We start from the raw sequence: 288,358 nt of genomic DNA on the forward strand, positions 1-288,358 counted from the left end.
AACTGGAGAGGGTCCAGAGGAGAGCAACGAGAATGATCAAAAATCTAGAGAACGTGACCTCTGAAGAAAGGCTGAAAGAATTGGGCTTGTTTAGTTTGGAAAAGAGAAGACTGATAGCAGTTTTCAGATACCTAAAAGGGTGTCATAAGGCAGAGGGAGGGAACTTCTTCTTCCTTGCCTCTGAGGATAGAACAAGAGGCAATGGACTTAAATTGCAGCAGGGGAGGTTCAGGTTGGACATTAGGAAAAAGTTTCTAACTGTCAGGGTGATCAAACACTGGAACAAATCGCCAAGGGAGGTGATAGAAGCTCCATCACTGGAGATATTTAAGAATAAGTTAGATAGATGGCTTTCAAGGATGGTCTAGAAAGTGCTTGGTCCTGCCGTGAAGGCAGGGGGCTGGACTCGATGGCCTCTCGAGGTCCCTTCCAGTCCTACGCTTCTATGATTCTATGTGCTGCTACTCCGAGAATTTTTACACTTTCCCCCTACTTTTACATTTTTCCACTAATTATTTTCTGTCCTACAAAAGTGTGTTTTGTACTATCTAGCTTGACGAACATACTGAAACTGTCACCTGTGCAGAGAACCCATTGTTGTATATGTCTAAGTTGAACACTATCTAAATTTCATAATTCTTATCACTGACAACCATAAAGGGTTGGGAGCTTCATGGTGCACTAGGAAAGAGATAGCATATTAACGTGAAGATATTCATCAGCAACTGACAAGAAATGTTCTATGGTTATTAAATCCTGAGCACAGACAACCAAATAATTCAAGTTTCACCTCCAGGTCCAAGTTCTTTTCCATGCCCCTACAGAACATTAAAAAAAAACATTACATTTACAATGTCCGCATTTACTAACATATCACCTTACATTATAGCTAGAATGTCAGTTGGAAGAACATCTTAAATTATATACCTCCAGGTATTTATTAACTTTAAAGTTCCTTACTCATTTAAATTTTGTGAAGAACCTGAGATACATACTTATATCAACTTAAGAAAAAACTGGAATTCCCAGGATAGCATAACAAATCCTTGCTATCATCAGCCGCCACCACTTCATACTAAACTGCACAATGAAGATATTGAAAAAGATCATCCAACCTTTCAAAACAAATGGCAAGCTAAATGCTTGCTAGGAAAAGGTCAACACCAACATTTAACAGCTGTTGGAAGCCATATTGCCTTTACCTTTTGTAATCGTTTACTTAAATGCTTAAAAAGCTATCTGTGCTTGATCATGGTGGTCTATGGCAAATACAAAAGCCAAGAATAGAAATGGGCACAGGATGACAAAAAGGGACACGTCAGAAGTTAGCTCAATATAACAATTTCAAATCTTTTAGGCTGTGTCTTCACTAGAGAGTTTTGTTGACAGAAGGGGCATTCTGTCGACAACTCGGAGCATCCACATGCTTAAAGCATTCTGTCGACAGATTCTTGACAAAACTCTGCATTCGCCTCAACAGTAGTATCCCTCAAAAATTTGAGGCAAAACAAAGGCTATGTCTACACTGGACGTATCTGTCGACAGAATTAACTGTTGACAGGGAAATCATGACAGAACCTCTGTTAACAGATTGCATCTACACACAACTTGTTTTGTCAACAGAGAACTGCCAGACTGCACTGTTCTCTGGTGCCAGAAAGCAGAATGGCCCAGCAACCGGAAGCCCTCTCTGTTGACAGAGAACAACAAGAAGTCCTGTGGCACCTTATAGACTAACAGATATTTTGAAGCATAAGCTTTTCTGGGCAAAGACCTGCTTCATCAGTGTCTACACTGCCCCTTCTGTCGACAAAGCTCTCTAGTGTAGACCCAGCCAAGCTGTCTACAGAGCACTGTCGACAGAAATGCAGCGTGGACACTTCTGTTGACAGAGAGGGCTTCTGATTGCTGGGCAGCCCTCTTTGCAGAGCTGCCATTCTGGCACCAGAGGGCAGTGCAGTCTGCCAGTTCTCTGTTGACAAAACAAGTGTGTAGATGCAATCTGTTGACAGAGGTTCTGTCATGATTTCCCTGTGGACAGTTAATTCTGTCGACAGATTCTTCTAGTGTAAACATAGCCATAGAGGAATGCTTTTTTCCTACAGCCTTGGATTTTTATGGACCAAAATGAACAAGTAGGTATGCACTGGCTCCCAGACAACAGATATGAGTTGCACATGATGCCAGAAAAGATTTTTGAAAACTGTAGAACTAAAATAAATGAGAACTCATTCTTCATATTAACCAAATGTTCTTTTATCAAAAAGAATTCTGCATGGAACTCTTACTTACAGTTTTCATGTATTCATAGTAAATTTTAATGTCTTAAAAATTAAGCCTATGATAATACTTAAATATATTACATTCTGGACTTCATCAAGAAAAAATAATCTCATCTAATAACTCCCTGAAATTCAAAATAAAACCTACATAGAGTTCAACTTCCAAATGTGAAATGTAAAAAGATTGGTAAAAATAGGTTAAGATTGCAAAGTAATATTAATCATCAGTAGACAGAGTCCCTTAACAGAGATTTCATTTAATAGTAATGCTAATGCCAAGAAAATCCACATGGTTAGATCAGCTAGACAGTTCACAAGTTGCCTTAATTTACAGTTCTTCACATTTTGGCTTCAATCCTGCAAATCAATGCACACATTTAATTTTGAGCACATGAGTAGTTCTGTGAGTCTACTTGTGCTTAACTTTAAGCAATTGCAAAATTGCGAGTTTAGGCCAAAGACATTTGCAAAGACAGATAAGATACAATGTAAAACTTTTTTTTTTTGAAAGAGCATGCAGTTTACTTGCCTTCACATATTCTAGATGTTTCTTCTCTTCAAGAGTTTATTTTACACATTAATGTATTGCTACTAATACTCTAATTAGGAGGTATAATAAAATACCGAAGCAACTTCAGTCTTGATAACTCCCCCCCACCCCCTTTGATTTTTAATTAAGCAATAATGATTGCAGGACAGGGCATTTCCAGCACATTTACAACTGTCTGGAAATAGTTTTTGCATCACTTGACATAAACACACACAGAGCCACTTAACTTCCCAAGAAATGCCCTGTGCTGAGGTAGCTACTGCTATTATAAACTACTTAAAAATAGAACTTAAAATACTTTGAGGTGCTTTTCAGAATTTGTACACACAACATCTTTAATACACACAAGTCACATCATGTGCTTTGACATTTTGGATGTAACTATAGAATTATAGCTGGTAAGATTTCTCCAATCCATTTTCAAGCTTCCATTTCACTTACAAAATGTTCTGTATATGCTGTCTATGCATCTATTGACTTAGCACACCTGGCAGTGTTTTTCATTTTTACTTTTAGCATAGGTTAAAATTTTAACATAAAAGCTTTTATAAATAAAATACTATTCTAATTATATACTAGAGCAAACAAAACTAGAACTGTCACCTTTATTGACTATCACATATGTGAAGCTACAGGCAATACAATCTTCAGGGGACACAACAGTCCCGTTAAGTCAAGCCTCTGATAACCATAAGAAAAGTGTAACAATTCCTTTATTCTTAGTAGGCCTCTCATTTTGCTGAAGAAAAAATGTAATTAATATTCTATTAATGGGTTATTTTCGGCAAATCAGAATTATTTCTCCAACAGAACAACTTTTTTTTTTGATGTTGCCACATTACTGTTAATGTTATGATATAGTGTTCACATGAGTTCCTGGAATATACAAATTGTCTACTTCTAAATAGGTTTTGTATGCTGCAGACTAATTTTCTTAATTTACAAATACTTATTTTTTGTTTCCAGTTTTCAGTGATAAAAATAATGACTTTACAATGTAAATGGGAGGTAAAAGTATTTTAAAAAACAATAAAAAGCTGTATGTTAAAAACCAGGTCACAGACTAATAAATACATACATCAAATACATGAAATGTTCAGCAGCTGGTTTTCAAAGATCAGGAAGAATGGAAAAGTTAGCTGTCCAAAATCCATTCTGGTTTTGTCCCCCATAGGCCCTGCAATTAAACCGCTGCAATTTTAAAAACAAAAACTAAAAGGCAGGCTAATGAGTACAGAAATTAACGTTGTAGCTTTTAAAGAAAATTAAGCTACAGACTTAAAAATGCAGTGTAAAACCTAATGCAGTATACATGTTTTCATGCACTCGTTTACATTGCATTAAAAAAAAGTTATTTTTAAGCCAGAAAAATATGAATAATATGGTATTGTTAAATGCAGATTTACTGATTTTTTTTCCTACAGTAAAAGTATTTTCTAGAGAAGTAAACCAAAATTATTTTTATAACAAAATATAGAATTATCGTTGCAACCTATCACGGACTTTCAACATTTGAGCCAAACATAAAGTCAATTTGCTAGTTAATTTCAAAGTGTTAAAAAGATGCTTTGACAGCTGATGCCAGAAAATGATGCAGGAAGCCAGGATTTCCAGAACGATCCCGTTTCAAAGTGATGTGCTGGCCATCAATTAGACAGTGAGAGAAAACTGATCCTGCTCTATTGGTTTTTCCACCCAGGCTCCAAGCCCTGCCTTCAGGAATGCTTTAAACAAACACTCTTTGGCAGTTTGATACTTAGTGGCCACTTGCTTAGTGTCATGGTACAGGTTTGGTTTGAGGATCTTTGAGCGCAGGCTGGAGGAAAGCTGCACACATAAAAAGAGAAAGAAAAACTGTTATACACAGCAATTCCAGGTAACAGAATCAAGAAAAATGAGAGCATGAGTGCAGCAATTGGAAAGAATGACAAACACTGTATTCTACCCTTTCCAAACAGAATATTATCAGTCAGTTTATATCCAACCACACATCACTTCACAGCTCACAGCAGAACTACTGGTCCAATAGCTACTCTGAGGATCTACTCATTTCCACAAGCACCTTGAATTTCAAATTGATATTATCCTGGGCTTTTTTTCTGCTAGAAGGCCATGAAAGAGTGTTCTGGCACCTTTTTTCCTAGTGTCACCATCTAGAAGGTGGCTGGGTGGCTCTGAGCCACATATGGTGGCTGCATTGTCAAATATACCTCCAGATTGTCACAGGTGAATGGGGTACTGAGTTGTGGCCAATGTGGTTCACACACATGGGGTGCCCCTCTTACCTTTATACACACATGCCCCACCACATGCTGGGACAAGCATGGTGGCAGCGGAAGACATGGTCCCTGTCCCCATTTCCCCAAGGGGGTTTCTGCAGCTAGCTGGAAGCCACATTATTTCTTCAGCCCCAGCACAGCTCTTGAGGCTCTAGCTGGGAGCCACACAATTCCTGTTGTCCAACATTGCCCCGGCTGCTGTGGCCCAAGGTGACACATGCTGCCTCAGCGCCTGTGGCCAGTCGCAGCCTCGGAGCCCAGCATGACACCAGCAGCTCAGCTCAGCTCAGCTCAGCCCAGCCCAGCCCAGGAGGCCTGGCGCAGCCCTGGAAGCCTTCATCCCTGGCTCCATCAGTAACTCCAGTGAGTTGGGCTGAACTGAGGGGGTGGGCTGGGATTGCCTAGTTCTGAGGGAGGACACTGATTTAGAGCAGGGGAGGGCTGGGGGTGCCTGGTTCTGAGGGTTCCTGGTTCTGGGCGTGCCTGGCCCTGGGGGAGCCGGGAGGGCATTCATTTACAGTGGAAGGAGGGTGCTGGGGGTTCAAGTTTGGGGCTGCAAGGGGGGCTAAGCCTGAGGGCGGGGGATGTTTTGGAGCTGGAGGGGATTTAAGACGGGGGTGGTTGGGACTGCAGGGAATAGGTTAACCTTGGGGGCAGGGGTTGGAGGGCAGACTTTTTGGGGCTTGAGTCCTAGCAGCAATTTTTCTAGAAAAAAAGCACTGCCATTATCATATTGTATGATAGAAACTGGCTAGAATTCCCATGGAGACCCACCCTTTCTACTTTTCGTGAGACAGTTTTCACCCACCTTTGTGGTTGCAAAGGCACCCCAGACAGCAGGGCTGGAGGAGGGAAGCAGTATTCCAGACCTTAAGCAGGAGGTACATATGCCCTGTGCAGTATGAATGGGAACCTGACATGTAACATCCTGTCGTCCTCCCTGCCCCCTGAAAGGGGGATGCATTACAGCAGTACTGACTGAAGCAGCTTTCAGTTTTCTAGGATAGATTAATAGGTGAAATATTATGCAGAAGTTCCCCAAAGCTGGCAGTTCTGCTCCTGTAGAATGTAGCAACTCTGCAGAGCTGGAACGTCGAATAGCGTCATCTCAGGAAATTTCACCAGTATTTGATGAACCTGAATTATTCATCAACCGTTCTAAGAAAAATCAAGGCTATAATAATCTCAGAGAGCTTTATGTCAGAAGGGACCATGAGTTCATCTTTATTTGTAGAGTCTATCTGAAACCTCTGCCAATGGCCCTTTTATACTGATGCATCTCTGCAGCTCTTTAATGTATAAAATACATGCTGGCCTTTGACAAAGGCACTCCCTGAGCTCAGTTCAAGCTTTAATCTAAGTGGATACAATGCAGCCTTCCTGAGAATCCTCTCTTGAGGATGCTGGGGCACCAATCCGCCTCCTTCAAACAGCTAGCTCTAAAGCTGATGTTGGTTACATGAGATTTTTCCTTTACATGCCCCTCTACAGGACTGTTCATTACTACTTCTTTCTCAAAGAGGTATCAATATTGCTTTGAAAACTCATGCATCAGATATTGTGGATGACTGGACCTGAGACAGTCATCGTTTTATTTTTCTTGTGCAAGACTAAGGGAACTCTTTTCTGTGCTACAGGATGATATCTTCAGCAATTTGGACAAGGTGCTCTGCATTGTCCCTAGATGTAGATTTAATGCCATTTCTCATGTTCAGCCAACTAATCCATCTTTCATGAATGTCAGGGTAATTATTTTTGTTTTCTTTTTTTCTTGTGTTCCTTCACTTGCATCATATAGCAGTAGATCCATGAGAATTTATATTTATCTGAAAGAGAACACTGACAGTACAGAACTATAGAATCGTAGGACTAGAATGGACCTTGAGAGATCATCTAGCCAAGTCCACTGCACTTCTAGAAAGGGTAAGTATTATCTGGCTCATTCCTGACAGGCATTCATCTAACTGGCTCTTAAAAATCTCTAGTGATGGAGATTCTACAACCTCCCTAGGCAATTTATTCCAGTTCTTATCCACCCTGACAGTTAGGAATTTTGTACTGAAGTCCAACCTAAATCTCCCTTGCTGCAATTGAAGACCATTGCTTCTTGTTTTATTCTTACAGGTTAAGAAGAACAATTCTTTTCCCTCCTCCTTGTAGAAACTTTTCCAAGGCATCCTTCAGTCTGTGTAGACTATGGATCATGCCCTTCGTAACTCCATTTAAGATCATCAGTTGCAGCATTGACTGTGACTGTGGAGGCCCACACGAGTGACAGTCCTTGCTACACCTGCTGCATATGTACTGGGTGTCTGGCAGGTCCTTGCTGTCCTTTCTACGGGCTCGCTTCTCCTCTGCCAGCTGTCTGATCTTCATCTCGCCCTTCTGAAGGCCCTTGTGTAGTTCCTGCTTCCAGCTGCTGCGGTCGTCTGCCAGCTCTTCCCAACTATCTGGGTCTATGCCTACCTCCTTGAGGTCCCTCTTACAGACGTCTTTGTAGCGCAATTGTGGGCGTCCGGGAGGTCTTTTGCCAGAGGCTAGCTCGCCATACAGGGTGCCTTTTGGGATCCTTCCAACATGCATCCCATGGACGTGGCCAAGCCAGCGGAGCCGCCACTGCCTGAGGAGGGCATGCATGGTTGGAATTCCAGCTTGCTCGAGGACAGCGTTATTGGGCACTCTGTCCTTCCATGAGACCCCAAGAATGCACCTGAGGCAGCGCAACTGGAAGACATTCAGTCTCTTTTCCTGGTGGGTGTACAAGGTCCAAGACTCACTGCCGTAGAGGAGGATGCTGAGGATGCAGGCTCTGTTGACTTGCATTTTGGTGTGAGTGTACAGCTTGTTGTTGTTCTACACTCTCTTGATAAGTCTGAACAGAGTTGTGGCTGCTTTTCCAATCCTCCTGTTTAGCTCAGACTCCAGCGTCAGGGTGTTGGTGATGGTGGGCCCGAGGTAAGTAAACTCGTGGATGACCTCTAGTGTGTAATTGTCAATGCTGATTGATGGCGGTTCAGCAACGTCCTGACCAAGTACGTTTGTCTTCTCTAGGCTGATGGTAAGCTCGAAGTCCTTGCATGCTTTGGAGAACTGATCCAGCAGTTTTTGAAGCTGGCCTTCTGTGTGTGTCACTACAGCAGTGTCATCTGCGAACAGCATGTCTCTAATGAGCACTTCCCACACCTTAGACTCAGCCTTCAGCCGTGCAATATTAAACAGCTTCCCATCAGATCTTGTGGGCAAAAAGATGCCCTCTGTTGAGGATCCAAAGGCATGCTTCAGGAGGAGTGCGAAGAAGATCCCGAACAACGTCGGAGCAAGGACACATCCTTGTTTGATGCCACTCCTGATGCTGAAGGCATCCGATGATTTGCCATTATATTGGGTGGTTCCTCTCGTGTCTTCGTGGAAAGACTGGATCATCTTGAGTAGCCGTGGTGGACAGCCTACCGTGTGGAGCAACTTAAACAGTCCACCCTACTGACCAAGTCGAAAGCCTTGGTCAGGTCGATGAAAGTGACAGAGTGGCTTCCTCTGCTCCCTGCATTTCTCCTGCAGCTGCCTCAGGGAGAAGATTGTGTCAATGGTAGATCTCTCGGCGTGGAATCCGCACTGTGATTCAGGATACACCCTCTCAGCGAGCTTCTGGAGTCTGCCGAGGATGACATGAGCCAACAATTTACCAGTGATACTTAGGAGGGAGATTCCACAGTAATTGTTGCAGTCACTTCTGTCTCCTTTGTTCTTATACAAGGTTACAATGTTGGCATCCTGCATATTCTGTGGAACCTCACCCGCCCTCTAGCACAGGCACAGCAGCTCATGTAGGGGTTCTAGGAGTGTGTCCAAGGCACACCTGATTACCTCTGGTGGTATACCATCCTGGCCTGGGGCTTTTCGTAATGCAGTGCTGTCAATAGCCTTCTTCAGTTCATCCACAGTTGGTTCCTGGTCCAGCTCGTCCATGACTGACAGGAGCTCAACAGCACTGAGGGCTGTATCAACCACAGTGTTCTCACATGAGTACAGGTCAGAGTAGCGCTCGACCCATCGCTCCATCTGTTTGGCTTTGTCAGTGATGACTTCACCAGATTTGGATTTCAGAGGTGCCATCTGGTTCTGGAGGGGTTCCATTGCCTTCTTGATGCCCTCATACATTCCCCTGAGATTACCAGAGTCAGCACAGGTCTGGATACTGCTGCATAGCTTAAGCCAGTAGTTACTGGCACAGTGCCTGGCTGTCTGCTGTACTATTTTTCTGGCTACTCTGAGTGCTTGCTGGGTACTCTGACTGGGTGAGCATTTATACTCCAGGAGTTCGGCGCGCTCCTTTTCGATGACTGAAATCATCTCATCGGAGTTAGCTTTGAACCAGTCATTTGTGTTTCCAGCTCTTCTTCCAAACACTGACAAGGCCGTATTGTAGATTGTGTCCCTCAGATGCTGCCATCTGGATGTTGCATCAGCACCCCCAGGACTGCTGCGCAGATTCTCCTCAAGGGTCTCTCTCTGAACATTTCATCTTTTTCTGAGTTTGCCATCTTTCTGGCATCAATGTGGGGCCTTCCAGGTAGTTTAGAATGGTGCAGCTTCTTGGGTCTCAGCTTGAGCTTGGAGCAGACTAGCGAATGATCTGTATCGCAGTCAGCACTATGGTAGCTGCGTGTCAGGAGGACTTTTCTGACGTTGTAGCATCTGGTGATGACCAAGTCTAATTGGTGCCAGTGTTTCGAGCGTCAGTGTCTCCATGACACTGTGCTGTGGCTTGGTTCGGAAAAATGTGTTTGTGATGCACAGATTGTGGTACGTGCAAAGTTTGAGGAGGCACTCTCCGTTGTCATTCATTTTTCCAACACCAAAGTGACCTAGGCAAGAGGGCCATGAGTCACAATCGGCTCCAACTCTTACATTGAAGTCACCCAAAAGGTACAATTGGTCACGAGCAGATATTTGCACTATGGCAGCACTGAGCTCGTCATAGAACTTGTCCTTTGCTTCTGGTGTGGCATTCAGGATTGGAGCGTAAGCGCTGATCAGGTGGACAGGACCGGCGCAGGTTTGAAGTTTGACCTGAAGGAGTCTTTCTGATCTGCCCGTGACTAGTTCCACCATTTGCAGAAGGGTGTTTCTGATGGCAAAGCCAACACCATGCTCCCTGGGTTCCTCTTGGGCTTTGCCCTGCCAGAAAAAGGTGTAGTCCTTTTCCTTTAGGGATCCCAAAGCTGCAAGTCACGTCTCTGCAAAGTGGCGATGTCAACTTGGAGCCTCTTCAGTTCCTCGTTGATGACAGCGGTCTTTTGGGTGTTGCTGATGTCCTGAAGATCTTCAGTCAAACCGGTCAACATGGTCCATACATTCCAACAAGCAAGCTTGAAACTTTGATGATTTCCTTTTCTTAATAATTTTCTTGTTGGTTTGTCTGGTGCTCATTTCAGTCACTTGCCAGGCTTGGGAACCTTAAGCTTCATGCACCCAGTGAGGAAAGTGAACTGTGGCGAGACAGTACCCTACTGGCTGGGGGCTGTCCAGCTTAAGGCGGGCGGTGACTGTCCAATGAGATGCGATGATCTCTCCCACCATCGGAAGCAACCCCTGGCGCTCATTCTCTATGCCAATCGAGCAAGAGCTTGTAACCGGTATCTGTTGCTTCTTGTGTTGGTTCAATGCTGTTAAGCGATGCTGGAGTACCTCTCCAGGCGTGAGCCTGGGCAATTTTTATGGAGACCCTGGGCTGCCCAGACACCAGGCCCCCCCTCTCGGCTTGACTGATATATGGGTGGATATGGGGTGTCTGGGGTAGAGGTAGTACCTTTGACTCTCCGGCAGCTGCGCCTTTTCAGGCGGATGGAAGCACTGGTCCTCACCCACCACTCAACTCTCACTGTTGGCTGCTAGCAGCTGTTGTGCATTACAGCAACGCCATCCCCCGGGCAACTGCATCAGCTCGCAGGCGAAACACAGTGAGGGGGTGTAGGAGTCCTGGGACGCCCAGCCCTTGGCCCAGGGCGGGGCAGCAACCAAAAAGGGGTTATAACACCGGCCCAGCCCCCAGTTCGGGGCGGGGCGGCAGTTCACAGTTAGAGTACAGGCCCAGCCCTCAGTTCAGGGCGGGGCAGCAGTTCACAGTTGTAACACAATCCCAGCCCAGCCCTCAGTCCAGGGCAGGGCAGCAGTTCACAGTTGTAACACAATCCCAGCCCAGCCCTCAGTCCAGGGCAGGGCAGCAGTTCACAGTTTGTAAGGCAAGCCCAGCCCAGCCCTTAGTTTGGGGTGGGGCAGCAGCACAAGGGTTTGAGCACAGGCCCAGCCCTCAGTTTGGGGTGAGGCAGCAGCACAAGGGGTTGGAGCCCAAGCCCAGCACGGGCTTGCCCCGTCAAGGAGGGGGTAGGGGGTTGTGGGCCCTCCCACTCCACTGCGACCCAGCCCGGGACCCTGGGTGTCGCTCACACATGACCACGGCGGTGGGGATCCAGGCCGCAACACACTGCCATGGGTTTGGAAGCATCGTTCCCCAGGCCACTGCCTACCTCTACCGGGGGAAGGTCCCAGTCCATCTGGTCAGGGGGTCATGCGGGGTCAGCCTCCTCCAGATCATCCACGTTTGGGGGCTCCAGCCAGTCGGTCATGTTCACGTCACCGGGGTAGTCTGGCGGCAGTAGCACAGTGGGCCCAGGGCAATCCTGGGCCTGAGGGCTGCAGGGGTCCGCCAGAGCTCCGGGGCAAGCCACTCCTGGGGCCTCGTGGTCTCTCACCCTCGCCGGTCTGGCAGGGTCCAGGGTTTCCTCCAAGGCAGGGGGTCTCCACCGGCGTGAGGGTCCTGGCAGGTCTGGGAAGTCCAGGTAGGTCCCTTGGGGCATCTGGATCTGTGGCTGGCCTGGCAGGTCGAGGACGCTGGGGGATTGCTTCTCTGGACTGGCCGGCCGGTAGCGGGCTCCCTGCCCCTGGCGCCGGGGAGCTCGCGGAGGCCCTTCCACCCTGCCTGGAGGCCCAGGCTTTAATGGGTCCCGAGGCCTGCCCTTGGCCCTTCTAGCCCTAGGCCACGCCCTCTGAGGGGCAGGCCACTGGTGTTCTGGCTCTGGGCCCGCCCACCAGGGCCTCTGCGCAGCCTCCTCTGCCTCTGAGTCAGCAGGATGCCATACCGGCTCACTACAGGGGGGTCTGGTCTGTCTCACATACCGACCTTATGAAGGGACTTGTTCCTTCTCCCTTCTAATGCACAGTCTCAACGGCGGACCGGGGGTGTGGTGCTGCAAATCGACAACTCCTGTGAAGGCGGAGGAAGACGCCACACTGCCTTGTGGGTTATCCTGGGAAGGAGTAAGGCTAAGGGAGTAAACCCTGACAGAAGATCTGGAGGGAAGTCCTAAGGTGGTTCTGTGTCAACTTCTGACACTGTCCCAGCAACTCCTGCCACTGAGCTGGTACCAAACGTAGAGGTTATCCTTTCCTCTGGACTATATCAGAAACTTTTATGTGCTTGAAAACTTATGTCTTCTCTTTTCCAAAATTAAAAATAGAAATTAATCTTCCCTCATAGGTCATGTTTTCTGGACCTTTAATCATTTTTTTTTGCTGTTCTTTAGATTTTTTTTTTCTAATTTGCCCACACCTTTCTTGAAAGATGGCACCCACGAGCGGACACAATACTTCAGCCGAGGCCTAATCAGTGCAGGGTAGAGTGGCAGAATTATTTCTCCTCTCTTGCTTACAATATTCCTGCTAATACATCCCAGAATGATGCTCATTTTTTTTTAAATGGTTTTACAATATTGACTCATACTAAGATTGTGGCCCACGATGACCACCAGAACCCTTTCTGCGATACAAGTTGACCCTCTCTAGTCTGGCTCCTTTGGGAGCTGACCAGTTCCACACCAGAGGACTTGGCAAACCACAGTAAGTCAATATTGTCTAGCAGCATTACCAATATTTCCACTTGCTCCAATAACAAGCCACCAGGCAATGTTCTACATGAAACGAGCTGGAGCATGTGAAGGCCAACTGTCCTAAGAGCACCTGCTGTTCATTGCACTGGAGTCACGTCAAGATTCCTCTGGTCCAGATGTCTCTCAGATCCCCACCGAGTGAAGGGAGACCATACGTATGGATTGAAGGAAGGTTATTGCATGGATAGCCACTGTAGCACAAGTGTAAGCTATCTGTCAGTCCCTAGTGGACTCTGAACTCATCAACCCAGAGGCCCAAGTAACATTTCAACCCTTCAAGGCAGACTCTTTTGACCTGCCTACAGCCAAGTTGCCCACTAAGTGCAAAGGCTGGCCAGGGATTTGGACTGATAAAGTCTATGATGATTATCCCGCTCCCATGCTGGAGAGATAGGACTTAGCCAACCACGAGGCAAGCCAGGAAGGTTGGGGTAGTCACCCGCAGCCAGGCTAAGCTGGCCTCCACATCTAACCCCATTACTGAGCTTTCTGTGAGGATCCAGGCTGTGTCCCCAGAGACCCAGAGAGAGGTGGCAGAACCAGATTCCAGATCAGCATCCATGATAATAGCAGTAGCTCCAGTCCCTAGAATCCACACAGTAACGGCCCAAGAATTTAAACTGGCAGAGCAACCAATGCCAGGATTAGAGCCTACACCTGCAGTAGTAGATGAACCTGTTCAAGAGGCTCAGAGCCAGCAGTGGAACTAAATGCACAAGCTCAGAGACGTTTACAGATAGCAGACACACCCAGTACCCTATCTTGATGATGTGGCCCTATATAGCTGGAGCACGTATGTGCTATTTTCCATTGTATAAGGGAGGCAGGGTTAACAGTTAAGGGTAAAAAGTGTCAACTAGGCCTAACCAGAATGATTTGGGAACTATCACCTCTCTCCCCTCACAACAGGCTAAAATACAGACTCTCCAGAACCGGTCTATCCCTAAGTTAAAAAAAAATTGTTCCTAGGCTTGGTAGGCTATTACAAGCAATTTGTACTGCATTACAGTCAGAGCGCCGCTCCACTGACAAGGAAGAAGCAGCTAAATGCAGTAGACTGGGGAGTGTCAAGAAGTCTTTAAGCAGCTTAATGCTGCTCTTATGTCTGATCCTGTACTAAGTACCCCAGAGTTTTACAAACCTTTCTTTGTCACCACAGACGTGTGTCAAGAGTATGGTGAGGGAGCAGCTTTGCTGCACAGAGGGCCATATCCACAATTTAATCTGTTGTTTATCTTAGTTAGCAAGAAACTCTCTCACAGGGAAAGCCACTGATATGTCTCACAGAAGATATGTTACACCACTGTATATGCTCTGGAGTAGTTTCCTGCTGTGATGAAATGGCATCACACAGCGAAAGAGACTCACAGGAAGCTTTGGTGGAGTTAGGTCTCCAAGATTTAAATTTTGAAATATAACACTAACAAAGTGGCTGATACACTCTTCCACCCGAGAGTTTCCCAGATTCAGCCTGTTAAAACCATCCCTGTAATCTGAGTTACTGTATTCCATGAATATGGAAGATATTGTTTAGATCTTCATATAACCACTAGTAAATTCAGTATGTCCATGTATCTTATTAACTTTGTTTTCTCCTAGACCTCCAGGAAGAAACCACAGCCAGTCTGGAGCCACCCTACGGCAGGCTGCCCAGCAGTGTCTGTGATTTGAGGGACATGTGATGAATGGAGCAGGGGAATAACCTTTTACGGACTTACTTTCCAGTCATTTAGTTAACTAAAGTATTTTCTGAGTAGTTAACTCTTGATATCCAAATCCTAATTGTTTTGCCTGCACGGGTTGAAACCATAGACAGAGATTCCTAGAGAGTTCCCAGGAATGTTAGGGAAGCAGAAAGGGAATTGGCAGGAGGCCAGGAGAGCCGATGAAAACAGAATGTGGACTTCTGGAAGGACATTAAATAAGCCAGGTATGGAGAATCCAGTGGTATTCATGCCTAAGGAAGGACTAAGTCTTATCATAGAATTGGAACTGGAAACTGCAGACATGTGAGTAGAAGAGGGAATGTTTAGTCAGACACTATCAGTTTATTTTCAGGTTTGTTAGACTTCTCTATGTTGAACAGATGTAACTATCTCATTACGCTGTAACTTTCCAAATTGAATCCCAGGGAAACAATTCTCTGTGGCTTTAATCCCTTTTTAAGGTGTTCTGTAACATCTAGAGAGGAGGGATAGCTCAGTGGTTTGAGCATTAGCCTACTAAACTCAGGGTCATGAGCTCAATCTGTGAGGGACCATTTAGAGATGTTGGGCATATCTGAGGTTTTTTTTTGTTTGTTTGTTTAATATTAAAAAAAGGGATGGTGATTGGACCTGCCAAGAAAGCAGGGGAGTGGACTCAATAACCTCCTGAGGTACCTTTCAGATCTATGAGATGTGTAGGCAACTAAGTAACATTTCACTGCATTCTCTTTTTTTTTTTTTTTAATAAAAATCACCTGTTTAAGACCATGATCTGATTCCTGTATCCCAGAAAGTGGGAGGTTCTGCGTGCATGTGCTTAAGATTGCACAGCTGAGTGACTAAAGTTTTCAAGCTCCCTCCAAAGGGAAGGCTAAAAGTGAAGCCAGCTCCCCTCTCTAAAAGGCTTACAGTGATTGACACTAGCTGAGTATCTTAAATCTGCTATAAAGATTGGAAAATACATATAAATTATCAGTGAGAATATGTTCAGATGGGGATGACAGAATCAAATTTCGTATGTGCAATATCAATAAACTCGTCAATGTTTTGCTCTTCCATTTCAACATAGTTGCCTTCAGTGGCACACTTAAAGAATCCAGAGAAAATCATTTTTTGCATTCTCTGAGATAAGCACGAATCCTTTCTGCTTTGGTATTTTATACATTTGGAAATGTTTACCTTTTACTTTAGAATTATCTGTTCTGATTGTTTTAGTTTATTCAATTGCTTGTTTCCTACCACCTCTGTTAGCATCAGCCAATTAAATTAATGTACTAAGGTCTGCTGACTTCTGAAGACTAATCAAACCTTTGCAGTACTGATATTTAGAACTTTCACATTTAATACAGTAAGATAGAGAACTAGTTAATTACTGACTTCAGCACTCAGAAGACTGAAAACTAAGATGAGCAGTCACAATGCATGTTATTAGGGACGCTGCCTACCTTTTAGAAACTTCTAGATTCTAGTGAACTAATTACCTCATAATGTTTCAAAACTCCCCCTAATCTCTCACCAGCACCAAAACATTGTGGATTCCACCCAGCAAAGCAGCATACCTTTTGCCATGTCATCAGCAACCCCACTATTATAAAGTACAACAATTCTTTTATTGCTTCTTAATAGGTTAAAAAAAAAACAACCATGTACTTGTGTCCCCTTGCACATGACTCAGTAACACACCAATTACTAAATCTGAAAAAACATTTTACAGAAGATTTTTGTATCCACTTGGAACAGCTACACCACATGAAGCCAACACAGCTTTTTGTAGAAAGCTGGTCATAAGATTGAGCAAAGTAGAAACTCAGCACTAAAAAAAAAAAAAACAAACCTACACAAACTGAACAACTCCTCCTGTACTTGCACACATACCTTTGCATGAATACGCATCCAGCGACTGTATAAAGCGTGCTTACAAAGGCGAGATGCACGACCCATCTCATCCTTGCCAGTTGTGGCATTAATAACTTCAAGAGCAGTGTCTCCTACTGTCCAGTTCACACTGAAATTAGGTGCTTTTCCTGGTTGGCGGGCTTCCGCATTGCTAATACCTGAAAGGGAAGAGGTACAAAATAATGAAAATGTGAACATTTCAACTTTGTTTATAGATGAAGAAATGTCTGGATAGTACTATACATGTGATATTGTTAGCTATTCTTATAGCTGTGGTTCTAAAATACCTTCATGATTTTTCAACAGCTACTTGAGGCTTTAAACTGAGTTCTTTGAGACTACAAGAAGTTTGTCACCTTGTGCAGTAACTGCAGTAACTGAAGTTATGCTATCTGTTTCAAATCTCTCCCCCCATCTACTCCTTGATCATGAAACTATTTAGGGACCCATCTCATGACTAATTAATTGTGCAAGAGATTGTTTCTCTTCTATATTTAGGTGCAATAAAACCTTTTTCTGTACAGCACAGGGGTTAGGGAATCTATTCAAAGTACTTCCAGATCCACAAAAAGAATGGAGAGTAGAGACCTTCTTAGACTGTAGGTATCTAAACAGACCAATTAAACAGCAAAAGTTCAGGATGTTAACCATTTTACCAATAATTCCCTCACTACAATGAGAACAGTAGTTCATGACTCATGCATATTTTCATGTCACTATTTGCCCTTCATATGAGTATTCTCTAAATTCAGGCAATAATTGTCACTGACCTATGTCATTTGGGCATTAACTGCTTTCTGATATCTGTATAAGGCAGTTCTAACATGTTCTCTTGTTTCTACCGTGTCTAGATTTCATGAGAACTTCCCTGGATATATTGATAGGCAGAGCATACCTGCCTTCCAGAAAATTTCTTGCACCTATGAGTCTCATCTCAAGGATTCAGGGCAGTTCTAAAGTACCAGTATTATATCACTTTCAACTCCTGCAACATGCCAGCTTACATTTTCATAGGGCAACATGTTGGCTAACATCTTGGAGTCGTACAAGGATGAATTTGCATAGTTTACAAACTGAGAAAGCACAGCTTAGGCACATAGCTTTTTTGTTCCACATTGCATTCTGCAGTCACTCAACCAAAATGTGTGCAGGTAGTCTGATCTTCCAGAATTCTCTACAATCCCCACCAGCCACTTAACTTTAGATTTGAAGGAGCACATCTCAGACCTCAGAAAGTTCAGGGCGAATGGACACTATAGGCACAGCCTTTTCATATCAAGCTTTTGAAATTGAGAGCAGTCAAAAATGCTTGCCTATGCTTTCTACCTCTAAGCAGACCCAAATCAATAAAGATAAGGACAGAATGTGGCATTCACATATTATGTGAACCATAAGATACCAAAATAGATCCTCAACTTAAATGTATAGCCCAATTTAGGAAATGTAGTAAGAGAACCAAAAAAGTACCACCATGTTTAAACAATAAAGAGGCAGTGAGAGACAAAAAGGCATTCTTTAAACACTGAAAGTTAAATCCTAGTGAGGAAAATAGAAAGAAACAAACTCTGCCAAGTGAAGTGTAAAAATATAATTAGGAAGGCCAAAAAAGAATTTGAAGAACAGCTAGCCAAAGAGTCAAAAAGTAATAGCAAAAAAATTTTTAAGTACATCAGAAGCAGGAAGCCTGCTAAACAAACAGGAGGGCCACTGGATGATCAAGATGCTAAAGGAGCACTCAAGGATGATAAGGATATTGCAGAGAAACTAAATGATTTCTTTGTATCAGTCTTCACAGCTGAGGATGTGAGGGACATTCCCAAACCTGAGCAATTCTTATCATGTAACAAATCTGATGGAACTGTCTCAAATAGAGGTGTCATTAAAAGAGGTTTTGGAACAAATTGATACACTAAACAGTAATAAGTCACCAGGACCAGACAGTATTCACCCAAGAGTGCTGAAGGAACTCAAAAGTGAAATTGCAGAACTACTAACTGTAGTTTATAACCTGTCATTTAAATCAGCTTCTGTTCCAGATCACTGGAGGATAGCTAATGTGACACCAATCTTTAAAAGGGGCTCCAGAGGTGATCCTGGCAACTACAGGCCAGTCCATCTGACTTCAGTACCAGGCAAACTGGTTGCAACTCTAGTAAAGAACAGAATTGTCAGGTACGTTGATGAACATAATTTGTTAGGGAAGAGTCAACATGGCTTTTGTAAAGGGAAGTCATGCCTCACCAATCTATTACAACTTTTTGAAAGGGTTAACAAGCATGTAGAAATGGGGTATCCTGTGGGTATAGCGTGCTTAGATTTTCAGAAAGCCTTTGATAAGGTCCCTCACCAAAGGCTCTTAAGCAAAGTTAACTGTCATGGGATGAGAGGGAAGGCTCTCTCTTGGATTGGTAGCTGGTTAAAAGATCGGAAACAAATGGTAGGCACAAACTGTCAGTTTTCAGAATGGAGAAAGGTAAATAGTGGTATCTCCCAGGGTTCTGCACTGGGACAGTCCTATTCAACATATTTATAAATGATCTTGAAAAAGGGATAAACAGTAAGGTGGCAAAAAGTTAAGCCCCAAGCAGACTGTGAAGAGCTACAAAAAGATCTTAATAAATTGGGCTATTGGCAACAAAATGGCAGATGAAATTCAATGTTGATAAATGCAAAGTAATGCACGTGGGAAAATATAATCCCAACTATACTTATAAAATGATAGGGTCTGACTTAGCTGTTACCACTCAAGAAAAATATCTTGGCGTCACTGTGGATAGTTCTCTGAAAACATCCACTCAACGTGCAGCAGCAGTCAAAAAAGCTACAAAAGGTTCGGACTCATTAAGAAAGGATTAGATAATGAGACAGAAAATATCACATAACCTTTATATAAATCCATGGTACATCCATATCTGGAATACTGTGTACAGATGTGGTTGCCCCATCTCAAAAAAGATATATTGGAATTGGAAAAGGTTCAGAAAAGGGCAACACAAATGATAAAGGGTATGGAATGTCTGCCACAAGAGGAGAGAAGACTGGGCCTTTTTAGCTTGGGAAAAAGACGATTAAGGCGGGATATGATAGAGGTATATAAAATCATGACTGTGGTGCAGAAAATAAATAAGGAATTGTTATTTACTCCTTCTCACAACACAAGAACTAGGGGTCACCAAATGAAATTAACAGGCAGTTTAAAACAAACAAAAGGAAATATTTTTTCACACAACGCACAGTTAACCTGTGGAACTCCTTACTGGAGAATGTTGTGAAGACCAAGACTATAGTATAGTTTAAAAAAGAACTAGATAAATTCATGAGGGATGAGTCCATCAATGGCTATGAGCTAGGATGGGCATGGACGGTGTCCCTAGCCTCTATTTGCAAGAGGCTGGAAATGGGTGACAGGGAATTGATCACTTGATGACTAAGTGGTCTGTTCATTCCCTCCGGGGCACTGGCCACAGTTGGAAGACAGGATTACTGGGCTTGATGGACTATGGTCTGACCCAGCATGGCTGTTCTTATGTTCTTAAGAATGGAGCACATTCCCCATATCTCTGAGCCAAAGTGATAAAACTCCTAGAATTGATGCATATCCAATCAGATGGTCATCTCAGTCTCCTACCTCCCAGGATTCAGCACATCATAGCAGACAAACTCAACAAGGATTTCTTTCTAAATCATAAATGGGAAACTGAACTCCAGAGTTCTCCACAAGATAGGCTTAGCTTGGAAGTTCCAAGAGGTTGATCTTTTTGCCACAGCAACCAACACAGAATGCATCAGATATTATTTCAGAAGGAACTCCAGTCCTAGGAGACAGTTTCATCATCTCCTGTATAACTAGGTTTCTTTATGCATATCCACTGATACCACTACTACAAATTCCTAATAAAATCAGGCTAAAGTCATACTGATTGCACCAATGTGACCATGAAAAGTTTTCTCTCACTGTTTAATCAGCCTCATCTCTCATCCTCCATGGCAACTACTTTTCAATCCCAGCCTACTGCCAATGAAATTCTTCACTCCCATCTTAACATAAGAAAGGCCATACAGGGTCAGATCAAAGGTCCATCTAACCCAGTATCTTGTCTTCCAACAATGACCAATGCCAGGTACCCCAGAAGGAATGAACAGAGCAAGCAATCACCAAGGATGTGTCTACACTACCAGATAAAATCAAATTTCAAGGAGTTTACTCGATATTAAAACATCACTGTCTTCACAGTTAATACTATTATCTCAATTTATTGAGCCATAATACTGATTACAAAATATTGATATTACAGGAAAGGTATAGCATCAATTTCAAATTTAAAATCTTGAATCAGCGCTAGTGTGGAAGTGCCACGTCCTTAATTCAAATTTATTAGCCTCAAGAAGTGTCCTGTATGTATCCCACAAAGTTATGCGGTGACCCTGCATGTATGGCCACTTCGTTGTATGCTGCTCTCCATCCAGGTGCACAGGAAGAAGGTCACAGTAAGTTTGCAAAGTTTTGATTGAATCTGAATTTGAATTGGAATTCAGCAGTGCCCAGCCCTACAAATGGATGCCCATTATGAAAAAATTCCTTTGCCCATTGCAGCGCACCACATTGGTAGCAATTGCATCGTTAGTCATCTACTGCAATCATGAGCACTCACGGTAGTGATCTCCCTAGTACTTCTCAGGGTCGCCAGAAAGACCCTGCATGGACACACCAGGAGGTTCTGGATCTTGTCATGATTTGGGGAGACCAATCGGTGGTGAAGAGACTTCAGGTGGTCAAGAGAAATGTGGCAATATATGATCAGATGTTGCGTGAGATGACTGCCCGAGGTTACTCCTGGGTTTCAATGCAATGCTAGGTGAAGGTGAAATAACTCTGGCAGGCCTATCAAAAAGTCTGGGAAGCCAACAAGCGATCAGGGCCAGCTTCACATATGTGCTGCTATTATGAGCAACTTACATGCTTATGGGGATCAACCCCACCATGGAGCCCTGTCTGAATTACAACACTTCTGGAGGTCCTGGTATGGAGTTTGGGGTGAGTCTGGAGGAGCTGAGTGGCCTGCCGGAAGACAGCAACAGACAGGAGGAAGGGGACAACTAGCATGGTGCCCAAGGAAGTTGCTCCCAACATCCCAGAACTCTTCACCATAGACCTGGAACCGTTCATCTTCACGGCTGGCCCCTCCATGGTGGGGCCCTCCATGCCAGTCCCCAAGCCCCCTGGACCAAGCTGTTCAGGTTAGTACATATTCTGCATGCTAAATGCGGGTTGGAGGTGGGTATAGCTATAGGGTTGTGTATGGGTACAGGTTTGCTAGCTATGGTTCTGTGCCCCTCAGAACAGCATATTAAAGTTTCTTGGGATGGAGCGCTTCTCCTTAGAGATCTCCTCGAAAGCTTCATCCAGGCACTCTTGTATTTTTTTCCATGAGGTTCTTGGCCAGGCCTGACTTGTGCAGCTTCCACGGCAGCACACCTTGCCATGCCAAGCAACCAGATAGTGATCTGGTGTCATGGCACCACACAGCATTTTAGCAAAATTTCCAGGCTTTTGGTCACACAACACGAGTAGGTATTTTTTCTCCGTATTTGTTACGGTGGGTGGTGGCTGATGTCTTCTTTGGCAACCTGCTGAAGCATAGAAATTTGCATTTTTTTTTTAAAATATGCTTCCTGCCCCCTTATGTTTGCCTGCAGCAGCAGGCAGGCACTCTTTTCTCCACTCCGCTCAGCCCCCCAAACACAGTCTGCAGTCTCAGCAGGGCTTCTCGCTGCACCCCCATGCCCTTTCCAACCAGCATTTCTTTTGATTTTTCAGGAATCCAGCATGCCTTGTGGCTGCTGGGCTCTGCTGGGCGTTTCCCCTCCTATGTCCCTTTCCCCCAGCATTTCTTCTGATTTTTCAGGACTCCACGGGGCACCATATGGCTGCCGTTCCCTGCTGGGCATTTCTCCTCCCATGTTCCCTTCCACCAGCATATCTTTTGATTTTTCTGGACTCCCGGCACCATGTGGCTGCCATGCTCTCCTGGGCATCTCCCTGCCCTTGTCCCTTTACATCCAGCCTCTCTATGGATTTTTCAGGACTCCCCAGCACCATACAGCTGCCATGCACAGCTGGGCATCTCCCCTCTCATGTCCCTTTATATCCAGCCTCTCTTTGGATTATTTATTTTATTTTTCTTTACATTACTTTTATTGTACATCAAACCCTTCCCCCCAGCCTTCCATGTGGAGGTAACTGAACCCTTCCTCACCATCCCCTCCACACGACTTAATCACTGGGGAGGACTGCTCTAGGAACAGCTGAAAAAGAATTTTTCTTGTGCCAGGATACCCTGGCCAGGACACCTGGTGGCTACTCCTGCTTTGCAGCCCCCTCTTCCCCCCAAAAAGTGGACAATTGCTTATAGCTTACCATATCCACAAAGAAATGTACTGGATAAGTGATGGCAACTGATGTATTGTAAAATGTATGCTTACTATCACACCCTTAATAAGCTTTCAGTGTTCTTCCCTGATAATAGACACAAAGACCCATTCATTCCACTTCAAAGCACTTTATGTGAATTGTATCTTAATTTTGACCTTCATTTTCCAGAGTCAATGCATAGCATAGCAGAGAGGAACAAAAGAAAAAAGAAGCGCAAACAGGATATTGTCCTGCAATACTTGGAAAATACTGAGGCAGAGCACATCAAGCTGACAAAGGACACTGCTCAGTGGAGTCATAGTACAGCTCAGTGGTGCACTTCTAGCAGCAGCAAGCAGCAAAGCTGAGTGAGGCTGCAGCAAAGCTTGTAACAGCAGTTACGGAGTAAAGAGAGGTTCTGCACTCACTGCTGCAGCTGCAGAGGGACTCCCAACACAGTACTGAAGGAGCCAGTACCCGCTGGCTGGAGTCCCCTGATGAGAGGTCACCCACCCACCCCTGTCTTCGAGGTCCCCAAATGCAGGGAGGGAGGGCAAGGAAAGCCTGCTGCTCCAGCCGCAAGGGCCACTGCAAAAGGCTATTCAAGCACCCTTGAGAAGACTTCTTTTCCCTGCCACTTAAACCTCTACTCCCCACAAAATACAATCATTCCTTTCAGCTCGGTGTGATTTCATGTCATGCAGGAGTGTGGGGGAAACACAAATCAAACTGGGTGGTTTGGGGGGGGGTGCTGAAGACACAGCTGCCCACTGATACTCCCAGGTCTGCAGCAGACGCGTGGCTGAGGGAACTGGGTGGCTGGGGGAAGGGCTGGAGGCACAGCTGCCCACTGATACTCCCTGGTCTGCAGTGGACATGCAGCTGAGGGAACTGTGTGAGCTGGGGGAGGGCTTAAGGCACAGCTGCCCACCACAAGCATTCTACTTACTGCAATTTAACCCCTTCCACTAAGTAAAAGCATTCATTCATCAAGACAGGGTATGATTTATTGGCATTATGTCAGAGAAATACATGGGTAGCAAGTGCATTACAGATCATTCATGAAGCTACTTTTTAAAGCATCCCTTATTGCTGCTGCCTCAGTGTGGCTACTGATAAATGGTCGTGCAGGCGGCTGCGAGTAAGCCCGGCCTATGCCCTCAGCTTCGGAATTCCAGATGGACGGAAAACTCTGCCACTTGTCTTCACATATGTTGTGCAAAATAGCGCATGCTGTAATGACGGTGGGGACATTAGTTAAACGTCAATAAGCATCTGAACCTTGCTTTTAAATGGCCAAAGGTGCATTCCGCCACCATTGTGCACCTGCTGAGTCTGTGATTGAAGTTTTCCTTGCTGGGGACCAGGGCTCCTGTGTAGGGCTTCATAAGGCAAGTGAGCAGACGGTAAGCAGGGTCACCCAATATAACAATGGGTATCTCTGCATTGCCAATCATGATTTTTTGATTGGGGGGCAAGTCCCATCCAGGAACTTTCTGTACAGTCCAGAATTTTGGAAGAGGTGCATGTTATGAACCCTCCTTGACCAGCCAACGTCAATGTCAGTGAAACGACCTTTGTGATCTACCAACCCTTGCAACAGCATGTTTATATATACACCTTTCTGTTTACATATTCAGAGGCCAGGTGGTCCACGACCATAATGGTCGCGTGTGTGCCATCTATTGCCCCACCGCAGTTAGGAAACCCCTGGGCAGCAAAGCCATCCACTACAGCCTGTACATCTCTCAGGGCCACAGTCTTCCTATGGAGAGGCCAACAGATTGCATGGGCCATCTCTATCACCTCAGACCCAGCTGCAAATCTGCTCACCCCGAACTGATTTGCCACTGACTGGTAACTGTCAGGTGTTGCAAACTTCAACAGTGCAGTTGCCACTCGCTTCTGAACCGTTAAAGCCGGCCTCATTCATGTGTTGCTGCACTTCAGGGCAAGGACCAGCATATCACAAACTTCCACAAAAGTGGAATTGTGCATGTGAAAGTTCTGCACCCACTGCTGGTTGTCCCAAGACTTCAAAATGATGTGGTCCCACCAGTGTGTACTGGTCTCACAAGTACAGAACTGCTGCTCCACTGTCATCAATGCATCCAGGGCAGCCGGCAGCTCTGAGTTCTTGGACCGCAGTTGAGAGATTTGCTCTTCCAAACCATTGTTGTTATCATCATTATCAGCACCATTATGATACTGAACTGTCACTGAGCTTTACAACTGAAGAAAAAAAATTATGCAACAGCCATTGTGATTGCTGAAACAATCTGGTGCTATGAGTTGGAGCATTTGGGGATCCATGTTTGCGCTGGAATGCTGCAGCAGGAAGTGGCGCAATCTTCAATTCCATTTTTGCGCTGTTACTGGTGCTCTGAATTCTGGGACAGTGCTTGGAATTCTGGGATTCAAACATGAAACACTCACAAGCAACCAAGGCTAAGGCACTGTGGGATTGGTACCCACAATGCACTGCTCATGCTGTTGAACTTGCACAGGGCAATGGGGACATGGAGACTTGACATGGGAAAAAAGATGGGTTGAATTTCAAGAAGCTTTGTAGACACAATTCTAATTCATAATATCAAGGTTAAATAATCTAATTTATTAAAAATCAAATTTACCTCGTAGTGTAGACACAGCCCAAGTGATCTAGCCAGTGTCACCCACTCCCAGCTTCTGACAAACAGGCGAGAGACACTATCCCTTCCCATCCTTTCAATATCCTGTTATAGTTTTTGCTTCACAATATCCTCAGTCAGATAGTTTCACATGGCAATTGTACATCCTATTCATCAGCTGTACAACACAGTTTATTAACTCACAGAAAAGTCTCTACAAGGAATATTTACATTCTAAAATTGAAATAATGTGTCTTTGCTGTAACAGTCATCAGATTTCACCTACCTGCTCTCCTCTTTCCAGCATACTCTTTTGAGCATGATTGTACACTCAATAGAAGTACTTTCTACATCTGTATGTGACTTAAGTATTTACCAGTTGTGGACCCCTATAGATTGACAACTTGGTCCTTTCTTCATACTTTTTCTAGCTGTTAAGCTTTGGTGCTTGCTGGCAGATATGACATGGCTTAGGCAATGCAATTCTCTCCTCTGTATTGGATTCTGACTAGAACCACCTGCCTCTTTTGCTGGGTACTACTTAGGAGTAACCAGAAGCACAGCACCCACAGGAACACTGTTCAGAGAAAGAGGACAGGATACTCACCTCAGGCATTAGCTGTTTTCAAGATGTTTACACCTGTGAGTGATCTGCTACCCAGCCTCTTCCTCTGCTTCAGTCTCTCTCTTGTGGGACTTTACAGTGGAGAAGTAACTGAGTGTGGTTCACCCCACAACTATAGGCTCAGTATAGTCACAGGGATGTATAGGATGCATCAGGCATTAGTAAGATTAAAGGTGAAGGCACAGTTGAAATGGAGCACCCACAGGGTAACACCTCAAATAATTAGACGTTATGACATCTAAAACCCATTGTTATACTACTTCATGAAGCTTGAAAATGAGAGGTGACTTTGATGAGATCAGAACCGGGCTTAGCAACCTCTATTCAGGTTACAAATTTGACTATAGCTTACTTCCTAGTGTATCAATTATCTGCTATCTTACAATGGATATAAATTTATGGATTCTTTTTAAAAATATTTAAAATTGGATTTTTACATAATATTTTTGTTTACAGTAAAATGCTATTTTAAAGAAATTTAACCCATTTAAAATTAAATGTGAAATTACAAACATCTACAATGAAGTCTAAAATTATTATAAAATCATTGATGAAATAAAATAATATTTAAGCCATGCATGTTTTCTGCCAAAGTTTTAAAGAAAGTAAAACCACTGAATTGGTTGAAATCTTTAGGTAAGCATTTGAAACTAGAGTTTAAGTGCTAAACCAGCTATTCACAGTATTAACCTCTTCTTCAGGTACACACTGAACCTCTCGTGCGACCTGACTGGTACTGGATGAGAGAATTTGACAGACCCCAGGAGCTCAATACTGTTTAGCACACTGCCAGCACTTCCACTGCTTACTGGGCCCGTAGAAGACATTTGGGGTAAATTACAGCTAAACAACAGCACAGAACACCGAGCTGGTGGCTTTAAACACACTTTACGAGACCATGAGAAACTTGGCCATAACCATGATAAGTGGTCATCCAGCTAACTAAAATCATGATGGCCAGATTACAGACGCTGCCAGGTGAGAGAGTTCCAGAATAGGGAGGTTCAACATGTATTCAACTCTTTCAGTTAGTAATTAATTCAAAGTTGAAAAAAAAATTGCAGGTTGAGAACATACAAAATTTTATTTTCCTCTTCCAAGCTATGAACAAATATGAAGTGTGCAGGGATTAGATGGACTGGTTCTAAGATCTTGAAGGTCAATCAATGCAATTCACTAATAAGAGATCCTTCTCCTTATGTTTAATAAATCAGTTTTAAATATGAAACACGTTTAATAAAAAAAAAGTAGGTACGCAGCACATGTGAGTTGTATTATTTAATTGTCACATTAAAATGATAATCTGGGACATTTTAAGCCAAACAGGCTGAATTTCTCATCAGGGACTTGGCACCTCCTTGTCAGTGATTTTCAGTAGGGCTCGAATGGATGAAAGTGGATACCAAATATCTTTTCAGGCTCCAGTAGACCTTTGTTAATGGGAATAGCAGGTCTCCCTAGTGTAGATCACCCACATGTTCGTATTCCTTCTCTTGGACTGCTTCCAGAGGTATTTCCATGGTCTCTGCCATGCACTTCATCATATCCTGGATTATTCTGAATTCCGATATTGAATCAGGCATGAGAGGATTTTCTTCAGGCTATTAAGAGAAAGGATGAACACCTGAGGCCAGCCAGTAAGGTCACATATGGGAGTAATGCGATGGAAGGTACATCGGGGTAGGGATACAAGGAAGATGAACTGGTCCATACTATCCCCATCTGACTCCCAGTGACCTACCCAATGTGGGCAACAGAGACAGGTAGATGAGTTTTGCCCAGCGGAAGAGGAGGAAAATGAATGTGCTTCCTCTGCAGAAAGGGACAATTTTGCCTTATCTTAGCAAAGGAGGGGTCAGTGCCAGGTATACACCTCTTTAACTTGGCGTGCCTGTGACACCCAAGCTAGTGGTTTAGATATCATCATTCTCCTTCTCTCAAGGAGAGTTAACTCTAGCATAAGGCCAACCGACAGTCACTCAGCAACACTTACAAGCTCAGGATGGAAATATCTGGTGTCAAGGTAATGGGTAACATTGGAACAATTTGTACCAAGGTAGAACAAGTGAGGGCTACTATCACTAAAGCTCTCACTCTTGGGCTTTTAGGTAAGAAGATAATTGGTGCTGGAGTTGGTGCAGATGGGTCAGTACTAGGAATAGTGCTGTAAAGAAATTTGCACAGTACTGCATGTGCAGACTTGGAAATTGCACTAGGGCACAAGAAGGGCCTTTTCAGGCTTTAGGAACTTGTCATGTATCTGATGACACTTTCGTCTCAGTTTTTCAGATGCCTGAGATAGCTCATCTTTGGAGCAGTGCTTACGTCTGTCCCTGGAAGATGCTGATGCAGTGGCATACGAATGGGGCTTCTAAGATGTGTCCTGGAAGCACACAATGAAATCACAGCTCCTCAGACAGAGACTAAATTGGTGGCTGAGGCCTGGTTGAAGCCTCTCAGATTCTGACTTCTTGTATAACACAACCTCGGGACTTTCTGGAATTGTTGCTGTTTGAACTAGAGCAGATCTGTTAGAAAAATATCCAATACTGATTTTACAATTACCAGGAATAGAGAATCCTTCACAACTCTCAGTAATTTGTTCCAATGGTAAATTACCTTCATTGCTACAAAATGAGCACAACTTAATTTGTTTAGACTCAACTTCTGGCCATTGTATCTTTTATACCATTGTCTGCTGAACAGCCCAATATCAATTTTTTGTTTCCAATACAAACTCTTATTGTCATCATCATCATCATCATCATCATCAACAACCATGGGCTCAGCGCTCACTGGTGTCTGATTCCTCCCACGCTATTTTCTTCCATCTTTCCCTGTCCAGTGGGGAGTGGTTTAGATTCTGTAGAATAGTTCCTCGACAATCTTCTATATAATTTACCCATTCTCTGTGGGGTCTGCCTCTCCTATTCAAACTGTCCTTTATGCCAAATACCGGGGTCTTGATTTTTCATTCATAGTTCATTCTGCAGATATGCTCAAATAGCTGTAATTTCCATTGAATAACCTTCTGCTGTAGGTTCGCTTTTGGCTGTATCTTCCTATATAATTCCCCACCTTCTGCATCCATCCTATTCTCAGGATCTTTCTATAACAAATCCTCTTGAATGCCAATATCCTTCTCTTTGAATCTTTTGTGATCACCCATGTCTCACATCCATACAACATGTTGATAAATACACATTTTCAAGATGCTCACCTTCATTTCTAAACTAATTGCTTCGCTCTTCCAGATCTTATCCATTGCCTTCAAACTCGCTCTTGCTTTCACTATTCTAGTCTCTATTTCCTTCTTACAATCTAGATCATACATTATGCTGTGAATTTCTGTGCACTCTCTAGTTCGATCCCATCTACACTAATCTTCCTAACTATTTTCTTATCTCCTAATACCATTGCTTTTGTTTTATCAATGTTCCTAATCAGTCTGTACTGCTTTCTTTCCTCTTTGAGCACTTGCACCATTCCTGCTAGCTTCTCTTCATCTTCTTCAATGATAACTATATCATCCATGAACCTCAAGTTGTTGATTCTCATCTCATTCACAGATATCCTTTCTACCTCTTCCTTGATCTTGTCCATTGCTCTCTCTAGGTGTGATGAAGATACTCAGCAATATTGGGTCTCGTCTTATACTTCTACTCATTTTAAACCTACTTTCCAACTATCCACACATTCTCATCGCTGCCTCCGTATTGTTGTTGCTATCCTTCAACAATCATATCAGTCTGCCATCCACTCTTTATGACTCCAATACCGCCCAAGCCACTTTCTGATCTATACTATCAAATGTCTTCTGAAAAATCGATTAAGCAACTGTAGATGTTCTTGGTCTTTCATTGAGCTTTCTCCACTATCAATCTTCGTGCCAATATCTGCTGTGTGGTACTTCTATCTTTCCTAAATCCCACTTGCTTGTGTGCTATATGTTGTTCTATCTGCGATCTCAGTCTCTCCGTCAGTATCATCATCAGCACCTTGCCTAGGTGACCTGTTAGGGCAATCATTTGGTAATCCTTGTGCTCCAGTGCACTTTGTTTCTTGTGTATTGTCACTAGCATCAACCCTGTCCATCCCTTAGGTGCCTTCCCTTCTTTCCAGCTATATTACATAGTGTATTTTGGTAATGCAGTGGCACTCACTTCTCATGAGTATCCTCCTGCCTGAGTGCATGTGCCTGCACTCTCACTCTAAGGACAATACATCTCCAGTGATTCAGCCTTCTGGTGACTTAGCTGTGCTTCTTCCCTGGAGACTCTTGGTTCTCTGGGCTTTTGTGGCCAGCTCTCCAGTTGGGCCACTAAACCTTTCAGTTCCCCTTTCAGGGCTGTATGACAGTTTCCATAGGCCACTTCCCCATAATCCCTTTCTGTTCTCCATGTTTACCTTAGGACTTACAACTGCCAAGTCCCAGTGGCCCACAAGGAATGCCTCCTTTGCTCCCCCAGTCCCTATAGGCAACGGCTCTGACTGCAGTCCTGTAGCTCCTTCAGACCACCAGCAACACCATCCATGCTTCTCTGGCTCCAGGCAGCTGCCCTTAGTTCTGCACTGCAACTCCTCTGATATGAGCTTGCTGGGCCCTGAATGGTTGCTTTTCCCACAGCCACTCTAGGCAGCCTCTACAGTTCCCTTCTGGGACATGGTGTAGTAGGACCAAGAGGCCTTCAGCACATTGCCTCAGAGCCTGGAACAGCCCATCCCAGCTTCTGCTTGGTAAAATCAACAGATGGAGCTCCTTGACTATACAATTATAAAGCATGTTTACTTAACCTCTGTATTCCAAGTGGAGCATAGGTCATCTACAAGTCTTCTCCACTTCACTATCTCGGAACAACATTTCTAGATGACTCCAAAAGTACCCCAATTTTTGTCCTTCAGTCTCAGTAGATCTCCACATTGTCTGAGGTCTTCTTCTTTTGTGTTTTCCTTGCGGGTTCCACGTGAGTGCTTGACGGACTTAGGTTTGCACAGTCTTATGTAGTTTCATCTGCACACCCAAAAAGGGATTAGGAGAGGTTTGGATTGGCCAGTGGATCTCTGACTGAAGAGGTACACCATATGAATCTACGTATGATGGGCTCTGAACAGGACTACCTTGCCAAACAAAAGAAAACCCAATTTTCTTTAATCCAAAAATCTGCTTAATACAATTAATTTTCTTCTTATAGTTTCATGTCCAGTCTGAAAGGTATTTTAAAATGCTGTTCAAATAGTCTGAAAGATTTCAGAGTTCCATCTCAGAATAATAATGATAAAGTTTTGATACAGTCATAAAAGAGATACAACTATTTTATGTCAGATGTACAGTTGCCCTTAAAATCCTACCACTGGAATATATAGAACTGAAAATGCACTAAACATTCCACAGAGACTATAACAAGCATTGCATTCTCAATGAATTTACAATATAAATATGGAATCAGAAAAACAATTATGAAACCAGGCAGCAACTACAATTTTTAAAATATTTGTAAATCAGTTATGGTCAAAACAACAGACTGTTGGATTTTGTGTGCTGTAACTACTAGTTATTATTACTAATACTAATGGTTTTTGGCAAATAAACCATTTGACATTCTATTGTATCATAAGCTTGTGACCTTTATAAATAAACTTTCATTGTAGCTAAATGGATAGTGGTTAATTTGATGTACTTGTTCTCATTCCCTCTGCCAGCAGCAAAATAAAAAAAAAAACATGTTGCAAACCAAATGCTGTAAAACAATGCAGTGTGACCAGTACTGGGGAAACACCCATACTGTGAGGGAAACATTTAACTTTTAAACTTGCCATGGCATTATTGTAAGTAATAGAGAATTTAATTTTTAAAAGGATTTTAAAAACTACCTTAACTGTGTCCTTTAAATAGAGATGAATGTAGAAGTCAGGTCTTGCCTTCCTGCTTACTCCTACTCAACAAAATTCTAAAAAAAACAACATTCCAGGATTCAACCAATATCTGGAAAAAACAACTGCAACATTAGCTAATTATGGTAGCTGGAGATAATGAAAGATATCTGATTAACAGAAATATGACAGTCTATTTAAAGGTAATCCTAAGGGATGTGCTGTTGGGCTCCAAATGCAGTACCTGTGCACCAACCTGTTAGATCCGAATGTTGTTATTATGGTAGCCAGGCCATGAAGGCAAGTGGAGCACCATGATAGCTAAAACTTATGCTGCATCTAGCAAAGCTTAAGGATGGGAAGAAAATGCAATCAATGTCAGCAGAGAAGTTTTCTCTGTTCATTTTGAGTTGATTACTGATCTAAGAATTGAGAAAAAAATGTGTATCTTAGCACACTACTACATAATGAAGATGGCTCAAAAAATAACTAATGGCAAGAATAGCAACACTAAAACCTCACGCTATTCTGTAGTTGGGAAAGAAAGACTTCACCAAACCCAGGGTCTCATCTTTTCCAATGTATTGCTAAGGTACGTGGAATTCTCAAAATAGCAGATAAACAGAGCCACATGAAATGGCTCACATAGAAGATTTTTACAAAAACTCCTGCCAGAATCTTGTAAGGGAGCCCTTACAAAAACTCCTGCTAGAATCTTGTAAGGGAGCAATGCTAGTTTAATTTTAGGTTTGGGTCATGTCTTTCTTGCTGTAGTCACAAAGCAACTTGTTCACAGTACATAATTTGCAAAGATTTGAGAACTGCAAAATTATGTTACTGTTGGAACAGATTCAGTTACCATACAGCCTTCTCCATTAGATACTTGCCACTAAGTAAAGGTCTGTTGAGCGCATACAAAGGAGGTAGATCTTCTATCTCTGCTATCCGCTGGTATACTGCTCTGGATAGATGGTCCCCATGATACAAACTCCCCAAGATGATGCTAGAGAAGTAAACTGGCTCCACAAAGAGGCTAAGTAAGGATCCTTGAATACCCAATACGTTCCACCTAAGGGGAAGGAAAAAAAAAACACTTTCTTTTTAATAGAACAAGTAATCCCTACTAGAAACATCAAGTCAACCTCAACGGACTAGACTTTCAAACTTTCCTCCTGCCCAGTGCCTGACCTTGTTGTAGCTGTCTACCCAGCCTGAGTTCCACAGCCTAGCTTTTCACCATGCCTGTGGAGCATATACCAGAATCCTAACTTCAGCAGGTGCTGCAATAATGTGATATGGCAGCCAAGTCTCAATTTCAGAGGCAGAGTCCATGACTCTGGTTTCCCACTGCCACAGCTGGTGAGACCTCTCCAAACATCTTAGTGTAGCAAGAGGGATAAGATCTATCCAGCTGAGTGAATGTAAGCCACATAGTACAGGATGAGACTTATTTAACCTGAAGTAGACACTGATGACTTCAAAATACATCCATCACTAGTAAAGTCCCCTCTCTCCCTGTGTCAGAATGCAGGAGAGACTGGATATTTCCCAAAGATTCTCCTCCTCCCCAAAGATAATTCTGTCCCCTTCACCACAAGTCACACTTTTTCTATTGCTGCTTAGAATGGATAACTCCAACTCTCTAAGTGCTGAGGTATTTGGGGACTCTGCACAGGTCTACATTGAGAGACTCCAGTTTAGGAGGTCATATGCGCACATTCTTTACCCCTTTTATCAGCTTCATGGATACCGACTATGGAAATCATGACCATCCTCAGCATAGGTAAGATTGGTATGGAACCAATATGTGCAGAAGTAAAATACTAACAAGTTCAAAAGCATTAAGATTTAGATGACTGCCACATGTCTAAAAAGCTTTTGAAATTTCAGTCACCATGCTGGGGCGTAAGCCCGTCTGTCTCTGTCTTGCACTGTACTTGCAGAATACTTCTGCAGAATTAGTGCAACAAATTTAATCATAATGGTCTGCAAGTGAATGAAGAAGCAAAGGAGGCATACTTAGGTTTCCTCTGGTGCCTTTGCATAGGCACTAGCTATAATTGTGGTTCTGGTGCTCATCTGAATATGGGGCCTGTGGTGTTAGCCACTTTTAGTAGGGAGCCTGGAACAACTGGGGCAGCAAAGGGAAGCATACACTTGAGGCACAGCACTCCTTTGAGCTGCTGGATAGCACAGCCCCACCACACTCTCAGCACAGGCCAGAGGTTATAAGGTACAACTGAATGTGTTGCTAAAATACGCAAAATAAATAATAAGCTTATAAGACTGCCTTATAAAATTATTTAAATTATTTAAAGCACAAGGCAACAATCTTTTCTCTTACCCTTACTATACTGAAGATGAAAAGGAAAATACCATACACCAGCATGGTTAATTTGTTCTGCTTCTGAGATCCCACAATGCCTTCTGCAAATCAATTGCATATTCAGGGTACAAAAGAGTGCTGGCTGCCCAACTTATTTCTTTTGAAAAAACCCTCCTATGTGACAGTTATTTTTTCAGCCCATAGGACAACAGTTTTTCTTTCAGTTAATATATAATTAAACTCTCACCCAGCTGATTCTTGCAGTCAATGGTAGCTGTTTCAAGGATTTTATTGGACATCCAGTTGAAACGTACAAATACATACAATGATGTTACAAATTTAAAAAAAAATCTAATATTTATGCAGTTTGAAGGATTTTCTCTTTACAGTGCATTAGGTGAACTTTGCAGAATTACCATATTATATATCTCTTTTCCCTTTATACAGTATGCACTTTTTATCTCTGCTACTAACATTGCCCCAGTGTTACACGTAACATTTTTTTTCTACTTCTTGCTTTTAACTATTTTCATTCTTTTCACATTTAACACAAGAGAAGGGAAACCACAGGTTCACATCAGAATCTTGCAAATAAGGAAAATCTTGGTTTCCTTGCTATGCTGTCAAAGTGCTGCCTCAAACTAACATATGCCAATTTTATTTTTGAATGAGGAAGATAAATATGTCTACTGCTACACCAATACACTAGCACAGACTATGCCAGCATACTTCTTGCTGTAATAAGAGGATGGCAATTCATGCTGCAAATTTTAAAATAATTGATTGACTAGAACAGGAGATTTCAAACTTCAATGTACTGTGACTTTCTTTCGGACAATAAAAATTACTGCATGACCCCAAGACAGAGCAGAAGCCTGAGCCTGCCCACCCACGCCTTGTGAAGGGAGGGAAGGACTTCAACCCCAGGCATGGAGACTATAACCTGAGTCCTAACATGCTGGGCTGGTGAGGCTGGTGCTGCCAGCAAGCCGAAGCCAACCCTGGCAATAACATTAAAATTAGGTCAACTTTGGGGTTTTGAGCCACAGTTTGAGCACTGCTGGTATGAAAAACTATTTATTTATGCTATTCTGGAGTAACAATAGGAATGAGGACGTGTAAATGTAGCAGCAAGTGACAGCATAATGTTCATGACTCCCTTCCTAACATCCTGTTACTTTTACAGTAATAGAGGTAGGTACACAGGGAATTGCTTTACGCAATTAGCATTCAAATCATTTATAGTATGCAGTATCAGTTTATTTTGGGCATTCTTTGTTTATGAGGTCTCAGTTTACCGCCAAAACAGCACTGATTAAACAATGAAATTATATTTACCATAAAATGCAAAACTTGCCAAAAAGTGGTGTCAATAAGTGTGTTAAGGAAAAGAGCATACAATTATTTACTAGTAATTCTGTTTGTGATAGACTCTGTTATTTATTATCCAATGGAAGTGGGTTAAGGGCTAGAAAGCCTTATGGTGCCACCATCTGGGAAGCAAGGAGGTAAAGAGTTGTGAGTCCCCACTCCTGATTATACAAGCCTCAGCAGGTCCCCATCACTCATGTGAGAAAGACCAGCAGAATAAGAACAATATGCAAGGTAGTGAGAGAAATAAAATGCAAAGTAGTAATGGAACCAAACTCCCACCGGGTCAGAGGGTGGGATGCACAATGGGAGAAAAGGAAGTAATATCCCCTAGCCATATATATCTATTTTCTTCTATCCCATGGCAGTAGGTTAGAGCCCAGACCACAGGCAACGGAATCAGTAGCTTTAAAAGGCAGGCATTCCTTACTGAGAGATGACAAGATCCTGGGGCTGCTTGAGATCATGAAAGCAGAGAGAATATGCAGAAACATTCTTGACTCAGGAGAAAAGACAACATTGGTAAGAGGATTTTCTGGTGAAGCTAAGTTATCCGGGACAGAGATGCATAACTCTTTGCTTTACAGCAGTGGGCATTATCATGTTGTTTGTCCCTTAATCTACTGATGTGGAGTGACAGAGGATTGATATAGAATGATATGATCTTGCAAGTAGAAATCAAATATAAAAGAGTCTTTGGATGATTCAGTTCTCCTTAGGAAGATATGCCTATGGAGCAAAGAGTTACTGAGTTTAGGAATGGAATATCTGCACCTTGAGAGAGTTAGGTAGACATAGGTGAGATGAACCAACTTGGATGTATATGATGGCCCTATAAGCTCATAGATCAATGGCCAGAGTCTAGCTACATACCTCACATAATTTATTCTAGTCTTTGGCTCTGATGGCCACAAATTCTAAATCTCCAGGATCTAACATGTAGCCTGCAAAAAACAAGGTCTGTCTCTAACAAGACATGGTCAGCCTCACAGAGAAAGACCATACATTGCCACATACTTATTGGTTACTAGTAGCAGGATAAGTGGCAGGCCTGCCTCCCCACCATCATGAAAGAGGATCAGTAGCCTGAACTGAGTTTACAGCACTGACCACTCCAGACCTCTTCACTGTGAAGACTAGAAAGAAGACAAGAATTGAGCAATAAAAACATGAATGGCTAGAGACCACTTGCTAGAGGTCTGCAGCATTCTTAAGAGGGGTCATAGCCGAGCTAGCACAGTATTAAGCTGCTACTGAAGGACCACAGGCAGCAGACTGGAGCTGTGACATTGTGGCTTAGCTTAGACTATAGAGAAGATGATGTTCAGGAGCCAGAAAGTTTAGTCAGTGAGTTGCCTGTATGACCTTTAATGGGCACAGTTAACTCAATAGTTTTGCCCGATCAGAGGATTTATCATATATGTATCATGGAACTAGAAGGGTGGGGAGGGATAGCTCAATCGTTTGTGCATTGGCCTGCTAAACTCATGGCTGTGAGTTCAATCTTTGAGGTGGCCATTTAGGGGTCTGAGGCAAATAAATTAAAAAAAAAAATCTGTTAGGGATGGTGCTTGGCCCTGCCAAGGGCAGGGGACTGGACTCAATGACCTCCTAAGGTCCCTTCCAGCTCCATGATGTGTGTGTGACCTTAGGAGGTCATTGAGTCCAGTCCCCTGCATTCACAGCAGGACCAAGAACCACCTCCCAAATAACTGAACTCACAATCCTGTGTGTGCACAAAGCCAATGCTCTAGTTACTAGCTAAATAGCCTTTATCATTACAAAAATACTTTGTTTGAACATAATGTTACCTTTGTATGGCACCAAATACCGGAAACTGCATAGTAATAAACTCATTCAAGTGAAATTGGCGGAACATGGCTATAAATGTAAACACTGAGGCTATGTCTAGATTACATTCTTATTTTGAAAGAGGAATGCAAATGAGGAAATAAAAATGCAAATGAAGCACTGATTTTCAAATCTCACACTTCATTTGCATAATCTAATCCAATTGCTTTTCAGAAGAGATTTTTTTTTTTAAAAAGCTGTGTAGACAAAGTTCTTTCGGGGGAAAAAACCTTTTTCAAAAGAACACTTATTCATCAAAAAATGAGGTTTACAGGGGTCTTTCAAAAGAGGATTTTGTTTTTTCTTCAGAAAAAAACCCATCTACACTGTTTTTTTAAAAATCTCCTCTAAAAAAGCCATTTGTAAATCAGCACTTCATCTGCATTTTCGATGTCCATCATTTGCATTCCTCTTTTGAAAGAGGAATGTAGTCTAGACATAGCCTGAGTCTCCTTACTCCTTATATAGCATCCCTTCTGTGCGTCTCAGGGTCACATCTGGGTTCTTTAGTGACACACATACATTTCCACTCTGCCTTAATATGAGTACCTATGAGAGAGCAGCATGAGTTCTGTTGTGTGTCTCAAAGGATCAACAACATAGTCAAATTAATTTTGGCAGGATAATCTCTGTGTTTTTTTTTTAAAGCTGGTGATGAATACAAACATAATGTTCATGTCTCGGATGGATTTAAAGAGTTGGCAGTTCCACGTGTTCCCTTGAATTGTAAGTCAGAAAACTGCTTGGCCAGTAAAGAATAAACAAGGGAACGCATGTTATTCTCATGGACTCAGTTTTCAGTGTTTTTCTTTTTATGTGCCAGTATATTTATACATTCCTCAGTAATTTCCATTACATGCACCTGATGAAATGGGTCTTTGCCCACAAAAGCTTATGCTCCGATATATCTGTTAGTCTATAAGGTGCCACAGGACTTCTCATCATTTTTGCAGAGACAGACTAACACAGCTACCCCGATACTTGTCACCATTTCTTTTGTGTGATTTGTGGTACCCTATGCGGTACTGTGGATATCTAGAGCTGGTTTGAAAAGCCAGTGTGGCGTTTTCCTGAAATTTCCCTGAGGTTGCTACACTTTTCAGAGGATAGAAGCTGTTTAACTGTGGGGGCAAGAGACCGGCTGAGCCTATTATTTGAAAGTTTTAACAAAAGATTTAACTAATGAAAGAGCACCATAACTAAAGAGAATAAATAAACCAGTGTCACATTTTCATAAATGAAAATGCTACATTTATTAAAAGGTGTTCCAGTCATTTTTTTTTAAAAGGTCATGTTCAACTATAGCAACCAGGTAACAGGTTTTTAACTGAGGATGTTTTCAATGGGAGTAGAACCAGAGCATTTAATCATGAGGAAAGAAAGGGGGTCCTAGGCAAAGCTTGACTGATATCTTCTACGTTCACCTTAGGAATCCATTAATGAGAGATGCAGAGAAAATGCTGTCAATACAATATCTGAAAACAATTTAGAATATCCGTCCATCCAGATGTTCAAGACATACAGAAAGCAGATACATGGAAACCCCGGTTATCCGACCCCCGGTTATCCAACACTCCATTTTATCTGACACCGCCTGCAACAGCGTGGGATGCAACAGAATATTGGATAGCTGGGGTGGGGGAGGGTTGGATAATCTCCCCCAGCAGGCAGGCAGAAGCCCCACCAGGGCCTGCAGCAGCTGCCCACCCAGGCCAGCTGGGGCTTCATGCCCTGGGCTGGTGGGGATGGCTACCCACCTGGGGTGACAAAGGCTGCCTGCCCAGGGAGCTAGGCTGGGGATATGGCGCCAGGGCAGCCAGCAACCCACCCAACTTGCCAGGGCTCCGTACCTCAGTGCTGGCAGCGCCTCCATGCCCCAACCGCTCAGTGAGCTTGCTCCAGAGAGTCAGCTCTGGGCAGCCAGCCTGGAGCAGCCAGCAGACCGCCCCTGGCCAGGAAGGGTTCCCTCCCCGGTGCTGCAGCGGCTCCACACCCCGGGGAGTGGCAGTAGCTACCTGCCCAGGGAGCTGGCTCCAGGGAGTCGACTATGGAAAGCCTGCCTGGGGCAGCCAGCAGCCCATGCCTGGCCAGCTGGGGCTCTGCAAGTTGAGGGGGCGGCAGCTCCACGCCCCAGCTGCCAGGGCTCCACGCTGCGGGGATGGCAGCAGCTCCACAACCCAGCCACCAGGGCTCTGTGCCCCAGGGCTGGCAGGCTCTCTACACCAGGAGTGGAAGCAGTTCCAGACCCTGGAAGCTAGGTCCAGAGAGACAGCCTCAGGCAGCCAGCAGCCCGCCCCAGCTGCTGGAGCTCTGCGCCCCAAGGGCAGTGGCTGTGCACCCCTGGAGTACCTGAGACTCTGTGCCCTGGGCTGGCAGTGGATGCCCACCCAGGAACCTGGCTCCAGGGATCTGACCTGGGGCAGCCAGCAATCTGCCACTTGCAAGCTGGATGTCCCTGCCTGGGACCAGCCAGGACACTGCACCCCGGGGCTAGTGGCAGCTCCACGCCCCAGCCACCAGGACTCTATGTCCCAGGCCAGCAGTGGCAGCCCACCCAGGGACCCACTCTGCAGCAGCTGGCGTCCCACAGCCCACTGAGGGAGCTGGCTGCCTGCACTTCAAAAAGGGCCCACACAGTCCCCACTCCAACCTCCCACACCATGACCCCCCACCCCACTCCCATTATCCAACATTGTCTGGTATCCAAACATAGGTGGGTCCCATTTATGTCAGATAACCAGGGTTTTACTACGTTAAGTTTAAAAAAGAAGAAGAAGAAAAAATGAAAAGCTTACATGAAGTGGAAAGTTGGACAGATGACTAGGGAAGAGTATAAATATAGTGCTTGGACATTCAGAAGTGCTAACAGGAAGGCCAAAGTCCAACTGGACTTGCAGCTAGCAAGGGATGTGAAAGGTAACAAGAAAGGTTTCTACAGGCTTGTTAGCAAGAAGGTGGTGGGTCACGAAATGCAGGAGGCCATTACTAAATGGGGAAGGTGACCTAGTGACAGATGATGTGGAAAAAAGCAAAATATTCATGTTTGGGTTTTTTTGTCTGTCTTCTCAGACAATGTTAGCTCCCAGACTGCTGCACTGGGCAGCACAGCATGTGGAGGAGGTGGGCAGTCCTCAGTAAGGAAAGAACAGCTTAAGAAGAGAAGAGAAGAAGAGAGAAGAGAGAGGCCCAACTTAAATGTATACCCCAAATTTACAAACATATTAAGAGACAGAGAAAAGAGCCACCATGGGTGAACACCCATGTAAAACAAGCAGTGAGGGATAAAAAGGCACCTTTCAAAGGTGGAAGGCAAATTCTAGTGAGGTAAATAGAAAGGAACATAAACACTACCAAATTAAGTGTAAAACTGTAATAAGGAAAGCCAAAAAAGACTTTGAGGAACAGCTAGCCAGAAGCTCACAAAGTAATAACAAAATGTTTTTTAAATATATCAGAAGCAGGAAGCCTGCTAAAAAACCATGGGTCCCCTAGACAATACAAATACAAAAGGAGCAATCAAGGACAATAAAGCCATTGCGGAGAGACTAAATGATTTCTATGCGTCAGTCTTCACAGCTGAGGATGTCGGGGAGATTCCCAAAGCTGCACTGTTTTTTGTGGGAAATGAAACTGAGGAACTCTCCTGGATTGAAGCGTCATTAGAGGACGTTTTGGAACAAATCGATAAACTTAATGTTAACAAATCACTGGGACTGGATAGCATTCATCCAAGGGTTATGGAAGAACTCAAATGCGAAATTGCAGAACTATTTAACACTAGTTTGTAACCTGTCCTTTGGATCAGCTTCCATACCTAATGACTGGAAGATAGCTAATGCAACACCAATATATTTAAAAGGGGCTCTAGAGGTGACCGTGGCAATTACAGACTGGTAAGTTTAACGTCAGTTCCAGGCAAATTAGTTGAAACAATAGCAAGGAACAAAATTGTCAGGCACGTAGAAGAACATAATTTGATGGGTAAAAATCAACATGGTTTCTGCAGATGGAAATCATGTCTTACTAATCTGTTAGAGTTCTTTGAAGGGGTTTAACAAACATGCAGACAGGGAAGATCCAGTGGATATAGTATACTTAGATTTCCAGAAAGCCTTTGACAAGGTACCTCAAAGGCTCTTATGTAAACTAAGTTGTCATGGGATAAGAGGGAAGGTCCTTTCATGGACTGAGAACTGGTTAAAAAACAGGAAACAGAGTGTAGGCATAAATGGTAAATTTTCCAAATGGAGAGGGTAACTAGTGGTGTCCCCCAAGGGTCAGTCCTAAGACCAATCCTGTTCAATATATTCATAAATGATCTGGCGAAGGGGGTGAACAGTGAGGTGGCAAAGTTTGCGGATGACACTAAACCGTTCAAGATAGTCAAGACAAAGGCAGACTGTGAAGAACTTCAAAAAGATCTCATCAAACTGAGTGATTGGGCAACAAAATGGCAAATGAAATTTAATGTGGATAAGTGTAAGGTAATGCACATTGGAAAAAATAACCCCAACTATACTTACAATATGATCGGGGCTTATATAGCTATAACTAATCAGGAAAGAGATCTTGGCGTTATCGTGGATAGTTCCTTGAAAACATCCACGCAGTGTGCAGAGGCAGTCAAAAAAGAAAATAGGATGTTAGGTGTTATTAAAGAAGGGATAGAAAATAATCCAAGGAGTATCTTACTGCCCCTATATAAATCTATGGTATGCCCACATCTTGAATACTGCATACAGATGTGGTGTCCTCCCCTAAAAAAAGATATCCTGGCACTAGAAAAGGTTCAGAAAAGGGCAACTAAAATGATTACAGACTTGGAACAGGTCCCGAATGAAGAGACGCTAAAAAGATGGGGACTTTTCAGGTTAGAAAAGAGGAGACTGAGGGGGCACATGATAGAGGTATATAAAATTATGACAGGTGTGGAGAGGATGAATAAAGAGAAGTTATTTACTTGTGCCCATAATACAAGAACTAGAGGACACCAAATGAAATTAATGGGTAGCAGGTTTAAAACTAATAAAAGAAAGTTGTTCTTCACTCAGCGCATAGTTAATCTGTGGAACTCCTTGCCAGAGGATACTGTGAAGGCTAGGACTATAACAGAATTTAAGAAAGGGCTAGATAAATTCATGGAGGTTAGGTCCAGAAAAGGCTGCTAGCCAAGGGTAGGAATGGTGTCCCTGGCCTCTGATTGTCAGAGGCTGGAGATGGATGGCAGGAGACAAAGCGCTTGATCACTGTCTTTGGTCCGCCCCCTCTACGGCACCTGGCACTGGCCACTGTCAGCAGACAGGCTACTGGGCTGGATGGACCTTTGGTCTGACCCGGTATGGCCATTCTTATGTTCTTAGAGACATACACAAATCCACAGGGCCAGATCTAATGCAACCAAAGGTACAAAGGGAGCTGGTTGGGGTGACTGCAGAGCCATTGGCCATTATCTTTGAAAATTCCTGGCAAGCAGGGGAGGTCCCAGATTATTGGAAAAAATGCAAATACAATGCCCAACTTTTAAAAAGAGAAGAAGGAGAATCCAGCGAACTATAGACTGGTCAGCCTCACCACACTCCCTGGAAAAATCATGGAAGAGATCTTCAAGGAGTCCATTTTGAAGTACTTGGAAGTCAGGAAAGTGATCAGGAATAGTCAGTTATGCCCAACCAACCTGACTGCCTTCTGTACAGAAGTAGCTTGCTCTGTAGATATGGAGAAGGTGGCGGATGTGATACATCTGGACTTTGGCAAAGCTTTTGATTTGGTCTCTCACAGTATACTTGCCAGCAAGTTAAAGTAGTATGGATTGAATAAATGGAATGCAAGGTAGATAGAAAGCTGGTTAGATTGTCACACTCAACAGGTTGTGATCAATGGCTTGATGTCTGGTTAGCAAACGGTATCAACTGGAGTCCCCCAAGGGTCAGTCCTAGGGCCAGTTTTGTTTAATATCTTCATTAATGACCTGGACAAGAGGATGGACTGCATCCTCAGTAAGTCTGCAGATAACACTAAGCTACAGAGAGAGGTAGAGACACTGGAGGGTAAGAAAATGGTCCAGAGTGATCTAGGCAAGTTGGAAGACTGGGTCAAAATAGATCTGATGAGGTTTAACAGGGACAAAGAGAAGTTACTCACCATAGTAACGGTGGTTCTTCGAGATGTGTCCCCGTGGGTGCTCCACAATAGGTGTCGGGCTCGCCCAGCGCCGCAGATTGGAAATCTTCCAGCAGTTTCTCCTGGATCGCGTATGCACCGGCGTGTGCCGGCCCCCTGCGCACCCCTGGCCGCATGCGCGATCCGGTCCCCGCCAGTTCCTTGACCAACCGCCTTGGATGCTCCTGAAAAACACTAGACAGAGATCCGAAGCGGGGAGGATGGGTGGGTGGTGGAGCACCCACAGGGACACATCTCGAAGAACCACAGTTACTACCGTGAGTAACTTCTCTTTCTTCTTCGAGTGTCCCCGTGGGTGCTCCACAATAGGTGACTACCCAGCAGTAACCCAAGTAAGGAGGTGGGTAATCGGTTTATGTGCAGCTTGCTCCCGAGAGGACTGCTGTCGACAGACGGGTATCTTCTTCGAATACCCGAGGCAGGGCATAATGCTCGGCAAAGGTGTCGTAAGATGACCAGGTCGCCGCTCTACAGCTGTCTTTTAACGCGATGCCCTTGAAGAAGGCTGTTGACGCTGCCACCGCCCTGGTGGAGTGAGCCCTGGGCGGGGCCAGCAAAGGAGCATTTTGAAGCTCGTAACACATTTTTATACAGGACACAATGTGCTTAGAGATTCTCTGTGAAGAGAGACCTTCTCCTTTTGACCTGGGAGAGAGAGAGAGACTAGGAGCCTGTCCGTTTTCTGGAAGGACTTAGTTCTGTCTATGTAGAAGGCCAACGCCCTCCTCACATTTAGGAGATGCAGGCGTGCCTCCTTGCCGGAGCTGTGAGGCTTCAGGTAAAACGAGGGTAAAACTATTGGCTCGTTAAGATTGGACTCCGAAGAGACTTTTTGGAACAAAGGCTGGGTGCAGCCTTAAGGTTACCGCCTCCTTTGAGAATACTGTGCAGTGCGGCGTTGCCATCACTGCTGCGAGCTCACTCACCATACGGGCTGACGTAGTTGCAAGGAGGAAGGTTTTGTTTTTGTTTTTTTATCGTAAGGAGACGTATGGGAACTGTGGCTAATGGTTCAAAGGTGGACCCGATAGCATGCTCAGCACCAATTCCATGATGGTGGAAGCGGTTTCCGAGGGGGGTACAGGTTTACCAGCCCCTTCAAGAACCTGGTAACAATAGGATGGGCGAATACCGTGGGCCCTTCCTCTGTATGCCGAAAGGCTGATATAGTGGCGAGGTGGACCTTTAGCGAGGATAGAGAAAGCCTGCCTCTCTTGAGGTCCAATAAGTATTCTAGTACTACAGGTATAGGAACGTCAAGTGGAGCTAACTGCTTGGTGGAACAACAGGCTGTGAATCAAGTCCATTTCTGCTTGTAAGTCCTCCTGGTGGAGGTCCTTCGGCTACATTCCAGGACTTGTTGTACTCCCTCCGTACACGTGCTCTTTAAAGAGCTGAGCCATGGATTAGCCATGCTTGTAGGTGCAGACCCTGAGAGTGCGGGTGCACTAAGGACCCCTGAGCCTGCGTGAGTAAGTCCGGCAACACCGGTAGAGGGAGCAGTGGGCGGTCCGACATGCGCAAAAGCAAGGGAAGCCATTGCTGCTGATCCCAAGCGGGGCTATGAGTATCATGTGAGCTCTCTCCCTTCTGGCTTTGTGCAAGACCTTGTGGCAAACAGATCGATCTGGGGAAACCCCCATGTACGAAAAATGCGCCGTAGCAGATCGCAGCGGATCTGCCATTCGTGCGTGATTGCGAAGCGCTTGCTCAGCTGATCTGCTTTCACGTTGTGAGCACCCAGCAAGTACGAGACTTTCAACGTTATGTTGTTGGCGATGCACCAATTCTGCAATTGGACTGCTTCCGCACATAGGGCACGGGATCGTGCTCCTCCTTGTCGACTGATGTAAAACATAGTGGAGGTATTGTCGGTATTGAATCCCGACTACTTTGCCATGTAGGTAATCTCAAAAATGTTTGCAGGCGTTGAACACTGCTCTGAGCTCCAGCATGGTTATGTGCAGTGTCTGTTCCGCAGGGGACCATAGCCCTTGCGTTACCTTGTCGCCGATGTGCGCTCCCCATCCTATGTGGGAGGCGTCGGTAGTAAGAAAAAATAGAAATTTGTGGTTGGTGAAAAAGGCACCCCCACTAGCAGATTCTCGGGGTTTTCCCACCACACCAGGGATCTGCGCACCTCTGTTGTGGGCGACACTACCCTGTGGACAGTGTGGGATGCCGGTTTGTAAACGCTCGCCAGCCAATGCTGCAGACTTCACATGTGCAACCTGGCATTCTGTACCACAAACGTCGCTGCCGCCATGTGGCCCAGCAGCTGTAAGCACGTTAAGACCGGCACCGTGGGGCTGTACGTGATGACTTGCACCAGCGAACTGATGGCGCGGAAGCAGGCATCGGGTAGGTACACCCTTGCTGTGATAGATTTTATGCGTGCCCCTATGAACTCTATATGTTGTGTGGGTTCGGACTTTGACTTTGCGAGGTTCATGACTAGGCCCAGTGAAGAAAAACGTGACCATTGTGACGCATATCATGCGTGAGACCTCTGCCTTCGAGGCCCCTTTTAGCAGGCAGTCGCCCAGATATGGGAAAAATAAACACCCTCTGTCTGTGCAGGTAGGCTGACACCACTGCCAGGGTTTTGGTAAAGACTCTGGGGGCTGAGGAGAGGCCGAACGGAAGAACCCTGTGCTGGAAGTGCTCCTGGCTGACCGTGAAGCGGAGGAAGCGCCTGTGTGCCGGGTGGATTGTTATATGAAAGTAAGCATCTTGTAAGTCACGTGCTGCAACCCAGTTTCCATCGTCCAGTACCGTGAGTATCAAGGCAACTGTGATCATCCGAAAATGTTGCTTGCGCAAGTAATGGTTGAGGCCCCAAAGATCTGAGATGGGCCTCCAGTCTCCTGTTTTCTTCTCTGGTAGGAAGTAGCGTGAATAAAAACATTCCCTTGGAATTATTCCGGCACTCTTTCCACCTCCCCTATGAACATAAGGTGATTCACCTTCGGCTTGAGCCTCGCCTTGTGGCAGCATCCCTGAGGTGAGGCCTGGTGGGAGGCTTTGTCGGTGGAAGCGACTGGAAGGGGATCGCGTAACCCGTGGCTATGATCTCCAGCACCCATTTGTCTGTGGTGATCTTTTGCCATTGGGAGTGGAACGGTCTGAGGTGATGATGGAACATGAGATGAGAGTGGTACTGAGCGAGGGTATTGATAGTGCAGCCCCCGACATACCCGTCAAACTTGCTGCCTTTGGGCCCGACCTGAGGGCATATGGCTTTGTTGAGAACGTCGCCTAGGAGTGCTGTACTGTTGCTGCTGTTGATAGCGCCCTTGGCCGTAGCCCCGTTGATATTGAGCATGCTGTGGTTGTAAGCGTAGCGTCTTTGCTGAGGATAAAATTTTTCCCTCCTGTATGGAGGAGTATAAATGCCCAAGGTTCGAAGTGTAGCACTCGAGTCCTTACTGGACTGAGGGACCGAGTCGGTTGAGTCTGCAAACAGCCTTTATTTATCAAAGGGAAGGTCCACGATCTTCGCCTGTAGGTCCCTCGGGATACCCGACGTCTGGGGCCAGGATTCTCTACGCATGACCACTGCTGTAGCCATTGAACGTGCCGCCGTGTCCGCCATGTTCAGGGCAATCTGGACTCCCGTCCGCGATGCTGCGTAGCTCTCTTGAATAATCACCTTTAACACTGGCTTTTTGTCTTCCGGAAGTGAATCCATGAGGGGAGTAAGCCTGGAGTAATTATCAAAATTATGGTCTGCTAGGTGTGCCCATAATTTGCCACTCTCAATAGCAGGGTAGAAGAGGAGTATACCTTCCTGCCAAACAGCTCTAGCTTCTTAGCATCTTTGTCCAATCCCCCCGACTTGTACTGAGAAGCCTTTGACCTCTGCTGGGACAACTCAACCACCAAAGAATATGGTTGTGGGTGACTGAAGAGGAACTCTATGCCCTTTGCCGGGACGAAGTACTTCTTATCCGCTCTCTTGTTTGTAGGCGGAACAGAGGCCGGAGTCTGCCATATAGTAATGGCTGACTCCAGAATGGCTTCGTCCAGCGGAATAGCAATTTTGGACGAAGCCGGGGGTCTCAAATTTTCCAGGAGTTTGTGATGTTTCTCCTGCACCTCTGCCGTTTGAATGTCTTGCGTGAAAGCCACCCTTTTAAACAGCTCCTGAAACTGTTTAAGGTCATCCGGGGGAGAGACATCCCCGGGGGCCATGGCCTCATCTGGGGAGGATGAGGAGGAACCACTAGGGTAAACCTCCCTCGAACCCTCGGGCTCCTGCAGTCGATGATACACTTGCTCGCTGGAGGATTGTAAAGGAAAGTCTCGGGGTTCCAAAATTAACTCCCCTTGAGACAACTGTGTTTCTGTCCCCGATCGGGAGTGCCCACAGGGGTATTGAGCGGCCGGGGGGGACCTGCCCCTGGGTGTAGGCCTGTGGTGTCTGTGTCCAGCATGATAAGGACGACCATGGCAGCATGGGCAAGGGTCCGGGGATGGAGACTTAGACCACTCACGGGGTGCGTACCCCCGATGTTTGGGAGAGCGAGACCTCCGCGACGACACAGATAGAGGTGAAACTGGCTTGCAATAGTACTCCAGGGGATCCAATCCCAGAAATGGTGAAGGTGGCCCAAGCCATGGTGACATTGGTTGGAGGAACGGAAAAGAAGGTTCCGGATGGGCCGGTGGAGACACAGGCCTTCAGTGCGGCATGTGTATCACAGGGGGAGGGCTTGGTGCTAGCAGCAGCGCAGCCCTGTCCGGAGATGGACTGCGGTGCCAGGCTTTTGATTTTTGCCTTGCCCCTCCCCTGCGGGGCCGGCATCACCCCCTTCCGTGCCGGGGATCTCGGCCCCGCTGTCAGCGCTGCGCTCGGCACCGTCAGCTGCGGTGCTGCGCAGGTATCCTCCTCCGGTGCCTGCAGGCTCCGTGCCTGGTGCCCCTGCACTGTTGGTGCCGCGGGGGCCGGTGCCGCCTGTGGCGGTGCTGCCGGGTCCATCGCTTGCCTCGCTGACGCTCTAGGAGCCGCGCGTGCCGGCTATTGTATAACCGGAGGCTCAGCCTCTGCCACGTGCGCTGCCGCTTGCCTGAGTATGCGCCTGGGGGCTGTGTGCTCCACTAGTCCTGCTCGCTGCAAACGCCGGCAAGGATCGAGCCAGGGAGAGTTTCCTCCATTTCTGCACCGAGGGGGTCAGAGAAAACTGCCCTCCTCTTATGCAACCCAGAGGGCCCTTCTGGGTGAGGCTTCTCCGGCAAGTCCGGCTGGAGAGCCTTATCAACAAGAGCATTTTACGCCTCATCGCTCTGTCCTTCCTGGCCCTGGCTGTGAGCTTAGCACAGTGAGAACACTTCTGGGTAGACTGTGATTCCCCCAGGCATCGGATGCATTCGCTATGTCCCACAGAGGCCGGCATAGCTTCACGGCATGACTCACGCTTTTTAAAACCTGAAGAGGCCATTGCGGTGAGTCCTTTACTGTTAATAGGGTACTTAGCACTTAATCCGTGCCTTTCCACCCCAAATAGTGATCACCGGCCTGCGGGGCAGCGGGCAGCCTAAATAGCCTTCACATCCGCTCTTCTCTTCTCCGCTCCTCTTTTTTTTTTTTTTGCTGATATTCTCTTTGTCTTTGCTTTCTCTCTCTCTTTTTTTTTTTTAATAACCAAAAACAACAAATGACACGTAGAAAAAACCACTATTTAATCTGACTTTGGCCTTAGCCTGAGTAGATTCCGTCTGCAGCCGATGGTGGTTGAGAAGGAACTGGCGGGGACCGGATCGCGCACGCGGCCAGGGGCGCACAGGGGGGAGGTGTGCGCTGGCACATACGCGATCCAGGAGAAACTGCTGGAAGATTTCCGATCTGCGGCGCCAGGCGAGCCCGACACCTATTGTGGAGCCCACACGGGGACACTCGAAGAAGTGCAGAGTTCTGAACATAGGACATAAGAATTCCAAACACAGCTACAGGTCTGCAGAAAAGGACCTGGACATTACAGTGGATGAGAAGCTGGACAGGAGTCAAAAATCTGACCCTTTAGCTAAGAAGGTTAATGGCATATTGGGCTGCATTAGTGGAAGCATTACCAACTGATTGAGAGAAGTGATTATTCTCTTTTATTCGACACCAGTGGGGCCACATCTGGAATATTGTGTCCAATTCTGAGCCACCCCACTACAAAAAGGATGTTGATGTATTGGAGGGAGTCCAGTGGAGGGCAACAAAACGGATTGGGGGTTGGAGTACATGACTTTTGAGGAGAGGTTGAAGGATTTAGGCTTAGTTAGCCTACAAAGGAGAAAAATGAGAGGGATTTGATAGCAGCCTTCAGCTTCCTGACGCGGGGTTGTAAAGAGAATGGAGAGAGGCTGTTCTCAGTAGAGACAGTTGGCAAAACAAGCAGCAACGGTCTCAAGTTACAGTGGGGCAGGTGTAGGCTGGATATTAGAAAAAAATATTTCACCAGGAGGGTAGTGAAGCACTGGAATGCGTTACCTAGAGAGGTAGTGGAATCTCCATCCCTGGAGGTTTTTAACCCTGGCTTGGATGATTTAGTTGGGATTGGTCTGGCTTCAAGCAGGGGGTTGGACTTGATGACCTCCTGAGGTCTCTTCCAACTCTATGATTCTAAGTACACCTTCCAGGAACCTACCTTTTAAGATGCAAGCTGTAGTAATTGGAGTTTCCATTTTCAGAATAAAACCAGAGTAGTAGAGAAGAGAAACGAAACATTTAGTAACTTACCTAGCTATCTTGTCACTGCAAGACATGGTAAGCAGTCTCTCTCCCTGTAATACTCCATCCCACGTCTGGATGGTAGTAGTAGATCGGACTGGAATTGTCCCTTCTCCAGATTCTATTTTTGTCCGTAGCTGCCCTCTTGCTTTACGATTTGGGTGTCTGTCTCCCTGATCTAAGTGACAAAATTGTTGTAAGTCAATTGAAAAATAACTGTACGGAAGAAGTTGGTTATGACATGAGAGAAGGCAATGTATTTTTAGTTGTAGCCATGTCTGTCCCAGGATATTAGAAAGACGAAGTGGATAAGGTATTTTCTATTATTGGACCAACACTCTCACCAACAGAGGTTGTTTAAATAAAATCCATTGCCTCACTCTGTCTCATTAACAAATAGAAAATTCAGAGAAGAGAAACAGAAAGTATTAAAAGACAGCAATAATGAGAAATCCCAATAAGTTCCATAAAGACACTTTAGCTGTGTCTACACATGCACGCTACTTCAAAGTAGCGGCACTAACTTCGAAATAGCGCCCGTCACGGCTACACGTGTTGGGCGCTATTTCGGTGTTAACATCGACGTTAGGCGGCAAGACGTCGAAGCCGCTAACCCCATGAGGGGATGGAAATAGCGCCCTACTTCGAAGTTGAACATCGAAGTAGGGCACGTGTAGCCGATCCGTGTCCCGCAACATCGAAATAGTGGGGTCCGCCATGGCGGCCATCAGCTGATGGGTTGAGAGACACTCTCTCTCCAGCCCCTGCGGGGCTCTATGGTCACCGTGTGCAGCAGCCCTTAGCCCAGGGCTTCTGGCTGCTGCTGCTGCTGCAGCTGGGGATCCATGCTGCATGCACAGGGTCTGCAACCAGTTGTCAGCTCTGTGGATCTTGTGTTGTTTAGTGCAACTGTGTCTGGGAGGGGCCCTTTAAGGGAGCGGCTTGCTGTTGAGTCCGCCCTGTGACCCTGTGTGCAGCTGTGCCTGGCACCCTTATTTCGATGTGTGCTACTTTGGCGTGTAGACGTTCCCTCGCAGCGCCTATTTCGATGTGGTGCTGCGCAACGTCGATGTTGAACGTCGACGTTGCCAGCCCTGGAAGACGTGTAGACGTTATTCATCGAAATAGCCTATTTCAATGTCGCTACATCGAAATAAGCTACTTCGATGTAGGCTTCACGTGTAGATGTAGCCTTTGTAAGTTACTGACTTATCCCTCACACAATCCAGGATACTTCTGGTTGTAGCCTCTAGACCAAATGGCCAGTCTGCCTGTTTATATTTAAAGTAAATGGTCCAGACTTTCAAGAAGATATCATTTTTTTAAAAACAAACACTGTACACAAAAGGCCGGAAATAAAATGTTTACGTCTAATGTTGCCACTGGTCTATAATTAAATATATTTAAGCAGTTCCTTTGTAGCTACAATCATACCCTCCTGTGCTGCTTCATGTGGTGAGAAAATCCTAGCATCTCCACATGGAGAGGTGCTGATATACAGATGAAATTGCACATTTTCTTTCAGTTTAAATCCACCTCGTTCAGACTTGACAAAGATGGATTTTTGTTGATCTTCTTTATTACTGGAACATAAACAAAGCAGAGATATGTAGTCATAACCTGAAGAGATACAAGTACAACTTGCTATATATTACAATAATTAAAGTATGGCATCAAATACAGCACCTAAAAGTTATTGCAAACCATGCTAAATAAAAAGAAATTAGAAACAAGAACTAAAGAGTATTTGATATTGACAAGTCAATGTATAAAGAACCAACAGTTAGCAAAACAAAACTGTACATTTGCTGTTTCACTTAATAGCATTGTAATTTTATTTCCACTAATGCAAAGAACAGCTGAATAACTAAAATGTGTTTACACTTTAAATAACTATATAGTCAGTTCACAATTCACTATTTATGAACTAAATAAAAATAAGAGTACATTACACTTATGGATGCCTCCTTTTTAATGAATATTTTTGGTTTATTAAACTCACACTTCATCACATGGGCCAGAATTTTCAATTTGAAGTTTCACCAACTTTTGCTATTCTACCCCGCCTCCACCCATGGGACTACTCAGCTTTCTATTACAATTCAAGTAATCAGGAGATAGCCACATATTATTCAAAACACAACGCTAGTGTCTTTAAACTTACCTTATGAACAACTCAAGTTGTGTGTAAAGAAATTTAAGCAGGCACCTACGAGATATAATTTCTGCATGGCAATCATTTAATGCAAGACCACGGTCACTCATGTATTCTCCATTTATGCATTTTGTTCCCGTGGAAACACTTATAACCTGGGCATCTTTCACATCTGTACCTGGGAAACAAATTTCAGAAAGAAAATGTAGATAAATGCCCCAAAATTTAATAACTGACTTCATTTTTTGGAATTCAAATACATTCTTACAAAAAAGAAATTATATAATTCTTAAAAAAAGAAATATTTTTCTTCAAACATTCTGGTGCCCAGATTTCTCCTGGCTTTTGCCCAATGGAGCAATGTGTTTGGGTGTGTGTGTTCCCCTGAACAGTCCTCTGTGCTGCATCGGGAGCTGAAAGTGAGAATGAGCAGCAAAGCCAGGTGCTCTGCCTCCAGCTCACTGTACCCACCTGGCCCGTGCAGCACCAGGAGTTGCCCTCTCCTTATGCAGCCTATGTTGGAAAAGGGATCTGGATGGAAGGAGCACTTAGTGTCACTGCTCACTCTGCCACTTGACAAACCCTAAGAGGATGTGGAAGAGCATTCAAGAGGTAGTAGACAGCAATGACAGGTGCTACTTTGTCCATGTCACTTCCCTATGCGGGTGCAGGAAGGATTCGGAGAGATGGGGTTATACATTATGGCTGGATATACATGAGCCCCTTCCTTTTGGGAGGGGCATGTTAATGAGCGGGTTTGAAAGATGCTAATGAGGCACTGCCATGAATATGCAGCCCCTCATTAGCAGTAATGGCGGCTGTGGTGATTTGAAAGTGCAGCTTTCGAATTGCACACTGCCCATGGAGACAAGGACCTTCCGAAAGGACCCCCCAGTTTTTGAAAGCTCCTTCTTCCTAACACCAGATAGGAAGAAGGTGTTTTCGAAAACTAGGGGGGTCCTTTTGGAAGGTCCCTGTCTCCACAGGCGGCGAGCAATTCGAAAGCCGCACTTTTGAATTGCCGGGGCCACCATTATGGTAATACGGCGCTGCATATTCATGGCAGCGCCGCATTAGCATCCCCCTTCCGAAAGGAAGGGGCTTGTATAGACACAGGGTATGACAGTTGTTACTCTGAATTTTACAATAGTTTCAGACTTACACTACAGATTACATGCCCGAAATTACAGTCATTTTATCAGTGACTACCACCACTCAGTTTCTCTGTAATAGCATGAGATGGATCAGAATTTCCAGATTTGAAATGGGTCTTTCCCACGAAAGCTCATCACCTAAAGAATTATTTCATTAGTCTTTAAAGAGCTACACAACTACTTTTTGGTTCAGCACAAGATGGGTTCACCTTCTTCCTCCGTATACCTAGATTCTCTCCTTCCCTTACTCTCTGCTTTTAATCATACAGAAACATGTCTGCAGGAGCCAAAGTTTTGGTCCTGAAACCTTTACACTCAGGCCTGCCAACAGGGGGAAGGCGGAAGGGCAGCTGCCCCTGAGCCCATCATTTCAGAAAGGCCTAGAGCTCTGGCTGCGGCTGGAACTCTGGCAATGATAGCAAGAGCTGGAACTCTTGGCCCCTTTGAATTGTTGCAACAGCACTGCACACAACTCTGAGGGAAGTGGGAGGGCCCAGCGCCGCTGAGAGCCAAATTTCCAAGGTCCTGCTACTTCCACCTTTGGCCCGGACCCTCTCTGACCTTGCCTCACGGCCTGTGGCAGCTATCGATGCCACTATTTGATCTGCAAGGAGTCCTTACTTCGACAGGATCCCAATGGACTCAAAGATTGCAGGATGTGTCCTGAGCTCTTGCTGCAGCTCAGCAGTTCAGAGTTCTGGAGTGGCACTGTATTTTCATTGATTTGTCTGCTAACATTTCAATGCTTTCCTGGTGTCATGAAAAATAAAAAACAACTCTATGCTATACAATATAGTCTGTGTACTCTGAAGTAAAATCATGTATTTCAGACTCCTGGCTATATACAGCATGTGTTGTGAAAGGTAAAGCATGTTTTCTTAACAATTCTGATACAGATATTGCACATGTGCAATGCTGTCAAAGCTAGAATGTAAGGGTTTGCATAGGAGGTACCCTACAAATTCCTAATAAAGACAATATCTTCAGAATAAGTACTGGAATCAACTTCAGTAATATGGATTAGCTTAATCAAATTATTTTATAAAGACTGTTCAGTAACAGACAATATGTTTAAGTCCAAAATTTAAACCAGTTATGCCAAGTTTATTGCACTTATTTGTAATTTTTTTATTATTGCTTAATGTTTGCTTTTTGTTTTTTAGTTAACACAGAAGTCACAAAGTGGTTGCTAAGTTATACAATTATAACAAAAAAGTCGGTGAAGCAAGTGCTGTATGTTCTATATTCTGTTTGACTGGGTACTATGAATATGTTTTTTTAAGCCTTAATCTCTTGGAACACCAATTCCACAACTACAGATACACTCATCCCTCATTTAGCAAGTCATTTATTAATGAGTACTCGCTAAAACAAGGAACATATACACTTACCTTATTCACTAGATGAGTGGACTTCCTCCGCCTATATGAGCAGGGTTCCTGGCTGGGGGCAGGGAGACCCGCAGGCCTGCGGCTAGAGCAGAGGCAGCCGTGGGGTCCTGGGAGACCCGCAGCCCTGTGACTGGCTCCGCTTCAGCAGTGGGTCCCTGGCTGGGGGTAGGGAGACCTGCAGCCCCACGACTGCAGAGTCCAAGGCAAGGTTGGGTAGACCCGCAGCTCTGCGGCTGGAGCCTTCTCCCTCCCTTCCCTCAGACATGCAGCTGTCTGACAGCCTTGCAGCTGGGGGAAGAAAGGGAGAAGGCTCTTAGCCTGGTTCCCTCCCCTGCACTGGTGGGAACATAAAACTGACCAGCCATGAGCTGATCAGTTTCCTGGCCCAGCAAGCAATGGGGAGACTGGAACCAGCCTGCCCCTGGTTTCCAGCTCCTGCCACTCTGGGAGCCAGGAAAGTGACCAGCCCCGGTGGTTCCTGGCTCCACTCCCCTTGCAGGGAAATTCACGTTATGTAAGGGTTGCAGGAACAACCCCTGGGTGACTTGAGGGTTTACTGTATTAGACGCCCCTTCTGCACACCCTGCAGACCTCACCCTCAGCCAGGTTTTAACTCCCCTCCCCCAACAGCCCCAAACTGCCCCCAGGCTTACACCCTGTAGCAGCCCCAAACTGCCCCCACTCTTAGACCCCCCCCCCCCAACATCCCTCAACAGCCCCAGCCTTAGACACTCCTCCTTCTCCTGCAGACTCTTCACTGGGGCTGCCAGGCTGGGTGGCTCCCCCAGCCCTCCTGCTCCCAGCACTTAACTCAAGTATAAAGGTTTCAGCACCTAGGCATAAGGTAATTGCTATCTCTTGTGATAGACATAGCTGCTGGAGATGGCAGCTATCTCTATTGATAGATACGTGCCCGAGGCAGCAGTGTTAAGAAACTGCAAATGGCTTCTTTAACAGACGCATGTAGCTGGGAACTGCCCAGCTGGCAACATTTAAAAATCTAATGGGACTCATGTTTGGGTCCTGACCCACAGGTTAGGAATCTCTGCTCTACATACATACACTACATCCTATTTCCGGTGCCAAACTATTCAAATACATCAGAAAAGTACCTAAACTCAACTGGTGTATGTCAAGTTACAAGCACTTGGAATGAATTGGAGACTTTTACATGTCTTTTAATGGGAATTTAGTGTTGCTCTTAGGAGTTTTCGCCTATGAGCAGAAATTTGGGAACCAATTGTGCTCATATAGTGAGGGATGAATGTAGTGGAAAATCCTGTAGTAGATGGAGTATCCATCCTATTTCGCAGGAATTTACGGAAAAATGCACTTCTGTTTCAGATTATTTACCTTCTACTTTTTTCTTTGTAATTACAAATGCAAATTTATCATGGTGTACCCAATAAAATCTGTTTCTTTTAAAATATTAACTTTGCCACTTCAGACCATCAAAATGGAATACCAATCTAAAAATGACCCTTTCTCATGCCATTGTATTAAACCAGTTGAATCCCCTACCCCAACCAAGTGATGTGACAGCGTGACAAATTTCTTATAACGTAGTTGGTTTTCCCTCCCCACCCTTTATATCTGGACAGCCAAAGAATGGCAGCTGCTGGTCAGGAACCCAACTATGAAGGTGGCACTGCTACCTTCAGCAACACATAACTAAGGAAGGCAATACACTATATACCACCCTTTGTTTTTAGAAGGTAAACCAGGAGTGGATCTGCCATTCATCACTTGAGGCATGCAGTTTGGGGGAAAAAAAGCTGGCAGGGATGTGGGTTTGTTGAAGCAGAAGCAGGAAAACAAATTTGGTAGAAATTAAGTATACAGTTGGATTGAGACCTTGTCCATATGGAATATAGTGAAAGGAGGGTTTTCTATCATAGCTCCCAGTTCACCACCTCTTCGTGCAGAGGTAATGGTGACCATAAAGGCTACTTTCATAAACTTAATGGTACAGCCACACATGATGACATCTGGAACCCATGTTTCTATTGTAATCATGCTCCATCCTGGCAAAAATTGTTTGATATGGTCCCTGAAAAGGACAGTTGGCCACAACATTGGTGGCTTGACAACTACAGCTACTTGAACCACTAGAGAATTGAGCAGAAGACTGGAGTACTGAACCTCAGAGCCCAGAGGTATACTACCTATTTTCTATTCCTTTCAGTATGCGGGTGCACCTGACAGAGGTATCCTGCACAGTGCATACCAGTTGAAAATTGTCATAGTTAATCAATAAGGTCACTCTGTTTGCCACCTTGTGTATAAAACACCCAGCAGGTGACGCTGCTTGTACCTCTTCTCTAATGGTACACAAAGTATGAACTATGCTTCACAACAGCTTTTAAAGCAAACAGTTGTCTTGGGAAAGTCCACAACACAGTCTTTTGTCAGGATAATGAGGGAAGTCCTTTCAGATTCAAAGTTATTGCCAGGGCCAGGCTGATCAGAGCATCGTCAAGACAGAGTTCTGAATGGCTATTCATAAAGGATGGATTTGAGACACAGAATGGTACTTGCATGCTGAACAGGACTGTTCCAAAGGTGAATATTAGGGTCATGAGCTTCAAAATTACCAACCTAGTTGATCCTGCTATTGCTGTGGTGGTGCCCGAGGGGCTGGGTATCAGTGACTCATGGGCTGAAGTTAGGAAGGGTACTGACACAGTGCTACCAGAACCCTTTGATAGTCACGCTTTCAGAAGAAGAGTGGAGGGCCACATGTGATGTGTGCATCCTCAGTGGCAGAACTAAAGTCTTTCCCACGGAGCAGGGTATGATATATCAATATGGACAAAAAGTAGCAGGTCTGATACAGGGGACATAGGTCTCTTAGTATGAGGAAGTATTGGGACACAAAGGCACCTCATCCTTTCCTGGGAGAACAATTCATGAGGCCCATGAGTGCCTCCCAGTCTCACATCAAATCTACAACAGAACCAGAGTTGGTAAGGGGACCTGTCTTGGGACTAGCAAATTACCAGAAAATGGTGAAGCTGATGCTAAGATGTACAAGTCCATAACCAAGACAAGCATTTTGGATGAACAATATGGCCATTTGTCATTTTTGTGGACCCTAGAGCATGGTGTACCCTCTTGGCCAGCAGTCATAGGTGGCATGCCATCTTTCTTAGACCTGGAGGGAAACTTAAAGACAGGCTCACGTGCATGCTTCTGTGATTCATGACTAGACCCTGTTGCAGCATCTTTAGCACTGGTACCAGCAGAGCTAGACTGTGGCTACATGGCAGAAGGTACCCTCTTAATATGCTCAGGCTGACATATAAAGGGGTTGGGGGAGGTGTTCCCTGGCCAGGGTTCAATTGTGGCCCTCTGACAACCTCCATAAGGTGTTTCTCAAGGCTGAGGAAGACATTAGATTTTTTTTTAAATGCAACTAGCAACCAAATGTTTTTGAACATTTTATTATTCTGAATAGCAAAATGGAGCAGCATAGAACATCCAAACACTGATTTCTCATAGAATAATTCTGAACAGTATAATTTAATATGCAAATTTAGCAAAATACCTTGTGTACTGACTGATAAGATACTTCCATTTCTCCTCCATGTAGGATATATGTCAGTAATGGGGAAAGGGAGTGGTTGAGCTCTGGCATTTCACAAGTGTATTGTTCCACATCCATAGCTAGTTTCTGAATGAGACTAGGGCTGCTCTGACTTGAAAATTCAGCCGCCATAACTGAAAAGTTGCTGTTTTTCTTTTTTTCTTTTTTTGTTTCAAATATATCTAGGTGCAGGAGAGAATCTGGGCCTACACAGTGACACAAACATTTAGGCTGGGTCTACACAAGCCCCTTCCTTTCGAAAAGGGCATGTTAATGAGCCAGCTCGAAAGATGCTAATGAGGCATCGCAATGAATATGCAGCGCCTCATTAGCATAATGGCGGCTGTGGCGATTCTAAAGTGCAGCTTTGCGAATCGCGCGCCGCCCGTAGAGACGAGACCTTCCAAAAGGATGCCCCCCTCCCCAGTTTTCAAAAGCCCTTCTTCCTATCTGGTGACAGGAAGAAAGGCTTTCGAAAAATGGGGGGGGGCATCCTTTTAGAAGGTCCTGTCTCCACGGGCGGTGCGCGATTCGAAAAGCCGCACTTTAGAATCACCACAGCCGCTATTATGCTAATGAGGTGCTCCATATTCATCGTGGCACCTCATTAGCATATTTCAAACCCGCTCATTAACATGTCCCTTTCGAAGGGAAGGGGCTCCTGTAGACACAGAGATATGGTCCTCTGAATGGTTAATTGCTCGAGAACATAATTACTACCTGATCAAATACTTCTAAGAAGCCCCTCATTGGATATGTTTTATGACATATTACAGTATGCACACTGAAATCTAGGACAGGTGGTTCCCCTATTGTTCATACATTCTGTTGGTCCCACTCCACTTAAATTTTGTATTTAAAAACAGTGCAAAATAAAATGTATGTGCGAAGGGAAACAAAAATTATCCAATCCAATCATATAAGTCATTACATCTATCAGTGCATAGCAGACACTTTGTTTTACCTGTTGTGTAATACTTTGACAAAATGGAACACTATATATTAAAACATATTTAGTTTTTCTTTTTATCAGGCTTGACTCATAAAAGTGGCAATAAAATTTATTTAATAAGTGATCAGGACTGCAAAGCTTCTCTTGTTCAAACTGTCTAGATCCTGAGACTGGTAAGATGTGCAGGAAATGAAAGCTCAGACTCTTATGGCACTTTGCATACTCGGTAAAACTAGCTGAATCAGGAGATTCAGTATTTGCTATTAAACTCTGTATAGCTGCACTTGCAAGTAAGTAATTTTACTGCAGTAATCTTGGTACTAAGTACAAGTATTCTTAAAAACGATGTATATCACAGTAACAATAATTAAACAAATTGCACAGTTGAAAAGATTTAAAAGACAAACAGAACATGACCTAGTTCTGGTATGAAATGTACTGTATCCTAATAATATATTTGAATTTACCACCCTGACATTTATCCACAGAATCTGATTTGTCTCAGTAGACACACTTACCATATCTAGATATGGTGACAACTCTGAACATGAGAGAGAGGTGTTTCCAGGAATAAGAAATTACCCACCTTGTACAGTAACAGGAATTCTTTAAGATGCGCTCCCCCCCGCCCCCGCCCTTCCAAGTTCTTCACTTCAGGTGTGCATGCACCTCCACTGGAGATTTTTGATATCAGTGCCAATTCAAGCCTGTGCACGTGCTCTACACACCCTCTTGCCCTGTACTGAAGATACAGAGAGCTGCATGGGCAAACTACCCTCAGTTTTTTCCTACTGCAAAATCCCGCAGGGGAAACTCTGAATTAAAGAAGTAGGGAAGCAGATGAGCATCTACAGGGACACGCACCTCAAAGAACTCAAGTTACTGTACGAGGCCAGTTTCCTCTTCTCCTTTGAATGTCCCTCTGGGTGTTCCCATTCAAGTGACTTTCAAACACTATCCCCATACAGAAGTGGGAGTAGCAGAGTGCATTGCTGAGGACACAACTGCATTGCTAGTTAACACATCTGATTTAGAAGAATAAACTACTGTATGGTACATGGAGACAACATGTATTGAAGCCCAGGTTGCAACTCTACAAATTTAGCAGCTAGAACATCTTCCAGTTATGCAAGAGAAGTAGATTGTGACCTAACATAATGGGCTTACGATTTAAGAGGCTGAATATTTGCAGGTTCATAAAGTGAGATAATACACCAAGAGAGCCAAATCATATCTTCGAGTGGATACTGTGAATCCTTTAGACCTGTCCTTGATTGAAACAAACAGTCTGAGAAACTTTCTGAATGGCTGGGTTCTATTCAGAAAGGAGTCAAATGCCCTTCTGACATCCTGATACTGCTTATGGGAATAAACAAACTATAAGTGGTGTGATTAATATGAAATTCAGAAGACACCTTAGGTAAAAATTTATGATGTGGTTGTAATGAGACTTCCTCCTTGTAAAATACTGCACAGTGATGGGGAGATCTGCAATTAAAGCTCCCCAGATCTCTGCCCTAAGGAGAAAGTTCAAGTCCCGTATCAGGGTAGCTCTGTAAGCTGTGAAAAAAGATTTGATCGGTCATGTTCATGAATCTTCATGATGTGGCATCAGCAAGCATTGTAAACCTTTCACAGAAGGATGCAAAGTTGTTTCACCTACCAAGAGAACCTTGATAGGCCTCACAGCTAGACCTGACCTTTTAAATTCAAACAAGTAGCCCAGGAATGTAGGAAGACAAAAGTGAACTGAGAAAATCATTGGTAGGTACACAGCAGGAAAATCTGTTCCTGTATATCATGCAGATGTTTTTCTACTGTCTAGAAATGTCTGTTGTATCTCTATTGAACAGGAAGTCTCTATTTTTAAGAGCCATCTAGCAACCATGCCTGCAACACAGAACCTCCAGTTTGGGGTAAAACATCTGGCCAGAATCCTGAGACAAAAGACATCAGCTGGTTAGAATTATCAGCAGCTGATGAGAAGTCAAATCTGGGTAAGGATATCACTCTTATCTTGGCCGAGTTGATGAATTTAAAGTATTAGCCTTGTCCTTCTTGATCTTGTTCAGTAGTTTCAAAATCAATCAGATGGGTAGATATGCATAATGGCAGCTGTTCATCCACGAAATAAGGAAGTAATTTCCTAGTGGCAGCTTTTATCATTGTAACCCAACACACTTGATTACAACTTCAGTGGTTTTAGGGATGTGTCAATAAAATCTCACTCTCAAGAAGAATTTTTTTGCACTGTGTTGATGGCTTTGGCAAAGTGGCCCACTTCTGGAAGCCACAAAACATCTTTACTTTTGTTGCCTCTGAGAGTAAAATCACAGACTCCAACATAAGACACCTTAACTATCATACTCCTTTAGTAAAGATGATCTGAAAGAAAGCTGAAGAAGGATCCTGTGGAGATTGACATAGTACCAAGACAGGCAATTGTCTAAAACGTATAGGTGCTGTGGGCACTAAATGCTTTCACTGAGTATGTTCAGACTCAGGCGGTACCACTAGAGCAGTCTGGGACAAAGTATAATTAACAAAGATATAGTAAAGGATGAACGTACAGATTTTTTGAAGTTGACTGTCTATTAGAATAGACATGAAAGCTCATCACCAAATAAATCATTTTGTTAGTCTTTAAAATACTACATTTCTGCTGGTTTTTTTGCTGGAGTACAGACTAACACGACTACCTCTCTGTTGATGTTGAACATCAATACCTAATCCAGTTTATTGGTGTATTGGCTCTTAGAGGAATTAGCAACTGGAATTCTCAACAGTCAGCTTCTGGAACCTGAGGCCTCTAGAACATTTTTTTTTTTAACTTGGTGGATGAAACTTCTTAGTAGGAGACTTAACAGTCCCGCTCCTCTTGTCAGAAAAGAGTCTTACTGTGTAAGGCTCCGTACCACAGATGCAGAAGCACATGTTGTATTCCTTAAGGGTCTCAGCGACCTCGATACAGAGTTAGAGAGACACTAAAAATGCTTGGAGATTCATGTACATGGGGATTCTTGGCACCTGGGTTAGTGGCCAATATTTGTCCTTCATTAACAATTTAAATTTTATTAATCTATTTTATGAGATCTGATTTAAGGAGAAGCACATCTTAATTTGGCTCATATATGGATGTTTTCCAAACAATGGAGGTGCCATGAGTGCCTGTCACTGCCTAGGATAGATTCACAGAAGGAAAGACAATGCTCAAGTCTGGGAATCTTGGAACACGCTGTATTACAGAATAACCTTTCAAGTGGGGAAAGCACAAAGGGGGGGAAAATGAACAACAGACTCCTTGAACTAAATTCTATGACTAAACTAAACTCAGAAACAGCAAATAACTATAATTAACTAAAAAAAAAAAAGAGAGAGAGAGAGAGAAGTCCTGTGGCACCTCATAGATCGACAGATGTATTGGAGCATATGCTTTTATGGGCAAAGACCCACTTTGTCAGATGCACTCGGTCCCATTGCAGAGGCATGGGACAAAGTGGGGCTTTGCCCATGAAAGCTTATACTCCTACAAATCTGTTAGTCAATAAGGTGCCACAGGACTCCTCATGCTGTGTTTGTGGATATAGATAACACAGCTACCCCATCTGATACTATGTTTACCTAGCTACATGTAAATGAAGCAGAGACGTTGGACACACCATCTCAGGCTGAAGGCAATAGGGAAGGTACTGAGGGCAGTGCTTGCCTGTGCAGCTCTATAGCCCATCAGTATAAAGAATGAGTATGTGCACAGAGTGTGCATGGGCAGAACAGGTAGTATTACTTAAAATCTCAGACAGGCACACGGTGGTGCATATGCACCAAGGTAGAGACCCTGCAGAATGCTACTTGAAGAACTTTGCTGCAGTGCCTACAATAAAGACCTTGCAAAGCCTTGTCTTTAATTATTCTGTTATTTACTCCATCATTACAATTATGCATTAAAAATGTCCAGGAGCTGTTTGAGGAAAGAAAAATGAAACGTAGAGATAAATGTTTTCTAACTATCACCATGGCATCTGAGCACTTAAAAGTAGTACTGATAAATATTTTACCTGTTGTCATGACAATTCCAGCCAGAACTTTTCTACGTGCATGGGGAGATGTGAAATTATCAGTCAGATCACTGAATTTATCAACAACCAAACGCGCAACAGCATCAGCTAAAACCTGCAGAATCACAGAAATATGTGTTACAGATACTCAAACAAGAAACAACTATGCCAGCACTTAATATGATGGATTAAAAAAAAAAAAAATCACACTTTTTTTTTTATCTTCCCTTGATCTTCTTTAGTGACAAGAGTTCCCAGTGTCCACTAACTTTATATATCCTACTTGTAATATCTATTATTTGATTTTTGAGGATGCACCTCCTAAAAACCTCAACTACAGTTTTGGTTCTTGGTCCTCAAACTGAAAACCTAAAAACTAAAGGACCTAAAATTAGTGACAATTTTGAAAAATTGGGCCTATGTAAACGAATGAATGACAGAAAGATTTCATGCTTTTATCTCAACATACAACATTTCAAAGTGCTATATATGACTCAATGCCTTTATCCTTGTATGTCAAAAATACTTCAACTACCTAAACACTGGGCCTGAAAATAAGACTAAAATGCAACAAAAATCAGTCCCCTTGACCAAAATAAAAAAACTTTTATCATTAGTAATAGTTATGTTTGTTTCACATTTATAAAAATGTGCTCTTCCCTCAGCTCGAGGTGACCTATACATTATTCTATTGTTTTATTACAAAAACATTCAGATTTTTACATGGATGATTTGTACACAGAATCCAATGACAATCAAATTAGCATTCTCTCTTTTAATCTTCAGGAAAGCCTAGAATAATACAGAAGGCTTTACAATTTGCCATAAGCATCAACAAACTTACAGTCTGTCAGACTGCAAGTGAAGATTAGTTACAGATTTAAGGAAAACTCCTTGAAAATGTCCTACCACAAGTTTGTTTAAATCTCAAGACTGTTAGGCTGTGGCCACGCTCGCCCCTCCAAGGGGCTATGGTAATAAGCCTTTTTGGCAGATGCTAATGAGGCACTGCCATGAGTTTGCAGCATCTCATTAGCATAACAGTGGCCCCATGCATTTTGAAAGTGCTAGTTTCGAAATGCACACCACCCGTGTAGTCGGGGGCCTTTTGAAACAACCCCCTGATTTCGAAAGCCCCTTCTTCCCAAAACCAAATGGGTCATGTGCATTTCAAAACTGACACTTTCAAAGCATGCATGACCACCATTATGTTAAATGAGGCACTGCATATTCATGGAGTGCCTCATTAGCAGCTCCCAAAGTGGCTTATTACCATTACCGAAAGGAGGGGCTAGCGTGGCCACAGCCTTAGTTCCAGCCCCAAATCTGAACTCAACATATCATCTGAGGACAAAAGCTATCTTTAAGATAGCCAGAAAACAAAGAATATATAGGCTTGCAGGGCGGGGGGGGAATGAATATCTTGAATTTCACCTGGGAACAAATTTGAAGGTGAAGCTGACTATTGAGCAAGAATGGTATTTGTGAAAAATATTACTAAATAAATAATATCAGGGAGATTCAAGTGTTCCCCTGGACATTCAACAATGGACTTAGATGTAGCCATACTTCTACAAAAGAATTTTTCTACAAGATTACAGATCGAGACGTCTCAGTGGGAATTCACATACAAATTTGACACCTTTAACCTTGGCCTGGATAGAGATCTTAACTACCTGATGCATTACAAGGACAATTTCCCCACCTTTGACAGTCACAGGAATGAGACACAGCCTGTTTAATTTGCTTCATTAGCTGGCCCTACAGGTAACCTTTTTTTCCTCCCTCCCCCACAACTCCTTGCTATATAAACACTGGCCTCTCTTTTTCCTCTCCATTTTCATCTTAAGAACTGGGTTTTCACAGAATCATAGAAACACAGAATTCTAGGGCTGGAAGGGACCTCAGGAGGTCATCTAGTCCAGCCCTCTGCCTAAAGCAGGATGAATTCCAAATAAATCATCCCAGCCATCACTATGTCAAGACGGGACTTAAAAACCTCTACGGATAGAGATTTCACACCTTTCTCAGTAACACATTCCAGTGCTTTACCACCCTCCCAGTGAAATATCAGAGGTGTAGCCGAGTCAGTCTGTATTTTCAAAAACAACAAGAAGTCCTGTGGCACCCTATAGATTAACATACTTTGGAGCATAAGCTTTTGTGGGCAAAGACCTGCTTTGTCAGATGAAAAGGTTTTTCCTAATATCCAACCTATACCTCTCCCTCTGTAATGTCACTGCTCCTTGTTCTGCTGTCACCACTGAGAACAGTCTCTCCCATCCTCTTTAGAGCCCCCTTTCAGTAAGTTGAAGGCTGCTATCAAATCACCCCTCCAGTCTTCTCTTCTGCGAACTAAATAAGCCCAAATATCTCAGCCTCTCCTCATAGGTCATGTGCTCCATCTTCCTTAATCATTTTCATTGCCATTTGCTGAACCCTCTCCAATGCATTCACATCCTTTCTACACTGGGAGTGGGCAGAACTGGACACAATACTCCAGATGTGGCCTCACCAGTGTCAAGTAGAGGGGAATAATACCTTCTCTAGATCTCTTGGAAATGTTTCTTCTAATGCACCCCACTATGCCGTTAGCCTTCTTGGTTACAATGGCACACTGTTGACTCATACCCAGCCTCTCATCCACTGTAATACTCAGGTCCTTTTCTGCTGCACTGCTGCTTAGCCAGTGGGTCCCCAGCCTGTAACAGTGCTTGGAATTCTTCTCTCCTAATTGCAGGACTCTTCATTTCTCCTTGTTGAACCTCATCAAATTTCTTTTGGCCCAATCCTCCAATTTATCTAGGTCACACTGGACCCTATTCCTACCCTCCAATGTATCTACCTGACCCCCTAGCTTAGTGTGATCAGCAAATTTGCTGAGGGTGCAATCCATCCCCTCATCCAGCTCATTAATAAAGATATTGAACAATACTGGCCCTAGAACTGATTCTTGGGGTACTCCACTTGAAACCAACTGCCAACCAGACATTGAGCCATTGACCACTACCTGTTGGGCCTGTCCATCTACAGTCTATGTATCCAATCCATGCTTCCTTAACTTATGGGCAAGAATCAAAGCTTTTGATACAGTCTCCCACAACATTCTTGCCTATAAGTTAAGGAAGTATAGATTGGATACACGGACTATAAGATGGATAGAAAGATGGCTTGACATCGGGCCCAACAGGTAGTGGTCAATGGCTCAATATCTGGATGGTGGTCGGTTTCAAGTGGCATACCAAAAGGCTCAGTTCTGGGGCTGGTGTTGTTCAATATCTTTATTAATGACCTGGATGAAGGACTGGATTGCACCCTCAGCAAGTTTGCAGATGACATCAAGCTAGCGGGAGAGGCAGATATGTTGGAGGGTAGAGACAGGATCCAGAGTGACTTGGATAAATTGGAGGATTGGGCCAAAAGAAATCTGTGGAGGTTCAACAAGAAGTGTAGAGCCCTGTACTTGGGACAGAAGAATCCCAAGCATTCGTATTGGCTGGGGAGTGACTGGCTAAGCAGCAGTACAGTGGAAAGGGACCTAGGTATTACAGTGGATAAAGGATAAGAGTAAACAGTGTGCCATTGTAGCCAAGAAGGCCAACAGCATACTGGGCTGCATTAGGAAGAGCATTTCAAGCAGATCTAGAGAAGTTGTTGTTCCCCTCTATTCGGCACTGGTGAGGCCACATCTGAGGTACTGCGTTCAGTTTCAGTTCCCCCAGTATAGAAAGGATGTGGATGTGCTGGAGCAGGTTCACGGAGAGCAATGAAAACAATTAAGGGGCTGGAGCACATGATGTATGAGGAGAGGCTGAGGGATCTGAACTTGCAGAAGAGAAGACTGAGGGCGATTTAATAGCAGTCTTCAACTTCCTGTAGGGGTGCTCTAAAGAGGATGGGGAGAAACTGTTCTCAGTGGTGACAGATGGCAGAACAAGGTGTAATGATCTGAAGTTACAGCAGGAGAGGAGTAGGCTGGATATTAAGAAAAACTACTTCACCAGGAGGGTACTGGAATGCATTGCCTAGGGAGCTGGTGGAATCTCCATCCCTCGAGGTTTTTAAGTCCTGGCTTGACATAGTCATGGCTCGGATGACTTAGTTGAGGTTGATCCTGCTTTAAGCAGGGAGCTGGATTCACTGACCTTTAGGAGGTCCTTTCCACCCCATGATTCTATGATTCCCCTGATAAAAATTAAGTTCTGGAAAGAAAAACTGGGAGATTAATAATCTGATTTTGATAGAGTATGGGTAACAATTTTGGTAAAGTTTTAGATTGAAGTTACAGGACAAGTTTGTTCCTGTACAGAATACTGAAGGCAGAATCAACTATGCAAACCGGCAACTAAGTCACTGATCTTGAAGCTATAGCTGGAATTAAAAATGCCATCAGTTGCAAAAAAGGAGCAAAGAATACTCTCCGATAGTCTGAAATGGTACAGCTATTAAACTTGTCAGCACTACATTGAGATCCACCATTAGGATAATTTACCTGACCAAATGTGATAGTAACCACCTGTTTTGGAGTATCTCATGTCTGTGACTATCCAGAGGGCTTAAAGCTGTCCATTTTTGCATTCGTTGCACATGGTGCACTTTTACCAATGGCAAGAAGAGGCTGTCAAAGTAAAATAAATACTCTAAAATAGACAATATGGTGATAAATGGCTCCTCACAGCCAATAGACAAAATCTTCTCCATTTGCCTGACCTATCAGGATAGCTCTGCTGAACGATATTCTGCTGTACTTGATGAATATTCTTTGTTCAGTGGACAGGTCTACTACAGTCAAGAGCTTTTATCAACTTTGATGTCTCCCACAAAAGAGTGCCTTTGGTGAGAATTATGTTAGATGAGTACAGGGATAACAAAAATAAAAATCTGTATCTGCAGAATTTGAAATGTCTGATGTTATTTGTTCAATTTTCTCCAAATCAAATTGGGACAAAAGACACTATTCTTCTTTAAATGAAGCACTAAAATAAAAGCGCTTTCTCAATACTCCTTTGGGACTTCTGTGGATTCCATCCTTACTCAAGAACCCATCTGTACTCTGAGTATACTTTCATGAAAAAGATACCTGAAAAAAGGATGAGGAAGAGGAGGAGCGGAGTAAAAACAACATGGAACTGGACTGTAGTATCTAAAGTTGTACTACCTCTAATATCTTGTGATCTCAGGATACTTCACTCCATTCTGTAAGGAAAGAGTCAAAATGGTCCACAAATGCAGGGTGAGGAGACAGGGGAGGATGTCTCAGAAATGAAGAAGGTCCTGTTTAACCAATCACATTTGATAATTATGTGGGTGCTAATCACAACGAGCAACAGAAGAACCTGACCTCTCCATAAAGCATCTCCCACTAGCATCCTCTTTTGCTACCAATGCAAAAGAGTTCTGGCAAGAGATGGGAGGAGTTATAGCCTCTGGAAGCAAAGAGACAATGAATCTAAACTGCCCTTCTGTTATTAAGGTGGAACACTTATTCTATCCTCTTCTTGAGAGTTCCACTGGCTTATGTGCTAAATCAGGGGTGTCCAATCTTTTTTAATTGGCGGCCAAATGGCAATTTTTTGTGTGTTCCGGGGTGGCCAAACACAAAATAGGCTAACCCCCTCCCCAGCTTAAATCACTCGCAGCGCCAAACTGACCCTGAGGCCTGCAGCACCCAGCCTTGAACCCCCTGCAGTCCCAAACCATTCCTACCCCCAGCCTTAAACCCCCACATTCTGACACCCATCCCCTGCCCATCCCCAGGCTTAACTGCCTTCACAGTCCCAAACCATTCTGCTGCCAGCCCCGCACCCAAGCTGGGTCTCTGCTCCCTGTGGCTGGTGGCAGCTTGATGCTCTGGCTGCTGGAGCTCTGCTGCCAACCCCATCCAGGGCTCTCCCTCAGAGGCCAGTGGTGGCTCCACGCACCAGCCACTGAGGCTCTGTGGCAACTGGCACTGCCATGGCAACCACCCCCGTGGGCCAGATAAAAAGGCTCGGTGGGCTGGATTCTGACCCATAGGCCACCTGTTGGACACCCCATGCTAAACAATCCCTCAATATCACAGCAGAGAGCTTGCTTTAAACCTTAAAAACAGAGCAGATGACTTAAGTAATGGTGCAGAATAATGCTAGATACAATTCTTCAGGGTGTATCTAATATAGCATATGAAGCAGAGGGAATGCTTAGATATTGTGTAACCTGAACTGCAATGTCCTTCACCTCCTTTCTATGCTTTTTAAGGAAATGACCAAGCAAAAGGAGCACTCTCTTTTGGAATTCAAATCAATATTGAACAATGGCCTGATAATTGCAACACATATTCTCCATGGAGCCAAAATAAACACTAAATTCAAAATCTCTGGATTGTCTGGCATTCTCTACTAGATCAGGATAACTTGCCAAACCAGGTATCTTTACACTACCTATTAGAGACCACCACAGACCAAGTGTTAAGTACTTGAAGAAATACTGAAACCTGTGTTCTGGAGCCTGATATAAGTGGTTTGCCTTCTTGGTGTAGCATACAGATATAATGTGAGATTTTGTTGAAAAATAGGAACCGAAGGAAGGTTTCTATGGCTGTAGCTAGATGCACAAAGAAGGAGCTCAGATAGCGTGGGACTGCACAATTTCTTAAAATCTCATTTACATATAAAATGTCATCAGGGAGTGCTCATGTGGACCCTGTATGCAGAAGTCACCTGCAAAAGCAAAAGGACTACCTTCTAAAGTTAAAAAGTAACATTAAAACAACAGGAAAATCTCTCATATACTGTAACGCTGTTAACTACTAGAAATCACTGTAACAAGGTATTCATTAAGCCAAATTATTAGCAAGATGGGACATTTATAAGAATTAGTGATACATTAGACTGCTTGAAATTCTTTAAGATATATGCATTCTTGTCTGGATGGACTGATCTAAACCACAGGGAGTTAAGTCACTGATTTTAATAATGACTTAAATCAGCAAGCAGGATATTGTGATTTAAAAGAATTTATTTTAATCATATTTCGCATTTGTACTTTTAAATTATTTTCCAAATAAAGTTGATTCTTAATGGTTGATAACATCTTTTACTGGATCAATTTCTTTTGGTGAGAGCAACAAGCTTTTGAACTTACACAGAGATCTTTGGGAAGAAGCTTGCCTCTCTCACTAACAGAAGTGATTCCAATAGAAGATATCACCCTCACCCATCTTGTTTCCTTAGTATTCTGGCACCAGCACTGCTTCAACAACATTGCACACGACAGATCATTCAAGCTTTTTCCTTATGCGGCAAGCACCACTAAAAAGAAAAGCTAAAGTGTGTTCATAAAACACACACTTTGGAGCTGTTATCTACTGTTTTACAGTTTTAAAAACTTAATATCATCTTGAAGGAACGTAGCTTATTTTCAAAATCTCAATATTGTTCAACGAATAAGAGGACTTATACTTACACAACTGTACATTTCCTTTTAGGTTTTCCACCAACAGCTCAATAAAATTACCTTTTTAGCTATCAAATTTTACTGGATTACTTTTGGTATGCTCAGTACTTAGGCTATCTGACTAGTTTAATGGTTAGAATATTTACTTTGCATATATTTTCTAAGGCTGTTGTAAACTTCATTATAACTACACTAGTAGATGACTGAACAATCCATTAATATCATAAATATTTACAGACTTATTTGTTTTTGTGTGTTGAAACTGTCTTTTTTATTTAAATAGTTAAAATAAGGGACTCCTGTCAATCTTATTTCCTTCATACTTCAGCCTCTGCTTGACAACTACTATTCAATATCTATCACTCTTGGAAATTGTTTACCAATAAACTGATTTTTTCTTTGTTAAAAATCGTTCTCATATAGACTTGTTCTCATATAGAATCTGAGCTATAAATTCTAACTTGAGCTCACAATCCAGACAGAGCAGAACATGAAACAAAATTATTGTTCCAACAGTCCCTTAGCATTAACTGTCACTACAGTGGAATTTGTATTGCATTACACAGCAATTAAGATTAACAAAACCAACAAAGTGGCATTTTTTTCCCAATCAAATAAAATTATTTCACACTGGTAGATCAATGGAGAAATGTCATGCCGAAACAAAGAGCGTTACAACTAGAAATATTCTCTGAAATGTTTAAAAAACGGGCAGCTGATATACTCCCAGAAACTGTTTAAATATATTACAGAAAAATGAAGAGATTTCTCACCTGTGGCAAATGTAATTGGAGACCTTCACTTGGAATGGGCTGGTGAGATGGTGTCTGATCCAGCTGCATGTTAAATAAGCATGCAAGAGCTGACTGAGCAGCACGAGCCTTTGCAAGTTTTTTGTTTCTTCCTGAGCCTTCAAAAGTTTGACCGTCTACTGCCACTGCCATCACAAAGTTCTTAGCATGGCTTTCTCCACTTTCTGAGAGAAATTCATACTTTAACCCTGGCCGCAACTCATTAAGAATCATCACAGGGTTCTTTCCACTGGTGGATGGATATGGTGATGGTGTAGGGAGAGGGGACTGGATCAGACTACCAGTCACTGAGGAGGACGACAGACTGTAGTCTATACTGGAACTATAGGATCCATCTCCATTGGATCCCAAATAAAAGGAATTATCTGTCTGAACTGGTGTTTCAAATCCATTGAAAAGCGTGTCTGGGAAGTCTGCTTGGTCAGATGTAAAGTCTGTGTTTACAGAGAGCGTTCTCCCCATTGCTAAATGTGCTTCAGATGCATTTGGAAACTGAACAAAAGATCTCAAAGCCTTCTCAGCAGCATGAAGCTTTGCCTTCTTTTTTGTAGGGCCAGATCCCTCAAACACCTGTCCATTAACTTCAACAGCCATCACAAAAATAGGGGCATGAACTGGTCCTGTTTGGGAGAGAAGCTTGTACTGTAAACCAGGCTTAATTTCATTCAGTTGCATCAGAGCATTCTTTGGCAAAACAGGACCTGGAGTTTTCTTCCTCTTCTTAGGGCGGAACTTGGAATGTCCATTGTTGCCCTCCTCCAATGGGCGTTTTCTGCTGCTGCCACCACCACCATTGGAGAGTTGAGACCCCTCCCCGGTACTTTGCACACTGCTATCCTTTGGTGGAACGGTGTCCATGTTGCGGTTCTCCTTAACATCAGTGCTGCTTGAACCTGTGATGCCCAGAAAGAGTAACTTACAACGCCTTCGTTGCAGGATCTTGTAAATGCAAAATTTATAGATTCCTTTATCTTTGTAACTGGAAGCGATGTGTGCTTACAGATTTACATATTTGCAGGACAAACAGAAAACTCTAGTTTTAACAACCCACAAAATATCAGATGCAGGTGTGAGTGACAAATTACGTATTTGACATTTTTATTAATAATAGGATTAAAAATCTGAACCATTTTAATTTTGCCCTCAAATTATTTTTGAGACAAAAAATCTATTTTAAAATTAATTTTGTTCTGAAATATGTTCCAAGCCAAGAAAGATTTATAATTTTAATCAACATTTTGATGCTTATATTTCAAAATCCTTCCATTAATAAACTAATTAATATTTAAGATGAGTACTAGTGAGATACAGATTTTCATATTAATTCAAACCACCTCACTTTTACTTAAGCTCATGTTGTGGTTCAAGTAAGGCATCTCACATCATTTTTATTTGTTTTTAAAAGATAAATTATATAAAATCTGAGTAATGTAATTAAAAATAACAAGATTCTTTTGTAGGTTCCCTGGTTTAAGAACGTATAAGCATTGTATATACTTGCTTTTTTTCAGCTGCTTGAAACAGCTCTACTTATACATCGCTTATATAGATATTCAACTGTGTCCATTTTCACAATATTCTTCATTTACATGACTAATGTCAGGTACTGGGTACTTATCTAGAATCATTTACATTTCATCCGAGAAGTCTCCAACAAGAAATTTTTCTCCTAACCATGCTAACTTGATAATAGTCTGAATCCGCTCCCACTGAAACTAGTCAAGACTCTCCTTCTATTGACGTCAAAGGCACTTAAATTAGATTAAAAACATGCACTGCAGAATGGAATGCACCACACTCAGTGCTCATATTTATTTTTTTTTAATCAACCCTCAAGACGTAGAAGTAAAGCCTGTAAGACATACTTCATCTCTCCTCACAATTCTGTTAAAATCGTGCTTAAATTATGTTGCTCCACAAGAATTATATAAAGTTTCTGTACCATTACCTAGCAAGAAATTTTCTATTTCTGATGATCATTTACACACTGTATAAGTCTTTGCAAAATAAAAGCAAGTGCTATTATTTTAGACAGACCCCCACTTCAAAAAATCCTACTTAAGACACAGCAATCCTTTATTAGACTAGTATTAGAAAGCAAGAAGATTTTTAATACCTATTCAGGTTAAACTTGACAAATTAATCATGTTGTATGCTTGTAATTATTAATAGAACTGATTTGTTTATATGAAGCAAATTAAATGTTAATCAAGTATGTTTGAAATTACGGTGATTATATTGTACTTTGAGTTAGTTATGAGAATTGTTCCTGCTCCAGCTTTTAAATCCCACTCTTTGTTATGTGAAGAAACTGCTGCAAATAGTCTCAATTTACACTAGTCTATGTAAATTAAAATGCAATTGTAATAGTTTATAAGTTTCCAACCTTTCAGTTTTAAAGATTTCAAATATCTAGCAATATAATGCACCTCCCATAAAAAAACGATTATACAAATTAATCCAGAATTTAAACAAAACAAAGTGGAAATTTTCTTGCACTTTGATGGATTTCAAACCTTTTCTTAATTTTCCCAGAGTATAACTGGTGCGCACACACCACTTCTCCCAGTTTACAAAGCTGATGGAATAGATACTAAATTTTCATTTATAACATCCTCCAGCAAAAGCTCGATAGGTTACTCCTTTCGGTGCTCAAAAAGAATAAAAGATCAAAAGAAAGAGCCAAAGTAGAAACATACATGTTGTTAACAAACAGGTACTGGACAATAAATATTGGTACAATACTGACAGACAAAAGTAAAATAACTATTGTCGGGGAACATTCATATTCCTAAATTTGATCATTAAAAATGTGCTTTGGCAGTTTATTTTATCAGAAAACGATTTCGAAAGTAGCACCTCAAATGGTATTTTATATAGTATACATAATTACTAGCTGAACCTCTCTCGTCCAGCACCCTTGGGACGTGACCAGTGCTAGATGAGAGAATTTGCCGGATGACTGTAAGTCATTGTTTTTTAGCACATTACCAATATTTCCACTGCTTACTGGGCCCTTAGAAGACATTTAGCGGTAAATTACAGCTAAATAACGGCACAGAACACTGAGAGCCAGGACTAGTGGCTGTAAACAAACTTTTTGGGACCACAGGAAACTTGGCCACACCCATGATATATGATCATCCAGCTAACTGAAATCAGGTCGGATTACAGAGTTTGCAGGATAAGAGTGTTCTGGAGTAGAAGAGGTTCAACCTGTAGTGAGTCATAATAATTAACACATTAATTCATGAAGTTTCATTTCTTTAATATAATACTGCATTGAGGGAGTTTAAACAAAAGACAGTTACCTGTTCCATAACTGGCGTTCTTTGACATGTGCTGCTCATGTCCATTCTACAATAGGTGTGCATGTTCACCATATGCACTGGTGCCGGAGGTTTTTCCCATAGCACTACTGAAGGAGAGTGTCTCCAATGCCACCCTCCCTCCACTGGGTGCCACTCTGGCATAGTGTAAGGGGTGCTGCACACCTCCCTACTCAGCTCCTTCTTGACAGAAAACTCTCACAATGGGGAAGAAGGGGTGTGGAATGGACATGTGCATTACATCTTGAAGAGTACCAGTCACAGAACAGGTAACTGTCTCTTCTTCTCTGAGTGCTCGCTCACGTCCATTCCATAATAGGTGACTAACAGCAGGATCACCTTGGAGGTAGGCAGGATTCAAGAACAAGAAGGCTGCAGTACTGCCCTGCCAAACCCTGCATCATCTCCAGTTTGGGAGGTCATGGCATTGAGAATGGTGAATGTGTGCATGGATAACCACGTAGCCACTTTACAGATTTTTTGTACTGGAATCTTGTATTGGGTTGGGAATGCCACTGACAATACCTGCACCCTCAAGTGAACCCTCATGAAAGGTGGCAGGGAAACCCCATCCAGGTCATAGCAAGCATGGATACAGGAAGTGATCCAGTTAGATATCCACTGTTGAGCCTGACTGGCCTTTCATACATTCAGGCATGCCAACAAACAGGTAGGAAGATTTCCATGGCACATCCAACAAATGAAGACTCCTCTCATCATTGGAGGAGTGGGGCTTGGAACAGAGAATCATTAACATAATGTCCTGGTTCAGATGGAAGCCTGTCACTACCTTTGGAAGGAAATCCAGAGTGGGACAGAGCTAGACCTTGTCCTTATGAAAGGCTGTATACAGTGACTCTGAGGTCATGCCTCTAAGATCTGAAACGCACCTAGCTGTCATTACTGCCAAAAGGAAGGCTACCTTCCAGGACTAGTAACATCAGGAGTACGTGGCCAACAGCTTGAATGGCAGGCCTGTGAACCTAGATAGGAATAGGTTCAGATCCCGAGGTGGAACCGGGGTTCTGACGTGGGGGAAAAAAGACATTCCAGCGCCTTAAGTAACTTAGTCATCATGCCATGGGAAAATATCGTGTGTCCCTGCACCAGGGGATGAAAACACAGAAGTGACCACCAGATGAACCTTGAGTGAAGAGCAAGCCAACCCAGACCTTAAGGTGAAGCAGGTAATCCAGAATCAACTGGATTGCCGCCTCCACTGGGGAGATGCTGCAGTCCATTGTCCACACAAATCTTGACCACTTAGCTACATAGCTTTGTCATGTCAAGTGTCTCCTACTCTCGAGGAGGACATGGTAGACACCCTCCAAGCAGGCCTGCTCCAGTGAGTTCAACCATGCAGCATTCATGCTGTGAAGTGTAGGGACACAAGGTGGGGATGAAGGAGATGGCTGCGGTCCTGCAACAGAAGGTCTGTATGGTACGGCAGCAGTCATGGAAGGAGCACTGCTAGACTGAACATCGTCCCAAACCAGTGCTGCTATGCTCATAGTGGAGCTATGACGACTCAGACCCTGTTACTCAATGTTTTGGGTGACCTTACTGATGAACAAGAATGGGAGGAATGCATAAAGCAGGCCTTCCATCTAAGACAGGAGAAAGGCATCTGACAGGGAGCATGCACCCAAGCCCCCACAAGGAGCAGAAGAGGGGGCAACAGCTGTTCTGCCTAGTGTCAAACAGGTCTGCCTAGGGAGCACCCCACTTCTGGAAGAATGGGTGGACCACTTCCATGTGCAACATCCACTCATGATGAGAAAAGAAGTCCCAGCTTAAGCAATTTGCCCAGAAGCTGGTCCCAATCGATGTCATGCATGACACAGAAGTCCCATTGTGCAAGGGCTTCCTGGAAAACAGCTGCAGAGTGGCCTTCACCTTGCCTGTTGATATAGACCATGGAGGCCACATTGCCCATGTGGACTCTAACCACTCTGCCTGTGAGACTGAGGCAGAATGCTTCAGAGGTGAAATGTACCACTCTGAGCACCCTGATGGTGATGTAAAGTCTCATCTCTTCTGGGGACCACATGCCTTGGGTCTTGGTAACCCCCAGCTGGGCCCCCCCCAGCCAAGGTCCATTGTGTCTGAAATAAGCTCAATCATGGGAAGGCAGCTCTGGAAAAAGATTCCAAGTAACACATTTTCTGGAACCATCCACCACAGGACGGAGGACAGGATCATGAGGCCTTTGTCCAAATGGGTCTTGGCTTGCAAGAAGACTGAAGCCAGACATATCTGCAATGGGTGCATGTAGAGTCTGGCATGTCAAACAACATAAGTACAAGCCACCATGTACTCCAAGAAGCATAGGCTCATTCTGGCTGTAGTTATTGGAAACCAAGAAACATTCATGATGAGAGCCCCTGGAGTCTGGAACCTGTTGCAGGGGAGGGAGGCTCTCTTGGTCTCGGCCTCCAGTACCACTCCTACGAACTTTGTTTTCTTAACTAGAATGAATGTAGACTTTTTCTCCTTCATTTAGACACCTATGCTAGGTAAAAGCATGACAGACAGTTGGAGAAGGGGACCAGGCCTGGATCTGGAGAACAGACTGGCAGGGCATCCCCATGCATCCCATCAAAATGAGCGCTTGCTAGCCTGTCTAGCCTTGGATGAACTCGGCTGGTGTGAAGATTGAAGCTACCAGGAGAACTGCTTCTTATATGGCTTAAACTGCCTTTGCAAAGACTCCTGGAGGGGTTGGCCCCCTTGGGTAGGAATCTACTGAGGCTTAAATTTGGTGTGGAAGGGAGTGGGACAAGTATTTTTAGCTTGGCCTAGGAGCCTTTTAGGCAATGGAGCTTAACAGGACCTTCCTATTGAAGAATAGATCTGGCACTGAGTTGTGTGCCTCCAAGGATAAGCCCAGTAAGAGAAGCCATGACACCATGGTTTGGGTAGCTGTGTCTGCTACACTGGAAGGTAGCTGAAGGGCCACCCTGGCTGCTTGCGTCTCCTACTCCAGAAGACCTTTAAAAGTTCTAACTTGGACATGTTTGCTACAAGTTAAAATTGTACGTCTCCAGGAGAGCCTGATGGTTCATGACACAGATGAAAACTAGAGGATGAATAAACTTTTCTTCTGAACAAGTCTAGTCTCCTAGAATATTTATTCTTGGGGGAAGAAGGAAATGGGTTACTGCAGCCTCTCCTGATTCTCATTGCTTACCTTATCAACGAGTTGAGGGCTGGACAGGAATTAAGGTATTTAGGGCTATGGCTACACTAACGAGTTTTGCTGACAAATCCCCAGTTTTGTCGTCAAAACTGGAACGTCCACATGCAAACTGTGTTTTGTTGACACTGTATTGACAAAAGTCAGCACTTTCACTGACAACCTTCTGCATCTCCCAGATGAGGAAGAGTGCATTTTGGCGACAGATGCTGTCGACAAAAACATTGCATGGATGCTTTGGGGGGAGGGGGTCTTCTCTTGACAGACAGGGCATCCAGAATAATGGACAGCTCTGTATGCTGTGCTTCCGGGTGCCTGTTTCATCGAGACAGCAGCTGGCAGTCCAGCCACTCTGTCAACAAAGTGGAGCGCTCGTCCGATTGGCTTTTGTGTGTGGCTGCATTCTATTGATAGACATTTTGTCAAGAAATCTCTTCCGACAGTGACTTCTGTTGATGGATAGCTATAGCGTAACCATAGCCCATGACCTTTAGATGATATAAAATATTTGTGCTCAGAGATAAGGCTTAGGGGGGACAAAGTTTGCCACAGAGCTTGAGATGTGGGCCACTCAATCTTCATGGGGCAGTGCCACTCTGTGGCCAAGACTATGTTAAACACGCTATCAGAGAGTCTTCTAGCTCCTCTGCCTTTAAATCCAAGTTGTGAGCCACCTTTTTTAGTGGACTGGGGGCTGCATGCCTGGCCAAGACTCTGGCAACCAACTGGCTCATTTAAGATGGGTGGGCAAGGCTCCAGGGAAGCCACTGATACCATGGGGCAAGTTGCCATGGCACTGGTTTAGTGCTGAGGAACCCACTGAAGGGGGACTGTTCCTGTGGAGTTCCTCAGTGAAGGACTAGCATCCTTACCTCCACTCAGAAATCATGAAACTGGGGATGTGCATCAAGAGCAGTGCCAATCCTGGGAACATGAGTTTGGGGTCAAGGACCTGGATTCCCCCCAAGTTTTCCTGCTCCCTGGATCTTCTTTGTGCAGTGCATCTGTGGCAGCCTGCTGCTGGCGATCAATGTCTAGTGCTTCTGGAGCCATGCCAGGAATACAACCTGGAGGTCGACTCCAAGCACAAACAGTGCTGATATCTAGGGGTGCCCAAGAAGAGGGGTGTCCTTTAGAGAGTCCACATCACTTATATGGACAGTGCTTGGGTGTGAGGGATCCTCAGTAACGGAATTCTGCTTGGAGTATGGAGTGTATGCCTCTGAGAGTCTGTATTTCCAAACCGGTGAGCTGCATCAAGAATCCCTCTAACTTGGGACACAGCCGGAGAGCCTGAGGGTGGTTAACGGGGTCTGCCTGTCTCTAGCAGGATCATTATGATTGCCAGTCAGTGAAAGGAACTTGAACCCTTCCCTCTCTGGAGTTCAGTGAGGACATGGAAGGTATGCTGCCATATCTAGTTGGGACACCCCTAGAACGTGGAGTCTAAGTCCTGAGATGTCAGTACTAGCAAAAACACTACCTCCCATGGAGCCTGCAGGGCCTCCAGCATGGAGAACACCTGAATATGCCACAGAGCTCCAATGTTTGGAAACAGCTAGTGGGCCAGCTAGTCAATGGTGCTGATTGGGTGCCACAGGTTGGACCTTTGGTCCAGATGCCGACTCTGAGCTGCTTGCTGGTGTCAGAGTTAGAGCCAGTACTAGCAGGAGTGCTCTAAGTTGAATGCTGCACTCCTTCTTAGTCCTTAGTTGAAGACCTTACAGATTTTACACGTCACTGCTGTAAGCCTTACTGAGGCAATGCGGACAGCTTCAATGTGGGTCATTGACTAGCACAAAAAATGTTCAGTATTTGCAAGGTTGAACTCTGAAAAATAGGCAGGTTCTGGTTGGGGCAAAACCTGTAAGGGGGTCAAGTAAACCAGCTACACTATGGGTAAACTAACCACAAAAAACTTATAACAGGGATAAGCCACAGCCAAACACTGAAGCAGAACTGTGCTGACACACCTTCAGTGGTGGCAAGAAGGAGCTGAGCGTAGTCCAGCTCAGTGCCCCTTATATTGTGCTAGAGTGGCACCCAGGTGTGTGTGTGGGAGCCACAGCAGGCATTCTCCAATGAGTACTGTTCAGGGAAAAACTTCTGACACCACTGCACTTGGCGAGCATTGCAGAAAGGACATGAGCAAGCACTTGAACATCAAAATTTAATAAAACTCTAGTAAACAAATGGTGAATTTCTTAGTGGAGCTGTGATTCTTTGAAAACAAAAAAGCAGTTGAGTAGCATTTTAAAGACTAACAAAATAATTTATTAGGCGATGAGCTTTCATGGGACAGACCCACTTCTTCATTCTTTGAAAATTGTATCTTCTCTAGAACCACATTTTTGAATCACTTAGTCTGTACTGTGTCACCAGGAGTTTGCTATTAAATGGTATTTCTTGTAAATTAAAAGGAAATAATTAGTTATAATACCATATCATAACCTCCATCTATGTACTTTTCATTAAGAGTTCTAATACAGTAGCAATAACAAAAGACCACCTCCTGGAGTAAGCTGTGATGCATATTGTGGATCTAATCAACTTTGATACTGCAACAAAACTTTTAGAATTATGTGCACCTTGGGAATGGAGGCTGTTTGTAACTCAGAAATGTTTTGTAACTCAGAACAAGATGTTATGGACTTCAGCCACAGTGGAGATGAGGGAGTAGCCACAAGGTGGTAGGGACAGACTGCGGGCAGGGCTGATGAAGTTTCTGACCCTCATGACTCCAGAGTTGGGGGGGCAGTTCCAGGCTTTTGCCATGAGGGGGCATCAGAATTCAGGACTTCAAAATGGCGTGGTGGTGGTGGAGATGCTGGGGTTGGGGATTCAGCCCTGTAGCTCCACTTCTGGCTGCTTCCCAAGGGAGGACACCAGGGCTTGGGACTCTCCAAGGCTCTGTTCCTGGTTTCAGCAAGAGGTGTATGTGCCAAGGCTTGTGGCTTTAGTTAAAGGGGGACAGCTACGGCTGAAACTGGCACTGCCCTCAGCTAAATCCCTGAGTTGTGTTGCCTCCCCACAGGGCGAAGCCCTGAGCTCCAGTCCTCCCGCCATTCTAAATCACTAAGCCCCACTGCTCCTGAGGAACAGAAGCCCTGGCTCCAACCCCTCACCCTGTGGCTGAGGATAGGTTCATGAATGGCTGTTAGCCAGAAAGGGCTAGAATGGTGTTCCTGACCTGTGTCAGGAGGAGAGAATGGGCAACAGAGGATGGATCACTTGACTACCTGTTCTATTAATTTCCTCTGGGGCACCTGGCATTGGCGACTGTTGATAGACACGAGACTGGCCAGATGATCTTTGGTCTGACTCTATAGGACCATACTTATGTTCTTATGTAAAGAAGGCGTCACTATCTGACCTATTGGAACATGGCACTGAGCAAAATGAATACTTTTTTAAAAGTCAGCGTCCATGTTGGGCAGGTGAATGCATGTCTACTTCAACCTCTCCTTGGTGAAGATGCTTACTACTCCTCTGGTCACTTATTAAATTAAGCACTAGGGCTAAGATTTTCAAAAAGTCTGGGAAATTGTAAGAATTTTGTGAGATTTTTGCGGAGAATTCAAATAATTTTTTATATTTTGATATTGTTGCAGGATTACCTTGTTTTATACTAAGATAAATTATGGATCTTTTTGATTTATCTGAACATTTTTAAAAGACTGCCAAGGAAACGCATAACTGGATGGACACTGTGCTCTAGTAAAAAAGTCAAATCAATAAATAAATTATAACTGTTTCCTCTGTTTCTGTTGTTGTGCCACCTTTTCTGCATTTTCAACACATACAAGAACAAAGGCACTTTACCCTGTACCAAAGTGGGTCTTTGCCCACAAAAGCTTACACTCCAAATTATCTGTTAGTCTATAAGGTGCCACAGGACTTCTTGTTATTTTTAAAGACAGACTAGCTCAGATACCTCTCTGATACTTTACCCACTGTCACCTAAAATTCCAACAAGTGATTTCATTCATTTCCCTTGTGTTTTAGGGAAAAAATAATCATTACATTAAAATGTTTCAGTCAATTTGATGTGACTTTTAGTCTATGCAGCTAAAATACAGATCATAGTTGGAGGCTATGATACTGCACATGTCCAGCTTCTTCATCCATCAAGATTCTCCTAAAAAGTCATGCCACAAAAACTTCAACAGCTAACTTATGACTTTACATACTGCACCTCCATGTGAGTTAAGAATTCAGAAAGAGAGCAGAACCAATAGTAGCAGAATTCAAACATAGATGAGGTGATATTTTTCTTAATTTAAAGGTTATATTACCAAATTTATTCAGAAGAACTTAATCCTGCTTAATACAATCGGTTCTCCATGCATGTGCACATTAAGGAAACATACAACTGCACAAAGACTCCTCTGTATCATATACAACATCATCATCCAGTTGTAACAGACTGTATTTAGTTTCGCTTACACTGCCTTGCGTAAAGACTCATTCATTGTTCTGGGTGCAGTGATATTTTTATACGACAAGATTAAAAGCTTATTGCATTAAACTGAGTTCTCTTTTAATCGCAAACGGTGTTCGTATAGTAAATAGGTTGAATAAGGTAATGCACAGAACATCAGTATAAAAATAACATTTTCCTGACAACAAAAAGCAATTTTTATTTATATTCAGGCATAGTTAGAATATACCTATTTAATTATGTAGTATTTTTCTTTAAATCACTTAAATCTAACAATTACATCGCTTACGTCATTTAGTCCTTATTATGGGAGTGTGTTTTGTTAAGTTGTTGATCTAGCTCTCACCATAGCCTCCAGAGCACTGGCAAGGCTTATTAATAATAATAATAGTAATAATAATAATAATAATAATAAAAAAAAAAGACAAACCCAGCAGGAATGTGTCACAGCCTCCCCAGTTCCAAGGCAATATGGGTATATGCATATTTATCTCCACTTACTGAAACTATTTTCCAAGAAATTTCACAAACTTCAAACTCATGGGATTCTATTAGTTCATACATCAGTGGAAAGGCAGTGTCATGTCTGCCATTTCCTATTTGTGCTGTTTGAACGAATTTTTGAGCAATTGATCATTTTGTTGTTTTAAAATGTCTAGTTGATTCAGTTGTCTTTTCCACTTTTTTCTTTTCAAGAAAACGTTCTTAACTGGCAGGAAACACAGGCCAACCCAAGCTAATATTTTAGTTAAAGAAACAAAGCACAGCAGAATGAATTTTAATAAAATGAAGTCATTTTACAACAGCTTAACTTATTGATTTCCCAATAAAAATGCACTGCAACTTTCCCATGTAAAATTGTATCTTTCCCATACAAGGCCTTGCCGTAGTTAGGATGTCATTACCTTTGCCAAATAAGCGTATGATTTATGTTAACTTTACAATTCAAGGACAGAATAAGGAAATGCTTATTTTTTAACAAGAGTATACAGTTTACAATAAAGCCTAGGAGATTTTCATGCACAGTACTTCAAGAGCAACACATACACAGTACTTCATTATTGTTCACAGAAAATAAGGAAACTTAAAATACCAAATACCATTAAAATGAGAACTGCATAATAATGTGATTTCTGTATTTCTTTCTACAGATAATTAGGTCTCAATTCTGCACAAAGCTGAGTACTTTCACACCAATTCAACAATGAATTTAGACGTGTTTAACTTTAAGCTCTTGAAAAGTTCCACTGAAGCTAAGGGACAACTCACATTAAAAGCTAAACACATGCTTAAACACTTTGTGGGATCTGGACTAAAGCAAGACTGAATCTTTACTGAGAACAATCTTCTACTCTAGCTAGAGACCAGGGCACTGTTTAATTTTCTCTCTTTTATACCTCCATTATTTATCTGCTTATACATTCCCTCTTTTTGTGTTCAAACACATATTATATCTTTATTTTCCCACACCACATGCGCACTCCATTCTCTTGTACCCCATGTCCTCAGAATTATTACCCCTCTCCATAATTTCCTGAACTCTCTTTCTGGCCCCATTTCCATAGATTTCCCCTCCCCCAGGTAATACCCCAGAAGTTATTGCCTCTGTTTCATTCAAATTTCTTTCCATCTAGTGGCTGTTGATACACTGGCCAGCTATCAGCACATTTCTGGTGAACAAAGGTGCTGATCTTTAGGGAAGATAAAAATCTATATTCAGCCTATAATATAGCTGGAATATTGTAGGAGGCAGGATCTCCTTTCCTTACAGTAACACAGATCTCAAATGAATTTAAAACGGCTCTGTAATCTCTACTTCCGGTTCTTCTAACGAATGGTTTGGGACAACTAGAAATGTTTTGATAAGAAGCAGTATGCTACACAGGATGCAGGCATACACTTTGCATCCATACAGTATACCAGTATTTCCTCAGTTGAAGGTCTAGATATATTAAATAATCACTACTTCACTGCAGGTTCAAAGAAAAAACCGGCTAAGAGGAAACATGTTTTGAAATACAAGCAACATGATGATTAGAGCACATGGTATGAAAATAGAAATTACATGAAGGGTAACAGGATTGTGTGTTAATCAGATGTATTTGAAAGCTTTCCCAGTATGAAAATCCTTTTTTAATGAACACATGTATAAAGTGAACTGCGCACACACAGTATTCACATCTTTTCTGTATGCCCATCCAGCTCCAAGGAAAATGGGTCTTGCAGAAAGGAATAGGTGCTGTAACTAGGGGTGTGGCAGGTGATACAGCACACCCCCACCCCCGACTTGAAGTGGTTTCAATTATACAAAAGTTTACTGTTTGTTTCAGTGGCACTCAGCATCCCCACTATAAAATTTATTACAGCACCCCTGCAGACAGAGCTCTTTTGTTTATTATGTATGTTTATACATCTTACTCATATTTTCTTCATCATCTATTTCCATTGTGAAGCACTTTTGCTGATTTCTTGACTGGCGCAGACAGCTTCTATCTGAAAGACAGAGATTAAGTGTTTTAAGCTTCTATCACGTAAAACACAGCCCTCAACATGGTGAAGGTATGGAACTAGGACCCACAAGCCAGCGGTCGTCTCCCTGGTTCTCTCACAGAAGTTCATGTACAATCACGGACAACTCTTTAACCCTCCATGTCTTTCCCACACAGAAGGATAATATTGCTTCTCTAGCTCAAAGGTGTAGAGATGTTAAGTAAATGTTTATACACATCTTTACATTTTCAGGTGGCTGACTGTCTAGATACTGTTTTTAATCTGCTGTACTTCACCTGACTCATGCTTACAAGATACAAACTATGCACTCTCACTGGAAAATGTGATCATTTCCTTGTCTATTGTACCAACTGACTGATTGAAATGCGACAAGGTCACAGAACAGCAATTCTGGAACTGATTCAGAGGAAGGATGCTCTCCCTCCAGCAAGCCAGAGGAAAAGCGACAAAGTCAAAATACCGACGACTTGATGTTGCAAGTAACATCAAGAAAATCCAGGCAATTCTTTTGAAGGGTAGAGCAGGTACTACAGGTCTTGGAAAGAGGCATTTTTGTGGTACAGGCAGGCTTTGGTTAGACACTTGTATCCATAATCCTTCTAGAAACTGTGCTGCTGAATGGCGACAAAGACAGCTACATTACAAGGTCCTGTGTCTTCTCTACATGTGAGCTGCCTGAACTTCTTGGTGTGACTCTAAGACCTGAAGCTACATTACAAGAATAATTATCTGGATTTTCATAAGCTCTCAGCACCTATTTATTTTGTTTACACACATCTTTACATTTTCAGGTGGCAGATTGTCTAAATGTGCATATTGTTTTTCTATCTTTTGTACTTTGCTCGATTCATTGCCTAAGCAACGTGTGCCCAGGTCTCTGAAAATCAGGCCAGGCTATGAAAGTCTATAGACATCACATTACAACAGAAGACAAGATCATTACAGTACTGCGACTTTAAATCTTTACAATCCATGGTATCTTCTCTTTGACGATCTTAAATGGAGTTACGAAGGGCGCAATCCATAGTCTACGCAGGCTGAAAGATGCCTTGGATCTTCTCTTTGCTTTCAGGTACCTATTTATTCTTTTAAAAAAAAAAAAACCAATTCAGCACAAGACCCCTTCTTCTCAGCACATCCCCACAGTTGGGCCCAGGTCAGGAGCAGAGGAGGTGGGCTGCTACCACTTCCCCAGCAGGATTTTCTCACAGACAGAGATCCTGAATGGAATCAACCAGCATAAGAAGCATCTCTGTAGCACTCTCTCAGCTTCCTGGCCAGGCCTGGCTGCTGTGGGGCAGAGGGCTGAGCAAGCTGGAAGTGCCAGGGATAGTGTAAAGAGCAGCAGCAGAAGGCTTGAGCACCTCTCTCCGGCAGACCACACGCTGCAGGGGCACTTGGAGAAATCAGGGGGCAAGAGACACGTTCCCCCCGCACATACCCCACCTTACACGTCACCTCTGGGAAGTGGACTGGACTGAATAAGTCAAGGATATGAATATGGAAGAGGTTTGGAATTACTTTAGATCAAAGTTTCATCCTAAGCATTGAAAAAAAAATTTACAAAGAAGGGTTGCAGACCAGACTGGATGAAAAGAATCTCAAACAAGTTACCAAGAAAAGGCAGAAAGCTAACAAGGAACAGAAAATGGGAAGGATCAGAAAGAAAAAGCTCTCTCTTGGTGGTCAGAAAGTGTCAGGGAAAAGAAAAAGAGGTGCCAAAACTCAAATGGCGTTGAGCTTCCCAAAGGCATTTAAAACCAACAATAAAAGGTTCTCTAGGCACATAAATAAAAAAAGGAAGGAAGACAACTAAATACTAAGGATCAAGTAGAGATTTAAGATAATGTAGGAATGGCCCAACACTGAACCAAGTATTAAACAAGGGTAATGAGGAGCCAAGGGGTAGTGATAGGCTGGCTAATCAACACAACAATATGCAAGTAGAAATTCCACACAAGGGGGAAGTCACAGTCTTAGTAGTAGAGAACAACAAAGTCTTGTGGCACCTTATAAACTAACAGATATTTTGGAGCATAAGCTTTTGTGGGCAAAGACCCGCTTCATCAGATGCATGGGGGGGGTGTTTCAGAGGGGTATTTAAAGAGCGGGGTCCTAGTAAGAGGGAGGGCCAGAGCTGACAAGGTCTATTCAGCAAGGTGGAAATGGCCCAGTATTAACAGTACTTATCAAAAGAGGAAAAAACAAGTCAGATCAGACAGGGGGATGTGAGCCTTTGTCTCTCCTTCTTGTTGTTCTTGAAGATGCTGTTCATCCAATATTGAATCTCCATCACTGGAGATATTTAAGAAGGGGTTAGATAGATGCCTTTCAGGGATGGTCTAGAAAGTGCTTGGTCCTGCCATGAAGGCAGGGGGCTGGACTCGATGGCCTCTCGAGGTCCCTTCCAGTCCTACTCTTCTATGCTTCTATGAATGTCAATGCCCTGCAGTAGATTGCTTGAATTAATGTTTTCACAGCTGCTAAGGAAACAGAGAAGAGTGGGGGTGCCAGTACATAGGTTTGTTTCACACCAATTTGGATGACAAGGGCTCAGAGGTAGAATCAGTGCACAGGATAGAGACAGTCATCTGATCATGAGAGGTATATTAGAATGGTGAGAAATTTGCTTGGAGCTTCACATGGTAGACAAAGTTGAAGACTTTGTTTAGATCAATAAAGGCCATATGCAGCTTCTGGGGGTGTTCTCGACATTTTTCCCTGGCTGCGTATGGGTGCAAAAAAACATGGGTGGTGCCTTGTGATGGTGTGAAGTTGCACTGCAACTCAGGAAGTACTCCCTCCACAAGATCAGTGTAGTTTCAGAGAGGTACCTGCATTAGTCTGCTGCTTCACAAAACACAAGCAGTCCTGTAGCACCTTAACAACTAACATATTTATTAAGTAATGAACTTATGGGTAAGACCCACTTGGCAATTCTTAAGATTTTAGGAAGAATCTTCCCAGCAAGGGAGAGGAGGGCAATGTCTGAATAGCTGGCACAGTTTGCTCCATCTCCCTTGTTGAAAATGATGGTGACAGCATCACATAAGTCAGTAGGGATTTGTGTTTTATGCTCCCTTGGTAATGTAAGACAGCCACTCAAATGAAAACTGTAATATCTCAAACAATCCAGGACAACTACAACAATGCCAAAATTTTACTTCAGACATGACATGTTTTAGCTTTCTAGCTTACGTTTAAATCTCTCTCAAACATAGCATGTGTACATAGCAGTTTTCTGAAATATGCGATAGTATGGGTTAACATTCCAGATGAAACAACCAGTGCTTTTTTTTTTTTTTTTTTAAAAACACACACACACAAACATTTTAAAAAATGTACACCCACGAATCCTGGAATTTAAAAAGCAATTCAACATATAGTTTGCCATTTTACCACCTATACAAATTGCTATATTATTTTCTGTATATTAAAAAATCATATTAAGGACAATAGCTACATACTAAACCGAACATGCTGTTAAGAGTATTTGCACCTTTCACATCATAGGTTTCATCACAAGAGAAAAGTAACTTGGTGTGTGGTCAGATCAGAGATTATATTTGGCCATCATTTGGGACTAACAGAATATAAAATACACCTTTAGCTAGCCAACAGAGAAAGCATGATGTAGATTAATTGTATGCCTCTAAAAATAAAATTAAATGGAGGAAAAGGAAAAATACTGCTATTCAGTAAGCTGCTCTAGTAATAAAACTCACTTATTCTCATATTCATGGATGCCGATGCTGAGTGCCAGCTATTCTCTTGCACTACCTCCACTATAAAATGTTCGTGATAGCTCTACTATATGTTCCCTAGTCTCAAAATGCATCTCTGCTCACATAACACATTATTTCACTTTCACTCTCTGCCCTAAGCTGGAGAAGACAGAAAGCAATTCACAGAGAATTCTGGATTAGGGAGGGAAGGAAGAAAAGGGACAGGAAGTACAGAGCCAAAATACTCTTTTCTGTATCAGATAAAATGGGTAGTTACAGCAAATTCTTTCAAAACCAGCAGACCCAGGAACGGAAAGTTGCCAGATGTTCAAATATTCCAGATAATAGAGAGGTATTCATAGCAATGCATAACACTAAAGAAAAACAAGATTAGATATTAAGAAACAAATAAAAATGAATGCAGAGTACTTCATTTACCAACAACAGTAATATTGTACATTGTAAACTTATATTTTATTTGCTGTAATTATATGTATTTATTTTCACTATACTGTATTTATGTATCCATTCCAAGTTGGGTGCGCTGGCACATGCTCAGTTGCTGGAAGCTTTTTTCCATAGCCGGTAGCCATAGAGTCAGTGCAGCACCCCCTGGAGTGGCATCTGTATGACAACCCATATATGCTCCACCCACCCCGCCTCCCACTCAGTTAATTCTTGCCAGCTACTCTGATAGTGGGGAAGGCAGGAGGGTTTTGGAATGGACATGAGCAACACATCTTGGAGAACACCAGTTACAAAGCAAGTAACTTCTTTGCATGATTGCTTATGTGCATTCCACGTTGGGTGAACACAAGCCAGTGTCTAGGAAGCAGGGTTGGAGCCCCAAAAAGAATGCAGGACAGCCCTGCCCACCACAGCGTCCTCCCATAAATGCTGTGTTAAAGCGTAATATGCTGTAAACATATGAATTCAGGACCAGGTGGTTACCCTACAGATGTCCTGGATAGGAACACTGGCTAAGTATGCTGTTGAGGAAGCTTGTGCTCTGGTAGAGTAAGCTCTGATCGGGGGCGGGGGGGGACGATACACAATTCCTGCCAGCTTATAACACTCTTTAATACAGGCCGCTATCCAAGAGGAGATCTGCTGGGAGGAGACCAGAAGACCCTTCATCCTGTCTGCCACCGCAACAAACAGCTGTTGAGATTTCTGTAGGAGCTGGTCCTGTTCGTACAGAAGGCCAGCACCCTTGGAATATCCAAAGTATGTAAACTCTGCTCCCTGGGGAAGGCATGAAGTTTTGGGTAAAAAAAACAGTAAGGCAATGTCCTGGTTGACATGAAAATGGGAGACCACCTTCAGAAGGAATATCAGATGGGGTCTCAACCTGACCTTATCCTTGTGGGACACCGTGTAGAGTGGGTCCACCATCAGAGCCCTTAGTTCTGACACCCCCCTGGCTAAGGTAATGGCCACCAAGAAGGCTGTTTTGTAACTGAGAAATAAGAGGGAGCAGGAGGCAAGGGGCTCAGAAGGGGCCCCCATAAGTCTTGACAATACCAGACTGAAGTCCCACACCGGCAGAGAGGGTCACACCTGCAGACTGACCCTTTCCAGGCCCTTCAGAAACCTTTTTACCATGGGGTCTGAAAAGACAGATGATAGCCCCCACTCAGGGTGAAAGGCTGAAACAGCTGCTAAGTGCAGCTTGATAGAGGACAGTGACAACCCTTCCTGGCTAAAGAACAAGTAGTCCAGAATAACCAGTATCGGAGTCTGTACTGTGGACAATCCTCTTCAACCTGCCCAGATGGAAAAATCTTTTGCATTTGGCTACATATGTTGTCCGTATGGAGGGCTTCCTGCTCTTCAACAACACCTTTCACAGGTTCCAAGCACAACAGTTCCATCACTTTCAGTCATGGAGCTTCCATGCTGTGAGATGTAGTGCTTGAAGATTGGGGTGCTGCAGACTCCCCTCCTCCTGCATCAACAGGTCCAGGCATAATGTAAGTGCTACTGTGTCAGACAATTCCAAGACAGTTGAGTACCAATGCTGCCGAGCCCACGCTGGGACCACCAGAATGACCGATGCCCGGTCTGACCCAATTTTGAGTAGGGTCCAGTGAATGAGTGGCACTGGAGGGAAGGTGTAAAGCAGAGGGCCTGACCACTGAACGCTGAATACATCTGCCCAGGAGCCCGGGCTCTGATTCTGGTACGAGCAGAACATCTGGCACTTCGCATTGAGATGGGTAGCAAATAGGTCTACCTGGGGACATCCCTACTTCTGGAACATTAAATGCAGTACTTCCAGGTGGAGTGACCACTCATTGGCCCATGAAAGACCTGCTGAGATGGTCAGCCAGGGAGCTGTAGGTCCCAGGTAGGTAATACACTTTCAGGAGAATTTGATGTTGAATGCAAAACTTCCAGAGCCTGGGGGCTTCGTAACATAGGGGAAAGGAGCATGTGCCCCCTTGCTTGTTTATATAATACCTTACTGTGGTATTGTCTGTACTCATGGCAACACCCTGACCCTTTAAACTGTTTTGAAACACCTCACATGCAAGCCTTATGGCTCTGAGTTCTCAAACACCTATGTAGAGCCAGCTGTACTCCTTGCTGCACAAGGCCTGGGTCTGGCGCTGCCCCAAATGCACCCTCCAGCCCAAGTCTGAGGCTTCTGTGGCTAGAGAGAGAGAGGGTTGTGGCGGGGTTGAAGGGCACTCCCATGCAGACCGACCGAGTATCCAGCCACCAGTGCAGTATTAAAAGCACTTGTGGAGGGACTGTCACCAGCACATCTATGTTGTTCCTGACAGGCCAGTACACTGAGGCAAGCCACAGTTGGAAAGGGTGCATTCACAACCTGGCGTGTTGGACTACAAACGTGCATGCTGCCATTTGACCTAACAACCTGAGGCAGCCTCTGGCCATTGTTGTAGGGAACTTGATCAATTCATGGACGAGACATGCCATGGCCTGAAACCTGCTTTGAAGCAGGAAGGCCCTGGCCTGCCCCGCATCTAATAGGGCCTCCACATACTCCATTACTTGAGTAAGGGTCAGCACAGACTTTGTCTCATTTACCATGGGACTGGGAGTGGCGAACATCTGTCATATCAGCTGCACGTGCTGTGCTAACTGGCACTGTGAGATACCCTTGACCAGACAATCGTCCAGGTAGAGCAAGAGGTGCACCCCTTTCCTGCACAGGAAGGTTGCTACCACTGCCATGCATTTAGTGAAGACCCTTGGGATGGAGGAAGGACCAAATGGAAGGACTGTGAACTGATAATGGTCCTTCCCCACCACAAACTGGGGGAATCTCCTGTGGGGCAGATAAATCACTATGTGGAAATATGCCTCCTGTAAGTCAAGAGCAGCAAACCAGTCCTCCCGTTCAATCATCGGAATAATCAGGTCCAGGGATATCATACGAAACCTTACCTTTTTTTTTTTTTTTTAAAAATTTGTTTAGGTTTCACAGTTCCAAAATGGGCCTTAGCCCCACTTTTGCCTTCAGGATTAGGAAATAATGGGAATAAAATCCCTGTCCCTGAAACTGTTGGGGACTGGGAATAAAGTGCCAGTCCCACTCTATAGCCGCCCCCCCATTGGAGGAGGGACTGTACCTCCTGCCTGAGCAGAATCTTGTTATGTAATACTTGACACAACGTGACACTGATATCATTGGTGTTTTTAAAAGGGTTATACTTTATACCAGCAGTTCTCAACCAGGAGTACCTGTACGCCTTGGCATACTCAGAGGTCTTCCAGGGGCTTCATCAACCTATCTAGCAATCTGCCTAGTTTTACAACAGGCTTAAAAAGCATTATCAAAGTCAGTTCAAACAAATTTAATACAATGACTTGTTTGTACAGCTCTGTTTTACACACCCAGACTTAAATAAAATATTTATATTCTAATTCATTTATTTTATAATAAACATGAGAAGGTAAGCAATTTGTCAGTAATAGTGTGTTGCCACACTTTTGTATTTTGGAAGCAAATACTTTACAAAAGTGAGGTGAAACTTTGGTCTTGAGTGCTCCAATCAGACCAGGAGTATTTTGTGTGAACTGTTCTGATTACCAGACCTAAAAATTCATCCCTGTTTTAAGCTCAAATTTTAAGTCACTGAAAGTTCATAAAATGACAATTTAAATATATAACCTTTTTTCTGTCTGAAAATTAACTATAAAAAACAAATCAAGCTGTTATAAACAAGCATAAGAAAACCAGATAGAGGAAGTGAATCACAGTAAACCCTTGATATAATGGACTAATGGTGGGGAGGGATGCCCATTAATGCCAAAAGTCCATTATATGCTGGGTTTTACTCTATTTGCCCTAATACCCCCCCCCCCACCAGAATTCCTCGGACACGCCTCCCTACAAAAAAGGCAACTCATCAGAACTGCTGGAGCCACGCAGCAGGAGCCACTTGCTGTGGCCGGTGCCACTGGAACGACACCTGAGCTACACAGCTGTAGCTTTCAGAGCCCGCCATGCAGCTACAGGAGCCACTACCATCACTGGAGCTGCCACATGCTCCTCCCATCGGGGTGGGGACATACCCAAGTGCTATCTGCCTGGTACGTGCCCCACCACTGGTGGGAGGAGTGCATGGTGGCTTCAGCAGCTGGAGTAAGTTCTTTATTTTTTTTTTCGGGGGGGGGGGGGGGCAGCGGGGGGGTGGTATTTAGGATTTTTCAGGCCCTGAGTAAGTGGGCTTCAGGAACTTCTTTTTTATGTTTAAGCTCACCAAAGATTTTTCTATTAAGCCAAGCTGGTTGCATATCATATTTGTTCTTCTTAGTGCACATTGGGATGGCATGTTCCTGTGCCTTCTGTAGGACTTCCAGATTCCAAAGACATCAACAACAGCTGTATTTCTCCCATCTTTTTAATCCTCTCTCCTCTACCATGTGTCTGTGTTGGTTTGAACAGGACAAGTGAATGCACTTGCCACATCAAAACTGAAAGTAGAATTAACTCTTTCCTTTTCATCAGAAAGAGATTGTTACTGAAAATGAGACACTGATATTTTACCTCCAAAAGGAGAGAGGTTTGCAAAAGTTTTGATTGTTTTGCAAAAATCACTCAGTTTCAGTAAACGTGCTCATTTGATCAATAAACTTTCAACTTTAGAATTATTGCTTTTGGGTATTTGCCAAGGAACCAAGTAGAACCAGGGCTTCTGTAGAAAAAAAAATTATGAACCTTGCAAAACTGTTTTATGTTGAACCGTAACAGATTTTATAACACTAACTCTTGATCTCTGAAATTAATACATCAGGATAGTAATGAACATGGTATAGCAGAGTATGTATGGCTATAGATCTACTTTTGCTTTCCAATTTCCAAAGTCAAAGGGAGGGTCTTTGCTAGGCTCAGCCAAAACACAGTTGGACAGTAAGAGACAGATTTTCATGATGGCAAAACACTCAGTTCCTACTGAGAACAGCAGCTGGTGGGAGCTACAGAGAGTGGGACATCTGCATCACTGGTTTAAGAAACAAACCCAAACGATCAATTTTCAAACCAGTTACAAATTTGATTCAGATTACATTCTGAAGATAGAAAATATGTTTTGATTTAACACATTTTCTCATCAGTTATATTACTTAAAATAACTATTTTGTAACAGTCTCCTAAAATATAAAAGTGTACTGGCAATTTAAATTTGGCATTTAAAATACTTAGGTTCAAAAATCTAAATTAGTGTTCATTAATGGTATAACAACAAAAAACTGCCATGTTGTGAAATTCACATTTCCACTTCACTGGCATCAAAAGTAAACAACTGGACAAGACTAAAATAAAAACGTCATAAAGTGGCACACGAAAAATTACATACAGAACCAAAGATCACGTTTTGACAAATGAGTCCCACTGAAGTTAATCGCAAACATTCACTGAATTCACTGGGACCAGAATTTAACTCTTTAGAAATCTGTAATTTTACCTGAAATATAAAAGCCACTGAACAATAACTCTAGTCTTGTTAGCAAGATTTCTAAAATCCTTTAGAAACTCCTGGTTTTTTTTCTTATTTTTCTTAAGTGAAGTATGTGCTGATTTGTATGCATTTTTGTTGAATCCTTAACTATCTTCTATAGCACTTTATATACTGCTTTATTTCTTCATCCCTAGCCAGTTATTCACAAAGACTCATTATTCTTTCCATACCCTTCCAGTTTGGCTAAAACAGATACATGATTTTATAAGATTCCTGCACCATGTCACTAATCAACTCAGATAAACAATTTTTCCAAATAGATCTAAAAGATGGGACACAAATGAGAAAATACTGACATGGCTTGCTTTGACTTTCAGAACCTGAGATATGAGTAATGATCCATACACTAGGATCAACACCAAAAATAATCTATTTTATCAGTGATTTTTAGTGAAACGCTACCCAGATTTAAGTTGTCTTGTCAGACAGAATCATAGGGCTGGAAGGGACCTCAGGAGGTCATCTAGTCAAGCCCCCTGCTTCGAGCAGGAGCAACCGCCACTAACTCATCCCAGCCAGGACCTTGTCATGCCAGGACTTAAAAACCTTGAGGGATAGAGAACCCACCACCTCTCTAGGCAACGCATTCCAATGCATTCACCCTTCTGGTGAAGTAGTTTTTCTCAAAATCTAACCTATACCTCTCCCTCTTCAACTTCAGACCATTACTCCTTGTTCTGCCATCTGACACCACTGAGAACAGTCTCTCACCCTCTGCTTTAGAGCTCCTCTCCAGGAAGCTGAAGGCTGCTATTAAATCACCCCTAAGTCTTCTCTTCTGTAAGATAAACAAGCCCAAATCCCTCAGCCTGTCCTCATAGGTCTTGTGCTCCAGCCCCTTAACCATTTTTGTTGCCCTCTGCTGAACCTGCTCTAGTACATCCACATCCTTTTTATAATGGGGGGCCCAAAACAGGACACAATATTCCAGATGTGGCCTCAGCAGTGCTGAATAAAGGGGAACAACTACTTCTCTAGACCTGTTCGAAATGCTCCTCCTAATATGCACCCTAGTATGCCATTAGCCTTCTTGGCTACAAGGGCACACTGTTTACTCATGTCCAGCATTTCATCCACCATAACCCCTAGGTCCCTTTCCGTTGTACTGCTGCTAAGCCAGTCGGTTCCCAGCCTACATCCATGCTTGGCATTCTTCCACCCCAGATCATTATCTTCCCTCTACAGGCATGATCCAAATTCCACTGAAGTTTTCTGGATATGGCCCTTAGCTTCTCTTTTTTCCCCTTACTACCTGTTCTAAAATACAATCCAATACTAAACTTTGAAAGCACTGTGAAAAAATGTATTTTCAAACATTTCAAAGACAAGAGTTAATAAAAATGTAAATGTTATTTGCTTAGCAGGGATTTGCTGTAGGGTACAAGTGCTATAAGATTCAGTCAACATGCCAGCTCTTGGTTTGCTCAAGTTTATTAGTGATTTGGGCTCAGTTACTCATTTTTATACAAATTCATTACTACTTGTGAAATCTAAAGTTGAGTAACCTAATTCCACTTTGCAAGTCATTATTGCTGCATTTAACATAGTCTTCTGCTGTATTTTTGGATATAAATATGATCACTGTATTAGAGTCATTTGACATATTTAATCACAAACACAACCTAGATATGGTAACTACATACAGTTATTGTAGTTCATTTTTTCTGTGTAGGACCGCATTTGCTGTCATATTCTGAAAGATAAATAGCAGCATTGACAAGAATGTTGGTAATTCCAAATGCATTACATGCAAGCCATACTGATCAACCGGATACAAAAATGTCAAAGAAGAGAAAGTCATAGATACAAATAGAATCAGAAAAATAACACTTACAGCAGTGAAATTACAACCCTTCTATAAAGTACATATATTTTTATGATGTGCCATATGTCCTTTTTTTCCAGATATAATAATTGTCCTCCAGAATCAATTCAGTATTTTCTAATTGTACAAAGATACAAACAGTACAAAATACTTCAAAAATAACAACAAACCTCATACCATGGTTAATAATGCACTTAGTTTTCCACAGTTGTGCACCTGCTTGGCAATTTTAAGGAATAAAAGAATTCCTACTTTACCTAATCTAAATATATTAAATAGGAAACCTGTAACAAGATGAATAGCAATGCAATCTAAAGAGATTTCAATAATTTTGATACTTCACAGATTTCTTACAAATTTAGTTAAAAGATAAAAAAAAGAGACTTTTAAAAGCTCTTTACTTATACTTACTGTTCAGGGCAGGCTAATTTTAAAGACAGAAAAGCTAATTTTATGAACTGATTAGTGATTATCAGGTGACAAAACAATCTGACACATGAAGCTATACATTAGAGATAAAACAAGCAGTAAAATAGGAAAAGGTGCACAACTTTAAGACTTTCACTGGATTGTCTAAGAAATATTTTTAAATTTTGAAAGCCTGGAAGCAAAGTGAAACATATAATATTGGAAAATTTATTTCCATTTGAAGCTCATTACTTTTGCTGTTTAATACTCAAACATAAAAAAAAAAACTTTAACACTTTTTAAAGGTATACATGAAAATGTTTAATATTTACCTTTCAGTATAATCTCAAAACATTTCTACAACGCATTTTTCTGTTTATAAAAGCTGACCAATATTTTATTTTGACAATACAGAAATTAATATACTACCTTTCTTCTCAGAACGTTTCTTACGCCTCCTTTTATAGCAACGCCTAACAACGCTGAAGAAGGTCCCCATATTCGAAGTCCCAGTCAGAGGAGATGCCATGAAGGCTAAGTGCTACAATCCACTGCCAGCTCAGGGTGCCAGAGCATTAAATCTCACCGTTTCAATAGCTTATTATTAATACAATGTAAGTTATAATAGCAAGGAGAACAGTTAACTCGGCATTAATATGTCAGGACAACAAACTCTCCTGGTCTATTCAAGGTCCATTCATCAAACTGCAGGATTAACCACAGAGTACACTAAACACTGAAGTTCATTCCTACTATCCAGAAGAGGCACATGTGACAATTAACCCTTAAATTTTGTTCTGAAAATGAGAGAGCAATGAGGGACCAGTTTTATGAAACTGAACATGTTATTTCCAAACCTGGACACCCACAAACAGAACAAGCTAGTTTAAATGGTGAAAGAAAAAAGACACAGTTTAACAACCTTTATCACTGTTACAGTACAATTAAACAAGAAATCCCAGAAGTTAAAGTTCCAAGACCAACGTTAACTCAGACTTTATATTTTATAGCAATTATCCAGAAAAATATATTAAACGTATCATGTGGCAAGAAAAAGAACACCACTACATAACAGGCACAAACAATATATTAATATTCCTTTAGGAATCCTCATTTTAGCTTATTTTAAGTGTTCCACCTTAATGTAGCATTTATATGGTTGTATTTTACATAGGTAAATATGCATATATTGTGTGTGTGTATATAATCTGTAAAACAATATAAACATGGACATCTTTACACTTACTTTGTTTTGCCTAAATGGATGAACATACATACACATACACACACTCCCCCCCCCGTGCCCCCCCCTGCTACTTTTGAGTGTTGGGTATTGCAATATTAACATTATTTATAAAAACGGCCACAAAATTACATACACTGAACAAAACAAGGTTTACAGCATATGAAATGATACTAGAGGTTCTCAAACTTTATGGCTCAAGACCCACTTCACTCAACACAAAACCTTCCCGGACCACTAGCAAACCACACACGATAACAAAATAAAAATGGTTACTCACCACTGTAACTATTGTTCTTTGAGATGCATTTGTCATATGAGTTAGGTATGTGCGCGCTAGGTGCACAAACTGTCGGAAGGTTTTACCGTGGCTGCTACTTGTCAGATTGGCTGTGGAGCCCCTACAGTGGCACTGTGGAGACCTATACGTGACCCTGCCGACCTGACCACCCCTCAGTTCTTTCTTGCCATCCATTAGGACAGTAGGAAAGGTGGGTGGATTTCAAACAGATATGAACATCACAATGAAAAACAGTTACAACGATGAATAAATGAGTTTCCTTCTTTGAGTGCCTGCTCACATCTGAGTTAAGTGATTCCCAAGCCAAACCCCGGAAGAGGGGTCAGAGTCAACATTTGGCTGACTCAAAGATGACAGCCCCGAAGCCTGCATCCCATTGAAACTGCTGCACAATAGCACAGTGAGATGTAAAAGTGTATACAGAAGACCATGTTGCAGTTCGACACATTTCCTGAATGGGCACATGAGCTAGGAAAGCAGTTGAGGAGACCTGAACTCACGCAGAGTACGCTGTAAAAGGTAGTGAGGTAATGGTACGAGGGTTATAGCATATCCATGTACAGAATGTGATCCAGGAAGAGATGTGCTGCAATGAAACTGGAAGCTCCTTCATGTAATCAACAAAAACCACAAAAAGCTGTGAGGTCTTGAGGAAGGGCTTGGTCCATTTGATGTAGAAGGCACGTGCCTACCTTGCACAGAGAGTGCAGCTGCTTCTCTCATGGGGAACTCTGAGATTTTTGGATAAAAAACAGGACAGAAAATGTCCTGGCTGGTATAGAAGCTGGAGACCACCTTCAGTAGGAAAGAAGGGTGACAGCAGAGTTGAATCTTGTCCTTATGGAACACCATGTCTGGGAGCTCTGACATCAGGGCATGTAGCTCAGACACCCTACTGACAGAGATGATGGGCACCAGGAAGGCCACTTTCCAGGACAGGCAGAAAAGGTAACATGTGGCCAGAGGTTTAAAGGGGGAACCCATAAGCAACAGGAACACCAGGTTAAGGTCCCAGGCTGGAACCAGCCAGAAGGTGGAGGCAGTTCATGTCCTTGAAAAACCACCCACCATGAGGTGCACAAAAGCAGATTTTCCACCCTCACCCAGATGGAAGGCCAATATGGCTGACACATGGATCTTGAGAAGCAGCAGCAAGGCACTGATGCTTCAGGTCAACAAGGCAGTCCAGCACCTGTAGGACAGAGGTAGACACAGGTCTGAGGCCATGCTGTTGACTTCAGCAAGAGAAGTGCATCCACTTAGCCAGGTACATGTGCCAAGTAGACAGCTTGCAGCTGCTGAGGAGGACCTGCCAGACTTGCTCCAAGCATATCTGCTCGACAGGGTTTAACCCAAAGCTGCCAAACAATGAGGTGAAGGGAGAGAAAGTCTGGGTGGCAGAGGCAACAGTGGTTCTGCATGAGGAGGTCCGGAAGCAGGGAAGTCCAAATGGTCAGAAGCGCCAAGAGCTCCATCACCATGGGGTACCACTGCTGACAAGCCCAGTTCAGCGCTATCAGGATAACAGCTGCCCAGTCCCTGAGAACACTGAGGAGCAGCTTGTACACAAGAGGACAATGGGGGGAAAGGCATAGAGCAACCCCAGGTTCTATGGTATGAAGAACACATCTAAGGAGCCATGGCCGAGGCCTCAGAAGGAGTAGAACTGGGGACACTCAAGGTTCAGCAGGGAAAATCCCGCTGTTGAAAGAGCGTGGAGGACATCCATATGGATCGACCACTCAAAACTGTCTGTTTTGTCACCTGATATTCACTAATCAGTTCATAAAATTAGCTTTTCTGACAGAGCACTCACCCTCTCACTGTTGATATAAGACAACACCATGGCTGTGTACGTCAGGACTACTACACACTGGCCACACAGATTAGGTAGGAAAGTCAACCAAGTGAGGTGAACGTACATTGATGTGGAGAGGTAACTCCTTCACAGACCACACACCACCTGAGAATTGTAGGTCATCCAATAACACCATAGTAAGGTCCTCAAACTGCCTGAAGTGATCAGCTAGTGATAGTGGAGAGGGCATTAGAGCCTCATCTGGTGAAAACGAGGAAATGTTGGCTGGTTGGGGTAGCCTGCATTTCAAGCCATGTGGCCTAACCCTCAAAAGTTTCTTCCTCTAGTTCCAGGGCTTTGGACACCAAAGGAGAAAATCATGTGACCCTCTATGAGGCACACTGGGTGCCTGGAAAGTGGATAGCCTCTACATTGCCCAAGCATCCTCATACAGCTTTTGGAAGGAATGTTAAAAGTTTAACCAGTTAACCAGCAGGGGCTGGAGTCAACAGTGTGTGTTGCAAAGATAGCAAACATTCTGAGATGTAATAGCAGGAGTCTTTTAAGCAAGACGAGAAATTTCCACTCTACTCCACGCTGACTGTGCCCAGTTCTAGGTGCCACATTTTACAAAAGATGTGGACAAACTGCATAAAGTCCAAAGAAGAGCAACAGAAATTAAAGGTCTAAAAAACACTAGCTATTAGGGAAAATCTTTCACTCAAACTCTCTCTCAGACCACAGGTCCTCTTCTGCACCCGAGTCTCCTACCCCAAGCTCCCCACTGCATCTAAACTCCATCCCAGATCTCCACCCCCTCTTTAGGAAAGTGCAGCCTTTGACTGCTTACCAAAATTGATGGGAGCTGTCCCTCCCACGAAAAAGTATTTCTACCCCTGCAATAGATCAAAAAATTACTCCAATAAATCTGTTACTCTATAACGTGTCACTGGACTGCTCAGTGTTTTTGAGGATACAGACTAATACATCTACCTCTCTGGTACTTTTCACCATGCACGGCAGTGAATTTAGCCAAATGTTCCATTACAGAATAAAGGAAAATTATCTCAAATGTTTCATTACACTATATCAGCATAATCCTTCCTACTATTCTAGATAGTCAGCCAGCTCAACTGACTCTAGATCTGTGCAGTCTTTACAGTAAGTTAGAACAATTGCTAAACATTGTAATATGCCAAATAAGTTTTACACTGTAGAACAAATGTTTTCATGTCACTAGTCTGGAATGCCAGAACTACGTAGTATAAACACTGATTTAGTACTCTAAAACTACAAAGCATATCTTTTTATTCAAACAGCACCCTCTGTTGTTACAATTACTACCAGGCAATCTCTGTATCATGGAAGTTCAACTCACAAATGTAAATTTTTATATATCTGGACCCAAAAACAAAACAGCACAAAACTGTAGAGCCTACAAGTCCACTCAGTCTGACGTCCTGTTTAGCCAATTGTTAAGATGAACAAGGACTGACATATCTGTCTGTGGTTCTACAAATTAAAAAGTTGTACCTTTTAATTCTTGACAATTTTAATTTATAAACAAGGGTTTTAAATATTTGATTTTAATACAAAATTCCATCTGTGTAAACAAATTTTCTTCCACAAATAATTTGAATGCATATCAATTAGAAACCACACAATCTCTCAATAACTTTGTAAATATTTCTTTTAATTAAAGGCTTAAATTGGTTCAGAGACTGCTTACCTCTCCAGCTCTCTGGAGCCACCTGCTAGTTCTGCGACCTACAAAACAAGAAACAAACCACTTTTTATACCCTTCCAAGAAAAAAAAAAATCCACTTAGTGGATACATTTTGTCCATAGAGAAAGAAAGCCACCTTGCTAACGATTCAGCCCATAATTACTAATTACAGTCTGATTTGGTAACACACAATTATTCACCAATTATTTTTCTTTTTGCTTTATTCAGACTGCACAAATAGGGGAGACTGTCCACAAACCACTAGCTAAGGGATCCGCACAGCAGACAGAAAACTACCAGAGCCAACTACTCTGCAGTCCACAGGAACAGTAAGGGACTAGGAACAGTACCAGCAGGGGCACAATTTGCTCTGGAAATCCCCAACTGTGGAGATCCTCTCCACACCCACGCTCGAAGCACTGGCATCAACTAGATGTGGTCATCACTAGGCATAACAACCTCAAAAACGTCCTTCTGACATGCAGCTGTCATAGTGCTGACTGTGATACAACTCACTCGCTAGTTTGCTCCAAGCTCAAGCTGAGACCCAAGAAGCTGTACCGCTCTGCACCTGCTGGAAGGCCCCGCATTGACGCCAGAAAGACGGCAAACTCCGAGAAAGCTGAAAAGTTCAGAGAGACCCTCCAGGAAAATCTGTGCAGCGGCCCTGGGAGTGCCGATGCGACATCCAAATGGCAACATCTGAGGGATACAGTTTACAACATGGCCTTGTCGGTGTTTGGAAGAAGAGCTAGAAACACGAACGACTGGTTCGAAGCTAACTCCGATGAGATGATTCCAGTCATTGAAAAGAAGCACGCTGCACTCCTGGAGTACAAACACTCACCAAGCCAGAGTACCCAGCAAGCACTTAGAGAGGCCAGAAGAACAGTACAGCAGACAGCCAGGCGCTGTGCCAACAACCACTGGCTCCAGCTATGCAACAGCATCCAGACCTGTGCCGACTTTGGTAATCTCAGAGGAATGTACAAGGGTATGAGGAAGGCATTAGGACCCACCCAGAACAAGATGGCACCTCTGAAATCCAAATCTGGTGAAGTCATTGCTGACAAAGCCAAACAGATGGAGCGCTGGGTTGAGCATTACTCCAAGCTTTACTCACGCGAGAACGTTATGGTTGACGCAGCCCTCGATGCCGTCGAGCTCCTACCAGTAATGGACGAACTGGATCAAGAACCCACTGTGGATGAACTGAAGAGAGCCATCGACAGCATTGCAGCAGGAAAGGCCCCTGGTCAGGATGGTATACCACCAGAGGTAATCAAATGTGCCGCAGACACACTCCTGGAACCCCTACATGAGCTGTCCCTGTGCTGGAAAGAGGGTGAGGTTCCACAGGATATGTGCGACGCTAACATTGTAACGTTGTATAAGAACAAAGGAGACAGAAGTGACTGCAACAACTACCGTGGAATCTCCCTCCTAAGCGTCACTGGTAAACTGTTCGCTCGCATCATCCCTGGCAGACTCCAGAAGATTGCTGAGAGGGTGTACCCCGAATCGCAGTGCGGATTCCGCGCAGAGAGGTCTACCGTTGACATGGTCTTCTCTCTAAGGCAGCTGCAGGAGAAGTGCAGGGAGCAGAGAAAGCCACTCTACATAGCCTTCATCGACCTGACCAAGGCCTTTGACTTGGTCAGCAGGGATGGTCTGTTCAAACTGCTCCACAAGATAGGCTGTCCTCCACGGTTACTCAAGATGATCCAGTTGTTCCACAAAGACATGAGAGGAACCATCCAATATGAGGGCGCATTATCGGATGCTTTCAGGATCAGGAGCGGCGTCAAACAAGGATGCGTGCTTGCTCTGACATTGTTCGGGATCTTCTTCGCACTCCTCCTGAAGCACGCCTTTGGATCTTCAACAGAGGGCATCTTGCTGCACACAAGATCTGATGGGTAACTGTTTAACCTTGCAAAGCTGAAAGCTAAGTCTAAGGTGCAGGAAGTCCTCATCAGAGACATGCTGTTCGCAGATGATGCTGCTGTAGTGTCTCACACAGAAGACCAGCTTCAAAAACTGCTGGATCAGTTCTCCAAAGCGTGCAAGGACTTTGGGCTTACCATCAGCCTAAAGAAGACAAACGTACTCGGTCAGGATGTTGCTGAATCCCCATCAATCAGCATTGACAACTATACGTTAGAGGTCGTCCACGAGTTCGTTTACCTCGGGTCCACCATCACTGACACCCTGTCGTTGGACACTGAGCTAAATAGGAGGATTGGAAAACCAGCCACAACTCTGTCCAGACTCAGCAAGAGTGTGTGGAATAACAACAAGCTGTACACTCACACCAAAATGCAAGTCTACAGAGCCTGCATCCTCAGCACCCTGCTTTATGGCAGTGAGACTTGGACCCTGTATGCCCGCCAGGAAAAGAGGCTGAACGTCTTCCACTTGCGCTGCCTCAGGAGCATCCTTGGAATATCATGGAAGGACAGAGTGACCAACACCGCCGTCCTCGAGCAAGCTGGAATCCCAACCATGCACACCCTCCTCAGGCAGCGTCGACTCCACTGGCTTGGCCACGTCCACAGGATGAATGATGGAAGGATTCCAAAAGACATCCTGTATGGTGAGCTAACCTCTGGCAAAAGACCTCCCGGACGCCCCCAGTTGCGCTACAAAGATGTCTGCAAGAGAGACCTCAGAGAGGTAGACATCGAGCTGGACAACTGGGAAGAACTAGCAGATGACCACAGCAGATGGAGGCAAAGGTTACACAAGGGCCTTCAGAAGGGGGAGATGAAGATCAGACAGCTAGCAGAGGAGAAGCGAGCGCACAGAAAGCACAATAAGGACTTGCCAGACACCCACTACATCTGCAAGAGATGCAGCAAGGACTGTCACTCTCGTGTGGGTCTTCATAGTCACAATAGACGCTGTAAATGAAGTCCTCAATTGAAACTTTAAAGGGCGTGAAGGATGCCTACACTAGGAGATCCTCTCAGGAAGTCTTTTCATCCAGCACAGTTGAGAGTAGTCCCTGAGGTTACTACACCCTGCAGCCAGGGCTGGGCAGAGAATGAAAGAGCTGGCTACCTAACACACCTTCTCATGCTCTGCTGCATTTAACATGAGTGCGTAAATGAATATAGCCCACCATAGTGCACTACTGCATACTGTGTAGCTGTGTCTGCATGTGCGCTTAATTTCAAAAATATAGGTCCTCTTTCAAAAGAATGCAGGGAGCGTCTACACGTGTTCTTTTGAAAGGAAATCTGAGGAACGTGGCTCAGACTTCAAAATCCGGACCCCAACCCCATGTTAGGAAAAGCACCTCCTTTTGAAATTCTCTTTCAAAAGAAGGCACATGTAGACACTTCACGGCTCGCTATTTCAAAAGAGGAGTCTGCCATGGGGCCGGCCAGCTGGAGAGCAGAGATGCCTTGGCCCGCAGCAGTAAGGCTCTATTATCCTCTTAGGGCTCTTAAAGTTCCACGGACCCAGAAATCCCGTGGCAGAAAGCTGAGAGTATGAGAGAATCAAAAGCACAAGTTGTTCTCAGCATGCCCTAACAGGCACCCCTGAAAATCAAAAAACAGGCATGGCCAGTGCCCGTCCACCGCATGAGCCCCTGAGGCCCCCCCACCAGAGCCTCACAGGGCTCCCAGGACCAGCAGAGCGAAAAGAAAAAGAGGGCTCCCTCTTGGACAGAACTTGAACTAAGAGACCTCCTGGAACTGTGGAAGGAGAAGGAGGTGTTGAGGGAGATGGGGGTCAAGCGCTGCAACACAGCAGCTTTTCCCTGCCTCACCCATGGTCTCAGCACATGGGGACACCCTGAGCATGCTCCAGACCAAATCTGGAACAAAGTCAAGGAGCTCTGGCAGGGCTAAGCCCAGGCCCAGGATGAGGCCAGGTGCTGTGGGGCAGGTCCCTCCACCTGCCCCCATTACCAGAAGCTCCCCACCACCCATTGTCCTAGACACTGCCGCAGACCAAACCAAGGATGAAGCCCAGAAGGAACCAGGACCAGGGAGCCAGAGCAAAGGGCCAGACACCACTCTGGAGTGGTCAAGCGAAGAGAGGGACCTCATGATCTGCATGTCCTCCCAGCTGTCCAACTAGGCAACCAGGAGTCAGGTGTCACCTGAGTTCATCGAGGGACCCTCTAGTCCCTCTGGTGGGGTGCACACCCTAACTAGCAAGACGGGTGCGACACAGCTGCCAGCAGGCCATGCACAGGCCTAGCGGTCTAGGCCCAACCACATCTCAGCCAGCCATGGCCCCTGGCACACCATGTCACCTGCTGCTGATAGCCAGCGCACAGACCCATGGGCAGCTCTGTGTACCACATATGCAGCAAGACATGAGCGGGGCTTGAGTGCACATGGAGACAGTTCCACTTGGGCAGGGAACCTTTCTGTACCTCCGATACTGTATGGATACCAGGCCCATCTCATCCCCCGGTGGGGCATTGTCCCGGGGGGGTTTCTCATCTCTGGGGGCATGGCCCCCAGGTTCCTGATCAGGGACTGTAATGCCATCCTTCTCTCCTTTCAGCTGCACCATCCAAGGGGCTGGCAGAGTCCTGGCTCTCTATGGTCCTGGAAAGTCCCCTGGGGTCAGCGGAGAGGAGCCAAACACCTCCATCAGCGCCACCATGCTGGGCCCACAGCAGCATTCGGGGGAAGGACACGGCCAGCCTCTACCAGGCCAAGGTAGCGGAGTGACATCTCCAGCTGGAGGAGACCAACCTAGCCTGGCAAAGGGAGGCCTGGGACCGCCTTCTATCCCACCTGGACAGCATACATGGGACCCTCCAGGAGCACATGGCCAATGTGGCCTGCCTCCTGATCCACCATACTGCACCCCCTACCGAAGTCCCCCCATGGCCCTGCCTGCCAATGCTTCCCACCCCATCCCAGGCCCCGCGCAAACCCCGCACTCAGGAAGGGAGGGAGCCCTGTCGGCCCTGGGATCTCGGCCTGCAACCTCTGCCCGAGTGACCCTCCCAGTTCAGGTCCCTCCCCACTCCACTTAAAGTTTAGCACCCCCCACCATTGTAAACAGTTTTTGTTCATAAGATTCAATGGTTCAAGATTTAACATTAAAGGTTTTATTTCACAGAGATGCCCATGTCCTGTGTTCTCATAGAGGTGGATGTGTGGGTGAAGTGGTGAGGAGTCGATGAGTGGGGTCTGGGCAGCCCAAGAGTGAAGCTCTCCCGGAAGGTATCCCTTATGCATCCCACCCTGGTTGGCCTGGCAACTGGCAGCAGCTGCCAGCTGCTCATACCTGGACACAGACTGAGCCACCAACCACGGACAACGGTGTCCCCCTTGCCCTCCACAATGTTGTGGAGGGAGCAGCAGCTGTCTACCACCTGTGGAATGTTGCACACTCTGACCTCCCAGCACAAGAGGGGGCACCACCACTGTCCCTTCAGGCACCCAAAGGCCTGCTCCACAACACTGCAGGCCTGATTAAGGCAGGTGTTGAAGGCCTCCTGTGTGGGGTTGAGGTGGCCAGTATAGGGCCTCATAAGCCATGGCAGTAGCAGTAAGCAGCATCCACTGCCATGCACAATGGCACGGTGGTGTCCCAACTAGGAGCTCCCGCTGGGAGATGTAGGTCCCAACCTCCATATGCCAGCACAGGCCAGAATTCCAGAACACCCAGGCATTGTGTGTTCAGCCAGGTAAGTCTCAGGGTTGGGGGAGGGAGGGCAGTTTGGGAGGGTTAAGCCTGATGTGGGGTTGGGGCCATGGAAGGGACGGGGGTGGGGTTAAGCTGGGGTGGGTTAGGGCTGCAGGGGTGGAGTCAAACATGGCGTGGAGGGTTTGAATTGGGATTGGGGGAGAAGGGTTTGAACCAGAGCCATGCATGCGGGTGGTGAGCCAGAGCCACGAGAGAGGGATTGAACTGTGGTGGGGCTTTCCAGAGCCACATATGGGTGGTGAGCAAGTGGGAGGGTTTGAACTGGGGGGGGGGGGCCGGCAGGGTGTTGAGCCAGCCTGGGGTTTGAACTGAAGCTGTGGGGGGTGGTGAGCAGAGTCAGAGCCGGGCACAGGGGTCGGAGGTGAGCTGGAGCCATTCACAAGTGGTGAGCGGGGGCTTTGAGCCAGGGTTGGGGGGAGTGGGATTTTGAGTTGCACTTAACTCACCTTAATGCAAATAAATACAACTCAAAATCACACATTTCAAGAGTTTACTGTATATTGAAAATTTATACACTTTAACTGAGGCTGAAACAGACACAGGAGACAGACTTGCTGAGAGTCTCTGGGTAAGAATAAAAAGGGGTAAAAACAGTCTACTGCAGACCACCTAAATAGGAAGAGACAACAAATAACACTTTTTTAAACAACTAACAAAATTATCCAAAGCATAGGACTTGGTGATATATCCAGACATCTGCTGAGAAAGTAACACAGCAGAGACCAGATTACCCAAAAAGTTCTTGGAATGTATTGAATACTTTTTTTTTCTATTTCAGAAAGTGGAAAATGCTATTGGGGGATGATGATGTAGATTTGATTTTAATGAACCGAGGAACTAGTTGAGGATCTGAAAGTGATCAGCAGCTTCAGTGGAAGTGATCAGCTCCCAGAGTTCACGATCCTATGGAATGGTAGAAGGGACAACAGCAAAAATAAAGACAGTGGATTTCAAGAAGGCAGACTTTTGCAAACTCAGGGAGTTGTTAGATAATTTCTGATGGGAAGGCAAGTCTAAGAGGAAAAACACAAACAGTTGGCATTTGTTCAGACATTATTAAGGGTGCTAGAGCAAACTATTCCACTGTGTATAAAAAAAAAGGAAATATGGCAAAACACCAGGAGATCTTCCATGATCTGAAAATCAAAAACAAATCCTACAAAATATGGGGGCGACTGATTATTGATTCAAATCCTATCTGCTATTTTAAGGTTAGCTTGTGGTTCTATTTTCTTAATAGGTAACCTTCTTATCACTCAAAACCTCTTTTTCTACAGTTAGTAAACTGATTCCATGTGTTATCTTCATCAATATGTTTTGAATGAAATATCTGAGGAAAATCGCAGCTGGGTTAACATATGGTTGTCGAGCATATGTTTCCCACATCAAGGGAAAAGTAAGCTATATTAACAAACTTGCTAGATTTATACTCCAGAAGGGGTGCAAGGTAGGGGAGCTGGAAAATCTACTGTATGTCCTTGAATGGCTTAGGTAAAGCACTCAGGTAACTCAACTGAGTGTGTGGCAACATCTGGGGCTTGTCTATACTACCACCTTCCTTCGAAGGAAGGATGGTAATTAGGGTGTTGGGAGTTTACTAATGAAATGCTACACTGCATACGCAGCACTTCATTAAGCAAATTCCCCACCACCCCCCCCGGCAACTTTGAAGTTTTAAATTTCGAAGTACCAGCTTGTGTCTAGCCGCGGCTCGCCCATCAGTACCTCAAAGTGGAGGGGCATCTTCGAAGTCCCTTTACTCCATTACTGGTTCAGACCAAAGGTCCATCTAGCCCAGCATCCCATCTGCCAACAGTGGCCAGTGCCAGGTGCCCCAGATGGAGTGAACTGAAGACAATGATCAAGCAACTTGTCTTCTGCCATCCATCTCCAGCCTCTGACAAACAGAGGCCAAGGACACCATTCCTACTCCCTGGCTAACAGCCATATCTAGCTTGTGATCCACTATAATCCCTGAGCTATTTCTGCACTTCTTTCTAAGCAGCCATTTCTCATTTTGTATGTGTGCAAAGTACTTCACTTAAAAAGGAACAATCACACAATCCTTTTTAAATGCATTTGTTCTTATTGAAATTCATTCCATTCACCTGAAATCATTGCTCCAGTTCATCCAGATCATTTTGAAATTTAATCTTGCAACTTCTCCAATCTTCACAGTCTGCAAACTTTATAGAGTTGTACTGTTTATACCATGGGCTCAATCATTAACGAAGATACTGAACAGAACCGGAACCCAGAACTGATGCCTGGCAGGACCCCAATCAATAAGCACTTTCAGTGGGACCGTCAACCACTGAAATTACTAGTCCCTGGTAATGGTTTTCCAACGACTTATACATCCACCGTATTAGTAGCTCAATCTTGGTCAGAGGTCTCCAAAGTGCAGGGCATATGTAAAGGAATGTTCAGAGGATAGTGGGGACAAGGAGCTAATACCTTTGTTAGTGTATAAAGTGCTATGGGACTGCTTGTTATTTGTGAAACTACAGACTAACATGGCTTCTCCTCTGTAACTATTCCCCAGTAACGCTGCACCACCTGGAACAAATTACCTTTTGAATGTAGGTCCATGATTCCTCATTTCAGGACAAAATTCCTCCTTTCCACTTAGCATCTGACCTGAATAGCACAAATTAGTTAAATCCCCATGCTTAAACACTCTCCAAAATACAGCATACCTTTTACCATACCTATAGATATCATTTGTATACTTACTCTCTGTAAAATGATGAACTTGTGTAGATTAATAAGCAGTTTTAGTTTTCTACAGCTTCTCAAAAATAATGCTTTACATTGCAATGCCACTATTTAGCAAGAATCAATAACTCCTCAGGCACGTCCACTAGAGGGCAGCAATTGAGTATTTTTCTGAAGGCTACTCTAACAGCAGCTACTAGGACTACCCTATTTCAGAATCATCATGAATATTAACCATCAGTGATTATACAAACTGCCCCCATTACTAAAAGGCTGGACAGTGTGGTTTTTCCATTACTGAGATTACCCACGTCAAAACGTGTATCAGGATCTCCAAAGATGTGGCATGTGACAAAGCCTGAAGTGGAGCGGGAAGAAGAGAAATCTATGAAAACATGACATCTTGAATATTTTCTGGTAGCTTGATAAAGATGGGCTGAAACTACTGGAGGCAGTACCCACTCATTGTGCAGAAATTGGATATCCAGTGCTTTTTTTGGTTTAAAAAGAGGAACTGGTACTCAGCCAGCTTCCTACTCCCAGCCAATCACGTGCTGGGAGCTGTCCAGGTGCCAGTACAAGTACATGCATAAAAAAAAACACACTGGGGATATCTATCATCTCCAGTATCACATCCCAGAGAGAAGGATAATGACTGACTCCCAAATGAAAACTTGTCTTCCTTTTCCCTTTCTGCTTAAGTTTCTTCAAATGGAACAGATGCATAGAATGCAAGAAATCAGAGTGTCACACATTTGTATCTCTTTTTAGTAAAGGATGAATGAAAAGATCTGAGGGAACAGAAGGAGTAGGAGACAGAGGCAAGGACTCCATTCTTCCACCGCAAATATAGCAAAAAAAACTGCAAGAACAGGATGGGGTTTATATAGAGAACAATGAAATTGTCCATTCTTTTCCTCCTTGCCCCACTGAATGGAATAGAATGGAATGGGGCATTCTGTCAATGACCTAAAGATATGTGTGTTACTGAAAAGGAATTATCGCACCGTTCTGGAAAGGGAAACAGCCGAGCTGGCTTTTATATTCAAATTCGGCACATTAACACATGGTTTAAATCATGATGGGAACTTTCTGAGTCACTATAGGGGCTCGTCTGCGTACTCGGCTCAATCTAATTCTTGACCTTCCCCCCGCCATCCCTCCACTCTTCGATTTGCTCACCTTGATTATCTTTTTCTCATTTGTCCTCCTTGCTTACTGTTTTTGGTTCTCTGTGCCTTAAATATTGAGTCTGTTCTCGTCTGGCTATGGTCTGAAGAAGTGGGTGTGTCCCACGAAAGCTCACCTAATAAACTATTTTGCTAGTCTTTAAAGTGCTAGTTGACTGGTTTTTGTTTTGATCTTACAAGAACAAGGGTTTCTATTGCCATTTTCTCATGCCTAAAAGAAAGGAGAATGTATCCAATTGTGGACTTGAGAAAACAATGATTTCAGCCAATGGTTCAGGTTCAGAAAGGTAACCACACCTGAGCTCATGGATTCTGTGACTTTTAACAGACCTCCATGACTATTTCAGCTGTCAGCCTGCTTCAGAGTGGGGAGTGGAGTTTCTGTGAATTTTTCCCTTTACTAAAAATAACTGACAATTTTAACCTTGCATATAACGCACTAAGATAATTCAGTTATTCTGTATGGCATTTCCCCCATGATTCAGGATATGACATCCACATAGAGAGACAATGCCATCATGACTGTGTGGGGTTCTTGGGATATCCAATCCTAGGTAATCTTGTTATGCCTTATCTCGAGCATGAGAGTCTTGTGTGCTTAGTTGGGTGTCAATGCCCTATCACCAGGCTGTTAGCCACACAAGCACTCTGCCCTTGAGTATTAAACATTTGATAGTGATTAAAATTGGAAACATGACATATAAAACAAAATCATAACATATTAATGAATGTAAATGTTGCATGTTTACTTCTTAAGCGCAGGAAGAGATGTCTTCATCTCCTAGATATATTGCCTTAGTTCATTGTCTTTGCTCATAAAAAGGCCAACCCCACTCATGGCCTGATATTTTCCCTACGTCCTGCTTCCCAATTGACTTCACATCCCTTTGTTAACATTTGACTTAATATATGAATAACCAGCTATTGTGTTAGTTCATTCGTGTATAATTTACCTTCTCACACAGGTTCAAATTTATTTACCTCCTGTCTAGAGGAAAGTGTTTTTCCATCTTTGCTAGTGACTCATACCTTGATATACAGACTTTAAATCCATTTTTACTGTGTATATACACATTAAATCATTACATACCACCTGTACTGACATTTTACAATGACAGCTATGACCAGTATGATATCTTTGAGATCTCAGATGACCACACAGACTGCGTCTACACTACCTACTTCGAAGAGAGGATGGTAAGTAGGATGTTGGGAGATTATTAATGAAGTGCTGCGCTACATATGCAGCACTTCGTACTTGCCGTGGGGGAGAATTAGCTTAATGAAGTGCTCCTGACACCTTACTTACCATGCTCCCTTCAAAGTAGAGAGCTAGTGTAGACAAGCCACATAGTAGAATCAGGCTCATTACCCTTCTGGTTCCCCCAAATCAGCTGATGTTATAAACATAATGGGGAGTTTAATTCTCTCCCTGTGCCAGGAAATATTTTTGCCTTTGGAGTTGATAGTATCATCCATCAGGTCACGAGAGAAAACCACAGTGGTGTCAAGACGATAAGCACATCCTACTAGACCACCTGAGCAAGAAGCTTGCTTCTGATTAGTAACTATCAGTCAAGAATTTTATCATTCAGAACTTTTTGCTAATGGGATCATCCAGTCACGAGCTTGTTTGCCACAGAAATAAACAAAGGATCAGATTTCTTTCTTCAGGGTGTGCAAATTGTATTATGCATGTGAATAAAATATTTTGTCACTTATAGGATGAGTCCTGAATTTAATTCCCTGGTAGCTTCTGTTATGATTATTCATAAGCTGTTATCCTTTGAAAATATTAAAATCTCTGCAGGACATCACCTAATGAAGCATTGTTTTCTTTAGTTAGTATTAAAGATTGTGATAATGCCTCTTACATTAAAAACTAGAATTTCTGCATCCTTACTAGGGTTGGGTCAGTAACAGGTTATTTTGATTCATGGAGAATTCCAATGAATAAATAAAATGAAAATTCAGCTTTAATTGAATGGGAAATAAAATTCAGTTGTAAAAATTAAAAAAAAAAAAAATCAACTTCAGCTTTTATTCTGATTTTTGGGTATTTTTAAAAATGCAAAAAAAAGATTCAAAACTGGCAGGACGAAGTGGTCAAGATAGTGTCTCCCCTTATAAGCTTTAATCCAGTAGTTCAGTTGCCCTATCCAAGCCCGAGCCCACTAGTAACAGGGGCAGGTGGCGTGTCCTGCTTTGGAGTGTCAGTGAGCAACGAGAGCAGCCGTAACTGATTCAATGATCCACTGCACTTTCAATGTAGTGCCCGTGTCTACTTAAGCATACATTTCAGTTGCAAATTCTTGTTCTGAGAGTCTTCTTTGACAGAAGGTCTAAACCCAAATCCAAGCCTGAGCCCACTGGTAACAGGGGCAGGTGGTGGGCCCTGCCCCAGACTGTCGGTCAGAATACTGGGCCCAATGTAGCCCTGCTGGAGCTCCTTCACTTTCCCTTGGACTTCATCCGTGCTGCAGTGGAGAGTGGCCTTGCTCCGCCAGGGTGGTGGCCATCTGGCATAGGCTTGGGCATTACTGTGCTTCACCTTGGGGTCTTGGAGTAGATCCTCCCTTACCCCACAGGTCAGCACCTCGCACCCAGTCCAGGTGGGACCCACCTCTTGGTGCCCTGGCCTGGCTCTTGGGCCTTTGAGACAAAATTATTGATCCGAGGAGCTTCTTTGCCAGGTGGTCTAAATCCAGATGCAAGCATCCAAAGATCCAGTGCTTTTGCACCCATTTTGAAGACCTGTCAGTCGGGAAACCCAAAACCTTTTTTCTAACCTTTCCCAAGTGCTTTATTACCCCTCTCAACCCCTCAATCATAAAAAACATCTCATACAGGCAAACCAGATCCCAGCTGGAAAATGGAATGTTTGGTTAACAAGATCTGATGGGAAACTGTTTAATGGGAAACTGTTTAGACTTAGCTTTCAGCCTTGCAAGATTAAGGTGCGGGAAGTCCTCATCAGAGATATGCTGTTCGCAGATGATGCTGCTGTAGTGTCACACATGTAAGACCAGCTTCAGAAACTGCTAGATCAGTTCTCCAAAGCATGCAAGGACTTCAGGCTTTCCATCAGCCTAAAGAAGACAAACATACTTGGTCAGGACGTTGCTGAACCTCCATCAATCACCACTGACAACTATAAGTTAGAGGTCATCCACGAGTTCATTTACCTCAGGTCCACCATCACTGACATCCTGTAATTGGGGACTGAGCTAAATAGGAGGATCGGAAAAGCAGCCACAACTCTGTCCAGACTCAGCAAGAGAGTGTGGAATAACATCAAGTTGTAATAGGCATCCTTCGATCCCGAGGGATCATGGGTTTGCGCCCCAGTTGGACTGATTTGAGCAGCATCTTCTGTGGCTGTGCAATCCAATCCGGGAGTGGCAGTCCTTTCCGCACTGTGAGCGGCAGTAGGCAGATGTTGCTCTGGTATCACGGGCACGGATCTTCCTGAGGGCTCTCTTGTCTTCCGCTTGCTTCACCAAGGTAGTTTCATACATAGCAAGAGCTTCCTTCATTCCCTGTTTCCAGGCACGCCTGTCTGAGGCGAGCATATGCCAGGTGTTCACACTGATAGAGAGCGTGCTGAGGTCATGCTTGCACGTGTCCTTGTAGCGCAATTTAGGTCACCCTTTTGGCCTTTTTCCAGACGCCAGTTTGCCGAAGAGGAGGTCCTTCGGTATTCAGCCATCCGTCATGCGTGAGACATGGCCCAGCCAGCGCACACGCCTCTGTTTGAGAAGGGTGAACATGGAGGTGGTGCCTGCCCTCTCAAGCACTGAGCTATTGGGGACCTTGTCCTGCCATGAGATACTGAGCATGTGCCTAAGGCAGCGCATGTGGAATGTGTTGAGCTGCTGCTCTTGTTTTGAGCATAAAGTCCATGTTTCACTGGCGTACAGCAGTATGCTCAAAACACAGGCTGTGTAGACCTGCACCTTGGTGCGTACAGTGAACTTATTGTTAGCCCATACTCTCTTTGTCAGCCTGGAGAACATTGTGGCGGCTTTTCCAATGTGCTTGTTGATCTCGCTATCAAGTGACAAGTTGTCCGAGATCGTCGAGCCTAGGTATACGAACTCATGGACGACTTCCAGTTCGTAGTCTAGCATGTTGATAGATGGCTCGTTACCCATGTTTTGGCCCATCACCTGGGGCTTCTTTAAGCTGATTCTGAGGCCAAATTCCATACATGCATCCGCAAAGCAAGTTATGAGTGACTGCAGTTCCTGCTGAGTGTGAGCAGCAATAGCTGCATCGTCAGCAAAAAGGAACTCCCTTAGACGTTTCGTAAGCACCCTGGTCTTCGCTCTAAGCCTCAACAGTTTGAAGAGGTTGCCGTCCATTCTCGTGTGGAGAGAGATGTCCTCTGTAGCAGTTCCGAAGGCATATTTGAGCAAAACTGCAAAGAAGATGCCGAACAGTGTTGGAGATAGCACGCACCCCTGCTTCACTCCCCTGAGAATCTCAAAGGGTTCAGATGTGTGGAACAACAAGCTGTACACCCACACCAATATGCAAGTTTACAGAGCCTGCATCCTCGGCACCCTCCTTTACGGCAGCAAGTCTTGGACCCTGTACGCCCACCAGAAAAAGAAGCTGAACGTCTTCCACTTGCGCTGCCTCAGGCGCATCCTTGGAACATCGTGGAAGGACAGAATGCCCAACACTGCCGTTCTTGAGCAGGCTGGAATCCCAACCATCCACACCCTCCTCAGGCAGCAGCGGCTCCGCTGGCTTGGCCACGTCCACAGGATGAATGATGAAAGGATCCCAAAAGACGTCCTGTATGGCGAGCTAGCCTCTGGCAAAAGACCTCCCGGACACCCCCAGTTGTGCTACAAAGATGTTTGCAAGAGGGACCTCAGGGAGGTAGACATCGAGCCGGACAGCTGGGAGGAGCTGGCAGACGATCGCAGCAGATGGAAGCAGGAACTACACAAGGGCCTTCAGAAGGGTGAGATGAGGATCAGACAGCTAGCAGAGGAGAAGCAAGCCCACAGAAAGCTCAGTAAGGACCTGCCAGACACCCACTACACATGCAACAGATGCAGCAAGGACTGTCACTCTTGTGTGGGCCTTCATAGTCACAGCCGATGCTGCAAATGATGATCCCAAATGGAACTACGAAGAGTACGATCCATAGTCTATGTAGACTGAACGATGCCTACTACTGCTACTGGTTAACAAGACACAGGAATGAGGGAAATGAAATGTAGGAAGATGTCAGATACTCACAGCTACTTGCAGGGCATGTTTTCCCTCACGCTGAACCAGTGAAAATAGCTAGTATGCTACGGGGCTCAGGGAACTGTGGGATATGTTCCCATAATACGCTGCTGCAACATTCAATTTTGGCAACTTGTGTGTCAGCAATAAGTCGATTTTGTGCGGACCATGTGGGAAGGTGAGGATGCTCAAAATCGAATTAATAAAACCCACTGTTAATAGATTTTAATCAAATGGATTTTAGCTCATGGTGTAGACACAGCCAAAGAGAGAGAAGCAAGCACCTTACTAACTTAGGGCTTCAGCCATGACAGTAATGGAAGGAGAAAGGCTCAGGACTTCTGATCCTTGAGAGCTCTGAGATTCAGGGTTTTAAACTAGAGGGGTGCATGGACCCATGTCTCCACTCCTGGTTTCAGCCTCGGGATGGGAGGCACTAAGGCTTGGGGTTCTAGGAAAGAGAGGAGTGTTGGTTTCCACTCCAGTACTCTTCCCATAGCTCAAGTCTTGATCTCCAGAACTCCTCCCACAGGCTGAAGTTCAGAACAGATTTGCTGAGCTAATGATCCAATCCTTCCCTCTCTCCTCCTTGCTGAAACCAGGAGTGGAGAAGACCGAAGCCCCCCAGGTTTAAAGCCCAGAGCTCTGGTTCTCTCAGAGGGCAGAAGCCCTGAGCCTTCTACTATGAACCCTGGCAGCCTCTGCCCCACCCCTGGCACCTTGAGCTCTAACGCACACCTGAAACTATGGCTGCAGCTCCAAATTCCCCTGTGTCTGAAGTCCATAACATCTTGTGCAGAATTATGAACCATTTCAGAATGACTGACATTCTCTATTGCTGAGGTATGTCTAACTGAGGTTCTATTGTACCAGAAAGTTGACACATTGAGATGCTGAGCAGCTGGAGATTTAACAGAAGTCAAAAGAAATGGCAGATGCAGGCTCTCAGCACCTCTCACACTTAGAATACGCATAAAAAAAACCTTTCAATTTTAAAGCCAAGTTTTAATTGCTTGTAACTGTCCAACAACATGGGAAGAAGTCTGTCATGCTTAGTGTCTGCCTCATATTACCTCTTTTTTTTTTTTAAAAGGACTTTACAATATGCTGTAAATTTAATTTGAATACTAACGACATTGAAAATGACCTTTACAGCCAAATATCATAGAGGTAGCCATGTTAGGTTGCATCCCACAAAAACAAAGGAGGTGGCCTATGGCACCTTAATGACTAACGTATTTGGTCATCAGCTTTCATGGCAAAACCCCATCTACCAAAGTGGAGTTTTGCCCATGCAAGCTTATGCCCAATATAAATCTGTTACAGATTAGACCTCTCTTGTCTGGGATTCTCTGGTCTGGCAACACCAATGGTTTGACATTATCAGGTACCCTGTGGATGTGCCAGCACAGCAGGACCATGGATGATGCCTGAACAGAGAGTCTGGCCACAGTTGGGAGTGGTGCCCGGGGCTGTCATCTCAGAGTGGAGACCAATGACTAGAGGCTGGCAGCCAGCTGGTGCTGCGAGCTGACAGCTGAGCCTGGCAGGGAGATGGCAACTGTGGCCAGGGTTGAGGGCCTGGCCTAGAGCTCCGTGGCTAGAGGTCTGCAGTAGAGGTGCTGACACTGACCTTCCCAGTCCAGTGTTCCCTGTAAGTTAAGTGCTTGGGTGGGTGCCCAGGATAGGTTCAGGTGCTGCCCAGCTGATTAGAAGAGCACCAACAGCACCCATGGCTGGCAGCATATATTTCTACGGGTGGTGCACATCTCCAATATACCTTGGTGTACATAAAATTTATTCTGCCCACAGACAGAAAAAATAAGAGGGAACCCTGCTCAGACCAGTCAGGTTCTGAGGGTGCCAGAACAGGGAGGTCCAACCTGTAAACTTTAAGGTACCACAGGACTCCTAGTTGTTTCTACAACCAAATGTAAACTACAACCCAAAGTAACAACTGGTATCTAAGCTTTGGCAACAAGATTCATACTTTGGTACCATACACCCAACAGCATCAGCTTAAGTTGTGGAAAAAGTACATATATCACAGATGCTGAGTAAGGGCCCTTATTTCTGTGCTCAAGATAAAGGTTTTAGCCTAGTATGTCTAACATATTTCTGCTGGCTCCAAATGCCCTAGGACATCATACAGAGATGTGCTAAAGTATATAGCCTTACTCATACACACTCACTATATTATTATTCCAAAACTTCCAAATCCTATTCAGATCCCAAAAATGAGGGGTTTTCTTACTCAGACTTTTTTGAGGAAAAAAAAATCTAAATTACATTTAGCGTTGTGCATTAATCACTTTTAACTTTGTCTCCTTTTGCAGAAGCTCTCGCTAGATTTTTGTGAAGGCCAAGACTACGGAAGGCCAAAAAAAACAAAAAAAAAAAAAAAACAACACACCTAGATAAGTTCATGTAGGACAGTGTCATCAATGGCTATTAGTCAGGATTGGCAGGCATGATGTCCCTAGCCTCTGTTTGTCAGAAGCTGGGAATGGGTGACAAGGGATGGATCACTTGAATACTACCTGTTTGGTCCTTATGTTGAGGTGTTAAGGTACATCCTCAGGTGACAAACTGAGCAAGTCCTCCATAGAGTGATCTCAAGAGGAGTCTCCAAATAATACAGAATAAGGTGCTGTGGATTAACAGCTCCTAGAAAGGCAACTCTGATTTCAAATAGGTCAGAGAGGTTGTTATGACTTTTTAACCACATCTGTCTAAAAAAGGCAGCAACTCTGATCTCAGACCTGCACTCACTCCTTCTAGTGCACATGTTGCAATTCCTAGGCCTGTGTACCACAATCAGTATGGCCATTTCTACACAGGCCACCTCCTTCGGAAGTGGCATGCAAATACACGGAGCAAAAGATGCTCATGAGGCATGGATGCAAATTCCCTGCGCCTCATTAGCATAACATCATGTGATTTGGTGTCCGGAAGACCGTTCTTCCGGACTCCAAAACACCATATAGAAATGCGGCCCCAGGGGGCTTCCGGAAGGAAGTCCTTCTCCCGGAGTCCCCTTCTTCCTGAAAATTTTTGGCCCTGTTTTGCTACAGAAAAATGAAATTGTTTAAGTCACTACTGGTAAAATTCACACAGGGTATCAGTAGACAGTGGCATTTCTACCACTAAGTCACCTACCCCCTTCTTAGATGACTCCTTTACTCCCCAGCCTCAGCAGCTTCAAAGCTAATAGGGAAATTCCAACATAGTGTATGCTAGATGTCTCACTCTGGCCCCGGTACTAGTTGAGCCTTCAACATTCTTAGCAGAAAAATAAAAAAAAAAAAAAAAAGCCTAGCTTAGAATTATGTGTCTGGATTGTCTCTTACCTTTGCTATTAAGCAGCTGGCTGAAGACCTCATGGAAAGCACAATTCAGACAAGCATTTTGCTTATAAAAGTCACATCCTACTTCATAACTAACCCTGCTTAAAATAACACATACCTATTTCATGTTTTTTGAAAAGTTTGAGATGACAATATTCCTTTGCTTACAGTACTCATGAATAAAAAATTCTCAAGCAGTGTTCTGTCCAAACTTCAAAGGTCAAGCAGGAATGCACAAGAAAAGTGGAGCTACACCAAACAGCAGACACTCTTCTGCTACCATCCCCAGGCATACAAACTAAGGTTCCTCCCAACATTCTTCCTCAATCTCTGGCAAAATATATTCACATGCTTAAATGAGAAAATAAAAATCACAGCCAGCAGGTACAAAAGAGTATAAGAAGCATGGTCCTGCCAAGTACTGTGGGAATAACAATCTGGAAACAAAAAAAGGTGAGAAATCCTTGCATATATTATATAAATAAAATGGTGATTTTGTCATACAATTGAAAAAAAATTCTCATGGATAGAAATGAAAGGAGTCCAGATACAGGCAATAATGATGAAATATTAATGAGCCCCTGATCTAAACTACATGTATTCCCTTACTCCAATGGAAAAATATTTTTAAACACTTATAGCAAAATAATGAGGAAAGATAAGAAAATATTTGTTTGATTCAGTAGTTATCATCACTATAGCAGTTTTGGACTTTAAACATTTCCTAAAATCTAAAACTGGTCTGAAAGAAAAACTGGCTCAAATAAAATTAGTTTTTATTTGCAACAATAAATTAAGTTGCAAGAGAACCGAAAATCCACATGGGTACAATGCTTATGTTTACATACTGTAGCTACACGTCAAAGAATTTAAATACAATAGTCTTTTAAGAAACAGATTTTACCCAAATTAAACTGTACCTTCTTGGCCAGACCAAAAGCAAACAGCAACCCCCACAACATCCCAAAAAAACTGTGAAGCCAATTTAAAATCCAACTATACCCAAATAATTCCTCAGAATAAAACTTCAGAAATAATTCAACCTAAGTGTGCACAGGCCAGAGAAAAATATGGCAAATCCATATTAGGAAAATTGATGTTTATTTTAAGGAATTGGGCAATAAAGAAAAATGCGATTATACCTTAGAGTGAGCACAGCTCTCTTTATTCTATAGTAAGAACTCTACATACAGTTCTCTTCAAAAGAAACTAATACCAAACAGGAGTACTCACTATTAAAAATTATGTTTTGAAGACTGAGTAGAACTTATTATTAGAAATGGATGCAGCAATTTAGAACTCTTCTGGCAACAGCTCTCTTGGTAGGACTAAGTCTGAAAAACTGACAGTGAAAAAGATCTCAGCTAGTTCCTCAGTAACTAACCCCAAAAAGTTATTAAAATATACTTTCTTTGAAATGAATGATTCAAGGATCAGCAATTATTTATAAAACTTGGCACCTCTAGGCCAGCAGCCATCCAAATCTAGAGACCGGTAGTTAAAAGTTACATAATCAACAGGGTGAAGTGATATAAAAATCACTTTAAAAATTCATTTAAGTGAGGCCGAGGCTTTTTTAAACTAATTTATAACTAAGTTTACAAAGATATGTTACTGATCATGTATTTTATTTGACCTTACTGAGCTGCTACAATCAAAAAATAAAACGCAATGCCAAAACCTTTATTACTGAAGCCCTGGTCCTGCAAATAGTTCAAGCAAATATGTAAATTTTACTCAAATAAACAGTACTACTATTTCAGTGGGACTACCAATATGCTTGAAGTTAAATATCTGTATAGTGTTCAGTGAATAACAGCAAAATTATATATTTATTAAGAACTTAGTGACTGAATCTCCGTCATGTAAAAATAAAAACGTGAGAACTAAATGAAAAATCTGTTGTTTTCCAACGCAATAGTTATTGTGAACAAATTCTTGTAAACACCCCAAAATTTAAAAAAAAAAACAGAATATTTAGGCACCTAAAGGTGAACTTTTCTAAAGAATGTGCAAAACTAGCAGCACAAGGCCCTTTACCTTGATGTAAAACATGGAATTCTATAGAACTGAAGTACAAAGCCCAGTTTAGCAAATTAAGATAATGAAATGGGAAGAAAGCAAATAACTAAAACCCACAGAAATAAAATTCTGCTTTTATTTAAAAAAGTAAGTAAAACTTTTTAAATTAAAAATGGGAGGTTAAATCTTTTTTATCCCCTTAAGTTGGTATTTATGAAACATTTTGTGCCAGGGCCTTTGCTGATGTCTAACAGGGCAGTAAACGAATATCCAAGACTACTAGTCTGCCTTTTGCACCGTAAGTGTACCTAGAAATCACTAGAACAGAATTACAAAGTAAGTGGGACAGCAGGGGGAAGTCTGTTTCACATCTTTGGTTCTTATACTGCAAAGAAACAGAATACTATTACTGTCTAGTAATAGCTGGTATGTGTTAAGTATTACAACCAATCTGTACATTTCACTCGCTGTGCCAAGAAGCCTACTACCTAACCTTTTCAATACAACTACGTTTACTCTGAAAACATGCTATTTCAGAACATAACTTTTCTGGAAGGGTGTAAAGAACAGCAACTGTATTAACAAAATACATTCAATAATTCCAGAATAATAATGAGAAATCTTGTGGCATCTTCTAGAGCATGGTTTCCCAAACGGGGGCACAAAGAAATTCCAGGTGGGTGCAAGGCGACCCACCCCCCCGTCACACCCCCTACCCAAAGAAAAAGCTGGCCTTTTCTTCCAGCTCTCAGCCCCTGCCATTTTATATAGGCAACCCAGCGCGGCCACCATAAAAATCAGGCAGCCTGCGAAGACCCACATGGCGCTAGCAGTCTCTTCAAAAGGGGAGCAAGTATGGGTTGGAGAGGTGAGGGAGAAGAGGAGGGATGGGGTTAGATGGGGGCAGGGGGTGCCTGGCTTTAGGAGAAGGAGGGGAGGGGCTGAGCTTGAGCAGGGGGGCTCGGGCGGCCAGCTTGCAGGGCTTGGGCAGGTGGCTGGCCCTGGCACTGCAGGGCTGGGTCAGCTTGGACAGGCAGCTCTGGCAGCATAGGACTCAGACGGGCAGGCAGCTGGCATGGGCGGCTCAGGCAGCTGACCAGGTGGAGCTGCACCAGGCACCCGCAAGGGTCCAAGAAAAACTATTTGTACTTATTTTTAATTTCAAATAAAATTTTTATATCAAGTTTGTGTGGTTATTTTATATTACAAATTGAAGTTTTTGTTAAAAAGGGGGTTGGGTAACGAAGAGGTACGGGGAGTGAGGGTTCCTCAAAAATTAAAAGGGGGGCATGATGCTGAAAAGTTTGGGAACCACTGTTCTAGAGTAACAGATATACTGGAGCATAAGCTTTTGTGGGCAAAGACTCACTTCGCCAGAGGCTTTAAAGTTCTTCGCAGAAAAATAAAATTAAAAAAATAAAACTAGCTTAGAATTGTGTGTCTGAAATGGCTCTTATCTTTGCTATTTAGCACCTGGCTGAAGACCTAATGGAAAGCGTAGTTCAAAACAACTGTTTTGGTTATAAATATCACATCCAACTTTATAACTAACACTGCATCTGATGAAGTGGGTCTTTGCCCACTAAAGCTGATGCTCTAATATATCTGTTACTCTAGAAGGTGGCACAGAACTTCTCATTGTTTTTGCAGATACAGAGTAACGTGGCTACCACTCTGACACTTAATTCTAGAATAATATCCTGTATAATGTAAAACTACAAATACACCTACTGTCAGCGTCTTTCTTAACTGAAGATTTCAAAAGTTTGTATCAAACATGTTAACATACCAGAATAATTTATTTCTTTAACCACAGTATTTCAGAAATCAAATGAAAAAAATAAAAAGGTGATGTTAATTAAAATAGATTTTATTCCCTTTTTAGTAAAGGACATCCTTGACATTTATAGTCCAGGATTTGTAATCTATAAAGGGAGTCTATGCTGCTGGGACTCTACATGCAGCAGCCTGCTGGTGGCACACTTCAGTTATCCTACTGCGTCAAAAATTCAGAGCTCTCAATGTGACAATGAATTCCCAATGCAGCCTCATTGAGTTAGTTCTAAGAACATACTTAACAGTAATAAAAGAGCAAGACAGAGTGGACTTATAATAAAAAAAAAACTGGAAACACTGAACCAGAAGATATACAATAAAGCATAAATCCTAAATACAAAGAAAGAAATGTAAAACACATTCCAATTGTCAAACTTTTGGGGCTATTTAATTTTCTCGACAAAGATTTTAGAAATATGCTTTTTTACATCCACTGACATTCAAACCACATAGTAAACCTTTAACTTGTATGACTAAATTATTGTAGAATTGCAAGATTACAAAAGTGGAGAATTAGAAACATACAGGTTCTTTAGCTATTAGGACACACGTGTAATTAAGTATTTAGATACATCTCTCAGTCACAAGAGCATATACTTGTTAATAACTAAAATCTGGTGATGCTCTCAACTCTTTTGGGCAACTCCAAAAAAAAACCAAACAGTCTATATTCCCAATGAAATTCTGAAATTACAAGTAACTTAAGAAATGTATTTCATTTAGCAAATTGTGCAAGAGCCTTACTCTAATTTCAAATTGCATAGCATAAATCTTTTCATTAGTCCGTCTAACTAGTTAGTCTACATGCTCCCATCACCAACTAGTTGATGAGGCACTGTGCTCTTATTTACATCACTGCAATCTGCTGGCTGAGGTGTGCTCGTGCCTTCATTTTCTTCAGTCACTCCCCACATTCCACTCTAATTGTTGCTATTTACAGAGAAGACCCCTCAATTCCATTAGTTTCTTGTACTTGAGTTTGCTAGAGTAACAACATTCCGAGCAACTAGTGCCTATGCATAAAAAAACTCAATCTACAATTAGGGAATGCAAGAATACACTGCTAATAAAATGTTTTAAAGTGAAAGCCCCTCACCTTATCTGCTCCCTAAAATCACTACACTATGGAAGATTAAGCATAAAAATACTACACTCATATATAATCATAGAACACTAGAACTGGAAGGGATCACAAGAGGTAATCAAGTCCAGTTCCCTGCCCTCATGACAGGGCCAAGCACCACGTAGAGACCATCCCCGACAGATGTCTGTCTAACCTGCTCTTAAATACCTCCAGTATTCCTCTCTAGTAGTTTATTTCACTGTTTAACCACCTGGACAGTCAAGAAGTTTTTCCTGATGTCCAACCTAAACTTCCCTTGCTACAGTATAAGCCCATTGTTTCTTATTCTATCCTCAGAGGCCAAGTAGAACAATTTTTCTCCCTCCTCCTTGTAACCCTCTGTTAGGTACTTGAAAACCACTATCATGTCCCCTCTAAGTCTTCTCTTTTCTAAATTAAAGCAGCCCAGTTCTTTCAGTCTTCCCTTATAGCTCACGTTCTCTAGACCTTTAATCATTCTTGTTGTTCTTTGGACTTTCTCCACATCTTTCTTAAAACATGGTGCCCGGAATTGGACACAATACTCCAACTGAGGCCTAATGAGAGCTGAGTAGAGCAGAAGAATGACTTCCTATATGTTGCTCTCAACACCCCTGTTAACACATCCCAGAATCATGTTTGGTTTTTAAATGCAACAGCATCCCATGGTTGACTCACGTTTTGCTTCTAGTGCACTATAACCCCTAAAATCTTTTTCCGCAGTACTCCCTCCTAGACAATCAATTCCCATTCTATATGTATGAAGCTGATTAGGCCTTCCTAAGTGGAGTACTTTGCATTTGTCCTTATTAAACTTCATCATGTTTACCCAAGACCATTTCCCCAGTTTCTCCAGATCTTTTTGAATTCTGACCCTACCCTCCAAAGCAGTTGCAACGTCTCCCAGTTTGGTATTACCTGCAAACTTAATAAGCATACTCTCTGTGCCAATATCTAAATCACTGGACAAAGATATTGAATAGAACCAGTCCCAAAACAGACCCCTGCAAAACCCCATTTATGCCCTTCCAGCATGACTGCAAACCATTAATAACTACTCTGAGAATGGCTATCCATGTAGTTATGCACCACCCTTAGAGCAGCCCCATCTAAACTGTGTGTGTATATAGTATGTATATAAAATTAACTACATTTAAATAGTAGAATACCCTGGCCAATTTCCCTAGTGTTTTGCCAACTTTTTCAAAGGATAATATTTAAAAAGGTAATTTTTGTGACCACGGAATGCTTTTGACACTCATGATCCTTTTTGTATAAGTGAGTGTTGTATTATTGAATACTACTAGTTTTTAATCCCAAAACCAAGCCAGTGTTACCCTTGCATGTTAGACTCCTAAACTGTGTTTTACTTAAGTAATCAAGAACCCAAATCAAAAAGTGTACCTTCAGTTATGGGAGCTATGTTTAGCAGAGAGAATCATAGAATCTTAGGACTGGAAGGGACCTCAGGAGGTCATCTAGTCCAGCCCCCTGCTTCAAGCAGGAGCAACCCCCACTAAATCATCCCAGCCAGGACCTGGTCAAGACAGAATTTAAAAACCTCGAGGGATGGAGAATCCACCACCTCTCTAGGCAACACATTCCAATGCTTCACCACCTTCCTGATGAAGTAGTTTTTCCTAATATCAAACTTATACCTCTCCTTCTTCAACTTCAGACCATTACTCCTTGTTCTGCCATCTGACACCACAGAAAACATTCTCTCACCCTCCTTTTTAGAGCCCCCCTTCAGGAAGCTGAAGGCTGGTATTAAATCACCCCTAAGTCTTCTCTTCTGTAAACTAAAGAAGCCCAAATCCCTCAACCTATCCTCACAGTTCTTGTGTTCCAGCCCCTTAATCATTTTTGTTGCCCTCTGCTGAACCTGCTGTCTAGTACATCCACATCTTTTTTATACTGGGGGGCACAAAACTCCAGATGTAGCCTCACCAGTGCTGAACAGATGGAAGGGAGTACACTCACAAAACTGATTTTAAAGACAATTACCTATGAAATAACTTGCTAGAACTAAGTGCAAGTAGCATTTAACTAGCACAGCACAAAAGAAATGTGAGGAACTTCGGGAAGATGAAAATAGACACTATTAGAGTATTCAATGCATCTGCCCACAGTCACAGTAAAGCTTGCTAGCACCTGATCTCTCTCTCAGTTATTTCCTAAATACTAATTGATTTCAATCAGCTATCTTTAAAGGCCTAAGGTAACACATTTTTGAACAAAATATCTAGAGAGAGAGACTCACAAACCACACACCATCACTCCAAAGAGATATCCCTGAGAGCAGCATATTTCAGAAAACTTGTTCTATTGACCGAGCAAGACGGACCTTCTCTCTCTCCAAATATCGCAAGGATGTAGGCAGCTTCCCCCCTCACACTGACTGTAAACCATCCTTTCCAGCAAGTCCCGCTCCCCGACCCAAACGTCTTGAGCATGGGTGCAATGGGAAATGACCAGGATCAGCCGCGAGCCACCGCAGGGCTGTAACCGAAGGCCGGATCCCGCCACCCCAGCGGCAGGACTCCTGCCAGCCGCTAGTTTCAAGCGAAGCCGAAGGTCTAGCGACCACATGGGCGACCCCTAGCACAGCACAGCGCCCCGCGCCAGGCCCGCAGAGCCCCTCGCCGCAGCACCTCGAGTCCAGCTCCGCTAGGAGGCCGCGACCAGCTCTTCTCGGCCGCCATCCCCTCAGCACCCGCCTCAGGGAGGCTGGCAGGCGGCCCCGCCGCAGCTCGGCGACACAGCGTCAGGACCTGGACAGGTCCCGGCGGGGCGGTCCCTCCCGGCCGTGCTTCAGGGGCCGCCGCCCTCCCGCCGCAGAGGGACCGGGTGAACAGCCGTCAGACTCGCACGCCCCCCCGGGCCGCCTCTCACCTGGCTACGGTTCCTACAGCCCCGCCAAGGACCAGCGAGCGGCAACGGCCCACGCTCCCCTCAGCAGACGGCTCCGGCGCTGCTCAGCTCAGGCCAGCCGGCCCTGCGCGCACGCGCGCTATTCTACAGCCCTGCAAGCGCGAGCCCGCCAACGCGCAAGGCAAGCACGTTCACGAGCTTCTCGCTCCCGCCACAGCCTCCGCGCGACACCAGCTCCTGGGTGCTCATTGGGCCGTAGGAGGCAGGGGGTGGGGAGGACCTTGGCGCCCAGGCAGAGGGGAGGAGTCCGAAGAAGGAACCCGGCCGCTGATTGGTGGGAGTTGAGGGACCGTGCACGCTCCCCCTGCTGCGGGCTTCTGCAGAGCGGCTGGGAGCGCGGGGCGCGCGCACTAGTACGAGAGCAAAGTGGGGGTGGGCGGCAGGTGCAGCTCGCGCCGGGCCTCTGCTCCTGGCGGGTGCTGCTTGGCTGTCCGCGCGCCTCGCCACCGGCGGCCGAGCCTGCTGCGGGCGGGCGGGGTCGTGTCCCGGCTCGCCTAGTGCAAGGCTCCCAGCAGCCCTGGGCCTGTGCCGGCTGAAGCGTGATGGTACAGCCGAGGGTCTCTGCCTCCCTGTGCTACTTTGGGCAGCGCTCCTGCGTGCGCTTACAGCTGCTTTAAAATTACTGCTTCAGCTGCATGAAGGTGCCATTAAATTGCCTCCTTGGTAACAGCAAACTGGGGGAATGGGTGGTATGCAGTTGTCCCTCAACACCCTAGAGGTCACAAGTTTAGCATTAGAGGATTGCAGTTTTTACATCATCACTTACTAAACTTTCATTAGAATCTAACTTTATTGATCTAGTCCCAACATGTCATAACATTTTAAGCCAGAAGGGACCACAAAATCCTATAGCCTGAACAATGGCATAGCAGAGGTCACCATTGCCACCCTGCACACTACCCCAACCAGCTGAAATTAGAACAAAATGTAATAGGCCCCATGAGGCCAAAACACATCAGGTGCTCTAGGAGAAACTTGAAGACACTAAGGACCTAGGCAGCAGCAGGGAGCTGATTGTAGGAGGCCCAGGGGGTCCTTATAAGTCTCTTTGCTATAAGTTGTTTTGCATATAAGTGGTTAAATTCAAGAAAGCAGATTCATTATGTTGCACTGATCCACACTTAGGCCATTTAGGGACCAAAAGGCAGGAATATAGCAGAACTTTATGGTGGCTGGGTAGCAGATGCTGTAGTGCAAGGGCCCTGGCAATGAGTCCTGAAGTCATGGGAGCTGGCTTGCTTCTTTTTTTTTTTTTTTTTTTTTGGGGGGGGGGGGTGTTACAGTTTGTACATGTGGTACATCATGTACCTCTATCAAGCCAATTACATTATTCCTTATCAATATTAATTCCCTTTTATAAGTAGTTTCACTATAAGTTCTGGAATGTAACCTGGATTTATGACAAGGACCCCCTGTACACCCAGCAAAACCTGCCACATTACTACACTACCTCAGCCCTAGCTGGTGCAGAGGAATTTGAAAACAGCCTTGGGCTCCAGCAAGCTGAGCTGACCATCCATCATTCTGAACCCATCTATCACTTAGACCTTGATCATAGGAACACAAACCCACATGAGAGAGGGAGGATACTCTGTACCACCTCAGGGCTCTTCCCATTCAAATGCCCCAGTTCCAGGTGTAGCCAGCTGTGATGCTTCTCAGTAAAGACAGAAAATATGTAGGGGACCAAATTCCCACCCCCATCCCAGCAGAGGGCCCACCAAAACCCTGGAGCATTTTAGCTTTTAGGAGCTTAAGACAAAACTAGAGAGAGCTGTGCATCTGCTAAGCCCTGCCTCTTTTCATTGCAAGCAACATCATCATACATTCCTCTTTGCAACCGTTCTGCTAGAAGGAGTTGGCAGCAACCAGGGCAACATCTAAGATTTCCTTTTCATCCATCTCACATAGAACTGGCTCAAGCCCCCACCCCATAGCCTGCAAAATTCACATGCCTGGGCACCTTGGAGGGGCAATGCTCCCCCACTTGCAAGCACAAAGTCAGTGTAGAAAATAAACTTTTAATGAGAAGCAGAAGAGTCAGATGGCATAAGCTTGGGAAAATACCACACCGAGTTCATAACCAACCCTCAAGTAACTGTCCCAGCTCAAGTAGATTGAGCAGCGTCCTTTGCCTCTCAGGCTCACCAGTCCAAACTTTCTCCATAGCCCCAGCTTCAAATGCCCCACTTACAACTCTGTCCAGTCTGCACAGGCCCTGACATCACTCTGATGCATTCCCTCATTGATCCTGAGGCTTTGTGCTGCATTCTGCTTGTTGTCCCCCCCGCCCCCCAAATCAGCTGCACCACTGGCCAGCCACTGTTTGGGCCAGCTGCCTACCCACTGCTCCTCCTACTGGCTGGCTGTGCCTGCTGACCATCTGCTGCTGTCTTGTGGATTTTGCTGTAGGCAAAACCCTGTGATTACAGCTCTCCATAGCTTTAACTACCAGTTATTTCTGCTCATAGTAGTAGTCAGCTCTGGTCCTAGCCACAGCATTGCAGTCTGAGAGTACCCACCTTGGTGGATATTAGCTATAGACCTATCTTTAGGTCTACCTTTGACCAGCATGTGGGGGCAGGGGAGAGAACTAGTCAAACTGTATAGGCAAAAGGCTTCCAGCCACCTGGTCCAACCACTATCCCTCCCTCAAAAAACCAAGAAGTCCTATGGCACCTTATAGACTAACATTTTGGAGCATAAGCTTTCTTAGGCAAAGACCTGCTTCATCAGATGCATGCGTGAGGGGTGGGGTATTCTGAAAACCACCCCCACTCATACATCTGATGAAGCAGGTCTTTGGCTACAAAAGCTTATGCTCCAAAATATGTCTATAAGTTGCCATAGGACTTCTTGGTTTTGGGGACACAGACTAACAGCTGCCTCCGATACTTCTCTCCCCCATTTCTCACCTCACAATGCCTAGATGGAAGGAGCTCTCTGCAATCCATCTTAAACAGTAGTGATTACTTCCCTGTACCCCCAAAGACTTCAAGCATTGGTGAGACTCCACAATTCTTACACTGGGTGCTAGCATAAATTGTGACTTTACAACAAGTTGTCTACAATAGACAAAAAAAAGCTCATTGCTTTGCCTGCTCCCATCAGGTTTTGTTTACAAGGCATTACATATGCACAACTTTGTATTTTCATGCAAGTGATCTCTGAAGGACATCCCTTAAATCTTTCAGCAATATTGAGCTCCTGCTGGCACAGTCCTTACATCTTCATAAGTTTTATCGCCTATTAAAATTCAATGTTTACCCCATAAAGGGAGACATCTACTCCTCCTGCACCATAAGTGTTTTGTTGTTTTTTTTAACTGAGTTCAGACATCTTTCCTGCTTGCAGCTGGGAGACATTGTTCTCCCAAATCAGGGAAGTCCTCTGACTTATGACAGCAAACCTTATTCTTCCCAAATGCAAGACCCTTACTTACATTAACTTTGCTTGGACCTTCCTCTGTATGCATAGGGTGACCACATTTCCCTAGGTGAAATATGAGGCACCTGGTAAAATTGCCATTGAACTCACTTGCCTCCAAGCAATCCATGAGAACTATTCAGTACAAAAGTTCAAAATAAACTGACTGAGCCCCCATTTAACACATAGTGCACTGCTATAACAAAAACAGGTAAAAATTAAAAATATATACCTACAATTGAGTGGTTATTGCTCTGTAGATGTGCCTGCCTTGTCCTAATCTTGCTGTCCTTCAGAGCATGGGCTGGTCATGTAAGAGAGGTGCAGATGGCTGGGATACATGGTGGAGGGCTGGGGTATGCGAGTGAGCTGCTGCAGGGGGAGGGGGGGAGGGAAATAAGGGCTAGCTGTGTGTGCGCACGCAGGAGTCAGGACAGGACACGACACAGCAGGGAGGAGCCCTGGGGCTGGGTTTTGGAACAATGTAATTTTTTTTTTTTTTGCAGCAGTATACAAAGACTGAAGTCTACTAGGCCAGTTCCCTGCTTCCCCCACATTTAGTTTCACTGGATTTACAACAGAGAAACCCTTGGCTTTCAAAGCAAAACAATTATTCCATACCTGATTCTTTTCAATACCTTAGTGTATTCAATACACCATAGCATTCCTTCTGATATCTATACACATTATTCCAAGCCCATTGCCAAACCTTCCAATCTGCTACCAGTCTGTATACAACAGACCTATATTCTAATATCCCACTCTGGAAACAGGATTTTCAGAGCTTGTAACATATGGCTCCTTGAGGGGTCCAGCACTGAAAGGCTTAGAACTCATTACCCCTTGACCTGATGCTGCCTCTCCCTCTGCCACTGAAATCCCCCCCATCATGGGTCTCTCTCCCCCAAACAATGACTTGGTCTCCCATCCAGCCACTAGGCACAGCTATCCCTCCACCCCAGAGATGCCCAGGCCACATGGTGCCTATTTGTTTCCTAGTTACTGCCTGTGGGCCATCCCTTCCAATAAGTGGGTCTGTCCAAAAAGCTCATAACCTAATAAATATTGGTAGCCTTTAAAGGTGCTACAAAACTGCTTTGTTTTGTGAAGACACAGACGAACACAGCTACCTCAGAATTCCGCCACTCTGCAGTCCTGGCCCAGCAAGCTTCCTCATTCCTCAGGGCAAAGCCAGATAAAGATAAGGCCTACAGCTTGAGTTCAAATACCCCTCCCCAAACAAACACTAAAACCTGATACAGCAATGAAGGGTCCTGTGGCACCTTCGAGACTAACAAAAGTTTTGAGCATGAGCTTTCATGAGCACAGACTCACTTCATCAGATGCATCTGATGAAGTGAGTCTGTGTTCACGAAAGCTCATGCTCAAAACTTGTTAGTCTATAAAGTGCCACAGGACCCTTCATTGCTGTTACAGATCCAGACTAACACGGCTACCCCTCTGATACTTAAAACCTGATAGAAATCCAACTAAGAGTCAAATAAATAGGGCCAATAGTAAAGTTCCTTCAGGCTTCAATTTACCATGCACCAGTTTTTAAAAAACCAGATCAGTTTCTGATCACTACAGAACTCAGAATTACAATGTAAAAATTTTCCCTTCTAAATCATTAACACCCATGCAAAGTGGGGGCAGCATAGCTCAGTGGTTTGAGCAATGCCCTACTAAATCCAGGGTTGTGAGCACAATCCTTAACAGGGCCATTAAGTATCTGGGGGAAGAATGGTCTTTGGCTCAGCCTCATGGGGACCAGACTCATTGACCTCCTGAGGTCCCTTCTAGCTCTGAGATGTGTATCTCCAGATTTTATTTATAAAGTGGGGGAGTCAAAAGCCCTACTCCCACACTTTCTCCCATCACTTCACCTACCCCCCCCCCCACCTCCTCTTGAGGGGAAGGCGGTGGGCTGGGGCTCTGGTCTTTAAGGGAAGGTACAGGCAGAAAGAATGGCGTGGAAGGCAGGGAAGGGGGTTTCTACCTGCTGCACCTGTCTGAACAATTTAAGAGGGTGGTGCATCCAGGCCATTTGAAATTGCCTCAGGTCCTGAGCACTTATCCCTTTGCCCCCTCCCACACACTAAACTCTGGAACCCAGCTTGGAGCCCCCCCCGCTACACCCCATGCCCTTCAGACCAGACTAACTCAGAGCATGCACTCCTAGCGTGGGGCACCCTTACCTCATCTCACACCCCACCTTTCTGACCCAGCCTGGAGTACTTCCCCTCTCGTATTCTCAATCCATTATTTGTGCTTCCCCAGATACTAACAGGCCCCACAAAATCTAATAGCCCTGGCCTCCAGAAGAGTTAATTCAGCCTTATCAGCCATCCTCTATGATTCACTTTCTTCCTGTCTCTTCCCCTTCCTTCATGGGACTCCTCCAAACCCATGATCCCCCATCTTACCACTGGCTTGGGCCCAGTTGCCCTTTCTTTACTTCAGAGACTTGCCTGTTTGCACTGCCTGTAGGCTACCAACTAAGTGCACCCGCCTAGCAGCTGTCCCCCACCTTATGGCCCTACCCTTCCTATCCCAATACTATTACTTGCCAGCAGTGTGTGTGCAGTGAGGGGATGGACAGACTAAGACCCAACCTCCTCTGTCTTTCTCAGGCAGTGCTAGCAGAGTGCACAACAGCAATGCAGCCTGGCTCTGCCCCTGCTCCACCTCCCACACCCCCCTCTGTTGCCCCAGCAGCTGCTGGTAAGTGTGTTTAAACAATCTGCTTAAAAGGGACTATGTACCTCCTGCAGAACTGTAAGCAATAGAGGCTGTTTCAGGAGCTGTCTCTAAAATTCACATCCATGCTTTGCAACATATGGGACAATTAGCCCATTTAAGAAATCTGGACACTCTCCAGGGAGCTGTAAAAGAGTGGGGGGACAATTCCAGCTTTTAAAAAAAAAAAAAAAAAAAAAAGAGAGGACAGATGGTGACCCTTCCTACAACACTACAATGCAAGACCTTCTGTATTTAGAAAACTGAACTGACCACATACTTTTGCTATAGAATTAGTTTTCCAAGAGTACTGTGAAGAACATACTGTCTGGTAATATAGCTAAAAAGGGATGAGACTTAATTTCATCAGAGCTGTCTCAGTCCAGTGAGAGTCAGCCCAGGGCTCCAGCCAAAGGCATTTTAATTGAAAAAGTAGCTGTTGCTTTTCCCTGTGCCTGCCCAGAGCTTTGACCTAGGTAATGCTGTCCAGAAAACAAGATTTCCATTGTGTGGGAAATACTGATGTTTCAGAATGTTTTTGTTCTGCAGCAGAACCTTTTCAATTTTTCCCCATGAGAGATGTACCATGTCCAAATTCCTGAACAGCCTAGTAGTTAGGCTACTCAAAGCAGTGGGAGAGCCAGGTTTAAGTCTCACTTTTGAAATAGGGGCTTGACCCTGGGTCTCCCAAGACAGTAATTTATACCAAGTGGACCGGACAAGATTTTACAGTTGCACAAAATGAAATCTCTGCATTTTGAAAACAACCCAGGAAATGACATCTTCAAAAACCCTACTTTGCAATGTTGATAAACATTCCTTCAAAGGCAAGCATTCAGGAGTTAGGAACCACCACAATTAAGGGTGCCTAAGTGCTTTTTATTCTGCATCTTGAACAGTCTCCTCCTCTCCCAGAGCCTCAATGAGAATTCTAAACAAATGAGACATAAATAGAAACCTTGCAACTATCTCCAATAAACATCACTGGCTGACTAGACTCTCGCTTTTCTCATCTAGAGCAAAACAGATGTAGACACACCCTGTCAGCAGTTCCCCTCAAATCAGGGGTCAGACCAGTTCAGCAGGCTGAGCTTACCCAGCAGAACAGCCTTGTCCTGTCTGCATGGCAGTGTACCCATAAGGCTTTTATGTTGCTATTTATTTAAAAATGTGTCCATTGACCTTAGCACTCGTGTCAGAGAGGGATCAATAGCATTTACTAGGCTTGGGCAAGAAGCAGCCACGCATTCCTTTTTGCCATACAGCTTTGAAAGTCCACTACAATCCAGCCCTTACCCACAGCATATACCCTGTTAGTTTAGTCTTTGGTGCCTTGTTAGCTCTGCCACAGCATTTTAATTTTAACGTGCAGAGCCTCATGTTCCTCTTGTGCTGGTTCTCATTGGGGTAAATTGCTAGTCATGGAGAGTTGGGCAGAGGGGTTAATAAATTGGGGGCTAAGAGACAAGGAGGAAACATTTTCACCTGTTACCAGGGAAGGATTCAAGCATAAGTCTCCAGCAACAAGCATGCCACAACACTTTGCTCCAGGGGAAGAACAAGCAAGATAGGAAATACAGAGTGGGAGCAGAAGGTGGAGAAGAAATGTGGGCTAAGACCAGGAGGAGGAGGAATGGTGTGACTGGAAGTGAGAAGGAAGGAAAAGTATACAGACAAAGGGAAAGAAGAACAGTAGTGGCTCTTGGCCCCAGCCCACCTGTGGCCCATAGTGACAGCTTCAGGGCTATCCAGGCAGTACATATAGTGTGGATGCAGCTCCACTAACACAAGGAGCTGCATATATGGACTACAGTGAGAGAACTACTGCTTTAGGTTTTATTATAGAAGGACACAGGGGATGGACAGAGTCCAGGGATTTGGCAGGGAAGAATCAAATGGAATTGTGGGTTTCACCTAAAGTGGCAACTGCTATTTACTGTCCACCCTTCAGAGTCAGACAACTTCTCAGCCTGACTTTGAGTGTGTCCATTATTCTGACTGCCTGATGCAAGTTTCTAGAGATCAGTTGTCAATACCAGCTAAATTATGTTCAGTGGGACCAGTGCAAGAGTTCTTCCGCTCCATGTTGTCAGTCAGTGTGGCCGTTTCAGTTCTGCTGCTGGGGAAGGCCCTGTGGAGATTACAGCCAGCTTCCCCAGCAGCTTGTTATCCAACTCATTTCTTGTTACCCTCTTTTCCTGGTACTGTGTGCATGCTATCTGGAGAGAGTGAGGCACAGCTTCAGCACCACCACACAGTGAGTGAGCCCACTGCCAGGTGCTCTGGATCCCCAGCACAAGCCTCAGGATCCTTCTGGTCCCAGGAACCCTGTTTTCAGCTTGTGAAGCAGAAGGGAATGGCTACTGGCAGAGTGTGCATGTTGGCAGGGGAGGAGTTGAGGTGGACTGACTGCTGCATCATAGAACGTTAAAACTGGAAGGAACTTCCAAGCATTATGGAGTTCTGTTCCCTGCACCCATGGCACAACAAAGCAACATCTAGGCCATCCTTGACAAGTATTTGTTGAACCTGCTCATTAACTTCTCCAGTGACTGAGATTCTATGCCCTCCCTAGGCAGGCGTGCTGCAGTGCTTTGCTCCAGCAGGGTCATAATCAAAATGGAGTACTGGAATACATGATTAAGGGTCTAAAAAACCATGTCCTATGAGGGATCACTGAAAGAATTAGGCTTGTTTAGTTTGGAGAAGAGCTGAGAGGGGACATAACAGACTTGTAGGATTTCCTTCTTGTCTTTGAAGGCCCTGCCATCTTCTGACTTTAAGGGATCAGTGCCAGATTTAGATGGTCTGTTGACTGCTTTGAGGGGAGTAAGAGAACATCTTTGTGTTTGTATCTGTGCGATACTGGATGTTTGCAGTGTTCTTCTCCCACCACTCATCCGGCATCTCTCTTTTAGTTCAGACTTGGCTTTGCTCTGCAGGTACTGAATTCCCTTAAGGAAATCTGAATTTGTAAAGCCAACCAGGCACTTAGTTTTTTTCCCTCACCAAAACTTCTGAAACACATCGGTCTTTCCAAATTGAAGATCTACAGTAGAGTGGTTCTAACATTTCTCCTATATGGATAGGAGATGTAGACTCTAAAGCAGCCACATGAAACAGCATGAGCAATTTCACACAAACTCCTTCTGGTCAATAAGCAGTCAGTGACAGGACCAAGTGACCAAAATTAGAGGTCCTTGAGAGAACAGCCAACCAGAAATGAAGAAATGTTATGAGAGCATGATTTAGATGGACTGGGCATGCCATCAGAATGGAAGACCATTATCTCCCAAAGATAGATCTTATATGGGGAACTGAGTCAGGGCAAAAGAAAGGTTTCTCTCCAGTGGGCTGACATCATTCCCAAAGCACTCATGAGCAGATGGCTCAGAACAGGACTTAATCTCTAAGATTAGCAAGTGACAAGATTCAAACAACTATCTCCAAGCTGCATGTGACTGATGCTGCTCTGAGCAATTAACCTCAGAAATACAGACTTCCTTGACCTCACTGTGGTTGACTCAGTGCAGCAAGATTCAGAAAGAAGAGTCAGATGCATACCCACATATGAGAATTGTCATGTCGTCATCACTAGCTGCATCTATGTACTATAATGTGGGAAGAGCTATGCTTACAGAACACTCCTTTTTAATCACAGTACATCTGCATCAATATTAAGGATTGTACCTTATAATTGTTAAAGGGCTTTCTTTTCACATAGGCAAGCACAGAGAATGAAATCCTGGCCCTGTGCACCTGGGAAGGAATATTAGCAGTCTGTTACGCATCCCTGTGGGACCATGAGCAAGACTGAATACTATTAGACAAAGTCATTCACAAATTTTCAAGGACACATATCCCTGCAAAGTGTTTGGTAAGAAAACGAGCCTTTTCAAGAAGCTAGCTGACAGTTGCAACTGCTGAACATTGTTAGACTGACAAAGCTGAAGCCAGGTTTCGACTAGAATTTCTCTCTCACATAGCCGTATTGGTTAGGGCTAGGGTCAAGGGTATAATTTAGATGATTGCTGTAGCTGTGCCAGCAAGAGCCTGCAGTGTGGATGCAGTTATACAGATTGAACCTCTCTAGTCCAGCATCCTCAGGACTAGACAGATGCCAAACAAGAATTTGCCAGACCACAGAAGGTCAATATTGTCTAGCAGGATTACCAACACTTCTGCTGCTTCCTGGACTCTTAGAAGACACTTAAGGGTAAAATTACAGCTAAACAGCACAGAACTTGACAGCCAGGACTGGTGGCTGTAAACAATCTTTATGGGACCTAGAAAACTTGGACACACCCTTGATAAGTTGTCATTTGGCTAACTAAAATCATGCCAGACTCGATGTTTCCGGGAGAAAGTGCCAGACTAGAGAGGTTCAACTTTTACCAGCGAAGCTGTTCCCATAGTAGGAACAGTACAGTATATTGTTGTAGCTAGTACAGCAAACCAGTATACTTACATGGACAAAGCTCATGGATTGCAAGATTCCCAGCTGTCACTGGCCCTGGATCTATACCAAGGCATGCTGGTGCACATGCCTTTCTGTGCTAGTTTGTGAATGATATGGATCCAAACAGTGAGCTGGTACCATTACCATGACAGCAAGTTATTTATGGCATACACAAGGTGACCATCTGTCCTGTTTTAGCTGGGATTGTCCCTTTTTTTAGCTCCTTGGAGAAAGTGTCCAGATTTTTTTAAACAGGCTAATTGTCCTATATGTTGCAAAGCAGGGACATGAATTTTAAAGAGACAGCTCCTGAAACAGCCTCTGTTGCTTAAAGAGTTCAGGAGGTACATAGTCCCTTTAAAGCAGATTGTTTAAACGCACTGTTACCAGCAGCTCCTAGGGCAATAGAGGGGGTGGGAGGTGGAGCAGGGGCAGGCTGCATTGCTGCTGTGCACTCTGCTAGTACTGCCTGAGAAAGACAGAGGTTGGGTCTCAGTCCATCCATCCATCCCCTCACTGCACACAAACACTGCTAGCAAGTAATAGTATTGGGATAGGGAGGGTAGGGCCATAAGGCAGGGAACAGGGGCAGGGGGACAGATGCCAGGGGTTGCACTTAATTGGTAGCCGACAGGCAGTGCAAACAGGTAAGTCTCTGGAGTAAAGAAAGGGCAACTGGGCCTAGGCCAGTGGTTAGATTGGGGTGGGGGGGTGGGGATCATGGGTTTGAGCTGTCCCATGAAGGAAGGGAGACAGGACTCAGGAGGGGGAAGCGACAGGAAGAAGGCAAATCAGAGGATGGCTGATAAGGCTGAATTAACTCTTCTGGAGGCCAGGGCTATTAGATTGTGGGGCCTATTAGGATCTGGGGGAGCACAAAAATAAATGGATTGAGAATACAGGAGGAGGAGTACTCCAGGCTGGGTCAGAAAGGTGGGGTGTGAGATGAGGTAAGGGTGCCCCATGCTAGGAGTGCATGCTCAGAGTTAAAGCCTGGTCTGAAGGGTATGGGGTGTGGCAGGGGGAGCTCCAAGCTGGGTTCTGGAGAGTTTAGAGTGTGGGAGGGGACAAAGGGGTAAGTGCTCAGGACCCAAGGCAATTTCAAATGGCCTGGATGCACCACCCTCTTAAGTTGTTCAGACAGGTGCAGCAGGTAGAAACCCCCTTCTCTTCCTTCCACTCCATTCTTTCTGCCTACATCTTCCCTCAAAGGCCAGAACCACAGAGGACAATCATTTTAAGAAACTTTGAGAAGACTGTCACTATACTACTAAGTTACTACTGATGGAGATGGAGCAACAAAAGGGACTTTATATCCCACTTGCAAGTTTAATGAGCAGGCGCCCTTCTGCTTAGGGGAATCCATAGGGGAGAGTTAGGTGCTATGGCTGCCTGTAAACAGTACTTGGCAAAGTTAAGTACCTAACAGTGGGAACTGCAGAGGCCAGCATACTGAGCAGGCAGCTGCCTAAGCTAGCCAGGATGAAATGCAGAGGAGGGTAAGTGTCTGTTGAGCCTGTTTCAGTGAACCCTGCAGATGGGTCTCCAGGTGAGTGCCCTAACTGCTGGATGTACTCACACTCTAGGGACCCATAACTCGACAGTATTTCATACAAAGGAAAATGGAGCAAGGCACTTAACTTCCTGCAAGGGTGGTGATGGTAGGGAGTTAAGCCACCCACCTCCCACTGCATGTCACCCACCTGCTTAGCTTAGGTAGCTCCTCACTCACATTGCTGGTTTCTTCAAATCCTGGTCTCAGGCAAATGCTGCTGCTCGTGTATTGTATAGGGCACCTGAGAACCTAAATGAATTTGGAAAAAAGAAAAAACTAAAAATCTGAGCCCTAGTCCCAAATGGTCAGTTTTCAGCAAGAGGTTCAGAAATGCTGGTGTAGATTAGGCTCACAGCTGGCTTTATTTCTTGTAGCACTGAGCTCTCAGGTGTGCTGGGGGCGAGAGGGTTACTCTGAGATGTCTTCAGAGAAGGGTGATCACTCCTCCAAGTGCTGAAATGCAGCACTCTAATCCCAGTCCTGGGTGGAATAGCTGCAGGACAGAAGTTGTCCTGGATTACCTGAGGTACCACACTGCATGTGCCCAAGGCTCAGCAGCATTAGACTCTCTGGCAGGGAGGGCTTAGATGGGCTTTCACCCCTCTCCCATGCCATGAGGGGCTACTCCTGCTCTCTGGGTTTGCAACCCAGCCAGGTTTTAGGTGGCTTTTGGCTTCTGTGTCCACGTGCTAAGTCCTCTTCTCTCCAAGAGCCCATAATAAGAGCTGCCCAGGCCACTGCAGGGATCTACAAACCCTTGGGTGGTGCATGCTGGCATCCCAGTCTCCCATCCAGGGCAGATACCTTATATTTATATAGCTTTTACTATAGTCTGTTTCCAACTTGCAGCTTAGACAGGGGCTGGGAGGAAGAGAAGGGCAGGTGTGGGGGGTGCGACTGAAGGGCTCATACATGTGTCCTGCTTTTTCCCTTTGAAAAGGGAGTCACCCTAATTGAGACCCCAGCTACTGGTTCTGGCCACACAGGCAAAGTCAGGTCTCCAGGCAATTTTTCCTCCACTCCTGTCCATTCACAGTGAATAAATCTGTGTACTGAGGCATGTGAAAGTTCATCATCAGTAGAAGTGAAACCTGTAGTTCTGGGTGCTCTGCTAGTCAGCTGGGTATTACATTACTCTCCTGCATGGCTGCACAAGTCCACAGCTTACAGGGAATATTGGCTCCAGCTCAGTGCTGAGTAGCTCAGCTGTACTGGGCCTTAGATGGTTGTGAGCACAGCAGTGATCAGATTTAGGATGCTTTACTGTTTGAAATGCTTACAGGGTTAGTGGGCAGCTGACTGTTTTAAGAACCTAAATTTTGATTTGGGGTGACTTGTCAGAATTGCACAAAGTGGGGGCAGGCCCCCTGAGGGGGGGCATGAAATTTCATAAGGGAGGGGCAGCATGATTAGCTGCTGGGTCTCAGGCTCCATCTCATTACAAGTGTTGAAATATGTCACTGTTTTTAATTGTGTATCCATGTTTAAATGCACTGAGAGAGGTTTTTACATTCTACAGACACTCACATTATGCCAAAAGTAACAGAGGTAGCTGTGTTGGAATGCAAATAAAACAAGCCATCAGTCATGTAGCACTTTAAAGACTAACAAAAACACTAACAAACTTTAAGGTCTTTAAAGTGCTACATGACTGCTGATGTGCCAAAAGGGTTCCCCATATGAACATAACTGAAATTTCCATCAGTTTGGATTACATTAGACAGGCTAGGGGGTGGCTGGCTGCAGGGATGAAAAGTGGGACCTGATATAAGTTTGCCTAAAGGTCATCTAAGTCAGGGGTGAGCACCTAAATCTTTGTTGACCAACGTGGGCGCTTCAGACAATCCCTGTGGGCCCTTATATAAATATATGTAGGCACCTACAGCTGCAGATATCTGGCCCTAGATTGGAAAAGGCAAAAATAGGGCCCATGGGCATGATTTGGTCCACTCACTTTGATCCAGGCCCCCAGGCTGCATCTGGCCTGAATATGACTTATATCCTGCTGTCAAGGTGGCAGGAAGCTGCAGGCTTTTTAAATAACCCCATTGAACCCCAGGCAGCAGAATAGTGGCAGGGGCTGGGAGCTCTTTACATAGTAAGAGCTTAAAGGGCTAGGGGCTTGCTTCTTCCAGCCCCCACCATTACCATGCTGCCTAACTGCCCCCTGTGGATCCTGCTGGTATCTTAAAGCCCACAGCACCTGCCCCTTCCCCCCATTGCTACCCAGATAGTGGCAGGCCAGATGTAGCCTATGAGCAGGATCCCACCTGTAGGTTGTATTGTACCCACCCCTGCAATAAATAGCAAGTAATTTCATTACTAGCAAGGTGCAGGCTCCTGCCACCTTCCCACAATGCCTGGAGTCACCCCCCGGCAAAAAAAAGTTATTGCCCACCCCTGCCCTACATGCTATTGTAAATACATCAGTTTAAAATAGTTTTACCAGAAGTCTCTCTTCTTTAGACTTTGCTTTTCTGTTCTGGGCTGGGGCCTATGCAACGTTTATTGCAGAGCCCAGAGATGCAAGTTTAATGTTGTCCTAATAAAGCCTCTCTAGAGCGTATGGACAGAGACATTTGACATTAGGGCTAAGGGGCTAAGACTTTGCTGCTACCGAAAGACTATACTCACTGGACTAATAGCACTTATCCTTTATTGTAAGTGGGGATATGAGTGAAACATCCTGAAGACTTCAGGAGTTACTGGGGGTTGATGTGAACGATCTATATTAAATGAGAGATAGAGTTCAAGACTAGACTTAGTGCAGTAATTGCCTTAGGTTCCAGTGGAGCAAGCAAGGAGCCACAATCTGACATAACTTAATATTCTCTGAAAAATATATAGATGCCTCAGCTAATTTTGAAATCCAGCTTAAGTCTCTTCTGCTGCTACAGCAGTATTGATGTAAATCTTAGGCCCACAGTGTACAATATGTTTGCCACGTATGGTGAACAGGACACCTCAGTGTGGCGATTCTAGCTCTGGAGCTGCATGTGGCTCTTAGAGCCTTTAAGTCATTTCCTCTTAGAGATGCAAGTGTGGAGTGCTGTCCACCCACTGAGAGGATACCCCACTGCTTGGTGGGAGAAGTGTGTGGTGACCACTCCAGCGCGTAGCCAGCATTGATTTAGAATGGAGGGTTGTGGGGGGGTCAAGGAGAGAGAAGGTATTCATTTAGAGTCCAAGGGGCACTGTGGCAAATTTGGAAGGGCAACCACAAGTGTGGCAATCTCTGAATTCTTATTTGACACCACTCTTAGGCTATGGCTAGACTACAGCCTTTTTCCAGGCTACCAGATGTTTCCCAGAAAAGGTCTGCCACATCTGAGAACACTTCTGCCAAAACACATGCTTTCTGTAACCAGCCCTGTAAGCCTTGTTCTACAGTAAAGGGATGCCTGACAGGAGGAGGATTTTCTGAAATTTGGTGCTGTATAGACAGGCCAAGTTCTAGAAAAGCCCCTCCCCCGCAAAAAAAGCAGAAAAATGCAAATTGCAGTGCATAGTTTACATATCTCCCCCCCGCCCCCCAACACTTCCCTCTAGTCTAGCCATAGTGTTGGAGAACAATGCTGAGTTTACAAGCATATTAAGCTTTGTAGGATTCTACAGCTCATGCTTTCTGACTCCACAGAAAATGCCCTGATATTTTCTAAATCAAACGTCCATCATGGACTAATCAGCTGTGTTTATCTGTTCTTCTTCTGGCAAATATTTACTCTAAAGTTTCTTTAACTTGTGCAATTTAAATTTTCTAAACTCAAACTCACTGACCTTAAAATAGCTATTTCCCAAAAGATGTTTGGGCCAAATTTACTGAGCAAAGTCACTGGAGTTACAAAGCTGAATTTGTCCCCAAACTTTTAAAGCTGGCATGGATGGGCACCTGTAGAAGCTAGTTAATGACAGCTCTTTGTTATGGAGAAAAACTGAATGTTTTTATAGTACTGCAAGTGAGGGAAACAAGACCTCTTTTTATAAAAGAAACAGAAAGCCATGCTAGTCTATGTACTAACAAAAAAAACAAACAACAGCAGTGAAGTAGCACTTTAAAGATTAAACAAAATAATTAGGCAAGTTTGTGGGAGGGACCCACTTCTTCAGACCATAGCCATACCAGAACAGACTATATTTAAGGCACAGAGAACCAAAAATAGTAATCAAGGTTGACAAATCAGAAAAAAAAGATCAAAGTGAGCAAATCAGAGAGTAAAGGGGTGGAGGCGAGTCAAGAATTAGATTAAGTTAAGTATGCAAGAGCCCCTATAATGAGCTAGAAAATTTGCATCCCTGTTCAAACCACGTTAGTGTCAAATTTGAATATTAACAAGTTCAGCAGCCTCTTTCCAAAAGAGTGTGAAAATTCTTCAGTGAGATGCAAACTCTTAAGTCATTAACAAAATAGCCCACCCCATTAAAATGTCAGCTGACCCATTTGTGCATCAGGAGTGTTTGTGTCATGGGCACAGTCTCATGTTCCTCAGCTAACATCATATATGCTATCATGTGCAAACAGTGGCCAGATGCTTTGTATCTTGGACAAGGTTAATGGGCACAAAAGACATCAAAACACTCCTGATCCACAGACTGGTAGAGCTGGTGCTGGCAGCAGAGGTCCCCTGACTAACTGCTAGGGTCAGAGGAAGTGGAGCAAGGCACCCCAAATGATTTGCTTCCTCAGCTGCTGGGTTGCTCTGCTTGCATCGGGGAGGGGGACAAGATCACCCCTCACCCCCAAGCGGCACTGAAAGGAGAGCAAAGCAGTGGGTCTGCCTTGCTCTGCTTCCACTGGTGGGTTCTGGGGGGAAGAGAAGGGGCAGATGTCTACTGTGGGAGCCAGGACCCCTGCCCCCTAGTCCTTCTCCTGCCTACACCCTGTGGGGAACATATGCTGCCCTCTTGTGTTTACACATGCAGAGTTCTTGCATGGACCATTGGATCAGGTCCAACCTCTGACCTGAGAAACAATCTGGCAGGGGTTTTCTGAGTTTTCTGTCTAGGATCTCTTTTCTAAATAGAAGACAGGAACATTGATATGAAGTGTCCGTAATGGCCCATGATGTCAGTATAAAGTGACTGCAGAGTCACTTGGTCTGGTGCTTGCCAGTCATTTATAAAACAAAGACAAAAAGTATCTATTAGGCAGAAGAGCTTAACTTAAGCAGTAAGTTATATGACTTAGTATATTCCACACTCTGCCAAGAGAGCTTCAGCTTCTGAATGTGTTTCATTCTTTTTAGTCAGTGTCTTACTGAAGTACCTTCAATAGTTACAAAAGTATAGGCAGAGTTATACTTCTGAATCTTTGTTATTGTTCTTGGGATAGCCCCGTTGTGATTTTCTTCATTATGAAATCCCTGACTTGCAGGAATTCCATAAAGTGAACCTCTGAAGGTTGAATTTGCACACTGCAAAAGAACATGGTAATGAGCCTGCAGATTCATTAGTTGTTGCTATGCCATTGCAATTCTGATTTGCTTTCCTTTTGTTCCAGCCTTAGCACTGATTTGTATTCCTTCCAATTTTCCCCTTTGTCCAATGGAATTTTTCCCCATCATGTTTTACTTCTAAAAAAGAAGACGACTCCATTTTTAGAAAACTTTTCCAAATTTTGGAAAGCTATGACATAAGTAAATGCCCCTACAGAATATTAGTTACTGCATTGTGCTTCTGTCATTTCCACCGAATGCAAGGATATTGGCCAATCCTGCCTGAACTGGGAGAATTCCAGCGCATCTATATTGTGCAGCAGTCTGCACTACAGGGCACAAGCTCCAAGTGCAGTAGGGTATTGCACACTCATGGGTCCATATGAGCTCTAGTAGCATGCACTAGGAGTTCCTTAGTGTGCATTAGTGTAGTCCCATTTCAAACGCAAGTGTTAACTAAGGAGCTTTTACTGTGTACCAGCAGGGTCCCCAGGGGCCAGCTAGTATGCAACATGCTTGAATGTATATTACACACACACACACACACACCCCCTACTTACCACTAGTACAGAGTAGTGCACATAATAAACCATTGGTGAACTCACTCATTTTGGTTCTTCTTCTGTCATCTCCAGCTAATGGCCTTCACGGGCCATCTCCACATCCTATCCGTCATCTCTGGTGAAGTTAGTTTCCACTCAATTTTAATGCTAGTTAAGAGTCAATTCAGACAGTGGGGCAATCCATGTATTAAAGCAAGGCTGGTGTTGCAGTGCTTTGCTGATGCTCAGCCATAAAATCTACCATGTCAGATTAGAAAGTAAGATAGTTTGGTTTTCTGCCAAAACATTATGAAAGCAGGTTGGCAGAGCTCACAAGAAGATTGGGAGTCCTCCCTCGGCCTGTGTCATGGTGCGATTGATATACCCACACGGATACAGGCCTAAATATGGCAGCTGGAGTGCCTCTGATTTTTGGGAAGATGGTGCTAGACTTGCTTTCCCCCTTCCCCCCCACCCCAACTGTTATTAAAAAAGAATCCCTTAAATACACGTCACAGTACCTTCATAGCATTAAGTGCTTCTTACCTTGTGAGTTCCCATACTGGGCCCCTGAACCAAAAAAAAAGTGTAATGTTGCAGTTTCTCTCTATTATTAAGTCCAACTTATACTATACTAGATCACTGAGAACAAAAAAAAAAAAACAAAACACATTCCAAGACATCTCTGCAACCCTGAAGAGTGTGGTTAAACAAAAGGCAGGGATATTTTAATTAGAGGAGAGCATTTAGCTCCAGTGTTATTCAGTCCTGGTTTTAGAGGGTGTTTAATTCTAGCCTTTTTACCCCTCTGCACTTAGCTCATCCCGATTACTTCTAGTTCTTGCATTGCCTAAATTCCTGCCACACCACATAACGCTGGATGTCTACACTCTCCATGAATAGAGAAGAGAATTGCTTTTTAATTATCATTGTTTCCCAAACAAGTCATCCTTCCACTAGTGCATGCCCAGAGCACGTTCATCCTCAGCACCAATCAGGTCCTGAAGTTACCCTGGAGCCCACCCAGCTTCAGAGTTCAGAAACTGCAATGTGACACACTGCTAGTACCCAGGGTTGTCAATATTCAGAAAGCCACTTTCAAAAGGGAAAGGCGGGGGAGGAAAGGGAGCACAGACTAAAAGCCACTATTGTGAATTGCATGGTTTTGCTAGAGCAGCTGTTTGGATCCTTTATTTTGGATTTAAGGAAGGATACCATGTGTTGTTCAGCCTCTCACCTGTAACAAGTGTACTGATGTATGAATATGCAAATTGCCCCCTCCAATCAGATGTTTAAGTAGTCATAATCCATCACTCCCACTTCAGAATGAGAGATTTTTCTAGAATGCTGAATGGATCTGCTCTATTGATTAGAGCTCAGAATGATGGAATGGCACATTTCAGTGTATGTAGTTACATTAACTGGAAGTGCTCTATTCAGAAGAGACACCCCCCACTCAAACTCTGTGCAGCTTAAGAAAACATTTAATCCAAGTCCCATCATTGCAACACCTTAAAGAGCAACTTTGGCTCTTGCCATGAGACTCCAGCCCATTAGTGGCCCTGTTTGACAGGAAGAGGATTAAACACTTTCAGTTCAGTTATTTTCTCACTGCAATTTGATCAGCAAGTCTATTGTTCCTGACTGCTGTGAAACTGGCACACAGGACAGAGCTCCAGCACCAACAGCTGAAAAGATGGTAGTTCTCTCCTTGCAGCTCCCAGTTACCAGGGCTACTGAAGGGGCAACCCCACCCAAGCCTTTTCTGGTGCTCCTCTGTGTCATTGCTTTCTGCCTCAGTCAATTACCTTGGCAGCCAGATCTTAAAGGGACAAAACCTCTCTAGGTGCCTCTTCATATGCTAATCTAGAAGGTACACCTCTGGGAGAAGTTATTGAACATATTTAATACCACTCTGTTTAGCAAACAGCCACATCTTGTCTCTCCCAGAGGGTAGCTGTACAATGTGTTAGACCCCTCTCCTGCAGCTGGATCTATACAAGCATTCCTCTGCATCAGCATGGATTTCTGGCCATGTGGGTGCAAGGATTTTCTTCCGTTAGTTAGATCTCAGGACCTGAGATTTAAGTTAGCATGTGTGTTGTGGGGAGGTAACAGGCTACATGAAACAAGGAATAATGTGGATAGTAATTGAATACAGAAACAAAGTGACATTATCTTGGATACATTTGAACCGTCAGTTAAACTACCTTTCAGGTTAAAAAGTAATACCAATAACTTGTGTGCATGAGAACTAGTGCCATGGAACTCAGTTTAACCACATTTGTTCTCCATGCTGTTCATGTGAAGGATGAAAAATGCTGTCAGCCAGTGTAGTCTTATCTGTGAGCAAGGTATTTGTTCTGTACATACAAAATAACTTATCTGAAGGATGATGTAAGTGTTTGTCAGCCCCACAGAGTTAGCAATGGTATGACAGGGTTACTAGGTAGGGCTACTTCATCCCAGAGGTATCTGCTGGTATCTGCTTTGGGGTCATTGTCTACATTTTAGTTTAAGTGGGGGCGGGGGGGGGTGGGGGAGAAAGATCACAGAATCATAGGGCTGGAAGGGACCTCAGGAAGTCATCTAGTCCAGCCCCCTGCTTCAAGCAGGATCAACCCCCACTAAGTCATCCCAGCCAGGACCTGATCAAGCCAGTACTTAAAAACCAAGGGATGGAGAATCTGCCACCTCTCTAGGCAACGCATTCCAATGCTTCACCACCTTCCTGATGAAGAGGGAGAGGTATAGGCTTGATATTAGGAAAAATGACTTCAACTTCAGACCATTACTACTTGTTCTGCCATCTGACACCACTGAGAACAGTTTCTTACCCTCTTTTTTTCCAAGCTCCCCTTTAGGAAGTTGAAGGCTGCTATTAAATCACTCTTAAGTCTTCTCTTCAGTAAACTAAAGAAGACCAAATCCCTCAACCTATTCTCATAGGTCTTGTTCTCCAGCCCCTTAATCATTTTTGTTGCCCTCCACTGAACCCGCTCCAGCAAATCCACATCTTTTTTATACTAGGGGCCCCAAAACTGGCCACAATATTCCAGATGTGGCCTCACCAGTGCCAAATAGAGGGAAATTACTTCTCTAGATCTGCTTGAAATGCTCCTAATGCACCCTAGTGTGCTGTTAGCCTGCTTGGCTACAAGAGCCCACTGTTTACTCATATCCAGCCTTTGATCCACCATAAACCCTAGGTCCCTTTCCATCATACTGCTGCTGAGCCAGTTGGTCCCCAGCCTATAACAATGCTTGGGATTCTTCTGCCCCAGGTGTGGGACTACACTTCTTGTTGAACCGCATCAGATTTCTTTTGGCCCAATCCTCCAATTTATCCAGGTAACTCTGGATTCTCTCTACCTTCCAACGTATCTACGTCTCCCCCTAGTTTTGTGTCATCTGCAAACTTGCTGAGGGTGCAATCCAGTCCCTCATCCAGGTCAAGAATAAAGATGTTGAACAACACCAGCCCCAGAACTGAGCCTTGTGGCCCTCTGCTTGAAACCAGTCACCATCCAGATATTGAGCCACTGACCACTACCTGTTGGATAGAAAGCTGGCTTGAGGGTTGGGCCCATCTTATAGTCCAAAGATCCAATCCATATTTCTTCAACTTGTGGACAAGAATGTTGTGGGATACTGTATCAAAAGCCTTGCTGAAGTCAAGGTATATCACATCCACTGACTTCCCCCATGTCCACAGAGCTTGTTACCTCATCATAGAAGCTAATCAGATTGGTCAGGCAGGACTTGTCCCTGGTGAATCCATGTTGGCTACTTTTGATCACTCTCCTCTTCCAAGTGCTCCAAAATGGATTCCTTGAGGATCCCATCTGTTTTCCCAGGGAGGGAAGTAAGGCTGACAGGTCTATATTTCCCTGGATTGTCCTTCCTTTTTTAAAAAAAAAATGGGCACTCCATTTGTCTTTTTGCAGTCATCTGGTATTTTCCCCTCTACTCTCCAAGAGTCTTCAAGGATAATGGCCAAAGCTTCAGCAATGACCTCTGCCAATTCCCTTAGTACCCTCAGGTACATTAAATCCAGACCCATAGGACTTGTGAACATCTAGTTTTTCTAGATAACTCAGAACTTGTTCTTTCCCCACAGATGGCTGCCCTCCACCTTCCCATACTGCATTGTTTAGGACCATCATGTGGAAGTGGACTTTGTCTTCAGATTGGGGTTGGGGGGTGTGGGAAAACAGCACTGAGTACTTCAGCTTTTCCTGAATCATCTGTCACTAGGTTACCTCCCTCATCCAGTAACAGGCCCACACCTCCTCTGAACCTGTTTTTGTTGTTAACATGCCTGTAGAAACCGTTCTTGTTACTCTTCACATCCCTTGCCAGCTGCAGTTCCAATTGTGCTTTTGCTTTCCTGATAACTGCCTGGCATTCTCCAGTTGTAGGTTTACATTCCTCAGTCAACTGTCCATGTTTCCCTTTTTTATATGCATCCTTTTTGAATTTAAGCGGACTAAGGATTTCCCCATTAAGCCAACCTGGTTGCCTACCATGTTTGCATTTCTTACTATGCAACGGGACGGTTTGTTCCTGTGCCTTCAGGCAGATTTCTTTAAAATACTGCCAGTTGTCTTAACTCTTCTCCCCCCCCGCCCCCCCTTTATCTTCATTTCCCAAGGGATCCTGCTCATCTGTTCTCTCAGGGAATTGAGGTCTGCTCTCCTGAAATCAAGGGTCTGCATGTCACTGCTCACCCTTCTTCTGTCTAGATCCTGAAATCTACAGTCTCATGGGTGCTGCAGCCCAGGTTTCCTCCCCACTAGTTCTTCCCTGTTTGTGAGCAGCAGGTCAAGTTGCACATTCCCCTGGTCAGTTTTCAGCACTTGTAAAATGCCATGCCTGGAGTTCCCATTGCTCAGAATACTTTGTAGCCTCAGGCACTTGTATGCCAAGTGCAGTTCTAGGTCCAAAATTAAAGGAAAATGCTGTGCAGTGCATCAGCAACCTCTTAGCACAGCTCCTCCAGGTACACAGGGCTGGATTCTCTGGGTTTCCAGGTCTGCTCTGGGGAAGACTGAGCCACAGACCCTCCCTCCCCCAACACCACTTCCTTTTGGCAGAGACTAGAAATGGGAAATCTTTGCCAGGTCCACCCCACACACCTCCAACCTCTGTGTGTGGCGGGGGGAAGATGCTCTCATCACTGAAGAAAATGTTCCTATTTTATAAACTTAAGCAACATTGACTACAGCTGCCTATTTCAGGTCTAACAACAAATTTACTGTTTTGAAGTCCCTGGAAAGAAGTTATTTCCCTAGAAACTTGATAGAGTAAAAGTTAGATGGGTAAATTTGTGCATATACCCTTAAAACGCACATTTTGGGGGCATCAAAACTATTCACAAGTTGTACATGAACTTACCAAACAGTTCCAACTAAATCCAGTTGGAGGACAGATGCCATATGCAGAAATGGCCAGAGTCATCTCCTTCCAAGCTTTGGCCCAGTAACATGGGCACTGATTGGGAAGGTGGGTGACCCAGGTCTGAATCCCCCCTTGCCTGATGCAAGGAAGGGATTTTGAAGATGGCTCTTATATTGCAGTCCAAATCTGTCCTGCTGCTGCCTCTCCGCTTAGGGAGGCAGGCTTGTGCTAAGGGGCTCAAGGAAGTACACTGAAATTAACATGGGTATCACAGCCACAACCTTGATATCCACATTGCTCTTTTGAGCTCCTTGGCCCGAGTTTCAGCCCAGGCTAGTGGAGTCATTTCCTGTGAATGGGTATATCAACCCCCATCACTCCTCCTCTAGTCCAGAGACTGCTTAATTTGTACACTTGCAGAAGTTGATATGCCCACCTTGGAATGGTCCATAGCCCATAGTCCAGGCTGTGTCACTTGGCAGATCCTGAGCCACCACTCAATCTCTTCTCCATGCCAGACACGAGGGCCCTAAACCCTGACCTCATGTTTAGAAGGGAGCTGTTTCCTCATTCTCCAGCCTTCCCCCCCCACCCCCCAATATTCTTGGATCCAAAACTGTTTCATTTGACTCAAACAGCATTTGAAAAATTCAGTCCAGACTCCAAACAGGCTTTTTAGGAACTGTCCCCAAACAAGACGATCAGTTGTTTCATTCGTCCACTGTCAAGAGCCCCACTGAGCATGGCAGCCTCTTGGGGAAGTGCTCTGGGACAGGAAAGATAGCAGCTGCATTCCTCTATACATCATGTTATTTACTATATCAGACCAGGTGAATCAGACTGATGAATAGATGCCTAACTAAGGCTCAAGTCATCCATTTGCCAACTAGCCCATAGAAAGACTAATGCAGTACAGATTGCTGATGGGACGGAGATTCTAAATAGTCATTAAATTTAAAATAAAGTTAATGTGTGTAAATCAACCACTGGCAATAGCTTCTCTTGTCAGTTTCTGGCATGTGCTCATACCATGAGAAATGAACTTCAACAGTATTTATAATCTTTTTTGTATAATTACTAGTTATTGTTAAAAAATAAACCCTTCCTTGGAGTTTTCCTGCCTATTTTTGTAGCTTAGCAATGCCTCAATTGATAAACAGATCTTCTTCCATTCTATCTTGCCTTTTTCTTGCCATCTTGACTGTATTGTATGCAGAATCAAGTTCACCTAGGAGTCTAAAACTGGGGCATGTAAAGTTGCAAAACTGTGTAAGAACAGAAATAAGAGCAGCTCATAAATAGTGTGCAGGTGCTGAAACCTTGCACCTCATGCTATAATGTGTGTGAAGTGAATAAAAATTGAATGCTATGAAAAACAGAGCATGAGAATCTGCCTAACTGTACATTTCCTCTTTTGGAAGGGTAGCGATCTACTTCCCAATCCTGCTTCAGAGATGGTTGGCCATTGGGTTGTATTTATGCAAGCTCTTGGCTGGTGTAATTTTGGCTTTCAGAATATGTCTATTTCTTTATCTCATTTTATTTTCAGCTACACAAAATTTAAAACACTAGATTTGAGATTTTAGAGTCAGCAGCAAAATTGGCAAGTATAGAACTACATTCTTTAGTTTTGCCTCAGTCACACAACCCAGGCAATGGATATCTTGCAGAGGGTGTGGGGGGGTGGGGGAGAAGAACCCACACACAACATCATTCCTGGGAAAAAAAAAAAAAAAAAACAAACACACATGAAAGTCTCCTTGACTTTAACTTAAAAAACCACTAAGATTAAGTGGTTGGGACTGTAATGCTGTATGGAGGCCTGGTGCATGGAGTGAGTCTTTTGAGCAGCTGTGTACCAAAAGCCTTCAGAAAAGAATTGGTTAGCATTAAGAAAGTCACTTACCAAGCATGGAAGAAGGGAAAGCAGGACAGATTAATTATTTTAGCTTTTAATTAAGAGTTATGGTGGCCATCAGTCACAGAAGCACATACTGAAGAGACTCTCCCCCCCGCCCCGCCAGCAGTTTGTTCAGTGTGGTCCAGAAAGGGAGAGACCATTGGAATCGCTGGCTCTTGGCATGGGGAGATCCACATGCCTGCAGTCTCTATCCCTAGGGCCAGCAAGCCAGGATAAGTCAGTGGCACCACAATTCCACCATTTGTGCTGAAGAAGAACAGTCCAGGGTGGGATGTGGACCCCTGGGTGAAGAATAGAAGTGGACTTGCTGCCCCTGTAGCCATGAGGGATTAGAGGCCCGTGGACACTGGTGGGGAAGAAGCAGCCTTTCAGGCTCATTACCACAGAGAGAGATGGGAAATGCAGGCTAAACTAGTGGTCTGGCAGTGATAATGAGCCTGTGGGCTGCAAACCAAGAATGGCAGAGAGGTGCTGAGCAGCAGCAGCCACTGCCACCCCTTGTTCTAGAACACACTATTGGTTGCAGCAGAGCTGGCACAGATACACAGAGGGATGCTTATCTGGGAAAGATTTGAGTGTCCACTGCAGATGCTTGATGACTTATAACAGAACTAGAATCTGTTCAGTCAAGGGGTTAAAATAGACAGGTCTGAAGCTAAGACCAGAGAAGAGAGAATAAGCGTTGGAGAGACAGACTAGTTGCTGCCCAACACATGTCCAGAGCTGAAGTGGGTCTGCCCCAGGAAAGCTCATCACCTAATAAATTTTGTTAGTCTTTAAAGTGCTACAGGACTGCTTTTTTATTACATTAAAAACCCTGCTAGCCTTTTATTAAAGCTACACAGGAAAGCCAGTTACAGCTGTGGCAGTGTAAAGTGTTGAGCTTGTTACAGTGAAACAGCTTTCCTTTCCCTTGCACTGGAGGGAGCTCCTAGAATGAGGAGATGGGAACCCTTGTCCAGAATCTCCTTAGGTGGTACGGAAGGTAGGAGTAACTTTTGGGGGAAGAAGTTAGCAGAGCTGGGCTGGAGCAGTCATTGTTCTATCCTCTTGGGCAATGGGAATGGACTTGAGAAACCCAAACTCCTGCGGGGTGGTAGGGGGAGAGGAGGAGAGAAAAGAACAGCAAGAGACAGGGAAAGAGATAGAAGACCCCGGGCAGCAGCTGGGACAGGGAGGCAGCAGAGATCCCAGACAAAGGGCTTGTGACTAGGACCCCAGGGCCCATGAGTGGAGTCCCCAGGTGAGGGGCTGGCTCAAGGCCAGCACTGTGGAGTTGTAAGGAACAAAACCTGGTGGTGCTGCTGCACCCCACATACCCTCCAAATGCAGGTGCAGAAGCCAATTACTGTGGCCAGCCAGACTAAGCATTCAGACAGCTGTGCTAACTGAATACTGCCAGGGTCCCTTTTCAATCTGACAGGCCAGTCAGAAACCATAAACCTGGCAACCCTAGGCAGGTGTGGAGTGATGCAAAGGTAGAGAATAGGGATTTAGCAGACATTGGCACAAATAGGATAGACAATCCAGTCAGAATGCAGTAAGTTATTTCCAAGTCCAGAGGTTCCTGCTTCAGCTCTGCTGCTCCACCTGCAGTGTGTCCACAAGGCCACATGCCAGTGAGAGGGAAGGCACCAGTTGGGTCCTCCTGTCCTGCACAGTCCTGTGTCTAGAGGCTGCTGGGGGAGGGGTGGCCTCAGCTGGGCCCAATTTTTCCCCTTCTCCCCGACCCATGCAGCTGTCCCTGCTTTGGCTGCTTCTGCCCTTAGTGGCGAGGGTCACTGGTATATGTATGATGAGTATGGTGTGCCTGGTATGGGAAGGATGGTGGCCTACAGCTGAGAAGTAGGATTTGGCTAGCTGTTCCAAGAAATTACTTCTCAGCCATTTCTGAAGGTAGCTCTGGTATCAGCAAAATAAATGAGTCCTAGGGCACCTTAAAGACTGGCAAATTTGGGCATAAGCTTTCCATAGGCTGGAACCCCCGCTGCCAATGCATCACTTCTGAACTACAACCCATTGCAACACAACCAGTTTGTAGATCTAAGGAGCTGAACTTTCCCCATGATTGTTGTACTTTTCTGCTGTTATGATTGCTGGCAGTGTTGTGCACTCACTGTCCTTTGCCTGATCTGGAGGTGAGTAGTCTAACCCTAGGATACATTTGTGTTCTTATGGCTTGGGATTTGTATTTATACAGTCAGTCAACTATGTGGTTCTTTCCATTAAAGGTGTTCTCACTGAACCCCCACCCCCATGGAAGCTTTGATACAAGTCTATTTCTGCCATCCTTTCAACCCAATCTGAAGAACCCCTCCACAGCAACAAAATTTGTAGCTTTAAGACAAAGCAGCTGGGGCTATCCATATCTGCAGATGCAGATCCCCATGGGCATAAAGCAGACCCATGTATTTCCAGGTCTCTAACAGTGTCTGTCCTTTATGGCTCCTAGCCAGATAATATGCCACCCTGTTGATTTCTGGCATTCTACTATATTTTAGCAAAGCCTATTACATCACGGTACTCTGTTATGAGATATTCCAAGTATCCCAATTTTGCTTATAAATTTCTCATTTATGGGGAATCTACTTTGTCTGCTTCAGTTATCCCTGTAGTCTGCCCCCCCTGCTTTTTAGAAAAAGCCAACACTACAGAAAGTCCCTTTATGATCTTGACCCTTCAAGGATACAGACTATACATCTCTACTGCAAACACACAGCACAGAGTTTGATGCTAGGTGAACTGTCACAGGCATGTGGAGGCCCTTCTCTATGCTTAAAAATAGCCAGAGCAGGCACATCTGTATGTACTGCTGAATGCAGGCTCTGAGCCTCTCCCCTTGTACTGCAAGCCCCATGAGCCTAAGTCAGAGAGGTCTGAGACTGGCTGCTGGGGGTCGGGTGGGGGGGAGAAGTGGGCATTTTTGCAGTGTGACATACCCAAAAGGTACCTGGCTATCAGACAGCCTAAAAAACAGAGCTTTGTGCCAGCATCTGCTTCCTCTTTGGCAAGGGAGCAGCCCATCCTTCCTGCAGAGGCTCTCACTTCCCCAGAACAGTTACACTGTCTTCTCTTAAGAGCCATTCACTGTGACTTTGAAGAGTCCCTTGCCACATTGACTCCTGAGCGGGTCCATCTTTCATGGTGGCATAGAGGTAGCCTCAGACTGTCATAGTGAGAAGAGGCCCATATACAGATAGAGGTACAAAATAAGAAATCAAAGTGACAGTCTATTACTAGGCAAGTCAAAAAATATGCCAATGTTTTTAAAGTCTAGGCTTTTACAGGCAAGCTTGAATATCTATATTCTAACAGTGTTAACTACTCCCCTCGTACTTCAGTTATTTAACAATATAGTAAACCCTCAAAATTGCACATTGAGGTGTGCTTAACTTGCACTAACGTGAGTTAAGTACAACTCAAAATCCTGCTCCCTGTGGCTCAAGGATAACTTGGAGGACCTGATCTGAGCTTCTTTCCTACAATATATAGGTAGCTTCTGCACCCTGGCCACTGCAACCTGTCTGTAGCATCCCCATTGGAGCCTCTGCCAAATTCACTGGAAGTCTGCAAAGCAGCTTCTATTTCAGGCCAGCTCACATGGTGTCTTTTCCCCTTCATTCACCCATGGAGCAGAATGGAGGCCAACTGTAAGCCATCTTTGGGCATAAACGGGTCATGGAAACATGCACTGGTTAATGTTTCCAATGACAACCTGGGTAATGGAGGGGGAGAAAGGTGCTTTTAAAGTCTGCAGCTCACTGCAAACTGGGAGGGGTGTGAGGATTTTTGTCAGGCAGGACTAAAATTCTGAAGAACCTGGACCAGGATGTCCAGAGCTGCATAGCCCCAGGGGAACAGAGCCCTGGCAACCAGAGTTCTGAGCTGCCACCATCCCCAGGGTCAGCACCCTAGTTGGGGCATGCAGCCAGTGGCAGAGTTGTTTGGGGCTGCAAGGGGAGTTATGCCTGGGTGTGGGGCTGCGAGGGGAGGGCTCTTAAACTGGGTGTTTAAACCTGGGGTGGTTTGGCGTTATGTTTGGCCCCATGTTTGGCCCCGTGGGACATGTCAAAAAATTGCCATGGGGCCCCCCCAGTGGAAAAAAAAAAGAGTTAGGACACCTCCAACCCAGACAGACAAGCAGGAGGAGAACTCGTATGAAACCTATGATTTGGAATTCAGTACAGACAAGTCAAATGTACTGCATGTAAGAAAGAAAAACCTCAAGGGCATAACTACAGGCTGGAGAATTACTGGCTACACAATAATATTGCTGAAAGTGATCAGAGTAGATTAGGTCAAATGAGCAAAACAATTGAACAAGGCTAGTATTTGGGGGTATATTAAGTGGGGTGTTGCATGTAAGCCATTGCAGATAACTATCTCCAGGCGAGTTCTGACCAGAGCTGAGTACATCAAGACTATGCCCAGTTCTAGGAATTGGGAAGACAAAACCAGAGAAAGGCAAAAAAATAAGAGTAAAAACCCTGGGTATGTTAAAAATTTTGAGAAAAGGTAAGATGGGCTTGATCAGTCTTCAAATATAGAAAGGGCACCAAACAGTGATCAGTTTCTCTCCACTTCTACCTTGAGTAGAATATATTTATGGGCTTAATAGCTAGCTTACATCTTCCTTACTGCAATTTAAGAAAAATCAGTCTGAGGATAATTGGGTTGTGGAATCTTCCCCCCCTCCCCGGCCACCTCCAGGCCAGTGGAGGTTTTAAAGAGCAGATCAGATAAACACTTGTCAGGTATGGCCTAGGTTCACTTGGTCTTGCCTCAGTGCCTCAAGGTTCTTGGCAGCTTTACACTGATCTGATGCTGTGCAACAGTCCACTAACACTAGTGATAAAAACCTTCCTTACAAAAGCCCAGAGAGCAACAGGTGCCGTAACAGCAGTTCTCCACAGCCCCTAGATATTGACTCAGAGCAGCCTGGATGTAGTTTCCATTGTGCCTAGCCCAGGGTTCTCCTTCCCAAGCCTCCACCAGAGAGTTCCCAGGTTTGCTTCCTTCTTGGAAGCTCCCCACACCTCCTCCAGGAGCCCCAGGTCATACTTCTGAAAAGAGCACTCTCCAGCATTCCCCTTGCTCTTAGTGGATGAAAATCCAACCACCCAGGAAAACATGAAAGGTCATTACCTAATAAATTTGTTACCTTTAAAGTGCTACAGGACAGCTTGATTTTGTGTGTGTCTGATGCTAGACTGTTTAAAGTTATATGAAACTCATTTCCTTAAATGTGAAGGTATATACAGCTTCACCCTTCCCAGTTTGAAGTTACATAAATGGGTTGTTATAACCCAGAAATAAGTTAACTTTGAAAAGATTAAATGCTCAGGAGGTAGCAAACAAAACAAAAGCAGATTACTATGAAACTTACACATCACATAGTCTAAGCTAGTTTCACTAAAAATAGTGGTTACAAATAAATTTCTCATCCTAGTTGTTTCAGATAGTCCTTCACAGGCCAGGTAACAGCCTGGAACCAGCAGTAGTTCTTCCCCCAGCTTCCCCAGTTGCAATTCTTTAGTTTCCAAAGATTTCTTTGGGGTGGGGGCAGAGGTAAAGCATTCTTTTACTTATTACACACATGGCAGGAAGCCTTCGATTCCCTCACACCCCCATGGAACACTTCATCTGTCCAAGATCCAAATTAATATCGGTGACCAAGTCACCTGACTCCCTCATCCCTGAGTCAGTAGCATTACTAACAGGTACAGGAAGGCCAAGCTTTTTTGCAATCCTAGATGTGCTAGAACCAAGTGATGGGCTATTAGCCCTGCCTGACTGCAGAAGGTAGGGGCCCACAAAGACCTTAATATATCTTGCTTCTATAAGCTTCTGCTTAAAAGCTTCCCAGTCATTTCTTGCTCTTGGGAGGTAGCCACCACCACCCCCAAGCTCTTAACCTTTTTATGAATATATTAAAATCAAGAGGAAGACCAGGGACAGGGTAGGGCCATTGCTCAGTGAGGAGGGAGAAAGTAACAGGGAACTTGCAAGTGGCAGAGATGCTTGATGACTTCTTTGTTTTGGTCTTCACTGAGAAGTCTGATGAAGGAATGCCCAACATAGTGCATGCTGGTGGAAAAGGGGCAGGGTTAGAAGTTAAAACCAAACAAGTTAAAAATCACTTAGAAAAAATTACATGTCTAAGTCATCAGGGCCTGATGAAATGCGTCCTAGAATACTCAAGGAGCTGATAGGAGATCTGAGCCTTTATCATTGGAAAATCATGGATAACAGGAGATTCCCGAAGACTGGAAAAGGGCAAATATAGTGCCCATCTATAAAAAAGGGGAATAGCAGCAGCCCAGGAAGCTACAGGCCAGTCAGCTTAACCTCAGTGCCAGGAAAGATAATGGAGCAGGTAATTAATCATCTGCAAGCACTTGGAAGGTGGTAAGGTGATAGGAAACAGCCAGCATGGATTTGTAAAGAACAAATCATGTCAAACCAGTCCGATAGCTTTCTTTGATAGGATAATGAGCCTTGTGGCAAGGGGAAGAAGTGGTAGATGTGGTATACCTAGCCTTTAGTAAAGCATTTGATACTGTCTCACATTATAGTAGCCTCATCTAACTTGTATTTGCCTAGTTTTTTTGATGAGACTATAAGGTGGGTGCATAACTGGCTGGATAACCATACTCAAAAAGAGTAGTTCTTAATTGTTCTCAATCCTGCTGGAAAGGTATAATAAGCAGGGTTCCACAGGGGTCTGTTTTAAGATGGGTTCTGTTCAATACTTCCATCAATAGTTTAGATATTGGCATAGAAAGTATGCTTATTATGTTTATTAGGTGACCTTTTGTGGGACAGACCCACTTCATCAGACCATAGCCATACCAGAACAGACTCAATATTTAAGGCATAGAGAACCAAAAACAGTAATCAAAGTAGACAAATCAGAAAAAAAATTATCAAGGTGAGCAAATTGGAGGGGGGGGGGAAATAATCAAGAATTAGATTAAGCTAAGTATGCCAAAGAGCCCCTATAATGTCCCAGAAAGTTTGCATACCAGTTCAAACCACATATTAATGTATCAACTTTGAATATTAAAGAGTTCAGCAACTTCTTTCTAAAGCAGACTGAAAATTCTTCAATAAGACACAAACTCCAAGTCATTAACAGAATGGCCCACTCCATTAAAACGTAGACTAACTGGTTTGTGGCTCAGGAATGTTTTGATGTCTTTTGTGCCCATCAACTCTGTCTGAGAGAGTATGAAGTCTGTCCAATATACATAGCATCTGGGCATTGCGGGCACATGACGACACATATGATGTTAGTTGAAGAGCATGAGAATGTGCCCATGATTCTGTGAATAACCTGGTTAGGTCCAGTCATGGTATTGCCAGACTAGATGTGGACAAAGCTGGCAGCCGCCTTTGTTGCAAGGAAGAGTCCCAGGACTGGTATTCCTGCGGTATAGACTGTGGCTATTGGTTAGAATCCTCATAAGGTTGGGAGGTTGTCTGTAGGAGAGAACAGGCCTGTCACCTAGGGCCTTCTGGAGTGTGGCATCCTGATTAAGAATAGGTTGTAGGTCTTTAATAATTTGTTGCAGTAGTTTGAGTTGGGGGGAGGGTGTAAATGACCACCAGTGGTGTTCTGTTCTTGGCTTTTTTGGGCCTATCTTGGATTAGCTGGTCTCTGGGTATTTGTCTGGCCCAGTCTTTTTTTTTTTTTTTTTTTTTAATTTCTCCTGGTGGGTAATTCAAGTTTATGAATTTGGTATCAATCTTGTAGTTTTTGGTCTGTCAGTTGGATCAGAGCAAATGCGATTGTACCTAAGGGCTTGACTGTAAACAATGGATCTAGTTAGATATGCAGGATGGAAGCTAGAAGAGTGTAGTCACATCCTTAGGTACAATCGCATTTGCTATCCGCTGTTCGGAATAAGGGGATTTCAAAGTTGCTGGAGTCCTTTTGAAAAGGGGCCCCATCTGGATGAGCCACCTCAATTTCAAAGTGCAACAGCTGCCGGCATTCTAATGAGGTGCTGAATATGTATTTCAGTGCTTCATTAGTAAACTTCAAAATGGCCATTTCAAAGTTTTGGGCTAGTGTAGCCATAGCCTAGGAGTTATAGTGGACCACAAGCTAAATATGAGTCAGTGTGATGCTGTTGCAAAAAAGCAAACATGATTCTGGGATGTATTAACAGGTGTGTTGTGAACAAGACATGAGAAGTCATTCTGCAGCTCTACTCTGCGCTGGTTAGGCCTCAGCTGGAGTATTGTGTCCAGTTCTGGGCAATGCAGTTCAAGAAAGATGTGGAGAAATGAGAGGGTCCAGAAAAGAGCAGCAAGCATGATTAGAGGTCTAAAGAATGTGACCTATGAAGAAAGGCTGAAAGAATTGGGCTTGTTTAGTTTGAAAGAGAAGATTGAGGGAGACATGATGCCCTTTTAGATACCTGAAAACCGCTGTCATAAGGAGGAAGGAGAAAACTTGTTCTTTTTGGCCTCTGAGGATAGAGCAAGAGGCAAGGGACTTAAACTGCAGCAAGGGAGGTTTAGGAACTTTTCCTAATGTCCAACTTAACTGTCAGGGTGGTCAAACAGTGGAATAAATTGCCAAGGGAGGTTGTGGAATCTCCATTGCTGGAGATGTTTAAGAACAGGTTAGATCAATGTCTATCAGGGATGGTCTAGACAGTACTTGGCCCTGCCATTGGGGCAGGGGGCTGCACTGGCCTCTTAAGGTCCCTTTCAGTCCTAGTATTCTAGGACTGATTCCCTTAGAAGAGGGACTGCAGTTTAGTTTTTCTTTCTTTGATTTCAATCTCTGACTTTTCAGTCTTAGAAATGTGTATACAGACCCCTCCCTAGAACACAGGAATCAGATAATTGCTTTTTTTAAAACAATTAAAATAAAAAAGTACATGTGATACAATTATGTTTTGTTGATAAGTGTTGCAGAACAACTAAAAGTTAGATTAAAACAATTACTGCCCTAGGATTCACTTTAAAGTTAGAGAGAGGGTCAGGGGAGTTGTACATCAGCCAGCCTCAGAAGTCCTGCACCAAACCCAAAACACCCCCTCCCCCCACCTAAACATTTTTCTATTTACTTTGGTATTCCCAGATTCCTTTTGAGGCTTGGATATTTAATGAAACCCTCCAAGCCTGGTTCAGACTTAAACCAGGTCTCTACCCCCTCTTGCCATATACAAGACTCCCCCAGCAGGTAACTACTTCAGTTCAAGAGTCCCCCGTCTTCCCATTGGCTCACCTGGCTGTTGGCCACCGCAGAACCTACAATTTCCAGGTTTAGCCTTTTAAAGGCATTCATTCATGCCAGTGGCTGTGGGAAGGGTGGTAGAGTGCTCAGTGGCATGATTAGGAAGCTGGCAACTCTAGGAGCCGCAACTTTCAGGAGACATGGGAGCCCTGGAGTCCCTTCTACCAGAGGGCCAACAGCAGCAAGAGTGACAACAAGGGGAAGCCACAGATGCTTTTTCTGACCCAAGGCTTTTCCCTGGCTGGTCGAGTAGCAGTAGGGAAGTGGCCTCCATGCACTCTGATACCTCTTGCACAGTCACAAGTGATGTTCACTGAGGCACTCTCCTGTGCCTGGTGCCAGTGTTTGTCCAAGAATACAGCCAGGGGAGCAGCATCCTCCTCCTAGTCTAGGGTTCACATGGCCAGGCTCAGAAAGCAGCTGTGCTATCTAGGCTAAGTACCAAGTGGCTCCCATCACTGCACTAGCTGAATTTTTACTCCCATGTAACAGAGCTTTGGTCTAATGTTTTAGACCCCTTCAGGGAGTGCCAGGCATGGCCCATGGGAGGTGAAAATTGATGGATATTATGGAAAGTGACATCCAACTTCCAAAAGGGTTTTTAGCTACATTCATTGACAGCAGCAGCAGATCTCCTTAACAGTGAGTGATGCAAAGAGAGAGGCCTCAATAGCTGTAAGAAATAAACTGGTGCCCTTTTGGGCTAATTAGTGGGGATGAATACAAGGTGTCAGATACAGTGGCCTACTATAAATTTGCACAGCAAAATGGCCTGTGCTCAGGCAGGGTCACTGTGGGAACCAAATGCAATGGATAAACTGTAACAAGAAACTAATAACACCACAAGAAAGAGGTTTTATGTAAAAACCTGGACACAGTGAGTGGGATTAGTTTTAGGCTGGGACAAGCTGTGGAGCTAAATGGCAGAATTCTGGAAGCAGCCCTCAAATTAGGATTCAAACACTTATTGGAACCTTTAATAAATAACAGCTTATGGTCTTAAAGAATGTCTGGGAACATTAGACAATACTAAATGTTTTGGTCAGTCTTAAAGTGAAGGACAATTGTTAGACAAATTCAGCACTTTAGCAAACTAAGAGCCAATGTAAGGAAAGCAAAATCATCATAATGCTAGTTTCCTTTAATTCTCAAGTCCACTGCTACAGATTTTGGCATGGGAACAATACCAGGAAGCTCAGTAGATGATTGATTGTACAGATCAAAGGAGGATGAAAGACAGGTTAGGATTGAGGCTCCAATAGCAGTAAGAGACAGATTTTTACTATTTATAACTTTTAGCAAATCTAATCAAACAAACAGATTAGTACAAAAGACTGCCTAGACCTAGTTTTAGGCTTTTGAGAGGGATACCTGGGTATCATGGCAGACACAGGCACATGGGAAGGAGTGCTTCCTGCCTATTAAAGTCTGCCATGATCTTCACAGTTTAGTCCACACCTATACTAGCCCCTTTTTTGCCAGAAGTTTTGTTTGATTATCAAGAAGTGCTAAAAGAAAACTGCATGTTCACATTGGCTTCCTCTGTGTCAGAGCACATCCACACTTGGAGCACTAGCATCCCACAGTTCAGCCTCACACCTTCTGCTGCTAGGTATTGTGGGAAGGCAGAAGGGATCATAACACCTCCTGGGTCCAAGTGGAGTATCCCACTGTTTTCTATCCCAGCTTCCATCTTTGGGTCACAGCATTTTTCAATATCATTTGTTTGCTGCTCAACCCATCTGTCTGAAAGGCTGCAACCCAGCCTAGTCTCCAAGCTACCATTTGTGATGTTTAACTGACAATGCCATTCATTATGAAAGCCTATTTCAGTAAGATTCACAGTACCCTGGAGTACTGTCTAACATTAGATTACTTTTGGCATTAGACCGCAATGAGGATAATGCTCTCATAGCCAGAGTTGCATTTTGTACATTACACAATATTTGAAGAAAAAAAGTGAAAAGTTCTCTCAGGGTGGACTGCTGATTTTGAGCAGCCAAATACCAGGGCTACTAGGAGGAACACAACCCAGGCGATTAAAATCAGGGATGTTTTGAGGAACACTTTGGAGACCCTGTAATATGTTATGTTCTGGACCACAAGTGTTTAGTGAACAGAGTTTCAGAGAATTACTTGCCCTTGTGGCACACCACTCAAACATAAGCAAAGGTGTGATAGTCTTTGGCCCTCCAGCTAGAGGGCAGTTACACAGTTGAAACAGGTGCACCCACTTTTCTTACAGACCACATGGATAATTCCCTGGTCTCTTCTGCCCAGTCCATGCATATAGAGCCACCCACAAGCATGCAGTTTGGTGGCCTGCTGTTCAAAGTCAGTAAACACACCCCACTGTGCAGGGCAATGTGGCCCAATGGCTAGAGTTTAAACTCAAAGTCAATAAACACACCACAGTCTATGGGGCAATAAGGCATAACAGGCAGTCAACAGGTCTACCCCAGTTCATAGGGTAGTGGGGCTACCAGTTACAGGCAGCAGATGGGAGGGCATTCTCCCCCCCCCCCACCCCCAACCCAGCAGGGAAGCCAGGCCCTTCCTCTCCACTGGATCCCTGCCCAAGGCCCTAATAATGACTTAGCTTTAGCCATTGAGTCAGTAGGGAAAGCTCCAGCCAAAACACAGACTCCCAGCCCACTCACCAGTTAGCTGTTGCTTTCCCTTGGGATACTTCCTGCTGCTTGCCCTCTAGCTGCAGTGCACATCTCTGGGTCTCCTCCCTTGTCTGGAGCTTGTCCACTCCTTGGTGTCTCCAGGCCCCACAGAGCCTCTAGAAGCTCCCCCCAGTCAGCCTAAGCTCTAGCTGCAGCACTCCTGGAACAGACACCACATATCCTCTCTCTTCAGCCACCAACCTCAAACAAGCTGAGCTTCTTGCTTTTATACCTGAGCAGCTGGAGCCTGCCCAGTAAGGCAGAAGGGGTGTGGCTATCTCAGCCTTCAGTGCAGTGGTATCTCCCTCTGACCCAGTGAAAAGAAGGCGTGCCCTGTCACAAGGGCCCAGACAACAAAGCAGGAAAATAAATTCAGAGGTTTTCATTAAGGTTTATACTCAACCCAGTCCCAAAATTCACCCTCTTCACAGTAACAGAGAGGTAGCCGTGTTAGCCTGTATTCTAACAAAACAAACCAGTAGTCATTTAACACTTTAAAGACTAACAAAATAATTTATTAGGTGATGCACTTTTGTGAGGCATACCCACTTCCTCAGATCTGGAGATCACAGTCTAGGAAAAAAGAGACCCTGTAATACAGTCAACTACAGTGTATGTAACTCTGGGTAGTGAATTCATTTGTAGCCAACAGGAGAATCAACGAACATCTCTAAACCCTTTTTTCCATTGACAAGCCTCTGTAGCGAGTGGGTCATAGTTTGACACATCTCTGTTCAAGGAAAAGGCTGGAATAATTTTTAAATGACACTCCTGCAATCATTTCACCCTAGGCACGCCATGTTATGCTCCTCAGAGCTGCTGAGCCATGGTAAATCTATTTACAATTATACTCACTTTTAAAGTTAGAGTATATTCTCTGGTACTGTGCACTAGATTTCAAATAGATGAATTCAGCAAATTAAGTTTCATCTCTTTTCCTTTCTTTCTGTTTGTTTGTTTGGTTTTATCCCCTATTAGGTGGCAAAAAAAAAAAAAAAAAATAGAAGACCTTTGGATTTCTGTATCAGAGAGGTAGCCATGTTAGTCTGTATCTTCAAGAACAACAGAAGTCCTGTGGCACCTGATAGACTAACAGATATTTTGGAGCATAAGCTCTTGTGGGCAAATACCCACCTCATCAGTTGCATCTGATGAACCGGGTCTTTGCCCACGAAAGCTTATGCTCCAAAATATCTGTTAGTCTGTAAGGTGCCACAGGACTTCTTTGGATTTCTGGTGTTTTTAAAATATTGCAATTCATATTCCCCACTCCCTTCCAAATTACTTCAAATTTGGCAAAAGGTTATTACAATGGCTCCAGGTCTAGCCTACCAATTCTGAAGCTTGCATTCCTTTGTGGATTTTGGGAAGAGAATTGTTTGCATTCCTCAACTTCTGTTTTACTGTATTAGTCATTGCCATTTACCTCCTTTTCACATTGTTATATGATGATTTTGTGTTCCTTCTTGTTGTTTTGCATCTTCTCTTAACCCAGAGTTTTTAAAAAAAATCAAAATAGAGTATTTTTTTCCCATCACTGTATATGTGGCTTTTGGGGCATCACAAGCAGTCTTTAAAGCTCTTTAAAGTCTCACTTTTTGTTCTCATTGCTCTATTTACATTTTTCTTCCTGTGTAATTTTGCTCATATTAGCTTTGGGGAACTGGCCTTTTTAAAGTTCCAAGGATACAGCTCACTGGTTGGGATTATAGTCTGTTTGCATAAAACAAATGCAATGAAGTCAAAACTACTTTAGTTCAATGATCACTACTCCTTGTCAGTATCAGGTCTAATATGGAATTATTCCATATCAATAAATGTGCAATATTAATGATATTAGAAAATTATAATACATAATTTGCTGAAACACCGAGGATATTTTACTGTGGACAGTCTGTAAAGCCCAACATGTGGCCCTTTGCTTGAAGTCCCATATTATATTTTTTCTCTCACACTTGCTCCTGCTGCTCCATAAATACAGAGGTTACATAAGTGAAACAAGGAGAGTGAGGTAATATCATTTATTGGACCTACTTCTCTTAGAGATAGAGATGCTTTTGAGCCACAAAGAGACCTTCTTCAGGTCTGGGAACTAACCCAAAGTTTCACAGGTTCAGGTGGAAAAGATTACTTAGCATAAGTTAACACATAATTTAAGAGACCATTCAAGGTGAAGTCACACCTTACCACTTCTCCATTCACAGGACGCAAAAGAAGAGTGGGAAGTAGCTTGGGAGGGTGCTGTGAGCCAGATACAGACTGTTGTAATAAACCATAAATCCAGTGTCCCTAGTCGGTCTATGATTTTTAGTGGCTAGCATACTTTAGTAGATCAAGCCTCTGCAACAATGTTAGTTGCTGTCAATCCTCTTTTTATTTCTGTACCATGTTAAATAGTTTTGTGGCACTCAGCCCCTGATTTTTCTGGCATACCCAGTAAGCTCACTATGGGGATCCTTTCATTACTGTGCACCAGGAAATGAGAACTCCTGCAGGGTGTTCCACTTGTTCAGAACCCTTGAATTGTGAATCTGAGCATCTAGAAGGAGTTTTGGGGATCCCAGTGAAACCAAAAGTGGGACACAGCCACCCAAACCTGAGACATAAGGGCCTCAGGCTTAGGTCACAAAATACCTGCCTAGATCCCACCCCTGTGCTGCTCTCAGCTGACTAAGAGCCCTGTTCTCATAAACTCAGCACACTGGGATGGAGCTAGCAAGGCCCCACGTGGCACCACACAGGACTGGATCCAACAGGACACCACTATCAACTAGTTCCCAGGGCCCTGCACTAACATAAGCAACCACTGCAGACACCTTCCCCACAGCATTTGCTGCTCTCCACCCAGGCCCTGCTGTTGTCAAGGCAGAGGCACTCAGAGTGGAGGTTGCCACGGAGGACATGGGCAGTGAACCCCAAGTCTCACTGAAGGGCTTCTCAGGCAACCCCAGGGTAGTGGCCCTGTTAGCACTGTGCCTCCTCTTGCGTGGTCCAGCAAGACTCAGAAGGGTGAGCCAGTCCTCTGTGAAAAGCTTTGCAGCACAGCTGTGCTGAGTCCCAGTTACTGAGTTCCAGTGCTGCAAGAGTGGCAGGAACCCAGCCCCCTGGGACACAACCTATCTTGCTTTGTTTTCACTGTCTGCATTAGGTAGCTGGGCTATAAGCAATCTCAGTTCTGGAGCCTGGCATACACCTCTCCCCTGTGGGGAGCTGCACATCCCTCTGCCTGCATAGTGGTGGCATCAGTGCCCTTAGTCTGCCCTTTCTTTTCCCTGCTTGTTTCTCAGGCTGGGGTACTGCAGGTGCAGTTGATGCCAGTTCCTAATGTGGGTCTTGGCATACCTCAAGTCAATGACCTACTTAGAGCCCAAGTCACATGATACTTATAAAAATTGTGTTTGGGGACCGGAGCTAGAAACTATGGGAAGAATTTAGTCAAATTTCAGAATATTTTCATGCCATTGCTGATGACTACTTGTTTCTTTTGTCACATGGTTTATAGAGGTAGCAATAGCCTCTTAAATATATTCCTTGACCATCCTAGTTGATGGATTTTGTGACATCTTAAGTGCTTGGTAGATGATTGTTGTCATTATCTCCCCAGCTCTAATATAATCAATACCTGTTTGTACTATTATCACACTGTGCTGCTGACACTGTTGTTACAGCACAAAATATAGCATTTACATGAGGTGCTTGCATGCAATGAGGCTTGTAGAACAATGGGCAAATTGCTTTCTCAGCTGTACCATCAGATTCCCCTCGCCCCCACACTCCAAGGTACATTAAGCATAGCCTGAGGAGGTCTGACCAGCCAGGATATTTTTAACTAACATTCCCCTCTCATCTTCAGGCAAAATCAATATCATAGAATAAAATTCTGACATCTAACTGGTTGTTTTCACACACAGAACACAGCTTCAGCAATGCTAACACACTCAAGACATCACTTACCAGAGATGGCTGCTGTTCCACACGTGTTCTCACCTCTTTCTGTTGATGGTGGTGCTCGACTCCCGAAGGTGTGCTTTCAGGCGGTGCTAATGCATTTTCCAACCCTGGTAGGGAAGACTTTTAGCACAAGTCAGCTGCATCTTTTGCTCTGCACACAGCATACCATGAAGGTACCTCACAGGCAGCAGGATGGCCAACTATCTGTTCTCTAACACTACGCAAGGTTTAGCTACATAGACTAACCCAGACACTCGTGTGCCATGAGACCTGTCCAAGTATGCCACGATATTTTGTCAATGTCCCCTTGCTGTGGCTGTTTGCAGAGCCACCACAGGGGGAAATTGACAACCCTGTGCCAAATGGGACTCAAGCTGCAAGGCTGCCTGAGTCCCAACTGGTGCAGGGTTTGTCAGTCCCTGCCCCCCATGATGGCTCTTTGCAGAGCCATCATGAGGGGAAATGTTGACCCTATAGGACCCTGCTGTGGCAAGGGTGGGGGAGGGAGGACAGGAGCTTGTTGAAGCTGGGATGTGAGTTAAGTGTCACAGCCTGGCTCCAAGGGGCTGGCAGGGAGGGGAGCCGCTTTCAATGGTTCCTCATTTACTCAACATCCCTAGCATGGCATTGAGCAGATTTTCAAAATGTGTGTGTGCTCGCTGTCTCAGGCAGTGTATTCTGAGGTGGATTTGATACATTAATGCACTTGATCCTTGTTTAGCTTGTTGTGTGCACTACTATGTTGAAAACCTTTTTAGTAAGACTGTCACCATAGTAAATGTAAGTAGCAGTGAGCAATCGATGCAGCTAAAAAAGTGGGTGTGCTGCGGAATTGCTTCTCTCATTGACGTGTGCTGCATTACTGAAAAGGTTGGGTTCCACTGACATGGATACACTGCTGTTCTGACTTCTCAAAGACAGTAGGGATCTCGAGAAGGTTGGTAATTATTTAAAGGGATACTGTACAATTCCCTCGCACTGCAAAGGAGACCCTCAGGCAGAGCTTAGATTTGATTTTGACCAGCCAATGTGAGTTCTAAGTCTGAGGATGCCCAGCTCAGGTAGGACTGGAGCTGCAAGTAGAGGAGAGGTTAAGGGGGCACCAATGAAGGTGGTGCAGACTAATTCGCTAATGGAGTGAAAGCTGTGGCCTGGGGTAGACTGACGATGACCAAGCCTGAACACAGACTGCAGAAACTGCTGACTTAGGGGAGAATCCCCTGCGCAAGTAGGGTTTATGTGACACTGATGCCTGGCTCTGTGTTTTTGGGGACTGGCTGTTTCATTTCCCACCAAAACAGGGAGGATGCTGATAGTAGGCTTAGGCAGAGTGCAAACCTGCCGCTCTCTTCCTGAGAAGATGGCAGACTGCCACCTGGGAGGGGAGAAACTGAAGAAGGCATGTGGCCAGATGGGAGGCAAGAGATTCGGTTACACCCAGGCCCCTCTAAGATTTTTGAAATATTTTGTCTAGTTTTCATCCCACTAGGGCCCTGTGCTGCTGGGTCGGATAGTGAGGCCATCTCGTCAGAAAATTCTGAAGTACATGATACTGTCATCTTCAGTTTCCACACATGCAAGATGGTAGTGACTTCTGATCCTTTCCTAAGGCTGACCGTTCCAGACACATTCTTGGTGCATCTAGATTACATTAGCAGCATTAATTACAAAAAAATCCCAGAATAGTCATAAACAGATATTCCCAAAGCATAAAATTATATTCATCCTACCACATTAGATTTACCCAGGCAACACTACCGCTCTTATTGCAATGGGATCAGTTTGATTTACATGATCCATGGCCTCTCATGTGCTTTTTTGCACAGGATGAATTGACCCACAATAAACAGCTTTCTGTCAATGTGATTTTTATGGAAGGCAGCTCTTGTCAAATCAACTTGACACAGTGCCTTAGTGAGATTACAAGTTCTGGTCATAAGAGCAAATGTGTTGGTTTAACATAATTTGATATCTGAGGCACTTGATTGCAGATTATGCAATATTTTGGTTTAAAATTAGCACCACACAAAATAAGTATGCTACATATTAAGTAGTTTAAAAACAAAATTGTGAATAAGGAATCTTTAGTTGCTTGAGGGTGTTTCTAGTGAGTTCCTCAGGGACTGCTTCTCAGCTCACCAGTATTCAGTATTTTTCCTGATACGTTGAAAGAGAACAAAGTCATTGCTCATACAGTTTGCATATGACACAAGAATTGGTCGGAATAGTAAATAAATAACGAGCAGTGATTGGGTGACATTAACCCATTGATCATACAAATGCATGCAAAATGGGTTTAAACACAGCTAAATGCAAGGTTCTGTGTTTCAAAACAAAGAGTGTAGGTCACACATACAAGCTGGGGGATTGTATCTGGAGAGCAGGAATTCTGAAATGGATTTAGAGGATTACTGTGCAAAGGCAGCTGAACAGCAGCTCCTAGGACTATGCTGGAGAAAGAAAACAGAACCTTGGGTGTCTAAGCAAAAAACCCTAAGGCAGCATTCAAAGACTTGAGCTGCTAGCTGCAGCATCCTGACTACTGACCTTGCTGGAGCACAGAAAAGGCTGCCGGCTCAGCTGGCCGCAATTAAACACTGTTGTAGGATTGCCAGCATCTGGACAGTAGTTCCCAGGCTACGACTACAATTGTCAGTAGCTGGAAGGAGCAGAAAGTAGGGGAAAACTCAGAGGAAGAGTCAAATGGCAGGGGCTTGATGCACTGATGTCAGATTGTGTTTGCTGGAGAACTGAGGAATAATGGTTCATGTATTTAGAGGGAAAAGAGTGGACATGTTTGTGACTGAGGGGGCCATGGAAACAGGATAGGCAGTGAAGCACACCAGCTAGTCAAGGAGCACCCTGTGACTGACAGCGGTGGTGGGACCAGACAGTGATGCTGTGTCTTGTTCTGGTGTCTATATTTCTGAACTGGGGGAAGTCCAGCATGATTCATAGTCTGAAAAACTTGCCCTACCCTATGATGGAAAGTCTTTTGGGCTTATCAAAGAGAAGGTCATGAGGTGTCTGGGTGATGGTTTAGCTCACCTTTCTTAAGCAGAAAATTTCTGATAGAGATGGCTCCTAAACTGAGCAGTAAAGAGCAAAAGGAGATTGATGGGTGGAATTGAAGCTCAGCAGCTTTAAACTGTAAATCTTAATGGTGATGGTAATTAACTGAATCACTGAGGGATCCATCACTAGAAGCCTCCAAATCCAGGGTGCCTGTCCTTCTAAATTAGGCAGTCTAGCCCAGCCATAGGTTTCTGGGCCCCAGACAGGAGTCCCTGGGTGACTGGCTGTGGCCTGTGCTAGGCAGAAAGTCAGCCTGCACGATCCCCATGGTCCTGAATGCCTTAGACTGTCTGAATTCCAGAGCTGCAATTCTGGCTGACTCTGATGGGAACTGTGCTGGCAGGGCAGGGGAAGGAAGCTCCTTGTTTCTCACCCAGTGCAGCACTCCCTGAAGATGTGGGTGCAGCACAGCCAAACCCGAGAGCAGGGTCATAATCAAGTATGCTGCCGGGAAACGTACTAGGCTCAGCTCTTCCCAAGCCTATGCAGAGATGACATGCTCCACCTATCCATGGTCACTGTGGCAAAGACTGGCCTGACTGGTCCTGTTCTGAGCAGCTGATGCAGTGAGGTTCAGAGCAGGACAGCATTTCTGAAGGGAATTCAAACATGTTCAGAAAATTCTGCAGATGCGCCAGACAGGCTTCAGGCACAATAGTAGTTCTGCTGATCATACACACTGCATTCATAGAATCATAGAATCATAGAACACTAGGACCGGAAGGGGCCTCGAGAGGCCATCGAGTTCAGTCCCCTGCCCCGACGGCAGGACCGACCACTATCTACAGCATCCCTGACAGACATCTATCTAACCTGTTCTTAAATATCTCCAGCGAGGGAGATTCCACAACCTCCCTTGGCAACTTATTCCAGTACTTGACCACCCTGACAGTTAGGAACTTTTTCCTAATGTCCAACCTAAACTTCCCTTGCTGCAGCTTAAGTCCATTGCCTCTTGTTCTCTCCTCAGAGGCCAAGAAGAACAAGTTTTCTCCCTCCTCCTTATGACACCCTTTAAGATATCTGAAAACCTCTATCATGTCCCCCCTCAATCTTCTTTTTTCCAAGCTAAATAAGCCCAATTCTTTCAGCCCTTCTTCATAAGTCATGTTCTCCAGACCTTTTATCATTCTAGTTGCTCTTCTCTGGACCTTCTCTAATTTCTCCACATCTTTCTTGAATTGGGGTGCCCGGAACTGGACACAATATTCCAGCTGAGGTCTAACCAGCGCAGAGTAGAGCAGTAGAATGATTTCTCGTGTCTTGTTCACAACACACCTGCTAATGCATCCCAGAATCATGTTTGCTTTTTTTGCAACAGCATCACACTGTTGACTCATATTTAACTTGTGATCTACTAGAACCCCTAGGTCCCTTTCTGCTGTACTCCTTCCTAGACAGTCTTTTCCCATTCTGTATGTGTGAAACAGATTATTCCTTCCTAAGTGCAGCACCTTACATTTATCTTTATTAAACTTCATCCTGTTTACTTCAGACCATTTCTCTAATTTATCTAGATCATTCTGAATTATGACACTATCCTCCAAGGTAGTTGCAACCCCTCCCAGCTTGGTATCATCTGCAAACTTAATAAGCGCACTTTCTATGCCAATATCCAAATCATTAATGAAGATATTGAACAGAACTGGTCCCAAAACAGACCCCTGCAGAACCCCACTTGTTATGCTTTGCCAGCTGGATTGAGCACCATTAACAACTACTCTCTGGGTGCGATTAGCCAGCCAGTTATGCACCCACCTTATTGCAGCGCGATTTAAGTTGGACTTGCCTAGTTTGTCGATAAGAATATTATGCGAGACAGTATCAAATGCTTTACTAAAGTCTAGGTATACCACATCCACTGCTTCTCCCTTATCTACGAGTCTCGTTATTGTGTCAAAAAAAGCTATCAGGTTGGTTTGACACGATTTGTTTTTTACAAAACCATGCTGGCTGTTCCCTATCACTTTACTACCTTCCAAGTGCTTGCAGATGACTTCCTTAACTACCTGCTCCATTATCTTTCCTGGCACAGAAGTTAAGCTGACTGGCCTGTAATTTCCTGGGTTGTTCTTATTCCCCTTTTTGTAGATGGGCACTATATTTGCCCTCTTCCAGTCTTCTGGAATCTCTCCTGTCTCCCATGACTTTCCAAAAATGAGAGCTAACGGCTCAGCTACCTCTTCTATCAGCTCCTTGAGGATTCTAGGATGCATTTCATCAGGCCCTGGTGACTTGCAGACATCTAATTTTTCCAAATGGTTTTTAACTTGTTCTTTTTTTATTTCAAAAACTAACTCTACCCCTTTTCCACCAGCATTCACTATGTCAGGCATTCCTTCAGATTTCTCTGTGAAGACCGAAACAAAGAAGTCATTAAGCATCTCTGCCATTTCCAAGTTCCCCATTACTGTTTCTCCCTCCTCACTGAGCAATGGCCCTACTCTGTCCTTGGTCTTCCTCTTGTTTCTAATATATTTGTAAAAGGCCTCCTTGTTACCCTTTATGCCTGTAGCTAGTTGGAGCTCATTTTGTGCCTTAGCCCTTCTAATTTTACTCCTGCATTCCTGTGTTATTTGCCTGTGTTCAGTCTTTGTAATTTGTCCCAGTTTCCATTTTTTATAGGATTCCTTTTTTAGTTTGAGATCATGCAGGATCTCCTTGTTAAGCCAAGGCGGTCTTTGCCCATATTTACTATCTTTCCTACATAGGGGAATAGCTTGTTTTTGGGCCCTTAATAATGTCTCTTTGAAAAACTGCCAATGCTCCTCAGTTGTTTTTCCCCTCAGTTTTTCCTCCCATGGGATCTTACGTACCAGCTCTCTGAGTTTACCAAAATCTGCCTTCCTGAAATCCATCATCTCTATTTTGCTATTTTCTCTCCTACCAGTCCTTAGAATTGTGAATTCTATGATTTCATGATCACTTTCACCCAAGCAGCCTCCCACCTTCAAATTCTCGACCAAGTCCTCCTTATTTGTCAAAATCAAATCCAGAACAGTTTCTCCCCTGCTGGCTTTTTCAACTTTTTGGAATAAAAAATGCAGTCTAAGAACTTATTGGATAGTCTGTGCCCCGCTGTAGTAGTGTCCCAGCATATATCTGGATAGTTAAAGTCCCCCATCACCACCAAATCCTGGGCTCTGGATGATTTTGTTAGTTGCTTAAAAAAAGCATCCTCCTCCTCTTCCACCGGGTTAGGTGGCCTGTAGTAGATTCCTAACAGAACATCACCCTTGTTTTTTACCCCTCTTAAACTAACCCACAGACTCTCAACACGTCCATCTCCTATGTCCATCTCCACCTCAGTCCAAGTGTGTACATTTTTTATATATAAGGCAACACCTCCCCCCTTTTCTCCCTGTCTATCTTTCCTAACCAGGCTGTAGCCTTCAATTCCAGACAGTGGAGATAGGAGCGAGATGTTTCTGACAAGCTCCCATCCTCTGTGTCCAATCCTTGTAGATTTCAGGGTGAGAGCAGACACTGGGGACCAGAGAGTTGCCTATTTAGGATGCGCTTGAATCACAGAACGCTGGGGAAGAGTTGGTGGGTGTGCCAGTTCTGAGGCACTGCTGGAGCTGCCCTCCCACAAGGTTTAACTTTACTTATGTTGATTCCAAATGTAATGAGAGGGTGCCCTGCAAGGTTCCCAAGCATCACAAACCCTGTAAAATACCAGCAGTGCTGATGCAATCAAACCAGCAGGATCTCAGCCAGCCACCTACAGAAACTCCTTTTACCTCTTCATTGTGATGAGAAGCTGAAAACAGCTTTATCCAAGCTCTGCTGAGACTGTGAGCTGTTCTGCTGCACAGTGCTGCCCCACTGTAATCCCTCCTCACCCCAGCTAGCAGACTGCCTGTCTCAGACTGTGGGCTCTTGCCTTTGCTATAAGCTGTTTTGGCAGGGACTATCTTTTTGCTTGGTGCTTGTGCAGCACAGTGGTCTCCAAAGTGTACCCAAAGTGCTGCTATGCTTCAGTTGGCCCACCCCACCAATTCCAGGTGCACAAAATCAGTAGTAAAACTATTCCGGGCAACAGTCATGGTTACAATTATCTTGCAGCTCAAGGAGATGGAGGAGGGTTGCCCACTGCGCTACGCTGTGACTGAAGGACTCCTGTGCCATGCACTGGTTATCAAAGCACAACCCTACACCTCAGTCGTGGCCCCAGGCCTAACACTCCCAAGAACATACAGATTAGGGAAGAGGTAGGGCATGAATGTGTGGAAGGCAGAATAAGGTGTCCAGATAACAGAGTTTAGCCCACTGGGCCATTTTCAGTCCATGCAGTGTGCTTTTGCAGCTTGATGGGTAAACCTCTGCCCCATGACAAGACGAAAAGCAGAGGACTGCAGCAGGAAATGAGCCTGAGTTATAAGCCCTTGTATCCAAGGCCTGATGTGAGGCAGAAGCTGCTCACAGAATCTGTCAAAAATGGCAAATATTACAGAAATAGCCATGCCTAAGGGGTGCTATTCATGGAGCATTCAGTCAAACATCCTGATATCCAGTGCTACCAGGATATTCCAATATCAAGGGTGGTACAAAAACAATCCTCAAGCATAACAGGAACTCACTGATCCTGCCTACATGAGAAGGTCATGATAACAGTATGCAATAGATATGTTTTGAGTGAACAAACAAGCACAAAGTGGTGGGTGATGACTAGCCGTGTGAGGGGGCAGTAAGTAACTAGGTCAGAGGGTCAGAATGTAACTTGTTTGTATTGGTATATAAAGCATCTCAGAGGGAATAGCTTTGTCCAGCCAAGGCAGGACTAGAAAGGCCCACCATTCACTGAGCTACATTCATAGTCATGGAAATACATGGCCTAGTGTCCTCACAGAGGCTGCCAGGAGCTATTACTGTGCTTTGTTAACAGTAAATCTGGCCCAGGGCCTTTGTCCCTCAACTGTTCTTGTGGTCGTTGGGTGATTCGCTTGAGGTCTGCTGTGCCAGCTGTCTGTGTGGAGCTGGGGCAGTACCCAGGGAGAACATACATACACAGCTGGACAGCTGAACAACCGACACTGTGCACTGCTCCTGGAAACCCCCTCAAGACTACTCAGCCTCCATCCAAGACCCCTCTCCCAGCCCAGCAGCACCCGAAAGGCCACTTTCTCCTTTTTTTGTTCCCACCAGCTGCAGAGGCCTCCCTCTTGTCTGTTACCTGGGCAAGCCTGGCTTCAGTTCCTTTGCCAGAGCAGACTGCTAATTCTTTCCTGCCCTCATCCCAGGTACGGGCTGCCTAGCTATCACAAGTTCCAGCATCCAGGAAGTCAGTTCCTCCCCATACTAAACCTGTTCAAAGCCAGAGAGGGAAGCAACTGCCACAGTGAAGGATTCCAGGTGGGGCCAGAATTACCAACATGAAAAGCTGCACCAAATTGCCCCAAATGCCTTGGTGCCCTAGGCAGAGGTGTGCTGAATTTCCACGCCATGGCCAGACCCATCCACCAGCCGGCCCCCACTGGCGGTACCCAACCACCACTCGCCTGGTTGCACTGGGTGGATGAGCCTACGGGCTACAGGAGCAGCCAGCAGCTGCACTCCCAGCACATGAAGGACACTCCAGAGAGGAAGGACGATGTCCAGCCCTCTCTGGCTGAGCTGCTGTCCAGCTCCTGGGGGAGGGGCTGTTTCCCCAGGGCTGGGTGTTTCCTTCCTGCCTCTGCTGTCTCCAGTAAGTGGCCTTTTTGTCTGTCCCCCTCCTCCGACGGGGGGGGCGGAGCAGGGTGAAGCAGGGGCTCACTGCAGAGTACCCCAAAGCAGAGCAGCATCCCAGAGGTTTGGCTGGCTGCCAGAACTTTGCCAGAGCTGAGGGCATGGGCTGCAGGCTCAGCCCGCCAGGAGAGGCGGACTGAAGGGCTTGCTCCTCTGGAGCCATCTTGAGTGTGGGGCTGCCTGGGGTGTGGAGGGAGCAGCCAGCTGCATGATTGCTCCATCTGAAACCTTCTTCCTGCAGCCTTGGCCACTCGCCTCTGCGGAGCCTTCTTGCCTGGCTCCCACCTGCAGCTCTGGGCCTAGCCCCACAGCTTCTACCTCTGAAGCCTCCCCACAGACCAGCCACCCCACCACAAGAGACTGCAGGGGCAGAAGCTTGGTGAGGACAGCCAAGATTTCAGGCTGGTTAGGGGAAAACTAAGGTGTTGTGAGCTCCAGTGAGTCTTGGTGCCACCTGCCCCCCACTAGGTGAGGCCAGCATCTGCGACCCAGACCAAAAGAACCCCCTCCTGATCTCAGCTGCCACTATGGCCCACAACCAGGTGGGCTTCAAGTTAACCAGGACCCAGCCTAGTTACAGCCTTGGGTTAAACCCAACAGCTCAAATTTTACGTAGTGGGAAGTCAGAGGCCAGATGGTTGTGCCTCAGTGGGACGTGTGTTGGGATGGGGGGGGGCATAGCAGGCCACTAGCATAACATGCATTCCCTGGGATAAACACCCCCTCTTCAGAATGTACCCCATTCACAGGCGTCATGGACAGCATGCTGCAGTGAGCTAGACTGGAGCAGCCTGACAGTGCCACCCCTGCGAGGAAAGGCTTCAGCTGGCTGGCCAAGCACCCTTGGGTGCAGACACGCTGTGACGTCCTCACCCCAGGGAGTCGGCAGCTGGTGCACCTGGGCACTCTTTCCTCACGCAAACCCAACTGGTGCTGCTCTCAGTGCCAGCAGCTTCTTGCCAGGCCTAGCAGCACCTCTCTCCAGCGCTGCTGCCTCAGCCGTCCCTGCTCCAGCCATCTGCTTCGCTTTCTGCTTTGTAAACCTCCCTGCCTCTCATGGCTGCAGAATCCTCCTTTGCGCCTCATTTGCCAGACCGCCCCCCCCCCCACTTTGCTCTGATGTCATCCCGCTGTTCTCCTCCTTCCTTGGCTTTCCCCAGGCCCTTTGCTCCCTGGTTCCCATTCTCACCAGCCCTGCCATACTCATCAGTTAAGTGCCCTCTCTGTCTCTCTCTCTCCTGTACTCCAGAGCCCTCCTTAAACGCACATCTTCCAGCAATCTGTCTTCTCAGCAAGAATACCACACTCCTGCCTGCAAGGTGTTCTCCTGAGAGTGTCTCTCTCTCTCTCTCTGGCCTGCTCCAGAGGAGGAGGACTTCAGAGCAGTGAACACATCTAATCTTTGGTTTGCATGGTACTGATTACATTTAGGTACTACATCATCTTTTGGAAATGCAATAATTAATACTGTGTGCTATGGCAAAGGGCGCTTAGCAGTGAGTACAGAGCTATCTTTACAGAGGAGTGAACAGTCTGCAGCAAATGATGTATTCAACAAATTTTACCTCCTTTTCTGTTCATGAATTTCCCATAAGCAGCTTATGAGGTTCTTGACCGTAGTATTAATTGAAATGATGCTCCAAATAACAGCTACTGATTATTCTTGGTCAGGGGTTTGAGTGCAAGCAGCTCATCAGTGTGCAGAATGTCATGCCTTGCTTAGCTGTCTTTGGACATGTAGGCCAAGGCCCAGGTATTGACTGTGTGCCAATATTCACATACCCTTTGGTTCAATGTAATTTATACCTAGTGAAAAACTCCGTTCTAAAAGCATTGCTAATATTGCAGTGCCAGGCAGTGGGGCCTTAGGACACGCCTGTGCACTGAGTGGGGCAGAGGGACAGGCAGAAAGCTAAGCTGTGATTATGTAACGACTGCATCGTAATGCAGACACTCTGGGCAGAGTGCACAACCGGGCTTACACGTGGCATTTCCTAACTTGTCACGACTATCAACACCGGTAAATGCCCAGCAAGCTTGTTCGGCCAGTGGCAGGGTCAGTGCCACTGCATCTTCTCTAGCCTAAACAGCCCATTTTTTTCCCCCCCAATCTTTCTTCAGAGGTCGTGTTTTCTACACCTTTCTTCATTTCCATTGCTTCTCTCCTGGCCATCTTCTAATTTGTCTGTGGTGGCCTGACACACTGTCAGACAGAGGCAGAGGGCTACATGTGGGGAGTGGTGGCTCAGGGAAGGCCCAGACTGAATGAAGCAGCTCTTGTATGGAGGAAATGGCTGCACTTGGCTCATGCCCTCAGTCTCCACCTGCAGCCCCACTGCTCTGGCTGTCATTGAGGCGCTGGCAACAGCAGAGTGCACCCCTGTGCTGAATGCTGCCATGAGGAGCAGCATGAGTGAGGTGGGGGTAATCCCTCTCCACCCCAAGAGTGGCTGTTTCCCATTGGCTGCTGGGGGCTTGGGAAGGCAATACGGTGGCTATGTGGAAAGGCACTGAGCACTGTCAAACTGATGTTCAGAGTCCACAGATGCTGCTGCCAGAGGTGCCCTAGCCCTGCTCTGGCCTACCTCCAGGTCTTCCCACAGCTGGAGTCATACCTTGTTGCTGGCCAGGGACTCACCCCAGACCAGCATGAAGCAGGGCAGTCCCCTTGGAGCCTGCATTAACCTGGGTCTTTTTTCCTGACCTGTCTCAGCAGGGGCAGATAGGCAGCTGGGTCCAGTGTTACCCCACTGAGAAGGGAAAGGGGGCAGGGGCAAACCTGGGATCACGTGCAAACCCTTCTAGCTCCAGGCCACTGGTGTCGCGTTTGATGTGGACGAATCCCCAACCCATTTCACAGACACTGTTTGGAATTAGTGTCTGTGTGATATTCCCTGGCTTGGCCACTAGCTCCTCCCTCCACACTAGCCAGAAGCACCATGTACAGTGCTCACCCTACAGCCACTGGCCTTCTGATGCAGAGCTGGTGGGAGTCTAGAGAGGCGCACATGCACTGGGTGTCACCAGCCCCAGCTTTCACCAATGCAGGAGGTTGAATTCTGCAGCACATCCCCAGCTCCCCTGTCTATTACTTGCTCTTTTGGGCTGGGTCTACACTTACCTCGAATATTGACCGCTGATACACAATTTTAGGTACGCCAATCGAGTACCAAAAATTGATTTAGCAGCCGTTGATATTCATTCCTGTCCTCACTGCAGAATGTAAGGGGAACAGTCCTCATGCTGGCATTCCTTAATCCTTGCTGGATCACAAGGAACTCCAGGGTTGGCACTGACCCCAGAACACACTGTTTCGCACATATGCAAAATAGCACCCTGGAAGATTGAACCTAAGCGAGGGTAGACCCAGCCTTGATTTATTAGCCAGGGACATCCAATCCCAGGCTAATGTAAACAGGGAAACACAGGCTAACAGCCTGGGACCAAGGGAGGAATCAGCGGGGATTGCTTGTCAGGTTCACAGCTTGCAGATGGCTGGCTCTCCGCCACGAAGAGGGAGGCATCTGTCAGCACCATGTCAGGCCAGCAGCAAGATTTCTGACGGCTCCCCTTGTTGCTGGAGCGCCCTTCTGGAGGAGGGCTGAGAGAAGACAAGGCCTGTGTGCACCCGTTGGAGAACCCTGACCTCAGTGTTAATCGGAGGCTGCTGTGAGGAATTAGCCAGGGCAGAGCTGGCTACATGGGCACACAGTTCCTTAGCTGGGCAGCAGGGCAAGCCAAGGGAAAGGAGCATTTACTGCTATGTATGTCTGGGAGCTGTGGTGACCAGCTAGACACTTGCTGCCTTTGCAGCCACCAGGACTGGTGGGCTCTCCCACAGACAAGCTCTCTATTCGCTTGCAGGCACCACACTTGATCTGGGATGGAAATGAAGTGCCCAGCAGATGTTTAATGGGTGGGCAGGTGGATGTGATGGGGCAAGTCTCAGGAACACTGGTTGTCAGCTGGGAGATGCCAGTGTCTCTTTTCCCCTGTTCCTGATGTTCCATTGACCTCACTTCATGGGTTCAAGGTGGCTCAGTGCTCCAGCCAAGTCCCACAACTAATAGATGGACAGATGAATCCCTTCTGGGGTAAAAAAGCTGAACCAGTAGCTGGCCCTTTCCTGAGCTTGCACTTACAAGTCTTTTCCCAGTCCTCGTAAGGAGTCTGACCTGGGTCCATGCCCTACTCCAGTTCCCCACACACCAACCCTGCCATCATCAGCCACGTACTGCTGCTTCAATAGCTGTTGCTGCTGCATCCCCTGGGCTGGTCCCGACTTGGTCCTAGCACCTTCATTCATTTGTTACCTGAGGGATGCAGTCCCTGGCGGTTGGGTGGCGGGGGCAGTCCATCTCTTCCTAACTTGAACAGGGTCTCGCTCAAGCCTCTCTGCCTGGAAATTTTGCACTCTTCTGTCCATCCCCTTGTGGTTCCAGCCAGGAACTGACCTGCTCAGCCACCCACAGCTCCTTTTATCTGAGCCTGCTGGGCTCTGATTGGCTGCTTCCATGCAGCCTCTCTAGGTAGGCCTAGTGGACCCACATTTACTTCTCTCCTGGTGCATCCCATCACAGAGGAGTGCTGGGCTACAGCCTGGCATTTGGGCCATTGGCTTTGGACACTGGAAATCACAGAATCCTCCAGGGCATCAGGGAGTGGTGCTTGGATTTTGAAAAGGTGGCTATAAACTGGACATGTAAGCAGCCTGGCTCTAGCTGTGGGCTGAGCGACTGGGTGTGTGTAGGAGCCAGCTTTCTCCTAAGGCCCAGCTGCGCTGAGCTGCTCTGAGCCTCGAACACTCCACAGAAGGCCACATAGAGGCTATGTGCTGAGCACCAGGCAATGGGCAGCATTCACATACCCCGCAAACATACCTAGAGACACAGGTGTGGCCAGATTGGCTCAGACCTACAGACCATGTAGGCCAATAGCTAGGGCCCTACCAGCTCATAGGCCATTTAAATTAATTTCATGGTCACAGGATGTTAAAAATCATAAATTTAATTATTTCAGCTGCTTGAATGTGAAATGTCAGCTGCTGTAAACATAGGGGTCCTGACTGGAAAAGGGGTGTGTGTGGGTGGCTGCAGGTTTGTTATACTGTTACGGTTACTTTGGTACTCCTGCTTGTGGGGCGCTGACTTCAGAGCTGGGCACCACCTCCCCAATTGCTACTGGCTGTAGCTATGTCAACATGGCTGGCACCATCTCATGGTACGGCAGTATCCCGAAATAACTGCCCACAGCTAAGAAATGTGCCCATTGTCTTGAAACAGTTTGAGATACTGGGCACACTGTTCCAGCAGCCCTGTACACCTCATCGCAGGAAGAGTACAGGGATGCCTCAAAATAGCATTTTATTTCGGTACGTGGCACTATTTAGCCAGTGCCATGTGCTGAAATAGCCTATTTTGAAATCAACTTGAAACAAACTACACAATTTGCATAGCTTATTTCAAGGTTACGCTGCCATGTAGACACCGACTGCCTGTCCAGTGCTGAGCTCAGTGCAGAAGTAAATGTGGAAAAACTGGGCTCCCCTCCCCTCTCCTCCTAACACCCTTTTGCTTCAGGACCTCCCCATTTGAGAAATGCTGGCATCTCCTATGAAATCAGTATAGTACAGCATAAACACACACAAACCACACTGCGGGGGTCCATGGTGTATTTCTCGTGGCTGTGCATATGGTAAGGTCCCACTGCCAGCCTAACTCCAACAGTGTCCAGCAATAAGTGCTGCAGAGGTGGGGCAATATCCCCTCCCCGCTACTAATGAGAGATTGTCTGAACCCCAAAGCAAGACTTTTAGCTCCCTAACAAACCAAGTTAGGTCAGCACTACCTATGGTAACTCCAGGTGTTCTTGTTTTCCACACATGGGTTTGGGCTGTCTTTACCTCTTGGTTGGAGGCCTTGGTTTCATTGTGAGGCTGGAATCTCTACAGTCTAACTCTACCTGAGTTTTGAACGTTTTGCTTTTCATTGTCTTTCCACAAATTTCAGTTTGCTTGACTGGTGGCAGGTACATCCCCTCTGCAGACCTCAGGAGGGCACGCTGAAGAAAAGGCACATCTAACGGCAAATTGAAATGTCCATGTTGCACCAAGACTGTTCGGCTGCTGTGTGTGACTCAGCCTTGCCCTTGTGGGGAGAGCAGGGGGCATTATCTCCCTGGCAGCCCCAGAAGCAGTTTTCATTCTGGTTGCGTCAGTGCCTGCTTCCCTGCCAATCGACTGATTAAATCCTGCCCATTGCCCAGCATGACATACCTGCTCTGCAGGACATGCTGCAGGACGCGCTTACAGGCCTGCGCGAGGGCCTCCCAAGCACACCAGATTTTTCAGTCCCAAACCAGTTGTCCACTGCCCTGGTGCAGGCAGCTACATGTGAGTGCCTGCTGCCCATGGAACAGCAGTGACAACAGGACACAAGTCGGACTTCTGCCAGTAAAACTGCAGAGTGCAGACAGGGCCCAAGGTCCCTGGAGAGCAGGCATGAGGACAGACCGAAACCCCACAGCTCCCAGCCCAAGCTAAGCCTGCCTGCCACCAAGATTGTCCAAATGGGGACCAACAGTTAGGCTCATAAGGCTCTTTGGGGCCAAACTTTTTTTTTCTGGGGGGGGGGGGAAGAGGGGGGCTGCCATGTTTGAAAACCTCAGCCCGCATCTCTGTAGGGCCCCATGCTGGCCTTGGGGCATGGCACAACCTCCACACATCCAACTTCTGAAATGCTCGCCAGCAGGGATAACACCCCCCGCGAATGCAGCATGCGGCCCTGTGAGACATGCTGACAAGGGCAAAACTATCGTAAAGCCATCTGACTTACTGCTTCGGTGCGAGGCACAGTGTGTGCGCCTATGACTGGGCACAGTGGGCAAAGCCTTGATCCCCACTGCAACTCACTATGGGGCCTGTGTAGCAGTTCAACATCTTTTTCTGCACAAGTGAGAATGATTACATGAAGTGTGCAGCATGCCCAAGAGAGCTAGCCTATGGGGCAAGATAGAGAGGGCACAGCACTCCTAGCTGATCACGTGAAAACTCTAGTGCATTGAGCTTGCACTAGGGTTTGATAATTTGGTGAGCAAATGAGGACATTGCAGAGCAGACTGTGACAATTCACTCCGGATATGCAGGGCCAGTGCTAAATGCACATGCAAGGAGGTGCAGAAGGAAGTGCAAACTCTGTAGGGCTGTTATTTACCTCTCCCCTCCCATCCTCTCTCCAGAGCCAGGGCAGGGAAATGGTTAACATGCGCTTCTTCTTGCCCTGGACAGAGGGAAATCAAGATGCAAGTTGGGACAGAGTCTGGCAACAGGTCTGCCCTTGTGCAAATGTTTAGTTTGTTTATCCAAGACAAATACTTGTATCCAGAGCTATAGATGCAACAACAGAACTACTCACTATTTAGTCCTGTGACAGCTCAGCATTGTTACAATCACCAGTTCCACCGTGACTCCACCTCCCCTTTCCTTTTGGAGGAAGCAGGATCTGGGCTATCTCCAAGGGGAACATTAAACAGTTAAATGCTTCCCAGGACAGAGGGCTCGTGGCAAAACTCCAGTGAAGACCTCTACAGCCTCATCAACCACACCCAGTCAAAGCTCTTGGGGCAGGCCCACAAAAAAAAAAAGATTGTGAGATTGCCTAAAATTCATAAAACTATTTTTTAAAATTACTCTGACGGTTCATGTTCATTCCCTTCTAGTTTCTGGGCTATGGCAAACACTTGAGTCCCACTTTCAAGCTTTTTCCCCACCCTGGGGGCCAGAACTTACTTTAGCATTGTTAATGGTAACTGAGAGCTGTACATGACTCTAGGAGACAGGGCATCAAGAAAAAACACCAAATATCAGAAGGTCTATGATACAGTCATGAGAGATGGAGACAACACATCTGAGCCAAAGTAAGGGTGGAGTGGGCCCTTGCTGCACTTTTTTTCAGTTTCAAAGACAATAAATGCTCTTGTTTTAAAAAAAAAACAAAACAAAACAAAAAAACTTCCTGCTTGCAGTAGACATCCTGGCTGAAGGAAGGGTGGGTGTGAAAATCAGCATTTCCCAAGCGGCTGTTTTTCCTCATGCTCTTTGCATGTAATTGCCAATCCTTCAGATATCCCAAAATAACTGCTGAGTAAAAAATGTTTTTTAAAATAAAAAGATACAAATTTCTGCATATCATTTACCATGAGACCAGGACATCTGCATAAACTTTTCTGCAAGCCTGTCTCTCAGTGAGTTTAATTTTGTGTAGGACAAAGGGATATATGTACACTGTGTTGGAAAGTTTATCTGTTCCTTAGACACCTTCCTGCAAACAAATCTGCTGGGATGATTTAATGTTCACCTCATTGATTCATGTACATGGTGACATTTGTTCCCATTAGAGAAATTTCCTGTTGTGATTATTTTCTTTGTCAATGCTTCCTGCACTGCTTGTGCAGTTGACAAATAAGATCAGACATGCAAATGGTTACACTTGTTTAGTGTGATCAACCCGAAGCTAGACACGGCTCATAATTCTTCTCTCCTACGAAACAAAACTATATTCCCAGTAGTGTGGTCTGGTGCCAAAATATAAAATGCTCCTAAAAGCATGGACACCAAAACTGGGCACAGTATTTCATTGACAGACACATCCCTTCCACATGCAGAGGGAATAGCACTGCCATGCACCTACTTCTTAATCAGCAGTTTACACAGCCAGCCATCACATTGGCCCTTTTTGCCACAGCTTCTCAGTGAGAGTGCAAAGTCCCTTGCTTGTCTACCATCACTTGTAAGGGCTTTCCAGCAGCCAGTCCCATCTGACAAGTCTGGCTTACATTCTTTGCTCCTCCTTGGACAATCTTATATTTGGCTTTATTGAAGAGCACGTTGCTGATTGCACCCAGCTATGCACTGTGGCAGATTGCTCTTTGTCAGGGACCTGTCCTCTTGGTGATACACCACAACAATCTACTACTGACAGAAAACGACTGCAGTCAGACAGCAAATGGAATTTTAACAAACACGTAGAGAAGCTACTCCACACAGTCGGCACACAGAGCAGTTTAACTCTGTTAAACTGTACAGGGTACTCCTCATGTTCTAATTACAGCCAGTTCAGACAGTGGGTAGTAGAAGTGAATGTGGAACATTGACTCACCTATATTGCTCTGAGATGATTGTTTAAACAGAAACAAATCCCTGGATTATAGTTTTCTGTGTCCTACTTCATATTAAGAAAATCCGCAAGCGTTTAGGATCAGAGACCTAAATCCATTCTTAATATCATTTAGCTCTCCTGCAAAGCCTTGATAGTCTGTTCCTGGAGTTTTTTTGGTTGTTTTTATTTATTTATTTATTTATTTATTTAATTTTCCTGCTTGATTTTAACTGGAAATGTTGCAATTACTCAACTATGGAACAAAGCTACTTGGGGCTGCTCTTTGTCTGACAGAGTCATTGTGAAAGTTAAAGCATTTGCCCTTATTTGAGGTTCCTGGAGTGGTAGAGAACAGTGTGCAAAATTCTTTGCATCAGGTAAATGTCCCCACTGTACAGCCTGTGACTCAGGACACTACCCCAACATCAGCACAAGCACTGCTACACGCTCCCTTTGTATCACTGATGAGCACTGGAAGCACATGGCCCAGTAGTGCTTCTGCAGGTTCTCGGATTCGCTGACCATACCCCAGCAGCAGGTAGGATTGACAGAGGCCATTTTGGCTTGTTTTTCTCACCCTTGATGGGGAAGCAATGGGAAACCATGAAGGGGAGGGCAGATGCCAGTGTAGGGAATGGGGCCATCCTTTGAAGACTCATCTGGGTTAACAAGACATCACTCTCTTGTGTTACACTCTCTTGTGGAGAGGAGAGGACATCGCCAGGTAGGAGCTGGTGGGAAGGATCCATTGAAGGCTGCTGGGGAGGTGGATTCAGGAGATCACCCAGGGTATGGTTGCACAAGGTTGTGAAAATTGCATGAGCAGGTCTCCTAGCCCTGCCTGCCAGACTGGGGCTCATGCTAGCATGCAGAAGAGGGCAGCGTAGAGTGCGCTGTGAAACTGACACGCACACTGAGCTTGGATGCGGAAGCTGGGAGACAGCTGTCTACACAGCTGTTTTAGAGCGCTAGGCCCTAGCCCCCCTGTTGACTCACACCAGGGTGCTTGCCCATGCAGGCACTAAAGGCTCTGCAGACTTGTCCCCAGAGTCTGCTCTCTAGAGGTAAGGAGGGCCTCCAAATTAATTCCACGGCCAGGCATCATCTGCCTGCAGTGGGGCTTGATCTGATGAGTGATTGACACTTGGATTGCACCATGGCAGTGGGACTGCTTTGTGGAGGCAGATGGGAATCCATCCATCAGCCCAGCTGCCAGTCTGGGCCAAAGCACCCAGCTGCCCTAAGCAGAACTCGTCACTGTGTCCATGTTATAACTAGCAGCAGCCTGTCCTGCCAGCCACAGCCTTGCCTTACCAGGCATTCCCAGCCCTGGCGTGTCAGACACTCTGGAGGCTAGTCTATCCCCAGAACTCAGAGCGGAAGGAAATGGCGACAGTTACCTACAACTTTGTATTCAAAATACAAGCTGTGCTTCCTGCTGCTCTGAGCCCTTGTGCTATTAATAATCCGAGGCTCCAGAAGACTGGCTTGGAAAGATTACAACCTTGTGAGTGTTCCAGGCAGTGCAGAATAATCTGCCAGCCACAACTTCCTCTGCAGACACCTCATCATCCAGTCATTTAGCAACAAGACGACACTGGAATGGAACTGCCATTAACTGGAACAGCAGCTGGAGAGTAGGGGACACAGACACAGTTGGTGAGCAAAGGGAGCCGAGCTCCCATTGACTTGGCTCTCCAGGGCTCAGGATGCTGACCTGGGATTGTTTTATTGTGTCCAAACAAGACAGAACAGCCCCAGCAGCCTGCAGGATGTGTCCCTGGGTGTGTGGGAAAGAGGAAGTGGCAGTTGCTTGGAAGTTGTTACAACCAGGGGAAAGGAGGACAGACTGAGTGGTTGGAGCAAGAGTCAAGCCAAATTGGATACTCAATGGTCAGAGTCAGAGACAAGCCAGAGGGCATGCAGAGTCAGGCACATGCCATACCACAGAAATACTAATCCCGGAACTTCTCCTTGTATCAAATCCATGGCCAACTTTTTCCACATATTTACACTGGAGACACCATCACTGGATCTAACCACATCAGTCACACAATCGGGGCTCATATTGCTGCACTTCCACTAATGCAATACAGGCCATGTGCCAGCAATGCCCCTCTGCCATATGCAGTGGACAAACTGGACAATCACTTTGCCAAAGAATGAATGGACACAAATTAGACATTAGGACTCTGAATACACATAAACCTGTCAGTGAGCATTTCAGTCTAGCAAGTCACAGTATCCAAGACTTAATTGTGTGCATTCTAAAACAAAGAGACTAAGACTAGATTACAGAGGGAGACCTCTGAATTGGAATTTATTCTCGAGTTTGATTCTTACCACCTCACACTCAACAAAGATATCATTTACCTTACGCATTACATGGACAATTTCCCCACCTTTGATATTCACAGTAACCTTAGGCAGCCCACTTAACTTAATGGGCACACTCAAAGACCAAGTCAAAGGGGGTTTATTTCCACATTAATAAACATACTAAGCATCTCTTTAAACAGCTGCAATGACCCTTCTATAAATCTCTGAATGAATGGTCTGCATGCTGCTGTTTTAGTATCACATGGTGCACCAGTTTGCACAATCAATGCAGGACACTGGAGGATTTCTTTCACAATGGGAATCAGCAAAAAGCAGGTCTGACACTCCTCGAGAGTAGACAGGACATAAAACTGAAAGGTGCCTATTAACACAGAGTGAGAAGCTGTCCAGATTCCACCATGTGCAATGGGGGCACAGAGATACCCACAGCACACGCTGCACTTGGTAGGCTCCTGGCCAAGAGCCATCTGCTGCTGTCCAGAGTGCATCGCATTATTCCTGCTGATGGACCTGGCCATGGGGATTTCATAGCCTGCTGCATTGTTTTCAGGGCAACGCTGGCTAGGACCCCATGTCGGTGACTAGGTGGACTCATCTGCACAGTGCCTGAGCAGTCCCTGCTGAATTGTCAGATGGCATTTCCTTCCTCTTGCTTCAGTCGCTTGCAGAGATGCTCACTGATGGCTCCCAAGGGATTGGCTTTGTACACTGGGTTTGCGATGACCTTGTGAAACCTGGCCACTTCTTCCTGCCTGAAAGAGGTGAGAGAACTCCATATGAGGCTGTGTAGGTGTTACACTGACAGCCAGAAGTGGGTCTGTTTCATGCTGGCACCAGGTTGCCAGCTGGAACAAGGCAGACCAGGCAGCCCCCACCTCTGTCCTGTGGCCAGTTGGAACAGGGCCAACCAGGCAATAAGCTCTGTAAAGTGACTGCAGAGACAATGACAATGGGCATTGTTACATGCACGCAATAAGGACAATTGTAAGTGTAACTCTGCAGGGCTGGGGGCTCAGGGATACTTTTCTGTCTCTGTAGTAAGAGTTGTGGGAGGCTCATGCGGAGTTTTTGAATCATTTAAAACATTCCCCCAGAGCAGGAAGTGCTACAGCTTCCTCTGCCAAAGCTAGTGCCAGGAAGCAGCAGCAGAGCACCCAGTCTGCCAGCATGGGATAAGTGTGTGGCTAAGAACAGCTCACGCGGTGCCCTTACCAAGGACACAGCTTGTACAGTCTGTGCTGCATATTTATTGTTAATGGTACTTACAGCAGCCTGCGCTTTTGGGCTGGCTTCATTTGGCTGAAGTCTGTGGGTTCTGCCTTTGCTCTTGCCTGGCTGCTGAGAGGAAGAGACAAGGACAGTTTATAGAAGGAAAGAATTTTGCCCAAAGCATCTGGCACTGGCTGCTGCCAGCAGACAGGGCCCTGGCCTAGACAGGCCATTGCTCTGACCCAGCCTGGCCCTTCCCACATGCGAGATGTGAAGGGAGACAAAGGGATCAGTGATTCTCAAGCTCTCTCTTCGAGGGGGCAGAGGCAAATCTCGCTGTACTGAAATAAGCCATGCCTGTGTCCAGCAACAGGTCCAGAGTCTGCCCTGCTGAAGTGGGAAGAGGGGAACTGTATCTCCCAGCACAGCAGGTGGGTGCACCAGCGAAGAGAGAGAAAGAGCTGCCTCACCATCGTCAGGCGAGTTGTGTGGTCTGCAGCAGGTTCTCTCCCACTGGTAACTACATGAGAGGTCAAAGTGCAGCACAAGCCTCACTAGGTGCTCTGGAGATCTGTCCAGCTACCTCTCACCTCACTGTGGTGAGCTCCTGGCTGAATCCGAGGGATCCTTGCTGAGGCAGGAAGGTTAGTGGCATATATGCTGGACAACCCCAAAAGATGTATCATGTTAGTGCAGAGGAGGGCTGGCTGCCAGCTGCCTTGCCTAGCTTCCCCCCTCCCACATCACTGTGTCCATTCATGCACTACCCCACTCTGGTTCAGCGCCAGCCACCTTCTCAGGGCTAAAGCCAGGGGAGACTCAGCTAAACCCCGGGCTGTGAGCTCAGTCCTTGAGGGGGGCCAATTAGGGATCTGGGGCAAATACATTCCAAAAAAAAAAATCTGTCAGGGATGGTGATAGGTCCTGCTGTGTGTGCCGGGGACTGGAGTCCATGACCGTTGAAGGCCCCTTCCTGTTCTATGAGAGAGGTGTATCTCCATGTATTCTGACTGTCTCCACACACACACACAGCAGGGGCACAAACATGCTGACAGCTTCAGCTAGCACAGCCGGCAGCAGAGCAGTCAGCCAAGCAGGGAAAGCACTGGAACAGCAGTGTGGAGGCTGTTTAAAATGTTCTGCCTAGTTACTGCTGCTGACCAGCTAGAGGGGTGAAAAATGGCAGAACATGCTACCACCTGGCAGGAGACCCAACATGAAGGGCTGCCCTTTTTGACCCTCCATCAGGAAGCAGTGAGGATGACAGAGTCAGCTGTAGGACATGAAGAAATTCAGCTGCAAGTTTGAATGAGGGATGAAAAATGTGCTTTTTAAAGTGTGATTGCAAAACACCACACACAGACAGGTTCAGGACTACAAAGAACCAGACTTCACACTCTGTGTCTGAAAGCATGAGCATCACTCCAGGAAACAAAGCCCATTTAAAGGAAAGTCTAGAAACACCTGCAGCCTCTGGAAGCACCTACTGGAGGCAGAACTGATCCTCACTGTTTCTAGAAATTTTCCAGGAGCAGCAGTTCCCGAGACTGTGCAATTCCTGCAGCAATCGTAGTAGCGGGTTTTGCAGGCAGATTCCACTCCTGATCCAGAACCAGACCAGACCCATGAAACAGAATTCTAGAAATACGAGGCTGGAAGGGCCTTGAGAAGACATCAGGTCAAGGTCCCTGCACTAAGGCAGCACCAAGTAAACGTAGACCACCACTGGCAGGTCCAGCCTGTTCTTCCAAACCTCCAGCAACGGGAATTCCTGCTCCAGCACTTACCCACCCTTCTCACTGGAAAGCTCTTCCTGACATCTACCATAGACCCCGTCCCCCAACAGGGGATTAAGCCCATTAGTTCTTGTCCTACCCTCATTAAACACAGATGAAACAACTGGTCCCCATCCTCTATCATGACCGTTAATGTATGTGAAGTCTTACCCCCTGCCCCCAGTTGTCCGCACTCAAGTCCGAATGTGTCCAAGTTTTAGCCTCTGCGCTGAGGTCAGGTTTTCTAAAACCTTTGATGGTTTTTTGTGGTCCTCCCCCAGACTTTCTGATCTGGCTGTGTGTTCCTGGTCTGATAAGCAGCACTGCTCTTTAGACAGCCCCGAGCAGCATTTGCCCCCTTAACAATGGGTTTGCCAGATGGAATCCCCAGAGAAGCACTTGGTCCCCACTCCAGCAGCGTGGCACTGGGATGCCTGTCAGCTCACTCTGGCTATGAATGGCAGCCTTGTTTCATTACACTTCGTTGCCTTCATTCATTAGAAAGGAGAATAAAAGCCTCACTGTGATGCTCTTACCCAGCAGGAGATCAAATTCCTAGAGAATCTAATCTTTTATTAATGATGCTGACAAATCACTGGAGTATTACCCTTCATTCGTGCAATGCTTCTGAACCCATCAATGCCTATTCTGGCACCTTCAAACCCCCACTCCCCCTCGAGCTGGAGTGAGGGCTCTCCCCACCGAGGGCAGGCAGTGCTGCTGGTTCCGTCAGCCACGGACCTACCCGAGGAGCAGGCTGGGCAGCTCAGATGATCTTCACATCAGCCAGCTGGAACAGCTCTGTCCTGTCCTCCTCACCAGACCGATCTGCCAGCTGCACTGACCCCCTTCCAAAGCAGGGCTTCTCTGTGCCACTGCCACACTGGGTTTCCTGTCCCTTCCCCTGAGGCTCTGAAGATGGCATCTGGGCAAGACCAGCACCCAAAACCCGAGCGCAGAGAGTAGGAAGGGTAGTATGGTCTCTCACCCAAAGGTGGTGCTGCCCATGAAGGTGCTCAGAACGGTCAGCTCTGTCCCACCTGGCCACAGGAGGTTTATGTTTGGGAAGCCAGTATTCCCCATTTACTGAAGAGTTCAGTGTCTTTTTCAGTGTCTTGTGGGAGAGAGCATGCCAGGGTAACAACCCTGTCTATGGCATCCTCATGCACAAACAATGGGCATATAACCCAGCACTGCCAGAATGGTCTGACTTGGCCAGGTCACACAGTTTCCCTAAAAGCCCCCCAGAAGGAGATCCCAATCAAGGTTCGCTCTAATTTTTAACATTTGCATGCAGAATAAATTTTGTTATGTGTGCTGAGGCATGAATGGATGTGCACCACCAGTAGAAACACGCTGCTGTCTGAGGTGCTCTGCCAATCAGCTGCCTGGCATTTGACTCTCTCTTGGGTGGGTGCCCAAGTGCTCAGTTTACGTGGAACACTGCCAGGAGTGCCTCACCCAGCTGCGAGGCAGAGTGATACGGGAGAGAGAGACAGGAGAACAAGGCTGTTTGGATGAGAATCCGAAAGTTCAACCAGCCCAACCCTGAACCCTTGGAAAAGTCAAACTATGGTGTGCCCTTCTGCACTGGGACTGGAAGCAAAACTCTTCAGACAGCAGCACTGTGAGAAAAGTGACTCATGGAACTGGGGATTGGGGAGTTGACCTCCAGGGAGCTGGTTAGCAAAAGGCACTTAACCTGTAGGTGTCGTAACTGCTCCCTGCGGCTCTGATAATTTCCCCCTTGACAGGGAGCAGCAGACACAGTCTGAGCAAGCCAATTCAGCGCTCTCTGAACATCATGAGCGGTTGTGCTCGTGGTGTCTCCAGCCTTGCTGGGTGAAAAGAGATTTGAGTGCTTCGCCAAGCTACTTTGGAGACAGGTGTGGCCCAAATGTACAAACCCTGCCAGTTATGGCAAATGCACGGTTCCACATGCAGCATGTGCCGATGGGGAACAGATTGTATGGCTGCTTCTCCCTCCAGTTTGGCTATTCACAAGAAAAGAAGTCCACACACAACATCAGGGAGCAAATGCACACAGTGGTCAAAGGCCACAGCAGGCATGGTGAGACAGGTGCGGTATTAGATAGACATCCCCGGGACAGTTCCACAAGTGCAGGGTGGAATGACAGAGAGAGCGCAGGAGGCAGCTGGAAGGCAACATGTTACCTACAGTTGGTCAGAAGAACAGGACTGGAAATGACTGTTCTGAAAGAGGTGGGCTGCCTCCAAAGGAAGCCCCATATGCATCTCTGCACAGGTCTTCAGAGTCCGCTATGAGTGGCATACCTTCAGTTCAGAATGCCAGCCTCAATTCATCAGGTACTTCTGTGACCGGACCACCCCCATTCACACTGTCTAGGTAGCCCCAGGGAATCAGCCATGTCTCCCTGGTGCACTGGGAGAAATCCCATCTTGCTGTTATGGCCAATGTTCTGACATCAAACTGTCATTTGCATGTGGTAGGAGCCTCGGCATGGCTGGGGTTTGACGCTGGTGAGATGCACGGTGCCTTTCCTGCCTTCAGGTTGGCATCAGAAGCGTTTGGTTGTTCAAAGCCTGCCCCCCTCCCAGGAGATTGTGGCCCCAAGTTTCGACAAGCCAGCATCCTCCCCATCTGCTGCAAACCCTGCTCTTCTTCTCCTGCTGGGCCACGCCGGCCTCCTTCTCCCGCACAATGAGCAATGCTCTGAGGCCACAGGGAAGCCCCAGATCATCCTGGAGACCTGGGCATGGACCTCTGAGCAGCATGTTGATGCCTGCGTGCGTTTCACACAGAGCAGAGAGCATAACAGTCAGAGGGACTGAGGAAGGGGAAAGGCACAGCATGCAGCCCCCGAGGTGGCCAGCTGGCAGTGCCATGATGATAGTGTCCACCACAGGAAGTAGCAAAATAAAGCAGCCCACCAAACGATACCTACATCTTGGGGTGCTTCCGGCCCTTGCTGGTTGTGGTCAGTTCAGAGAGCTCGGGCAGGGCTTCCATTAAAGGCTGCATATCTCCTACCACGGGAGTCGCTTTCCGCTTTGCCTTGGCTTTTTGCTTCTGTCTGGCCAGCTTCACACCTTCTATTTCTGATTCAGAAATAAGACCATAAACAGACTGTTAATTTACAAGCACCCTAACCACTGCAGGCTATGCATAGCTAAGACAGGACAAATATAATTTAGGTAATGTTATAGAGAGTACACTTGTAAAGTTTGCGGATGACAGCAGACTGGGAGGGATTGCAAGCACTCTGGAGGATAGAATTGAAATTCAGAATGATCTGGAGAAACTAGGGAAATGGTCTGAAGTGAACAGGATGAAATTCAATAAGAACAAATGCAAAGTATTCCTGTCTGGAAATAAGAATCATTTGCACACATACAGAATGGGAAAGGACTGTGTAGGAAGAAGTGCGGCAGAAAAGGTTGTATGGGTCACAGTGGACCACAAGCTAAATACAAAATCAACAATGTGACACCGTTCCAAAAAAAGCAAACTTCATTCATGAAGCCTCAGCAGGACTGCTGTAAGCAAAACACAAGAAGTCAGTCTTCCACTGCACTATGCACTGAGTAGACTTCAACTGGATTACTGTGTTCAGTTCTGGGTGGCATGTTTCAGGAAAGAGGTGAATAAACTGGAAAAGTCCAGAGGAGGGGAATAAACGTGATGATGGGTCTAGAAAACATGAAAGAATTGGGTTTGTTTAGTTTGTAGAAGAGGTGACCAAAGGGACACAATCACCATTTTCAAGCACATAAAAGGATGTTATAAAGAGGACAGAGATTTTTTTTCCCCTTATCTACTGAGAACAAGACAACAAGCAATAGTCTTAAATTGCAGCAAGGACAGTTTAGGTCTAAATTGGACATCAGGGCCGTGTCTACACGTGCCCCAAACTTCAAAATGGCCATGCAAATGGCCATTTCGAAGTTTACTAATGAAGCGCTGAAATGCATATTCAGTGCTTCATTAGCATGCGGGCGGCAGCCGCGCTTCGAAATTGACGCTCCTTGCCGCCGCGCAGCGCGTCCAGACGGGGCTCCTTTTCGAAAGGACGCCGCCTACTTCGAAGTCCCCTTATTCCCATGAAAAGTCCCTTTCGAAAAGGAGCCCCGTCTGGACGCGCCACGCGGCGGCAAGGAGCGTCAATTTCGAAGCGCGGCTGCCGCCCGCATGCTAATGAAGCGCTGAATATGCATTTCAGCGCTTCATTAGTAAACTTCGAAATGGCCATTTGCATGGCCATTTCGAAGTTTGGGGCACATGTAGACGTAGCCTAGGAGACACTTCCTAACTGTCAGGTTAGTTAAGCACTGGAGCGAACTGCTCTGGGAGGTTGGGTAGGGAGAGAATGGTATTTCTCTCCCAGGAACAGTAACTTGGTCACCTGCTAAGAAGGGGGGTGTCGGGGGAAGAGCACTGAAAATCGGAAAATAAACCAATGTACTAGAGCTACAGAGGCCCTCAGGGGACTGGAGAGAGAAGGGGAGCATTCAGGTTTGGCCTCCCATCCTCGTAAGTGTCACTGTAACCATGAACCTGACTGACCTCAGCATTAATTGCAGGGGAAAGATGGTCTTGTGCCAAATATATGCTGGGACTCAGAAGAACCAGGTTTAATTTGAGGTTCTGGACCTGTCCCTTTGGGCTCATCTACACTGGGGACTTCTGCTGGATCTTCCCCCGACCAGGGAGCCAAGCAGAGAAGGAAGAGTGGAGACTCCCCTGCCAGTTACAACTCTCCAGGAGTGTCTACACTTGCATTCCTCTTTCGAAAGAGGTATGCAAACGAGGTAAATTGAAAATGCAAATGAGGTATAAATTTGCATATTCCACACATCATTTGCATATTCTAATTTCAAAAGAGCTTCTTTCGAAAGAAGAAAGCCAGTGTAGACGCTGCTCTTTCGAAAGTAAACCCATCTTCGAAAGAATCATTTTTCCCTTTACTTAATGGGAAGAAGGATTCTTTCGAAGATGGGGTTTACTTTCGAAAGAGCAGCATCTAATTTCGAAAGAAGAAAGCCAGTGTAGAATATGCAAAATCAGGTGCTGAATACGTAAATTTATACCTCATTTGCATTTTTGATTTGCCTCATTTGCATGCCTCTTTCAAAAGAGGCGTGCAAGTGTAGACGCACCCAGAGGGTGCGTCTACATGGGCACAAATCTTCGAAATAGCCATGCTACTGGCCATTTTGAAGACTACTAATGAGGTGCTGAATTGAATCTTCAGCGCCTCATTAGCATTAGGATGCTTCCAGCCATGGCGCTTCGAAAGCGCCACTTTTGAAAGTGCACGGCTTGGCACGGCTACATGGGGACCCTTTTCAAAAGGACCCCGCACCTTTTGAAATCCCCTTATCCCGAAGGTGCGGGGGCCTTTCGAAAAGGATCCCCGTGTAGCCGGGCCAAGCTGCGCACTTTCAAAAGTGGCGCTTTCGAAGCGCCGCGGCCAGAAGTGTTCTAATGCTAATGAGGCACTGAATATTCAATTCAGCGCCTCATTAGTAAGCTTCGAAATACGGCTATTTCGAAGCTTTGTGCCTGTGTAGACACAGCCTCCATGGCTCTGGCCCAGCTGGTACTGGTAACAAAGAACCAAACCCAGATGGGGACAGCTGGCATACAGTGTGCTTCAGCCAATTCCCATCCCCACAGCTTAGGGGCTGGCTATACACTCTCTGAGCCCTGGATATCTCTCTTACAGCAGGAGAACTCCCAGAAAGGAACTTCATAGAAAGACTTCTGCTTCCATTGCATTTCCTGGGTCAACCAAAGACTGCAGAATCTGCCCTTCCCTATCACCTGCGGCCATGACCTTTGAGAGTCAGCTAGTTAGTGCAGTAGCATTGCACGGCCCTGACCATGGTCATTGCCCAATACGTCTATATCAGTAAGCTTGCACACCAACATTTTAATTGTTTCTCATTTCCTAAGCCAGTGAGATGCTTGGGTCTTTACCACCAACAGTCCTGGGCGAGCTTGGATTTCTGCAACGCACAGATGTTGGAGAGACATATGGTTGTAAACTCTGCTCCTTGAGGTGGCTCTGCCCGGAACCCTGGTTTCTGTTCTGTTATTTTCTTGGTCTGACTTTCTGGAGCTGGGCTACTCACAGTGCTATCACACATTACATGCCTGATGCATCAAAGCAAACACCATGAATTCCTCTTCTATGAAATATTTGGTGAAGGGGCCATATGGATTTTTCCACCCTCCTATGCATGCTTCTAATGGCCAAAGCTTTGCATCACTTTTTCCTTGGTCTCTGATGATTTATTTCTGCTTGAAATGGAACATGCACAAAGAATTTTGCATTACGCTATTGGGATGAACTTCACTTCACTGAGTCCTGGGATTGGATGCCAAAAAAGGCAAGGAGGAAGCCTGCCCAAGAAAACAAGACATAGTTAAAGAAAGCTATTGCATACCAAGATTACAGAAACAAAAAGAACAAGTAGCAAATTGCTGCCCACAACATTTAAGGGTGTTTTCAGAGAATTAGCCTGAGTGCTCTGTAGTGAACAATATAATCAATAGTGTCTGAGATGAATTAACTGCTTAAGTGAAAACAAGACATTTACTCAACCTCTGAGCCATTTGCTGCACATAGCCTGTACTGCACTGCACAGGAATGACTGCCGACCTAGTACACACCAGGACATGCAAGGGGGAAAAAGTGAAGAGTTACTTATTTTCTTGGATTTTACAAGGGGCTGTGCTTAGAGACTAATGGGCAGATCATGTGCTAGTCTCTTGCCTAAGGCTGAAAGAAGTGATGGACATGCATCATTTAATGGTCATCACAGAGTAGCTGGTGAAGCAATTACATATGAGGGCAGTTTATTTTTTCTTTATTTAAACTGTGGCTGAATGAAGATCTCCTCATCTATTGGAAATCAGAGAAGTCCTGGTACACGCATTTGAAGTTAATCATGTTTTTGGCCCCCAGGAAGCGAATGGGATGTAAGTATACACTCCAAGTTAAACGAGTGCTTACCTGCTTTCCTGAATCAAGGCCCCTATTAGTGCTGGGGTTAGAAGAACTGGCATCCCTGAGTTCAGGAAACCCAGTTATACAACCAGTAAGGAAGTCTGAGGTGTTACATTGCTAAGCAAGTTACTCAGGCAAAGAGTAAACTTCAGGCACTGGGACGGATAGGAGAAACTGCTGACTCAGGCACAGAAATGAGAGAAGTAGCCAGGGAGGGGTTGAAAAGTTCTCATGAAACTCTGGAGAAGCCTCACAACATGCTTGAGGCAAGACATGATCACATCCAAGCAGGACCTTCCCATCACTCTGTCTAAGAGTCTGGCCATGCAATAGCTCCCCACATCCTGGCCCAAGGGGTCCTGGCCCTCTGCCTACTAACAGTGGAAACAAATCCCTCAGGCACGCCACAGACTTGGCTTAGTTCACAAACTTCACGTGACCTTGCCTCAAGGAAAGAGTCTGAGGCATTAGGCACAAAGCCTTCGATTCTGAAGAACAGCAGTAGGGGTTTAGTCCTCAGAAGTTCTCATAACAGACCATGTAGAACTGGCACTGGATAGGGACTCTGGAGACCTGGGTTCTATTCCTAACTCTGTCACTGAGCTTAGACAAGTCACTGTCCATGCCTCAATTTCTATAACTGTAAAACGGAGCCAATTGAATGCTTCAGCATCCATGGATAAAAAGAGCTATTCAAGAGCTGAGAAATGGCCTGCAGATTGTTGATTCACAGCATTTAAAAATCCTGAGTCACACATGCCGTCCCCTCCTCCCACATCCATCCAAAATCAGGGTCAAGCTTTCTAGCTTCCCAGAGCTCTCCATCAGGCTTGGAGAAGGTAACCAGTGTGTCACGGTTAAAGATCAGGTGCAATAGACTTAAAATGAAGCGGTTCACACGTACTGAAACTGATGTGAGCAATGACACCTCTGCAGTCACCAGTAGGCCGTGGGATGTGATAGGGCTGGTCTATGCCAGGAATTGACATTGGAAAGCTACACATCTCTGGGGTATGAGAAATTCAAGCCCTGAGAGATGGTGCTATACCAAGCTGACCTCCAGTGAGCTCAGGGCTAGGTCGATGGAAGAATGTTCCTGTGCACTTAGTCATAGCCTCATGAGGAGGCAGATTACCTATGCTGATGGAGAACCACTCTCGTCTGGATAAGTATCATCTACACTGAAGCCCTGCAGGTGTGCCATCATCATGTTCCAAGCACAGAAAGGCCCTCACCAATTGTTACAATGAACCATGCATGCAGTGTCTCTGTTCAGTCTGTGGTTTTCAGTGTCTAGCAGAGCTGTGACTTTAAGCTCCCAGGTTCATCTTTTGAAAGCATGGTGCAGGTTTCCTGTAAGGACAAGCACTGAGAGATCTGATATGGACTGACTGCATTGTGAAAAAAGGGTTTGCCCTTGGGTGATAGGGTGTTTGTGGTTTATTTTTTCTGTACAAGTGCATAGTAACTGGTTTCACCTGCATTTGAGGCATTGAATGAAGTACACCACGTATGATGAGCATAAGTAGGATCCACGGATTTCAAAGACATGTTGTGGGGAGTGTTGAGCATTGATTGTGTCATTGGAGTCAAGGCTGCAGGCTTTGCATCTGTTGTTCCAGCAGGGTCTGGTGCTGCTTGGAGATGTTGCACTCTGGTCTACGAGGAGCTCACTTCTGATGAGGAATTTGGTGAGGATATCAAAGGAGTGGGGTGTTATTTAATGGCCAAAAGGAGAGTTCAGAAGAGATTTCTTTCTGGACAGGGTCCCCACTTAGTATGGGTTGTGGTTGTTTGAGGACACCCCCCGTATCGGTTCTAGTGGGAGGTGGTAAGTGACAGCTAGGGTATGTAGTCAATGAAGTTTTTTTTTTCCTCCACAAAATCAGGATCTCTTGAAAGTATGTGGGTGGCCCACTCCATGATATGACCGACTTCACTAGTGTGAATATCTCGTTGGGTGCAGGAGGTTTTAAGCACGTAAGGGTGTATATCCTGGACTCCTCTCCAGAGCATACAGTGTAGTAGCTGAGTGCTGGCCATAGAGAAATTTATTGGTGTGTTTGGAGTGGTTACTGGATTGGTGAAGGTCCACGTGATGATCTGTGAGATTCTTGCATAACATTGGCTGTACAGTTCCATTGCTGAAGTTGATCATGGTTTCTGGGAAGCTGATACTGGCACAGGACAGCTCTAGAAGGAGCCAGAGGAAAGGGTGGTGGGCTTAAGGCTGTGGAAGAAATCTATAAGGGAGTTTGAATCAGCTGTCCAGAGACTGAAAATATTTATGTATCTCTGCTATTCACTGGTTTTCTGGTCTGTCCTTCCAGAAATCCTTCCTTGAGGTGGCCCAGGAAGATGTTAGCATATTGGCGAGCCCATCCTAGTACCCAGGGCTGTTCCCAACGTTTAGATAAAGTGTTTGGTTTTGAATGGTTCAATGTTCTGGGCGTGGATGAAATGGATGCGTGTGGCCAGGACGTTTGGGGTTGTGGTGGTATCTGAGTGGTCAGTTGTGTGCTCAAGCATGTAGATTTTACTGACTTAATTCTCGTGAAGACTAGACCTTAATCTCCGATCAATCAAGCATTTTGTGATGTCTTTAGCTGTAGAGTCACAGTCAATTTCCCACTTTTGGACTAATTCCATTTTTTCATCTAGCACTTTTAAACCGATATTTAAAAAAAATCCCTACATTTTAATACCGTGTCTCTGCTGATATTTACAATAGTTCCTATCAGCTAATCAGACTGTCTTTTGTTGAACAACTTCACACGGGTGCTAACTGTTGCTGACTTCAATCCTAGTAATTTTAGAGGAATATTGTCATACTAGTAGGTTTTTAGTTCGCAGGCATGTGAGACTTGTAGGCTGGCACTGTCCCTTTTAAAGCTTGGTGGGCCAGCAGGGAAGCCTGCAGCTTTGGCCACTTCAGGTTGCATTCAGCAGAGTCTCAACATTCACAAACCTAAAGTTCACAAATTCAAGTATTCATGAGTGGCCGTGAGCTGCTGTTTCCCCGGTACTCCAGGGTGGAGAGCACCAGCAGCTGCCACTTCCCAGGACTCTGGATGGCTGCTGCTTCCCTGGGGCTCTAGGCAGTGAGTCCCAGCAGCCACGGCTTCCCTGGGGCTCCGAGTCCCACCGTATTCGTGAAATTCAGCATTTGTGAGGATTCTCAACATGGAACCCTCACGAAAGTTGAGGCCCTACTGTATAAGTTTCCATTCACAAGGGCCCTTTTCTGTTATTTTATGAAGATATTCTAAGCATTCACTTTTGGGGTAAAAGGTGCCTACTTCAGGTCACTGCCCCACCGGGAAGTTTTCTGGGAAGTCTGAGTAAAAATAGCTTAGTTTTTGAGTAAGAAGACAGAAAATTACACATTCTTGGCTCTATTACAGTCTCTCTGTGTGTTGTTGGAAAGGACCATGCCACAGACACAAATTAAACGTGCACAGTCATCTTTAATTCTGGCACTTCTGTGCTTTTGAGCGATCGACTTTCCTAGCTCAAACCCCAGGGACTGCTGCTTACGCAAGGCAGAGACCTTTCTCCCTTCACTTCTCGCATGCTTTTCTCTGATCCCCCTTTTTATATAACACATAAATAATTATAGAACTCATTGACACAAGATGTCAGAGACCAAAAATTCTGCAAGGTTAAAAAAAATAACAAGACTGGACACACATAGAAATACAAGAATATTCAGGTTTCTAATTAATTCTGACAAATTTTGGATGGGATTTAAAATCTCATGCTCAAGGTTCTAAGCATCTCTTTGACTGTCTGGGATTCAGATGAAGTTCATGAGGATCATCCATCTGCTGTGGTTTTTCTTGCACCTTCTCTTGAGGAGCTGGTGTTGGACACACTCAGAGGCCAGAGATTGGGACAGATGACCCTGCCCGATCCCATCTGCCAATTCCAACGTCCCTTGGCTATCAGATGCTACGGAGAGAGAGCTGTCTGAACATGGACACAGGGATGTTAGGCGTACCGGGGAGGTCTCTGGGTTGCACCCCAAAAAGAACATGATTCAAGACATCTGGGGTGCTGGCAGATGTCCCACAATGCTGGAAGCTCAGTGGATGTTACTTTGTTTCTGTTGTACCTACAGTGCCACCTGGCTTTCACATAACAAGGAAACCAGTCCACTCCATAGATGTCACCTTTATTCAGGACCTGGAGGTCTATAGCATGACCCAGGGAATCATGGACTGCCTGAGTCACACTTACCGGTGAATCTGGGTTGTGAAAGGGCAGAAGAAGGAAGAGCAAGGAATAGCCATGGGCCACCTGCATGGACTCTGCCATCAACTGCTGGAAGCTGTGCCTGCACCTGACCCAAGAATGACTTCTTAGTTGTTCATTGAAACCCTGCTCCCTTCCCTTCTGTGGCACAACCCATGCCTTAAAGCCAAGTTCTCTGGGACAGGGCCTGCTGGTAAAGTCCCCCTGCCAGTAACCTGCGAGTCACTTAGCAGACAAACCCCCTGAGATTTCTGGGGGTGCCAGGAAAGCAAGACAAACCCCTTGCTGCTTATCTGGAAAGAAGCAATGCTGCCAAACCCACAGCCAGCTATATAACAAAATGCGCTTAAATGTGGAAGCCCCTCCACAGGCTTCACTGACCACAACAAACCACTGCCCCACCAAACCTGGAACAGTCTCAGCCAGGGGTCTGAGTTCACCAATTCACAGGCATGTCCTGGTACTGTTTGCTGCTATGAGGCCACACAGCCCAGCATCTGTAAGAGAGTGACCAAGATCCGCCCCCAGCTGGTCATACACGAAGCCTGGGAGAGTGTCCAGCAAAGCGCCTGGGCGCCCAGTGTTCTGACAGAATACTGCAGCCTGGAGTTTAAACTGCTCAGAACACAATCAGCTGTCAGGGTTTCCCAAGCCATACTGTGCCTCCCAGAATCTGCTTGCTCTCCCTTTATGGGGGATGATTCTCAGGCTCACAAGGTTTCATTGATCAAACCCCTACAGGCCAGCACATGTGGCCACATGTGGCATGCATGCATGTTCACAAAAAGTGCAATGCAGGGCTTCTACTGGCGCTGTGATGAGGCAACTGCCCTGAAAGTGGTCTCTTATCAGGGGGCTACTTACTCTGCAGCCACTGCTCTTTTCTCAGCTTCATTTTTTCTCTTTTTGACAGATGTGATTTCTCTTCTCCTCCTGAAAAATAAAAACATGTGGCAGTGTGGGTGGTGTTTCCCCAGGTGGCTTCTCCTGCTTGCTTCCAGGGTCAGTGGATGTACTGCAATATAACAGGCCAGACACACTGCAGAATAGTTCTGCTCCACATTTGCTAGTTAGGTAAGTGAGGAAGCAGGGGACGCTGGGTGCCGCTGGGTAGTGGTGCAGCTTCTTGTGTAACCACCAGTCACAAACTCATGACAATTGATTTGAATGGACTTGACTGAAAGAATATCAGTGAAGGTCATGTTTTCAAAGCCCAGGGCTGTATTTTCTAGTGCTGACCACCCACCAGGTGGCCATTCAGCTCTCAGGGTACTGCCCTCTTATGACAGTCTGCCTCTTTTTGGGGCCCTAAATAAATGGGAACAGAACTCTGAGGAAATCCTTGGTGCAGCTGTGAGAGCCATTGGCTGGTCTCAGTGTGTGCAGAGGGGTCTAGAAGAGTTCCACCAGGGCCCCAGTTAGGCCTGGTTTTACTTCACCGTTGCATACATGAACTAGAGAAAACATGGGACTGTTGTGTTACTACATTGGGAGGGATCAGAGAGATCAATAAGGACTATGCAATGATTAAAGAGGAGGTAGAGCAAAATAGCTTCGAACTAGAAATATAGAAACTGACAGGCCGGAGACAGATAAGGTCAGCCACAGACTGTGGAAGAGGCAGAGAAACTGACAAAGCAGTCAAACTGAAGAGACTGGCAGTGCTAAGAACAGTGACTGACAAATGAACTTCTAATGAGATACAGGAGTACGCAAAGCCCCTGTGATTGGGGACTGTACAGGCAGATGTACCCTGAGACTACATACACCTAGTCAGTGTCGCCTTCGGAACCCAGGAAGACCTCTAAAATTATTCAGAGAAGAACAGCAAACATGATGAACAGGCTGCAAGGACCTGGTTGGCTAAAGGGGGAAGCTGTAAAACTGAGTGTAAGTGCTGGAAGAGCACAAACAGGAAGGGAGGAGAGGAAAGTCTAGGGCTGCCACAGAGGTGTAATGAGAAGAGTGGGATAGATACACAGAGGAAACCAACCTCCGTTTCCAAAACCTCCTCTAATGACACCTCAACCTGGGACAGGTCCTCAGGATCTGTCACCTAAAAAAAGGGCTCAGGTTCAGGAATCTCCCTAACATTCTCAGGTTTGAAAACTGAAGCAAAAAATGTATTTACTTTCGCTTTTAGCATTCCCATCATACAATGGTTCCACTGGTTGTTTAGCAGGCTTCCTGTTTCCGATGTACTTAAAACCATTTTGCTACTACTTTTTGAGTTTTTGGCCAGCTGTTCTTCAAATTCCTTTTGGCCTACCTGATTATATATATTTTTAAACTTAATTTGACAGTTTATGCATCTTTCTATTTTTCTTACTAGGATTTAATTTCCACTTTTTAAACGATTCCTTTTTATCTCTGATTGCTTCTCTTACTTGGTTGTTAAGCCCTGGTGGCACTTATTTGGTTCTCTTACTGTGCTTTTTTAATTTGGGGTATACATTTAATGGGGGCTCTAATATGGTATCCTTGAAATGCTTCCATGCAGCTTTCAGGGATTTTACTTTTGGCACTGCATTATTTTAATTTCTGTTTGACTAACCTCATCATTTTTGTATAGTTCCCCTTTCTGAATGCTACACTGTTGGGCTGTTGTGGTGTTTTCCCACCACATGGATGCTGTATTTTATTACGCTGTGGTAATTACTTCCAAGCAGTCCAGCTATATTTACCTCTTGGACCAAACTCTGCACTCCACATAGGACTAAACTGTCTCTCCCTCTGTGGGCTCTAGAACCAGCTGCTCCAAGAAGCAGTCATTTAAAGTGTCAAGAAACTATCGCTGCCTCCCATCCTGAGGTGATGTGTAGCCAGTCAATATGGGGATAATTGGAATCCCAGACTATTACTGAGGTGTTTTTTATTTTCATAGCCTCTCTAGTCTCCCTTAGCACTTCATAGTCAGTTTTCTTATCCTGGTCCAGTGCTCCCCTTTCTTATAGCATTTCTGTTCTTTGAGAATCACCTCCACCAGGGTTCAGGTAACAACAAGCCTTGGGATGGGGACATCCAGCTGTTTCTTTGCCCATATGTTAAATCTCTCCCACCAAATAATGGCTACTTAACCAAATGCTAGCCCATTTGATAACTGTGACATGTGGCTAAGGTACTGCCCAGACTTTTGTCTCTGGGGGACTGGTTTGAAGTGGTTTCCTTAAATTTGAAAAATGTCTTCTACAGCAGAATTTTATAACTTTACACACAACGTTGTCATACATGTACCAAGATCACAATGTGCAGCAGATTATGAATTTTTAAATAGTTTTCAAAGCACACTGTGCAAAATTGATCAGTCTTGTAAAAAAGGATAAACATGAAAGTAAAGACAGTCACATGTGTGAACTGTATTCATAAACCTGGAACCAGTCCCTGCAACAAACCTCGCTGCCAACTCTGCTCACATATATACACCAGCAATATCATCACAGGACCTAACATCAACCACACCATCAGGGGCTCTTTCACACCTGCACATCTACTAATAATTGCAGTGCCAGCAATGCCCCACTGCAAGTTACATTGGCCAAACTGGACGGTCTCTATGTAAAAGAACAAATGGGCATAAATCAGGAATGGTAACAAACAAAACCTGCAGAACACCACTTAAATCTCCCTGGACACTCAGTAACAGATTTAAAAGTAGCAGCCCTACAACAAAAAAATTTCAAAAATAAAATGGAAAGAGAAATTTCAAAGCTGCAATATGTTTGCAAATTTGACTCCATCAACCATGGAATGAACAGAGGCTGGGAGTGGTTGGCCCCTTACAAAAGCAGTTTCTCCACTCTTGATGTTCATACCTCACATTAGCAACTGACAATGGGCCACATCCCCCCTGACCGAACTGATTTGTTTTCCCCTCTCGATGTTCATAGCTCCACATTAACTGCTGATAATGGGCCATATCCACCCTGACTGAATAGACCTTGTCAGCTCAGGTCCACTCCGTTACTGAGACCCCCCTCTTGAAATCCTCCTCCCCAATGCCTCCCACTCAAGCATCTGATGAAGCGGGTCTTTGCCCATGAAAGCTTATGCTCCAAAATATCTCTTAGTCTATACAGTGCCACAGGACTTCTTGTTGTTTTTGTGTTCATTGCAGGGTTCATATTTAGCCCCGGAACCTGTACATAGTAAAGTTCAGCGTGTAACTAAATTACCATGATTAACCCTACTGGCTTTTGTGGGGCTGCTTATGTGCACAGAACCAAGCCAGTGAATATGCCTATGTGATTGAGGCCTTGATCCGTGGTTTCACCTACTTATACTCCCACTGACTGATTTTTCAGCTACCTAAATGCTTGTAAGTGCAACAAGGAATCAAAAGTGAATCACTAGAACAGAGTGGAAAGTGAATAATAAAATATATCCCAACAATCGCTGAACAACTGCCCAGACCTGAGAAACACACACTTAGCATTCATTGTTGGCTAACACTGACTGAATGGTTCTACATTTCTGCGGTGGTTTTTCTCCTGTCTGAAAACACATTCATGACTTCAATGGAAAACGGGGCCTGCTATGATCTGTTAATGAGAAAGACCACAACCAGCTGGCTAGTGCTCACTGTAATAGTAATTCTGATATTTATTTTTGCCAAACTGAAGAAGAATATTTAAGAAATGCAAAAGCTGCCTGCTTGGCACAGCCTCGACCCACGCAGGGTTACAGGGCTCCCTGCACAAAATCCCAACAGGAAATTACTCACAGATTGAGGAGAAAATAATCCCATGGGCAGAGATCAAAGTCTCTCTGAAGGTTTGAGGCTTTTTATCCTAAAATATAAATGCCATAATTAGAAAAAAAACACACAGAACCCTGCTGTGCCGGACCCCACAGCTCACAGGCAGGCTGCCCAGCACAGAGATCGTTACACTCTGTATACAGTCGGTCACTAGCAGGGATTTAAACAGCACCGTCCCCTGCCTGCAGCTAGACCCTGGTGCCCAGGTGGAGCCAGTAATGTCCATGGGGTCCTTGTGGGAGACACGGTCTGTTTAGGCTGAACTGAAGGCAGGTTTAGGACCTGAGTCCAAGTCTTGCCCCAGTCCTGAAACGGGAGGAGCCAGGTCTCCCCATCTTCATCCCAATGAGAGGTTGCTGAAAAGATCTGCTGAGCCTTCAACGGTAACACCTCTCTCCTTTTGGCTAAGAGGGGCTGGGGCCTGGATCCAGACCCCGGGGCTCAGGGCTCCCCTCCCATAACATTCGGCCCATGGTGTGGATGGGGGTGCAGAGCCCCAAGCAAGACAGGCTGGATCAGGCAAGCTGGAGCCAGATCCAGACCACCGGCTCTGCTGGGGACTGGGGAGGCAGGAGGTGGCTCCAGGCACCACTGCTGTCCTCTGAGCCAGGGGAAGGCGGGGTGGGGGGAGAGCAGCGGCCATCTTGGCAGAAGCACCTGGAGGCTTCATACTGCCGCTCTGATTGGCCAGAATTCCAGACAATCAGAGCAGTGGAGAGTGGTGGCTGGGAGTGGAGGGAGGGGGTGCAGAGCCAGGGCCATCCAGGGGAAAGCAGGTAAGCTGCACCCCCACAGCACAGACCCTGCACCCCTTGAGTGCTCCTGCACTCCCTCCCACCCCGACTCCCGATCCCACCCTCCTCCTGTACCCTCCCACCCCGACTCCCCATCCCCACCCTGCTCTTGCCCTCCCAGATCCTTCAGTCCCACCTGACCCTGCACCCCATTCCTCTCCTCCACCTCCCTCCAGTGTGGATGCCCTCAACCTGCTGCCCACTCCTGTACCCCCTCCTGCCCAGACCCCCCATCTGCAGCTCACTCCCACACCCCACTCTGACCCAGATCACCCATCCCTGGCCAGCTCCTGCATCCTCCCTCCCCGCTAGACCTACCAGTTCCCATCCTGCTCCTGCACCTTCCCTCCTGCCCAGACCCCATAGTTCTGATGCCTCTACAGTTGGGGACCACATTAATGAGGCATTGGTGTGGGGTTTTTTTTCCTGTTCTGACTGATCTGTGTATGGCTCAGTGGCCCCTGTCCTGAAAATGGCTCCCCGCCCCTGGGCCAAGCAGCATTTCTAACACACACCACGGAGAACTAGGAGGAGACAAAAACAGCTGATAGAATAATAAAATCTCATGCCACCTGGACAGTGGGTACTATTGGACCCTGCCTCTTGGGACACCTCAGTGATGTTGGACTATCACTCCATGCTGAACAGATGCAGGAGGGACCCCAGAACTACATGGGCCCACAGTGTGACCCCAAGTTGGCCTGGTTTTCAGAGCAGATGTGAGGCTTCAGTGACAGCTGCAACCATGGGCCCCACCTCCACATTCAACCCAAATGCTCCTATACCATGCTCCACATTGCACAAATTACACAACTCACTTCTGGCCAGCTGCCACCACAGCCCCTATGTCACAGTCTACAGGTGTCCCTGTGCTATGGCTCAGCAGGGAGGGTGGTACACCTCTTCTTCCAACATTGCTGAGTCCAAAGGCAAAAGCAGCTGATGCTTTTCCAACATGCACAAAGCCAACTGGCACCTCAGAGAACGTGTCAGACAATAAATTCCTTGTTAGGTCCATTACAGCCCTTGTGCTCTCCGCATAGCTTTTATTTTCTGCCAGCTCACAAGCACCCCTGAGAGACCCAGACAAACTCTGCTCCATTGTACTTAGGGTAGTAAGTGAAATTCAGAAAGTTTTTCCAGTCTAAGTGTAGTCCAGGGAAATTAGGCCTCAAAACCTTGGTCACAGAATAAAGTTAGCACACAGCAACTTATGTTAATTGTGTGCGAGTTGCAGTCTGTGCCCTTGAAATGCACGCTTTTTAGAGGGGAGATCCTTCCCTGTGGGATCTGCACAGTAGGAAACATTTGAACCTTAAATACATAACAGGCTTGGTTGCCTCCTGCTTGCTACTCTCTGCTATTCTGCAGATGCTGCTTCTATGACAGTCAAGGAAAGCCTTGTTTTCCATTACACTAGTACTTGCACTTACCTGGTAAAGGAACAGTCATCTCTTTGGGCAGGGTGATCATCCATCCTGTATTGGGCGGGACGGTCCCGTATTTGGGACGCCAAAAAGGTGTCCTGACATTTTTAAAAAGGGAATAATTGGCCATTCCCTCGCTGACCTTTTCCTCCAGCAGCTGTGCAGACGCAGCTGCTTGCAGAAGTCACTTCCCTGAGTCTTGGGGAAGTGAAGGGGAGCATCGGCCACTGCCATGTCCCTGCTACTTTCCCAGGGCTCCCAGGGAGGGCCGGCGGCTGCTGCCTCTTTCCTCCCAGGGGCTTGACGGAGCCATGAGGAGACACCCCTCGTCCCATATCTCCCTGTCCCATATTTGGGACAGGGAGATATGGTTGCCCTATCTTTGGGCTAAAACGATATTTTACTTTACAGTTGATGTTGCCGCCATACTGCCCCCCAGGCACTCAAACAGCATGAGTCAGCTCCAAATAATCATGAGATTAGCTTAAAAAATATTGGTCTTGCTCGGTTTTTGTGCCTTCCAGGTCCACTCAGATCATGTTTTCAAACATATGTATGTCTTGCCACTGTCCTCCCAGGCATGACTGACAGAAATTAACTTAAGTTAAAAACAGATTCTCACTGTGACTCCAGGAACTGGGGCTGTAACTGAGCAAGTACCAGGAAGCTCATAATAAAGACTTACTCTTGGCACTGCTACAATGGTAATGAAGACAATTTATACAGATTTTTCTTTACATAAATGGGAGCACTTATTACTATGCAAAGCCAACAAACTACACAGCCCCCATCCCTGTGGCAGTTTTGCACAAGCAGTAATTAAACAACTGCTCTTCCCAGAACTTTGCTGAGGTTGTGTCACCCACGACGCTGCTGCACAAACACAACAGTTTGGCACAACAGGGTACCATGTAAGTGGAAATTGAACAATAATAGACGTGTTAATTTCAGTGCCAGTCACACAACCGGAACACAACCTTTGAGGAATAAAGCTACTCTCCCTTACAACACCGTACACACACACACTGCCTGTGAGAGGATGCTGAGAAAGAGAAGGTAGTCTTTTTTAATTATAAAACATTTGTTTTAAAGTTGTTTGGTGTCCCTTTAATTTAAATATTTCTGAATGGAAGAGAGGGGCAGGGAAAGAAATTCAGATTGCCCGTATGTGCCAGGAAGAGCTGCAATGCAGCAACGATAATGAACATTCACTTCTCTTCCTAGAAAAATCAGCTTTCTGGAAAGTTATTAACAAGATCACCATCATAAGGAGGTGGCTAATCCTGCCCCTAGTGGCAAGTCCTTTCTATCACCAGCCAGCTGGCTTGCTGGCCATTTCTGTGCTGGCACATTTAATGCAATCCGTTTACCACTGCAGGTCTTCTTCATCCCTCTTCCCCCAGAAGTTAACAAAGCCTTACCAGTGACAGTACATACTCCTAGACAAAGACCCAAGGGGGTCAGAGGCATTAATATGAAGATATTGCAGAAGCCAGGAAGTAGCTTTTCAAAGTCTGGCCTCCCAAAATACCAGACAGACAGACTTTGCTCACTGGTAATCTGTATTCAGCGTGAAGCTGATATTAAAGAAGGCTATTTGGTTTTCCCCTGCAGAGCAATACAAGAAATTTCTTTGCACCTAGTGTAACCTACTAATGAGCACAGCAGAGTTGAGACACATCTGGCCATACTCAATTCTTTGGGCACAGACTTGGGAGAGAAGCCCCAAGCACAGCCCACAGCAACTACCAGCCTGTTGGTGTAAGTGAGCCTTGCTTGGTAATGCTATCTGCATTAGCTCACTAACAAAGCATTAATCAGCAATAAGTCCCTAGGACCAGATGGTATCTGGAGGAACTCATATATGGAATTGCAGAACTATTATTGACTGTGGTGCATAACCTATCACTTAAAACAACCTCTGTACCAGATGACTGGCAGTTGGCTGCAATGCTGATTTTTAGAAAAGGCTCCAGAGGCGATCCTGGCAATTACAGGGTTGTAAGCCTTACTTCAGTACCAGGCATATGGGTTGAAACAATAGTAAAGAACGGAATTATCACACGCAATTGGTGAACACATTTTGTAAAGGGAAATTATGCCTCACTAATGTTAAAATTCTTTGGAGGTATCAACAAGCATGCAGACAAAGTGGGATCCAGTGGATATAGTGTACTTGGATTTCCAGAAAGCCTTTGACAAGATCCTCACCAATGGCACGTAAACAAAGGAAGCTGCCCTGGGATAAAAGGGAAAGTCCTCTCATGAACTGGCAACTGGTTAAAAGACAGGAAAAAAGGGTAGAAATAAATGGTAAGTTTTCAGAAAAGAGAGCAGTAACTAGTGGTGCCCCCTACCTTACTTTGCTTAAGCTAATAGGAAATAAGTTCAGCAGACAGCTGTGTCCACCATCCAACCACAGCAATGTCAAAGAGGAGAGTTATTCAGGGCCTAACTCTTTCAGGATGGCAGGCGTGCCACCCTGCTGGCATCTACCATTAACCCCCAGGAGTGGAGGGACCAAGCCTGACACCTTGGTCATACAGTCAGAGAGTGAGAAGGGACCACAAGGGTTTTGGGGACTTTGACAGTTGAATTCTGAGAGCAGCTCTGCCCCAATCATCAGGGTCTTCAGATGCTAACTACTAATATCATTGCTAAGATTAAGACTTTGTCTTGGAGGTCACAGATTTTGTGACTTTCAGAGATCTCCAAAACATTTTCCACTTTAGCCCTGTGCCCCGGGCAGTGGGACCCCTGAGCTGTCAGCTGCCATAGTCAGTGGGGGCCTTAGAGCTCTGAATCACCAGTTCTGGAGCTCTGAGCTGCTGTGGATGGCAGGGGTCCTGAGCTTTAAGCTGCTGGCCATGGAGCTGTCAGTCTCCCCTGTTATTTTTAGTAGAAATCACAGACAGGTCACAGGCTTCCATGAATTTTTCTTATAGCCCACAGTCTGTCTGTACCTTTTACTAGAATTGATGATGGCAGACTCTTAACCTTAATCATGACAGGCATTCGATTGCTTCAAGGAAGCCATTCCAGCTAGGCGTCTCAGTCAGTAGTCAGGACAGGACACCAGACTGCAGCTGTCACTCATCACTGACCACTCAGATTTGCACTTCAGTGAACTTGGACTGAAGCTACAAGAACTTGGCCAATCTGAGGCAGGTGACATTTCCACCTGCCATGCCCTCTTGTTCTTCATCCTGCAGAGGTGAGCGGAGGTTCCAGTTCACTTCCCAGGAACTCCAGCCATTCCACTGTTCTCCTGATAGCAAACAATTCAGTGATGGGGCTTATCCTGCAGTTGTGGCCCCAAGCTGTTTCTGATTTTCCAGTCAGCCCATTGGGGTGTTTGAGCATCACCAGATCTCAGTTTTGCCTCCATCAGTGCCTTCATTTTCAATTGCTCAGTGAACACTTGGAAGTTACCCCCCCAGTTTCCTGATAGCACATTTCTCAGCAGACAACTCAAATATGAAGAGTCCCCAGCTTGTCTCCAGACCCACAATTCTGTATGTAGGTACTACTGTATCAGTGGAGATGGCAACAAAAAAAGGGTGATGTGCACCAAAATGAACACCATGCTAGCCCAACGTCAGAAAGAATATTGCTGAATGGCTTTGCTGGTGCCAAGGAGTGAATGCCTGTTGCTTCAAGGCCAGCAGACTGGGCTAAGAAAAGACTACGCCCATTGTACAAAGACAGGCGATGGTGACACAACTGGCCTGGAGTTCAGAGCAGTCTGGGAACTGGAAGAGAGACCCTCTTTGCAGCTGATGGAGACTGTGCATGTGCAGAGCGCATTTTGCAAGCAAAGCTCCCATGCAATTTGGATAGAGCAGCAAGTGGCTGGTGATCCGTTAATGACATGGCGGAAACAAACAAGCAGAGCCCAAAAGTGATCTGGCTCTTTTTCCAGCTGGAGTTCCTAACTGGGAGCAGCTGCAAAACCCAGCCCAGCCTGGGATCTTTAGCTCCAGTGGTGTCCCAGGAGGACTGTGAAAAGTTAGAGGGCCTCGGGCAGACTTTCATTAGCTGGAGGGGACAGCAGGAAGAGAGCCAGTGGGATGCTCCCAATAGAAGCTGTGTACAGCCACAAGATGTGTCTGTGGCAATTGAACACTGCAGCAGAGGGCAGTCGCCGACTCTGAAAGGGGAGCAAAGATAGAGGGATGTGACAATCAATAGATGTGACAACACAGTGCAGAAGCTCAGCTGAACATCTAAAAAACACATTGCAGCTGCCAGCAGTGGTGTGGGCCACCAGGAGGACGTTCCAGGCTTCCACATGCCAGTAAGAGGCAGCCAGCCACATTTTAAAGGCACCCACCAAAATTCCAGCTGCATCCAGTCAACATGAGAGCTACAGCTGGAGAGGCCAGAGGCTCAAGGGGGATCGCAGTCAGCACACTGCCCCCAAATGCAGTGGATGTCAAAGACTGCCACAATTCTTTCCATCACCAATTTGGAGGTTTCCCCAAAACAACCAGTTAGCAGGAAGGAAGGCCTTTGGGCTGCATTAGGAGATGGGGCAGCAACTTGCAGAGAGGACGTGGCTTGTTTGCTTATAGATAGAGATGAGCCCTGAAGAGTACACACTACTTACAGCAGGCATGTCCCAAGCTCACTGAGCCTGCTCTCCAACCTCTCTTTCATTGACACTACACTGTGTGCGGCTCTCGATCCCAGTGGTGCTGAATGTCTGCTGCACACACTCACCAGGACTGGTTCCAGTCTATGCAAGGTGGCTGTAGCCCTTTCTGTTGGGGTGCAGTTTTGCCACTGGGCATGCTCTTCTCTTTCAGGGGTATGGATCAGCCCCACATCCAGATTTCAGACCACCTGATTCTCAAAACGTTTGACTTTGGTACCAGACAAAGGATTGGAAAGCAAAACCATGCTTAGTTAAAGAATTGCCAAGAATTCTTCCCTTAACAGCAGGAGTTCTGATGCATAGTTCTCTCCAGAAAAGTTGCTTTATAATTGCCATTGTAGTATTTCATATTCATTTTATGTCTCTGATTTGCATATCTGTTAATAATAGGTGCCTTCTGTAGCTACCACCAGGAGCCTGACTTCTGACAAGCTAACTGGATCGTTTCCCTCTTCCTCCACAGAAAATAAAATTGATCTGCTGGGCAAATTAAGCTCTTATTTTTTCCCTCAGTAACACCTATGTCAACTCAATGAAGACTAGTGGGGCTGCACTAGTGTAATCCAGGGCTCAGTTTAGTCTGCTACACCTTTATTGCTAGGATGATTCAGGAGGTGGAAAGATTCCAGCTTGATTGAAACAGTCCCAGTTGAGTCTACAGAGGTAGCTGGCAACATTTGACTTGGAAAGAAAGCACAGAGAAATCCACAATACATGAGGAATGTGGACCCTCACGCAACACACATTCAAGGCATCTTTCAAGGCAGAACCAATCTGGACTGATAAAGGCCAAGATTCCCTCAATAGTGAAAGTTCGGCTCCTAAATGTAGGCATTTCAGTGACCTGACTTTTAAAGATGCATGTCTCCAATGCTCTCCAGCCAGGTGCTGGCACACAGCAGCTTGGAAAATCAAGTACTTTCACTTAGATGCTCAGTTATGAGTGATGGGGCCTTTAGCACCCAGGTTTGGCCATTTTTGGCATCTCCCACTATTTCCCCACCACATTGTTAAATATTCAGTGACCGCTATGGTATGTGTCCACACGAGCTGGTTAGATTCAGAGGGGACTCCTTGCCGTTCTATAGCAGCTGCCTGATAATGATCTGAAAGGAACAGCTGCCTTTTTGTTTTGTCTTGTCTTATTTCCCCTCCACTGGATCGGAGCCCCTATGAGGAGAAAACCTATCCAGAGGCTGAACCCATTTCTGAGCTGCTCTCTCAGGAGACGGAGCCACAAGCAGCTGCCAAGGCAGTCCATGTTGGTTAATCTGATTTCAGAGGAGCCTTCAAGCCCCTTTATGAGAAACCAGGGCTCAGTGGTTTTTGCCCCAGTCCCCTCAGAGCTGTTCTAGCCCTACAGAAATGAAAGAGCACATCCAAAACTCAGAGCTGGTGAGCTGCACTACTCAGACAACGCAAGGTGCTTGCTCCTGCCACAAATGCAGGGGACTGGACCTGATGACCTCTCTAGGAACCAGCCTTCCGGACCTGCCCAGTGGGCTGTAGGGGATTTTGACGGATCGAATGACCCCAGTTTACCCCGAGGAAGGATCAGGCCCTGGAGAAGCTGCTCCCAGTGTGGCTGGCAGTACACGTGTGGCAGGGCCAGTGAGATGTTCTGGAGTGAGCTGCCCTGCGTCAGCCACGCTGCTGGACCTGCCGGAAATCTCTCACTCCAAAAAGGGGCTTTCCAACAAGGCATTAAAAAATGGGGAAAAAGTTTCAGCTGCTAGACAAAAGTTGAATTTGTTATTTTTTTCATCATTAAATAAACCAGGTTTTAATGTCCCCCCACTTCCAGCCCCTTTTTGATCCTCCTCCCCACTGGAAAGAGGGGGAAAGTGAGGCCACCTCAGCCCCTCAACCAACACTTTTAAGAAGTTTTCTAGAAAATACAGAACCAGGTGAAAGATTCCATGAAAAAGCTAAATATGTTGGTTTTCCCCCTGCATTTTCTGTGGAACACACATCACCGTGTCCACGCGCTCCACCAGCTGCCCAGCCCTGTGCACAGTTGACAGTTAGTGGATATCTTTGGCCACATCGGCCAGAGCTAGCCTCTAACAAACACCTCCATTGCTGCTAGAGACAGGTTAGCTTTTCCTAGTCCATAGATAAAGCACATGATCAGAACAGCAGCAACAGAGAATTATTCCGACATGTCTCTCACCCACATCTTGCCAATGCTGCAGGTGACAAGTGCACCCGGCCTGCAGAGGCCCCGTCTGTTCTGCCAACATGTCACTCAGGTCATACTGACAAATACAGAGCACATGAGACCAAGATGCTGTCCTGCTGTCTCAGGGCTCTAGTCCAGCCTAAGGAGCTGCTCAGCATCAGTGGTTTAGTGCCCGGTAAGGAAGGCTGGATCTGAAAAGCTGGGCCAGAGCAAAAGGACGGACAAACCTGTGTCCCTGCTGGCCAGAGGGGAGCGTCAGCGGTATTCCCTGTAATTTTTTCCATCCATCGGCAGAAGAATTCTCGTGCATCACAATACGTGCGGATGTACTCCACCCGTAGAAACACATGCTACTTACTGTGGCTATAGCGACTGTATTGTTACTATTTTGGGATACAAATGTACCCTGAAACAGCAACTCCAGGGCTGAACACTGTGTTCAGAACAGTCGCATTATTTTGAGTGCGGTGTTCCGTTTCTGCTACCCCTCACCGTGAAACGGGTGGCCGAAACCTCAATATAGCCCCTCATTTCAAACTTCGGTGCTGTTTGGACTGCACCGAGTTCCAAATAAGGTCACTCAAAATACCCCACACAATTTGCGTAAGGTCAAGTTATGGCTACCGTGTAGCCATAGTCTGAGGGCACTCTGCTAATCAGGTGGGTGGCACCTGAACCTCTCCTGGGCAGCCACCCAAGTGTTCAGCTTACAGGGAACATTAAGTGTCCATATGCCAAATTCTATTACCCGTTGCTAGTACAAATGCTCAGGGACTGTCAGAAGTTCCGATAAGCGCAGTGGCCATGACCCCAAGCTGTACCCAATGGAAGTGGGATGTGGGTGGGTTTAGAGCAAATGGGGAGCCAGGCACAACTCCCTCACCCTGCTCCTGGTTCTAGAATGGAGGGCCACTCTAATCTATGCTGGAAGTTTACCGGTCCCAAGGAGCCCGCTGAGGATCTGGTCATACTGCCAACGGCCCCATGTTGTAGGCAAGGTGATGAAGGAGCTGCCCATGCTGGTTTGATGCCCATTGGGAAGATCTGTCCAGCTTTGGGCACTGTGACATTACCCAAGCAGAACAGAGGATGGCACAGACCATGGGTCTGATCCTGGATATTAAAAGTGGCCAGTTTAAAGAACTCCAAATGCTGGCCGAATCCCTTTTAGCCAAGTGCTCTGGAATGGGCCAGGAACATCTTCCTCTTAAACATAAGGACCAGGGTTGTCTGCATCCCTGGAAAAACCAGGTTGGAAGCAGAGAACTGAGCATACACCAATGGCTGTCAGATGCACAGATTATGCAGTGAAAATGGGTTTCCTTTTCTGCCAATTTCTTTCTGCTACTGTGATCTTATGCTCTGCTTATTGATTGTTCACAATTGCCAGAAACATGTGATTACCCAGCCAATCACGCCCTGTTGAAGAAAACCCAGCCCAAACCAAACCATGTTCTGCTGCTGGCTCCACAGCCTCCTTTGGGATACTTTCACTTTGGGTAAGGGAAGGGATGTAGCACCTTGGCAGTCAGATACAAGGATGTTGGATGCTGTTGAGCTTCTTGCAGGAACCCAAGAAACCTGACCCTTAGCCAGGCTTTCCTGGTGGGAACAGAGCCACACAGCCATGGTATCTCCTCTTGGAAGTGACACAGATGCTGTCCACAGGCTACCCTCTTCAGCCAGAAGGGTGGACTAAGCTAAGGACAGAAAGGGGAGCAAATGAGAAAAAAACAGGGTGCCCTCAGGAGACAGGTTTGTGACAAGGGATTGAGTCTACCCAGGCAGACAGTGCTCGCTAAACATGGACAACCGTAATGCAGCTGCGCAGTAAAATTATTTCTTCCCTATTTCATTTTCCTTGCTTGAGGATTTGGCCAGCTAATAACATTTTCAAGTAGAAGAGATCATCAGTGTCTTTGTACGACCAGATAGGCTGAGTCCTGTTCATAGAAATAGCGTAATCCTTTTAAACCACTGCAGCTTCCACAATTTACAGGAAGGAGAATCCAAAAATTCAGTTGCAAATGCAGAGTTTTAATTCATCGCAGAAAGGCTGCAGTACTTGAGTTGGTAACCTGGAACAAGCCACACTGTGACAAGACAGACCCAACTTTCCTGGGCTTTCTCCCTCTTTTTACTGTAGCTCTCATTCACTCTAATGCAGTTAGAAATGCTATTCTGTGACTCAAGAGGGGACATGAAACTTCGTTAGATTGTATCCTGAGACCTCCTGGTCTCACAGCCAGACCCTGTTCCTTTGGGATGCATGTGATGGTGCTAAATGTATTAATAAACTATATTGGTAAACATACAAGATTTCCTACCTGTGAGTATTCAAACTGTACATCAGTGTTCCCAACTACAGAATAATGGAAATACTGGGTCTGAGCTACACATTCCAAAGAGCAGGCAACATCCTGGAGCTGCTGTGAAAGTACAGCGAAGGCAGTTAGTGAGGAACCAGGCATGTAGAAGCTACTGCATACGAGACACAAAGAGACCAGAACAGACAGGAGGCAAATCTACACTACAAAATTGAATCAACCTACATTACGGTGATGTATAGGCACTGCAGTCATTAAACTGCTTTTGCATGTCCACACTGCACTCCTTGAACCCATAGTGCATGGCCTCACTAGCAGTGTTTAAAACGATCAGTCCGTGAGAGACAGCACCCAAAAGGCAGCAACAGAGTCTACATGGACACTGCGTCTCCCTAACTATATTGAGTAAGTGCTATGTCTCTCATGGAGGTCCAGTTATTACATCAGTGTTGTGGGTGCACACCATCGGTGGAAGCTACGTTTCAGCATAGACACCTAGAGTTAAGGCCAATATAGGCTGTGTGGACCGAGCCCAGCAAACCCTTTGTGACTTTTACAGCACAGGCACCAAAAGTTGCCTCTGGAAGGATCCTGCAAGGAGCAGATCAGTCTGGGACTCCCCACTCATGCTGTTCATTTCACACACAAGCATACCCTTGTCCCCCTTGTCTCATTATCCAGAAACCCCTGCTGCGCTAAACAGGTGGGTTCTCAGATTTAGAACCTAACAGTCCCACTCTGCACCCTCCTCCTCGTCCCAGATTGTCACCACCTAGTGCCATCCTCTTCTCTCTGTTCACTTCTACCCTGTCTGTTCTTTACAGCTAGCGTGAAACTTGCAAACCATTGCTCCATACTTGAAAGTATTAAAATGCAAAAGAAAACTTGAAGTTTTTAAACCAGTCCTTGCTTTGCTGGCTTCCTCCCAGCTGCAGAGAAACAGTGCAGCGCATTTTGTGTTACTGGTACACTGGACACAAGACCTGAATTAAATGGCAGTCATGGCAGCAGTAATGCTACAATGCAAGAGGCAGCTTGACTTGAATGCCTTTGAAACCACGTTAGTGAAACTTGGAGGTGACGTGTGTGTGTCTGCAGCAGGAGCATGCCTGCGAAGGCAGCTGAGTTGCTAATGAAAAGAAGGATGTCAGCATCAGATCAGTCTAATTTAGAGAACTCTAACAATAGCTCCAAAGGAAGGGAAGTCTACCTGTTTCCACTTTACCACCATTGCTGCCTTAAAAATAAAATCCTTTTTTGCTAGCTTGTTAAACAGCCAGTTGCATGTGGAACTGTTACAGAGAGAAGTCCAACATCAGGAAAATACATTCCTGTAACAAGAAATCTTACTGACTTCAATGGGTCTACTTCCAGTGTAAGGTGCTTCTCTGCCTGGGCAAGTCTATCAGAATCTGCCACACTGCCAATCAACAGACAAACTTATGGCAGCTTAAGGCCAGCCCAGCCACCAAGGGTCTCCCAGACTATGTTCAGAGGGGTGTTGGTTAGTCCGCTCAGGGTCCCTTTTCCAGCACAGTGTTTATCAGTCTCTTATCAGACTCCAAGGAGATATCTTGGTCCACATATGTCTCATAATCAGAGCCTACCGAACACAGCAGGCCCAAGTGCAAAGGAGGAAGCTGGGTGAGAGATGCACTGAACAGTGACCTTCCCTCATCTGCTGGTGGGGCTTCTGGAACCAACAACATTGCCATGAGCTGTTCTCTCACACGGCAGGAGTGCCCGTTTATCGCTTGGTTCCATTCTAGCTTCCAGCATCCCTGGAGTTCAATTACACCCAGCTGCTCCTTTACCCTCCCCTCCACATGCAAGTCCCCTAGTGGTTCTGTCTCAAAGAGAGAGTGACCCACCCTGCTTGGATACCAGCTGATGTTTCTGCCAAGAGGGGAGCAGACAGTCTCATTCCTGGCTGCCTGGATGGCAAAAGTTTAAAAAGCGCCTTGGCAACAGCACTCCTTTAGTAAGCACCTCCAGGGCAGTGAGTCATTGCTTTGCTCACACCAAAGGAGGGAACTCCGTGAGGGACAAGCTCTCCCATCCCTACTCAGGCAGCAAGTCCCCCAGAAAGTCTGCACATGAGCAGAATCAGCAGCAGGGACAGACCAGCTCCTTATCGCTTGCATCCAATTCAGCATTGACCAAGAGAACTAAAGGATGGCTTGTTCTTGGGATTGGTCATCCTCTTTTTTTTAATCCAGCACTCCATGCTTTGGGGCATCACAGGCAAGCCCTGCAACCATTGCCATGGTGACTACAGACACCCACCAGAGTCCCCTGGGACAATGAAGAAAGCACCTCCTTTCCAGTCAGGAGGGCATCTCACACAAGCAATGGGTAGTGTGTGGGTGGGGCAGTGGGGAATTAGGACCACCACAGAGCTCCTACAGAAATTCCCAGATTTTGCCAATGGGAGACAATGCCAGGAAGTTGTTTTGTTTCTCCTGCAGAGCCCAAAAATTGCCATGTTCCAACAGGATGAACTTCTCCGGGTTTAGTGAAGTAGGAGGAAATTGTGACAGGCCTTTTAACAGTGCCTTACAGGTCTCCATTTAAAAATGTCTCCCCACAACCTCCTGTTCTGGACACAAAACACTCTTTCCCTCCAGTAAGATTACTCATCATGCTTGACTTCCTCACAAAAGGTGTAACCGGGATCAGGAATGTGAGGCCCTTCAGTTACAGAAAGTCTCTGGATGTAAAAAATCTTGCTAGCTGACTTGGTAGCCAGGGCACGTGGGGAATCTGTGTAGCCTTTATTGTTTGCTTTTTTGTTAAATACAAATTCTTAATTAAATCAATAGCTCAGAGGCGAGGAAATATGGCCTTTGTGAACTCCCACCTAGCACACACATCTCGCTTCTTCAGAGAGCAGCTTAAATTGAGAGGAAATATCCACGAGAAAGATGCAGCTGTTTGACATACTAAAACCACTTCTCTAGGAAAGAGCCAACAGAACATCTTTCGATAGATTGCCTTTGATTTCCTTCTGAGCCATTGCACCAGGCTTGCTCTAAGCACTTGGTACAGCTCAGAATTTGGAAACATTCCCAGACTTTTCGTGCAAGCTCCCAGAACAATGGGCTCTTTGAGGCCAGCAGCAGACAAGGGGACCCAGGGGAGCTTGCTCTGCAAGTGATGCGGTATTGCAAGAGGCAAAGTTCACTGCAAGCCCCCATGGGCACGTGTGAATGTTGCTGCTGTGGCACAGTGCAGGAAGAAATATTTCACTACCATTCTTATTAGGGTATCCCGGGAGGCCCCTAAGGCCATGAGCTAATTTGACCCACGATGGACTCGGAGGTGAGGACAAGACCTCCAAAGCACTTCCTGTTCCCAGTCAGTAACATCTCTGCCTGGAGGAGCTGGTGTTCCTACAGCACGGAGAGCTGCGAGACGCTGCTCTGCTGGCAGTGGACAGCTGGGCGTCAGCACTGCATTGATGGCTTTGAGTCTCTGCTGTCCCACCGCTGCTTCCTCAGCTGCACGCAAAGAGCGAGTAGGGCACAAGGAGAGACTCGACCATGATGGCAACCCACAGAAGAACTCTAAGGGCAGAGAAACAACCCCACATGCGAGACAGGTCCAGAAGGAAGCACCACAGGTCCTGTAGCGTGTTACTGCTTTATGGGGGGACAGCCCATAGTGATCGTCTTACATGCCATGGAGATCCAGCAATGATCTGAAAGCAGGTGCCTTGCCAATGGCACCATCAGCTAACCAGAGATGATTTTCTTCTTTACAGCGTCATTGGCCAATGAAATCCATAGACATAATGCTGGGTAAGGGCTGTTTCCATGTCAGACTGGCTTGTGCTTCTGCTAGTTGATGCTAGGGTAGAATTATCTTATGGATCTAGTCATATTTAGTTGGTTCTGGGAGCCTCCTGTGACAGACTGTGATGAAAGGACATTCCTCCTGCCTTAAGCTACCTCAAGAAGTGGGCAGTCTAAGCAGAAATGGAAGAGGTATTTTTCTCTCCTGTACATCCAAGTCCAGTTCAAAGGCCTGACCCAGGGTAAGTGTGGAAACAGCTGTAGGACTTCATGTGTGGAGGTGCTAGAGAGGACACTGAGCCACTTTATGAGACACTTCAGTGCAAACGCTGAAGTCTCATAGGATGATGACTCTTGGGAACTTCCACTGTTACTGATGTAGAGTTTAAGATGGGTAGGGACCACTGAACCATCCACTCTGCCCTCCCATAGAGCACAGCACAGCACAGCACAGCACACTTCCCTTTCCTCCTGCTGAGCACAGCTTCCAAAGAGGCAGCCAGTGGTGACTGGATGGCTTGAAGTGATGGAGAGCCTAGGCCTTCCATGGGTAGGGTATGCCAGTGCATAATCGCCCTTGCCATGAAAAAATTGTGCTTGATTTCTAATTTGAATTTGTCTTGCTTCAACTTCCAACTGCTGACTCTTGTTCTACCACTCCCTGCCCAATTAAAGATGCCTTCATACCCAACAGTCTCCTCATTGAAAGTATGTATACTTTGCTGTGACTGCACAAAGGCATTGATTCCATGGGTGCTCCAGGACTGGGGCACCTCTGAGAAAAATCTAGCAGGAGCTCAGCACCCGCTGGCAGCCAAGCTCCTCCCCTGTACCTCTTCCCAGGCATCAGCCACGCTGACCAACTCCTCCCTCTTCCTCCCAACACTTTCCACTCCTTCAGGATGCTCTGGGGGGGAAGGGGGAGGCGGGACAGGGACTGTTCAGTGGAGGATGTAAGGCAGAGATGGGCTTGTGTGGGAAGGGGTGGAATGGGAATGAGGTGAATGCAGAGCAGAGGTGGGAAGAAATGGGGTGGGAGCAGGAGCTTGGGGGAAAGAGATGTAGCATCCCCTGGCTAGAGGGGAGGTTGGTGCCTACATTACTGCACGTTGTGCCTCCATAATATTGCAGCAAGTCTCCTTTAGCTCCTTAAGAAGCTTGCGCTCTTTGGATGAGCAAGCATGTCTCAGCTACACACAAACAGATGATGTAGGTGCTTATCAGAGGATTGTTTTGTGGGGAAACCTTCTCTGCATTTGAGGTCTATGGAGACAGACTAGATCCCTCCCCTTCCTGGATACCTCCACTGCTAGTATTTAGATTCACAAGTTGTCTTAGCTCAACTACTGGTTTTGTACAGGATTATTTTCAAATATAAATGAATACCTCTGCTTCCTGTCTTCTTGACCTATTAACTCAGGTAAGCGGCACATGCAATAACATGAGTGCCTAAGCCTATCTGCTGACAAAAAGTGTAATGGGTGCAGGGACTGGAACAGGGACCCTGCAATGTGCAACACAAAGGGCACAAGACACTGCTCCTGTGCACGTTTGTTGACAGAGAAAAAAAAAGTGACACTTTCACTTACAAATGTCTGCAGGATCATCACAGAGAGGTAGCTGTGTTAGTCTTTATCTTCACAAAACAAAAAAGCAGTCCTGTAGCACTTTAAAGACTAGCAAAATAAATTATTAGGTGATCTGCTTTTGTGGGGCAAACCCACTTCTTCAAATCTGGAAATAGTGCTGAAAATGCACTGGCATGATGAACACATAACAGAGATGGAAAACAAAAACAAAAAAATAAAGCAAAACTGACAAATCAGCTGGGGTAAGAAGGGTAGGAAGGAAATTACTTAACGCAAGTGTCTATTAAGTTAATGACTTGCCTGAGATCACTATGAATATCAAAGATGGGGAAGCTGTCTCTGTAATGTGTAAGGTAATTGCTATCTCTATCAAGGCCAAGGTGCAAAGTGTCAAATTTGAGAATAAATTCCAGTTCAGATGTCTCCCTTTGCAACTTGGTGTTAAAGTCTCTTTGTCATAGGATGCAGATTATCAAGTCTTGAATACTATGGCCCACACCATTAAAATGCTCACTGACAGGTTTATGTGTATTGAGATTCCTAATGTCTGATTTGTGTCCATTCATTCTTTGGCAAAGTGATTGTCCAGTCTCTCCAATATACATAGCAGAGGGGCATTGCTGGCACATATAACATTCGTGAAGGCACAGGAATATGAGCCTCTGATTATGTAACTGATGTGGCTCAGTCCAGTGATGGTGTCTCTGGAGTAAATATGTGGGTGAAGCTGGCAATGGAATTTGTTGCAAGGAAAAGTTCCAGGATCAGTATTTCTGTGGTATGGCCTTTGGTTGCAAGTGAGAATTTTCCTGTGTTTAGGTGGCTGTCTGTAGAACAGCACATGCCTTTCACCCAGAGTGAAAGCACATGCCTTTCACCTCTCGGAGCACAGCATCATGTTGTGATGAACTGGGTCTTTGCCCATAAAAGCTTATGCTCCAATAAATCGGCTAGTAAAAGTAAAAACAGGTAGCTCGGAAAATTCCATTTAATATTAAAAATGTTCGCCAACCTTAACAATTGTTAATTACAAACATTTTGTTACTAAACAAAGTAACATCATCAGTGCCTAGTGAGAGATCCTCTAAAACCGGTCTTTACATAGTCCTTTTACATACTCCTCATCAATGATTAGTTCTTAATTGAGAACAACAAAAGGTCTTGTGGCACCTTATAGACTAACAGATATTTTGGAGCATAAGCTTTCTTGGGCAAACACCCGCTTCATCAGATGCACGCAGATCTCATGTATCTGATGAAGCGGGTCTTTGCCCACGAAAGCCTATGCTCCAAAATAGCTGTTAGTCTATAAGGTGCCACAAGGACTTCTTGTTCTCGAAGCTACAGACTAACATGGCTACCTCTCTGATTCTAGTTCTTAATTGGTTATTCATGCCTTCCAATTTGAACTGATTGCCAATGATCACATTCTCATTAGCTGTTCTTCAAATATCTCTCGATCTCATAGGTTCAAACACTGGGTCCAAGTCAATGTGCCGGTGTTATCTTCATGCAATGAAATCAATGATAAGGGGTCATGCCGTTGTACAGCCATTTGACGTTAGTATATACGTGTACTTAACTTCCTTCCAGTTTGTCCAACATAATGTTTGGAACAATTTGAGCAGTGGATCTTATAAATCACATTAGTCATTAGATACAATTTCTATCAAAAATTAGAGGTAATTGGATTGACGCTGATGAATTAATGGCATCCTTTGATGTTACCTTTGATTTGCTATGCTGGGAAGCATGTAGCAGCGGTAGGGTGAAGATGGCTAATTCAGCTGTCAGAGATCTTCAAGTAGCAGGAGTGCATGCGTGTAAGCTAACAGCTAGGCTGCATCATCATATCCTTGTACTGTCCCATGAAAAGACACGGGGAATGCTAAGGTTTCCAACATAACTACTAAAATACTAACACTGGGCAGGAAATGCTGTTCTTGACCTATGAATGATTTCAAGAATTTTATATTATTTACTCTCCTGAATTATAAAATCATAGAAGTGGAAGGAAACTTGAGAGGTCATCAAGTCCAGCCCCAACTAAGCACCATCTAAGACCATCCCTGACAGGTGTGTATCTAACCTGCTCTTAAAAATCTCCAATGATGGAGATTCAACAACTTTCCCAGGCAATTTATTCCAGTGCTTTACCTAACAGTCAGGCTGGTTGTTTTTCCTAATGTACACCCTAAACCTCCCTTGCTGCAATTTAAGCTCATTGCTTCTTGTCCTATCACAAGGTAAGGAAAACAATTTTTATCCCTCCTCTTTGAAGCAGCCTTTTAGGTAGCTGAAAAGCTGTTGTATCCCCTCTCAGTTTTCTCTTGTCAAGACTAAACAAACCCAGTTCTTTCAGTCTTCCCTCATAGGCCACGTTTTCCAGGCATTTAATCATTTTTGTTGCTCTTATCTGCACCCTCTCTAATTTCTCCACCTCCTTCCTGAAATGTGGTTCCCAGAACTGAACACAATACTCCAGTTGAGACATAATTAGCATAGAGTAGAATGGAAGAATTACTTCTCACATCTTGCTTATGACAAACCCTTTAATGCATTCCAGAATGAAGCTTGCTTTTTCTGCAACACTGTCACACTGTTGACTCATATTTAGTTTGTTGTTCACTGATTCCTAGATCCCTTTCTGCAGTACTCCTTCCTGAACAATCATTTCCCATTTTGTATGTGTGAAATCTATGGTTTCTATTTCATAGGGAAGTATGATAATTTTGTCTACACCTTTTTGATTGGGAAGTGAGTTTGTCAAAACCAAAATTGTTTGTGAGGAAGGGTAAACTATAATTAATTCCTTGTTGGGAAGGAGTTTCAAAACTGTTAAATCTCCTCATCTGCATTTCCATTTGAAATTACCTTGTTTAGAAATGTAAGCTAATTATAGCAATAAGATATATTTAAAATGAAAGACTGAAATGTAAATGAAACATTTTCACTGACCTGACCCTAGTGTTTCTTTTTGGATTGTTTGCATGCACTTTTTTGAGACCGAGTTTTTTCCGCCTCTTTGAAAAGTCATGGATGACTGAAGAAATCCCAGAAGACTGGAGAAGCACCCAGCTATAAAAATGGAAATAAAGACAACCTAGGAAACTACAGACCAATCAGCTTAACTTCTGTCCCAGGAGACATAATGGAGCAAGTAATCGAGGAATCCATCTGCAAATGCGGAAAATAAGGCAATAAGTAACAGTCAGAATGGATTTGTAAAGAAGAAATCATGTCAAACCAACCTGATAGCTTTCTTTGATAAGATCACAAGCCTTGTGGCTAAGGGGGAAGCACTGGATATGGTATATTTAGAGACTTTACTAAAGCATTTGATACAGTCTTGCATGATATTCTTATACACAAAGCAGGGAAATACAACCTATATATGGGGGTACTATAGGGTGAGTACATAACTGGTTGAATAACTGTCCTCAGAGAGTAGTTAGCTATGGTTCAGTCTTGCTGGAAGGGCACACTGAGTGGGGTTCCTCAGGAATCAGTTTTGGCGCTGGCTCTGTTCAATTTCTTCGTCAATGATTTTGAGCGGGGTCGGCAAACCCCAGCCTGCGTGCCAGGAGTGGCATGTGAGCTCACTTGGTTTTGGCACACAGCAGGAGCTCAGCCCCTGCCCCTCCTCCCCTCCCATGCAACTTGCCGCCACCAGCTGTCCACCCAAGGCTGGGTGGGGCTCCACACCCCAGGATGCTAGGGGCTGCCTGGCTGGGGCTATCTGCTGGGGCTGGCCCAGGCTCTGCATCCCAGGCCGCCAGAGGCTGCTGTAAGGGACTGACCACCTCACTGGCCATTTTTTTTTTGCCTGTCATCCAGTTTTGAGAAATCCTTCTGTACCTCTTTGCTGTCTGCTGTGAACACGACTATCTTGAGTAACTTTATACCACCTGCAAATTTTGCCATCTCCCTGAATACCCCTTTCTCCATGTCATTTCTGAGTAAGCCGTATATTAGTAGTCCCAATGCAGATGCCTGAAAGACACCGCTCTTCACCTCCATTCTGAAATCTGACCATTTATCCCTACCCTTTGTTTCCTGTCTTTTAATCAGTTACCAGTTCACAGAAGGACCTTCCCTCTTACTCTATGACTGCTTAGTTTGCTTAAGAGCTGTTAGTGAGGGACCTTGTCAAATGGCCTTCTGAAAGTATATTCACTGGACTGCCCCTGTCCACATGCCATTTGACACCCCCCCAAAGAAGTTACTGAAACCGCGTTGACTCTTCCCCCAACAAACTATGATCCTCTAAGTGTCTGATATTGTTCTTGACAGTTTCAACTAACACACCTGGTAGTGAAGTTAATCTGACCAGTCTGTGATTGCCAGAATCACCTCTGGAGCTTTTTCAGACAAAAAAAATCAGTGCCATGCTAGCTATCCTCCAGTCATCTGGCACAGAAGCTGATTTAAATGATAGTTTACTGTTAGTACGCCTGCAATTTATCCTGTCATTCGCATTAGCATGGTTACAGACACCAATGGTGAGCAGGAGAAGGATTTTTTGTTTTCTAAATAAATACCTTTCTTGTGTGGGAACACTGAACACCAAGTACCATATGAAAAGCTATTGTTATGGTACTCCTTACGTCTCAAACATGCAAAATCCTTCCAAACACAACATATCTAAGCAAAAGGGTCAGCTAGAAAGAGAGGGACAAGCTCCAAATGTCACCCCATTTGGAAGTGAGCTATGTTATTTTTATGTGATGCTTAGTATTTAATCAAGCAGTGGACAACCCTGCTCTTGTACAAGGCTCATTTCCAACACTTGCTCTGCACAATGATTTCATAGCTGCCTGCTGGACAGAATCCAGCATCAACTGGAACCAGGATTTCTACAGCAGAAAAACGTGTGCTTTAATCCCAACTTCTTCATGAGAGAGAGAAATTGCAGGTCCCATCTTCCCTCCAGTTGTGCCACGACAGCACAAGCTACCGAGCCTTTGACTTTAATGTGGAAGAGTAGTTCAACAGTGACAAGTAAGAGAATAAGACGCATAGAGAAAAGCCTCTTGTGGAAATCACTGCTCATCCATCACTGAGTGTAACATGCCTGCCACCGCCTCCTCCACAAACAGATTTCCCTCTCTTTGGTGTGGGAGCTGCTAAGGATGTAGAGTCCTGTGTAGGCCTATTTTTAACCCCTCCTCTGTCTGCAAATCCCACTTGCTCCTGCATTGTTTCTTGCATTTTTATTCCATTCACACCTGAAAAAACCTTAGCTCTTGCAACACAGACAGATTCCCCCATGCTACTACACCCCCACTTCACACACATTTGGTTAACATACTAAAGAATTCAGACACAATTTTTACCACTAAGAGACTACTCACTATAGACATCAAATATTTTTGTCCATCCTTTAAATTTAAAATTTTTCTTTAAAAAAAAAAAAAATCTATGCTTTACATTCCTGAAATTCTCTTTATGACAAGCTGCTCTCGCTGCTCTTTCACACAGAACGTCAAACCAAACTGCACCACAATTTTGCCTTAAAGGTGCAGATTTTGTTTAATAATGATTATCAAAAGAAAGTTGTCATAACAACTGGAACTTAAGCCATTTAAACACAATTTTTAAAAACTATGAAACTCCATGACAAGTTATTTCTATGTCAGAATTATTACTGTTTTTGGAAAAATGCTCGAAGCACTGATACCTGATACACAGTGACAGTCTGTGTGTATGTTACATCACATAACAACAAAACCCGTGACTGTGATTCTCTACCTTGACTGTGGACTGCACTGGGCCTGCAGTGAAAGAGATAAACCTGGAGAGGAAATAGAAGCTCAAACACATTAATTAGCAAATTTGCAAACTCTTGGTTAACTGCCGAGATACTTTGTGATTTCAGGCAACTTCCCAATGTCTGGGTTTTTTGCCCACTCAATCCGTCCCACAGAGTACATTTTACTAGCACCCATGATTATGGTAGTGGGTCCTGTAGGACCTCCTGTCCTACTGTGGGATTCTAATAGAAGCACCCAACAGCTGGGAATTATGACTGCAAAGAACTTGAACCTGCTCAGTGAAAAACGAATAGAATATGTGTCATCTCCACTGAGGGAATAGAGTGCACTTCCTGGGATTTAGTGACTGGCTGGGCATAGATAAGCACCCAAGCAATCACTGAAGGCAAGTAACTGAAGCAGATCCTTAGTCCCCAGGTTGTGCCCACAGGAGCCCAGGTAATGATTGCGATTAAAGAGGAAAACAAAGGCAGAAATATGCGCATGCCATGGAGAAGCATTTTAAAACGCTTTGTGAACAGCTTTTCTAGAGCAGTAACATAATTAATGCATGAGCCAATTAGGCTGTTCATCTATCTCTTTGCTTTCCATTAAGTTAAGGAAATCAATACCTCATTATCAATTCCCGGACAAAACACTGGAGCTGGATTGACTTGAAAGTACATATCACTAACTTAACTGTAAAAGCCAACCCTGAGAATGTAAGGCTGCTCATGGCTTAGACAGGAAGGGATTTGACAGTGCAGGCAGACAGGAACAGTCAGATCCCAGAAATTTATCACAGGACAGAGCAGTAGGATATGGGTGGAGGTGGTGGCTCAAAAGACAGGGATGAGCCAAAACCTAGAGCTGAGATTCTGGGTGAAATAGCAGGAGGGAGTAGCTGGGAAAGGGGGATGAGGAAAAGGAGCTGGGATGAAACCATGTTATATTTTAGTTGTCAGATGGACAGCCACAGGGAGATGTCAAAGGCAGGCCAAGAGCTGAGTTTGGAGAGATAACCAGACAGATTCTGAGAAGAGAGGTAGATCAGTGAGTCATAAGCACAGAAAGGATATAGACTTGGGTTTGCAGGTAAGCTCAGCCAAGTATAAGGGTGGGAGGAAAGAGACACTCTCACAGGCAGAAGGAACAGGTGACCAACTGATTTCCATCTCTCTCTGAAAATTTGCCCTGCAGGCAGAGGGAAAGAGGAGGAACCCAAGGACAGAGCTGCGGGCCCCATTCAGTGTCAAGAACACCCTCGTCCAAATGAGACACTGAAGGAGGGACCCGAGAGGCAGGGTACCATGCAAGGGCGACAGAGAAGACTCTCGGGAAACTTTGGGGCACCTTGGTTGTCACGGAAGAGAACTGGGCTGTCCATTGGCTTTTCAGTTCTCTGGCCATTAAACGAACATAAACCAAAATCTGGTTCAAGCTAAACCGAGTCTGAAAACCTCTGTTAAATCAAAAAACCTGTTTTGGGGAGAATAAAATACATTGTTTGCAAATATATTATGTCCAAAGATTGCACAGCTCGCAAAAATCAGGGGCGGTGCCTCCTGGATAGTATTGGCCCCGTGGGAGAGTACCCCTCCCTCTGGGATGTGGAGAAGGGATTTGAAATCAGGGCTCCCCCTGTGCAGAAGAGGGCCATGGCTCATGGGACCCATCTTGCCCAGTCTCTCCTGTTGAAGCTATTTCCCTTTGCATAAAGAATGAGACCATGAGCCACAGAAAGTGAATGACTATCTGCTCTATTCACAGAAAGTCACCCAGCTTCCCTGAGCAGTGACAAAGCTACTGGCCTGTGAGCCCCAACAGAATCACAATGTGGTGGGACAGGTTATTGCCACCAACGCAGCATATGCACAAGCTCTTTTTGAGTCCTGTGAGGTGGAATGCTTAAGAGTCTGGGTTATTCCAGGTAGATCCTGTGGGCCAAAAAACAGAGTTGAGACAAGGGCTGGTTTGCTTGGCTGGCCCCCTGTAAATACTACCAGTCATGCTGCTTTGTAAATTCTCCCAACAGTCATTTTGCTCTGAGTGGAAGCGCTGCAGTTCTGGGTGGAAACACCAGATTCTTCATCCAGGGCACTGGTGTAAGTCCTGAGTCAGTGCCAAGCTCGGGCAGCACGGGTAGCACTGCCAGTACCTCCCCGACAGCCTGGCCAGCTCCCAGACTTTAGGGACATGAAGTAAAGAGCAGGATTCCACCACAGCATGCAGATGGTGTGCTGATTCTTGCTCCCTCTCCTCTCCTTGTCTCTTTAGTACAACGCTGCAGATTCTCTTCCCATGGTCTGTCCCTAGCACAAAGCACAGTGCTGCTGAAACAGGCAAACATGCAGGTCTCACGTGCCTCCTGCTGCAGTTCTTATCCTCTTGTCCTGACCACGGCAAAGTGGGAGGACAAAAATTGTGGGTATTGTAGACCAGTTACTTGGTCAACAGTTTGCTCTGTCAAACCCAGGGGTCACTGGCAAGTGCCAGCCTGGAGGTTCCCTTTCAGAAACAATGGGATTCAAACCAAAAGGTGCTTTTGCTACCAGATTTCTTATTACTTTTCAACCGGGACCTATGTGGGATTCTGGCCCTGGATGACTCATGCACTGTTGGGACACCAGAAGTTGCCCACTGTGGTCATGGTATGGGTGAGGTTACTCGCCTTGGCGAAAGATATAGGGAGGGCTGTAGAACAGACTTCTCCGTAGGAGTGCCAGAAACTTGCTTTAAAAGACGGTTTTCTTCAGAGCTGCACAGGTTCCTCCGTGGGAGGTTTAATGCACTATGAATAAGCTAATTGCGTATTCTAAGAGAATTTGCATAGAGCCACACACTTCATCTTTGGGATGGCGGATTTAGTATGGGCAGAAGGTGATCTCTGCGGGATGGCCCTGGTGAACTCTGATTTATCAGCAGGCTGTGCCCTTCCCAGCCATCTCATTGTTGGGGGCCTCAGCCCAGATCCAGCAGAAGGGGGCACCTGCTGGGGCAGCAGGTTAGCTCAGCCTCCCCAGTCCACACAATTCTGCCAGTTCATTAAAATGGGGGAACTGGGGGGAACTGGGGAGCGGGAGGAGAAGAGTTGTGATGTGGGAACTGAAGTGCCACCTGAACACCTATCAGATAGGAACACAATGGGGCCATTCCAGACCTACAACAAACTGAAGTGCTTCTCTGGGTTTGCAGCTGACCAGCTGCAAGAGGCAAAAGAGCCGCAAGAGGGGAAAGCCTTTGCAATAGATGCAGGGGGTCTCTAAAGCCAGCAGCAGAAGTTCTGCATCTGTGAAGGACAAATACCTCCATGTGCGCACATGGCCTGTCTGTCTTTCTCCTCCTAGGCACCCAGTGCCCTGCACTTAGGGCTTCAGCAGCAGGGGAGAGGGCAGGAGGGCGCTGGGAAATGCTCTGTCACTGATGGGTAGGGGGCATGACACATTGGATTACTATTCTCTAATAGATCTAGGGAAAGAAATCGATTGCTAATTGACTTCTCTGGTAATTCATGGAAAGGCAGGGCCAAGCGTGTCACTGTATAAATCAACATGTGATGTGGAGCTGCATTAGCACAGATGGCCCTGGGCACTGAGCGAGGTGACTCAAATAACACCTGTTACGTGAGTCTGCACCGAGAGGACAGAGTCAGTACAGACTGAGAAGCATCTCAGAGATATCACATATCCCTCTCCCCTCACTTAATTTAATAGTAGCCCACCAGTCTAGGCTAACCCTCTCTGCCAGCTGTAATTTATCACAGGACAATGCTAACCCCTCAAAACCAGGTTTATGAAGTAACAAGGGGGAGAAGAGTCCTCAGCTCCAGCAGAAAGCCCCAGGGCTGAGCCAAGAAAAGAAGAGATCCAAGCGACACCTAACAAAGGGACTTGGCAACGCGACAGAGCCATTCTAGACCATAAGCACTTGCAGGTCATTGCAGTCTGAGGGCTCGTCTGCACTACCTCCCTATTTTGAAGGGAGGATGGTAAGTTGGGTGCCGGGAGATTAGTAATGAAGTGCTGCGCTGCATATGCGGCACTTCAGTAAGCTAATTCTCCCCTGCAGCAACTCCAAAGCATTAAACTTCGAAGTGCCGGCTCGCGTGTAGCCACAGCTAACCCGCCAGTACCTCGAAGTGCCGGCTCGCGTGTAGCCACAGCTAACCCGCTGGTACCTCGAAGTGCCTGGGCAAAATTTTGAGGAGTAAAGGGACTTCAAAGTTGCCCAGGCACTTCGAAGTACTGGTGTGTTAGCTGCGGCTACATGCGAGCCAACACTTCGAAGTTGCCACAGGGAAGAATTAGTTTAATGAAGTGCCGCATATGCAGCACAGCACTCCATTAATAACCTTCTGGCACCCTACTTACCATCCTCCCTTCAAAGTAGGGAGGTAGTGTAGACAAGCCCTGAGTGTAGTGCCACAGACAACATGCTGTTCTTGAGCAGGGATGTGTCAGTAGAAAGCTTCGGATAAGGGAGCCCTGACCGGAGCCCAAGGCTCTACTGAAACACAGATACAAATGAAATGTCAGTAATCAGACCTCAGTTCCCAGCAGACAGGTGCTCACTGAAGAGCATGCTAGCAGGAAGCCAAGGAAGTGCAGGAATGATTTAATATTCGGGTAGCCTGAAAAGGCCTCCAATCAGGAGTGGGAACTGGGTACTGCAGAAAGACATGAACGCATGGCCTGCAGTTCAGGTCCTCCTCCTACCAGTGATCCCTCAGAACCCAGGACAGCCACTGCTGGGGATGCTGACACTTCCAGCTCCCTCTACAGTGGCTGTTCTGTCGTGGCTCTGACAAGGACTTTTCCCCAGGGCTAAGGACTCTCCTTTATAGGACTTTCAAAGAGCTCCCTGTAGTTAATACTGCTATTAATCTGTTCTGGATCCTTAATTATTTCTTACTGTTGCTGGAGAGCACCAGGAAGCTAGGTCCAAGATGGGAAATTGGGTTTGACTGCACTGAAGCGGATGGGGTTGTGCAGAGAGAGAGAGCGCTAGGCTAGGGAGGTACTGGACATGCTCTAGCACCAAAAGAGTATTGGAAGCAACCATGTTTCAAAGTTAGCAAGACAGCCCAGCTGGGGCCCTTTAGGTAGGTAAGTCCAGAGGCAACAGAATGGCCTCTAACATTTCCATTTGTACCACCACGCGCCCATCCTGAGGGCTCACCCTGAGATAGACATGTAACTGGCAATGGAATAAAGGGCTTGGCCAACAATTATATATTGTTCTATTTCAAGGACACTTGACTGAATTTCAGCTGTTTGCTTACTGGAAAGTAAGTACCCCCTCCATGCTACTCCAGAAGAAAATCTGGTGTTCAATAACCCATTGAATTCCCACTAAAATAATCATGAAGGGATGAAAGGGTATAATCTTGGAGTAGCATGGCCTTGTGTCTGTCTCAATTACAGTAAGTAGATTAGCTGAACTGTTATAGCATTAGACAAATCTGCTCTCATGGCAGTTGTGCAAGAAGATCAAAATCCCATCCCTCCTGGCACATGCTGCTGCAATCCTAGGTGTCAAGGAGCTGTTCAGTCTCCTGAATGGATAACACGGAAAACACTAGAGTATCAGAGGAGAACAGCGAAGGGCTTGGCTGTAGGAACTGTTATTGCCTACCTTAATGGGGGGCCACAGACTGACTGGCCATGCGGCATGGACTCGAGTTCATCCTGCATTCGGACCCAGTCCTGTTTCAAAGCAGGGTGGATCACAGTGCACTGGCCAGTCAGTAAGTGACAGATTTCTGCCCAGCGAGGCACACACTGTCTGTTCAGACAGACGAGTGCCCAGAGAAGCAACCCAAGACCCCAAAATGTAGCTTCCTGCCCTGATGCTTTCACACATTTGGTTTTAAATTGTGTCACCAAAATGTTTTCAAGGCCCAGATACTCTGCCCCTGCACTGCCCGTCGACCATCCCCATCTGGCTGCTGTATGAAACCCAGCTCTTTGGGCATTCATTGCATCAGAGTGGGCCTGCCCGCCCCCAAACACGGGAAGCCATCAATCCCTGAGCTGGGGACTCAGAAAACAAGCATGAAGAGAAAGACATATGAACTGCAATACTGGCAGCCCTGCTCCCAGCATCAGCTCAGCCATAGGGCACAGCAGCTCTTTCTCCAATCAAATCTAAAAGCAAAACAACCAAGTTTCACCTTTGCCTGACAAAGCAGCCTGCCAGGAGGATGGGCCACATGGCTGCCACATCTCCAGCCATGGGTGGGATTGACAGGTATACAGAGAAAGTGAATGACTTGGCGCACTCAGGCTCCAGCTTGTGACCAAAATTAGGTCATGTCTATACTGAACAGATGTTAGCACAAGTGTGGCTAAGCTACCCCAGAGAGACATAAGTTATGCCAGCACAAGAGGCCATATGGCTGGTGCTAAGTCAGTGGGAGAGGTAAGGCTGCCTGGGTGTCACTGCCACAGCTTTACTAAGGATGTGGACCACCAGGATGAGAGGCCACCCTGGCCCTGTGAGAAACAGGCATCCTTTACATGTAAACCAGGCACATCAGATATGAACTGGTCATTGACAGGCTCTCTGTGGCTCCAACATGCCCAGGCTACAAAGATAACATCTGTTTCCAGTGGCCAGGCCAACACATCCCACCTGGGTACTAAAAGTTATGCTGAACTCTTCCCTTTGCAAGCAGCACCACAATCCTGGTCCTGCAAGGCCAGCTGCATGCTCAAGACTACCTTCAACACTGCCTTCAGAAGAGCCCCCTGGGAACCAGTCCCTTTGCAGTCTCCTCTCAGCTGAGCATACATGCGTGTGCTGTGAAGCTATGCAGTGACAGAGAAATAAAAAGCCCAGGTGACTTATGGCAGCAAAGGTGTGGCAGACCAGTGCTGAACACAGAGCTGCTTCAGAGAATTTCTACAAAGAAACCAAGGATGCAAGTGACACAAGCAACCACAAACCACAGGTGCCAGAGATCTGATGTGAGCTGTGTCTCCAGAATGTGTTCACTGTAATCTGCAATGGGGCACCACTGGCCCCAAAAACCAGCAGCTGAGAAATGTTAAGCATGCCAATATGTTAAATTGCTGTTTGAACCCCACTCACATAACACTGAATTGAATCCAACCTCTTGCACAGGTGCTTGTACTGCTACAAAAGCCTGTCCTACGCCACAAATCAGAGACACGCAAGTTAACCTTTGGCCTGGCCCTGCTTTGGCCACCAGGAAACAACCAAGGAGCTAGCCTACCTCTGCCTGAGGGTGAGGCACTCCTTCCTACCCAGGTCTCAGCTCTCCCCAGTGAAAGCCCTTCCTGCAGATAAGCCATGCCCTGAATGACCCCAACCTAGAAGAACTACGAAACGCAAGCTGTCCTTGCTCAAACACCAGGGCCATCAATGGAGTCAGGTGCCAGGCAGACCACAAGAAGAACAAAGTCCATTAGTTGGGAAGAGAAGCAGAGTTAGAGTTAAATCCTTCCAGAACACAGATTCCAACTTCTTAGAAGGGATGGCCCAGGGCTGGGGTGTTGGATGGAGCACTCTGCTTCTTGCGGTTCTCTCCACAAGAGAGTGAATAATTAATGAGGGGGTTTGACTGTTCAGTCCACAGCAATTAATCCAATTGATTTCAACCCTACTTCCTCGGCCTTTGTATCCACTTACCACTTGACCTTCAGACAAACAGTTATTTCTGCACAGCAGGTCAGCCGGGGGCTCTGGGATACTATTTCCTCACACAGCCGTCCATCAATAACCCCCATGCCTTCCATTTTAAAAGCCATCTTTTCTGAGACTGAACACTGCTGAGCCACCGCTTGCTGTCTGGGCCGCAGCCCCCCCAGCTTTGCAGACGAAATCTGTTCCATTCACTGTGCCACACCAATCACAATCTTATAGTCTCTCTCTCGGAAGGAGAAACTGGCCATGGACACATCTCCTCCAGCATCTCAGGTGTTAGCAAATCCCTGCCCAGCAGCTCTGGAAGTCTCAGCAGGATTTTAGGAAGGCTGCCCAGAGGGTCCAAGGCCAAGAACCAGCCTCAGAGATGCAGGTCATGACTCCTGCAGCCCTCTCCCCTCCACAGGTGAAGCAGTGAGAATTTCTAAGTTCCTGATTCCACTGGGAAAAAAACCCAAGAAGTCCTGTGGCACCTTACAACTAACAGATATTTTGGAGCATCAGCTTTCGTGGGCAAAGACCCACTTCATCAGATTCCACTGGGTTCTGAGCACAGCAGAAGTGAGCAAACGGAGGGAAAGATTTTGTCTGCAAGGAGGGGCCTGTGGCCCAGAGCGGGATGCGAGCTCAGCAGCATTCAGGCCCATTGAGTGGCCCCTGATTCTTGCGTTCTATGTAAGGCCCTACCAATTTCATGGTCGTAAAAAACATATCATGGACCATGAAATAAACTCTTCCCTGGGAAATCTGACCTCCACTGTGCTGCTGGGATCGCTGCAGCTGAGCTGGGGAGAGACACGACTTATCCTTCCTCCACCTGGCCACTGCCTAGCCTAGAGCTTCCTGCAGAAGTGGGAGGTACCTGGAAATGGTCTGAGTTCCACAGGAGACAAGTACTGTGTTTCCCCAGCCTGGCTGAGATCAGCAGCTAGGAGCCCCTGGCGGGGGCACTCCACTTCCAGAAAGCTCCAGCCGCTGCAGAAAGGTCTGTGGCTGCAGCTTTCAGAGCCTAGCTCTGACAGCAGCACTGAAGCGAGGGAGGCAGTTTAGTGACCCTTCCTCAATAGGGTTGTGACCTCCCACATGATTCCTTGTGGGTCAGGACCCCCACCATTATAATACCATGAAACTTCAGATTTAATCATCTGAAAACATGAAAATTTACCCATTTTCAGATCCTATAGCTGTGAACTTGACCAGAATCATTTGTGAAAAAGGTAGGGGCCTACTTATGTGAGGGAATAAACAGCACTTCCTAATTCTCTGTTCCATAACCCTCCCCTACCCCCCGCCCCACACCAGTCATCTCTTTTCCAGTCTAAACAGTCCCAGTCTTATTAACCTCTTCTCTGACTGAAGCTGTTCCAGACCCCTCATCACTTCTGCTGCCCTTCTCTGTACCTGTTCTAGTAACTCTTTGGAGCGGGGGCGACCAGAACTGCAGGCTGTATTCAAGGCACTGGCATTTTATATAGCAGCACTGAGATATTTTCTGCCTTATTGTCTCTTGCCTAATGGTTCCTTACAGCCTGTTGGCTTGACTGCTGCTGCAAGTCCCGGACCAGCTGGGCCAATTACGATAGACACTCGTCAAAGTCCTTCGAGCCACCAGACTCCAACTCTGTTTTGCTGCAGACTCCAGCAGGACATGTCACTTATCACCTTCAGGGCAACGCTGCAGAACCAGACTACTGATATAGTGGACGGCATCTGGCCTATTGGTCATCTGCCAGCTTCTCTTGCCTGGATCTTGTGAGAAGTACATGAGTGACATGGTGTCAGGTGGTTCGGGCGAAGCCCCCACCTCAACACCCCAAGAGCAGCATTTTCAAGGACAACAGCTGCGTTGAGGGGGAGGGGATCTGTTTGGTTGGAATTGTGCCTCCTGAGCAGAGCTACTTATCAGTTCCCAGGTGTTAAGGAAATGAAGGGGCAGGTGGGAGTCTACAGAAATCCAAGGAACGAGAACATTTCCCCAGGGGAAACTGGCTAGTGCTGAAGGGCGGGGTTGGTGGAAGGCAGCTCACTGCACTGCCAGGCTTCTGCCTTTGGAATAGTTCCAGAGAGGCTGGGCAGCACCATGGCCAGTACCACAGAAAGCATCTCGGACGGGGACCCTCCTAGTTTCTACCCCCAGACTGCCTGCCCTTCCCCTCCTCTTGTCTCGATGGGCAGAGAGCTCTTCTAGCCCTCTGGTCCCAGACACTTGCACAATGTTTTCCCACAGGTGTCCCAGCCAACATTGATCAACACTGTCCTGATTCAGGATCTGATCAGCCTAGGTCTGTGAATGGAAACACCCGACAGCACGTCCCAGCCCTACAACAATAGTGCTGGTATGAAGGGCACACCTGGGATGGGATGCTTCATCAGGGAAGCAGCCAATGTATCTGTGGAGGAACCACACAACGTGACAACTACACTAAGCCTGGGCCAGTGGACCAGGTGCTAGGCAGGGGGCTCAGTGACTGCGATCACTCTCCCAGCTCTGCCCTGACACTGCTGTAGCTGCATCAATGAGGAAGCCCTCTGAGCTATTTAATGTGGCCCACCCAAAAACTCTAGTGTCCAAAATTAAAAGTCACTTTTGGAAACTTGGATGTTAACCTCCAGGTCCAAGCTACACTGGCAGGATCACGGAGCTGGTGGTATTTACTCAGCAGTGAATATCCAGATGAGCATGGCCCACATCCAGTTCTAGTTTTGTTCCAAACACATATTGCTAACTCACAGCCAGACTGAATTATCACCGTGCTTCCCCAGACGTGCTTCTGGGCTGCCATTTCTGCATTGTGAGTTTGAAAGAAGCCAGTTCAAACAATAGCTCAGTAGCACACACACACCCCCCGCCACCACCTTCTGTCCCTCTGATGCGATAGAACAGAGGAGGGGGCACAAATACCACAAGCAGAAGATGCAGCGATCTTACGAGCTCCCTGTTGCTTGGATTAAAAAGCTGCATGAAAAGTAATTACTCAGAACCTTTATTTCAGAGGTAATTAGGACCCAAGAAACATTTTCTACCAGGTTACTGGAAGAGATGATTAAACTGCTTTTCTGGCTGATATCCTTGGCATTCTTTTACCATGTCTACTCTCCTTCTTGCCATACATAGCTTTCTTTCCACCAACGCAGGCGATATGATGAAAAGCAAATGAAAAAGGTAATCACATTTCAGAGCTTGCCCTTGATTTTTAAATCTTTGCAAGAGAGAGGTCAGAACCGAAGGAGGGAGGGCAGTGCAGTAATCTAGTGCACAACTATACGTCACAAATTAATCCAGGAATCTGCAGCTGGTAAGAGTTATAGCACATCAGGAAACCCAACAACCTCCCAGGCTACTCAGATCTCCTGCCACCTTTAAATATACACAGATTACTTGTCCTCTTCTCCACTTACCTGGTCCAATATGGTGTGCACATGAGAAGATATTTTTAGCTGTTCATGGGGCTTCCACAAACCCTCTGCACCCTCCCCGCCCCCAACCAGACTATTTAGTGTCAACACATGTTATTTATAGCAAGGGTGGCCAAACCGTGGCTTGAGAGTGGCATGTGGCTCTTTTACTGTTCAAAGTGCAGCTCAGGGCCCTCCCCCATTCTTCAGTCAGAGTGGGGAGACTTTGGAACCTCTACCTTGCAGCAGGTAGTGAGTTAAAGGCTTCCACCAGCAGAAAGGGGGATCTCAGAGCTTCAGCCCCACAGGTAATGCCTGCTGGGGCTCAGGGGTTAAGCAGGAGTGGGGCTCAAGCCCCAAGTCCTGGCAGGTGCCACCCATGAAGATGAAGCCCTACATTTGTAAGTGGTAAGAGTGCTGTGAGTTGCAGACAGCAATGTCTGTCAATGATTCCTTCCCACCTACTTTGCTGCAATCTGCCCAGTCTCTCATTATTAGCCACAATCTGTTCAAAGAGCAGCAAAATCAAGCTGAAGGGGGTATGGTTTTGGTAACCACTTTCAGCCCTATGCCTCCCTCTTCCCAATTTACTTTAGAGCTCTTGTCACCCAACACACATCATTTCTACATGAGAGATTGTTCCCAAAGTTCCGTTTTCCCTAAACCACCAGATTTTCCTCTACCAGAGAGACAAGCAAAAGGCTGATGGTGGAAAGTGAAAGTAAGACTAAAGCTCTGTTGTGTCAGGAGCTATGTAAAGGCAGGGGGAAGTCAACTCCTGCCCTTGGAAGAGGCAGCCATGCTTCCCTAGCTCACACATCTGTGTAATGCCCTGAGAGGATGAGGTAGGGCGGGATGAAGCAATACAAGGCCCCCTCTACACTTAGAGCCATCCCAGGTAACGTGTCAGCAAGCACCAAGACCACACAGGGCTGGGGACCCGTTGAGCAAACTGCAGCCTGACATCCAGCATGCCCAACAAATTCCTGCAGCACACAGGGTCTAATGGGAGGTGACTACCCGTGCCTGCAAAAAGGAATCTCCTGCAACTCACAGCACTCCTCCCTACAGACAGACCACTTCTTCCCCAGATCAAGGAGCGTAGCAAAGAGTAACTGGGGCAGGGAAGGGCATCCTCCCTGGAAACCAAATATTTGTACATTTTGGAAGCTTCCATTCTTGTCTTGCCAGTGGCAGCTTGTTTCTGCTGATGACTCAGGAGAGCAGATCTGTCTGTCACAAGTTTGCTGCCAATTCTGTGAATGCCTAAAACCCCTTCTCTCTGCCATTCCATTGTATGCTCCTGCCAGGGCAGGCAGCATCACAGTTTGAGAACCACTGCTACAGAGTGTTGCCCTGGAGCCATTCATCTCCAGCCAGCTGCTGTCCTAGCTGGTGTGTCACTGTCCACAATGGCAGAGCCAAGCTGCACTGACATTGTGTTACGCACGTTACGTAAGAAATAATGCAGTCAGTCAATCAAAGCAATGTGACATTGGGCTGCCGTTTCTGGCTTCCTTTGGCCTGTGAACGTTGTGCTATATTTATTGACAGGATTTACACTCCAAGGGCTCACATGCAAACCTCATTCAAAAACACCTTCCCATAAAAATCAGGCAGCACCTGGCTGCTGTGCAACCAGCAATCAAATAGCTGCTGAATGGACATAGAATTAGGCAGCTTGGAAAGCCAGTTAGTTGCTAACCAGACCTCTCTCAGGCCTTTCATATGCCCACACTGCATTAGCCTGATCAACTTCAGGTCCAGTATCTATTTTCCCCACTTTTGCTCCTGAACAGCTTCTGAGAAGCCAGAAAATCCCTGTTTACACTGGGGCAGTTTTTGCACAAATGCCCCACTTTCACAAGTTTCCGAGGAGTCCTTTGGCACCTTAAAGACTAAAAGATTAATTGGACCATAAGCTTTCGTGGGCAAAGACCCGCTTCATCTGATGCATGTGGGGAGGGGGAGTTGTGCACTGGGATTGTTTCTGTGCCCATAAGGAATTAAACAGAGCCGGGTTTCTCTTCTTTCTGGTTGAGGCTGTAGATGTTAGATAATATGCTCATTAGGGGGCAGCAAAATAACTCTGCCTTTTTCTAGGTCAGTTTGCTCTTCCTGCCAGGTGTCTTGTCCTGCAGGACACACCAACACAAACACTCCAGTTCCTCCTTCCATTTTTTTCTTATTTGCCCTCCCCTCCTGCACTCTCCAACTGGAAACTGCATCTCCATGCGTCTGACAAAGTGAGTCTTTGCCCACGAGAGCTAATGCTCAGATGCATTTGATGAAGCGGGTCTTTGCCCATGAAAGCTTATGGCCCAATAAATCTGTTAGTCTATAAGGTGCCACAGGACTTCCCACTGTTTCTGCGGATACAGACTAACACAGCTACCCCTCTGACACAAGTCTCCGAGGGGTACCCATGTTAGTCTGTAACTGTAAAAACAATGAGGAGTCCTGGGGCACCTTAAAGACTACGGGATGTACTTGGGCATTAGCTTTCGTGGGCAAAACCCCACTTTGTCAGATGCATGGAGATGCTATTTCCAGTTGAAGGGTGCGGGGGGGAGGGCGAATAAGGAGAAAATGGAAGGAGGAATTGGAGTGTTCATGTTGGTGTGTCCTGCAGGACAAGACGCCTGGCAGAAAGAGCAAACTGACCTAGAAAAAGGCAGAGTTATTTTGCTGCCCCCTAATGAGCATATTATCTAACATCTACAGCCTCAACCAGAAAGAATAGAAACCCGGCTCTATTTACCTCCTTATGGGCACAGAAACAACCCCACGCCCCCACCCTACCCTCATACACAGACAGTCGTTAGCAATACACTCAAAGGGAGAGAGAAGACTACCATCCACAATCAGGATGTGCAGGACACAGAAACCCAGTACTGGGGTGGAACTCAGGGCAGCCAGCACCTGGGGGGTTTTCCCTCAGGCTTACAGGGCACTTTCCCACTAGGAAATTGCTTTCCCAGCTCAGAGCTTTCCATGCATCACCATGCAAATAAACACTGTAGACTCCTGTATCCAGCACAAGCACAAAATGGCTCCAGAGCTGGCTCTCTCTCCCTATGGCATGCTAGTCGAAGTCACACAGGACGTTTTACGGTGAGCTGGGCAGTACCTGAGGTGACGCCTGCTTGCTAAAATGACAACAAACCCTTTCACCCAATGTGAAGTGAGACAGTAGAGCCCTCTTCTGAAGCCCAGGGTGCTGAGTGATGTCAGAGACAAGACATGGGGCCGGATAGACCTAAGCTCCAGTCCACTGAGGGAACTGCTTGCCCCCTTGCACCATAGGAGAAGCCAGTTCTCTTCTCTCTCCCCCGACACCCTACCAAGTCTGAGCCCCTCTGCTGAGTCACTGCAGCATGGCACTGACCCCTGCTGATGACTTCCAAAGCAGACACCACGAGCGCTGGGTCAATGGTATCAATACCAATAGCTGTGCTGCCAAGGATATGTTTAGGAACAAATGTTCTCACACAGAACACGCAACCTGACACACAGGGATGGTTTGCCCAGTTATTGGAAATCACAGGGACAGAAACAAATTCCTCTGCTGGTACTTCTGACACTGCAGTGGGAAGCAGGGAACTCCAGCAGTCATGGCCTAGGGAATAAAGACTCAAAAGGGTAACAATGCAAATGCTGTTTGATACCAAATCTAGTCACCACGAATTCATGATTTGCTCGACTTAGATGAATTTGCTGATCCTTTTGTACAGCCTTAAGGTAGAAAACATGAGGAAGTTAGACTACGAATGGCCACAGAGATGCAGCATACATCAGTATGCGAACAAGCACATGCAATCTGCATATACAGAACAATGGTGCAGGCAAGGGACCTCAGGCAGTCATGCACACACAGAGAAATCTGGAAAGGTGTCTCAGGAAGGACAGAGAAGCCTGGAACCGATGGACAACCACCCCACCAGTTGTGCTGGGTCATGAATTGTGCCATTCGAAATAGCCTGCGTCTCCCAGAGACCACACAACAATCTGTAGTACCAAAGCACTAGCAAGAATCAAGAGATGCAGCGATTGCTGAGAAGAAATCACCAGTGACATTCCAGAGAAAATAAATGCGCCAGCTGAGTAAGTGACTGGAATTTGAGATTTGGGTTTCTATTTTCAGTCTGATGGCTCCTGCAGTCTGGAACAGCATCTCCCTCCTTGCCTCATGAGTGCCCCAGTCAGCTCACATCTCTGCTAGCAATTCTCTTCCCTCGCTGCTGCTTTCTCACTCTGTGTAACCATGTCACAGCGAAAGGTGGTAGTAATTTTGTACAGCACATGAGACAGCTTGTATTGAGTGCAGCTGGGAGTATATTTACAAGTGTCCACTTCCCCTTCTCCCATGCATTGTATAAGACCAACCACAATAATCAGCATTTAAAATAACTTCGTAATTTCAACAAGAATAAAGTGTGGGGGGAGGGGGGGTGGAAAATCAAACATAAATGAAACTATCTGAACATGAAAGACACGAGTACAAAGGGAATTGTAATCATGCACACTGCTGGAGTCGGTTTGGTCTACATGCCGTCAGAGCTTCCCAGCAGAAAATGCGCAAATGGGTTTGCTAAAGGCAGGCAGATTCTTTTTTTCTTGCCTTCACTTTCGACAAAGGGAGAGTGATCATGTCAATCCACTACGATCTGACTGACTCTCTCTCTCACACACATACATGCACAACCTGTCTTTCCTACCTGTCCACACCAGAGCCCTAAAAATCCACTCACTGCATTGTACACCCGACTTTCCAGCTAACACAGCTATTCCTGCCTGTAACAGGGCACAAGTTTAATCTCTGGTTTACATGCAAACAACTCACCAAAAGGACAAGTTTCTCTTTCTTGCCAAAGAAGCTCACAGTCTACATGCCACTGTAGCCAACCTGATGAACACAGTTGCCTCGAACAATTGTAAATCTGGCTGAGTTACACGACTTAAAAACTCCAGAGTATTGGCCAATTAATCTCTGCTGTATTATTTTCCCAGAACTCAGGAGAGACATCCCTTAGATTAGTGGTCCCTAAGCTTTCGAGGGTCACCCTTCTCCTTGCTTCTTCCCCCGCCCCCAGCTCTGGGAGCCAGGCCTGTGGCCAGATGTAAAGGGGGCAAACCTGGGGCTGCAGCACAGCTGGGAATGGGGCAGGGCTGTTCTGTTCTGTGGGTTTACCCCACAGTTTGGGAGCCATTGCTTTAAATCTGTAATGTATAGCTGCCAAATACACTTCTGAGATCAGTTACGGGGTTTAATACACTGCCTACTCAAAAAACACAAAGAGAGAGTTTAAAGAAAAGTTTCCCTCTAACTTCTTGGTTGCCCATAACATCACTTTTCAGGTAGGGAAGGTGGTGATCAAGATCACAGCAGCCTCTGTGGCCACAAGTTTCACCCCAAGGATAGTCAGAAACTAAATCTCTGCATATTGTGTACAAAGAGCACTTGCAACCCTGCTCTGATAGTCTAGGGATCTCCAGAGCAGAAGATGACTCAGCATGGAGATGAACCTCCCCTGCCTCTGCTTTTTGGGAAATACTGCACTGCCAGGTGGAGCAGGTGACTGCCTTCTGGGGTGTATCCTGTTTTCCCGTATCTCTAAATGCCATCTCCAGTGCACAGTTACAAGTTGTCTTCCACAAAGCACTCTCACTAAGGGACTGCAGACTTCAAGTGAGCTAACCCTATCAGTATTCCATTAGTAGTAATAGAGAATTTCCAGAGGACAGTAATGTAGTTTAGGCTTTATTTGACTTGTAAGATTATTACAGGACTGGCTGTTTCTCAGGAACAGTAGTAGCTAGGTGGCCACTCAGCCACTGATTCAAACCTGATCTAGGGCAGTGAGTGAAAGATGTTACACTACCCTCTAAGCACTGGCATCCCCTCTTTGGGATGCAAGTGAGTGAACTCAGACTCATGTCCCTGGGAAGTGTACCTAGCCACACCAGACATTCCTACAGATGCTGTTCAGAGAGAGACAACTTGATACTCTCTCACGCCCAAAGCCTGTGCCCTCCAAGGCAGGGACAGGAGAGTGCCAGGGTAATGAAGTGGGGCTTCCCTGCACACACCTTCCATCCTGCTGTCTGCTGTTCTTGGCCCACTTCCCAGCCAGACTGGCCATTAGCTATTCCGCCCCTGCCACATGGAACTCAAATACCCTGGGCAGCTGGGCACACCTCTCTTGGGGCTGGAGGGGGTATGCTGTCAAAGACAGTACTCAAGATCCCAGAGCTGCCAGCCTGGGTCCTTTCACAAGCTCCTTATGCTCCGTCAGGCTCTCACACTAGTTACTTGTCACCTTTGTCCCCTGTGAGGGGGGCTGTAAAAGTGCAAAACAATGCTGTCACTCCCCACATGAAGCAGGTCTTGCCAGAAGAGCAGGAGTATGCCAGAGCTATGACATGTTCCCAAAGCACCAATGGGGATTCCCACTCGTGCCCTCTTCTCCAGTAACAGCACACTGACCCTTTCCTAATGAGGCTGATGGGTTTGGAGGGAAGTAATGAGCTGGTTTGGTAATAGAAAGCCACGTAGGATGACATCGCAGTCACCCAGAGTGAGACAGGGAGCCATGGCCCACACAGGGCTGCCAGATGTGGAGCATTCAGGCCCTGGTTCAGCAAAGCACTTATGCAGCCTAGTCACGTGCTTCCACCTAAAGCAGACACTGGCTATGTCTACACGTGCACGCTACATCGAAATAGTCTATTTCAATGAATAACATCTACACGTCCTCCAGGGCTGGCAACGTCAACGTTCAACGTCGACGTTGGGCAGCACCACATCGAAATAGGCGCTGAGAGGGAACGTCTACACGCCAAAGTAGCACACATCGAAATAAGGGTGCCAGGAACAGCTGCAGACAGGGTCACACAGCGGACTCAACAGCAAGCCGCTCCCTTAAAGGGCCCCTCCCAGACACAGTTGCACTAAACAACACAAGATCCACAGAGCTGACAACTGGTTGCAGACCCTGTGCATGCAACATGGATCCCCAGCTGCAGCAGCAGCAGCCAGAAGCCCTGGGCTAAGGGCTGCTGCACACAGTGACCATAGAGCCCCGCAGGGGCTGGAGAGAGAGTGTCTCTCAACCCCTCAGCTGATGGCCGCCATGGCGGACCCCACTATTTTGATGTTGCGGGACGCGAATTGTCAACACGTGCCCTACTTCGACGTTCAACTTCAAAGTAGGGCGCTATTCCCATCCCCTCATGGGGTTAGTGACTTCGACGTCTCGCCGCCTAACGTCGATTTCAACTTCGAAACAGCGCCCAACACGTGTTGCCGTGACGGGCGCTATTTCGAAGTTGGCACCGCTACTTCAAAGTAGCGTGCACGTGTAGACACAGCCACTGTGTGCTGCTGGACCAGGGCCAGCTCTTGTAGAACTGAGCCTGGGAAGAACATAAGAATGGCCATTACTGGGTCAGACCAAAGGTCCATCTAGCCCATCATCCCGTCTGCCAACAGTGGCCAGTGCCAGGTGCCCCAGATGGGGTGGACCGAAGACAATGATCAAGTGACTTGTCTCCTACCATCCATCTCTAGCCTTTGACAATCAGAGGCCAGGGCCCTTCCTACCCCCTGGCTAATAGCCTGTTATGGACCTATCCTCCAAGAACTTATCTAGCTCTTCTCTGAACTCTCTTATAGTCCTAGCTTTCACAGCATCCTGTGGCAAGGAGTTCCACAGGTTGACTGAGCGCTGTGTGAAAAAGAACGTTCTTTAATTAGTCTTAAACCTGCTACCCATTAATTTCATTTGGAGTCCTCTAGTTCTTATATTATGGGAACAAGTAAATAACTTTACTTTATTCATCCTCTCCACACCACTCATGATTTTATATACCTCTGTCATATCCCCCCCTCAGTCTCCTCTTTTCTAAACTGAAAAGTCTCTTTAACCTCTCCTCATATGGGACCCGTTCCAAATCCCTAATCATTATAGTTGCCCTTTTCTGAACCTCTTCTAATACCCAAGTATCTTTTTTTGAGGCGAGGAGACCACATCTGTACACAGTATTTGAGATGTGGGCATACCATAGTTTCATGTAGGCACAGTAAAATATTCTTTGTCTTATTTTCTCTCTCTTTTTTAATAATTCATAACATCCTATTTGCTTTTTTGACTGCTGCTGCACACTACACAGATGGTTTTCAGAGAACTGTCCACAATAACCCCAAGGTCTCTTTCCTGAATAGTTGCAGCTAAATTAGCCCTCATCATATTGAATGTATAATTGGGGTTATTTTTTCCAATGTGCATTACTTTACACTTACCCACATTAAATTTCATTTGCCATTTTGTTGCCCAATCACTCAGTCTGGTGAAATCTTTTTGAAGTTCTTCACAGTCTGCTTTCATCTTGACTATTTTGAACAGGTTAGTATCGTCTGCAAACTTTATCACCTCACTACTTACCCCTTTCTCTAAATCATTTATGAATAAGTTGAACAGGATTGGTCCTAGAACGGACCCTTGGGGAAACACCACTTGTTACTCGTCTCCATTCAGAAAATTTACCATTGATTCCTACCCTATGTTTCCTGTCTTTTAACCAGTTTTCAACCAATGAAAAGATCTTCCCTCTTATCCCATGACAACCTAATTTACACAAGAGCCTTTGGTGAGGGACTTTGTCAAAGGCTTTCTGGAAATCTAAGTAAACTATATCTACTGGATTGCCCTTGTCTGCGTGTTTGTTAACCCCCTCAAAGAATTCTAGTAGATTAGTAAAACATGATTTCCCTTTACAGAAGGCCAGAGATGGGCACAAACCTCAGAGCACAAAGCTAATGGAGTGGAGCCCATATTCCAGACATTCAGAGCCACACAGTCACCACCCTTCCTCTTCACAGAACACGTCTTGTTCCACCGCTCCCCTGCACACAAGCTAAAATAACCTTATAAAGGCTGCTACTGCAGCAGCCTCTGACAGTTTTGCCTTGGCAACTAGTAGGGTGGATGACTCACCTGGCAGCCAGATCTCAATTACAAGCCCAGTAACCAGCCCTCCAGCCATAGCAAGACAGTCGAGACCCAGGGAATACGTCAGGCACATGACACTGCAAGAATATCAGCCCTAATAGGAACACACAAAGTAGTTCCCTACCCACTTGGAGACCAGAAAGGCGCTCCAAGGATAAGTGCTCTAGCTGAAGAAGATCATGGCATGTTTTTCTCAAAGCTACACAGTCTGGTCCCCTAAGCATACCGCAACACTCTTGGCAGCTGAGACTTTGCTTGTGCCAATATGAGAGTTACAGACATGTTTATACGTGGCCATGACTACCAGAGAATGGAGAGGTTTGTTTGTTTGACGTCTAAGCGCCAAGTCTTAGCTGCTACTAGAATTCAGCTCTCAATTAATTCTTCCAATGAACTTTACAGCACGGAATCTATTTTTACAGACTCACATGAAACACTGAGTTACGTCATTCTTCTGCTATACAATCTCCTAATTTTCCAAAAAGAGAAGTCCCGGGACTTGAAGTAATGCAGGCATTAAGATGAGAAAGTGCCGTGGGGATCAGCTAGCCTGACCACCCCCGCTCCCCCCCCAGCACAGTACAAGCCTGAGAACCTGTCCCCGGGGTTCCTGCAGCGGAAGGGATTTTTCTTCCCTAATGCACAGACACCATCCACACCAATAGCCTGCAGCTGAACTACAGCATGTATATGCTAAACAGACACCCAGTGCTAATAAGGATGGGATTTTCAAGAGTCTAAAGGGGTTAGGAGCATTAAGTTCTATTGACTTTCCAGGGGACTTGCATGCTGAAATCCCTTAGGTGCTTCTGTAACTCTCCCCTTAAAGATTTCCTGTAATGAGCATTTTACCCCTTCTCTCCAAACATTGTTCCACTGGTTGATAGCTCTCACTCAAGAGCCTGAGTTTGAGCTCACTTTGTTCAGTTCCTGCTATTGAATCTCCTATGACTTTGTCCACTACATTAAAGGGCTCCTAATGCCAGATATCATCTTCTTTTGGAGGAGGAAGTATCATCAATTTCCTTTCTGCTTGTAGAAGTACATAGACTGAGCACCTTTAGTCTCACTATAGCTGCGTCTACACTAGCCAGCTATTTCGAAATAGCCGTGCCAATTATGAAATAGCACCCACCACGTCTACATGTACCGAGCACTATTTCCAAGTTGAAATCAACGTAAGGCGGCGAGACGTCGAAGTCGCTATCCTCATCAGGAGACGTGAATAGCGCCCTACTTCAACGTTGAACATGGAAGTATGACACGTGTAGATGATCCGTGTCCCGCAACATCGAAATAGTGGGGTCCTCCATGGCGGCCATCAGCTGAGGGGTTGAGAGACGCTCTCTCCAGCCCCTGAGCTCTACGGTCGCTGCGTGCAGCAGCCCCTTAAAGCTCCCCGCCCCCTGAGTTCCTGTGCAGGAAGCTGAGTGTGTGTGCAGGCAGCAGCACAGCCACGTGCCTAGCCTGCACGTCCTCACCAGCCCCAACCCACCACCCTGCACCCATGGCATCCAGCCAGCCCCACAAGCGACTACAGGGCACCCCCCCTCAAGGAGACCAGGGCTCCCAGCCGGCCAGCCAGCGGGGAAAGAGGCAGCGGGGCCCCTCCTGGACGAAGGCCGAGATTCGGGACCTGCTGGGGCTGTGGGGCGAGGAGGTGGTGCTCCAGGTAATGGGGAGCAAGAGGCGGAACGTGGATGCGTTCGCTCGGCTGGCTGAGTGCCTGGCTGCCTGGGGTCACCCTGCCTGCACTCCTGACCACGTCAAGAGTAAGGTAAAGGAGCTGCAGTAGGGTTATGCCCGGGCCCAGGACACAGCCAGCCGATCTGGGGCCACCCCCACCACTTGCCCCTTTTACAGGGAGCTCAGGGACATCCTGGGCCCCCGGCACACCTCCTCCCCCCCAGCCACCCTTGACACCTTGGGCGACGAGCCCCAGCAGGACCCGGAGACGAAGTCTGCCCTGGAGGCCAGCCCTGCACCCCAGGGGCCCCCCCAGGAGCCCACCCCTGGGACACCGGAGGAGGAGGAGGAGTCCTCCAGCGATGGGGGCTCCAAATCACCCTCCCCTCCCACAGGGCGTCCGCCCGATGGGTGTCCCCCAACCGTGGGAGCGGACCGTCAGGTATGTACCCCCCTAGTGCACACCCCCGGGGTTAAGAGGCAGGGACAATAGACATGACCAGGGCCCTCCACACACCCAGATGACCATGGCCCCGAGGACAGCAGTGGCATGTCCCTCAGAAGAGTCCATCCGCCCCTGCCCCCCAGCAGGACAGCGCCATGACCCATCCCTGGGGATGGAGGGAGCAGAACCTAGGGTCCCCTGGGGCGGGGTTGGACACCCATCATCATCAGCATCTCCGGGGGACGGAGATGGGGAACCAGCAGCAGAGGGGTGGGGGGGACAAGGGCCACAGGTCAGGGCCCAGACTAATGGCTGTCTCCACTCTTCTTCCCCCCTCTGTTCCGCAGCTGCCCCATTGGAGGGCCCGGAGAGCACTGGCGCGGCATCAGTGGTTCCGGAGAGCCCACGGGGGCCATCCCACCAGGCCAGCCCCTCGGTGGAGCACGGACCAGCCTCAGGACAAGCCCGACAGTGGCAGAGCCATCCGTGCGCGTCCACGGACCCCCAGCTGCTCGCCACCCTCCGACGTCAGCTGGAGGTGTCCGAGTGGCGCCTGCAGGTGGAGGAGCGGCAGCTCGTCCTCCAGGAGCGAGCGCTTGCCTGGCGCCAGGAGGCTTGGGGGGCCTTCATGCGCACTTTCCAGGACACCGTGTGGCACTTGGCCCCCCCGCCGCTCCGCCTGCCATCCCTCCACCATCCGCCGTCCTGGGGCCTGCCACCGAGGTGGACCATGGGCCTCCGGACTCCGCCCAGCCCTATCTGCCGGTTCTCCCGGCCCCCACCCAGCCTCGACAGGGCCTCCGGCCGAGACGTGGATCGCACCCCCCGACACCAGGCGCAGGACAATAGGGGGTGCGTGGCCGAGGACATTGCCCCCCCAAGGCCCCCTCCTCTTTGGACATATTCCCCCCATCCTTGTAAACAGTTTTCGTTCTACCCCTGTTTTGTACCTGCCCCCCCATGTACATAGTTCCCCCCTTCTTCTGTTAATAATTAATACAGGTTGCATGGTTTTGTTTAAAAAAAAAATTCCACTTATTGCACAGAAGTGTGGCGGGGGGTGTGCTCTCGGGTTCTCTGTGGTGTGGGCGTGGGGGCAGGGAGCGTTGTAGAGGATGGAGGGGTTCAGTAGGTGACTCACCCGCAGCTGGCCCTGCCAGCGTTCACCCCGCAGCCTGGTCAAAATGGGCCCGGAGGGCCTCCTGGACCCAGATCCCCTCAGGGTCGACCTGGTGACTGGGGGCAGCGGGTAGCTGGACGTCGGCCCTGCCAGCCTCCACAGCCCAGCCCTGGAAGAAGGCCTCTCCCTTGCTCTCCACCAGGTTGTGGAGTGCGCTGCATGTGCCCACAGCCTGGGGGATGTTGGTGAGGCCTGCATCCAGGTGGGTGAGGAGACACCTCCAGAGCCCTTTGAGGTGGCCGAAAGTGCGCTCGACCACCTGGCGCTCATGGGTCAAGCGTGTGTTGAACCGCTCCTGGCTGGCTGTGACATGGCCCATGTAGGAGTGCATGAGCCAGGGCCGGAGGGGGTACACTGCACCTGCGATGAGGCAGAGGGGCTTGGTGGTGTCCCCAACAGGGATCTCCCGCTGGGGGATGTAGGTCCCCGCCTCCAGCCGGCAGCACAGGCCTGAATTTCTGAACACCCGGGCACCGTGGGTGCTGCCAGGCCAGCCAACATAAATGTCCAAGAGGCGGCCCCGGCTGTCCACCAAGGCCTGGAGGACCACGGAATGGTATCCCTTCCTATTCAGGAAGCGTCCTCCGCTGTGCTCCGGGGCACGGATGAGGATATGGGTCCCATCCAGAGCCCCAAAGCAATTTGGGAAGCCCAGGCTGGCAAACCCCGCGATGGCAGCAACTTAGTCCCCAAGCCACACGAGCCTGTGGAGGAGCAGGGCATTGATTGTACGGACAACCTGCAGGGGAAGGACATGAGAGAGCACCGGTGAGGGTTGTGCAGGGTGTGTCTGGCCCGCCCCCCGGGTCCTCTTACCTCCATGAGGACAGCCCCGACGGTGGCCTTGCCCACGCCGAACTGCTGCCCTACAGATTGGTAGCTGTCTGGAGTGGCCAGCTTCCAGACAGCGATGCCGACCCGTTTCTCTACAGTGAGGGCACGTCGCATGGGGGCGTCCTGGTGCCATAAGGCAGGGGTGAGGCACTGGCAGAGCTCCAGGAATGTCTGCCAGCTCATTTGGAAGTTCCGGAGCCAGTGGTCGTTGTCCCACTCGCCGAGCACCAGCCGCTCCCACCAGTCCATGCTCGTGGGGTATCTCCACAGCCAGCGGCCTGTGCGGCTGGGGGGAGGGCGGCTGGGAGGGCAGCAAGGTCTGGGGCTGCTTCCTCATCCCCTGGGGGCAGCTCATCTTCCTCAAATAAAAGATGGTCAGCTGCCTCCTTCATGGCACTGAGCAGGGCAGCCACTGGTCCTCCAGGGGCAGGTGTGTGGGCCTCTGGCTGCTGCTGCTGCTGCTGGGGGTCCATGGTGCTTCACGGGGTGTGCGTGCTTGTGGCTCTGCAGACTGCGTGCTGTGCAGGCTGAATGTGTCTGGGAGGGGCCCTTTAAGGGAGCGGCTTGCTGTTGCCCCGGAAGTGCTAGTCCGCCCTGTGACCCTGTCTGCAGCTGTTCCTGGCACCCTTATTTCAATTTGGGCCGCTTTTGTGTGTAGACACTCCCCTGCAGTGCCTATTTTGATGTAGTGCTGTCCAACGTCGACGGCACCAGCCCTGGAGGATGTGTGGATGCTATTCGTCGAAATAGCTTATTTCGATTTCGCTACATCAAAATAAGCTATGTTGATGTAGCATCCCAGTGTAGACGTAGCTTATAAGATGTATTTCCATAACCACAAGTCTCTTCCCAGTTTCAGAGCATCCTTTAAGAAGTGCCAACCCCAGAACTGGACAGGTTTCCAGTCATAGTCTCACTAGCCCCCTACACAGAGGTAATACCACTTCCCTAAACCTGTGCAATATGTCTGTGTTTATACAGTTAAATATCATTGAGATGGATTGAACCCCCTCCCTTTTGGGGTGCTACCAGCAAGAAGATGCAGCTGAGTGACTGCAACGCATTGCTGGAGATTTGCTCTGTCGTCTCCTCTCTGACAGGGGAGTCACCCTCTCTCTCACACTGGCAGTATACCTAGACAGGGACAGGGTGCTGTGAACCAATGAACTATTCCTAAATGGTTCTGTCCAGAGGGAGCAGACCACCACCAGGGCAGCTCATCAGACACTGCAAGAATCTGACTGGCGCTAAGGTGGCTTGCGTTGAGATGTGCACTGAGATGTGGACGTGAAGTGACACTTGGGCACAGAACCCTCCTTCAGGCAGTGGGATTAGGCCAATGAGAAAGAGCACTACTTGCCCAATCAGGTCATTGAGCACAGCACTGAAGTCTCCAGGCAGCTATGGAGGCAGGCGCTGTGCTTAGAAGTAAATCACTTAGACTGTCTCAGCTCTTGCACGAGCTCAAGGGTCAGGTGAGGACAAGAGCCAGGAGATGCTGCTTCAAGAAGCAGATTTGGCATTTTAAATCCAGTTAAAATTGAGCAAAGCCAGGGGTGTCAATATGAAGCAGGATGAGAAGGTAGTGGCGGGGGGGACGATGACACTTTCACCTTTCTGCTGGAGACCGAAAGGAGTGACAAGGACACTTCTTTTTACTGAACACAAATCACCTGCAAAGGGGTGGGATCATAAGGGGACACAGACATGGACCTGTAGGGTCACGCAATTCAGCCTGAGCTGCATTTCATTAGCTTGTGGGGAGAACAGCTCTCCCTTCAGTCATCTCCATGCACAGTCTCTCTTGATAGTCTTTATCTCAGGGCCGTTCAAACATGCGGCCTATGTCTCATGACACCCCACCCCCTTCACCCACAATCCAGTCACCACTGGCAGCTTGTCATGGCAATGGCCATGGCTGAAGAAATCTCTGTTACTGGGCCTACCGCCGTTCTCAAAAGAGACCTGAGGAGCTCTGTGTGGCCAAATGCACATCCCCCTCGCCACCTCCAATAAGAGTGATTCCCTGCCTCAGCCCTCTCATAGAACATCCCTGTGCCTAATAACGGAAGCAGAGGGTAGCTGCCCAGCAGCTAACGCAGCAGGTGTTACGTCCCTATGTAACACACTCCCACTGCCTTCCCCATTCCTTTCTCACCTCCTCCTCTCCCTACACATGCTGCCAAGTCTTCCTTGCCCTTGGGGGCTCTACTCCCAGGAGACGCCCAGGCTCCAGTCTCAGCAATGGCTTCTGAGGCAGGGAGGTGAGCCCCACTCCCAACTTGTCTCAGGGTCTGTAGAGTGCTGCTGGTGCCACTGCCACTCAGGCAATGCCAAGGGAGCTGGACTCACCCCCTGCGGGCTCTGGTGAGGGGTCCACCATACGGGGTGCTTTGTGGTTGCACCACAGCTCATGTGCCTCCCTCTCTGGATCCAGGGGTGCTGGGAGAGGCCTTGGATACATGACACACTCAGCATCCCTTTCTGGTAGCAGCCCTCAGAGGACTAGGGGGGAGCAGGTCCCCAGCTGAGACAATGACTATCACTGAGACAGTAAGCAGTAAGGAGACGACACTCCAGCCCTTGCTGCCCCACCTCCCTGCCAGTTCCTGTGCACAGGGAGCTGCTCTGATCCCTGCCTTATGCCAGTCATCTGGCTCAGCAAGCATAGAGAGGAACAGCTGGGTATGGCAGGGGCAGTAGTTTGTAGCCAGCCTCCCACCACTGGAGGTTTGTCTCAACTCCAGAGGTCACTCTGTAGATCTGTAACATACTGCACCTCAAGTCAGGCTAGCAGGAGGGACTGGACTTACCCTAAGGGCCAGCACGTCAGGCTGCAGCAAAAAGCCCTTAGTCTATTGCAAGGAGACTGGGGCTGTAATTGGTGCAGTTTGGGAAAAATCCAGATATTTGCAGCCATGCTTTCAGAAACCAGGTGATGAATGCAATTTGTCCTTGTCTGCAATTGCAGCTGATCTACGTTTGGTACTGGCCCAGCTATACACAGTGCTGATGGATGTTCTCAGCAACAGGCCTTTGTCATGTTGACAGGGCATGAGTGTACATGTTCAGTGTGTTTCAGAAATTAAGAGCTCTGCATGCACTCCAGAACACTGATTTCAGCCCTGCCCCTGGCGAAGTCACAGCCTTAGGTGCTCTTTAAAAGACTCCAAGGCGGCTGAATGGCCCATTTGCATGAAAATGCCTTAGAACATCTTGGCCCAAATGCTCTTTAAAGTTAGCTGTGTAGCAGGTTTCCCTTTCTGAGGACTGGCTGCATGCTAAGCTGGACATTTTAAAGTTACAGGGTTTAAAGTATTTGAATCCAAAACCACCAATCAAAAAATGCACATACAACGTACGGGTCCTGCTGAGAAAAGACTGAATAGAGATGATTCAAAGCTTCTCAACAACGTCACATTAAGGCTGAAACTAGCCTGGGAACTTTTTAGTACCTTAGAACCACATGGAACAGGGACTGTTTGTCAGCCAGGCTAGAGTGCTCATTAAAGCCTGCTATGCCACAAGTGGCTGTATTTACACAAACATGCACACCCTGCATCCCAGTACTGGGTGAGGTTGTTTGGTGTGACCTCACTTTGTGATTGTTTCAGCCTCTCTGCTGAAGATCTCACAGAATAATAAAGGGTTTTCCCTCCCTCTCCGGTTCCAAGCACACCACAGTAGGACATCACTGGGGAGAGGAACACAGACCAAAAACAACAGCAAGCAGGCGTGCTAGCTCTTCCAGAATACAAACATTGAAGAAACCTGACAGGAGCAGATTCCTGATGAACCGACAATGCTCTGTGCCAAGCACACACTGATCAAAACAGGCTTCAAAACTATCCCACCCTGGGATAAAAAGAGCAGCAATGGTTCAGAACTGGGCCTGCTGATGTGGAGGAAAGGTACGTTCACTGACACAGAAATAGGAGCAAAGATTGTAAAGCTTCTGAAGCCAACCACAGAACCCTGGGAGAATGGGCATTACATGGCTGCTAGACCAAGCCATCTGCCTGCAGGTAGCAATGCAACCTCCCAGGGACAAAGGCTCGGGTAATGCAGCTTCTTCACTGGGTTTCTCCCTAGAGATGAGTCAGAAAGACATGGGTATTTCTGCCAGTCCCCTGGACCAAGGATCCCTTGGCCCCCAGGAGCTGGTGGGATGAGTCTGCCTGAGGCAGAGGAGAAAGGGGTTAGATGGGATTCATACCTGAAGCAGGAAGATTATCAGGGTGAGGCAATGTGTGGAGAGCAAGGGGGGAGCCAGACGCATGGGTGTGGAACATTCCCCATCCTCCCCGGCGCCACAGGAACTGAGCAAGGCCAGGGTGAGTTGTATTGAGCAGTTCAATGATGTTACACCATCACGGCCCCAGGGAAGAGCTGGTATGGGTTCAAAGGAGCTCCACCATTGTGTCAATCACCGGAGTCAGAGCCGCAGAGGGAGAGAAAGCTCTGACTTGCCCACCCCCCTTGAGGTCCCCCTTATGGTATTATCTGAGCAGCTGAGCACAGGAGACGGAAAGTGAGCACAGTGTGCATATGGGAATCCAGCTGGGACAGTGGCAGGCAGGAAGCCAGGAGCAGCCCCTCTCTCGCTCATGCTCCAAGGGGGCTGGTTCTGCAACACACCAGAGCGTGGATGCAAAGAAAGGCTTGCTGGAACCGGCAGAAGTCCCATCTCCCTGCAGGGGGACATGGTGCTGCAGGCTGGAGAAACACCCTCTATGCCCCAGAGCTGGCCCTGCCTGGGAGCAGGAGATGAGCAGTGCTGAGTTCAATGGAGCCGCCTGCCTCCCTGTCACTGGGCATAGGCTTGAAACTAAACTCCCCCCAGGGGGTGAAGAGAGCACTGCAGCCTCTCTGCCCTCTGCCCTTCCTGCAACAAAGGCCGACTCACCTACCAGCTGTACTCTCCCGCAGCAACACCAGACACCCCTTGGCAAGGAAACGCAGCCACTCACGTGCCCCTTTGACACCTCTCCCAAGTTACAAGATGCTGCGTGCCAGCCATGCACCTACACCTCTAGGGAACAGCATGGTCCTGGCCCCATCCCCTGGCCTGCACTCCCTGCCCCAGCCCTGCCAGCAGCAACTCTCCTGCTAGGGTGTTTGTCACTATCTACTCAGTGGGTCAGGGGCTGTTGCTGCTCTGTCTGGGCATACCACCTAGCACAGTGCGGCCCTGTTGTCTGCACTGCAGCAGCACCTACCCTATCTGAGATATGACAGGACAGGGATGGCAAGGCAGGGCCACGACAGCCTGTGCACCTTCCAAGGTTGAACCACCCCATCAACTTGGACTCTCTGGGGAAAGTATGCCTGTGGATTTTGGCTGGAAAAACAGCTGACCGTCTCTGGGGCTTCACTTGCCAGCTGGCCAGATATGTTCTACTTTCAGCCCTAGGCAGGAGAGTCACTCCAGTTAAATGAAGATGTGAATCACTACCACCATCTGGCCTCTCTGTAGACCAGGAACCTACAAGTGTGAGTTCAGAGATCCCTGCCTAAGATGGCAACCCAGGAGATGTCAGCCTGGGACATGCAGACGAATAAGGAGTGGTGCTCACAGCTCCAGCTGCAGCCACTGGAAAGCCCCTCAAAGGGAACAGATGCGTGACATGACACATACCAGAGAGCGAGGTAGTACCCACTCTTGTGCCCTTTACGATCTCCCCTCAGCACAGACCTGGCTGCAGAGAAGCAGGTGACTATCTCCTGTGCTACCCTGGTAGAGCCATCTCCACGTCAGAATTATGGGGGGCACTAGAGCCAAGCACTATGGTTGTTTCTCCCACACCAAACAAACAGACTTCTTCACCATGCTCAAGGAGTGCCCTTGGTCTCCGCGAGAATTACACCACCCTAATACGCTTGGTGGGGGGCGTGGGTGAGCGGACTGGGCATTTCAGACAAGATGTTAGGAGGCTGCAGAAAGGGGGAACCAGGAGGCACAAATATAGCTGATGACAGAGATGGGATCAGCCTGACTGAGCAGCCTGGGTAAGCCAAAAGGTCCTCAAGGAAACAACACGACCATCAGAATGAGAACAAAACTGTGTGTAGCATTGGACCATCCAGCACAGAAAGGCAGGGGAGCAAAGGCTCCTCTGGAAATCTAAGTGAAAGGTGCTGCTTCATGAGCTATTCTCATTTCTGCTCCTTCACAGCAACACATTCCCTGGCTGTTCCCATGTCCAGTGGGGGGGGGGGCGCACAGCAGAGGGAAGGGGAAGTTCTCAGAGCAATCCAGAGGTTCATAGCTTTCCCCAGCTGCTTCATCACCTGCTCTTGGCCAAAGGAGTCCCAGGGTGATGGGCTGTCAGAGCAACACCTGACCAGACAGGTCAGCTTCAGGAAGCAAATGTGAGCAATAAGGAATACCAGAGCAAAAAACTCTTCGCAGTCTCTCACAAATAGCCGACTTCCATGCTGCAGGGGTTCAAGCAGCTGAGAGCTGCTCTCTTGTGAGAGCAGAACATGTCTTTCCTGGGTTAGACTGTGGTAAGGCATTTGATTTACACAAGATCAGTGTCTGAACTAAACCGTGCCAGCAGGAAGGCATCAAAGGGGAGTGACTCAAGGGCTTAACCCAACTAGTAGAAGCACCCTAGTAGAAACAGCTAGCTGCTGCTGTCTAGCAGTGTATGGAGCTCACAATGCACCAATGATTGAGAACAGGCTCCAGGACCTGGCAAGCATGGAGAGTGGGGAGCTGCAGTATGAATGGGTACACACTTGCAGTGTGCAGTATGCAGTGTGGGGTACACAGCTGGTAGGTGTGCACAGCTCCACATGAACACACACTTTCCCTTTTCAATGTGAGCCACTTCGTAGTCGTCATATTTTCTTCTCCTCAACTCTGTCTGGTGAGCTGGAAGAGTTCGGGTGAAACTGTTCCTCATGCAGACAGGGCACGTTTTCATCCCTCCCGGGCTCAACACTGCAAGGACCTAGTGTCACTGCAGCACACCAGCCCCCACCCTGAGCCAAACACACCAGGGCAAGGAGTGAGACAGTCACACCAGGGAAGGACATCGTATCCCAGAATGCCAGGAAAACCCATCATCATGAAAGAGGCGGCATACTAGTCATCAACCAGAATATTTCCACCAGCTGAAAAGGGACATTCGGGGGATGGGGAAGTGAGGGATAGGGGAGCTGAAAGCCAGTGCTCTCTGCTCCCCATGTAGCTCCCCACTGGGAGCCCTGCTTGCCCCTGCTCTCAGCTCCCTACTCCCCTAAGGTTCTCAGCTCCCCATTTGGAACATAGCTGCCCTGCTCCACTCCTGCTATTGGCTCCATACCAGGAGCCCTGCTGCATGGAGTCTCCCTGAAGAAAATATGGCAGCCATCAGGGCTCCTGGTGGGAGCTCCACACCCCAGCACCCCACAGACAGCTGGGAGCCCCAGTGAAGCAGCATGGCTGGGAGGGAGGAGCCCAGATAGCAGCCAGGTGCTAGCAGAGCCCCCCATCTGCCCTGGGGTGACAGCCAGCAGCCCATGAGTAACCTACAGAGCCTATATAGATGCTGTGTTGCCCTAACTACACCGACATTAGCCCTGTTCCTCATGGAGTGGAGAGCACTGGCCTCGCCAGCAGCAGGGTTGTAGTCTGGTCGATGTTGGCTGCCTGACCTCAACCTGTCATACAGAGAAAGGTCTAGTGTGCTCCCGTGAAGCCCCCTTCTAGCTCCCAGGGTGCCTGGGAGAGTCATTAGATTTTAGCTTGGTGCTGACAGCCGCCTCCTCCCCTCCAGCAGGAGAGCTAGCACTGGGCAAATATTCAGTGAGGTCTGGGCAGTGGTGAGAATTAAGTCCCTGGGGTTTGGTTTTACTAGTTTGGGGCTTTCTGAGGACGGATAAAGAAAGGTTACTCACCGTAGTAACGGTGGTTCTTCGAGATGTGTCCCCGTGGGTGCTCCACATTAGGTGTCGGGCTCGCCCGGCGCCGCAGATCGGATCTTCCAAGCAGTTTCTGCCGGACTGCGCATGCGCCGGTGCACGCCGCTCCCCCGCGCGCTCCCGGCCATGTGCGCGATCCGGTCCCCGCCAGTTCCTTGACCAACCGCCTCGGATGCTCCTGCAAAACACTAAACAGAGATCCGGAGCGGGGAGGATGGGCGGGTAGTGGAGCACCCACGGGGACACATCTCGAAGAACCACCGTTACTACGGTGAGTAACCTTTCTTTCTTCTTCGAGTGTCCCCGTGGGTGCTCCACATTAGGTGACTACCCAGCAGTAACCCAAGATAGGAGGTGGGTAATCGGATTATGTGCAGCTTGTCCCCGAGAGGACCGCTGCCGAGAGACGGGTATCCTCTTGGAATACCCTGTGAAGGGCGTAATGTTTGGCGAAGGTGTCACAGGATGACCAGGTCGCCACTCTGCAAATGTCTTTTAGCGCAACGCCCTTGAAAAAAAAAAAAAAAAAAGGCTGTTGATACTGCCACCGCCCTAGTGGAATGAGCCCTGGGCGTGGCCAGTAAAGGAGTCTTTTTGAGTTTGTAGCACATTTTTATGCAAGATACGATGTGCTTAGAGATTCTCTGCGAAGAGAGACATTCTCCTTTTGATTTGGGAGCGATAGAGACTAGGAGCCTATCCGTTCTCCGGAAGGACTTGGTCCTGTCCATATAGAAAGCTAGCGCCTGCTCACGTCCAGGAGGTGTAGGCGCGCCTCTTTGTTAGAGTTATGAGGCTTTGGATAAACAAGGGTAAACAATAGGTTCGTTAGTATGAAACTCAGAAAGAAACTTTAGGAACAAAGGCTGGATGCAGCCGTATGGTTACCGCCTCCTTGGAAAAACAGCGCAGGGCGGCGTTGCCATAACTGCCTCAAGCTCGCTCACCCTGCGAGCTGACGTGATTGCGAGAAGAAAGGTCGTCTTCGTCATAAGGAGGCGGAGGGAAACCGTGGCCAAAGGCTCAAACGGTGGTCCCCTTTTCGCATTAAGCACCAGGTCCAAGTTCCACAGAGGTGGAAGCGGTTTCTGAGGGGGGTATAGGCTTACCAGCCCTTTGAAGAACCTGGTAACCATGGGATGGGCGAACACCGTGTGCCCTTCCTCTTCGTGTCTGAATGCCAAAATGGCGGCCAGGTGGACCTGAAACGAGGATAGCGAGAGTCCTCCTCTCTTGAGGTCCAGTAAATACTCTAATATCACAGCCATAGGCACCGAAAGGGGGCTAGCTGTTTGGTAGAACACCATGCCGTAAAGCGAGTCCATTTCTGCTTGAAGGTCTTCCTGGTGGAAGTCCTCCTGCTACTTTCTAGGACTTGCTGCACTTCCTCCGTACATGTGCTCTCTAGGGAGCTGAGCCATGGATTAACCACGTTTGTAGTCGCAGGCTTTGGGGGTGCGGATGCACTATGGACCCCCGGGCTTGCGTGAGCAGATCCCGTGCCACCGGAGGGGACATCGGTGGCCGGTCCGACATGCGCAGGAATAGGGGGAACCATTGCTGTAGATCCCACGTTGGGACTATCGGGATCATTCAGGTTCCTTCCCTCCTGGCTTTCTGCAACACTTTGTGGATGAGCACTGTGGGAGGGAAAGCGTAAAGCAGGGGGCCCCTCCATGAGATCGCGAAGGCATCCCTCAGGGACCCCCGTCCCAGTCCTGCCCTGGAGCAGAATCGTGGGCACTTCTTGTTGTGCTGAGTAGCAAACAGGGTCTATCTGGGGAAAAACCCCATGCGTGGAAAAATCGGTTGCAGCAGATCGGGACGGATCTGCCACTCGTGCGTGAGTGCGAAACGCCTGCTCAGCTGGTCTGCCTTCACATTGCGAGCGCCTGGTAAGTACGAGGCTTTCAAGGTTACATTGTTGGCGATGCAGCAGTTCCACAACCGGACTGCTTCTACACATAAGGCACGGGACCGAGCTCCTCCTTGCCGATTTATATAAAACATGGTGGAGGTATCGTCTGTACTGATCCCGACTACCTTGCCTTTCAGTTGGTCTCGAAAGTGTCTGCAGGCGTTGAACACTGCTTTGAGCTCCAGTATATTTGTGTGCAGTGACTGCTCCATAGAGGACCACAGCCCTTGCGTCACCTCTTCGCCCATGTGTGCTCCCCACCCTATGAGGGGGGCATCTGTAGTAAGAAAAACCAATACGTGTGGTTGGTGGAAGGGTACCCTTGTTAGCAGGTTCTAGGGGTTTACCCACCATTGCAGGGATTTGCGCACCTCCGTTGTGGGCGACGCCATCCTGTGAACAGTGTGTGCTGCCGGTTTGTATACGCTCGCCACCCAATGCTGCATGCTGCGCATGTGTAACCTGGCGTTCTGTTCTACGAAACGTCGCTGCTGCCATGTGGCCCAGCGGCTGTAAGCACGTCAGAACCGGCACCATAGGGCTGAAGGTGAAGCCTTGCGCGAGGGAGCCGATGGCCCGAAAGCGAGTCTCTGGTAGATACGCCCTCGCTGTAATAGAATTTATGCGTGCCCCTACGAACTCTATGTCCTGTGTGGGGTCTGTCTTTGATTTTGTCAGATTGATAAGCAGGCCGAGCGAAGAGAACGTGCCTGCTGTGACACATATTATGCGTAGTACCTCCTCCTTCGAGGCCCCTTTGAGTAGGCAGTCATTCAGATACTGGAATATAAATACCCCCTGTCTGTGCAGGTAGGCTGACACCACTGCCAAGGTCTTGGTGAAGACTCTGGGGGCTGAGGAGAGCCCAAACGGTAGGACCTTGTAAGTCGAGGGCTGCGAACCAGTCTCCATCGTCTAGTGCCGTAAGGATGGAGGCGTTTGTGATCATTCGAAAACGTTGCTTGCGCAGGTACCGGTGAGGCCTCGAAAATCTAAGATGGGCCTCCCCGTGAGGAAGTACCTCGAGTAGAACCCTCTCCCTTGCAGTTGCTCCGGCACTCTTTCCACTGCCCCTACAAGCATGAGATGGTCTACCTCCTGCTTGAGCCTCGCTACATGGGAGGTCTCCTGGAGGTGGGGCCCCGGGTGGAGGTCATGGCGGTGGGAGCAACTGGGATGGGATGGCGTACCCCGTGGCTATGATCTCCAGCACCCATTTGTCTGTGGTGATCCTTTGCCACTGGTTATAAAATGGTCGGATGATGGCCTTGAGCACTGGTTTCGTGCCCTCTGGAAGCGAGTCCATGAGGGAGGTCAACCTAATGTGGTTGTCGAAATTATGGTTCGCTAGATGCGCTGCGTAATTTGCCATTGGCAACAGTAGCGTGGAGGAGGAGTAGACCTTTCTGCCCAACAGCTCTAGCTTTTTGGCATGTTTGTCTATTCCCCCACGTTGCGACGACTCCACCACCAAAGAATTTGGTTGTGGGTGGCTGAACAGGAACTCCATGCCCTTTGTGGGCACGAAGTATTTTTTTTTTTTTTTTTTTTCCGCTCTTTTGTGGACAGGCGGAATAGTCGCAGGAGTCTGCCATATCATAGTGGCAGACTCCAAGATTGCGTCATCAGCGGTATTGCTATTTTGGAGGAGGCCGGAGGTCTCAGATTTTTGAGGAGCTTATGGTGTTGCTCTTGCACCTTTGCTGTCTGGAAGCCTTGCGTGAAGGCCACCCTCGTAAAACAGCTCTTGGAACTGTTTGAGATCGTCCGGAGGATGGACGCCCCCCGGGGCCGTAGCCTCATCCGGGGAGGAAAGCGAGGAACCGCTGGGGTACGTCTCTCTGGACCCTTCCAGTTCCTGCTGATGATGGTACACCCTCTCGCTAGAGGTGTGCGAGGAAAATCTCGGGGTTCCATAACCAGTCCCCCCTGAGATGCTTAAGTCTCTGTCCCCGGTCGCAATTGCCCTCGGGGGTACGAGATCGTTCGTAGGGATCTTTCCCTAGTAGATTGCCGATGGTGTCTATGCCCTGTGTGGTAGGGGCAACCATGGCAGTATAAGCACTGGTCTTGGGAAGGTGACCTAGACCACTCCCTTGGTGCATACCCTTTGCGTCTGGGGGAGGGAGACCGTCGAGACCCCGGAGAGAGCGACTTTGCCTAATAGTCCAGCGGTTCAAATCCCAGGAAGGGTGGAGGTGGTCCCAGCCAGGGTGAGGCTGGTTGCAGAAATGGAGAAGGGGGCTCCGGGTAGGCCAAGGGGGGGGGACCCCTGCCTTCTAGTTGGAGTCTGCAACATAGCGGAGGGCTGTGAGAAAGCAACTCCACAGCCCTGTGCGGAGAGGGGCTGCAATGCCTCCTCTTGTGTGCAGTCTTCCCCCTCCCTTGAGGAGGTAACTCCGCCCCTGACATACAGGGGATCCCGGCCCCGTCCGCACCGAGCTCGGCACACTCGAAGTCGGTGCCGCACGTGCGGTGTCCTTCGGTGCCGGCAGGCTGCGTGCCTGCGCGCTCTGCACCGCCGGTTTTCCGGGGGTAGGTGGTACCGGCGCTTGTTTAGCCGCCGCCCTGCCTGCGGTGCAGGGCGGCTGGCTGATTATCGAAGGGTGAGCCGCTTGCACGTGGCTCTCCGTGCCACCGCCGATCAGCTGTTGCTGCGGCTGGGGGCTGCTCGCTCCTCCCGTCCCGCTCGCTGTTGCTGCCGGCAGGGATCGGGCTGGGGAGCATACAGGGCATTCCGGCGTCCGCACCGAGCTCGGCACGCTCAAGGGCGGTGCCGCATGTGCGGTGTCCTCCAGTGCCGGCAGGCTACATGCCTGCGCGCTCTGCACCGCCGGTTCCCCGGGGGTCAGTGCCGCTGCCCGCGGTGCCGCCGGTACCGGCGCTTGTTTAGCCGCCGCCCTGCCTGCGGTGCAGGGTGGCTGGCTGATTATCGGAGGCTGAGCCGCTTCCACGTGGCTCTCCGTGCCGCCGCCGATCAGCTGTTGCTGCGGCTGGGGGCTGCTCGCTCCTCCCGTCCCGCTCGCTGTTGCTGCCGGCAGGGATCGGGCTGGGGAGCATACAGGGGATTCCGGCCCCGTCCGCACCGAGCTCGGCACACTCGAGGGCGATGCTGCATGTGCGGTGTCCTCCGGTGCTGGCAGGCTGCGTGCCTGCGCGCTCTGCACCGCCGGTTCCCCGGGGGTCGGTGCCGCTGCCTGCGGTGCCGCCGGTACCGGCGTTTGCTTAGCCGCCGCCCTGCCTGCGGTGCGGGGCGGCTGGCTGAGTATTGGAGGCTGAGCCGTTTCCACGCGGCTCTCCGTGCCGCCGCCGATCAGCTGTTGCTGCGGCTGGGGGCTGCTTGCTCCTCCCGTCCCGCTCGCTGTTGCTGCCGGCAGGGATCGGGCTGGAGATACTTTCCTCCGTTTCTGCGCTGATGGAGTGAGGGAGGCAGCTTTCCTTTTAAGGGCCCCGGAGGGTCCCTCCTGCTGCGGCCGCTCTGGCACTTCTGGCTGGAGGGCCTTATCAAGAAGCAGCATTTTTTTTTTTTTTTTTTTTTTTTTTAAAGCCTGAAGAGGACATTGTTGGTGAGTCTTTGAGTTTTTAAGTGGGTACTTAGCACCTTCTTTGTGCCGTTTTCCCCGTCCGATGGCCTGCCTTAGCAGGAGGGCTGATAGCCCTAGCTCCTGGCCTCCGGCGCTTGTTACTGGGACTGGCTGAGCTGTCCCTCTCCTAGCTTGTTCATTGTTGTTTTTTTTTTTTGTTTTTTTTTTTTTTTTACAAAATAACAACCGGCTAGCTTATAGTAGCCTAAGTGCCTGAAAAAAACTTTAAGAAAAAACAGATAAAGTCGTTGAATACACTACTTGGCCTTAGCCTAGTTGGATTCCGTCTGCAGCCGACGGCGGTTAAGAGGAACTGGCGGGGACCGGATCGCGCACATGGCCGGGAGCGCGCGGGGGAGCGGCGTGCACCGGCGCATGTGCGGTCCGGCAGAAACTGCTTGGAAGATCCGATCTGCGGCGCCGGGCGAGCCCGACACCTAATGTGGAGCACCCACGGGGACACTCGAAGAAGAAGGAGAAGTGGCGTCTCCCCCAGGACAAGTGTTTTCTGCCTGGACTCTTACTCCGCAAGGATTCATCGAACACAGGAAGCAGCAGCCAGTCTCAGAGCCCAGGTCTGCAGCCTGGAGCTCACACCACACACAGCGCTAGACATGGCGTGTGCTGCCCCCCTCAGCGGGAGTGCAGGCTCCTCACATTCCACAGGCTCAGGAGCACCCACATTGCTATGACTACAACCACTGCCTACGTCTACACTAGCCAAAAACTTTGAAATGGCCATTTCAAAGTTTACTAATGAAGCACTGAAATACATATTCAGCATCTCATTAGCACGCGGGCGGCCGCGGCACTTCGAAATTGATGCAGCTTACCCAGATGGGGCTTCTTTTTGAAAGGACCCCAGCTACTTCGAAGTCCCCTAATTCCTATCTGCTCATGCTCAAATTTGCACGGCAATTTCGAAGTTTTTGGCTAGTGTAGACACGGCCACCGTGAGCTGTAGGCGTGGCTTAAAGATGCAGCAGTGGTGGAGTTTGGAAGTGTAGACGTAACCTGACCACAAGAGTGCACAGGAGTGACAGGAGAGCCCAACTCCACCTCTTCCCCAGCACAGAGTCCATTCAGAACATGTGCAGGTGGCAAGGCCTCTGCCATCCCCAGAAACACCCCAAGCAGTCAGGGGGACTTTGCCTGGCTCCTGCATTCACTTCTGTGCAGCTGGCACTGGTGCAGATGCAAGCACGTAGCTGGGAGTCAGACAAGAGCCCTGCATGAGACACTGCCTGCAGCATGTTGTGATTCATACAGCAGCCTTCCAGCATGCTCCCGGGCAAGGGCATCAAGAAACAACAGCTTCCAATGCAGCACAGCTGCTTTCAAAGGGAGCAAACTCCAGCCTCCCCTGTGCACTTCAGGGACCTGCAGCAGGGTACCAGCAGAGTCCATGCACCCCATCTTCTCAGAGAGGAGAAAGCGGGTGGGAGAGAACACTTCTGTGTTTTTCTACTGAGCCTTAAAATTAACACTGTTTGTAGCAGAATCCTGCTCACAAAGCAAAGGCCACAGGAACAATCAGGCTAAACTCCCCTTGGGGGGAAGCTGATCCCTGAGGACAAAGCACATACCTCTAATACTGCCTGACCCTTCTCTTCTTTCTTTGGGGTGAGCAGCTGATGCAGGCAAGACCCACGCACTGCTCACAAAAAACACAAACTGATTTCCATAGTGAGCCAACCCAAGAGAAAGGGGCACAGCAGCTGGAGGAAGGAAAGGCGAAGCACCTCCTTTCCGCTCCATGGTCTCCAGTCAGAGCCACAACCTTCCACCCTGGAGGCATCAATCAAAAGGAGACATAACAGAAAGTAGGGGGAGAGTTGGGGGTGAATAAATTCCTGTCTGGCAGAAAGCTGCCTCCAGAATCTCAGGAGACAGTTAAAGATTGCCAGGCACCACACATCTGCATCAGCAGTGCTCCAGAGAGAGCATGTCTATTTATAAACCAGGCCTAGATGCTAGCATGCAGCTGTGGTCTGCAATGTGAGCCTAAGGCTGCCAGCCTGCGTTTTACTCAAATTGAAAAAGGTGGGGGGAGCAGGGGCTGTGTACAACGTCCCTGTCCTCCCCGCCTCCAGGTCCCTCCCCCCGCACCTCTCCCAAGCAAGCATGGAAAAAAGCCTCCACATTCCACACAGAAGACTGCATTCATGCGCCATGTCCCTATCCAACCTCTCCATTCTTTCACTCTGCTGCACCAAGGCAATCCATGTACTCTAGCTGCAACAATCCACCACCCACCAAAGCTATCAAGAGGTTTTGTTCGTGGCCTGTTTGACGTGAAGCGATTCAGGCTGGCTGTACTGAGGAAGGAAAGCAAAGGCACTGTATGCTATTTGTTACCACTGTTCATCATCGGGAATGAAATAAACCTGGATGAGAAGATCCTTATGAGAACCACAGTGTATGTCTACCTGCAGCCTCCAGCCCCAAAACAGATGAGCACTGCACCCACTTCCTGTTGAGGGGTGCAAGGGTGGACTTGACCTAGTCTGCCACTCAGCAGCTTAAGGAGATGTCTCCCTGTCTTGTGAGTCTGGAAGAGATGAGGGTTCATAGTGCTTTTTCCCAGTGCTCTGTCCCCACAAGAAGCTTTCTTCCCAAAGTTTGGTTTAGGAGGGCTCCAAAGCAGGGCAGGGTGGGCTCAATGAAGAGCAATGCAAAATCATAACTGCCACCTCCAAACCTCCTTGGGGGCCCCGCTTTAAAATCCTCTATCGGGACACAATATGGTGAGATCAGGATTAGAACTGAGCAGATGATTCCATTCCACCTGCATTAACTGTTTAGAACTATTGCAAAACCAGGTGCTGAAGGAACATCCAAACGCAACTGGGGTAAGAGCAATTACTCACAGGAGTTTTTCTACAACATAAGATAGCGCAGATTAAAGGCAAAGCCAACTGCCCAGCTTAGAACATGCTTATAGCCTACAACTGCACGCCTGCTCTTCCTTCAGGCAACCATCAGATTTCACCTGGATTCAGAGGTGCAAAAGAACACCACTGAACTGACTGCTTCATGTTAGTTTTTGGTGGTCACTCAATTCGACACACATGCACAGGGATTGGTTCTAACCCTGTATGCCCAGCTACAAGCCTGATACAAGACCCCAGCGGCTACATACCTGTCCTGAGAGTCCACTCAGGGGACTGAAATCCAGCCAAGTCCATATGAAGTACAAGCACCCACACACTGCTCGCAGAAGAGAGGTGCTCCCCACTCCCTACAGAGTAGCCCTTACCTGTCTGGGTTGAGACAAAGCTTCGGGAGTCCAAATCCAGCTTCTTCACCAGAGTTTTGGGATCAATCTTCAGCCCAGCAAAGATATCCGAAGGCAAAAATGCCCAGTCCTGAGCCAAAGACAAAATTAAGCACCCATTTAATATTGAGATGAGTAAAATGATGGTATGGTTTAGGCCCACTCGCCAACATCCACCATTTACTAGTCCATTGGTGATGGTACAACAGTAGGCTGTACCATGCCTCAGAGGACACAGCCAACAGTGGTTTTCAACTCATTGGTTTTACAATACAAACATGCCTGGGTCTCTGTGACGGGTGCTCCCATGGTGCAACCTCAAACTGTGGTACCAATGAGCCTTCGTGCTCACCAACCTGTGGTGCCTCTCACACTGGGACAACATGACAAGCTGCAAACCCCATGAGACCCTGAACTCACACAAACATTCACAGGCAGGCATGCTGTAATGGGGTTCAGGGGTCCCCAAGCACTGCCCCCCATCCGCAGGCAGGAGTGACTCTCACTCAGCCGGTAGAACAGGAAGTTTATTAGTTGACAGAGGGCCAGCGCAGTGCAGAGGTATCAGTACAGCCAGCAGAGACTGTCATTCCAATCCATGCTGGGAAGAGGAGGCCCCCGAGGGGTGCTCCAGCTGGAGTCCAGCTTCCCCTCCCCAGGCTGGCTGCCTTCCCACTCTTCCCACAGCTTCCAAGTGCCGCCTTTGATTCAAACCCAGCTGAGCTGCCCCTGCTCTTTGTTCAGGGACAGAGGTGTTACCTGCCAGCTTAGGTTACAGACAGCAGGGGGTCACACACATCCCCCACTACATCACATATGCATACAGCCAGTTCCCCAAAGTTATACTGTCTTGCCCTTGTCAAAATCACAAGGAGTATTTATTACCCTGTTAGCTCATTCCTCAGTGTGGAGAGGACATACAAAGGGTTTACTAACTGAGCTAGTATGTTCTGCATACACTTCACTCAAACCACACTGGTCTAGGTAAAATAAATATCAAATTTATTAACTACAGAAAGATAGTTAAGCATTTATAAGTAATAGCATACAAAAACCAAAACAATATCACAGCCTCAATTCTATAAACTAGTCAGTATTTAAATCAAGCAGTGTCTCACTTTGCCAGGAAGTCCTGTGGCTCCTGAACAGGCCTGTTCTCTCCTACAGACAGCCTCCCAACCTTATGAGGATTCTCACCTACAACCACAGTCTATACCGCAAGAACACCAGTCCTGGTACGACAGATCAGGAAAGGGATCTTGGAGTTATAGTGGATAGTTCTCTGAAGACATCCACGCAGTGTGCAGCGGCAGTTAGTAAGGCAAATAGGATGTTAGGAATTATTAAAAAAGGGATCGATAATAAGACAAAAGATATCATACTTCCCCTATATAAAACTATGGTACGCCCACATCTTGAGTACTGCGTGCAGATGTGGTCTCCTCACCTCAAAAAAGATATATTGGCATTAGAAAAGGTTCAGAAAAGGGCGACTAAGATGATTAGGGGCTTGGAACGGGTCCCATATGGGGAGAGGCTAGAGAGACTGGGACTTTTCAGTTTGGAAAAGAGGCGATTGAGGGGCGATATGATAGAGGTATATAAAATCATGAATGGTGTGGAGAAAGTGAATATAGAAAAATTATTTACCTTTTCCCATAATACAAGAACTAGGGGACACCAAATGAAATTGATGGGTAGTAGGTTCAAAACTAATAAAAGGAAATTTTTCTTCACACAGCGCACAGTCAACCTATGGAACTCCTTGCCCGAGGAGGCTGTGAAGGCCAGGACTCTATTAGGGTTTAAAAAAGAGCTTGACAAATTTTTGCAGGTTAGGTCCATAAATGGCTATTAGCCAGGGATAAAGTATGGTGCCCCTAGCCTTCAGAACAAGGACAAGAGATGGATGGCAGGAGATAAATCACTAGATCATTGTCTTCTGTTCTCCTTCTCTGGGGCACCTGGCATTGGCCACCGTCGGCAGATGGGATGCTGGGCTGGATGGACCTTTGGTCTGACCCAGTATGGCCATTCTTATGTTCTTATGGTACTCTTCCTTGCAAAAAAGCCCGTTGCCAGCTTTGTCCACATATCTATTCTGGAGATACCATCATTGGATCTAACCAGGTTATTCACAGAATCGGGGCGCATTCTCATGTTCCTCAACTAACGTCATACATGCCATCATGTGCCAACAATGCCCAGATGCTTTGTATATTGGACAGACTTCAAACACTCTTAGACAAAGAATTAATGGGCATAAAACAGACATAAAAACACTCCTGATCCACAAACCAGTCAGTCACCACTTTAATGGAGTGGGCCATTCTGCTAATGACCTGAAAGTTTGCATTCTTCTGAAGAGGAATTTGCACACCACTTTGGAAAGAGAGGCTGCTGAACTCTCTTTTATATTAAAATTTGACACATTAACACGTGGTTTGAACCGGGACGGGAATTTTTTAGGTCATTATAGGGGCTCTTCTGTATACTTGGCTTAATCTAATTCTTGACTCCTCTCCCCCAGCTCCTGCCCCTCTGCTCTCTGATTTGCTCACCTTGATAATATTTTTCTGATTTGTCAACCTTTATTACTATTTTTGGTTCTCTGTGCCTTAAATATTGAGTCTGTTCTGGTATGGCTATGATCTGAAGAAGTGGGTCTGTCCCACGAAATCTCATCACCTAATAAATTATTTTGGTAGTCTTTAACGTGCTACTGGACTGCTTTTTTGTTTTGATATTTTGGAGCATAAGCTTTCGTGGGCAAAGGCCCACTTTGACAGATGCATGAGTGGAGATTCCAGAGGTGGTTCTAATTACACAGGCTCATGAAAAGGAGGAAGTTCCAATCAAGGAGAAGGCCAGAGTTGATGAGGTCAATTCAGTCAGGGAGAATGCGGCCCACTTTCAGCAGCTAATGCGGAAGTGGGAACACCAAGGGAGGAGAAACTGCTTTTGTAGTTGGCCAGCCATTCCCAGTCTCTGTTCAATCCTTGATTGATCGTGTCAAACCTGCATATGAATTGCAGCTCTGCAGTTTCTCTTTGGACTCCATTTTTGAAGTTTTTTTTTTTACAGGATTGTTCCCCACAGGTTTTTGTAGGTTACCACTCCTGGTATCTGATTTGCATCTATTTATTCCTTTATGTAGCAACTATCCAGTTTGGCCAATACATGTTGTACAGGGGCATCGATGACACATGATGGCATATGTTACATCAGTAGACGTGTAGGTTAATGTAGCCAACCAGGCTCGGGTTCCCCAGAGACGAGGCTGCACCCAGAAGGAGAGTGCTATATTTGGTTTATTGAAAGCGCGTGACACCCGCGACGGGAGCCCCGGAGACGCCGCAGTCACCCATGGGGGGAAACCCGACGCGCCGGAGCTTCGCTCGGGGAGAGGCTCTGTAACAGGCCTCCTAACACTAGCTGATAAAGCTGAGCTCATTAACATAAGATTGCCTAAAATTGCCTATGCATTTCTTATCACTATCTCTTGTGGCCTACTGCCAGTGTAGCCTTGAAATCTTGGCAAGCGCGGCTTGTTCTGCAGCTGTTCCCATGGCAGTTTGCAGCTTTCACCTTGCACAGACTGGTCTGTTTAGATTCTCCTGAGGATTCACAGAGGGGTCGATCTGCTCTCATGAGACCGTTACAAACTCTTCTCGCACCCTACACTCCTCCCCGCGACCCCTTTGTGAACGCCGAGGCTAGCAGGAATCAAGTGAGGTGGTTGATGCTCTTCTGACAACACAGTGTGCACCTGTGGAACAGACTTGACAACAGCATATGAGAGCAGTGAAAGCAAAGTTAAAAATAATGGTTCCCAGGAGAAGGGTGTGTGGAACAGTAAGTGTGGGGGCTCCCAAGCGCATGCACTGCTGTAAGTAGTGTTTCCACTTGAAGGGGGTAGCTGCTTGGGCCATGCCCATATGTGCACGCTCAGAGGTATCCGTGACCCACCCCATCCCTTGCTGACACTCAGACAGAGAACAATTAGACAGGAAGGCAGATGGGAATTATGGTCTAATCCAGAAAGTTCAAACCAGTTACTTCTATCCCCACCAGCTTGGCTAGGAGGACGGGACAGAAGGGCCCAGCCTAACCTTGGAGCTTCCTCGCACGTGATGGCTTCCACTCCGAGGAATTACAAGCAAGACACCCAGTTCCATGACAGTTCAAACCGGTTACCTCTACCCACACCAGCTTGGCTAGGAGGACGGGACAGAAGGGCCCAGCCTAACCTTGGAGCTTCCTCGCACGCGATGGCTTCCACTCCGAGGAATTACAAGCAAGACACTCAGTTCCACCCTCCCAGCACCCGGGACGACAAGGTTGTCAAGGACTCAAATTCCAGCAAACCTCATCCTGTTACAGGGTATGATGACAAAACCAAAACCAGAACCAGAACTTCCAGATTCCTTATCCAGGTAGGGGCTTACCCTATCGCAGCATGAACCCCAGGGGCCGCAGCGAAGGTAGGAGTGGACGTTGCTGTCATCAAACCAGACTGGTCCCCACCAGAAGATGTTGCTCTTGTCCCACCAATCATTCAGGTTCAGAGGGACAAACTCAATTCCCAATCTGGTAGAGGAGTTCAGCAGGATACACATCCAGCAATCCGTGGCACCAGCAGTGGAGACGATAGACTGGATGGCATTCCTGAGGAGATGCTTAGGTGTGGCAGAGGTCAGCGAGGTAGTCAGGAAGATGACAAGGAGTTGAGGTGCCATGCTGTCATCTGGGTTGAAGGTAGCTGTACCGGCGTCATGCCTGCCACCTCCTGCAACTCCGGACAGTCCGCTGGGGCTGCCCAACAGGCCACCATCCGCGCTACCAGCCCCCATCGCTCCGTCGAGGGCTATCCTGTTATGCGCTGCAGGGACAGCGCTGGCTTCCCTGCCTCCCCCGCTTTCAACCAAAAAGGCATCGTACCTGGAGAACCCTGCTCGCTGCGCCAATTGTAGCCAACCAGGCTCGGGTTCCCCAGAGACGAGGCTGCACCCAGAAGGAGAGTGCTATATTTGGTTTATTGAAAGCGCGTGACACCCGCGACGGGAGCCCCGGAGACGCCGCAGTCACCCATGGGGGGAAACCCGACGCGCCGGAGCTTCGCTCGGGGAGAGGCTCTGTAACAGGCCTCCTAACACTAGCTGATAAAGCTGAGCTCATTAACATAAGATTGCCTAAAATTGCCTATGCATTTCTTATCACTATCTCTTGTGGCCTACTGCCAGTGTAGCCTTGAAATCTTGGCAAGCGCGGCTTGTTCTGCAGCTGTTCCCATGGCAGTTTGCAGCTTTCACCTTGCACAGACTGGTCTGTTTAGATTCTCCTGAGGATTCACAGAGGGGTCGATCTGCTCTCATGAGACCGTTACAAACTCTTCTCGCACCCTACAGTTAATAAGCCTGATCGTGTGGTTGATGTGGTTAGGTCCTACGCTGGTGTTGCTAGTGTAGATATGTGGGCAGAGTTGGCACTGAGGTTTGATGCAGGGATTGGTTCCTGAGTTAGAGTTACTGTGTTGTGGTCCATAGTCGCTCATGAGAATTTGTTTCAAGTTAGGGGGTTGTGTGTAGGCAAGGACTGGCCTACCTTCCAAGGTCTGTGAGAGTGAGGGATCATTGTCCAGGATGGGTTGTAGATCACTGATGAGGCACTGGAGAGGTTTTAGGTGGGGGCTGTAGGTGATGACCAGTGGTGTTATGTTGTTTTCCTTGTTGGGCCTGTCTTGTAGCAGGTGGTTTCTGGGTACATATCTGGCTCTGTCAATCTGTTTCTTCACTTCCTTTGATAGGTATTGTAATTTCAGGAAAGCTTGGTAAAGATCCTGTAGGTTTTTGTCTCTGTCTGAGGGTTTGGAGCAAATGCGGCAGTACCTTAGTGCTTGGGTCACACACTCAGCAGGGGATCTGCCCTCCAAACATAGAGAGAACTCTGGTCTCTTTCTTCCCAGAGATGGATCATCATCTGGCCTGTTTGCTATTCTCTCTATTCCACACAGTTTACTGTGATTGTCACCAGGCTCAGGTGAACACGTGGTGATTTCACAGGCCCATATTAATTTGTCCCCCCAGTAGGAACTGCACATGGTGTCTGGCATGATCCTTATCAGTTCACTTTATAGGCAAGGAGAAAAATCTTCCTTCTCACTTGGAAGAAATCCTGTTTCTCCCTTTGACGTACTTTAAAGTCTGTGACCAAACAGAGTATCCGTAATATCTCTGATAGTGTTAACACGTACACTTCCTAATGTATCACTGGCTTTCATTTGGTATTATGACAGCAACATTAGGTGTAATGAGTCTGTCAGCCCTGACAAGAGTTGCTGACATAGAGCAGTGAACCACCAACATGCCTTTGCAACGGAAAGGCACACATGCTCTCAAGACATTAGCAACCCCATATGACATCCTGCACCCCATGTTTGCCACTTCTATATGGTTATGCTGTAGTACGTACAATCTATGCCTTGTGAAGTATCATTCGAAAATGGGTAATATTCTGAGCATCACTATCCTGTTCAAATGTGTGTCAACAATATATGTGGAGATATTCACTTATGACTGTTATTGAAACATACTGTAGTTTTAAATAACACCCATTATTGGCTCACCAGCTAAGTGCTAAAAGGTCATCACTATTTAATAGGAGATTCACCAGCAGGGTGACAGAGTTATAAACTAGTATTTTACAATTCATCTGAAGAGCAGGTGGCAGCTTGCAGATTCCATGGAACTGCCTGACCCCAGGACCCAGGAAGGACTTTTCCAGGAAAAAAGGTCAGGATGTAAGAGGCAAGAGAAAAAGCCCCTGAGCATCTCTCTGCCCACACCTCTGCCCATGGCAGCAAGATGGATTAGAAAAACAAAGGAAGCTTTTGGAACCAGGGGAGCTGTCCAGCCTGGAAGATATTCCAGCCAAGTACAGACTGCTGAAAACTTCTGAGTGAAACAAGCTATTTTCCTTTTAGAATGATTCACCTTGGTGAAGCTTAGGAAACAGCTCGTATGTTTTTCTCTAACTTCTTTCATAGCCAATTCTGACTTTTATACCCCATCACTTAGAATCTACCTTCTTTTCATTAATAAACTTGTTTTACTCTTTTATTTAAGCAAGTGTGTTTTGGTTGAAGTTTAGGGAATCTCTGCTTAGGTTGACAAAGGTGGTTGCATAATCATTTCCTTTGATGTTATTCCTTTGATGCTATTAATGTTCCGCAGAGTGATGAACTGTGCAAGACATACCTTTCTTGGATGCAACGCTGGCACCAAGAATTTGCAGGTATCGTTCTATGGCTGTGGCCACACTTGGCCAAAATTTCAAAATGGCCATGCTAATGGTGAAATCAGAGGATACTAATGAGGTGCTGAAATGAATACTTAGTGCCTCATTAGCATGCTGCCAGCTGCAGCACTTCAAAAGTGAAGTTTTTGATCATATGCAGGCCAGCTACATGGGGGTCCTTTTTGAAAGGACCCTGCAGACTTCAAAATCCCACTATTCCTATCAGCTGATAGGACAGCAGCACTTTCAAAGTGCTGTGGCCAACAGCACGCTAATGAGGTGCTGCATATTCATGTCAGTGCCTCATTAGTATCCTCCAATTTGGCCATTAGCATGGCCATTTCAAAATTTTGGCCAATTGCAGCCACAGCCTATATGTAGTTCGTAAGTGGCTAGAAGAACATTCATGCAACTTGGCTGGAAGTGGCTTTACAAGCAGGTGGGATTTTAGTAACAGAGCTATGTAAAAGTCACACTTGGCTGGAGAGTTAAAGGGACACTGCTTTTCAACAGTCCGGACTACACTCTGGTCTATATAACTGGCATTTAAAAACACACTATTTCAAGACAATGAAGGAAGTGCAAGTTACTTGCCACTAGCAGGAGTCTTTTTGACAAACACCCCATTATAGAAACGAGAGCACAAAATGGATCAGAGTAAATGCCGGCTGTTTGTCTGCAGATCCCTTTACTGTTCCCAGCTCTTCAGTATTATAAATATCAGAATAATAAAGGCCCAACTACGGAAGTCTTGTGATTTGCGACTCACAGGAACGCGGCTGCACCTGTGGAAAGGTGGACCGTAAAGGCAAAGACATCAGACAGCAAATAAAAGAGCTCAGAACAGATGTAAAAGCTGGTGTTAAGCCACGTGCACGGCGCCAGAGCTCCAAGGGACGACTCGTTCCCACGTCACCGCCCATTCTCCTGGCTGCTCTCCCACGGGGCCCCACGGCAGCGCTCGCGGTCTCGTTCAGGAGCGGCGGGGCGGTGCTTCCTGCAGCAGGGATCCCCTGCCGAGGCGCCTGCTGTCCTGCGGGGTCGGGCGAGCGAGCGCCCCAGCCGAAGAAGGGGCACAGCGCGTTACCCCACGCCAGGGCGCCTCGAGAGGGGAGACGGAGCGACCGCCGGGACTCGGCACCCGCCCGCCAGTCTCAGGCCTCACGTCAGAGGGAGAGGCCTGCGCCCACCGCGGGCCGCGCCGCCAGACCCCGCCTCCCGCGCACGCACTCCCGCGGCCGCGCGCCCAGGGCAGGGACAGCGAGGCGGGGGCGGGGCAGGCCCGTTGGGTTCCGTGCTCTGATAACCCCCCTTCCACAGGCTTGGTACAGCCCACCACCCCCGGCCCGGCCCGGCCCGGCCCGGCCGCCGCCCAGCAGAGCTAGGGCTCCACGCGCTACCTCCCGCCTCCCGCCTCGCCAGACTGCGGTCCCCCTCCCCGCACGCGGGTTGGTATGGCCCGCCAGGCTCTGCTCTGCTCCCCCTCCCCACGCGCGGCATGGTACCACCCGGTGCAACCCCTTTACCTTTCCGGGCTCAGCCCTCCAGCCGCCGGTGCCCGCCCCATCCTGGCCGCCCGGCTCCGACTCAAGCGGGTCCCTCAGCCTCGGGGCCGCCTGATGCCGCCGCGGCCGCTTTACTTTCCCCACCATATCCGCGCTGCCGGGACTGGGACTAGGCCTATGTGCACGGACTATCACCTTCCCCCGGAACGCGGCGCCACAGAAGCGCGTTCCGCTTACCCAGATCCGGCAGGGCGGGGCTCCTTTGTGCGTGCGACCCGCCCTTCAGCGTCAGTCGCTGTTACATCTGAAACCTAATGGTGCCGGAGAAATGCAAAATATACTTATGAAGAAATAGCTACTTGTTTTTCCACCTCTTTTGTTTTCTTAAGAAACATATGTCTATGTTCTCTCCATGCTCCAGGTTTCTGGGAAGGCAGAAACACTTTTGCAACTGCAAAATCAAAACTCATGTCTTCTCCTCTGGTGCTGTCTATTTTCAGTGCATCATAGGACTCTGATCAAAACCACTTCCCCCCATTCCTGTTAGTGAAATTCTCTCCCTTCCCCTTCAGAAGAGAGGGGCATTTTGTTGTAGCTGTTGACGAATAAGACTAAACCACTTAGGCTGTGTCTACACTAGTCAAAATCTTTGAAATGGCCATGCAAATGGCCATTTCAAAGTTTACTAATGAAGCGCTGAAATAGACATTCAGTGCCTCATTAGCGTGCGGGCAGCTGCAGCACTTCGAAATTGACGCGGCTTGTTGCTGCGCGGCTCGTCCAGGTAGGGCTCCTTTTCGAAAGGACCCTGCCTACTTCGAAGTCCCCTTATTCCTATGAGTAGATGGGAATAAGGGGACTTTGAAGTAGCCGGGGTCCTTTTGAAAAGGAGCCCCGCCTGCACTAGCCGTGCAGCCGCAAGCCGCATCAATTTCGAAGTGCTGTGGCTGCCCTCATGCTAATGAGGCGCTGAATATGTATTTCAGCGCTTCATTAGTAAACTTCGAAGTGGCCATTTGCATAGCAATTTCGAAGATTTTGGCTAGTGTAGACACGGCCTTAGGGGCTACGTCTACACGTGCAGCCAACATCGAAATAGTCTATTTTGATGAATAACGTCTACACGTCCTCCAGGGCCAGCAACGTCGATGTTCAACTTCGACGTTGCTCAGCCCAACATCGAAATAGGCGCAGCGAGGGAACGTCTACACGTCAAAGTAGCACACATCGAAATAGGGATGCCAGGCACAGCTGCAGACAGGGTCACAGGGCGGACTCAACAGCAAGGCGCTCCCTTAAAGGGCCCCTCCCAGACACACTTGCACTAAACAACACAAGATCCACAGAGCTGACAACTGGTTGCAGACCCTGTGCCTGCAGCATAGATCCCCAGCTGCCGCAGAAGCAGCCAGAAGCCCTGGGCTAAGGGCTGCTGCCCACGGTGACCATAGAGCCCCGCATGGGCTGGAGAGAGAGCATCTCTCAACCCCCCAGCTGATGGCCGCCATGGAGGACCCAGCAATTTCGACGTTGCGGGACGCGGATCGTCTACACGGTCCCTACTTCGACGTTGAACGTCGAAGTAGGGCGCTATTCCTATCTCCTCATGAGGTTAGCGACTTCAACGTCTCGCCGCCTAACGTCGAAGTTAACTTCGAAATAGCGCCCGACGCATGTAGACGCGACGGGTGCTATTTCGAAGTTGGTGCAGCTACTTCGAAGTAGCGTGCACGTGTAGACGCAGCTAGGGTGTGTCTATACTTGCAGTCCTCTTTTGAAAGAGGTATGCAAATGAGGCATAAATTTGCATATTCCACACCTCATTTGCATATTCTAATTTCAAAAGAGCGTCTTTCAAAAGAAGAAAGCCAGTGTAGATGCTGCTCTTTCGAAAGTAAACCCATCTTCGAAAGAATCCTTCTTCCCTTTATTTATTTGTCTCTAACAACCCATGTGATGCCAATTATTGGCTAAGGGACCAGGCTGACAAAATTATCCCCGGTTACAGTGGCAGATGCATATTCCTTTGCCCCCTAGTGCAGAGCTGGCTCTGTTGTTTCCGTCACAGGAGTCTGGGGCACCAGCAGCATGTTGTGATATATGGATGTGATAGTCCTGCTGTTCCATACTCTCACCTGACCCATAGGGACTAAGAACGGCCATGCAACTTATGCACCTTTGGGATAACTCCAGCAGAAGATACACCTTCTGCTGGGCAGTTAGCAAGAGAAACAAATGAGGTGTTGTTTTGAAAAAATCCTAGCTTGGTTTGATGATTTTTTTTTCTTTCTTCAAGTAAATCTTCTCTAGAAATAAAGAATGAGGGCAAAATATAGGAACTCAGTGATACAATTTTCAGAAAAGCAGGGTCTTCTCCAGTAGCTGAAATAACATGAGGAAATAGCAGGTTGATATACAAACTGTATTCTCTAGAGGACAGGGGGATAGTCCAGATTCATAATGGTAGAATTTTGTTAAGTGCCTAAAATAGGAGCTGAAGGTCCCCTTGACTGTTAATGTGACTTGTGTTCTTCAGACACCTTCCACACTTTTGAAAATTCCTGCCTAACAGAGCCAAAGTTGCATGGAACTAGGGTTACCGTATAAAAAAGAAGACACCCCTGAGAGGGAGCGGATCTGTATCAGTATTTACCAACTCAGGTTGCATTCAGCTGTTAAAGTGTATGTAGGACATTAATATACCGTGAGTTGTACTGTTATTCATACACTCCCTCTTAGGGGTGTCCTCTTTTTTGAAAGTTGAAATATGGTAACCCTAACTGAACTTAATTGAGCTGTGCTCAGTAAAGGGTACCAAGTTTGGATCTGAAATCCAGACGGATGAGACTTGAAGACTATTTTGTTCCTCCTGTAAAAGTAAATCTTCTTTCTTTTCTTGAAATTGTTCAGTGGTTGTAATAGGATTCTGAATAGGAGCAACGCTTGGAACTAATGTATTTCAGCTTCAACACAATCTAAACCCACTCCAAAATAAATCTGGCTTGCAGCAAACTCTTGTGAGTAAAACAACTACCTGGCCTGTGCTGTGGATGAACAAGGAAAGAGTCATATTCCTATTCTCTCTATATATGCACACTCATAATTTCCTGAACACAACCTCATCAGAATAATAAGATGACGCATGATTATTATTGCTCTGCTTATTGTGAAAATTACTGGCAAAAGCTGTGCTTATTTATATCTCTTTTTTTCTTTCTTAAGCAAGTGTTAGCACACACACACTTCCCCCCCCCACGTCAGAAGTTCCTTTTCTCTGAAGCCAGTACAACAATGGGTCCTACACACGTGTAAACATCATCAAATGTTTAAGTGCATTGCTGGGTGCGATCCATAGTGGTTATCCTGGTAATCGTCCCATTCCAAAAAGTCTTTAAAAACACTGTTGATTAGCGAATCAAAATAAATGTGAAAGTGGATCCCAGTCAAACAGTGAAAACTTCTGTCTTGTCTGAACTGCAGCAAAGGAGAGGCACACATTGGGTGACTGGTTCAAACTCATCCTACAGGAAGGCAAAGCTGTGATTTGCATCAGTTCAGCTTACGTGTGATTGAATCCTGCTGCACAGTGTTAGTTATGGCCTGCAGTGGCTTTGCCGGTCTATATTAGGGGTTTTCCTCAGTGCAGCTATATGGGTGACTGTAACCAGAGCCTGTCATGGCCCACAAGCCTCCACCCCAGGTCCATAGGATCAACTACCCTGCAACCCTCCTCCTGGCAGCCTGCTGACAGCTGCTGATGCAAGCACCAATTTGAAGTTCCTCCCTTGATGCCCCTTTGGCAGAGTCCCAAAGTAGCTGATTGGCTCACTGGCCTGAGTTAAGCCAGGAACTGGAAGCTGTCTGAGCAAGTGAGATCTACCCTGTTTCCATTTGGCTTCCTGACCTGGCTTGGCTCTGGACCTTGGACTTGGGGTTCTGATCTCCAGTGTGTCTGTGGATCCTGAATGCCTGCTGTCCTGACCCAGCCGACTCCTGACTATGGACTCTGGCAGTGGCCTCTAGATCTGGGTGCCCATGACAGGGCACTGAGGGAGCCTTGCTAGATGGGATCAAACCTTATAGTTACTATCAAGTTTAAGATAAAGACTGTTTCTTGTATTCTTGATGCTCCTATGTGTCTCCCCCCACCCCTTCTCTAAAAAAAACAAGCAATCCTATAGCACCTTAAGGACTGACAATTTTTTTATGTAAGGTGCTGTGGGACTGCTACAGACTAACATGGGTACGCTTCTGAGACTATTATTCCTTCTCTGTTAAAATCTACCAGAGCAGCTGGAGACACTTCCTACACTGATAGAAGGGGGTTTACCTTCACTGTAGGCACTCCATATCTCTCAGTGCCAGGCAGATGGAAGGCCTAGCAGCATGCATGCCTGTGGCCATGTCTGCCACATTAGTGCACATGAGGGCACCATTTTTCACAGCCCTGAAACACAGAGCTAGGCCACTCTAATTATTACATGTAGCTGAAGCTTAAGGGCTCATCTTCTGTGTTGTTGTGCCCATTGGCTAAGCTCTCTTTGCTTTGGCTTGTGCCTTTGCCACTCCTGCTGTACTTTGCAGTGCCACAAGCTGCACTGAGACCATGTTCCACTGACAGGTCCCTTGCTTGGGTGTTAGCAAAAACTGTTTTCCCCTTTTGTCACTCTACTTATCTGACTGCCAGGTAGCCTGTGGAACCAGGAGGGCTCTGAGCAGAGACACACACATGAAATCTTTCTTCTTGGTTTTGATGTGGCTACATTTTGATTAAAGCTAAGCAAAGCTGTTGACAGTAAACATGACCTCCTTCAATCAGCACTGAGAGGGCCTGGGAAGTGTCCAGCAAGTTAGAGCATCCCTGGCTCTGTGTTACAGTAAATACATACGTGCTAGCCAACCCCAATTCCCAGATCCCTCTGAAGCAGGCTCAGCTGGTCACTTATGCCACTTACCCATTTGGATTTGCGTTAATAAAAGTGGGAGCCTCTTGTAAGCTTCAAGAGCCCTGAAAACTCTCACAAAACTGCAACTGAAAATAAGCACTGACAGCTCCCTCTCTGCTGCCTGCATGGACTATGGTATTGGAACCACGTTAGCCATACTGACAGATGTTCTCCTGATGTTAGGATGCTGAGGGATGTCTGACTGTGGTCACTGCTGGACGGCCAGGCCAGGCCAGGACAGCCCAGGGGTGGGTACAAAAGAGAGAGATGAGGGAATGAGGGGGAGCCATTAACACTCCAGCTAGGGAGGTCTGGAAGTTCCAGGCTGACGGGAAGCCTGAGGCACTGCAGGAAATAAAGAAAGCATTTGAACTGAAGCTGGCTCCAGGTGGAGGCCAGGGGCGGGGGAGGGAAGGCTGTTTCCAGAACAGACACTGAACTGGGACCTAGATGTCTGATGTCTTTATAGACTAAATCGACTCCCTTTTCAGAAACTAAATGCTTTCAAATGATAGGGAATGTGCAAATTATTGAGGAGTCCAAGGGGGAAAATGAGTCAGGGTGCTGCGTTGCCACCCCAAGCCAGGAGCAGGTGCTTAATTACAACCCCTCGTGGAGAAAGAGCTGATAGCAGAGGATCCCTTCTGAGGAGGAGGATCCAGCTTGATATCCTCCACTGACTGCAAGTATGACATGAGGAATGAAATGGGCTCGGAGGGAGGTGGGGAGGGAGATGCAAAGCTGCTTAGGGCTGGGAGGCCAAACCACTGGGCCAGACAGAGAGATGCTCTGTGACAGGATAGGAACATGGATCAGGAACACATTTGCAAGTCAGGTGTGAGATCCGGTCCGTGAGAGTGCTGTGGTATCGCTGGACTGGGGTATTGGGCTTTCCTCCATCAGCCTGCTGCTAACCAGCCTCCCAGCACACACGTGCAGGGCAGGGCCAAGACCATGGCCATGCAGTTAGCCACCAAGAACCTATTCACAACTCCACAGCTGTTTTGCCAAAGCTGGGGGCTGCCATTGGCAAGTGACTGGATCCCTGCCAAGGGGCTGAACAAAGGACTGAGCAAGATTTAAAGTCACGAGCTGTGAAGCAAGGGACAAGAGAACTCGGTCTGGGTTTACAGGGACAAGTTGTGCCTCCCAGGCCCTCAGGATCTTGTGTGCTCTTCTGGAAGTTTAGATCTACCAGCATCCTGGGTGGAACGCAATGCACAGGGTGTGTGGTAAGCCCCAGCTTTTGAGCAGTCCCTTGGAGGAACCATTTCAGTGTGCCTGAGCCCCAAGAGCCTATCTTAAAGGTCATGCCTCTGAGACTGAGCCTCAGGGCTGCAGCCCACCTGCATCCCTGGCTGAGCTCTTCCCAGTGCATCCAACAGAGAGAGACTTCTGGGTAGCGACTTTTACACTCCTCCAGGACTAATTCCTCTCAGCATCTATAGGCAGTGACACCAGCCACGTTTTCAAAACAGAGCAGGCTTTATTCACCAAATAGAACGCACCCAGCAAGCCAGCCAAGCCAGTGCTCCACACAGCCAAGCTGCTGTGGAGTCCATTCCCAGCACTCTTCCTCTGCCCCTTTGTCAGTTACAGAAGAGCTGCCAACTCTTATGTCCTTCCTCGCCTCTGGGGCACTGTCTTCCAGCTGACCCATGCTGAGTTCACATACTGCAGGTAAGAGATCCCCATGGATGCATGATGATTGTTCAGTCCTTGGGGTGCCTTTTGTTTTTCCATATAAGCTGTCTGCCCATCTGCAGTAGAAGCTCAGGAC

General features: G+C 46.3%; 3 protein-coding genes across 18 annotated transcripts in view; 1 reads left to right on the top strand and 2 right to left on the bottom strand.

Annotated features, from left to right (window-relative positions):
* Positions 1-2,223: 2,223 nt before the first annotated feature.
* Positions 2,224-128,889, bottom strand: ADARB1 (adenosine deaminase RNA specific B1). 5 transcript variants are annotated; one of them, XM_075001489.1, is made up of 11 exons: positions 128,721-128,889; positions 102,682-102,719; positions 85,567-85,641; positions 72,144-73,075; positions 63,937-64,051; positions 52,808-52,976; positions 52,078-52,226; positions 50,653-50,821; positions 33,085-33,266; positions 16,639-16,817; positions 2,224-4,659 (listed from the first exon to the last, which is right to left on the bottom strand). In XM_075001489.1, exons 3-11 carry the CDS (start codon positions 85,592-85,594, stop codon positions 4,483-4,485), a joined length of 2,100 nt encoding a protein of 699 aa, XP_074857590.1. In that variant the 5' UTR covers positions 85,595-85,641; positions 102,682-102,719; positions 128,721-128,889; the 3' UTR covers positions 2,224-4,482. The 5 variants fall into 5 exon arrangements, with proteins under 5 accessions (XP_074857590.1, XP_074857592.1, XP_074857594.1 ...); XM_075001493.1 differs by having other exon boundaries at positions 2,225-4,659; positions 72,144-72,802; XM_075001491.1 differs by lacking the exon at positions 102,682-102,719.
* A 61,482-nt stretch (positions 128,890-190,371) lies between these two features.
* Positions 190,372-281,801, bottom strand: SLX9 (SLX9 ribosome biogenesis factor). 12 transcript variants are annotated; one of them, XM_075000944.1, is made up of 7 exons: positions 281,654-281,801; positions 272,814-272,922; positions 229,127-229,246; positions 205,507-205,575; positions 196,321-196,474; positions 191,676-191,747; positions 190,372-191,161 (listed from the first exon to the last, which is right to left on the bottom strand). In XM_075000944.1, the coding sequence occupies exons 1-7, from the start codon at positions 281,777-281,779 to the stop codon at positions 191,038-191,040; spliced, it is 774 nt and encodes a 257-aa protein (XP_074857045.1). In that variant the 5' UTR covers positions 281,780-281,801; the 3' UTR covers positions 190,372-191,037. The 12 variants fall into 12 exon arrangements, with proteins under 12 accessions (XP_074857045.1, XP_074857049.1, XP_074857040.1 ...); XM_075000948.1 differs by lacking the exon at positions 281,654-281,801 and adding an exon at positions 280,897-281,410; XM_075000939.1 differs by lacking the exon at positions 281,654-281,801 and adding an exon at positions 277,280-280,217 and having other exon boundaries at positions 191,676-191,744.
* Positions 281,802-288,184: 6,383 nt separating this feature from the next.
* ITGB2 (integrin subunit beta 2) overlaps positions 288,185-288,358 on the top strand; it is a 50,420-nt gene continuing 50,246 nt past the window's right edge. The window contains exon 1 of the mRNA XM_075001527.1: positions 288,185-288,258. The gene's annotated coding sequence lies outside the window, so the exon portion shown is untranslated. The remainder of the gene's footprint in view (positions 288,259-288,358) is intronic.

This window comes from Carettochelys insculpta, chromosome 8, assembly GCF_033958435.1.
Source record: "Carettochelys insculpta isolate YL-2023 chromosome 8, ASM3395843v1, whole genome shotgun sequence".
Taxonomy (NCBI): domain Eukaryota; kingdom Metazoa; phylum Chordata; order Testudines; family Carettochelyidae; genus Carettochelys; species Carettochelys insculpta.

Excerpts from the sequence above, each read along its gene's own strand:
- ADARB1 (XM_075001491.1), bottom strand. The coding sequence starts at position 85,594 with ATGGAAATAGATGATGAAGAAAATATGA. Across the intron at positions 52,977-63,936 it reads TGGAATTGTCATGACAACAG|GTACAGATGTGAAAGATGCC; the intron begins GTAAAATATTTA and ends TTTGTTTCCCAG. Across the intron at positions 50,822-52,077 it reads ACATGAAGCAGCACAGGAGG|ATCAGGGAGACAGACACCCA; the intron begins GTATGATTGTAG and ends TTTGTCACTTAG.
- SLX9 (XM_075000938.1), bottom strand. The coding sequence starts at position 277,684 with ATGGGGGCTGGTAGCGCGGATGGTGGCCTGTTGGGCAGCCCCAGCGGA. Across the intron at positions 229,247-272,813 it reads CTTTGTCTCAACCCAGACAG|CTGGGTGCTTCTCCAGTCTT; the intron begins GTAAGGGCTACT and ends CCATTTTTATAG. Across the intron at positions 191,748-196,320 it reads GGCCGGAAGCACCCCAAGAT|CAGCCAGGCAAGAGCAAAGG; the intron begins GTAGGTATCGTT and ends TCTTCCTCTCAG.